This window comes from Peromyscus eremicus, chromosome 16_21, assembly GCF_949786415.1.
Source record: "Peromyscus eremicus chromosome 16_21, PerEre_H2_v1, whole genome shotgun sequence".
Taxonomy (NCBI): Eukaryota; Metazoa; Chordata; class Mammalia; order Rodentia; family Cricetidae; genus Peromyscus; species Peromyscus eremicus.
In genome coordinates this window covers 63,782,286-64,012,452 of record NC_081432.1, presented here as the reverse complement: position 1 = coordinate 64,012,452, position 230,167 = coordinate 63,782,286, and the positions used below count along the sequence as shown (strand labels likewise).

Genomic DNA, 230,167 nt, shown 5'->3' with positions numbered 1-230,167 from the left:
CCATTTTAACTATGTTAATCCTACTGATCCATGAGCATGGGAGATCTTTCCATCTTCTGATATCTTCTTCAATTTCTTTCCTCAAAGACTTGAAGTTTTTAATCATGTAAGTCTTTCACTTGCTTGGTTCGAGTGAATATTTTATATTCATATATTTTATATATATAAAATAAATATTTTATATTATTTGAGGCTATTGTGAAAGGTGCTGTTTTCCTGATTTCTTCCTCAGTCCATTTGTCATTTGTGTATAGGAGGGCTATGTAGGCAGAAGTTTTCAAATAACTACATTGAGTTTAATATTAATTATAAATGCTCAGCCAATAGCTCAGGCTTGTTACTAACTAGCTCTTACAAGTTAAATTAAGTAATTTCTGTTAATCTATGTGGCTTATGGCTTTACCTGTCCTTCAGCATGTCTTGCTCCCTCTTCACCTGTTGATGTCTTCTCTGACTCTGCCCTTCTCCTTTCCATCATTTTCAGTTTGGCTTTCCCACCTAACTTCCTGCCTAGCTACTGGCCTGTCAACTTTTTATGAACCAATGAAAGTAATACATATTCACAGTATACAGAAGGATTATTCCATAGCAGGGCTACTAATTTTTTTGAGTTAATCTTGTATCCAGCCACTTTGCTGAAAGTGTTTATCAACTGTAGAAGTTCCCTAGTAGAATATTTCGGGTCACTTATGCATATTATATCATCTGTAAACAAAGATACTTTGACTTCTTCCTTTCCAATTTTATCTCCTTCAGTTGTCTTATTGCTCTAGCTAAAACTTCAAATACTATATTGAATAGATATGGAGAGAGTGGACAGCCTTGTCTTATTCCTGATTTTAGTGGAATTGCTTTGATTTTTCTCTTCATTTAATTTGGTGTTTGTTACAGGTTTTCTGTAAATTGCCTTTGTTATGATTAGGTATGTCCGTAGTTTCCCTAATCTCTCCAGGACTTTAATCATGAGATGGTGTTGGATTTTGTCAAAGGCTTTCTTGGCATCTAATAAGATGATCATGTGTTTTTTTTTCTTCCTATGGTGGATTACATTTCCTGATTTTTGTATGTTGAACCATCCCTACATTTCTGGGATGAAACCTTAATTATGATGGATGATTTTTTTATGTGTTCTTGGATTCAGTTTGCAAGCATTTTATTGAGTAATTTTACATCTATGTTCTTAAGGGAAACTGGTCTGTAATTATCTTCCTTTGTTGAATCTTTATGTAGTTTGGGTATCAAGGTAAGTGGCATCATAAAGTTAATTGGGCAATATTCCTTCTGTTTCTGTTTTGTGAATAATTTGAGGAGTATTGGTGTTAACTCTTCTTTGAAAGTTGGGTAGAATTCTTTGCTAAAACCATCTACCCTTGGGCTTTTTTAAAAATTTTTGTTTGGGGGACTTTTAATGACTGTTTCTATTTCACTAGGGGCTATAGTTCTTTTTAAATTGTTTATCTGGTCTTGATTTAATTTTGGTATGTGGTACCTGTCCAGAAAATTGTCTATTTCTTTTAGATTTTCCAATCGGGTGGAATACAGGTTTTAAAAAGTATGTCTTATGATTATTTGGATTTCTTCAGTGTCTGTTGTTATGTCCACCTTTTCTTTTCTGATTTTATTAAATTGGATATTCTCTTTGTCTTTTAGTTAGTTTGGATAAAGGTTTATCTATCTTGTTGTTTTTCTCAAAGAACCAACTCTTTGTTTCACTGGTTCTTGGTATTCTGTTTGTTTTTATTTGTTCTGTTTATTGAGTTCAGCCCTGACTTGCCACCCACTCATTTTGGATGTGCTTACTTCTTTTTGTTCTAGAGCTTTCAGGTGTGCTGTTAAGTTGATAGTATGAGATCTCTCCATTTTTTTATGTAGGCACTTCATGCCATGAACTTTTCTTTTAGGACTACTTTCATTGTGTCCCATAAGTTAGAGTATCTTGTATATTCACTTTCATTGAATTCTAGAGAGTCTTGATTTTTTTTAGTTCTATCTTGATCCATTTTTTATTGAGTAGAGACTTGTTCAGTTTCCATGAGTTTGTAAGCTTTGTGTTGCTTCTGTTATTGTTGATGTCCAGCTGCACATTGGGGTCTGATAGGATCCAGGGGAGTATTTCAATTTTCTTGTATCAGTTGAGACTTGCTTTGTGTCCAAGTATGTTATCAATTTTAGAGAAAGTTCCATGAGGTACTGAGAAGAAGTTATATTCTTTTGTTTTTGGATGGAGTATTATGTAAATATTTTAGGTTCATTTGGTTTATAATGTCTGTTATCTCCATTATTTCCCTGCTTAGTTATTGTCTGGATGACCTGTTCATTGGTGAGAGTTGGGTATTGTAGTCTCCCACTATCAGTGTGTGAGAGTCAGTGTGTGATTTACGCTGTGTAGTGTTTCTTTTATTAAGTGGGTGCCCTTGTGTTTGGGGCGTAGATTAAGAATTGAAATATCATCTTGGTGGATTTTTCCTTTGATTAATATGTAGCATCCTTTCCCATCTCTTTTGATTAATTGTGGTTTGAAGTCTATTTTGTTAGATATTAAAATGGCTATACCAGCTTGTTTCTTATCGTCATTTGCTTGAAATATCTTTTTCCAACTCTGTACACTAAGGCAATACCTATCCTAGATGTTGAGATGTGTTTCTTATATGCAGCAGAAGGATAAGTCCTGTTTTCATATCCATTATTTTAATCTTATTATTTAATTGGGGAATTGAGGCCATTGATATTGAGAGAAATCAGTGAACAATGATTGTTGTTCCTGTTGTGTTGTTATTGGTGGTGGTGGTGGTGGTGTGTGTGTGTGGGGGGGTTCCCTTCTTTTGGTGTTGCTGGTGTGAGATTATTTATTATTTGTGTTTTCATGTGTGTAGTTAACATTGGTTTGGATTACATTCCTTCTAGCACTTTCTGTAGGGCTGGGTTTGTAGATAGATGTTGCCTAAATTTGTCTTTATCATGGAATATCTTATTTTCTCCATCTAGGGTGACTGAAAGTTTTGCTGGGTATAGTAGTCTGGGTGGCATCTGTGTTCTCTTAGAGTCTGCAGCATGTCTGTCCAGGACCTTCTGGTTTTTGGAGTCTCTATTGAAAAGTCAGGTGTAATTCTAATAGGTCTGCCTTTATATGTTCCTTGGTCTTTTTCCTTTTCAGCATTTAATATTCTTTCTTTACTCTATATGTTTAGTGTTTTGATTATTATGTGGTGAGGGGACTTTTTTCTGGTCCAAGCTATTTGGTGTTTTGCATGCTTCTTGTACCTTTTCTTATAGTCATCTTCTTCTTTAGGTTAGGCAATTTTCCTTCTATGATTTTGTTGAAAATGTTTTCTGGGCCTTTGATCTGCTGTTCCCCTTTCTCTATTCCTAATATTCTTGGGTTTGGCCTTTTCATAATACCCCAGATTTCCTGGATGTTTTATGTTGGGATTTTTTAGATTTAACATTTTCTTTAACTGATGTATTCATTTCTTCTACATATCTTCAGTGCCCAAGATTCTCTCTTCTATCTCTTGTAATCAGTTGGTGAAGCTTGTCTTACTTCCTGTTCTCATTCCTAAATTTTTCATTCCCAGATTCCCTCATTTTGTGTTTTCTTTATTGCTTCCACTTCTGTCTTCAGGTCTTGAACAGTTTTATGTGTTTCCTTCATTTGTTTGTTTGTTCTTAGCTGTCTTTAAGGGATTTATTCATTTCCTCCAAATGTTTGTTTGTGTTTTCCTGGATTTCTTTGAGAATTTATTCATTTCCTCTTTAAGGACTTCTACCATCTTCATATAGTTGGTGTAAGGTATTTTTCTTGCACTCTAGCTATGTTGGAATACTCAGGGCCTGCTGTGGTAGGACAGCTGAGCTCTAGTGGAGTCATATTTCCCTGACTGTTGTTATGTTCTTATGTTGGCATCCAGGCATCTGGGTTTGGGGTGATTATAGTTCTAGTGCCAATTTCTGGGTTTGTCTCAGTTGGGTGGGAGTTTTGTTCCTTGTTTTCTGTTTCCTCTCTGGATTTTCAGCATGTTTGGGTGTGTTGCTCGTTTTACTGGTCTGCTTGGCTGGTGTGTTCATGGGGGTGGGGCTGGGGGGATGCTTGCTGGTGTTAGAGGCTGGGGGAAGTAGAGGCCGGGGGAGATGGTCTGAGGGATCCCCAGGAGGTGTGCACAGCAGAGGAGGGAAGGCTGTAGCTTGTGCTTTGTTGCAGTGCCTAGTGTGACCCTGAGAACTGGGTCCAGTGTAACGAATGAACAATCCACTTTTTTAGGTAGTCTGAGCTGGCACTGAAATCATATGTAGCCCAGGCTAGCCTTGACCCTCCAGACTCTGTCTCCTTAGTGCTGGGGCTATTGGCTTGAACTGTATGAGAGAAAGGACATGGGGACATATGGGGTTTGAACGAACACAAAGATTTCCTCCTTAAGAAAATTGGTCTGGTGACCTTGAGAGGAAAGAGGAGGTGAGAGTGAGTCCTTGCCGTGTTATGTCCTGAGCACTGAGGTCCTGTCCTCTGTGACTTACTCAGGTATCTCCTCCGTCCCTTGGAAGTGGTAACACTTGTAGAGTATTGATAGTCCCCTGTACCAGCATCAGGCCAAGCTTGATGCCAATGGCTGGAGATGGCCCACTGTTGTCCAGCTGTTTCTCAGCTGAGAGTGGGAGCCAAAACCAGGAAATAAGGTCTGGGAAGAAGTTGTTCATGTGTGTTGCCTGACTCTAGGGCTGTCGGCAACCTCTGCATGTGGGCCTGGTGATTGACAGAGTCCTCTCTTTCAAGATCCCCATTTCAGCTGAGCAGAAAGCCAGCAAGGTGAGGGAAGAGATGAGGGTAGGCTGATGGCCATGATGGTGCTACCTGCTATGTGCCTTCAGAGGGCTGGCTGAAGGAGTGGGGAGGACGCAGAGCAGGCTTTCTGAGAACCATTGTACCTAGAAGAAGGGCCTGAGCTCTGGTGTGAGTAGGATTCTCCTACATGGTTGTTCTCCTCCTTCCTTCATCCATTCATCTGATTAATAGAGAAAGGACTAATGGGGGCCCTCCTATGGCCAGATCTCAGTTAATAAAGCCTGCTTGTAAGCCGCTGGCAACAGGGAGGACTCTGCTCACAGGTGAAGCCTGAGTTGCACATTGAGAGTTCAGAGAAGAGTCTGGGTTGAGTCCCTAGGTCCTCCCAGGAGGGCAGGGAGGAGGCACTTAGATTTGCTCCTTATCCCAGTCAACCTGCAACTGTCTGACCTCGACTTGGTTCCCAACACACTTGCTTATCTCCATTTAGCGCACAGGTGCTGAGCTGAGGCCAGCGCTTGGCTGCTCCCATAGCTGCAGAGCGGAGGATGCAGCAGCTTCCTCCCAGCCACTCCAGGACTGGTCCAGTACCCTCTCACTGTGCTAAGTCCTGGGCCAAGGGACGGACAAGTTTGGCTGTCCCTGATCAGTCACCACATCTGGGAGGGAGGCCAAGGGCCTTTTCCTGTCCCTCAGTTGCCCTCTGCTATGTTCTGCCCACGGTCCATCCCAGCTCCTGCCAGGTCAGGTCTCCGCTGAGTCACTTGCTGCTTGCAGGATTTTTCTTGTGCCTTTGGTCCTTTCAAAGGTGGAAAGGATCTTTGTGGGCTGTTCACAGCACTCTGCCACCTCTGTGCTCCCTTCAGTTGCGTGGGGTGGGGTCACTCTGTGTCTTCCATGTGTGCCACAGCTTAGGGAACTTGGGCTTTCTTGGCCACTTGCCTCACCCACCTGGCTCTGTCAGAATCTGTCTTGATTCTTCGGCTCAGAGGACTGTGTGCTTCTGTCCTGGCTTAGGTGCCATGTGGGGGTCTAAGAAGACTCCTTCAGAAGAAAGCAAGAAAAAGTGGGCGGTGCTCCAACCAAGGCCTGTTTTCCAAGCTTTGCCTCTGCATGTCACGTCTGCGTTGTTTCCACAGTCTTCAGAACTGGGTCAAACTTGGGTGACAGAAACATTTTCTGAAGGTGAGGAGTAGACAGGGTCTTGCTATGTAGCCCAGACAGATGGCCTGGAACTGGCAATTCTCCTGCCTTAGCCTCTTGGGTGCTGGGATTGTAGGCATGCACCACTGTGCCAGCTTCTGTTTTTCTTTCTGAATAAACCACAGGGACAGTATTGGCTCCCCTTTCCTCAGGGGCTCAGTGTATCCTTACGCCTGCATCCCTCCAGTCTTTCCCCCCTCCCTGTAGTCTGGAATGTGCTGTTGCACGCTTTGAGATATTTGAAACTTTCATGGCCTCCAAGATTTTTCTTGGCCTTTCTACTAAAAAAGTAACTCCTGGAATATGTAGCCAAATCATTTAGCTGGGGAGCGGGGAAGGAGAGTAACAGGAAATAATAGGGAATACTGAGTGCACAATAGCAATTAATATTTCAAAAGTTGTTTGGATCAGGCATAACACAGTTAGGGATTTCTTTTTGGTCCTGGGGATGAAACCCAGGGCCTCATGCATGCTGTGCAGGTGTGCTCACTGAGGTCTGTCCACAAACTCCCTGGAGTTTGTAGTTTAGCATGAGTGAGTTTAGTTTATCTGCCATTTCAATCAGTAGCTGCCGCTGAGTCTTCTCATTGTACTTACATACTCATTAAGCAAATGTTTAGAGAATGCCTAACACTGGCCGGCCTTGTTCTGGGTGCTAATTATGGGATGAGAGCATTAAGGAAGCGTTAAGGAAGGAGGCAAGGCAGTCTGGAAGGAAACTGCGCCTACTCTGTAAACTGGTAGTCACACAGACTCTCCTGCTTGAAGGTGGCGAGGAAGAACGAAGGAAGCTTGGGTTTCAGTCCCCGCTGACAATTTAGTAACTGTCACCTTGGGTGAGTCTCTCAATGTCTGTCTCTAGGACACACTTCATTTGTAGTGAGCAGATACCCATGAAATGTGTCAAGCTGACTGCTGGCATAGGAATAGTACCTGTTGCTCACAGCTGCTCCTAACATAGCACTGGCCCATGGAACACTCAGAGCATCTTTGTGTTGTTGTTTGGCTTTACTCTTTTTAGGGGCCTGCCACCCAGCTCCCAAATAAATCACACATGGAGACTTATTCTTAATTCTAAATGCCTGGCCTTAGCTTGGCTTATTTCTAGTCAGCTTTTCTTAACTTTAAATTATCCCATCTGTCTTTGGCCTTGGTGCTTTTCCTGTTCTCTTACTTCTGTAAATCTTACTCTTACTCTGTGGCTTGCTGTGTAGCTGTGTGGCTGGTCCCTGGAATCTTCCTCCTTCTCTGGCTCCTTGATCTTTACTCCTCTTCCCAGATTTCTCCTTCTATATACTCCTGTCTGCCTGCCAGCCCCACTTATCCTTTCTCCTGCCTTGCTATTGGCCATTCAATTCTTTATTAGACCGTCAGGTGTTTTAGACAGGCACAGTAACACAGTTTCACAGAGTTAAGCAAATGCACCATAAACAAAAGTAACTCATCTTAAAATAATATTCTACAACATTTCTTTCCTTATGTCGAAATAAATATAAAGATTTTAACTTTAACATAGTAAAACTATACACAACAAAAAGTTGTTAAGTAAGAATTAATTTACAATATTCTGTCCATTTGTAGTTAGCATATTCAGAGAAAATAATGCATTATCTATCCTATCTTAGTGAACACAAAATTTTACACCTAATTTACTTTTCTGTTATAACTAAGGAAAACTGCAACTATAACTATCTAGTCTTCAACTCCATCAAAGGCCCCAGAAGGATAATATTATTTGAGTTAACAAAAAGTGCATTGCAAACAACTTCCAAAACTCCAGCAATGACAGAGACATTTGACTGCCTAGACAGTCACCCAAAGTTTCTGCTGCAATGTTGGGGCATCCGTCTTCAATCTACAGGCCTAGAGTCTTTGGCAGATTTACTATGAAGCAGGAATTTTGGATTGTCCTGCCTTGTCTTGGCAAAGTTCGTCAGTCACTTTCCTCTGTGTCCTGTGTAATATCTGGCAGACTCTTCTGTGAACCAGGAACCCTGAAGGACCATCCCATTTTGTTTTGACAAAGTTCAAAGTCACTTTGGGTCCTGCATGTCCAGTCTGCACAGCACACAGTCAAGCAGTCAAGGCAAAATCAGTTTCTTTGCCCAGTGGCTAACCTTGCCACAATGAAAGCAAACTCCATAACGAGTTTCTTTGATGCCCATCATCTTCTCTGAAGTAAATTGGTGCTGCCAGGAGCAGAGTTGTCTCATTGTCATGAAAAACTTTAAGTTAACATTTTAAATGCCATATTCTATACGTCCTTAAAAGGTCTGAAGACCATCTTTCTATCAAAATATATTTCTATATGATCTGGAAAGCATACTGAACATATCTATAATTTTGATTGTTATAAATGACTAACCACTAACCTAGGTTTTCTGATTATTCTATATAGTTTATAATAATAGCTTTCAAAAACTAGATCTTTACCCTACATTTCCAAGTGAACTGCATAGGCACAATACCTCAAACAAAAATAGAAACATACATACAATATGTTGTAACAAAAATAATCTTAAATTTTTATCAGTATACAAAAATCCCCCAAACAAGAACAGAAACACACATAGTGTGTTGCAACAAAAATTTCCTTAAATTTATATCAATATACAAAAGTCCTTACAAATACAAAATATTTGAGATCAGTTGTCTCTTAGTTTATAATAGATTCAATAATATACTCTATCTAGTCTTTTTATAATGAACCCCCTTTAGATGAAAACAAACATTCATAACTAATATTTTGGGAATTTGGACATAGTTCTTTAGACTACTTCCTGCTGAATATGGATGAAGTATCTTTAGGGTCCCTGAGAAATTTTTGAGATAATCACCAAGTCCTGGGAAGACCAGCAGTAACCTTTGCTGATAGATATCACCTGTCAAGTTTCAGGGGGTCTCCCCTGATCACACCTGATCCATATTAACCCTGAAGGAATCCATAGTCTCTTATCTCCTGTGGGAACCAAACTTCAAAGCATTTTTGATTTCCTTTTGACAGATGTATTTTTTTTACTTCTTTTTTTAAAGTTAAGGTAGCCCTAAAGTATCTTGGTTGGTTCAATTTTAGTCCTGTTCACAAGCCCATGTCTGCCAGCAGCTGTCATTTGGTCATTACCATTCAAAAAATTCAAAATCAGCACAATAACATACAGGATCCAGACTCCCTGTGTATTTCCCATCTCTATATGGCTTGTTCTTTTTCTATTACTTTTTTAAAGACTTCATTTTTAAACTATTTCTTTCTTTCTATGACTACACCCTTTTTCTTTTCTTAAGCCTACATACATTGTTAAACACACTGTAACCTGTTTAGAGGTTTTTCCATCTGCACCTCTTTTATTGTGTATTTTCAGCCTTTTTTTGACTGTATGAGCAAACCTTTAAACTGCTAACCTACAGCTGGATCCTCCGCCTGTGGCTCTCAGCTGGCTCTGCCTACTTCTTGGGTTGTGAAAACCAAGCACAAAACTAGCTTCCGGTCGGAGGTTTGTCTGACCAGGAACTGCATTCAACCTTCCTAGAGCTCTTGAATGCCGATGCTTACACTGTAGCAGGCATTTTTACTTAGTTTTTGTTTTTGTTTGTTTGTTTCTACTTAATGTACTAGGTGCTCAAGGGCTCAGTGATCAGCAAAAACTGTCTGACTGAAACTCTTAAAGGAGCCATATCCCTTTTTATTGTTCTTGTTCAGCTTTCTCAGGCTCTAGATGGATATTTGAGCCCCATGTTGGTGGCTTTACTCTTTTGTGGGGGCCGCCACCCAGCTCCCAAATAAATCACACACAGAGGCTTATTCTTAATTATAAATGCCTGGTCTGACCTTAGCTTGGGTTGTTCCTTTCCAACTTTTCTTAACTTTAAATCATCCCATCTATCTTTGGCCTCGGGGCTTTTCCCATTCTCTTAGTTCTGTAAATCTTACTCTTACTCCGTGGTTTACTGTGTAGTTGGTTGGCTGGTCCCTGGAGTCCTCCTCCTTCTCTGGCTCCTTGATCTCTTCTCCCAGAATTCTCCTTCTATATATTCTCTCTGCCTGCCAGCCCTGCCTATCCTTTCTCCTGCCTTGCTATTGGCCCATTCAGATTTTTTTTTTTTTGGTTTTTTTTTTCAAGACAAAGTTTCTCTGTGTAGTTTTGGTGCCTGTCCTGGATCTCACTCTGTAGACCAGGCTGGCCTCGAACTCACAGAGATCTGCCTGGCTCTGCCTCCTGGGTGCTGGGATTAAAGGCGTGTGCCACCACCTGGCCCCATTCAGATCTTTGTTAGACCATCAGGTATTTTAGACAGGCAAAGTAACGGCTTCACAGAGTTAGACAAATGCAACATAAACAAATGTAACACATTTTAAAATAATATTCTACAACACCTTCTATGTTTTTACTGTGTTTCAGGTTATGGGACACTGAGAAGAATGGAGGATAATGTGAATCCCAGGCTCATGTGGGAGATGCTCTTCTGAGACCTCTGCCTTCAGGTTTCCAGTTCTATCGTATGTCCATGATGCCTTTTGTGGTTTGAAGATGAAGTTTCCCATGGGCACCTGTGTTTGAACACTGGGTTCTCAGCTGCTGGCTCCATGTGGGAGGTTATGGACCTTTGGGAGGTGGAGCCCTGCTGAAGTCACTGGTCCTGGGCTTTGTGATTTTATTGTCCCATTTTGTGGTCTCTGTCTCTGTGTCATCCCCCACGCCCCTGATTTCTGAGTGTGGATGTGATATGTTGGGCCAGCTTCCCTCTGTCATTATGCTGCCGTGCCTTTCCAGCCTGCCGCCTGTCTTCTCTTTGTGGTGGACTCCATCCCTCTGGATCTGTGAGCTAAAACAAATCTGCTCTTTATCCGGATATTTTATCATAGCAACTGAAAATGAAACTAGATCACCTTCCATAACGTGTGATGGGTTCTAGCTGGGTGTGCCGGTCAGGATAGTGTGGGGAGCGGATGAAGTCCTGAGTGAATATGTACTGTTGATATGAGCACAGCTGTGTGAAGGGCCCCAATGCCTCAGACCCATGGGAGTGGCCAGGCCTTCCTCAGGTCAGGCTTAGAGGAATGGCAAGGCCCTCCCCGATCAGAGTATGGCAAAGGGCTGACCTTTAGCTAGGACCAGTGTGTGCAGAAACTACCAACCCCAGCTTCCTCCCCCTGGATGACTGCAGCCCCAGACGGAGGCAGCTCCCCTACAGAGACCTGCCACTGAGATTGGCTATGGCAGCCCCTCCTCCTCACTGGTGCTGTCTGTAGCAAATGCTCTGAGTTTCCAGGTGCTGATGACAAATCTCTCATCAGCCTATCTCATCTCACCTTTTCCGCATTTGTGTCTGTCATTTCTTCATTTTCCACTGTTCCAGTTCGGTCAGTCTCTAAGCTGTACAGATTTGGGCAGGATGGGCAAGGTTATATCGGAGAAACCAGCAGCATGTAGTCTTGGTGTCTTCAGAGCAAGCCATTTCTTTTTTTTAAATTAAATAAATTTTTTTCATTTATTTTACATACCGACCACAGTTTCCCCTCCATCCTCCTGTCCCCTGCCCCACCTCCCATCTACACCCCCTCATCCACTTCTCATTCTCAGTTTAGAAAGGGGCAGGCCTACTATAGGCATCAACAAAGCATGGCACACCAAACTGAGGCAGGACCAAACTCCTCTCCTGCATCAATGCTGGACGAGGCATCCCAGCATAGGAATAGGTTCCCCAAAGCCAGTTCAAACACCAGGGACGGGTCCTGATCCCACGCCTGGGAGCCCGACAAACAGACCAAGCTACACAATTGTCACATACATACAGAGGGCACAGGTCAGCTGTCTCAGTGGGTTCCCCTGCCATGACCTTGACCTCCCTGGTTTGTACAATCCCTCCTGCTTCACTTCAACAGAACTCCCTGAGCTCGGCCCAGTGCTTGGCTGTGGATCTCTGCGTCAGCTTCCATCAGTTACTGGATAAATGCTCTCTGATGACAATTAGGGTAGTCACCAATCTGATTACAGGGGAAAGTCAATTCAGGCACCCTCTCCTCTATTGCTAGGAGTCTTAGCTGAGGTCATCCTCGTGCATTTCTGGGAGTTTCCCTGGCGCTAGGTTTCTCCCTAATCTAGAAATGCCACCCCCCATCAAGACATCTTTCATTACTCTCCCTCTCCATCCTGCCCCCAGCCCACCCAACCCAATCCCTCATGCTCTGATCCCCCCATGCCCTCCACTCCCAGTTTACCCAGTAGCTCTCTTCTATTTCCCATTCCCAGGGAAATCCATGCATCTTCTTTGGGCTCTCCTTGTTACTTAGCCTCTCTGGGGCTGTGGATTGTAGCCTGTTCTTTTACTTCACATCTAATATCCACTTATGAGTGAGTACATACCGTATTTGTCTTTCTGAGTCTGGGTTGTCACACTCAGGATGATATTTTCTAGTTCCATCCATTTGCCTGCAGATTTCATGATGTCATTGTTTTTTACTGCTGAGTAGTACTCCATTGTGTATATGTATTACATTTTCCTTATCCATTATCCAAGAATGCTTTGGTTGAGGGGCATCTAGATTGATTCTAGGTTCTAACTATTATGACTAATGTTGCTATGAACATAACTGAGCAAGTGTCCTTGTGGTATGACTGAGCATTCCTTGGGTATATGCCCAAGAGTGGTATAGCTGGGTCTTGAGGAAGTTCCTTTATTGTAAAGGATTGTTTTAGCTATCTTGGGTTTTTTGTTTTTCCATATGAAGTTGAGTTTCGTTCTTTCGAGGTCTCTGAAGAATTTTCTTGGGGTTTTGATGGGGATTGCATTGAATCTGTAGATTACTCTTAGTAATATTTCCATTTTTACTACGTTAATCCTACTGATCCAAGATCATGGGTGATCTTTTCATTTTCTGATATCATCTCCAATTTCTTTCTTCAAAGACTTAAGGTTCTTGTCATACAGGTCTTTCACTTGTTTGGCTAGAGTTACCCCAAGATATTTTATATTATTTGTGGCTATTGTGAAGGGTGTTGTTTTTCTGATTTCTTTCCCAGCCCGTTTATCATTTGTATATAGGAGGGCTACTGATTTTTTTTTAGTTAATCTTGTATCCAGCTACATTACTGAAAAAGTTTATCAGCTGTAGGAGTTCCCTGGTAGAATTTGGGGTCACTTACATATACTATCATATCATCTGCAAATAGTGAAAGTTTGACGACTTCTTTTCCAATTTGTATCCCCTTGATCTCTTTTTGTGATCTTTTAGTTGTCTAGCTAGAACCTCGAGTATTATAATGAATAGATATATAGAGAGTAGAGTGGACAGCCTTATCTTGTTCCTGATTTTAGTGGAATTGCTTTGAGTTTCTCTCCATTTATTTTATTTTATTTTATTTTATTTTATTTTATTTTATTTTATTTTTTGGTTTTTCGAGACAGGGTTTCTCTGTGTAGCTTTGCGCCTTTTCCTGGAACTCACTTAGTAGCCCAGGCTGGCCTCGAACTCACAGAGATCCACCTGGCTCTGCCTCCCGAGTGCTGGGATTAAAGGCGTGTGCCACCACCGCCCAGCGAGTTTCTCTCCATTTAATTTGATGTTGGCTGTAGGCTTGCTGTATATTGCTTTTTATTATGTTTAGGTATGATCCTTGTATCCCTGATCTCTGCAAGACCATTATCATGAAGGAGTGTTGAATTTTGTCAAAGATTTTTTCAGGATCTAATGAGATGTTCATGTGTTTTTTTTTTTTTCTTGCAGTTTGTTTATATGGTGGATTACATTGAAAAGATTTTTGTATGTTGAACCATCCCTGAATCTCTGGTGTGAAGCCTACTTGATCATGGTGAATGATTTTTTTTGATGTGTTCTTGTATCCAGTTTGCTAGTATTTTATTGCATATTTTTGCATCAATGTTCATGAGGGAGATTGGTCTATAATTCTCTTTCTTAGTTGCGTATTTGTGTGGTTTGGGTATCAGGCTAATCATAGCAGCCTAAAAAGAACTTGGCAATGTTCCTTCTGTTTCTATTGTGTGGAACAATTTGAGGAGTATTGGTATTAGCTCTTCTTTGAAGGTCTGGTAGAATTCCATGCTGAAACCATCTGGCTCTGGGCTTTTTTTGGTTGGGAGACTTTTAATAATTGCTTCTATTTCCTTACTGGTTATAGGTCTATTTAAATTGTTTATCTGGTCTTGATTTAATTTCAGTATGTGGTAGTCAAGAAAATTGTCCATTTCTTTTAGATTTTCCAATTTTGTATAATACAGGTCTTTGAAATATGACAATGTTTCTTTGGATTTCCTCAGTATCTGCTGTTATGTGCCCCTTTTTGTGTCTGATTTTGTAAATTTGGATATTTTCTCTCTGCTTTTTGGTTAGTTTGGATAAGGGTTTGTCTGTCTTGCTGATTTTCTCAAAGAACCAACTCTTTGTTTCATTGATTCTTTGTATTGTTCTCTTGGTTTTTATTTTATTGATTTCAGCCTAGAGTTTGATTATTTCTAGGCATCTACTCCTGGGTGAATTTGCTTCTTTGTTCTAGAGCTTTCAGGTGTGCTGTTAAGTTGCTAGTATGAGACCTCCCTAATTTCCTTATGTAGATATTTAGTGCTGTGAACTTTCCACTTAGCACTGCTTTCATTGTGTCTCATAAATTTGGGTATGTTGTGCATTCATTTTCATTGAATTCTTGAAAGTCTTTATTTCTGTCTTTATTTCTTCCTTGACCCAGTGGTCATTCAGTAAAGAGTTGTTCAGTTTCCATGGGTTTATAGGTTTTCTGTTGTTTCTGTTGCTGTTGAAATTCAGTCTTAATTCATGATGATCTGATAAGATACAAGGGATTATTCCAATTTTTTTATATATACTGTGACTTGCTTTGTGACCAAGTGTGTGGTCAGTTGTAGAGAAGGTTCTGTGAGGTGCTGAGAAGAAGGTATATTCTTTTGTGTTTGGGTAAAATGTTCTGTAGATATCTTACAGGTCCATTTGAATCATGTCTGTTAGCTCCATTATTTCTCTGTTTAGTTTCTGTCTGGATGACCTGTCCATGGATGAGAGTGAGGTGTTGAGATCTCCCACTATTAACGTATGAGGTTCAATGTGTGGTTTAAGCTCTAGTAATGCTTCTTTTACAAATGTGGGTCCCCTTACATTTGGAACATAGATGTTCAGAACTTAAATGTCATCTTGGTCAGTTTTTCCTTTAATTGAGTATGAAATGTCCTTCTGATTTTGGTTGGAAGTCTATTTTGTTAAATATTACGATGGTTACACCAGCTTGCTTCTTGGGTCATTTGCTGGAAAATCTTTTTCCAACCATTTACTCTGAGGTAATGTCCATCTCTGATGTTAAGGTATGTTTCTTGTATACAGCAGAAGGATGGATCCTGTTTTTGCATCCATTCTGTTAGCCTGTGTCTTTTTATTGGGAATTGAGTCCATTGATATTGAGGGATATTAGTGACCAATGATTCTTAATTCCTGTTATTTTGGTGGTGGTGGTGGTGGTGGTGGTGGTGGTGGCAGTGTGTGTGTGTGTGTGTGTGTGTGTGTGTGTGTCTGTCTGTCTGTCTGTCTGTCTGTCTGTCTGCCTGTGTTTCCCTTCTTTTGATTTTGCTGGTGTGAGATTATTTCCTGTGTGTGGGGATAGTTAACCTCCTTAGGTTGGAGTTTTCCTTTTAGCACCTTCTCTAGGGCTGGATTTGTAGATGGGTACTGTTTAAATTTGACTTTATTGTGGAATATCTTATTTTCTCCATCTACAGTGATTGAAAGTTTTGCTGGGTATAGTAGTCTGGGCTGGCATCTGTGGTCTCTGAGAGTCTGCAAGACATCTATCTATCCAGGCCCTTCTGGCTTTTAGAGTCTCCATTATGAATTCAGATGTAATTCTAATAAGTCTGCCTTCAAATGTTAGTTGGCCTTTTACCTTGCAACTTTTAGTATTCTTTCTTTATTCTGCATATTTAGTATTTTGATTATTTTGTGGTTGTGGGAGTAATTGTCTATTAAGTCCATTTGAGTCATAATATCTATTAGTTCTCTTATTTCTCTGTAAAGTTTCTGTCTGACAGACCTGTCTGGTGGTGAGAGTGGGGGTATTGAAGTCTCCTACTATTAATGTGTGATTTAAACTTTAGTAATGTTTATTTTACAAATGTGGGTACAAACATTATGACCCTTGTATTTGGGTCATAAATATTCAGAACTGAGACTTCATCTTAATGTATTTTTCCTTTGATGATTATGAAATGTCCTTCTCTATCTCTTATTGTGGGGATTTATCAAGGCAACTCCACATAGGTCATAGGTAGGCATGGCAGTTACCAGAAGCCTCACTAGGGGCAGTACTTACAGGTCAAAGCTGGAACAGCTACCCACTACATCTCCCCCTTTTGTCTAAATAAGAAAGTTTTAACCTAATACAAAACTATATACAATAGGAATGATTATCAAATGTTGTCCAGAAGTAGTAAGGGATAATGACCTAGACAAGATGGAACTACAACTAACACAAACACTATCAAACAAGAGACATGTACTAAGATCCAGAGAAGTCTGGAACATAGGTAAATGGCACATTTCAGAGATCATTCCAAAAGATGTCCTATCCTAAAGAACCTAAATCTAATACTTAATATGTTCTAGCTAAGATACAGGAAGATTGTAACTATAACTGTTAGTCTTCAATCCCATCAAAGACCCGAGAAGGAATATAATAATACTTGAGAAATGGGAGAAGGACACAAGCAACTTTCGGGAGTCTTGCAAGAGTAGACAGAGACAGCTGGCAGCCTGGACAGTCACCTAAAGTTTCTCAGCGTCGTTGGTGCACTCAAATTGGCTACAGACCTAGAGTATCTGTCAGACCATTTTACCATCAGCAGTCGAGGCAAGGGCAGTTCTTTTCCCAGTAGTCCATTTTGTGCCAAGGTGAACACAAACTTCCAAATGGAAATGTCTCAGAAGCCCAACATTCTCTCAGGATCAGATCGGTGCTGCCAGGAGCAATCATGTCTCACGTCAACAGAATTCCAAGTTATCAAAACATTTAAATGCCATATTCTCCAGGCCTATGAAGTGTTTGAAGATTACCTACCCATCTGACATATGTTTCTGTAAGTCTGGAGAACCTAAGTAACATAACTATAGAGATGACAAGCATAGGTGACTATAAATCTATAAGTCTTATCTATCTAGATAACCTAATGACTAAGGCTTCACGTAAACAGGGTAAAGAGTCTGTAAGCAAATGTACAGTAAAAGGACAATGACCTCAAAATTGTGACAATACACAAAATAGCTAAAGCAGAGGTAGGAATGTATATTACAATATGCAATATAACAGTAATCCTAAATATGTATCAATATACCAAATATCCTAAACAGAGGTAGAACATACATACAGTATGACAAATATAAGTTTACATTTGTATCAATATACAAACATTTCAAATAAGAGTAGAAATATATGTACATTACAACAAATATGGTTCTGTATTAGCATTGTTGGACACCAAGGACTCAGTCTTGTCTTAATCCTTTATCTGACACAGCTTTCATTATAACTGTGGTCAGCCTTTGTAAAAAAAAAAAATCAGTAAAAGGTTCTTGCGGTCCCTGAAATATCTTAGTGTATACCTCAGTTGGTTTTCCAGATTCTGGAATTTTTCCCCAAGCATTTAGAGCTTCTGTATGGCATAGGGATAGTGTATGCTCATCATAACTGGCTTGTACATTCCTGTCACCGAAACGTCCCTCACCCAGTATTTGATCTTGGGAGATCTCAAAACCTCTGAGTTTACCTTGTTCCTCTAAATTTCTTGCCTCTTCTCTCAACCAACTTTTCCATTGTAACTGGTGGCTATATTCTAGAACAGCTGAAATTAACTGATTCCAGTCATCTGGAATGATTCTATGTGAGGTAGACCACAAATTTAACATCTGTCTTACATGTGTTGAGTGTATTCCATATGTGACTATTGCTTCCTTCATATTTTTAGAAATCTCTTATCAAAATAGGTTGTAATGTATATTCCACATATGGCTCAGGGTATGTGTCATCTGCTGGCCTCCCATGGATGATGACAAGATAAGCGATTGTATGAGAGCCATCTGAAGATGTTACGACCTGTATGGTCTTGCCCTTCTGCCTATTAGGTCCCTTGTCATGTGTAGCTGGAGTTTTCCTGCCTGGCCCACAGTCAGGGCAAATCTCTTTCACTTGCCAGTCCCACAGCCTCTCAGACCCGACCAAGTAAACACAGAGACTTATGTTGCTTTCAAACTGTATGGCCGTGGCAGGCTTCTTGCTAACTGTTCTTACAGCTTAAATTAATCCATTTCCTTTAATCTATATCTTGCCACATGGCTTGTGGCTTACCGGCATCTTCACAAGCTGTTTCTCATCATGGCGGCTGGCAGTGTCTCTCTGACTCAGCCTTCCACTTCCCAGCTTTATTCTCCTCCTTGCCCCGCCTATACTTCCTGCCTAGCCAACGGCCAATCAGTGTTTTATTGATTAATTAGCAACACATTTGCCATACATCCCACAGCAGTCATGTTTACTGAGAGTTTCTTCCAGAGCTTACAAACGAGCACCTAGGGTCTGTTCTAGGGAGTGAACCTCCTCTGTTGCAGGGGATTCCAGATTTCTTATGGAATCATGCAACCTTTTATGTTCTTCTGAAACACATGATTCCATACACCTTATGTTATCCATTAATAATAATCTTTCTTCTTTATAAAGTGTCTGAGTAGCGATAACTTCACCTTGGAGAGTTATTGTTCTATCCATATTCATCATATTTATTATCAATAAAATCAAATCTGGCTATACATTTATTATTAATGGACTGAAGTTCTTGTAATAAGTTAGCAGATCCCAAACTAAGAAGCCTGTTTTGTAAATTTTTATTACTATCTTGTAAATCCTGGTAGCAGATTCCAGAGAAAGAATCTTTTTATGTAAGTCTTCATTGCTATCTTTTAAAGCCTGTATCAGTTCCAGTAATGACTCATATTTGTTATTATTATTAAACCAGTGTTTGAATGCTGTGTGAATTATTATGGTAAATGCTAAAGTGGTATAGGCCAGATATACCTTAGGAAGGTTGTATATTTCCAGGAAAACGTCATTCATCATACAGGCAAAAAAGTTTTAAAATTCTTGTGAAGTAATGTATTCGGCCATATTATAAGAAAAATCAAAATTTGTTAGTCAGTTTCAAGGTGTACAATTATCAAGTCCTCTTACCTGAAATAAAACATTGGTTTGCTTGTCTTACTGTCCTTGAGATGTTCTTTTGGGTGTCGCTGGTGTAGCACCAAAGCAGGTCCCACTGGAGGCTTTGGCTGGCTGCAGCTGCAGGCGGGAGTGGAGTGTCCTGTGTGCATGTGTGAAGGAGCTGCGGGTAGCCTGCGACTCCCCGGAGCTTCAGGGCCCAGCTTGGCTTTCACGGCCTGCTTGGCCCATCAGTGCCCTCCCCTCAGCCTAGAGGCCAGTGTCAGGTTGAGCGGCCTGAGCTCAGGGCATGGAGAACTCCAGGCGGCAAGGATGGTGGATGGCCAGCAGCCACAGCTCCGAGCCTCTCTCAGGGTCTCTGCAGCCACGGGAGCAGCACCCTTGGGGAGCCAGCCCAGGGGCATCTTTTTTAACCAGGCCGCCTCTGAGCTGCTTCCAAGAGAGCTGATGAGAAGCCTTGGGCTTGGTTGGGAGCTCAGGCGGGAGCCAGCACTGGGGGGGGGGGGCGGCAGGGGCTCACTCATGGCGGCTCTCACCAGTCTGGGGGCTAAGCTTGCTGGGGGAACCGGAACTAGACTCAGCTGCTCCCTTGTGTCAGGAATGGAACCAGACTCTCCCAGAGGTGCTCCCCGGCTCTGGAGAACCCTGACTTGGTCTGTCTTCCAGCATTCAGGATCGCCAGGAACCAAGAGGACTGGCACATCTTCATCTTGGGTCTTAAAGGCTCCCATCTCGGCCCCACCCTGGGGTAGGTCATAGGTAGGCATGGCAGTTACCAGAAGCCTCACTAGGGGTAGTACTTCCAGGTCAAAGCTGGAACAGCTACCCACTACAATCTCTTTTGATTAATTTTAGTTTGAAGTCTCTTTTGTTAGATATTAGTGTTGTGTGATATTTTGATTGTGTTCTGACAAATAAAGCTTGCTTGGAGTCAGAAGGCAGAACTATCCACTAGCTGACCATAGAGGTTTGGAGGACTGTAGACAGAGAGGAGACAGGAAGTAGTAAAGCAGGGCTGAGAGCAGATCTTGCCCCTTTTGAATGGAGGAACAGAAGAGGTAGGAAGCAACTGGTAGCTGCTGCCTGTTCTCTGATCTTCTAGGTTCTTATCCTAATATCTGACTCCTGATTTTTTATTGATAAAGATTAATTAGATTAACGCTTCATCTGGCATCCAGCATTTGGGGCACACATTCACAAAATAACTGTTGCAAGCTACAGGCACCTGCCAGAGCTGCACATAGGAGCTGCACCCCACCCCCCTCCAAGTCACCACACCACAGGCTGACCCTCTGGGTGAGTCTGGGATTTACTTGTTGCAGCCTCTCCATAACAATCTCCACAAGCCCCAAACTCCACAGGTATCTGACTCCAAATGCCACTGGAGTCAGCCCCTCACCGCTGGGTGTCCGCCTTTCAGACAGCTGGCTCTTTGGCTCCTTTTCCCCATGGGTTGTGGGCTTCCCCTGGACCCCCTCCTCAGCTGCTGTTCCTCAGCCAGGCCGTGCGCTGCCTGTGTTCTCTGCCCAGACGTGTCACACAGCGGCAGCCAGCCTCACACTTCACTGTCATTGTCAGCAGATTTGGGGAGACAACTGGGAATTCTTAAAGGGGGAATTAGTTGAGAGAGGGGGTGGGGAGAGAATTTCCCACATTAAAAAATGGGAAACCATAGTATGATGGAGGGAGTTAGGTCTCTGTATGATTCCACAATGGATGGTTTAAAAATGGAACAATTAAATTAGGGGATAATTAACTTAGCTGTGATTTACATAAGGCTAATTATAATCATTATCAGTTCGGTAATTCTTGTTTTATCTCTAAAAAAGTTGATTGATACCAATGCCAAATATGAGAAATTGATAATATGCAAGCCCTACAACTAATTATTAAAGAAAATAATGTAATTTTGACTGATAAGTTTGAAGCCCTAAGAAAACTTATTAAAACAGATAATAGAAATATTCAGACAAAGACAGAGGAATTTAAGGGAGAACCAACCTCACATTATGAAATTAGAAAGGAACAGCCCAAGGTTATCAATCAACCTTAATTTATCCAGTCATCATACAGGGACAACTGCCATATGACAGGTAACCCTAAGGCTGTGTAAGAGCTGACTGGATTCCTGTGGAAATGTTAGATTTGAGGAGATTTAAGGAAGCAATAGTCTCATATGGTATGCATTCATCTTTTGTGAGGCAAATATTAAATTCATGGTTAACTAGTAACAGAATTATTCCACAAGACTGGAGAGACTTGGTTACAGCAGTATTGGAACCTGATCTTCAATTACATGAAGGACCTGGTGGAAAGATGAGCTATGACCATTGAACAATAAAGTGGGGCTAGAGGTATTGAAATCTCCCAAGACGAACTTTTTGGAGAGGGCAATTATGCTGACGTACAAAGACAGTCTGTGCATAATGACCACACCTTGCTCTACGCCATGCAGCAGCTTTGAACAGAGTTCAAAGCTTGCTTGGGACAGAGTTGAAGAAGTTGGAAAAGAGAACTTAGTCATTTACTAATGGCCAAAAGAAACCTTCACTGACTTTTTACATAAAAAGATAGTTTGGGGTTGGTAATGCAAGTTAAGATAGAAAGTGAATTAGGTACAACTTTTTGGACTCACCAAGATAATGAAGTATTTTCTCTGAATATGTCAAATGCAAATGGACTAGACGTTATTAATATAATTCTTGCTTGTATATAGTTTTTGTACTTACTGTATATAATTTTACTATATTAGCTAAAACCTTTGCTTTTTATTTGGACAAAAAGGGGGAAATGTATGATATTTTGATTGTGTTCTGACAAATAAACTTGCTTGGAGTCAGGGCAGAGCTAGCCACTAGCTGACTATAGAGGTTTGTAGAATTGCAGATAGAGAAGAGACAGGAAGTAGTAAGGAAGGGCTGAAAGGATCTCAGCCCTTTTGGACAGAGGAACGAAAGATATAGGAAGCAGTTGACGGCTGTTCCATGTTCTCTGATCTTTCAGGTTCTTTCCCCAATATTTGACTCCCAAATTTTTATTAATAAAGATGAATTAGCTTAATGCTTTGTATTAGGATAGCTATACTGGCTTGCTTCTTAGGTCCATTTGATTGGAAAATCTTTTCCCAATCTTTAACTCTGAGGTAATGTCTGTCTTTGAAGCTGAGGTGTTTCTTGTATGCAGCAGAAGTATGGATCCTGTTTTTGTATCCATTCTGTTAGCCTGTGTCTTTTTATTGACAAATTGAGTCCATTGATATTAAGAGATGTTAATGACCAGTGATTGTTAATATCTGTAATTTTTTGTTTTTGGTGGTGGTAGTGTGTGTGTGTGTGTGTGTGTGTGTGTGTGTGTGTGTGTGTCCCTTCTTAGGGTTTTGCTGGTGTGAGATTATTTATTGCCTGTGTTTTTGTGGGTGCAGCTAACCCTTGGGTTGGAGTTTTCCTTCTAGTACTTTCTGTAGGATTGGATTTGTGGATAGGTGTTGTTTAAATCTGGTTTTGTCACAGAATATCTTGTTTTCTCCATCTATGGTGATTGAAAGTTTTACTGAGTATAGTAGTCTGGGTTGGCGTTTGTGGTCTCTTAATGTCTGTGGAACATCTGTCCAGGACCTTCTGGCTTTTAGAGTCTCCATTGAGAAGTTGGGTATAATTCTGATAGGTCTGCCTTTATATGTTACTTGGATTTTTTCCTTTGCAGCTCTTAATATTCTTTTTTTGTTGTTCTGTACATTTTGATTATTATGTGTCAAGGGGACTTTATTTTTGGTCCAGCCTATTTCGTGTTCTGTAAGCTTCTTGTACCTTTATAGACATGTCCTTCTTTAGGTTAGGAAAGTTTCCTTCTATGGTTTTGTTTTTTAATATATTTTCTGTGTGTTTTGGGCTGGGATTCTTCTCCTCCTTCTATCCCATTTTTCTTGTGTTTGGTGATCATGATGTCCCAGACTTCCTGAATGTGTTGTGTTAGGAATTTTTTGTTTGCTTGTTTTTTCTAGACAGGGTTTCTCCGTGTAGTTTTGTTGCCTGTCCTGGATCTCGCTCTGTAGATCAGGCTGGCCTCGAATTCACAGAGATCTGCCTGACTCTGCCTCCCAAGTGCTGGGATTAAAGGTGTGCACCACCGCCGCCCAGCCTAGGAATTTTTGGATTGGACATTTTCTTTGACTGATGAATCTGTTTCCTCTATTGTATCTTCAATGCCTGAGAGTCTCTTCCATCTCGTGTATTCTGTTGGTTATGCTGCATCTGCAGCTTCTGTTCATGTTCCCAGCTTTTCCATTTCCAGAATTACCTCAGCTTGTCTTTTATTGTCTCTATTTCAAGTTTCAAGTCTTGAACTGGTTCCTTCACTTGTTTGATTGTTTTTTCTTGGCTTTCTTTAAGGGATTTATTGTTTTTTTCCCCCAATTTTTTGTTTGTCTTTTCCTCGATTTCTTTAAGGGAGTTTTTTATTCCTCTTTAAGGGCCCCTATCACCTTCATAAAGTTATTTTTAAGGTCGTTTTCTTCTGCTTCATCTGCATTGGGATGTTCAGGTCTTGCTGTTGTAGAATCACTAGGTTCTGGTGGTGCCGTATTGCTCTTTATGTTGTTGAACGTATTCTTACACTGGCGTTTACACATCTGGGTTTAGGATGATTATAGGTATGGGTGTTGATTCTTGTGTTGTCTTTTTTGGATGGGTGTTTTATTCCTTTATTATCTTCTTTTTATTGTCTTTTGGCCTGAATGTCCAAGGGTTCTGGTGGTTGACTGGTCCTCAGGTCCAGTAGGGTTGTCTCAGGTGAGGTTTGTGTGCCTAGATCTAGGGTATCCTCTGGTTCTTCTGACTGGTGTGGGCTGTGCCTGTGCCTGTGGAGTCTGCTGGAGTTGCGGGGAGGGCTGGCTGTGGGGAGGACGATGAGGTGAGTAGGTTCGGGAGGTAGAGTGGGTTTTGGGGGAACAGAATCCAGTGGGTGGCGGCAGTGGTGGTGCATCCTGCAGCCAGGTCTCTCACCTGCTGGCCGGCAAGCGTTTCTTAGTTGTAGTCAGTACAGGTCAGTTAAGGGCAGCACCTTGGTCAGTCAGGAAGCCTAGACTGACCAGCAGCCATTGTTTAGAATGTCACCAGTGTCCCTGCTTCAGCATGAGAGAAGCGGGAGGATTTTACCTCAATACTATTCCCACTTGTGTTCATAATTCACCATGACCTCTCCCAATACCGTGAGCTAGAATGGGACAAACACAAACACGATGGTTACAATGCTGCCTTGTAACAGGGACTCTGAGCTGGTCCCCAAAGGCTCTTCTAGGTGCAGACTGTGGACAGAGATGTGAGCAACTTTCCCGAGGCTGCTCGGAGATCACACCTTACCCTCTACTCCAAGGTCTTCTGCCGCCATAGGCTAAATGAAGACTGTGACAGTTCATCTCATCCCACCATGACTGGACTTGGAAGCATCTAGGAGACACACCTCTGGATGTTTCCAGTGCGGACTGACTGAGGAGGGAAGACTCATCCTGTGGGCGGGAGTCCTGAAATGGATAAAAGGAGAAAAGAAAAGCAAACTGTGCCTTGGCGTTCCTCCCTCCTACTTCCTGACTTGGGACCCAGTGTGACCGGTCACCTCATTCTCCTGCCACCACAGGTAGAGCTGTTGACTCATGCCTCCCATGCCATGGTGTCCGTGTTCTCAGACTCCAAGCCCGCACAAACTCTTCCTTCCCTGAGGTGCTTTAGTCAGGTTGTACTGGCTTGTCAACTTGACAGGGACCTGGGCACGTCTGGTGGCAGTTTGAGTGAGGATGGCCCTGTAGGCTCACAGTTTGACTCTTTGGTCCAGAGTTGGTGGAGCTGTTGGGAAAGGATTGGGAAGTGTGACCTTGCTGGAGGAGGTGTGCCTCTGGGGAAAGCTTTGAGGTCTCAAAAGCCCATGCCACTCCCAGATGGCTTTCTCTGCCTTGTGCTTGTGGATCGAGATATGAACTCTCAGCTATTGCTCAGCACGGGTGGTTCTGAGTTGTATAAGAAAGCAGGCTGAGCAAGCCGTGAGGAGCAAGCCCTCCTCCTTGACTTTTGCATCAGCTCCTGCCTCCAGGTTCCTGCCTTGGGTTCCTTTCCAGACTTCCTTTCGTGCTGGACTACAGCTGTGAGCTGACTAAACTGTTTCTTCCCCGAGTCGCTTTTGGTCATGGTTTTTATCACAGCAACAGAAACCCCAAGACGAGCTGACGGAAACAGTGAAGTTGCGAAGGCTGAATCTGGAGTGGCCGCTAGTCTCTGGATGCTGCCCAGGTTGCTGTCCTTGTTGCTGATTGAGTTCATTGTCAGTGCCACTGGGGGATGGACAACGCATAGCCTGTCTCCCTGATGAAGGTCTAGTGTTCCCGGCACAGATTCTTCCTAGACTCTAAGGGCAGAGCTGTTGTTGCTCTTTTAGGGGGCCGCCACCCAGTTCCCAAATAAATCACACACGGAGGCTTATTCTTAATTATGAACCCCTGGCCTTAGCTTGGCTTGTTTCTAGCCAGCTTTCCTTAACTCAAAATTATCCCACCTATCTTTGGCCTTGGGGCTTTTATCTTTCTCTATTCCTGTATGCTTTTTCTTTCCTTCTTACTCGGTGTCTGGCTGTGTGGCTGTGTGACTGGGTGGCTGGCCCCTGAAGTCCTCCCCCTTCCTCTCATTCCTCCTTCTCTGGCTACTTCTTTCTACTTTTCCTCCCAGAATTCTCCTTCTATTTATTCTCTCTGCCTGCCAGCCCTGCCTATCCTTTCTCCTGCCTCACTATTGGCAGTTCAGTTCTTTATTAGACCATCAGGTGTTTTAGACAGGCACAGTAACACAGCTTCCCAGAGTTAAACAAATGCAACATAAACAAAAGTAACACACCTTAAAATAATACTCCCTAACACAGAGCAGCAGTGCAGAATTCCGAAGCATTTGCCAGCAGGTCGTGCACTGTGAATTCTGCCTCCAGTCAGACCTGGAGCTGTCCCTCACCTGCTTCTGACATGCCCTCTTCCCTGCTTCCCCTTTCTCCTCTGGAGGCTTTCATCGGCCCCTGGCAGGTGTGTGTGTATGGCAGGGATAGCGAGAGCGAGGGACTAGGCGTTTGACAGATCCCTGATAGGCAGACAGATGAGAAAAGGGGCCACAGCTAGATAGTAATGATGGAAATTTTCTGCCTTCTCCCTTCCCCTCCTGACCAGAGACAAAGCCTTGTGGGCTTTTCCTCCAGCCAATACAACGGGCAGTCCGTCCTGACAAGTTCAAGGCTGGGACACATTTACCTAACATTGTGGGCCTGTCCATTTCCCCGTCTTTGTACAAACTGGCCAACCCTAAATTAGGGAACGAAGCCCCCCTCAAAAGCCCCTTAAACCCTCAGCCCTCCGGGGCGGGCAGGCTCTGCCTTCCGAGGGCCTTTCTGTGGTGTTTCCTCACCCTTAATGAGTGCCTTTCTTCACTGGTTGGCTGCTGCGTCTGAGATTTTTCCCTGATGCTACCTTTGTGCTCAGACTTTTCTTACCGTTTAATTCTTTAACTGGCAGAGAAAACAACCTGATCAGACCCCCAGGCAGTAACGTCAGTGTAGGAATAAGACAAGACACTGGGTGATGGTCTGCATGATTTCCTTTCTTCCACCTTTTCATTTTATATTTAGACCTTGTCTTTGGAAACAAAAACAAAAACAAAGATTTTTTTGGTTGTTATTGTACTAACTCTCCCTCGTAAAATCTATGTTTTTCTTTACGTCTAAACTGATGGCAAGAGTTCCGTGTAGCCAAGAACAGCGGGATGGAGAGGGAAGGGGATGGAAGGAAAATTGTAGCAATTGCTGTATACAGATAATTTCTTAACGTCCACGTACTGTTATGGTTCAGTGTGAAATACCCCCACAGACCCATGCCTTTTGGTCTCCTGCTGATAGTAATTTTGTTTTTGGTGAGGGTGAACTTTAGGGGCGGGGCCTATGTGGAAGAAGTGGGGCACGGGGTGGGCCTTGAAATTTGTAATCAGCTCCTGCTTCACGCCTTCTCTCTGCTTTCTGTCGGCCTCAGATATGAGCAAGCGCCCTCCACCATGGCTTCCCCACCTTGATGGACCGCATCTCCTGAACCTGCTCTAAATCCTCCTTCCCTTAGGTGCCTGCCACCTTCAGGCACTCCATCAGTGATGAGAGGTGCTGATGCAGGCACTGGTGATGATTCCCACGCCCTCTGTATATCGGGGGAACGTAGAGGATACACACACACACACACACACACACACACACACACACACACGCACACACACGCTGGCCATCATGCATATATATCGAATCTCTGGCAATATAACTTATTCACTAATATAAACCAACATCCTGAAGGGAGTGGATGCTTCTGCTGTCATCTCTGGGATGTGGATGGTACTGGCAAAGCCAGGCAGTTCCTCAGGCTGTGTGAGGGAACAAGATGTAAACAGCAGAGTGTTTCACATTATTCCTGAGATCCACTCTCTAATGGCTCTTTGCTCTAGGGAGCAAATTCTGTTTCAGCCACAGGAGGGCCTCTGTCCCCTGAACTGCCTGTCACACAGACTGGGAATTCAGAGATAAAAGGGGAGCAGACTCAGGTCAGAATAACAGTACTTTGTCTTCTGCGTGGAGATGAATGGCGTATTTGGCTCTCGTCCAACACTTCCTCCAGTTGGTGACGCCTGTGGACGGCTTTTTAAAAATACTGGTTTGACTCCTTTGGACAAACGTTGCTGGCCTGTGCAGATCAATACATATGCAAAGATACAAGCTCCCTGTCCCCCCCCCCCCCCCAGTTCACATTCTCACACCCAAGACAGACTCAGGTTTGCCACACTGTCTGAAGTGTGCTCTGTTCCAGCGTCACCAGGAGGAACCAGTTTGCCATAGCCACTCCATTACGGGAAACAAAGGGCAGGGACTACATAGGAGCCATAGCCCTGGGGCCTCTACCACCTTGTCTATGGCAGGAGTCACAGCCACCATGCATGGAACCATCTTCCCATAACCATGGACTGTGGAGCACCTGCCAGAGTGACCTCACTGTCCAGTAGTCACTGTAGTGATGACTGTCTTGTAACACGAATCCTAACTGGTCTTAATAAAAACCTGGAGCGAGATATCAGAGTAAATGTTGAAAGATCAGAGAGACAAAGGAACAAGCCACAGCCACTTCTCACCTCACCAACTCCTCAGCTGAAAAGAGCTTCTGTCTCCTCTCGCCTTATATTCCTTTCTCTGCCCAGCCATATCACTTCCTGTCTCAACCTCCCTAGTGCTGGGATTAAAAGCATGTGTGCCTCCCAAGTCCTGGGAGCAAAGGCAGGAGATCCCAAGTGCTGGGATTAAATATGTGTGCCACCACTGCCTGCTTCTGTGGGTAACTAGTGGCTGGCTCTGTCCTCTGATCTTCAGGCAATCTTTATTTGTTAGAGTACACACAAAACATCACCACACTATCTCACGGGTCATAGGTGACTTACGTCTCCCTCCAGCCCCGAGTGCCATTCACGGGATGGGCATAAGCTCTGGGTTTCCAGGTCTTATGAATAAATGAGGCAACAGTCCTTCATGTCACGTGCTTTCGCCAGGCCTACCTTCTGTCCCAGGTTGTTCCTTCCATCTTCAGAGTCAGGGGAAGTGGAGTTAGTCGGGGATAAGTAAGGCACAGGGTGGGCCTGACTCGGGTGGAATTGTGGTTTGGGGGCTGTGTGGGGAAAGGTGGGCAGGGTAGGAGGCTGTCCTGGGATACCTGGGATGCCTTGGGATCAGCATAGTTAGAGGGCTGCAAAACTGCTCCAGCTGCTGGTACCTGTAGCTGGATTATCACCAGATGAGGAGTACATCAAGGCCAGGGTTAAACTGCTCCAGCTAGGACACTCCTTCCCTTGAGCTGAGGTGGGTTTACCTTCCTATACTTGCCTAGCATGGGTTATTTCCTCCTTTTCCCAGAGGATGTGAGGAGAACCAGCTTCCCCATTAACTCAGGCCTGTGTTATAGCAGCTTCCAGGAGGCAGGATCCCAGTTCAGGGAGCATCTGTGACCTGTTGTGCGGTAATAGCTTGGTTTTTCTCGTGTTCGGCTCCCTTCACAAGTACTTAGTGTGAAATCATAGGGGAAGGAAGTGTGAGCAGAAGAAAAACAGCACTATTACACAACCCCCTGAAGAGACTGCTGTGATAGAATTAAGAGCTGCCGCCCTAGGACATTCTAACAGACGACACTGTGAGGTTGCCAAGGTAACCCACCAGGATACAGCTCCAGCATCTCTGGGGTTGAGGCTGGGTAGATGAGGTCAGTTAGAGGTAAGGCCCAGCTGCCCAGGGTCTGTCCCCTAACGAGCCAGCCCACAGCAGTCCAGGCTGCTTTCTCTACGACATAAGTGAACCCAAGGCTCAGCTACTTATCAGGCATCACAGGCAAAAGAGAATCGGAACACTGTCGGTAATTGTTGAATATAGGCCACACAGGGCTTTCAAAGAGCTGGGTGTAAAGAGCTCAGTTCATTACATACATGTTTATCGAAAACTGTACCAAGTAGGAAGCATCAGGATGTATAGAAAGATCAAGAAAAAGCAAAACAAAACAAAACTAAAACTAAAAAATGAAGAGCCAGACGGTGAAAGAATTCATTGAAGACATTTGAATACAAAGCACCAAGGACAATACTGAGTGGAGGAAAATGGAAAAATGCCAGACTATCTTATTAACCCCAAGGACCCAGTGTTTACAAAACAAAGAACCCAAACCACATACTAAAATAAAATTACACGAAATTTATAATCAGAAAGAATTTGCTTTAAAATAGTCTCTCTTCTCTGCCTCTCCTTTCAGAGCTCTGTGACTGACCACTGTCGGGGGCTGCCCTCCTTACGTCCGGGGCATCCGGGGCTCTGCACAGTGAGAGCCCCGATTTTCAGGTCTCAGGCAGCTCTTTAGCTGAAACCTGCCTTTGACTTCACAAATAAGTGTTCAGTAGGGGTGCTCGGACCCTTGTCCTGGCTTACTTTTTTCTCCCAGTGGGGCAGTGGGGATGGGAAGTGGGATGGGGAAATGTGGGCAGAGGTGGGGAGGTGTGCCAGGAAGTGGGAGTGGAGAGGCGAAGGTGGAGAAGAACACGAGTCGGGTGGAATGGTGGTGGGAAGTAGAAAACAGATGGTTACAGGAAAGAAAATCCCGGAGACGCTCTCACAAGAGGAGTCCCTGCAAATAAGACAGTGCTTCCTCCCCCTGGCGGGTGTTATTAGTACCAGACGGACCTCATTAAAACACAGGGCCTAGATCAGCCCTCCACCGCGCTGCTCCACTGCCTAAGGACCCTTCTTTGCCCAACCAGAACAGGGTAATCAATTAGATCTCAGCCCCTTATGGTAATGATGATAATAACGATAATAGCCCAGTTACAGAGTGCTCCCAAGCATTTCCCATTTAATAATGCACGAGGAAGTGCCACTTGAAGTAAGGACAGAAGGCAGGAATCCATCCTGACCATTTGTCTCTAGGGTTCCTGCTCTCAAGCCCTGCATGGCAATTCTGTTTTGTTTTACTGGCCTCAAGGAGACACTATTTCAGTACATTTTCACTTTGGTTTATGGAATTTTCTCCTTGAGGAACCCATCTTGCTAGGCTAAGATAACCCAGTCCCCTCAAGATTTTAAATCTTTGAATGCCTGGATAAGGTGGGGTAAGAGAGGCTGAGGCCAGTGGCATTATTTCTCTCCCTGAGCACTACTTGCCTAGAGATAAACCCGGCAGCATGCGCGCTGCTTGGGGACGTTCCCACCTGTGGAATGGGTCGAGAATGGACCTTTATCCAGCTTTCCACCCCACCCTGGCCATCAGCATGCTGATGGCGGTCGCCTTCCCAGAATCTTGTCTGGAATCTCGGTGCTCCCCTAAGCGTGTTCCAGAGCCCGGGACTGGGAAAAGGAGACTGGGGGAGGGCCCGGGGTTGCGGAGCGCTGGCGGCGCACGGGGCTGACGGGTCTCTCGCGCCCGACTGCCAGGGGCCGCTGGGCTTCACCAAGAAGATGCAGCGCAGCATATTTTGCACATGAGTTCAGAGGAAGAGGAAGTGTAGCAGGCGGACGCGCGGCGGCGGCGGCGGCGGCGGCGGCGCGGGGTGGGGTGGGGTGGGTGGGTGGGGGCGGCGGGGCTAGAGTCGGAGCGCGCAGGGCGCAGGGCGCAGCGAGCGGGAGCGCGGCGGCCACTGGCTCCCGGGAGGGACCCGCGCGGCCAGCGCCCGAGGGACCTACGACACGCGAGCGGCCGCGCCCCGCGCTCTGCCCCCACCCCCGGGGCCCCGTCGTCGGCGCGCCGCCCTGCTCTGCATGGCACAAACTTTCATCCCGGGACGCAGCACGCTGTCTCCGGGAGCCCGCGCCACGGTCGCCGCCACTGGTCCCCAGAGGTAGGTGGGCGTGCGGCGAGGTGGCGCGCAGAGGCCGCTGGCTCCGCCGCTCCTGATCCTGGTGAGCAGGGCGACAGCTCCTCTTGGCACCTCAGGGCTTCGGAGCTGCCAGGCGAGCCCCCTGGTCCAGGTCGCGTGGGGTTGGGGATCGATCGATGGGACGCCAGGTTCTGGGCCAACTTTTTTTTTTTTTTTTAGGATGAAGAGAAAAAACAAAAAAACACGCGAGCGCGTTGGGGAGACAGAGGGTCGGGTCGTCTGCGCGGGGGCGGGGGGGGGGGGGGCGGTCATGGGCTCCGCGGGCGCAGGAACTACTGGGAGGACGCGGAGGGAAGCTCGGAGGCTACAGGTGGGTTAGGACCAGAGACTAGTGGGTACCCGGCCCGGAACAGATGGGAGCTGCCACCACCCACGTGCTCCCGGAGAGGTGGGCTGACCCAGGGCAGAGGTGTGCGACTCTTGAAAGCAGACGGGCCACGCGCGGAGACTCGGTGGAGATCCGGGGAGCCGAGTCCCTGGCACCAGAAACGGTTTTTTTCCCCCCCCACTACTGAAATGGATTTTTCTTGCCTTGTCGTAACGCACTTAACTAGGCACGGGACAGGTCAGGGTGGGCATGGGTTCTGGGCCGAGAGGAAGCCTGACTCTCAGGCTAGTGCTCCGGGTCCGCTGCGGCACCGCTATCTTTGGAGGCCAGAATCGCGCAAGGGCAAGGTTAGCCCCGCGCGTGCTCCCTGCTGCCTCTTGGCTGCCGGCTCTCAGCTGCCCCCTGTGGGCGGTGGGTGGTGTCAGTGAGTTTGTTTAGGGGTTTACAGACAAAAACTATTTGTTTTTTTAAAGAGTCTGGCACAGATCTTTGTATGTGAGTGGCCGCCCAGATACCCAGCAGCAGCCGCTTCTTCTCCACACAGCCGTTTTCAGATGCTGGGCGAATGGTCAGAACAGGTGTCTCCCAACCCCTACCATGGGGTGTCATCTCAGGATAAGCCTTTTCCAGGAAGGAAGCCCGGGTGTAATGTGAGCGGCCTGCAAGTCTGTGGGTAGAGCCACTGAACCCAATATACCCGTGGCCGCCAGGATTCCTAATTTTACCTTCAGATCAGCTGAATTCTGGGGAAGTTCAGGTGACACACACGTCACCAGCCTCCCACCTTCAGAGGTTAAGCAACAAGCTGTATGGTGTGTGCTCTCTAACCTCAGTGAATCCGTGTGACCCTAGAGTGAGCTGGCATACTCTTCTGCCATCTGTACGATTTCATGAGGCCTGAGCGATTCCAGCCCTGAGCTGGGAACCTCGCTGTGCCCGCATTTGTGGGGCAGGCCACCGGCTTGTTTTGTCTTTGTCTTTGACATCATGGACGAGGGGCAAATGAAGTGGACTGTGTGGTCAGCCAATGGATTTGGTGCAGGAATTGAAATAGAATAAATTGGGGCGACAAGTCAGTTCTTTCTCTCCCTCTGAAATGGGAATTTTTGGCTTGATTTCAAGTAATTGCTTTGTCTGCAGGGAAACAGGCCTGCGTGATGGGAGTTCTGTAAGCTGCTTGTGTCCCTCCACGCCTCACTTACATCAGAGCTGAAGCTGTGTGGTCCCATGGCTTGGTGGCCATGGCTGCCTTACAAAGGATTTCCTGTGTAGCCCTGGCTGGTCTGGATCTCTCACTGTGTAGACCAGGCTGGCCTCACACTTGAAGCGATCCTTCTTCCAAGTGCTGGAATTGTGACATGCACCAGCACAGCCAGCCCCCACTAAAACATACAAACAAACAAAAATTACCATTTAGTAAAGTTGCCACAGGGACCATGAAAATACCTAGCTGGGCCCAGTGGCATGCTTGTGTAATCTCAGAACTCAGAAGGTAGAGGAGGCTGGAGAAGTTGGAGTTGGAGGCCAGCCTGGGCTACAAAAACAAAGACCCATAGGTAGATTTTCTAACGTTTTGCTCTATTGGCTTTCTTACACGTCTAGCCAGCCATCTGTCTATCCAGTGTGTTGCTTCACGTGTTTTAAATTAAGTTACAGTCTTAGTACAGGGTCACTTGTAGACTTTTCAACTCACATTTCATTAGTGTTCAACATGTGTTCATGTGTTCTTAGGGTAACAGGTACATGACAGGGAAATACGCCTGCACATTGTTTTGACGTTTGCACTGTGTAACAGTCTTTATCAAGATGGATAATACAACATCAACCTGGGTTTCTTCATGGCCACCACTAGTCAGTTCCAGCCCCTGACTTCCCAGGGGCAACCACTGCTCTGTTTCACCATAGGTCAGTTTAGAACGTGATTTACCTTTTTGTGAGAAACACAGTCTTGCACACTCATCTTATTACTGAAAAGGGCTGTGGCCTCTCCGAGGCCCTTCCACCGTGGCCCCTCTGTGGGACCCGACCTAGTGCGATCCAGGAGGCAGGAAGTGTGGCTCTCTGGTGGAACGTCTTACACGGATTTCTACAGTTCTGAATAAAGTGTCTTTTTCACTCAGTAATTCCATTTTGTTACTGATGAGTTATGTTCAGGAGGCGTGTGTGTGTGTGTGTGTGTGTGTGTGTGTGTGTGCCAGTTTGTTTGCGTATCCCCCTGTTCCTGGGTACGTGGGTTACAGCCCAGCTTTCTTGTTAGTTGCTGGTTATTATGAAAGACAGTGCCATGAGTATTTGTGCATTTGCTCACAGAGTTCCTGGGGACATAGTTCCCATTCTCATGAATAAATACCCGTGTCACAGAAGGGGCGTGTATAATGTATAGGGGAGATTGCTAGGCTTTTTCTAGTGTGGAGATTCCATTTCTCACTCCTAGAAAGAGTACAAATGTGATTCTGGAGATCACATCCTAATCCCATTTCCCTAGCTCTAAATCAGAATGATTAGTTAGATCAGTGTTCTCCTGGGACACTCATGGACATGTTTTCATAGGTAGAAGGGACTATAAGATGCAGACCTTGGCACTGTCACTTAATGGGTTTAATTTTTATTTTCTGTGTGTATGGTGTGTGTGAGACGTGTGTGTGTATGGTGTGTGTATGATGTGTGGTGTGTGTGTGTGTGTGTGTGTGTGTGTATGTGATGTGTGTGTGTGATGTGATGTCCTCACTCGTGCCCAGCAAATGCTTTTCTCCCTGAGCCATCTCTCCAGCCCGTAGGTGGATTTAGACTTAGATTCCTGCCAGTGCTAAGATGGATGCCATGTCTTCAGAGCTTCACAGAAGGGGTTTCCATAGGGAATAGACCCTAGGTTGTGAAAGATTGGGTGGGTGATTGCTATAAAAGAAAAACAACCCCCAAGTTCCACAGAACCCCACTGAACTTCTGCCGAGATATGCCTGGGGGATTCTGGGCCATTGGTGTGCTAATGTAAAGTTGGTGGAGGTGCCCTTTGGATTTCGAGAATGTGGGCATTGTCTTTGGGAGACAGGGCAGAGTTGGAGTGGTGAGTGCAGAGCAGCTTTTCTGAGAACGTGATTTACCTTTTTGTGAGAAACACAGTCTTGCACACCCATCTTATTACTGAAAAGGGCTGTGGCCTCTCCGAGGCCCTTCCACCGTGGCCCCTCTGTGGGACCCGACCTAGTGCGATCCAGGAGGCAGGAAGTGTGGCTCTCTGGTGGAACAGAGGGTGAAATGTTTCCACGTCCCTCAAGCTGTCTCAGTGCTGACCGAGTGTCTCGGGGACAGATGACTCAGGTGCAGTCTTGAGACGTTGGAAAGGGTCTGGGCTCTGTCATGTATGGAACTGCAGTAAAGATTGTGTGGTGCGGACCACAAGGAAAGGACACAGCAGACATCCACGAGAGGACTGAGCTGCCCGTCTGCCTGATTGTGTCTTGGGAGGGTGACAGTGGGTGCTAAGAGCTCACGGTCCCAACTGTCAGCTGGTGGTTCACCCCAGCGTGGGGGATGGGTATTAACTACTTGGACCCAGAGCAACTTTGCCAACACAAACTTCATTGTAGTAGCACCATTCTATTTCATCACCGATTTTACCGTCAGCATTAACAAAATATTAGGTGTTACACTATTTGCTAGGTGCTGCTTGGCACCTTACCTGTGTTACCTGAGTTATCAGCCTGGAGGACAGTGAAGCTTGGCGGTCCCCAAGCCCCGGGTTTACCTTGCAGTGTTTCTGAAACCTTTAGGGGAGAGACTGTGGCACTCAGGTTTAGTGGCTGCAGAATCTTCTGGAAGCACAGTTCATAATATATGAAGACAGAGTGTAATAGAAGTGTCACTGGGGTAGTGAGAACAAAATGACAGGAAATGACACTCTGGAGTCACCTCCTCTAGTATTCTGTGTACTGTTGTCTCACAGGCATAGAGTTTTGGCACAGTTGGGGCTTGTAGAGCTCTGACTTTGGAGGTCGGCATGGTGACACATATCTGTAATCTTAGCATTTAGGAGCTGTAGGCTGAAAGAAGGAGCGTTCAAGGCCAGCCTGGGCTACAGAAAAGAGCCCCTGACTCAAAAAGTAAAATAAGGGCCAGCAAGATGGCTCAGCAGGCAAAGGGGCTTGTCTCGAAAGCCTTTTGACATGAGTTCAGTTCCCAGAGCTCAGGACAGGAAAGAACTGACTCCTGAATATTGTCCTCTGACCTGAGCATACCCTGGCTCAAGAGTACATGTAGCTATCACACACACACACACACACACACACACACACACACACACACACATACACACACACTTTGTTGTTGTTGTTGTTTTTTGGAGACAGGGTAACTCTCTCTGTAGACCAGGCTGTTCTTGTACTCAGAGATCCACCTGCCTCGGCCTCCTGAGTGCTGGAGTAAAAGGTGTGCACCTCCACACCTGGCTTTTGTTTTTAAAAAGTGAAAGGTACTGGTCAGTTGGGGTTGTGATTTTATTGAGTGACTGAAATACAGTAGCCACTAGCCACGTGTAGCTGTCAGAATGTGTGTTTAAATGAGCCAAAGTTGGATAAAACTAAATGCTAGCCACAGTTCAAGTATCTCGAGCCACGCGTGGCCACTGGAGCCGTGTCTGCCACTGCTGTGAGCTCTGTGGGACAGTGACGTGGTGGTGTGCATACTTCCTTACCCTTCAGTTGAGAACTGGATCCAGGGGTGGTAACGGCCAGGGCGCTTTCCTTTCCACTGACAGAGATGCATTGTGGCAGGCGTTCCTTTTATGTTTACCCTTTGGAGGATTTTTTAGGGATATGCGTGATAACTTTCCTCCCAGTCACATTCATTTTTTGACATAGATTCCAGTTTCTCTTTTCTCCTGGGCCCCCAAAGGGGCTTTTCATTATTATCATTGCATATTTTATCAAGATGTATTTTCGTGAAGGATCAGTACGGCAGGCGGTTCAGAATCCCTGCTTGAGTCCTCTAAATTCCCTGCTCTCCAAATAAGAATCTGGTCCAGCTTTTAAATATGCATTTGTGTGAATTATGCCTTACCTGGGCTGAATTCAGAGAGGGAAATCACTCTCAGTGGGCCAGACCAAAGAGCTAGGAAATCAGGTCACATTATCTGGGGATGGCTACCTGCCAGGGCTGAGGCAGAGACATTGTCTGGGAGGGCCTCCCTTGAGTCTGAGCTGCCTCGGGAGAGCAGGGGTGATGGAGAGGGCAAGGGACTCCAGTTGTCCCCACCGTTCATGGCTCTTACCTCTTACTTAGGCATCAAAGGCGAAGGGAAGACGGTCCCCGCTGCTCATGGACAGATTCAAACAAACTGTGCTTGTCACTGTGTAAGAAGCTGACCAGCTCATCTGCTTCATAATCCTAGATCAAAGGTTTCCACACTTTCAGTCAGGAACTGACAACTCTCTCTGGCTTCTTCACATGAAGTGCCCTATTTTGTTGCCCTAAATCTGCTCAGAGTCAGCATGGGAGCTTTGCAGAGGGTGCTCAGCTGCTGTTGTTGTGCTTGTGTATGGAAAGCACCTGCTTCCTACCTCACCTTGTGCTGAGGAACCCGTCACACTTTGTAGACTAGCTCTCAGTGTTCGGATGTGAGGGTGCTGTGATCGCTGTTGCCCGTGAAGTTGGCTGTGAAGAGATTTGGGTGGTCACAGAATGGTTAATGGAATGTGTCAACTCCACGAATTTTCACATTTCAGAAATGTAAAGTACAGATCTATTCATTTGAATCCTTTCTCAGTTTAGAAAGGGTTTGTGTTGCCAGGTGGTGGTGGCGCAAGCCTTTGATCCTAAAACTCAGGAGTCAGAGAGAGGCAGGTGGATCTCTGAGTTCGAGTCCAGCCTGTTCTACAGAGTGAGTTCCAGGGCAGCCAGGACTACACAGAGAGACCATGTCTTGAAAAAAAAGGGGGTGTGGGTTATGTGTGTGCACATATCTTCTGACACCTTATAAGTACCCTTTTCAGTGTGCTGTGACAACCCATGCCAGGTTACAAGGACTCTTTATAATGGATCACAAACAGTAGTACTGAATGGTTAACACGTGTCTGTCTACCTCATGGTGTTGGATACTCAGGGCCTTCTGTATGAGAGGCCAGTGCTCTGCCACTGAGCCATGGCCCCAGTGCCCCTGGGTAATGTTACGCTCCTTGTTCTGCCTGCTGAGCGTCCTAACCTGTGTCCAGCACTTCCTGTCTTGATGTAGCCGTCACTGTACAAGTAGATGTTGCATTTGTTCTATTTACAGATTTAAAAAATGGATTCCAGGGTTTCCTTGGAGGCATACCTGGGAAGCAGGGGGCACCTGGGCCTGTGAACCCAAGCCCTGGGCTAGACTGTTCAGGAATTGAACTTAGGCCGCAGAGATGGCTCAGTGGGTAGAAACACCTGTTTGTAAGCCTGATGACCTGGATTAGACTCCCAGGACTAAAGCGTTTGCCTTAACTGTTCAAGTGTTAGTGAATTGAGAGTCAGAAATTGAGATAAAACACTGAGAAATCCAAAGAACAGTGGAGGAATGATTGGCTGACCACGTTTCCAAGATCAAGACGCCTGAGGTGAATTTCTCCAAGCCCTTCCTTCTTCCTCTCTGTGTCCCTCTATCTTCCTCTGAGTCTGCCAGAAAACTCTGTGGTTCATTCTGGCCAGCTGAACATGAACTCTGCCCTCCACACAAAGGTCCACCTCCATTGATGGTCTCAGAGTGACAGCACAAACACATATCCTGCAACATTTCCCCCCTTTTGTCTAAATAAAAGGAAAGGTTTTAGCTCTGACATAGTAAAACTGTATACAACAAGAACAATTATCAGGTATTGTCTAAATAAAAAGGAAAGGTGTTAACTTTAACAAAATGAAACTATATACAATAAGAACAATTATCAAGTAAGAAATACACTCACAATGCCCAGTCCATTTATATTTGGAAAATTTAAAGAACATACTTCATTATCTGTCCTCTCTTGGTGGGTCCAAAGTTTTGTACAAAATTTACTTTCTATCATAGCTAAGGAAAACTGTAACTATTAACTATCTAATCTTCAACCCCATCAGAGACCTGAGAAGGATATAATATTATTTGGATAAACAGAGCAAGCAACTCCCAAAACCATAGAAATGACAGAGACAGCTGGCTGCCTGGACAGTTACCCCAAGATTCCTCTGCAACATTGGGGCATCCATCTTTGGCCTATAGGCCTAGAATATCTGACAGATTTTTCTGTGAAGTAGGAAATTTTGAAGAACTGTCCTACCTTGTCTTAGCAAAGTTTGGCAGTTGCCTTCTTTTGTGTCCTGCTTGTCCAATTTGTACAGCATGCTGTCAGCAGTCGAGGCAAGGGAAGTTTCTTGCCCAGTGGCTAACTTTGTCACAAATGAAAGAAAACTCCATATGGAAGTTCTTTGATGCCCATCATCTTTTCTTTTGAAATAGATTGGTGCTGCCAGGAGCAGGCATGACTCACTGTCATGAAAAGCCTTATGTTATTAAAACATTTTAAATGTCATATTCTGCAGGTCTCTGAAGTGTTTGAAGACAGTTTGTCTATTTAAAATATATCTGTTTGACCTTGTAAAGATACCTAACATGACTAAAAGTTTGATTATTATATATGACTAACTACTAACCTTTATTTCTTTATTATCCTAATTAGCTTTCAAGGACTAGAACTTTACATTAAATTTTCAAATGAGCTGCATAGGTACAATACTTAAGCAAGAATAGAAACATATGTACGGTATAACAAAAATAACCTCATATTTGTATCAATATATGTGGGAGTCCATCTCCAACCTGCTCCCACCTTTTGAAGGGTTCTTGGGTGGAGGAAAGAGGAATTAGGAAATAGTGGGTAGAAAGATAGACCTAGACAATGAGGAGAAAGACAGAGACACAGGATAGCTTCAGGAGGGCCCTGGATCAATATCCAGTCACTGCCTTGTTTATTCAAAAGGGCTTTTAAAATAACACCAAGGGGAGAGGCAAAAGACCTCTCCCTTACAAGAGCAAAGCAATAACGTGCAGTCAAATGTAGACCCTTCCAAACACCTGGTAACCACACCCATGATCAAATCATCCCATTATGCAGCCCTGCTGGATAAAGCAAGCTCAGATTCTTTGACCCTGAGTAAGATCTCACTAGATAGCCTCTGTGGGCTCCCTCAAGTATACAAATATATTTAAACAAGAGTAGAAGCATATATACAGTATAACAAAAATAAACTGAATTTGTATCAATATACAAAAATCCCTACCAATTTAAAATATCTGAGACTAGTAGTTGCCTTTTAGTTTAAAAGTAGATTCAATAATCTACCCTTTTATCCTATCGTTCCTATCCCCCTTTTCTTTTTAGAATGAAATCCCTGAATCTAATCTCCTTTGCTTAGTTTCTTGCCTGACTATGACCAATAACAACTTGTAACCAACCCCTCAAAATGATGATAAACATCCATAATCCACTGAATGACCCAAAACCACCCACCCCCACCTCTTGGGAAGATGGGCGTTGTGTTCTTAAAATTACTTCCTGTTGTCTGGGGTCGATGGCATCTTTAGGGGACCCTCAGAAAATGGAGGTAGTGGTCAACTCCTGGGAGAACTAGCAGTGGTCCAGTCTTGGTGTGATGGGAAATTGCAGGGCTTATCTGAAGTTCCGGTTGGAGTAGTCTATGAGGCTGGACCATCTCAGCTAACCACCTTGAAATTCTCCTGAGCAGTTTGTAGTCCAAAGCTGATCTTTAGTTGGTGTTTGTCATCTTAGTGGCGTTACCACAATTTAGGTAGAACCATCTTTGTGGGGCCCTGTCATCCTTATGGAGACTTCAGAGGTCACTGTTAGGAATGGTCATGATTCACTGCAGAAAACTGACATTTTAAATGTTATATGCAGCAGATCTTGGAGAGGTTTAAGGAACACAATCTATTAAATACATCCAAGGTACACAAATTTAGTTCCTAGTTACCTGCTTCAGACTCAAGGCAGAAATCACATATAGGAATCTAGAAGAAGCCTATTTCTAGAATTAGTTAGTACTCTATATGACCGTTAATATCATGGCAGAAAGTATATATATATACATATATATGTATATATATATGTATATGTATATATGTGACAGATAGACAGATAGATTTTGAGATAATAGTTATACCTTAAGAAAAGTGTTAAAGAGTCAAAATAAAACCAAAGGATTATGAGATTAGTGGCAATAGACTAGACCCCTCCTTTTTTTGGACCCATACCAGGTGGCTCTTCAGACATGAGACAGATTTTGGATTTTTCTTTAACAAGCATAATTGGGTTTAGAGAAGGAGAGAGTCATGCTTCAGTCAAAAGCCAGCTTTAATTTTCAATTGAATTGGGACTGCAAAAAGACCATCACCTTATATGTCTGTAGAGAACAGCAGAAAAAAACATTGGAAGACTTATGAGATTTTTATCCTATTGGAAATGTATACCATTAGGCCAATTTACTCTTTTTTGGGGACATTTTCTCTAGATGATTTCCCCTTCTCCTTCAGATGTCTCATTTGTCCAGTGGTCTTCAGATTCCTTAGTTGGATGCTTTTATTCTCCTGGAAAGACAAAAACAAAACCCTGTCCCAGCCCTAACTTTGGGGAGTTTCCCTTTTTGGCATCTTGAAGTTAGTTTAGATTGAATGACCTCACTGTTAGATGAACTATCATCTCCTTTCCTAATCAAGAGGTCTCTCCCATTCAAATCAAATCATTATCCATTCTGATAGTATCCACAGCTTTTCTTCTCCTGTGGAAACAAAAGCAAAACCTCTTCCCCAACATAACACATATCCTGGTTTGCATTCTGAGATCAACACATCCTTAAAGTGTACAGGGTGATTTAACTCTGTAGTTTTTTTTTTCTATTATCCAGTGACTCTCTGCAGCTGTTGTTCTTTTCTCATTAGCACTGAGAAAATTTAAAGTTAATAAAGCATTGTGTAATCTATCTCTGGGGTCTTTATTACTCATTTCTATTATTAAGCATATATTTTAATGTGCAAATAGATCCTTCTATAACTTCTTGTCCTGTAGGATTGTGTGGGATGCCTATAATATGCTTTATGTCATAATATAAAAAAACTGTTTTATTTTACTAGAGACATACACTAGAAATTGTCATTCTTAATTTGTATGTGTATTCCAATAATGGCCACACCTTATAATAAATGTATAATTACAGAGTCAGCCTTTTCAGAACTCAAAGCAGTTTCCCATTGAAATCCTAAATATGTACCTATGGTATGGTGCACATACTTTAATTTTCCAAACTCTGAAAAATGAAACACATCCATTTGCCCAGTGTCATTTCTTTAAGTACTTTTTGGGTTACTTCCTGCAGGTAATGGAGTTTGGTTATACAAATAACAAGTAGGACATTTCCTTATAACTTCCTTGACTTGCTGCCAGGTTATAGAAAAATCTTTCTTCAAACCTTTGCTATTAACATGTTTTTTCTTAGGAAATTCTGAAGCTTCTAGCACATTTCCTGCCAATAGCTGATTGATTGCATCATTACCTTGTGCCAAAGGGCCTGGTAGACCCGTATGGGATCTGATATGTGTTACATACAAGGGATGATTTCTCTTTCTGATTATTTCTTGTAATTGAATAAATAACAAAGTTAATTCTGAATCATCTGGAATAAGTTCAGTGGTTTTAATATGTAAAACAACTCTTTCTGCATATTGATAGTCAGTAACTATATTAAGATTTTCTGGAAAATCTAATGATACCATGAGAATAACATATAATTCTGACTTTTGAACAGAATCATAAGGGCTTTGGGCCACTTTACTTAAAATTCCTGACTTATAACTTGCCTTCCCTGATTTATTTGCATCAGTATGGAATGTAAAGCCTCCAGAAATTGGTGTTCCCCATACAATGTGAGGAAGGATCCAATTAATTCTCCTTATAAACTGAAGTCTCTTGCTTTTGGAATATTTGTTGCTGATATCTTCCAAAAATATTACTGTAAGCTTTTTGCTAGTTCATTTCCTGTCCATAATGGGGCAATTTCAGCATTAGTAAAAGGTACTACAATTTCTGCTGGGTCTATTCCTGCTAATTGACAAAGACCTAATTTTCCTTTCAGAATCAGTTCAGAAACCTTTTCTACATAGGTCTTTAATTTTTTTTGCTCTGTGTGGCAAAAATATCCATTCTAAAATATTTTCTTCTCTCTGCATAAGAATTCCTGTGGGAGAATGCAGAGAAGGTAAAATAGTTGGAATATGGTCAAGCTCTGGACCCAAAATGATCCACATGTGCATCCTGCAACTTCTTTTCTACCAAAGCCAATTGTCTCTCATCCATCCAAGGCCAACTCTAGAAGATCACAGTTAACAGCAGCTCAGCCATGATAAGAAAACCACAGAGATAGCAAAGGACAGAAAGAAACTTTGAAATATGGCCCTGTGGCTCTCAAGTTCACTTTACCTTTTATATTATTATTATTAATTATATTATTATTCTTACATTTTATTCACTGGAGGGTGGCATGTGCCACAGCATGCATGTGGAGGTCAAAGGATAATTGCACGAATTGGTTCTCTCTTTCCACCATGTGTGTCTAGTGTAGCAGGAGATTTGTTTGTGTTGTCCCTCCAAGACCACCAATGGAGTTGGACCTTGGTTCCGAAGGCGGAGTTCACGTTCAGCTGGCCAGAATGAACCATGGAGTTTTCTGGCAGACTCAGAGGAAGATAGAGGGACACAGAGAGGAAGAAGGAAGGGCCTGGAGAGATTCACTGCAGGCTTTTCGGTCTTGGCAATGTGGAGAGTAGGGTCAGCAGAATGGTCCTCCACCGTTCTTTGGATTTATCAGGGTTTTATCTCAATTTCTGACCCCCGAGTTTTTATTAATACTAGAACAATTAAGGTAAATGCTTTATCTGGCATCCAACATGTAGCTGTGACTTTTAAAGCTACCACTTTACCACCGCTGCGGGTCACCGACAGGGACTGTTCCCATTGCGATCTCCCCACAACAACTGCGCACCCGGCCCCCAAATGTGCAGTCACAGCAGCCTGAGTCAGTCACTCACCTCTGGCGCTGTCGTTCAGGCAGCCCGGTGCCCTCCCACGCCATGTCCTGTCCGCCCGCCCGGGCGTCTCCTGCCGTTTCCCCTTGCATCTGCTTCTCAGACCTCTCCCTCCCTCTGGTAAGGCAAAAGCACCAGGACTGGTGGAGTGATTACTTGGTCTGTTGTTAGTGCCCTGTCTGAGAGGAACAGAGAGGTCGATGAAACACCAGATAGTTCAGTGAGACCTTATCTCAAAGTTAAAAGTGGAAAGAGGGCTGGGGATGTACTGATGGCTTATGTTAGGGATGGAGGGTGGCAACATTAGCTCTTTTCAGAGCTCTGGCCTCCTAGCTTATCCTGGAATGTTTGGACTTGTTGGCTCCCACAAGCCAATGAGCCAGCTCCTTAAAACGAGTCTCTCTCTCTCTCTCTCCCTCTCTCTCTCTCTCTCTCTCTCTCTCTCTCTCTCTCCACACACACACACACACACACACACACAGACAGACAGACACACACACACACACACACACACACACATGTCTCCACATCCCATAGCCTACTGATTTTCCCTCTGAGATGCTGGCTCTATCTGAAGGTCTCGGTGGAAGGGAAGGGTTACAAGTGGTGTTTCAGTGCACAAAGGATCTGTGGTGGGAGGGCCCTGGTGTGTACACCAGCAAGTCGTGGCTTAACCTTACTTACCTTGAGGTCGTAGTCCACAGTGAGAGGCAGGACTGGAGCGGGGAAGGCCTCCAGGCCTCCAGGCCTCCAGGCTGGGTCTGATCATTTCCGAGTCTCCTCTCTGGTACTGGAGCACAGTCTACAGAGCCTGGTGATGGAAGGCAGAGGGCGAGAAGGCTGCTTCCCACAAAGTTCTGGCTGTTTGTGGAATGGCAAGGGGCTTGCCTGGTGAGTTAGTGAGATGGAGCACTATCCGGTTCTGGCCCCAAGGCCAGATGTGATTGAGCATGATGCAAGACAGGTGGGCCCTGTGGGTTGAGCCTGGCTACTTCCAGGCCAGTGGGGCCACCACAGATGCTGAGGAAGGGCAGGCCGAGGGGCAAGCTTCTCTTTCTCTTTGGACTGCATTCTACAGTAGGATCACAGAATGGATCTATAGCTCCAGGTCACAGAATGTCTTCTGGATTTGGAGACAACTGTCTGGGAGTCACAGGTGAGATTTTCCCAAGCAGGTTCATTTATGGCAAGAAGGTATGGTTGCTAAGAGGGAGATGGTGGTATGCATGTATATTTTTGGTCACATGCATCAGAACCATTAATTGGGACTCCAGATTTTATGCCCCAGCAACAGTGAATTTACTCACAGGGTGGGAGGACGAAGTATAGTTTTACATTTTTAAGGGAATCTAACAATATCTGTGAGATATCTTCCTGGCTTGAGGCAGTTCACTTGACATCACATCCACATTGAACTCTGGGGTGGTTGTTAAGACAATCACTGTGGAACAGAAAATTAGGATGGTGATCTCCAGTGTGGCTTTGATGTTTGGGAAGCTGGGTGGTGTCTGGCTTTTAGGAAGAGTCAATAAGTAATTGGCATTACTTAGGAAGGGACAGATTTCTTTTCTTCCAGTATAGATGTACTATATTCCCAAAGGGTCTAGTTATGAGGCTAGACACATTAAGTTGTTTGAGTTTCTAGCAGTTAGCAAATGTACTGTTAGGAATGCTTTAGCCTCGGGCTGCCACTCAAAACACAGAGAAACACTAAAGACACTCCCCACCTGCACTGAGGAAGCTAGAATCTCTGCTGCTGTGGACACATAGGGTGAAAGGAGAGTAGGGACCACAGGACAGAGAGATGGCAAGGGCGTAGAGGCTGTGTCCCAAACGTTACATCTCTGCAGAAAATGAAACGTGGGAAGGAAGTGAGGTGAAAGACCTGCCCTTGCTGAGCCCAGGTGGGGGCACAGGGGAGCTGTCTGTGCTTTCCATATGTTCCAAGTGGTGTATAATTAGAATAATTCGAGGAGAGTGAGACAGGAGGAGGGCCCAGAATAGCAGTTCCTGGATAGGGGTGTGATACATTTGGGAGGGTGGCAGAAGAGACCAGGAAGGGTGTCTGAGGCAGGGAGGTTCAAGAGATTAGAAGTGGAGAGCAAGAGCTGTCCTCTGGGCTGCTTCTCAGGCCTGGGCGGAAGGCTCGGGAGAGACCTGGGCCTCCTGGGTCCCACTGGTAAGGAGTTAGAGTGGGTTGCAAGGTGGAGGAGGACTCCCTTTGCCCCACAGTATTGATTTCTAACCTGGAGGCATGCTAACTCAACAGCTGGCCCTTGGAGCCCATCAGGTAGGTACTGCAGGAATAAAAGCTCGTGCATTGTGAGGTTGGGCTGTGGGTACCACTGCGGTCCATCTTGCTCTCAAGTCATTCACTCTGAGCACAGCCAGCTGTAAAGACACACCCTGAGCCCTGTAGCATGTCCCCATGGCAGGGAACTGGGCCCCTCCCCACAGCCAGCATCAGCTCTGTGTCATGTAGAGGGATGGTCCCTTTCAGTATGTGTACTGGCTGGTTGTGTGTCAACTTGACACGAGCTAGAGTCATCAGAGAGGAAGGAGCCTCGGCTGAGGAAATGCCTCCATGAGATCCAGCTCTAAGTCATTTTCTTATTTAGTGATTAATGGGGGAGGGCCCAGCCCATGGTGGGTGGTGCCATCCCCAGGCTGGTGGTCCTGGGTTCTATATGAAAGCAGGCTGAGCAAGCCATGGGAAGCAAGCCGGTAAGCAGCACCCCTCCATGGCCTGTGCATCAGTTCCTGCCTCCAGGTTCCTGCCCTGTTTGAGTTCCTGTCCTGACTTCCTTCAATAATGAACAGCAGTGTGGAAGTGTAAGCCAAATAAACCCTTTCCTCCTCAACTTGGTTTTTGGTCAGGATGGTGTTTCCTCACAGCAGTAGAAACCCCAACTAAGACAGAACACAATCGCCTTCTGCCTAGCCAACATATATTTTGTGGTTTTTCTTGGGGTGTTGGGGATGGAACCACTCCTAGACCTCTGGGTACCAGCATTTAACAGCTTTCTCTTGATTCCAAAGAACAGCCAAGGTTGAGAGCCTTGTTGCAGCTGGAGCTTCACAAATGTCACTGTATCTCAGGTCTTTAGGATCCTGAATTTGATTCACAGGCTCTGAGTGGGGCTTGCAATGCTGCATTTCTGGAGAGCTCCCTGGGGATGCTGGCATGCTGGGTGAAGGACTGCTGTTTGAGTAGTGAGCTCTTCCCAGAGGAGCTGTTCTTGCTGGGGCTGGCTGAGGTGGAGGCAGCCGCAGAGCTGAGGTGGTAGGTGACACATTGGCGTGGTGCAAGGCCAGAAGTGTGGGTTTTCTTTTTTAATAGGAACACCCTGGCATTAGTTTACTTTTGTTGTGTAACCAGTTGCTCCCAAACCTTGGCAACCCTGGTGCTCCACTGGGCAGCCTGTCATACAGGAGTGGGGCTTTCCATTAAACTTCCTGGATCAGCCATCTAGGAATGTGTAGCAAATTGTTCTCAAACTCAGGCTTGAAAGAACGAACACTATTATCTCACAGGATCTATGAACGGACTCCAGAAGGGACTTACCAGGTGACTGACTCAGGGTCTGTCGTGAGGTTCGGGACAGGGAGCTAGAGTGTAGCTCAGTGGTAGAATACTTCCTGGATGGCAGAGTGTCCTGGTACCACCCCCAGCACCCAAGAGCATCCCTCTGCGTGACACTGAGCTGATGCTGGCTGTGGGGAGGGGGTCTCTCAGTTTCCTGTCATGGGGACATTCTACACGACAGCATGACAGCTGGGCTATACTCATAGTGAATGACTAGAGAGCAAGATGCCACCCGGGTTCCACAGCCCAGCCTCACAATGCATGTGCTGTTATATCTGCATTATCCAATGGGTTCAAGGGGGCAGCTGTATGTCAGGTGAGAAGGGAGCCAACAGGAGAGTCACTGAGGGCTGACTCGGAGGCTGGTTGTGATGTCCTGTTGGGAAGAAAAATGTATGCTCAATACAGAATACCTGAAACTCACTCATGATTGAATGCCCCAAAGGAATGTTCTAATAACGTGATCTACGTAGAGAGAGAATGTGGATCTTATGTACAAATAAACATGGAGGTACCTCAAGTACTGGTGCCACATAATCATACCGTCATGATTGTTTTTTGCCTTTGGTCGTGGATCATGAGTGCCCACAGTAGGTAGTTTCATCTTCCTTTGCTCTCTTAGACGGTGTTTGCCAGGCACCAATAATCACACCACTGGGATAGGTGACTGAGGTTTCAAGTTTCCATTGCTATTTCTTGGTTGAAAGAGATGCTATCCTGTAAGGGTTTCTTCATTAGGATCCTCTGTTCTTACCTTGAGTGACTGAAGGATGCCATGGACACTCACGTCTCAGCAGCAGCAGCAGCCTGGAATGGCCCACCTCTGTCAGTGTGTCATTTACCATTTGTTAAAGTTAGCTTTACAAGTTGTCTTGGATTGGTAGCAACTTGGCAAATGAGAATTCACTGTTAATGATTCTGGTTTATATTTGAAAATGTAACTGCAATGATTGTTCCATTCTTTAAGTAGGGGCATGCATAGTGGTAGTTAATAGGGGCAGCAAGCCTGGTGGCAGCAGCTGGGGGACTTTTAAGAAGGCCATCCTTCTGAAATGGGCTGTAGTGTCCCCCAGGCATCTTGGGAACACATCAGAAGCCAGTCAGACATGCTTGCAAAGTAACGATTCCAACACTGAATAACAAGCGTCATTCAACCCTATTGCGGCTGGGTGTCACCTGGAGTCAGGTCTGTGGCACATGCTCTGGTTACTGCAGTGCCCTGTGTTCTTTACATGCCTGTCTCACTGCCTGGCTCCTCCTTTTGTAGATGACCTCTGAAAGAGCAGGCCTGGCCCCTCTAGTTCTGTGTGTGCTAGTTGACTGACCCAACGTGAAAGGTGTGTTGGGTTGGTGGGAGGTTGGACAGAGTTAGAACCCGAATTCCTTCCCTCAGGAGCCCATAGCTCTTTGGCAAAGCTAGTCCATTGGTTACCACAGTAACCCTGATGTAGCCTTGATCACAAAAGAGTTGACTTTGTAGAATGTCGTCACCTGAGGTCCCTGGCATCCCCCTGCAGTAAGGGACACAGAGCCTCATTGCTCCCGGAAAGCTTCTGGCTCCTTTAGGGAACTGGATCACTTTGGGCTGTTTTCTTTGTTGCACCACAGGAGTGGGGAGAGAGCCCCCCCCCCCCTTGCTTAGAAGGCCTCATGGAAAGTCTTCTTGGTCCCACTGCTAGGGAGAGCTATACACGTAGTCACAGGGATGCCTTCTGAGATGTGGACAAGGAAGGAGACCCCTGAATGACTATCCAAGGAACCTGGAAGGGCAAAGCTCGGGGATTCCCTGAGCCAGGAAGCACTGAAGAGTCCTCCTCAGAAACGAGTGATTTGTAGCTGTGTGGCTCTGGATCCTCTGGTACTCACTTTGTAGTCCAGGCTGGCCTTGAGCTCACAACAATCCTCCTGCCTCAGCCTCTCAAGTGCTGGGATTCCACCTGGCTAGCCTGTGTCCCATTTGGAAACCAGGAGAGTCAGCCACTCCTGAGCCACCTGGTGTGACAGGGCTCCCCACTGGTGGGTCTGGCTGTTGGTCTCCCAGGGGTTGCTCTGTGAGAGCTGGCCTCCCTACTTGTGTAAAGAAAGCTTTGGCCATCAACATGGCCGTCGGCCACCCACAGCCGCTCTAGGGGTGTCAGCCCTAGGTGGATGAAGACTCACTTCACAGCTGGCCTCTCATTACTGTTTATAATCAGCTACCCCTGGAAACATGGTCGATTTTCTTCAAGCATGATCTGTGACCTCTGATTTCTGGCCACAGCTCACAGGTTAGCTCCAGACAGACATGCCTGCTGTAAATACTGCCTTTGTTTTCAATCTAGAAAGCTTGGATGTGGCTCTGACGTGGCCTGGGCTCGCAGGTACTGTGAGATGAAGTCTATGCTACCAGTGTCTTAAGGTGTGGGTGTGGGAATTGGTGCCCACGCTGGGGCAGGTCAGGCAGTCACAGGGCTAGGACTCTGGGGGCAGCAGACACCCCACTGTCCATTTCAGGAGAGTCATCAGATTTTGGAGTCAGGCTTCCTGGAGATCTTACCCCAGGGGAGACATGTTTCAAGTGAGCCTCCCTGCCCAGTCCCACAGAGGAGTGTGGTCACGGCATGCAGGCGTGGACTCTTGTTTGAATTTGTCCCACTCCCCAGACTTCTCCCTGTGCCCCCGCTGTCCCTTGAGGATTCTGGTAGGAACACCTTTGGCTGCCTGGAAAGTTCACAAAGCTCTAAGCTGTCTGGGTCATGGTTGACCTTCCTCTCCAAAGCAAGGCTTTTCTGAGCTGCTTGGGCATAGCAGGAAGCCGGCCTTGTTTTGACAGAGGTGGGAGTTGTGAGTGCAGGAAGGAAATAGAAAGCACAGAGTTTTGCCCTGAGGGACAAGCAAGGACCCTGAATACAGAGAGAAGGGGAGTTGTTCCTCAAAAGCAGATGCGCACACTCCAAGAAGTGAATCTTCTAGGCTTGAGACTCCAAAGATCCAGAAATGACAGGTTTGTTGCCGGCTGGGATTCTATCCTTTCTGTGTTTAAAGAGGTGAATGATTTAGCCAGAGTCACCTGACCCCAAACACAGTCCTTTGGGGTAAGTTTTGTTCAGAGACTTCAAGTTAGCAACCATCAGATAGAAACCTTAAAATCAGTTGTGATTTGGAAGTCTGAATAGAAAATTATAGATGAAACTAAGTCATAATAAATGAGTGGCTGCCAGGAATTTCATTCAGTATCCTTCCCATGAAGATGTATTTGTGGTTTTCTAGATAGTTCTAGAGCTGGGGCGTAAGTTGGTAAAGTGTCTGTCGTGCAAGCAAGAGGACCTGAGTCCACATCCCCGGCACACATACGGAAAGTTGGCTGAGGGACGGGTAGAGACAGGCAGATCCCTGCTGCTCGTTGGCCAGCCATGCTAGCCAGTCACCATTCTAGCCAAGTAGAGAGCTCCAGGTTCAGTGAGAGATCTTGTCACAGAAAATAACGTGGAGATTGGTAGAGGGCTCCTGTCACCTGATGGCAACCTCTGGCTTCTGCATGTACATGTGACGTGTCTATACACCACATGAACACACAAGCACACGTATGCACAACAGTTCTGATATCCGAGGAGGAGCCTGCTGGGGCTTCAGTGGTTGGTAGAGAGCACTTGGTGGCATGGAGAGCCCTACTTCACGTCTTGTTATCGGGTGACTTTTCTTTGCTGGCCTTCTGTGTTCTCATCCTGTGCCCAGAAGGACACAGCTGTGTCCAGTGTGGAGAGCAGCCCTTCCTGTTCTGAGCTCTGTTGTACACACGGTGCCCTGGGGGAGACCCTGGCACCCGATGACAGACCTGCTCTAAACACTGCTTTTGCTCTTCACTCTGGAAGACTTGGCACCACTGGGGAGCAACACCATGTTTTGCCTAATGTTGTGGGATGTTGCACGTGTTGTGTGCATTTAAAAAATCATTTTATGTAGTTTTGAACTTTTAGCGAAATTTAGGCAGGGGAAGAAACACAATTTAATAAACAGACTGCTCACTGAACACACCCAGAAGTCCTTCATGCTCCTAAGATGGCCAGTTTTAGCTTGTGACACTGGAGCATGGCTTTTCTGTCGAGGGACTCTAATATGTGTTCTTTTGTTTGTTTGTTTTTGGTGTGTGTGTGTGTGTGTGTGTGTGTGTGTGTGCACATGCGTGTTTATTTGTCACCCACTTTCTTGCCTTGTTTCTTTTGTTTCAGTCACTGTGGTGGGTTGAATAAGAATGGCCCCTGTAGGCTCATGTATTTGAATGCTGAGTCACTGGGGAGTGGCACTACTTGAGAAGGACCCGAAGGTGTGGCCTTGTTGGAGGAAGTGTCCCTGGGGGAAGGCTTTGAGGTTTCAGAAGCCCAAGCCAGGCCCACTGTCACTCTCTATTCCACTGCCTGCGGATCAAGATGTAGGACTTTCAGCTACTTCTCGAGCACCGTGTCTGCTTGTGTGCCACCATGCTCCCTGCCATGGTACTAACAGACTAACCCTCTGAAAGTGTAAGCAAGCCCCCACTTAAGTGCTTTCTTTTATAAGAGTTGCTGTGGTCATGGTGTCTCTTCACAGCAACAGAGCATTGACTAAGACAGTCACCATGCTGTCATATGCATTCTTTAGTTCCTGCATTTCCCTTGATTTCTGATTCTTCAATGCATGAGTGTATTCCAATGTACAGAACCCCCTGCAAGGTCATCAGGTGGTTCTGAGTAGCGGGACCATGGGTATTCCTGTGCCTTGGGATGCCCACATGCACACATTTTTGTTGGTACAGGTCTAGGAGGATTCACTAGATCCCAAGACAGGTGTGTATGCAGCCTCCCCACACATTGCCATATTCCCAGACTATCTCACTGACAGGATGAGCAGGAGAACTCCATTTGCTCTGGTTTTAGTTTTTACAATTTGAAGATGTGAAAACATTGGTGACCTGATTTGGTAGCATTTATTAATATAAGAGATATTTATTAGGGAAATTTTATGCAAAAACTAGCATATTCTGAATTATAAACCAGATAATTAAAACATAAAATTGGGGGCTGGAGAGATGATTCAGCAGTTCAGAGCCCTTGCTACTCTTGCAGAGGACTTAGCACCCACATGGCAGCTCACAACTGCTTATAATCCAAGTTCCAGAGGGTCTCAGCCCCTCTTCTGGCCTCCATGTGCACACATGGTGCACAGACATACATGCAGGCAAATACTTATACACATCAAATTCAAAATAAGTAAATATTTAAAGCAAACAGAAAGGTTGAATCAAATCTTGAGCAGCTCTGTACCCTCACCAGAACTTGGCACGGACTGAAGATCCCTTATGCTTCGAGACAGAAGCATTTCAGATTTCAGAGTCTTGGATTTGGAGATATTTGCATAGACTTTACCAGTTGAGCCCCCTCATCTGAATTTCCAAAGTCCAAAATGCTCTGAAATTCAGACTTTTTCAACATCAACTCTCAAAAGGTTTCAGGGGATGGCTAACCTGTACAGGTGGCTGGTCTAGCCTCCACTCTGTCCCTGTGGCCCTCCTGCCATTTCGCTGGTGAGAAGGAGACTGGAGTTTTTCATCGGTTCCTTGATCATCTGTGTGCATCCACACTGTACCATGCTCATTGAGGGTATCTGAAGATCACTGCTGTATTCTGTCTTTTCCTTGCTGATCTGAGGTAGAGTTTGGATGAATGCACTCTGCAGAGCTCGGTGGTGTAAGAACTGACCCCCATTAGCTGGAGAGAGACGATAGCAGCATCCCCTCCCAGCTCTGCTTTGGTGAGCATGGTGGTAGCATAAGCTTTGTTCAGTGCGGTCCAAGTGTCTACACAGTGAGAGTCGGAGCTGCTTGGCCTGCACAGTGTACCAGTGCTCTGCAGGCAGCTTGGCCAGTCTCTGGACCCCTCCACACTTTGAATGTGTTGTGAAGAACAGACAGCTTTAACCTGAATCTGTGCCCTCTCTCCTGACTCCTTTTGTGTTTAGGTCTTCTCTTGCCTGTCCCCTCCACACTTCTCTGCAGGACTCTGTAGGCCAATCATGGCCAACTGGGATGCCATCCACTTGGCTTGTCTTTCCCCCACTGATGTAGCACTGCCATGCCCAGTTGTGAAGGTTGCTCACAAGGGGTTAAGTGGGGGCTTAGGTCTAGCCTCTACTCCCTAGGCCACAGCTAGGGCAGGACTGCATTCCTTGGAGGACAAGGCACCCATCATCTTGTACCTCTCACAAAGGCACTTTGGGCAAGCCAGACTCTGGCTTTCTGACCTTTTAGGCCTAGGATGACAGATTCCACAGCCTGCCCCTCCCCTTCTACCTCATCCTTTACTCTTGCAGGCTCTCTGTCAACTCTGCATGCCCAAATCTGTGTAGCAGAGCTCACTTTAGCTCCTCCAAGTTCCTGCGAGCCTTGTGCTGGGATCTCACAGGCCCTCCTTTCCAACCAGACTAGACTCTTGGAAATGTGCAGTAGTGAAGGACGCTGTGCACTCATGGGCTCTTGTAGTCCTGTTCTGGTGCTCCCAGGCTCCACTTCGCCAGGGTGCTGGTCCCAGCACTCAGGAGCCTCCTTCCATTGCTTTCTGCTCCCCCCTGCACATGGCAGGAGCTTGCTTTGCATGGTTCCTCCAGCAGCCCCCTCACACATCAACTGTTTCGTGTGTGGAATGACCAAGTAGTTCCCAGGTTATCAGTTCACACAGACGGCACATAAATCATGTGTGCTCCGGTTCTTGGACACTAATGCTCCCTTATTAAGGCATAAGTCAGCCTTCCGGCTCCTATCCATTCTCTCTGACTTCTTTTTTAATTACTACAAAGTAGAGGCTGGTCACGGCTGTGCCACTTGTCTGCTTCCACTCTCCCGTCCATGCCCTTACTGCTTTTTTTGAAGTTCAGTTTGTTTTTCTGGAACTTGCCAAATTGCTTTAGGAAGCTGGGAACCCTGTGAATGGATCAGTGAAGGAAATCCTTATTTTTGGAGGAAGCAGTCCATGTGCGCGCGCGCGCGCGCGCGCGCGCGCGCGCGCGCGCGTGTGTGTGTGTGTGTGTGTGTGTGTGTGTGTGTGTGTGTGTGTTACTCTTGGCCAGTTTGTATTTTAGGGAAACATTTTCCATGGCAGATGAGTGTCCCAGACAGGAGGAGCAGTTAGTGCCTAAGGTGTGAAAGGAACCTACCTACCCACAAAGTCGCTGTGTGCATGCCATTCTGTCTGGATGAGCAGAACCTTCCCTGGCTTCCGTCAGAGAACGAGGGATCCCCACTCTCTGTTCGCTGTTCCCCATTTCCCTGCTGCCCGTGCGCGCTGCGGCCACTGATTTTCCGACACGTGCGGCTGCTGCTTGATGTCTCGCTGGCCCTGTTATGCCCGTCACTTTTCATTTTAGTCTGAAATGACTGGAGGTGGGGGAGCCGACGGTTCTTCCTGCTGTTTGCGCTGAAAAAGAAGAGAAGGGGACTATCAGACAAGGCCCATAAAAACACCAACATCCACTTTTTGAGATGTTTGAATATCAATTCCTGTCTAAATAATTGCTGTTGAGGGGAGAAAGGATGCCAGAGTTTAGAGACTGTAACAACAACTTATTATTCTCCCTTAGCAACCGTGTGGAAGGTGACACGCGTCTTGTGTTTCAGCAGATGGCCTGACAACATAATGCATGCTATTGCTTTTTAGGCCCTATTTTTTAATCATGTGTACAGATGACAGTGAGGAAGCTGCTCTGAGGTGTTATTTTCCTCAGATAGAGGAGAAAAGATACAAAGCAGGGACACTTTGGGGGTCACCCGGATCTCCCAGGATGGCTGGTAATGGCTTCCTCGTAGGAAGAGAGGTGGCTTGCTCCCCTGTGTTCAGGGCTGTATTAAGTCACGTGTGATTTCCTGAGCACTGAGATCTTTGATGTACTCCTCCAGAAAATTGGGGGTCTTTTATGCTATTGTGTTTCAAAATGATTGATAAAACACTATCTTCCCTCTGTTTTTGTTTTGTGGTCAGCTGTCGAAATGGGTTGTAGTTTGAACAAGTTGGAGAAACATGAAGAGAAGCGTCCTGGGAACATTTACTCAACTCTGAAGAGACCTCAGGTGGAGACGAAGATAGATGTGACCTATGAATACCGCTTCCTGGAGTTCACCACGCTGACGGCAGGTGAGTGCAAGGCCCGGGAGGGAGGCTGGCCGGGACACAGTGTAGGGTGAGGCCTGTCCCACAGCCTAAAAGAGGACAGTTTAGAGATCTGGGCTTCTATATCCGCCTTTACCAGAGAGTGGCTGGTTACAATAACAACACTGGAGTGAGGTGGTCCACACCAGTCATTTTAGCATTCGGGAGGCTGAGACAGAAGGATCTGGACCGCATGGCAAGACATGATCTCAAAGAAATAAACAAACCAGTCAGTCAATTACAAAGTAAAGCTATGAGTCAGCAAGCAATCCACATGGATGGGCTGAACGCAGCCCGTGGGCCAGGGACTATGTAGACTGTGTGTTAGCCACCCCTGCAGAAGAAAGTTTCCTCTGTGTTAATCTGTGTGTCCTCCACCTCCCCCAAGTTCATGTCATCACCATTTCTCTCATGCCAGTCTGGGCCAGACTTTGCCCTGGCTGACAGAGCGGGGCTGGGTCGTCTCCCACAACCAGTGCCCCAGGTCTGAGAGGACAGAATATGGCCCTGGGATAACAGGTAAAAGTTGTTCAAGTTACCACAGCAGAGTACATCTGAGCTACCTAGTGTTCAGCACCTACTGTGTGCAGTCGGTCTGCGGCTGGGAAATGCAGGAGGTTATTCTGGTAGATAGAGGACTTGTATAAAGAGCTCAGTAGGTCCACTTGTGAATGGAATGGCGTGTAAAATGGAAGAGACTCGCTCTTCCTTTGGGGTCTCAGAAAATTAGGAGCATGGGCCAGCACTTTCCCTGAATGTGTCTTAAGATATTGTTTCCTTGGGTGCCTGAGGAATACTTTAAGCTTCTGTGCATAGGAAAGAGACGGGGAAGAGCCCTCCCTGGGAAGGCTGATCCAAGGGCTGTTTGAGTAAATCACCAGGCCTCTTCGTCTGTAGGGTCGGTCCCAGTGCATAAAATAGACTTCACTGGGTGGTGTGTCCCTGTCACAGGGCTGGGTGGTGTGTCCCTGTCACAGGGCTGGGCAGTGTGTCCCTGTCACAGGGCTGGGTGGTGTGTCGCTGTCACAGGGCTGGGCAGTGTGTCCCTGTCACAGGGCTGGGCGGTATATCCCTGTCACAGGGCTGGGCAGTATATCCCTGTCACAGGGCTGGGCGGTGTGTCCCTCTCACAGGGCTGGGTGGTGTATCCCTGTCACAGGGCTGGGCGGTATATCCCTGTCACAGGGCTGGGCGGTGTATCCCTTTCACAGGGCTGGGCGGTGTGTCCCTGTCACAGGGCTGGGCGGTATATCCCTGTCACAGGGCTGGGCGGTATATCCCTGTCACAAGGCTGGGCGGTGTGTCCCTGTCACAGGGCTGGGCGGTGTGTCCCTCTCACAGGGCTGGGCGGTATATCCCTGTCACAGGGCTGGGCGGTGTGTCCCTGTCACAGGGCTGGGTGGTATATCCCTGTCACAGGGCTGGGCGGTATATCCCTGTCACAGGGCTGGGCGGTGTGTCCCTCTCACAGGGCTGGGTGGTGTATCCCTGTCACAGGGCTGGGCGGTGTGTCCCTCTCACAGGGCTGGGTGGTGTATCCCTGTCACAGGGCTGGGCGGTATATCCCTGTCACAGGGCTGGGCGGTGTATCCCTTTCACAGGGCTGGGTAGTGTGTCCCTGTCACAGGGCTGGGCGGTATATCCCTGTCACAGGGCTGGGCGGTGTGTCCCTGTCACAGGGCTGGGCGGTATATCCCTGTCACAGGGCTGGGCGGTATATCCCTGTCACAGGGCTGGGCGGTGTGTCCCTGTCACAGGGCTGGGCGGTATATCCCTGTCACAGGGCTGGGCGGTATATCCCTGTCACAGGGCTGGGCGGTGTGTCCCTGTCACAGGGCTGGGCGGTATATCCCTGTCACAGGGCTGGGTGGTGTATCCCTGTCACAGGGCTGGGCGGTATATCCCTGTCACAGGGCTGGGCGGTGTGTCCCTGTCACAGGGCTGGGCGGTATATCCCTGTCACAGGGCTGGGTGGTGTATCCCTGTCACAGGGCAGTGTGTTCCTGTCACAGGGCTGAGTGGTGTGTTCCTGTCAAAGGGCTGGGTGGTGTGTCCCTGTCACAGGGCAGTGTGTCCCTGTCACAGGACGGTGTGATGATTAGAATGAAGTGTTCTCACTTTCTGCACAAACTCTGGCGCACAGTGAGGGCTGTTTGGTATCTTCCTCACCCCGTCCTTCTCCTCTCTCCTTCTCTTCCCTTCCTCCTCACATCTCTTCTTGCTGCCTCTCCCTGGTCTAAGACCCAGTGCTTCTGGATCTTCAAGGGACGTAAACAGCTAGGCTTCTTCACAGGGGCATCTGTGCCCTTCCACATCACCACACCCAAACCCAGGGTCTTCTGCCCCCACTTGCTTCCTTCTCATGCCCTTTAAACTAATATTGGCACCTCCACCTCGCACAGGTAGACCAACCTTGGTAATTTGTGCCAATGGCTTCTTCTCACCCAGTTCCCATTCATCCTTGTCCTGTTCAGACCCATCTGATGTTCTCACTGTCAGGGTTCAGACATGCAGCGCCCATCCCCGTTTGTTGTACACTGTTGGGCCCTGGCCCCCCCCCCCCCCCCCGTTTTGGGTAGCTGTTGCCTTGCTTGCTGACCAGATGTCCTCCCTATGCTGATTCCCTGCGGGAACGCTCACCGGAGGTTCCTTGTTTGCGTATCCTGCATATTGGGTGTTAACAGCTTAGATGCAAGAATGCAGAACATCGGTAGCGAACCTCTGCCCTCCGGGGTTCTCCCACTGTGCTGTAGGCCTGTGGTCTCCTCCCGCCTTCAATAAACGGCATTTGGCGTTCTGCTTGGGCGAATGTCTCTGTTTTTTGATCCCCAGTCCCTGGCTCGGACGCGGTGAACGGGTGGTGGTGGCATGGGCATTACCACAACAGTACACTTGGTCCCCAGCTGGTGGCACTGTGTGGGGAGGTGTTGGGGACAGCGGGAAGTGGGGCCTGACTGAGACAGTGGTCAACGGGAGCACACCTCAAAAGGTCACACCTGGTCCATCCCTGCTCAGAGTCCTGACCACCGCGAGATGAGCAACTTCTGCCGCTGACTTTGTCTGAGGGAAATGCCCTGATTGTGGGGACACTGAGGCTGTGGGAGATTCTTTTCCTCTCTCTTGTAGTTTTTGCACCTTAGTTGTGTTTCTTTCATATTAAGAAAGTGGTTGCTCACACTTGTCATCCCAGCAGGAGGATGCTAACAGTCTGAGACCTGCTCTGAATGTGCATGGTCCCATCCCGAGAGCTGGGAGGGGTCGGGGAGGGCAGGCATTCTCTCCCTGTGCGTCCTGGCTGCCAGAACGTGAGCCGCTTCGTTCCTCCACACCGTTGTTCCATGAAGGACTGAGGCCTCTGATCCTGTGAGCTAAAACGTCTTTCTTCTAGACCTACCAGTGTGGTTGGAGTCAGCCAGGCAGGCCATGATCACGAGAGGGTAGGGAGGACGGAGTCAGTGGACATAACCCAGAGGTACCACTGTCTACGTGGGAAGCTGCAGGTGGTCCGGCTGGGTTGGAGCATGGCCTCTGGGAGCAGTAAGTGGCAGTTATATGGTAAGATGGCTCAGTCAGTAAAGTGTTCGCTGTGTAAGCACAGGATCCGAGTTTGATCCCCAGAACCAGACGTGGTGGTACTGGGGAGCCTTTGGTGTTCTCCAGCTAATTGTTCCAGCTGAATTTGTGAGCTCCAGGTAAAAATGAGAAACCTTGGGTCAAAAATCAAAGCAGAGAGACACTGAGGAAACATCCAAGATTGACCTTTGGCCTCTATGTGCACTCATGACCTCACATATACAGGCACCTGCACGCAGACATGAACATGTGCATACACACACACACACACACACACACACACACACACACACACACAAAACTTCATATATACAGGCACCTGCACACAGACATGAACATGTACACACACACACACACACACACACACACACACAACCTCACATATACAGGCACCTGTATGCAGATATGAACATGTACACACACACACACACACACACACACACACACACAAAACCTCACATATACAGGCACTTGCACGCAGACATGAACATGTGCATACACACACACACACACACATATATACACACGTGCACACACACACACACATCATCGTAGTTGTTAATCTGATGAATTTTGATCATCAATCAAAAGATGAAGAAAGCTGGATTTTGGAAAGACTTTTCTGAGTTTGGATGGAAGAGTGGAAGGGAAACATTAAGGGAAAGAACACTATTTGGAAGTTGTTGTGGTCACCAGACAAGGAGCAGGTGGCCCCAGCCAGGAAGGGGCCATGGGGACAAGAGAAGTGTGGGGGTGCGTAAAAAGTCAGGAACAGTCCTGGGATTGCCAGGCACATGGGCAATGGTGTGAGGTTACAGAGTGGGCACTCTGACCATGCCTTAGGCATCCATCATCTGGAGCACCAAGAGTTGGGAAAGGGATGACTTCTCCTTACATCCATCTTTATTTGCTCGTTTTTTTCAGAAGTTGTGATTGCCTTGACAGGCAGTAAGTAGGACGTGAGAGCTGAAGCACGTGGTTCAGCTGTTGTGTGGGCCTTGCCTGTGGCACGGGACATCGGGCACACGACCAGCCTATTGTACACTGTGCATTGTAGCTAGAATTTTCTGGTCCTGCCTGGTCCACGGTCAGGACAAATCTCTCTCACCCGCCAGTCCCGCAGCCACTCAGACCCAACCAAGTAAACACAGAGACTTATATTGGTTACAAACTGTATGGCCGTGGCAGGCTTCTTGTCATCTAGTTCTTCTATCTTAAATTAACCCATATCTATTAATCTATAAGTTGCCACATGGCTCGTGGCTTACTGGTACCTTACATCTCGCTTGTCATGGCGGCGGCTGGCGGTGTCTCTCTGCCTCAGCCTTCCACTTCCCAGAATTCTCCTCTTTCCTTGTCCCGCCTATACTTCCTGCCTGGCTACTGGCCAATCAGCATTTTATTTATACAGAGCGATATCCACAGCAGTGCATACTGTTTCAGTGACTTGAGCGATCTTGTTGGGACTCCTCTGTATACAACAAAACACACCCACATTAAGCATGCAGTGTTGATAAATGGAAACATCTTCAAAGCTGCTGCCACATTCAGGACAGGGAACTTTTCACAGGTGTGGCGGTCCTTTTACCCTGGCGTGCCACTAATGATGCATGAGGGTTCTGGGTTCGAGGCCCCAGACAACTATGACCTTTTGCCCCTTGTGTTTGCTTTGCTCCATTTCCACTCTTCCCTTCTGAGCAACATGTAATGGCACTCTCCAGTGTGCCAGCTTTGGGGTCTGCTCCTTTCATCTGGCCCTCTGAGACCCCCATGCTGCTGTTGTGCGAGAGCCTGGTCCTTTGCTACCCAGCATGCACTGTCATCCCTCCATCCTTCTGTCGAACACTGGACTAGGTCCATTTGGGGCTGTTAGAGAAAAATGTTGCTGTGAACATACGTGACCAGGTCTAGTGTGTGTGTGTGTGAGTGTGTGAGAGACAGTGTGTGTATGTGTGAGAGAGCGTGTGTAGATTATGAAACAAGTATGCCAGGTGTGGAGTTGTTAGGATGTTGACATGTACAAGCTCTTAAGATGCTGCCCCACTGCTTCCCGGGGTGTTTGATCCTTCGCACATTCCCAGCAGTGACAGTGGGAATGGCTGGCTTACTCCTGTACATCAGTTAGACACTGACTCTGGACCTGGTGGTGTGTTATTCTGTCTGTCTCTGTTTCTGTCTGTCTCTATCTTTCTCTGTCTCTCCGTCTCTGTCTCTCTGTTTCTGTCTGTCTCTGTCTTTCTCTGTCTCTCTGTCTCTGTCTGTTTCTGTCTGTCTCTGTCTTTCTGTCTCTATCTCTGTCTGTCTCTGTCTTTCTCTGTTTCTCTGTCTCTGTCTCTTTTTCTCTGTCTAAGACAGAGTCGCCCCAGCTGGCCTGGAGTTTGCTAGGTCATCTGGGCTGGGCTCATCCGTGCAGCAGCCCTTCTGCCTTAGCTTCCTGAGTGCTGGGATCACAGGCATGCGTCACCATCATGCCTGTGTGATCCCAGAGGGGGAGCCCAGGGCTTTGTGCGTGCTAGGTGAGCACTCGGCCAGCTGACCTGCATCTCTAATTCGTGTTTTTATTATTATTATGACTCCTTTGAACAGAGAAACAGCACCCATGTAAGGCAGACTTAGCTTCTTTCATCAAATTGAAAAGTAGACAGAAATGGAGCTAGCAGAGTCAATGAAAGTAATCAGCTGTTGGTCCCCAAGCTGTCAAAGGTTGCTGGAATGGTGCCTGTCTTCTGAACGGTGCCATAATGCCCCCACCCCACTCTGGGCTTCCTGGATCCCCGACTCTCTCGCCCTCTATGGCAAGTGTGAACTAAATTGAGAGCTCTGACCAAAGGCTCTGATGTCCTTTCTGCCCCACTGCCCGGGCGCACCTTCAAGCTTGTCTCCTTTCCCCCTTCTGTTCCTGTAAACTGTCCCCATGACACACAGCACAATTCCCACAGCAGGCCCCATGACCACATTTTAAAATTCCCCTGCCTGTGGTTTTCCTGCCAAGGGCTCCAAAAGAGCTGGCTTTGGGAATTTTTCTCTTACTTTATGCTGACCAGACTTATACTTGATGTTTGCTGTCTCCCGTCCTTAAATGCTGTGTGTGAATTTTGTTTGGTTGTGATAGGAACACAGGGGACGTTTGTTGTTCAAAACATGCATGCTGTGCAATGAAACATAGACAAGTCCTCTGTCATTCAGCTTCTGATGCGGCCAGCTTTAGCCCAAACACCAGTGCCCTGGAATTTGTCCTCTCACCAGACTGCATTCCCCTCACTGTTTGGAGAAAGACTGATCCTGGAGGATGCGCCACAGTTTTTTTTTATCACACTCTGGAAATTAATTTATCATCAGTATTGTTGTTGCTTGGCCTTGAGTTTTCATGTTACTGGTGAGTTTAAAAGCCCTGGTGCTATTGCCCAGGGGTGGAGGTGCAGAGCCCTGCTCTGCAAACAAGGCTGCCTGGGAGTTGTCCAGGGCTGGTTGGGCCCCAATCCCCAGGACCTTTGAACCTTCATTAAACGAGTATAAGGTAGGGAAAGGCTACTGGCCAAGGACCCCAGCTGAGAACTTTCTGAGTGGAGGTGGTGCCAGTGGCAGTGTTGGTACGAGCTTGTTAAGATAAAATATGTCCAGTAATTACAAATCCACCTAGACATAAGCCATCATATACTTTATTTCCTTAAGTGACTTATATTTGGGAGGACGTAAGACAATCAATGCAATTATTCTTTTAAAATGTTTTTATTCCATTTATTAGTGAGTGTGTGTGTGTGTATGGGTGATATGGGTGTGCACAGGTCACAGGTGTGTGTTGGAGTTTAAAGACAGCTGTGGGAGCTGTTTTTTCTCTCTCACCACATGGATCCCAGGGATTAAGCTTGGGTCACTGGGTCAGCAAGCACCCTTATCTGCTGACTCATTGGCCCCAATTAATTTATTTCTTATTTTTGAGACAAGGCCACATGATATAGTCCTGGTTGGCCTGTAACTCACTATGTAGATCAGGCTGGCTTCCAGAAATCTACCTGCCTCTGCCTCTTGAGTACTGGGATTAAAGACATGCCATATCATCCCCAAACCCAGTACAATTATTTTTAAACTTGGTTTACAAACTTGCCATACCCCTGCTGTGTGCCAGATCTACTCAGTTCATCCTGGAAAGGGCCCAGGCCTTGGTCCCATTGAAGCTGCAAGGGATGCAGCTCCATATCTACTCAGTTCATCCTGGAAAGGGCCCAGGCCTTGGTCCCACTGAAGCTGCAAGGGATGCAGCTGAGGCTGGAGTTGAGCAGGAAGGCATACCTAGCGATGTGTGTGGACATCCTAACAGATGATGCGTCAGTGGGTGACAGTGTGCAGAGTCTTTCTTTCCTCGGCCCCCAGGGCTGCTTGAGCCTCCTGCAGTTGTCTCTGTTCCCGGTCTTTTCCTGAGCCATGGTGTGTAGCGTAGGCTGGGCCTTTCTAGTAAGCAGGTAGTGCTGTGAAGGTACAAGTTCACCATCATTACAAGGAGTCTCCCTCGGGGCTGGGCTTTCAGGAAGCCCCTCAGAAAGGAGGAAGCTTGTGCTGAGTTGAAGGAGCGAGTGGACCCAGATATGCCTTGATGTGGTATGCAGGGCTGGTTCCATGATGGGAAGAAGCAGGGGTGTAAAGGGTCAGGAAGAAAGTTCTGTTTTCTGGCCCTGGGGTGCTACTGGGAGAAGAGGGTGAGTGAAGTGAGGGGGTGCTGGCTTTCCTGGTGCCAAAGCCACTTCAGACCCTAAGGTGCCTTGGGGAGATGGAGTATGCACAGGAACAGCTGGGTTTCACATGCAGCCAGAATGGGGGCCCAGCAGTTCTCCAGGTCTGATCCCTCATCTTGTAGAAATGCAAAGTCTTGGTCCCCGCTCCAGATGCCGTGAAACATAAAATAGTCCCTATATGACAATCCAGTGGATGCTGCTGAAGTTTGAGAACAACTGGGCCAGAGGTTCTTCCAACTACAGTGGAGGGGTACACCGGGGAACTGCACAGAAGAGTGATTTGAGTTGTGTGCAGCAGCGTGGATGAGACTAAGGATTGGCAAGGAGGCTATGGGGTCCAGCTGAAGGTAGAGCATGGGACATGCAAGGAACAGGTTTCTGTTGACCTTTTAGCCAATGTGCTGGGTCTTCTGACAGCTTGCTCTTGACTCAGGAGCCTTGGAGAAAGTGAATATCTGAACCGTCACCCTCATCCAGGGCTGGGGTCCAGAGCTCAGGGCCCCGCTCAGCATGGGCAGTCTACTGCCCAGTCACGTCTGACATCTAGCCAGGCCTCCTTTTACAGTACTGTGGCTTTCACATTTCAAACTAATTGCTCATTTAGAGGCAGCCTGGGGGCCATGGCCTCAGATCATCTCTGGGAGCCTTTGCCTTGATAGGTATCAACTGCCTCTGTTCCCTCACCTCCTTCCTTACTCCCTGACAGGCTAAGAACCACAGAAATTGCCTGGGATCCACAATTAGCATTAATGGACTTGACTTGTCCCATCAGGCATTTCTGGGGTTAATGTCTGTCAAGATGTACAAGGCTGCCCCTGACCTGGAAGCTATGGAAAGGAAGGGCAAGCATGGGTAAGACTTATGTGCATTACCTGAGGGTTCTTAGTGAGAGAGGCTTTCACCACGGGGTTCCTTTAGCTAGAGCCTGGAGGACCCTGAAGTGTTTGTTTTGACACTCATGAATGAGGCATTTACCTCTCTCTAAACATGATACCTACAGCTTTGTAAGGGAACAGACTCTAATCCTTGCTGCTTTGCAGAGGAGCTGAGCAAGTCACTGATGCACATTTTTACAGGTAAAAACAAACCTTGAAACAAAACATCAGTGGCTGTGGGTGGGGGAAGGTGGATCTATACAGGAGACCAGAGCATCCTTTGAGAGGAAAGCTTGGAGCCTGACATTTGAGCCCGGGTTTCACTTTTTACATCCTTCAGATGTAACATAAATCTTAAACAATCTTATTAATAATAATAATAATAATAATAATAATAATAATAATAAAAAGAGAGCCAAATATTGGGGTAAAAGCTGAAAGATCAGAGAAAATAGAACAAGCCAGCCACTTTCTTACCTCTAAGAAATCCTCAACCTCAACAGCATGAGTTCCTGTTTCCTCAGGCCTTACATACCTTTCGGTGTCCTGCCATATTACTTCCTGGGATTAAAGGCATGTGTCTTTCCCAAGCAAAGACAAGAGATCTCAAGTGCTGGGATTAAAGGTGTGTGCTACCACACCTGGTTCTGTTCCCAGTGTGGCCTTGAACTCATAGAGATCCAGACTGATCTCTGCCTCCTAGTGATAGGATTAAGGGTGTGTGCCACCACTGCCTGACCTGTGTCTAATTTGGTGGCTGGCTCTGTCCTCTGATCCTCAAGGCAAGCTTTATTAGGGTACAAAATATATCACCACATCCAGAGCTAGAGCTGATTCTCCTCATAATGGCACACAGCTGTCAGTCCTCTGCATTTTGGCTTTGCTGGTGAATCCTTGTAGATCACCCACTGTGACAGGAGCCACAGGTGGGAGTGACAAGGACAGTGATGATGATGTTAACAGCAGTGACAGGCAAGGCACCACACACCCTGCTTTATGTGGCTTTAATCCTCTTGAAGAGATCAGTGAAGCTACCCAGCATGCACTGGGAATTGTTCCTGGTCTTAAGCAATGTGGGTGGAGTGAAAGTGTAGCCCAGCCTTGAGGTTTGGGCTGGCTCAGATCTGGCATTGAAGACCAGTGCAGGCAGCTGTCCCTTTATTGTGTCCTGCTCTATGGAGAACTCACCATGTACTTTGGTGAGTCACAGCTAGTGGGGATGTGAGCAGCTACCCAGGTTGTGTTTCAGCAGGGTCCCATGTGGAGATCAGTTCATCTCTGCAGCTCTGGGGAGGCTGTTTCACTCTACAGTGATGGTCTCTTAGGGCTGGAAGGTGCTTCAGTGCACACTGCTCATCACCTGTTGGAGATCGTGTGTGTGTGTGTGTGTGTGTGTGTGTGTGTGTGTGTAGATCAGGGGATAGACAGTCTCTGGTGGTGGTCCTCAGGAATTTTTTTTTTTTTTTGACAAGGTTTCTTTCTGGCCTAGAACTCAAGGGCTGACCAGTGAGCTGGAGCCTTCATTCTGTCTCTTCAGGGCCGGGATTACAGCCATACACCACTCTCTGCTTTGGGAGAACACTTTTCTTACAGAGAATGTGAATGTTAGCTGAGAGGCCCCAGGAGCAGAGCTCTGGCTCTCCTTTGCTACTCGTTTTAAAGTAGGGCTAAGTGTGACCCCTAGCTCAGCTTCAGGAGGCCTGGCCTGAACTTTGGAAACACACCAAGCTCATAGAAAATAGACTCCTCCTTTGCAGAGAGGTGCACACAGGAGTCAGAGAGACATTTTCTTTGCTAGAAATCTGCTGTACCATTCCCAGGAGCATCGGCCTCTGTGAAGCCATCTGCTCCCAACGGTGCAATTTTCAGATCAGTTTTCTGACCCATTTTTAGGTTCTATTTCATCAATAAAGGGTTAGGCAGAGTGTGTGTAAATATTTCATTTCAGTTTGGGGAAAAGCAGCTGTTGGGTATTGTGAAGTTATTTATTCCTACCTGTTTTGGGGTCTGGTCTGGTTTCTGTAATTGCTAAGGGTTGGTTTCTATTTTGAAGACTCACATGAGGAGGTCAGTGGCATGACTAGCAAGCATAGGTCCCAGCTGAGAGGTGTGCTAGAAACAGACCCTGTTTTTAAACAGAATATGCAAAGTGTGCTCCCATAAGGAAGCTGGTTCCCATCACACCCACCTCGCAGTTTGAGATCTTCTTGGTACTAATGTGTTGTTCCACTCATACTAATGGGGGTGATGAAGTTAGACCAAAGGGGGCTGGGCATTCTCAACATTCCTTTCTTAAAGTAAAACTCTAGGTACTCTGGTCCCAGCCACTGTAAATATAGATCAAGACACAACACACAGTCTTGTGTGCTCATGGACTCAGGGGTGAGTGTGACCCGAGCAGTCAGATTCAGAACTCAGGACTCTTCTCAGTAGGATGAATGCCTTAGTGATGACTGTTATCTGTTAAAGCAAAACCAAATTGTTATTTTTTTCTATAGGAGTTCATAATAATAGCAGCCTGTCATAATTTTTATTTATTTTAACTAAAATGGAACAGAAGGACCAGCAAGATGGCTCAGTAGGTAGAGGTACTTGCTGCTAAGCCTTATGATGCAAGTTCAATCCCCAGGACCTGTGTATTGGTAGAAGAGAGCCTACTCTTGCAAGTTGTCCTCTGACCTCCATGTGTACGTCATGCCATACATGCACCCACACATCATAAGTGAACAGATAAATAAATGTAAAAAATTTAATAAACTATATATGTATTTGTGTGTATATATACATTACAAAAAAATTAAAAATGAAGTGGAACAGAAAACAAGTTAATGTTTTATGTAGCCTACTGTCTTAGTTTGGGTTTCTCTTGCTGTGAAGAGATGCCTTGACCACGGCAACTCTTATAAAGGAAACTATTTAGTTTGTACTGGCTTACAGTTCAGAGGTTTAGTCCATTATCATCATTGAGGGAAACATGGTGCTGGAGAAGGAGCTGAGAGTTCTACATCTGGATCCTCAGGCAGCAGAAGGAGGCTGTGTGGCACACTGGGCCTAGCTTGAGCATATATGAGACCTCAAAGCCCGCCTCCACAGTGACACACTTCCTCCAACAAGGCCATACCTCCTAATAGTGCCACTCCCTATGGGCCAAGCACTCAAACACATGTCTGTGGGGACCATTCCCATTCAAACCACCACACGTACTAATTCTTATCAATATGACTTTAAAGGATTCAAGAGGCTTTACCCAGTTTTACTGTGGTCCTGTCTCATTTTTGTTAGTTTACATTAACTATGCAAAATGATGGTTTTGATCATCACATTGTCCTACAGGTAGACCATGCCTTTCCACCCTATTCTTCCCGCTATCTCAGTATTATCCTAAGTTTAATCAGATTTCACCGGTTGTTGAGTTCTAGAAGAAAAGAGACCTGTAGATTTTATCTGTGAGATCGTTTTCATTGGCATGAGAAGGTAAGTGAGTGACTTCCAGGTTCATGTCCCTGTGACTAAGCCTAGAAAGTCACTTTCTTTGCAGTGTTTCAGATACCTGCCCTTGTGTCATAGGTCAGATATGCTGATAAGTAAAGTGAGGTAGGCAAGGCATGCTTCTTGAGCTTACTCTAGCCTAGCTTCTCTCCCATCTTGTGGTAGGAGCATGGTCTTAGGGGCATGCATGGATTTGTGGGGTGTCAGTTGTTGACTGGTTCATCGGCCCCTGTTAAGAGGAAGGGACTATTTTGGGAGACTCTCATGGGTATAAATTCAACATTAGTCTAGAAGCATGGAACTCATGGGGTTTGAAGAATGAATGCTGCATGTGACAGGAGACTTGTCACATATTTCTGCTTGTTGGGTAAGGGTGGGGTTGGTGGCTTTCCTTAAAGATAGAAGCAGTACGTGTCCTTTTGGAGAAGTACCAGCCTTTACTTATTGTGACCTGGTCAATCCCTGATTGCTTGGATATTTCTCTGCTGTTGGTAACTACAAAAAGGCCCTGTTAATCCCACACCAAGTGGAATCTTTGGGCCCATTCAACTGCAGCTTAGAATACCCCCGGGCTTCACTCAAGCCAGCGATCTGTGCTTCTAAGCTGGGCTTAATGGGTATGCAGAATGTACTCTGGGGACATACTTCTGGGTCTTCAGTCTGTTAGGGCTTCCTGGTGAGAAGCAATCTGGTTAGCCAGAGCCAGATGAAGCTTGTGAAAGAAAAGTTATTGCTGCTGTGTCTACTAGCCTGGGTGGATAAGAAGGCCAGAAGGATGCTGGGAGTTGATGGAAGGACAGGGGCCTCCTGGATGCGTTTCTTTATCCTCCAAATGGCTTTCCTAACTGCTTCCCTTCTTGTTACCGATTCTTGCTAATCTTTAAGTAATGACAAAGGTTTATTCCTATTCCACTATGGTTTCTTTTTTGTGATAATTTTGATTGTTTTAAGAATTTCATAATGCATATAAGGTGCTTTGATTGAGCCCACCTACCCATAGTCCCTTCCCTCTGCCATGACCATTTTCCCCTCCCAGCTTCATATGCTGCTTTTTAAAAATCCTGCTGAGGCTGCCATCTACTAAAGCAAGGGTAACCTCTCGGGGTCCCAGATCCCTGAAGAAAACTGATTCTTCTTGAGGAGCCATCAGCTGTCAGTAGTTAGGGGTGGTACTTCGTGAGCCCTTCCTTCCCATCCATGCTGGGCCCTTCCCATCCATGCTGCGGGTCACCTGTCCTGACTGTGTGGCTCTTGTCCATGCCATCACCACTATTGTAAGTTGATGTATGCCATAGCCCCATTGTGTCGAGCAAATAATGCTTCTCTACAGACACCTCCTTACCTCCGACTCTGGGAGTTTTTCTTCTCCCGCACCCTGGGGTAGGAGGGTATGATACAGATGTCTCATGTAGAGCTGAATAGTTCACAGTATCTTCTCTGCCATGTCAATGTGTGCCATGTACTACAGAAGGTAGCTTCTCCCATGAGGGTTGAGAGAGGCACTAATCAGTGTTTAAAGAAGATGAGACCTTGCGGGCAGCTTACTACTTTGTCCATTTAACGGATGGCAGTATTAGGCTCTTCCTTAGCACCTATAACCTAGCCAGTCACAGAATTTTTTGTGGGGGGTGAGAATGGGGACTCAATACCAGGTGTGAATTCTTTTGGAGCACACTTTAAATTTAAGCAGAAAGTGGTTGGTCACCCCCGAAGCGTCTGTGCCACTATTTCGGCAGTGACACATATCCCCAGGTCAGTTGCTATTGTGGCTTCAGGGTGCACACCTGAGTATGATTGCTGAGTATCTTTCTCTCTTGATGCTGTACATAGAAACTTCTAGTGCCATGGAAGCTATCAAGTAGGGATGAAGCTTCCAGGTTGGTACTAGTTCTTTTTCCATGTCCTGTAACTCAAGTATGTGAGTTTCTTCAGCAATATGATCTTACCAGAAACTGCTGGCAGTAGTTTGCAGTGTTTGGGGGTCTATAGAATGTCTTACCGTGGTTTCTTACTGTGGAATTCAGTCAACAAGTTAGATCAAAGTAACTCAAATCCAAGAGAACTTATCGTTGAGGTAAGTGCCAGAAGCCAGTATCCCAGAAAGGTAACCTCACCATGTTTTATAAACCCTCTAACTGAGAGGAATGCCAAGGACCAGACTGAACTTGGACATGGGAACAAAGGAACTGAGGAAAAGGCAACTTTAAAGTTAGCATCTCTGTTTATTATTGTGTGACCTTAGTGGCTCCATTAGAGACATATCCTTCAATGCCTTTCCCTGGGATATGAATGGGACCTGCTGGCCTACTTCTTGTAAACAGGCTTCAGGAGAGCAATGGCTTCCATTTCTGAGACGGAGTTATAAAAAGCCTGGCTGCTGTTGAACTCTCTCACATATTCCCTCTGAGGGAAGACATGCTGTGAGCTGTCCTGTTGAAAGACTCACATGGCAAGGACCTGAGGGGGCCCACAGATAACAGCAAAAGAGGAAGTGGGCCTACAGACTGACAGGACATAGGAACTGACTCCTGCCTCCCACCATGTGTGTGATTTGGGGAGTGAACTTCCTTTGGTGGAGCCTTGAGGTGGCTGGAGCCATGGCGACCACCTGAGGCAGCCTCCTGAGGGAGTGAGCCCAAGGTTCCCAGCTAAGCTGCAGCTGGGCTCCTGACCCACTGAAACTGGCAGGCCGTAGATGTAAGCTTGGTGATAACTCATTGTATCTCACTATGTATAACACATGCAGTTTAGTTAAATGGATATCTCTCCCTGGCAGAGGCTGCTCATGGAGTAGTGAGAATACAGGGTCTTGAACTAAACCGGCCTGGCTTCAAAATTCTGGCTTTTCCACTTACTGGTTGTGTGGTCTTGGGAAAGTCACCTGACTACTGTGTGCCTGTTTCCGCACTGTGGATGGGAAATAGAGTTTTTAGCTTTCAACGTCTGTGTTCTGGGAAGACTAGCTAAAAAAGGGGAGGGTGTGGGTTCTAACTGCCATAGTCCACACTCTGCTACTGTGAGTAGAAAGAAAGGGCATCGCTAGTGATCTTTTGAGACTGATGAACTGCATAAATGCCCCACCAGGTGGTTTCTGTCTGTCTGAGGGCAGGTATCCAGTTGGAGGGGCAACTGTGAGGCCTGTGCAGCCAGTACCTGGGGGGTGGCTGCCTGGATTCTTAAAGGCTGTTAACAAGAATGATCTCAACAGTGTTGTGAGCTAGGCCAGAAGCAAATGATCATGGTGTGCATTTTTCCATCTTTATCATTTCCTCGGGGCCACACCCATTGCATCTGTAACTCACGTCACAGGCTTGGAGAGCAGAACTCATCTCTAAACTCAATCATATGTTTAAGAAAAGACTTCTGCTTGGATTGTGGCTTTCAACAGCTGGCTTCTGAGTTACTGGACCTGATTTCTAGCCAGAGGAGTCAAGACTTGTGACATTTAAGCTTATTGACAAAATGCAAATGCCATGCTTGGGGTTAGCTTTCTGGAAGACTCAGCATTAAAAAACAAATGACTAAGGAGTTGGCAGGGTTGGGCAACAGAGGCCCCCTTGGAGTCCTGCCCTTTAGGGGTGCCAGCAGGGATGACAGGGGCACCGGGAGTGGATGAGGGTCTTCCAGTCCTCAGCTTGGCTCCTTGTGGATTGTGGATTGTGTACATGTCTCACATACAACTAGACCTTTTCTCCTGTCCTCTTCCCTCCCTCCCTTCCAGTTCCTCCCCCCTTCCCTCTCCTCCTTTTTCCTTGTATCCCCGGGTTCCTCTATTCAGTTCTGCTCTAGAGAAAGCTTTTTTTTTTTTTTTTTTTTTTTTTTTTTTTTTTTTTTTTTTGCCCATGCTAAAATAAACACCCTCCCCCAAAGCAACAGCCGGTCTCCTCAGCTTCTGAGTCACTTGAGTCTTTCTGTCTTCACTTTATCAGCTCTCCAGCAGAAAAATAAGATTGCATTCGATTGACATGCCATCCTGCTGGGTGCCAAGCCGCATTACACAGTTTCTGTGTGTTCCTTGTGATGAAATGGTGGAAAACCTCCAGCAGACCTCTAACAAGCTAGGTGCTGGTGATTCATGTAGAATCAGCGAGGACTATAATAATTTACGCATTTTCCCTATTAGAGCAACACTGCACACATGGAGGCAGCGGCCCTGCATGAACACAAGTGTGCGTTAATGGGGACGCCATTAATAATTCACCTTAATAGTGTAATAGTTGCCATTTTTGTGACCAAAAATATGCTTCAAGCCCTGCTTTATGGATGAAAAGTAGGATCAATTAATATTGAGTGACGACAGCCTCCCTGCTGAGAGAAAATGGCACATCTTCCTGTCCTCGACTGCCTTGTGACTAAGAAATAGCTTTTCTTAATTGTATGGAACAGAGAAACCCGGGGGATGTAATTCATTTCTCTCCAGCTTGCAATGCAAATTGAAAGTAAAGAAAAATAACCTTGTAGGGAGCAGCGGGGCCAGGGCTAACTGGAGGATTGCTGGGAATAAGCAGAGCTTCCCTGAGATGGGTTCACCTCTAACTAGCACTGCCCCAAGCACATCTATGTCGGAAATCCCGGGTGCCTCTCTGGAGAGCTGTTGGCCTGGAATCCCTGTCCCAGGCCTTCCCAGGGCCCTTCCCTGCCGGGCCTCAGAATGTGCTCCAGCTACGGTCTCTTCCCACCTGCTTGGAGCATGCTCAGTGCCCTCACCCGCCTTCCATGTCCTGCTTTGTCTGATGCATGGAGCTTCATCATCTTCAGTCTTACTGTTTTATCCTCCAGCTGTTATTTATGGGGTCTCCCATCCATAATATAAGCTCCATGACTGCCAAGGTCCCGGGCCAAGTCCTTAGAGCCTCTGTGTTGAGACTTTGAGTGACTGAATGAGTGATTAATACAAAATATCCATAATGGCGATTAATTTTAAAGCCTTCTTTGAAAGTATGTTACTGTCAAGTAGGTAACACGGTCTCAATCGATCCTCCAACTGTTGTTTGGTGACATTATCCTGATATGTTTGTGCCAGTGGCCAGAGGTCTCAGACTGAAACCAGCCCATTGACTGAGTCCCAGGCTGGAGCTTTGGATTGGGCCCTGAAGCCCAGAATGAAAAGTTCCTTATGTATTCGGCATCATTTCCCTTGCTGGACTCAAAGTACCTGGCACCAGGAACCTTTTCTGTCTCACTGACTGCTCTGTCTTCAGCATCTATAATATCATGGAGCTGGTACTAGAGGACCTGTGAACACCAGGGTGACGTCTGAAACAGAGGATGAGGACCTTCTTCTATCTCCCCCTTCCCTATTTTAAGAGCCTCAGGGCTCAGCTGGCAAAGGGAAGATGTAGGTAGCACAGCCCCCACCTACTTGCATATGAGAACCAGGAGTGGCATCTGGAGCTGGAGCTTGGCCCGCCTAGCTGGCCCCCAGACGCGCATCCTCTACCCTCCCTTTGTTAGCATCTTGGAGAAGTCCCACAAAAGACCACCATCCATGTATGCAATCAACAAGAGCATTTATTATCGCCAGAAAGCTTCCAGCATGCTAGGGCCATCCATCCCACACAAAGGCAAAACGGCCATGACCCTGAGGGGATGTGTGGGCTCCTTTTAAGCATAGCCAAGGGGAGGTCCTAAGGCAGTTAGGTCATTTTTAGATATGATTGGCTCAAGTAAGTGGCAATCATATTAGTGCATCTTAATTGGCCAGGGCTAGTCAGGGGCTGGGGAGGGCTACAGCTTTCCATTTTTTGGCAGGCCTGGACAAGTACCAGGCTTTCTCCTTATTGAACTGTTTATGGCTCAGGCTTGGACTGTATGTACCAGGCCTCCTTGTCCTTGCTGTTGGGGGTGTTGGAGTTTAAGGTTGTCCCTTGTTTGTGGTTCCTCCTCAGAAATTGCCTGCTCATTTCCAAAAAGCAGGGACCGAGGCCTAGTTCTTAACTGAGTTATCAAGCTGTCATGATACTGGCCTGGCCCTCTCACCTTCTGCAGAGGCTTTAAACACTGCCATTCTCACGAGTGAGAACAAAGTCCCAGCCGGTGTGGTCCCTGGGTAGCCTGGATCATCTTCCTGGCTTAGTCTGAAGCAGGTTTCCGACGGACTGGGAGGTGGCAGGGTGATTGGCCTTGCTCAGATGGATTGGGCTTGCTGTCTAGCTCTTTCATTCTTTTACTTTTAGATACAAAAGAAGTAAGGAGACACTTGGGGAACTCCTGGGGCAGCCAGGCCTTTCCCTGCTCCCCAACCCATGGCAGGAATCCAGTTTCCCCTTGGACATTGGGATCAGCTTCTTCCCCTCAACCAGTGTGAAAGCCACTCTCTTTATGTTTCTGCAGCATTGGTAACACAGAATGCTCACAGGTCAGTCTCAGCCTCTTGGACCCTAAAACCATTGCTGTGTCTGGTGTACACACACACACACACACACACACACACACACACACACACACACGCACACGCACACACACACGCACACGCACACGCACACAGGGCCTTAAAACCATTGCTATGTCTGGTACATACACACTTATGTACACACACACACTCATGTACACACACACACACACACACACACACACACACACACACACGACACAGCACAACAGACCGATGCCTCCAGACTGGAAGGTTCCAAACTCATGGGGCCAAGAAACAGCATCCTAAGTGCCCAGTGCCGGGAAGGAGGGTCTGAGCTGCCCCCCTGCGGTGTTGACCTGCATATTTTGGCTGCAGGAGAAATAGTCAGTGTGGTTTATGTTCCTGTCCTGATTGTGTATGCTCTACCTTCTTGGGACGTGGCTGCATAACTGCCTTCCCAGGCAATGTCGCATTGATACGTGGTTCTTTAGTAAACAACAGCAAACACGCAGAATTTTGGGAACATGGCGGTGGCTGAGGCGCTTTTGACTTTAGCACCACGCTGCATGAGAAAAGGTCATTGGTGAAAGCCTGTTTTTTTTTTTTTTTTTTTTAAGACAGGGTTTCTCTGTGTAGTTTTGGAGCCTGTCCTGGATCTCTCTCTGTAGACCAGGCTGGCCTCAACTCACAGAGATCCACCTGCCTCTGCCTCCTGAGTGCTGGGATTAAAGGCGTGCGGCCTGTTTTGTTTGTTTGTTTTTCATTTGCCTCCTTGAGTGGTTTCCCATCGACCGCAGTCCTTTGTTCTCATCACCACCTGTCACCAGAGCCTAGGCAGTCAGTCTGTGCTTCTCCTACGGGAGGGAGGTGAACAGCATGACGGCTTAGTCAGCACGTTATTAGTCTTTCGTGCTGTGTCGGAGTAGAGCTGGTATCGTGATGGAAGCCATAGCCTGGTGTGGCACAGGCCTGGTGAGGTCCTGGCTCGTCTGTCGGTGACCTTCCCTCCGGAGAGCTGCCTGGCTCCTCTGTGTTACCTTTGGTGGAGTCTGGGCCCTGAGGTGATGCTCAGTGAAGGTGCTGTTTCGTTATCTCAGATCTGGAGACGTGCAGCACTGAGGACGCAGTTTCCTGCCCTAACAGAAAGGATGGAGAAGGTTCTCTAGCCCTTTCTTCCTCTCACAAAACGAGGGTGTCTGAATCTGGTCTTCCTGGGGCCCTGTTTACCTAGGATGGTGCTGTATCATTGGGTGCGGCCAACACTGCAGCAGGGCAATGTGGACGGTGTGGTGATGGGCACTGGCAGAACAGAAGACAGGCGTACTTTTCCTGGGGAGACAACACAACACACACATCTACTCACCCCAGATGGGGATCTCACGACAGACCGAAGTCCGGCTTTGTGCACCGGTGGGCTTTACTGGGATACGGGTAAGGAGTCACTCACAGGGGCAGAAATGACTCACAGGCAGCCGCATCGCCAAGGCCCACCCCAGCATGGTGACAGCTCACAAAAGCTCCGAACCCGGAGCACACTGCACAGCCTGCAGACAGCTGGACGGCTTGTGGGGTGTCCTTTCCAGTGACTGTGCTAAACCTCTCCAGGCAGCGCCGCTGGTTTCTGTTTCTCCTCGGCAGCTGGTCTGAGAGTCTCCTTGGTAGCTTGGCTTCACTTTTCTGAGAGGTTCTCCAAGTTTTTATTGTTTACTCTGGCAAGGAGGGGCCTAGTAGATCTGGTCAGTTTCAAGGACTTCCTGAAGCTATTTTGAGTTGTTCACCCTCCTTCTTAAAGAGCTTCCCTAAGGACGGAATGTTTCAGTTTCTGAGGAAACTATTAAAATCTGGTTAGTCAAGAGTGATTGAGAGGTGTCTACTAGGGGAGCTGGGCAGGGCAGCTTGGGGAAAAGCTCACTGTCTGAGGGGAGAGCCATAGGAATACTCAGTCACGGAGTGCTCATATAGTGTTCACAGAGTGCTTGCTCAGAGTGCTCAGGGATCCAGAGTACTCTGGCCAGCCTCATCTCATTTAATTATGCAATTATAAGAAACTTTGAGGCTCGCTGTATTTATCAGTATATATGATAGGAAGCAGATGAGTTCTGGAAGTTTGGCTCTGGATGGCATTCCCCAGGAACCTAGTATTATGGTGTCTTGCCAGACTTGGGGATGGAGGTCGTATGCTTTGGCCAACTGCATTGCATTGTGCTAAAGAAAGCGGCAGGGGATGGTAGTCTGAGATTGTCATTTGTGTGTTTACACATGGGTGTTTTGATGGGTGTTCACACCACTTCCTCAGGAAATCCAAATGGAAAATGGGTTGTTCTTGATGAGGACATTTATGGATAGGAGCGATTTCCAGGAAAGGACCCTATAACTCCCCTCCTCCCAGCCAAGTCGGATACTTGACACTGTGCAGATGAAGACACTGAGGCCGTTGGTAGAAAAAGAACTTGATGAGGCGTGTCTTACTGGCCGAACTGCCAGAAGAATCTGGATTGCCCGCCCTGAGTAGACTGTCTCCCTAGCTTTGATCATTTAGCCTGGGATTACCCTGCCTCAGTTTCCAGAGCTGTCATGCTTGTATGAGGAGACCAGAATGCAGGCCTGTGTAAACCATCATGTGCTAGGACAAAGCCTACTTCTAGTTCACACAAGGAGCCATGTTCTCTGGAGTTTCCATCTCTTGTGTTTGAGAATGTTCCAGCTGAGTTCTCACATGCACCTCCTGGCCCGGCACATACCAGCCAGAAATTCCTGGAGTGCTGGTGGTTTCTCCGTTTCTCTCTGCTTCCTGGCCTCAATTGTTGAAATGGGGTCTCGTTCTGAGGAGGCGTTTTGAAGGTTCAAAGGATGACTGGTCCAGAGCTCCTGGCTCTGACTTGTGCACACTTATTTAGACATGTCTCCTACTTCCTCATATTCAGTGCTTAATTAGCAGATACGTTTCATTCCTTAGGCTCGGTTTCAGGGAGGAAGAGCTATGTGGGGAAGGACACGTTGCCTCTTTTGATGGCTTCCTGTCCTAACATCTGTTTTTGTTTTTTTTTTTTAAGGCAAGTCCCAAATTTTATAAACAGTGACACCCCTGCTCATAGTGTGACTTTCTCTCCTAAACATCTCAGGCAAGTTTTAAGTTTTAATCTGCCACTTAAACTTCATTAGTGCCAGATCTGTTAGGAGAAAAAAGAAGAGCAGGGAATGCAGGAATCTTGTTCAGGAGGCTCATGGCCCTGTCTCTCTGAACACCGCAGTGAGCTCTGTGAACGTGAAGTTTGTGTGAAGAGTAAGTTTCCAGGCCCTGTGTGGGTGCCTGGAAAGTGGACGACGACGACAATGAGGATGATGATGATGACGATGACGATGTTGACAATGATGATGGTGTGGTGGTGCTTCGCACATTCTAGGCAGGTGCTCTAACCCTGCCAGTAATTTAAGAAGGAGTAATGGACCAGTTTCTGCTCTTGGCTTCCTCCTCTCCTCTACCCCCTTTCTAGTAGCTTCCGATTTGCTTGCATATGCACTGAGCTGCTTCCCAGGCCCCTGTGAACTGTCACAGCAATCCGGAGGAATGGGTCCTGTGCCCCTTGGCATTTTCTGTATGGCACCTGAGGTGCAGAGGGGCAGAATAACTCAGTGGGATTTGAGCCTCAGCTGCCTGACCTCAAGGCCTGTGATGGTAAGCATAGTGCATGCTTTCCCTTGCCAGTACAGATACCTGGTTAAGCCTCGTGGCTCTTTTTTTTTCTTTTGCTTTAAAAAAAAAATAAAGACTTGTGGTGCTATATAAGTATCATCAGCTTTGATTGCAATAACACACTATTATGTGTCTTTGTGACTTATTTAAAAGTGGAGTTTTGATCAGAAACTTGGTCCTTGAGTTTCACTTGTTCCTAAAAGACGACGTACATATTAAAATAATCTACTGTATTGAGCAACTTCGAGAACACATATAGAAAGTAGTGACCATTTACATTTCAAAAATCCTTTATTCATTTTTACTTTATGTGTGTGAGTGTTTTGCCTGCATGTGTGTATATGTACTATGTGCAGACCTTGTGCCTGTGGAGTTCAGAAGGTGTTAGAGTCCCTGGAACTGGAACAGTAGCTGTGAGCCACCATGAGGGAGCTGGGTACTGAATTTTGATCTTCTGCATGGGCAGCAGGCGCTCTTAACTGCTGGGCCTTGTCTCCAGCCCCCACTTGGATTTTAATTCGGCAACTGGAGTATATGTGAAACTTTGCTTGCTTGAGTGTATTTTAGCTTTGAATAACTTCATGTTATATGTTGAATGAATACTATTTTAGTTTGGTTTCTGTTTCTGTGATAAAACATTGACCAAAGATGTTTTGGAGAGGAAAAGATTTATTTCAGCTTGCAAATTTTGTCTGTCTTTGATGGAAGCTTAGGCAGGAACTGAAGCAGAAATCATGGAGAAACACTGCTTATTGGCTTGCTCTCCATGACACACTCAGTTTGCTTTCTTATATACCCTAGGACCACCTGCCCAAGGGTGGCACCACCCATGGTGGGCTGGGCATTCCCACACTCCTATTTAACCAAGAAAATGCTCCACAGACTTGCCTGCAGGCCAGACTTCCAGAGACAGTTCCTGAACTGAGGTTCCCTCTTCCCAAATGACTCCAGCTTGTGTCAAGTTGACAAAACATGCATAATTAAGCCCTTTCCAGTGTGATGTACAAATATATCACTATTAAACCACAACCTTTCCTTTTTATTGATTTCCAAGATCTCATATTAATATCCTAATATAAAAATACTACGACTTTATAAGTCCCACAGTCTTTAAAATATTCACACTTTAAAAGTTCAAATTCTCTTTTACATATCCAACATCTCTTTAAAAGTCTAAAGTCTCCCAACTGTGATCTGTAAAATAAAATCAAGTTACTTACTTCTCATTCCAAAAGGGAAGAACCAGAACATAGTTGCCATTAGATCAAAGCAAACCCATCACCCAGCTGTGTAAGTAAAATCCCTCAATTCCCAATGTTGGACTTCACTCAGGACCTTCAGGGCTCCGAAGGGCCTGGGCAGCTTCACCTTTCCAGCTCTGCTGTCCATAGCACACCTAGCTTGTCTTGGAGTCTCAGCCGGCTCCACTCTGTGTCTGCTGCTGGCCTTGGGGATGTTCTACGGCCCTTGCATCTCCTCAGGTCTCCACTGCAACTGAGGCTACACCTTCACCAATGGCTTCCTGGCGGCTCCTTAGGAACTCTGACCTTCCCTCATGGTACCAAGCCTCAGTTCCTCTCCATGACCCCTTAAATCTTGGGGTTTCCAGTGCAGTTGAGTCTGCACTTTTATCAGTGGCCTCTCTCCACATAGTGCCAAGACTCAGCTGCTCCCTAGGATCCATCCCTTCATGCTTTCAAAACCAGTATCACGTGGGAGTGTCTTACACACGACACAGTTTGGCTCCCAGCTGGAGATGCAGACTTGGCCCAGCTCTGGACGACAGCTGCTGTGTGCTGACTAAGGAAATGCTTTCCAGAAGATTTCACCTCAGTGATGCTGGTCTTTACTAACCATAGCTCGTTCTTCAGCCCCAGATGATTAGCAACCACAGATTTTTTAATTGGAAATATTACGTGCAGGACCCTGATAGAGCCCCTCTCTCCTCTGAAGTTCACAGGCCTCCACTGTCTGCATGTCCCTCTACACTCCCATCCTCCATGCTTTCGTAACAGTGCCGCATTAAGCTCTGAGCATTTTCAGACCAGAGTTCCAAAGGCTTCCCCAGTCATTCATCCCCCAGTAACATGATTGGTCCAGTCCAGCAAACCTCACACCCCCGGTACAAACTCCTGTGAAATACCAAGACCAAAATAAATCTGAGGAGGAAAGGGCTTAGTACCCCTACCACTCTCAGGTCACACTGCAACCCTGAGAATTCAGGGCAGAAACCTGGAGGCCATGGTGGATCGCTGCTTCCTGGCCTGTTCGGTCTGCTTTCTTATACAACCCAGGAAACCTGCCCGGGGTGGCAACTGTCCACCCTCGGCTGGGCCCGCACACATAAAACATTAATCAAGAAAATGCCTCCGAGGCTCGCCTATAGGCCAGTCTGAGGGAGGCAGTTCCTCAGGTGAAGCTCCTTCTTTCTGAATGGCTTTAGCTTGTGTCACTCTGACAGAAAAACGAATCAGGAATGGTAACGGGAGTAGTTACAACCGCTTTAAAATCAGTGTTCGAAAATTATCTTCAAGGGTGACTTGGGGTGGATCCTCCTGAGCTGTCCTTTTTCTTGAGAGACAGCCACGGTTTCTGCAGTCATTTGGATCGTACAGCAGACGTTGTGATTATGTTGTGGACAGTCTAGCTTCTGTTATATTCTCATGAGTGCTGGTTTTGTTTTTGCCACGAAGCCGTTGGATCCCTGCTGCAAACTCTGCTCTTGAGAGGTAGCAGCCTGTGTGTTCTCTCAGCCTTGGGCGGGCTGCTCGGACAGTGAGTGCCCTGTGTATGTGGAGTGCCTCATGTGGTGGTTTAGGGATTGGCCAGAACTTTGAGCAGCGTTTCTACACAGAATTCAGGGATTTCCCTTCTCTGGGTCTCTCCTTTCTCAGATTCCCTGTTTCAGCGTCTGAAACAACCAGAGCTGTTTCCCCTCTGCTTCCTGAAGCCAGTGAAACTGTGTGTTTGTCTGAAGTTTTGCTTGGCTTTGTGTTCACAGACTGAGGTCCATCTTAGGCAGACAGCCGTCACCAAATCTCCCCTGGTACAGCTTTCACTTCCCTCCCATGCCCTCTGCCCTCTGCCCCTCTGCCCTCTGCCCCTCTGCCTTGCCACTCATGAAATTCTTTGATCTTCCTTCATGCAGAGTTACATTTCTATCTGTAGGAGAGTCGGTCTGAGGGGAGCTTCCTTAGTCATCTGACTAAGGAACGATCTAGAAGCACAAATACCATCATCACCCGTGTGTGTGTGTGTGTGTGTGTGTGTGCGTGTGTGTGTATGTGTATGTGTGTGTGTGTATATGTGTGTGTATGTGTGTGTGTATGTGCGCTTGTATGTGCGTGTGTGCGTGTGTGTATGTGTGTGTGTGCGTGTGCGTGTGTGTATGTGTATGTGTGTGTATGTGTGTGTATGTGTGTGTGTGCGCGCGCGTGTGTGTATGTGTGTGTATGTGTGTGTATGTGCGCGCGTGCGTGCGTGTGTGTATGTGTATGTGTATGTGTGTGTATGTGTGTGTGTGTATGTGTATGTGTGCGTGTGTGTGTGTGTGTGCGCGTGTGTGTATGTGTGTGCCTGTGTGTGTATGTGTGTGTGCGCGTGCGTGTGTATGTGTGTGCCTGTGTGTGTGCCTGTGTGTGTGTATGTGTGTGTGTGTATGTGTGTGTGTGTGTGTGTGCACGTGTGTGTGTGCGCGCGCGCGCGAATGTGGAGCAGAAGGGAAGCCTCTGGTGCTGTCCCATGGTTGCTGTCCACCTTTTGGAGATAAGGTTCACCAGACTGGAGTTTGCCAACTAGGCTAGGCTAGCTGGCCAGTGAACCTGACTGTCTTTGCCAGAACTGGGATTGCAAGTGCACAACACCATGCCTGACTTCTCTTAAAGTGGTCCAGGGAATCAGAGTCAGGTCCTCATGCTGGTGTGGCCAGCATTTCCTCACTATCTTCCTGGCCCCTGCTGTAACCGTGCTTTTGGGTGGATGTTCCAGGATAGCACCTCTGAGCTCTTAGTGATGGCAGGACCCATGCTCCTGCTTTGTAGCCTAGTTCTTGCCCGTGTCCATCACTGTTGCTGCCCATCTGCTTCCCACTCTTGCAGGTTACCATTAGTCGTTTCCAGGGGCAATTTCCTTGCCACTCGAAGGTTGCTAACAATACACCTGAGGTCCCTGTTCCTGGAAATTCTTAGGAAGACATCACAGGCCTCTCTTCCTTGAATTAGTATTCCAGGTCAGGGTCCAACATGTGCTTATTGCTAAACCATGGTTTCCAGTGAGATATTTGACCTTTCTGGCCCTCTGTGTCATAGGGTAAAATGAGGTAACTAGGAGGGACTACCTCTGTCAACAGAAAGTCCCCAGGATATTTGGTCCTTTATGCTCTCTTCCCGTGACCTTGGTTGTATCTAGTGAGTTAAAAAGGGGAAATAGAAGAATCTTCATATTCATGGTGGGCAAGTATCTGCAGGGCCGTGGACCTCCTTCTGGGCCTTAGACCTGAGTATCTTCTGTCTTTCTAGTTTCCCCCAAAATCACACCTTCCCATTCTATCTGCTGTGGCACCCCTAGTTCCACATCACATCTCCAGTTCCACGCCACACCTCCAGTTCCCTGACACACCTCCAGTTCCCTGACACACCTCCAGTTCCACGCCACATCTCCAGTTCCACGCCACATCTTCAGTTTCATGCCACACCTCCAGTTCCCTGCCACACCTCCAGTTCCATGCCACACCTCCAATTCCATGCCACATCTCCAGTTCCACGCCACACCTCCAGTTCCATGCCACACCTCCAGTTCCATGCCACACCTCCAGTTCCACACCACACCTCCAGTTCTCACCTGCATGAGGCTCTTGTTGAAGGCCACATACGTCTCTCTGCAGTGGCTCTGGGAACGGGATTTTTCCTCTCATTCCTAATGCCAGTGCCCTAAATTTGTCCTGCTAGATAATTACCACAGTTTTGTAGCAGGCTACTGATGGTGATTCTTGCAAGTATAAACTTAATACTAAAGAGGAAATATGCTAATAATAATTTAAAAATTGATAGTAATAACAGAAAGTCTAACTGGCTGTTGATGGTAATGTATACTATTGTGCAGTCTTTAAAAATAATGGCAGTATCGGAAAATAATTAATAATAGTGTCTTTTAAAAAATGAGCAAGATGGCCACACAGGTAAAGGAGTCACTAGGCCTAACAACCTAAGTGTGACCCTCGAAATCCACATGGTAGAAAGAGAGAACTGTATCCCCCAGGTTGTCGTGACTTTATACATGTACAGTATTATACACACAGAGAGAAACAAACACATACATACAGACACACTCATATAGATACACACACAGGGAGAGAAACAGACATACAGAAATGAGCACACACTGAGAGACACATTCGCAGAAACAGACACACAGACACACATGCACAGACATAAACACACATGCACTTTCGTGTGCATGCAAACACACAAAGAATAAATAAATAAATACATAAATAAAGCAAATTTTAAAAATCACCATCAACAACAGCTGACTTAGATTTGTTATGACTTAGCATTTGTTATGCTCAGCCATGGATTCATAATCTTCCACTTAACACTCCAAGTCCCTAAGACAGTGGCCACACAATTCACATGCACTGCTTAGACAGTGTTCCAGATGTGAACACTGCTGATGCATCGGTGCATAACACAGCCCTTGGCACTCTCTAGAAGCTCTGCCTTCTGCAGCCTCCTTAGACAGCTGCATCTGTTTCATTAGATAGGGTCATGCGTTCGGTGGTTACCTGTGGGGCAGGGACTGGTGTTCTTGTACTTGTTTGGGCCCAGGGTTGATGAGGAACTCAAGGATTGTTGGTGGCCTGTTGCCAAAGGAAACTCCACCTCAGCGGCCTGGTGCCGGATGTGGTTCAGGCACGCCGAGTGCTGGGGGCCCAGGAGGCCTTTTCCCAGCACAGAAATGGCTGCACGCCTGCCCTCCTGGGTCAGCCACAGGAAAGGGAAATGTGCGGACCCTCTTGTGGCTTCACCTAATTATGTAGCCTATCTTGTTGCAGTTGTAAAGATTTAATTGCACCATTGTCCTGGGGCGCAGGGCCTCTTCTAAGTCGTGTTTTATGATTGGTGATAATTGACTCAGTTCAGCTGGCTTCAGCCCGGCACAGTTTCCTCAGCACTTTTAATCTGTGATTTGATTTTAGCTTAACTTTTCTCTAAATAAAGTGTTCCTATTTTTATTATTTAAAAACCTCGATTCTGACTTGTGTGTGAGGAAATGCCCTTCACTCTACTGACTTTTCTAAAGATAGGAAAAACATGGAAAAACATCCTCCAGTGTATCAGGGGCTTGGGAGAGAAAATTCCAGCCACTTGTTCTGTGGGTCACAGGATGGAGACATGTCTGACAATGCTGAGGATGTAGCCAGCCACTAAGGGAGCCCCCTCACATGTGAGGGACTCAAGATGGAATGAGGCATATAAAAAATTAACGACAGTGAGGATTTGGACAATCCTAAAGATAAGTTTCCAAATGAAGAAGACAAAAAGCCTGTCACCTAGAAGGGAATGAGCTATGAGCCACATAAATTAAGCTGACAGGATTTCTGGAACGTGGAGAGTGTGGGGAGGTGTCACCAACTGTGATAAATAAATACACATCACCCCACGACAGTCCCTTTTCTCCATATTGATGCTGGTGACTTGAGTCAGCATTTTGTGGATGCTGCAGTTTTTGAGTTGGGAAGACTTGATTTATGGAAAAAAAGATGACAATAATGAATAGGGAAAGGACTGCTTAGGGACGGTCATGGGAGCCAGCCCATGTTTCCCAGCCTCTTTCCTACAAGTGTGATGTGCCATAGTGTGGCTGAGATGCACAGGGCAGGGTGAGAGACAAGCTGGCCCTCCTTCCCTTGGGGGTTCCCTCCCTCCTGGCTTCATCTGAATGTGGTTTTCATTTCCTCCGACCTAGCTGAGGCTTTGGTGTTCCCCAAGCTTCTGCCTCTCGCCTGTACATCTTTCCTTCTATGCCGTCCTGTCCTGTGTCCTCTGTCTCTTAGTGATTCATCTTGGGGATTTCTTGGCCATGCCCTTAGTGCTGGGTGCTGCTGTGACTTAGGGCTGCCCTAGAGAAGTGCATCCTGGGGTGTGAGTTGCTCCCCACCTTGGGGATTAAGGAGTCAGGCATCTGGATCAGGTCGATAAGGGCAGCAGTGGTGGCCTTGAGGTCAGAGGGGACAGACACCATACTGTGTATGCAGACAGGGCCGACAGGAGTGTGGCTTTATATTGAGTGGCAGAGGGGACAGTGACATTCTGGGTGGCTGGGCCTGCGAACTACATAACTGTAGGAGAGCTGCTGCTGACCTATTGTCCCCCTGTTTCTACAGACTGAAAAAGCATCACCATTGTTTCAAATGCTGTCACATCCACTAGGTTCTTTTTTCATAGGGCCTTTCTGTTCCCTCTTGGAGTTTACCTACCCAACTCAAGCCGTTAGCCTCAGTGGGTTGTACCACTGACCTCGTTCTGCATCAAGGTCTCTTCCCCTTTTCTTGGTTTATTCATCCCCCACACACTGTTCTACTAAATGCCTCTTGAAATGTTCTTCTCCATGTCATCAAAAGTCAGAGTTGACCTTTCAGTCGGTCCCTTTCTCTGCCTGGCCATGTGTGCAGGCTCCTCTTGACATACCCCTTCAGTCTGTGACTCTTTGTGTCCTTGAACCCCACCCCGCTTCCCTGGAAGCATGATCGCTGTGTCTTTGCTTTGTCAGTCACTTATGATCTAGGAAGGACTTGGCACATGCTTGGGTTCCCTCTCTATGTCACAAACCACTGGAAGCTGGTGGCTTAAGACAATGCCTTGCCATGGTTGGCTGGGCTCAGCAGGGTGGTTCTTCTGCTCCGTGAAGTGTCAGTCCAGACCACTCATGGGGCTGCCTTAGCTGGTAGGTGGGCTGAGAGATTCTAGGATTGCTCAGTGGACATGCAGCTGGTGCTGAGTGCTGACCAGTGCTCCTCTGGACGACTTCTCCCCTTGCTTCACGTCTCATAATTTGTCCTAAGTCGGGTCCCAAACAGTAAAAGTAGATGCTGCCATGCTTCTGGTCCTGGAAATAATGCAACATCTCTTTGGCCACATCCCATTGGTCAAGAAAAGTCGCAGCCCATAGTCAACAGAAGGGACACAGGATCCAGATGGGAGGGCACACAGGATCCCAGATGGAGGGGACACAGGATCCCAGATGGGAGGGGACACAGATCCAGGTGGGAGGGGACACAGGATCCCAGATGGAGGGCACACAGGATCCCAGATGGAGGGCACACAGATCCAGATGGAGGGCACACAGGATCCCAGATGGGAGGGGCCACAGGATCCCAGGTGGGAGGGGCCACAGGATCCCAGATGGGAGGGGACACAGGATCCCAGATGGGTGGGCACACAGGATCCCAGATGGAGGGGACACAGGATCCCAGATGGGAGGGGCCACAGGATCCCAGATGGGAGGGGCCATAGGATCCAGATGGAGGGGACACAGGATCCAGATGGAGGGCACACAGGATCCCAGATGGGTGGGCACACAGGATCCCAGATGGAGGGGACACAGGATCCCAGATGGGAGGGGACACAGGATCCCAGATGGAGGGCACATAGGATCCAGATGGAGGGCACACAGGATCCAGATGGGAGGGGCCACAGGATCCCAGAAAGGAGGGCACACAGGATCCAGATGGAGGGCACACAGGATCCCAGATGGAGGGCACACAGGATCCAGATGGAGGGCACACAGGATCCAGATGGAGGGCACACAGATCCAGATGGAGGGCACATAGGATCCAGATGGAGGGGACACAGGATCCAGATGGAGGGCACACAGGATCCAGATGGAGGGCACACAGATCCAGATGCTATTGACTAATTTTGCAGATAAATATGCCAACAATACCAGTTGTTGCTACAGAAACAGAGATATGTTTTAATACCTCTTCCTAGAGTTTTGATGGATGTTACTGTGTTCCAGAAAGACCCATTGGAAGAAGGAGGACAAGCCTGTTTCTGAGCTATCCCCTGTAAAATTGGGCATGCTAGAGATTACTCTTCCTTTCAGTGGGCCACAGAAGTCCCTGTGTCCCTGAACCATTTCCTCCCCAGGGGAGCGTTTCTCTGTTAATTAGCAAGGTGGAACTTTAGTGTTTTAAAATTTGATTTCCAATATCTGTGTGTGTGAGTGTGCGTGTGCCTGCGTGAATGTGCATGTGTGTGCAGGCCAAAGGTTGATTTGGGGTGTCTTCCTATGATTCTCTCCACCTTAATTTTTTAGATAAATCTCTCATGAAACCTGAAACTCACTGATTGGCTAGACTGGCTACTCACTGAGCCCCTGGAGGGTTTGCCTCACCGCCTCCCGGCGGTTAAGTCACGCACAGATGCTGCTGCTCCCAGCTCTTTATGTGGGTACCAGGATCTGAACTCTGGTCCTTACGCTCACACACTCCACCCGCTCAGCCACCTGCCCGGCCCCTTAATAAAAGGTTTTAGAAAAGCAATAATGTTTGTTTGTTTGGTTAGTTAGTTAGTTAGTTAGTTAGTTAATGTATGTCCGTGTTTTGGAGGCACTAGAAGAGGACACCCCCCAGAGTGGAGCTGCAGACAGTTGTAAGGCCCTGGTAGGTGCTGGGAATCTCTGGAAGAGCAGCCAGTCCTGTCGCTCAGTGTAAAATTCTGAAGTACGCATGTAGTCAGGTGCAGCCTTGTTCTGTTGCAAGTTGGACTTTGAATGTTGCCTTTGAAAGTGTCCGTCATCCCGGGCCAGGCCATCCAGGGTGGAGAGCGGCTGAGCAGAGTGTGAGCAGAGGAGCAAGATGTGGAACGCTGTGTGTGTTGTGTTGGGGGCCTGGATTCCAGGACTGGGTGCCAGGGAGCCACTGAAGGATGCAGAGGGTGAGGGCCGTTGAATGGCTGTTCCACAGAACTGTGAGCTAGACTGTCCCGTTGTCTTTCTGTCCTCAGAGAAACAACCGCGGGCTCTTGTCCTGGAGGCCTTGGGAGCCTTGTCTTGACCTGCTCCTAGGGGAGTTTGCTTCCTTCATTAGGTCACAACTCCTCCGCTCTATAACTTGGTCTTTGTAACCTTCCTTGGCCTCCAAGCAAGATGGCACTCCATAGCAGGCAGGGTGTAGATCTGACCTGTGCTTCTGTGTAAGACCGCGGAGACAGGCTGCCCTGGGAAAGTCGGTGTCTGTCTGTCTGTCTCTGTTTCTCTTTGCCTCTGTGTGTGTGTGTGTGTGTGTGTGTGTGTGTGTGTGTGTGTGTGTCTGTGCTTAAGTGTGTGGAGTAGCATCTGCCATGTTACGCTGACCGACCCTGCGCTGCAGCACTCCTCAGATGGAACAGTCTTACTGAAAGAAGCAAATCATCACGTCCGTGTCTCGGGCCGAGGAGGGAAGAAGGAAGATGGAACAACTGGCCATTCTTTGAAGTCCTTATTAACTTTGGAACTGTATCAGATTTAAGAAAATGTTTTGTTTAACTAATCAGGACAGAGGATGTGCATGTGTGCATGTGTGCATGTGCAGCTCTCTGGGTTACGATTGTCCTTTTGTGGCTGTTTTCCCTGCATCTCGGAGAATCGTCTTAATGAAGGCTTTTGGCAGTCAGATGGATGAAAATTAAACACGTTCTTAGGATGCTTTTCATTGTTTTTCCTTACACGCTCAGATTTTGAGCAACAGCAACAAAAACCCCCTGTGAAATATTAGGACTTTCTTAGCCTGGAGTGCAGCCTTGAATAGTTTTCAGTTACTGTTTTAGCAGATATCCAAGGTGAATGTCAAAATTCCCTCCAACCCTCCCACCCCCTGAAAAAGGAAAAAAAAATCCCCAAACACACAATGAAAGGCCTTTAGCTCTGGCCTGACCTGCTTCCTCTTCCCCTACCAAGACTGTCTGCTTCAGTTCACCCCCCCCCTCGCTGCTGTGTTAATCTTAAAAAATGATTATAATAAATCATTGTGATAAGAAAATTAAAAGTGGGAGCTAGCTAAGAATCAGGGGCTCTTGGATGCTGCCATCCTCCCAAAGTTATTGTACAGCTCACTGAATATGCCCCAGCTGTAGTTTGTGTGAGAATGAGATGGTTGGCTTTGCTTTTTTTTTTCCTGTAGAGAGAAACAAAATGAAAACTGTGGGCTTTGTGGGCACTATGGTCTCTGTAACAACTACTGTATAAAAGCTTTCCTAGTGCCAGTGTAGCCGTGGTTAATATATAAATGAACAGATCTGCTGTGTTCTAATAAAACTTTATTTATAAACAACAACAGTGGGCTGGACTCACTGTAGTTTGCCCATCCCTGATCTAAATTATCAGAGTGAAAAATACTGCTGTCTTGCTTTTCCTATAAGTTTAAAAGTGGAAATTAAATATTATAATGAAAGTGCTTTAAAAATATAAGGAAGAGATTTATGTTTTGGGGTTAGGATTCCACAGTTTGAAGCAAACTAATGATTCTCAAACATCAAGAAAGTACAAAACATACATACACAGAATTCAAAAGCATCTGAGAAATGCCGAAGGAATGAGGCTTGGGAGCTTGGACTCTAGGGGAAGGAATGAGTTGGAGGAAGACTGAGAGTCTGAGCAGGGGGAACTGGAGAGAGGTGAGTTGGAGGAAGACTGAGACTCTGAGCAGGGGGAACTGGAGAGAGGTGAGTTGGTGGTCCCAGCTATTTCATCTCAAGACCTTTTAATTCCAGTGTTAGCAGAAGCCTGGGCACCTTGGCCAGCCTTGGCCAGAACAATCAGCTTTGGTTGGTCTCACAGGAGTGTATTAGAGGCATACTAAGAGATACAAATACACAAGGCACTACTAACATCTGCAGCTGCACGGGACAGGAGATTCCGAGTTTTAGGGGAAGCCTAGAAAATGGAGTAGGCTTTTCAGGGGTCTAATTTGCTGGAATAATAAGGATTTGAATTTATGGTCTTCCCAGGAGGCAGGCAGGGAGTGGCTAGAGCTTGGTGCACACACCAGAAGGCTCAAAGTCCCACAGGACAGGGACAAGTCCTAGCTGTAGGTATGCCAGGAATCTGTCTTGAAACAGGACCCAGTGGGCCTGGGTAACCCCAGCTCTGTCTGCCTGGAAGAAGAGAGGGAAAGCCATTTCTGAGGAAGTAACATGATCAGAAATCTCTCTAGTTCTTTATATATGTCAGTGATTCCATCAAAAATGACTAGCATGTCAGAAAGCCCCCCTACAATGACAAAAGCCAAAATATAAACAGACTCATAGGTAATCCGGCTATCAAGAATTGGATCTAGCAGTAAATAAATACATAAAGAGAGAAATAAAAGAAAAAAGGGAGGGAACGCCTAAAATAGCTATAATCAATATGTTTAAGACTAAAACTTAGTCCAGGAGGCGATGGTGCACGCCTTTAATCCCAGCACTCTGGAGGCAGAGGCAGACGGATCTCTGTGAGTTCCAGGCCAGCCTGGGCTACAGAGTTTGTTCCAGGACAGGCACCAAAACTACACAGAGAAACCCTGTCTCGAAAGAAAACAAAAAACAAAGAAACAAACAAAAAGAATAAAACTTAGAAGTAGAGAAAACAGATGCAAAGATGAGAAATTTCAGCAGGGCGTTCCAGTGAGCATTCTGTTACTAAGAAGAAGAGTCTGAAGTTAAGAATTCCGTAGGTGGTGAACTTTCAAGCTGAAGTTCTGAGGGGCAAATGGCACATAGAAGAGAATACCAGAAACGGACCCGATTGATGCTTTGATCACACATCAGTGGCTATCAGGGAAGAGGTGGGGACCTGAGGTGGAATTGGAAGGAAGATGGCTAGGAATTTCCCAAAACTTACGTGAGTATTGACCCACAGACTCCAGAAGTTATACAAGCTACTATCAAAGCACAAGAGAAACCAAGAAGTGCCGGATAGACAGTGTTCTCTGAAAACAGAGACTGTAGGTCTCTGTAGCTGGTGGTCAAAAGTCGTTTCAGGAGGAGCCTCCCGCCTCAAGCTCTGACGACCGTCTCTCGGGAGCTTTCCTCTAAGCAGAGTCTGCTCCTTGTCACCTCCTTGTCCGCCTCTTGAGTTTTTCCAGTTGAGGTTGTAGCATTAGCCTTAGGTGTCGCTGTTTCCAGACACCTTCCCTTGGAGTCTAAGCTTTGCTCTTGCTGACGTCATCAAGACAGAGTTTCAGGCTTAAGGAAGCTCTGAGGCTGATAGACATGGCTGAGGGTGTAGCTCAGTTGGTGGAGTACTTGTCTATTGTGCAGGAGGTCCTGGGTTCAGTCCCCAGCACTGCTTAAATCAGGTGGGATAGAGCATGACCGTAATGCAGTACTTGGGAAGGGGAGAAGTTCACAGTCTTCCCCAGCCACATTCAGAACCAGAAGTCATCTTGGAGGTCATCTCGGGCTACATGAGACGCTTTCAAAGGACAAAACAAATAATGACAGAATAAGCTACGACCGTGTTGTCTCATGGCTCTGGAGGCCAGAAGTCTGAAATCAAGGTTCTGCAGGAAGCCGCTCCTTCTGTGGCCTCAAGAAGATGAATCTACTCTGCTTCTTCCAGCATTGGCCCTGGGCCTGGGCTGTCTGTCCTGTGTGTCTGTCCCTTAACTGCTTCAGCCTGTTATGGAGATGAGTGTGATGTTGCTGAGGGGGCATTTTCTCCTTCCTAAGGTCCTTCGTTTATCTACATTTTTGTATCTATAAGGTATCTATCTATAAGGTATCTATCACAGGTTCTGGGGATCAGGACATGGACATTCATGTTTTGAGAATTGACTAGTATTTTTGTTTGTCTAGATTTTTTTTTCTGTCAATTTGACACAAGCTAGAGATGTAAGTGGACCTTCAATTAAGGAAACTTCCTCTTACCAGATAGGCCTGTACGTAAGTCTGTGGTACATTTTCTTGATTAATGATTGATGTGGGAGGGCCCAGCCCACTGTGGGTGGTGTCAGCCCTGGGCTGGTGGTCCAGGGTGCTGCAAGTGTGGGTGTTGGGGAATTACAGCTCCGGTCCAGATGCTTCCACAGTGAGCACTTTACCTGGAAGTCATCTCCCTAGTCCCTGTGGACAGGACTCTGCTTGGGCTCTGGTCAGTACTTTGTAGTGTGTAAATGCATCTCACAAGATTTCGTTAGAAACAAACAAACCAAACAGAACAGAAGCCCTGACTTTAAACCTGGTTAATTGAGAGTCTGCTGCACCTTAGTCTGCCCGGCAACGGAGAGGATTTGGTTCTACTGCTGATAGACTGATGTCCCCCTGCTGTTGTGTGTCTTGATATTTGATGAGAGTGGAAGGGTTGTGGAAGGAAAAATTACAGCTGGACATGCAGGCCAAAGTCCTACTGTCTGAGAGAGTTGAGGTAATTACTCAGGTTGTTTAGACCCTGCCTGCCAGGTAATTGACATAAATGGGGTTATTAACTTGAAGTAGCTAGGTAATTTGGTCTGCCTCCCTTTGATAATGTAAACACGGCCATATTGTATCATTGTATAATTGTCTGGGAGGGCGCTGTCCTCTCTTCAAGCCTCTCCTGTGTCTGGGGCTTGGCTGTTGGGCAATAGTGAGACCGCATGATAGGTTATCACTCAGACTCTGGGTGCCCCGCTTGGGTTTGTAGAGGGAAATGCATACTGACATGGGAATTCGTGTAGGTGCTTATTTTAAATGCAAAAGGACTGGGTGCTCCCTCCTGGTGGCCTTGTCCCTGCAGCACTGATGTCCCAGGGCCTGTGGCCTCGCACTTCCTGGGTCCAGGCTTGCCTTGTTGTCTGGCTAGAGCAAGGGCCAGGGGAGTGGTGGGGAGCCGCGGCAGCCAGCCACAGGTCTCAGATTTTCTGGAACCGCCTGGCTCTGAAATGCCCTCCATGGGTTTTAGACCTTAAACCCTGAATTTCAGCTTGGAAAATGAGGCTCAAGAGATGCCTGCTCACATTAGTTATCTGTGTAATAGGCCTCTTCCATATTTCTCCCCTAGCCAAAAAGGGAGAAAATTGAGAAGATAATTCAGGTTAAGAAAATATCCTCCCAACCCAGGCCCTGGCTTCACTGCACGGCTTTGGTCGTGGACCATGGGAGAGATGATTGACATTACTCATCTGATTACTCCCATCCCCACTTCCCTCCCTTGTCCACATGTGGTCCAGGGAGAATGAAGGATGCTCAGATAAACTAGGCATGGGAAACTGAGATGACCCGTCTACTTGCACTTTTCTCTGTCTCCTCTCCAGGCTCTGGCTTTATTTATGAGTCTCTTGTGCCTCAGGGGAAGGAAGGAAGAAGGGAAAGAGGAATTTGTTCTTCAAATGAAAGCCAAATTCAGTTAATAGACAAGCCTCCCCACTGGCAGCTCATTCTGCCAGCCCCCATAAGTGTACAAACACCAGGACAACACCATAAATAAAAGCACCCTAGAAAAGGGAGGAGAAGTGTGGGCATTTCACAGGCCTGGATTATCCACAGAATTGACTCCTTCTGTGGTATCTTGTTCTGTCTAACTGATCTGATCTTACATCATGCTTACACGTCACTCTCAGATCCACCCGAAACTCATCAGAACCCAGAACAAAGCATGTCCACACAAAATGTGGAACTAAGTCAGTCACTTGGAAAAGGGGTGTTCTCAAGAGCCTCTTGACTTCATTTGTTTAAGGGAATTTTTTTTTCTCTTGTTTCTCTTTTTAGTCTGTAGCCTTCAGATAGCCAAAAGTTATAGAAACCAAACTATTAACCCTCATTCAAACCCAAGGCATGTAACTCTTGAGGGCCTATTTTCTCCAGCATATCAACACATAGTAAAGCCAGTGGTATTGTAACGGGCACGGCCAGAGTTCAGTCCCCAGGACCTATGTGGTGAAGAGAGAGAACAAACTCACAGAACTTGTCCTTTGACCTCTGCACATGTCCTTGCCCCCCCCAACACACACACACACACACACACACACACACACACACACACACACAAATAAATACATGATAATAAATGTGGTTTTGAAGAAAGGACTCTTCATGTAGGAGTTATGATGTTGGAAATACTTTCTGTATATAACTTAATCCTCTCTGGTTCTCTTAAGATTAATATCACTGAGAAAACCCCGGAGTTGTGGTTTGTGACTTTAAAGGACCTTATGGAGCCAAGGATTGTGTTTTCAAAGCGCCCTTCTGATTATTATACTTCTAATCTGCCGGAGAAGCAGACAAAACAACTCATTTTATTATGTGTCCCGAACAGGAACAGCTATGGCCCGAGGGACTCTCGGAAGGGGACTGAAGTTTATAGACTGTGTTTGGGCTTTGAGAATTCTTTTGGCTTCTTGTCCTGTGTGTCTGAGATCACAGTTTCTGAAATTTGACATCTAAATAAGAGGCGGTTGCTATGATGTGCGTAGAGTCTGTTGGTTGAAGTGCTTGTCATTGTGGTCGAAAGGACCATGTATGGCTTACAGAGAGAGGAAAGCTCAGTGAGGAGCCCATGATGAGAATGCCACAGGAAGCAGAGAAATGGGCTTCTGTGGGGCTAGAATTAGTGGAAGGGGGAAGAAAGGGTGGCTTTGGCATCAGGGACAACACTTTCCACATGACAACAAGTACATTACTCCCCCTTCTGCCTGCTAGGGCCTATGGGAAGGTCCACACTGCCTGAGGCCCCAGGATCCTGAGCATACCTCAGCCGTATTAAACAGCCAGGCACATGCTGGGTCAGTCTAGGTCACGTCTGCCCCTGTGACTCTTGGCCAGTTACCGTCTCTGTTTTCTTTTTATCATCCTTTAACCTGGCACTAGCTTGTCACATAGTAGGTACTCCATAAATGTCTTTCTGCTTTGTGATGCTATAGCAAAGTATCAGAGGAGGTAGTTTGTAAATAGCACAGATTGGTCTTATGGAGTCTGGAGGCTGGACAGTCCAAGATCAAAGCACCTGAGATTGGATGTCTGATCACCACCTGTGTCTGGTCTGCGACTCCATGATGGTGTCCGATTGCTGTATCTCCACAGGGAAGAAACACTGCATCCTCACATGGCAGAAGGCAGAAAGGTAAACACCCTACCATCAAGCCCCTTTCGTGATGGCATTGACTCACTCATGAAAGCTGAATCCTCGTAATTTAATCACTTCTAAAAAGACTCGGGCTCCCAACACTGTCATGTGTAGGGTTGAGTGTCCAGCGTGTGAATATTGGGGCCCACACTTGGACCATGGCCTCACTTATTGAACTGAGTCTTACTGGCAGCGAATATTTTTCTGGGTAAGAATTATTTGTAGGCTCGTTACATTGGTCACTATTCTTGTTGGTGGACTAGAGCACTTGGCAGGAGCAGCTTGAGGAAGGAGGGTTTACTTGGCTCAGTTTGAAGATATGGTCCGTTAAGGCAGGGGAGTCATGGTAGCAGGTGTGTGAGGCGGCTGGCAGCCTCGAATCCTTTGTCAGACCACAGAAAGATGGATGCTAGCGCTCTGCTTGCTTTCTCGTTTTGATTCAGCCTGGGACTCCAGCCCATGGGATGATACTGCCCACATTCAGGCTGCGTTTTCCATCTTCAGGAAACCTTTCTAGAAATGCCTTCATAAACATAGGTATATTTTTATGGCAATCCAGAGTCCGGTCAGGCCGACAGTAAGATTACCCATCCAGCTCGCCCTCCCCTCGTGTGAGACTGATTGCGGTCTTCTTTTCCTCAGATGACGTGTGCCATAGTCAGTAAGGGTTGAACCAGAACTAAGTTCTGTTATTTCTGTGTGCTGCACATTCATGATTTTGTCAACAGTGTACAGGATAGAGGATAGTCTTGTGAGCTGACTTTCCTGAGTGATGTGGTACCTATCTTGCTCTGTATAGGCTCACTCTGATGTCCACACAAGGCAGGGTCACTTGACACATTCCTCAGAATGTATATTTTTCATTAATTGATGCAGGGATATGTTCAGGTTCACTGAACTAGGGGCTGGGGAAATGGCTCCCTGGATAAAGTGTTTGCTTCACAACCATGTGTGGACTGCCGTTCCGATCTCTAAAACCCACATGAGGGCTGGCCAGGTTTAAAGACTAGCCTTGTTGTCCCACCACACAGGAGACAGGCAGGGCATCTCCGGGGCAAACTAGATAGATAGAATAGCTGAATTGCTGAGCTCTGGGTTCAGCAAGAGCCCCTGCTTCAGTAAATACAGTGGAGAATGATGAAGGAAGATGCCTGGTACCCCGACATGTGAACACGCAAACAGGCATGCATGCGTATATACATGAAAAAAAATAAGCAGATAAAATTTAAAGACAAATAACACAAAGTTCACCAAATGAAGTAAGTGGTTTCCTAAGTACAATGACAGTGATTATTTTGAAGTTTGGGCATAAAACTATGTTGAGACTTTGTGGCTACATCACACAGTATGGACAGAGTACAATAACTGCCCTTCTGGGGACTCGGCGTTCCTAGGCATCTGTTCTGAGGCTTATGGGGTGCTCCCGGGAAAGGACTGTTGTTCTCTTCTGACGAACTTGGGGGAAGCAATGCTATGAGAGACTAGGCAGCCTACCCAAGGCCCGTGAGCAAGTGTTCACCCGGGGCCTGAGCCCCTGAGCTAAGCTGCAGCCCGTGTGGAAAGGAACACATCTGTCCTTGGAGTCTGTGTCTACTCTGGGCACTTGCTGAGGCTGTAAAACAAGTGTGGTGAGCCATAAAAGGTCAGAGCCAGTTTTCTGTCAGCTCCTAGGAAGCTTCACATACACTTGTTGAAGTTTCTTGCAGAGCCGGCACCTGCCATTTTCAATTTTTTTATCAACAAGTACTGCATACAGAGGTCTTTTAGATTTATCTGTTTTTATGTTATGTGTGTTAGTGTTTGTCTACACACATGCATGTGCACCACACAAGTGCCTGGTCCCAGTGAAGGCTCCCATGGAACTGGAGTCATGGATGGTTGTGAGCACTATGAGAAGTCAGGAATCAGGGACGGGGTCCTCTGCAAGAGCAGCAAGTGCTCCTGACCACCGGGTTCTCTCTCCAGTTCCCACAGTGATTGTTAGAACAGAAACGGTCCTTGGGGCCAGGTGTAGCGGCTGTAATGCCAGCATTTTGGCAGCTGAGGCAGGATTGTGGATGTGAGGACAACCTGAGCTATAAAACAAAACATTCAACAAGAACCAGACCAACCAAGTAACAACACACACCAAGCACATGCTTGAGCGCGCGCACGCACACACACACACACACACACACACACACACACACACACTCACCTCTGTGGCCACCAGCCACATCTTTAGACCTGGGGTTTTTGGTGTGGTATGGGGGACAGTTAGAAGCACCCAAGGTCCAAACTGTTTTCAAGATGATACTAAAATCTTTGTTCCCCTTATACTGTTGCTCTGGGCTTTTCCAGAGGATTCATGACGTATGACTGCTTTGCCACTAATTAATTCCTGCTTGAATATTCTTATTTGAAAAAGGTTTAGGTTTTTCTAATATAAATACCAGAAGTTCTAACTCACACAAACAAACTCTTGGGGAATTGCCAAACCTTTGTTTTCTGTTTTTTGTTTTTGTTTTGGGGTAAGTTGTCTTACATTGCAGGCTGTTCCACAACTCCCTATTGGCTGAGGATAACTTTGAACTTCTAATCCTCCTGCCTCCACCTCCCAAGTGCTGCATGCACCATGGCCCATGCTCTCTGCTTCCTGACAGTGGACACAGGGCTGCCTCTGCTCCTGCCTCTGCGGCTTCCCTGCCGCTACGGACTGTCTGCTTGAACTGCGTGCTGATGGGAACCTTCCTCTCTGAAGTTGCTTTGGTCGGATATTTTGTCACAGCAGAGAGACAAGTGACTAATCCAGAAGGCAGACCATTCCCTTTTGGGGCATCTTATATGATGTTCCCAAACCCTGTGTTCAGGGAGAGTGTAGCCAAAGAGTATCCATTTGAAAAGAGCAGCCGCGTCCCTGTAATGTCCCTGTAATTGTTAATGAGGCTGCCTGAGAATGAGTGCCGGGATCCATTTCGGTGTGATTAGAACGAAGCACACTCCTTGCCTCACATCCACTCTGCTTCTCAGTCTTAGGAATTAGCTGTGTGTAGATTAAGTGTCCTTAATCAGACTGTCTTGAATCACAATGTGGAGTTTCTGCCACATTCCACAGAGGACTTGATTTTCCATTTCCCGTCTGTGATCACAGAGTGGTAAGTGGCTTCCCAGGAACCTTTGTGAAGAGGGCAGATAATGCAGAGACGGTGGAGGGGGTGGGGGTGCTGGCTGATTGATTAGAATCTTGTTTCCCGGAGGGATGGGGAGCCCAGGCCATAGTGCTCCTTCTTGGCAACACAGTCTCACAAATTGTTTCATCATTGATAGGATGGCTGCTGCCTAATTCTGTTGAACTAGGGTGTTCTTGCTGTGGGCATTCATTACTCCAGGGTGAGATCATTTAACTCTCTTAGTTGATTATTGGAGAGCTGGAGCGGTGATTTTAGAGGAGAAGGGTCCTCTGTGAGTTTTGAATTTTAGTGCCTGTGTTGTTTGCATGTGGCAGGCACTGGACCTTCCCAGTGCTACCCTCCTGGGCTTTGAGAGCCGTAAGTGACGGGATTTCATGTTCTCTGCTACAGTGACTTTTGGGGAGCGTGTTCACAATATTCCTAATCTCTGCTTACGGCCAGCTCCATTGTTTCCTGTCTGTTCATATCCCTTCCTTTCCTACTTCCAGGGTTAATTTGTACACTTGTCATCCTGGGGTCTTTGTTTTCCTGTCCCCATTGTGTTTGTGGAGTCCCTTCCCAGTGGGTTTGAGAACTCTGGGTACCTAGGGTGAAGAGTTTCACACATATTTGCAAAAGTAGAGGGGACTAGATTGAGTTCACTTGCCATGGAAGTCCTTGGTACCTGCTTGCTCCCAACACCATTTCTCCAAGTAAGACTTAAAAAAACTCCACAGAAGAAGACACTCTGACCAACACATACCACTAAATGAACTCAGAGATTCACAGGCAGCTGTCACTCTGTTGCTTGCTGATCCCAATAGGATCTGACTCCTCCCATGACTGGACGTCTCCATCAGATGCTAGCACAGATGCTGGGCTGGGTGGAAGCCTCGGGCTTCCATCCTCAAAAAAATTGTGTTTATTATTATGTGTGTGAGATGTCTGTAGGGGCACACCACAGTGTGTGTGCACACACGCGCACATAGATGGGGCAGAACTAAGATGAAGGATTTAAGACAGTCTTAGAGGGGACAGCAGATTAATGTAGGGAGAAATCGGGCAAGAAAGGAACTAGACATGAGAGCAGAATATAAACTATATAAAGATAGAACTACTCAGAATAATAAAGTGTATGGATTAAAGAGTAATAGTGTACATAGATTCATTTAATATCAAAAATTAAATTATCGGCTGGTTGTAGATTCTTCCTGGACCCTGGGAGGGGACTATTGAGGGGCTAGACCCCCCTTAGTCCTCGTTATGTACCATTTCTGGGTCCCTATGGAACTATGTGAAGAAAAATAGCCAAAGATCAAAAATTCGAGGCCAGGCTAGTCCTATGGCACAGGTAGGCAATCCCAGAACTTTCGAGGCAGAGGCAGGAGGATCTCTGTGAGTTTGAAGCAGAAGTCAAGGTCACAAGGCCATCCTAAGCTACATGAGGAGACTGAGGCAAGCCTGAGTTACATGACATCCCCTGCCCCCCTAGCATGCGTGCACACACACACACACACACACACACACACACACACACACACACAGCTCAGCTTGGTGTGATGGCTTCTTTTGATTGTAAGGAACTAGAAGACCCCCCTTTAACATAAGTGGCTCATTCTGTGGCTGGGGTCTCTGATGACAAGAAAAGCAGAAACCAAGCCAGGCACAGCATTGTCTCTGCCCATCCCTGACTGTAGGTGTGACAGCGTCTTCACCTTCCACTTCTGCCTGCCGGGCCTTCCCACCATGCTGGACTATCCCCCAAGTGTACTCCGGAATAAACCATTTCTTTATTGCCCTGTGTAGAAGGAACCACAGGCCCACCGGGCCCCACTGTGGTGAGCTATATATAGAGGGGTATGGGAGAGAGATAGAGACAGAGTGGTTCATGTCCTGTGGAGAGAGGCAGATATGAAGAGGTGACAGCATTGAGGAACAGGCTTGCCACCCAGGGCCATGGTCATGTCTGTGCCAGGGCTGCTGCCAAGAGCCATGTCTGGGCTGTGGTCCTACTGTACCCAGGGTCTGTGTTGATATCCATGGCCCATGTTGCCACCAAAGGCCACAAGGTTGCCCAGGTTCTAGGCCACCACCTGTGGCTGTGTTGGGGGGTCTGAGGGATATGCCAGCTGCTGGGATCATGTCAATCTGAGTGTCCTGCACTGCCACCCAGGACCATGGTGTCATCCTGGCTGAGCTGCTGCCTAAGGCCATGTCTGGGTCTGTGGCCCTACCACAGTCAGGATCTGGGTTGATGGCTCCTTTTACCATTGAAGGCCGTGAGGATGTCCAGGGTCTGGGCTGCCACCCATAGACATGGGGTGGATTGAGATAGACATGGGGTGGATTGAGATATAGACGTGGATGAGCCAGCCACCTGATACCCCCATCCTGGGCATCCCATCTCTCCTACGTTGTTCCTGTCTGTAGGGTCCTAAGTGCATTTTCATCATGGTTTAACATCTTTATACACCGGCCTCTCACTGCCACTTCTTGGGTTCCTCTGGGGGGACAGTACCATTTTCTGGATCTAGCTCACTCTCTCCTGGATTCTGTTTGTAGAGGGGCCGGTCATCTTCCTCGGCAAGCCCCTGTCTTAAGTATTGCAGAAGCCCTAAGTTAGCAGAGTCTGGTGTAGCTAGAGTTTTCCTGGTCCTGCCTGGCCCAGAGTCAGGACAAATCTCTCTCAGCCTCCAGTCCCACAGCTGCTCAGACCCAACCAAGCAAACACACAGAGACTTATATTACTTAAACTGTTTGGCCTAATGGCTCAGGCTTCTTGCTAGCTGTTCTTATATCTTAAATTAACCCATTTCTATTAATCTTTAAGTTGCCACATGGCTCATGGCTTACCGGTATCTTAACATCTTCTCATGGCGGCGGCTGGCAGTGTCTCTGTGCTTCAGCCTTCCACTTCCCAGAATTCTCCTCTCTCCTTGTCCCGCCTATACTTCCTGCCTGGCTACTGGCCAATCAGCATTTTATTTATACAGAGCGATATCCACAGCAGTCTGGCCCCTGGCAAAGGAGCTGCTGTCCCCTCAGCATGCCTTTTCAGAGTTTATTATTCAGTCCTGAAGATCTAGGCCCATTTTTGGCTCATCTTAGACAGAAAGTTACTTTAGCACTCAAAACATTTTAATTACATTTATTTATTCATTTGTATGTGTGCACATTCATGTCATGGTTCTTGTGTGGAGGCCAGAGGACAACTTGAAGGAGTTTTCTCCTTCCACCATGTGGCCTTGGGCTCAGGTCATCAGTCTTGGCAGCAAGCTCCTGGACCTGCTGAGCCATCTCACTGGCCCTACTCCAGCATTTAAAAAAAAAAGAGTTTCAGAGCAGACAGCCCAGGGCCTCAACTGAGGAGTGAAGACCTGTGTGTGAACTGAACATGTTGATTAGCTCTGGGCTGACTTTAGACAGAGGGAACAGCACGTGGACACAGGACTCTGTCTGACCTCGTGATAATTGGTGAAGCTGCTAGGGCTATTAATAGCAGCGACACGGATGACTTTCGTGGCGTCCACATAGAGAGCAGCCTCGGCTTCAGGCCCGGTCCTGTGTGGCCGGGACCTCACTTGACTCTTTTAACACCTAGTGAGACAGGAGTTACTCTTGTCCGAGAGACAAGAAGCAGGCACTCCAGACACTTCTAGATTTCCATTCCTCATGTCGTCAGATCCGCACCAGCATATTCAAAATGCAATCACTACTCATGCAAGACCACAGCACACAGGGCTCTTTATGGGCTGGCCAACTACTTCTGATGTCCTGGTCTGGGAAGATTTCTTCCTGGGTGCAGTTAACCTTATCTTCAGCCTGAAGGTTTGCTTCCAGGACCTTCTGTAGAGCTGGATTGGTGAACACAAACTGCTTAACTTTGCTTTTATCACGAGCTGTCTGTCTTTCTCCTTTGCTTTTGTGACTGATAGTTTTCCTGGCGATGGTAGTCTAAGCTAGAATATGTGTTCTTTTGGAGTTTGTAGAACGTCTGTGTAGGACCTTCTGGCTTCCAGGCCCTGTTGAGAAGTCCAATGGGTCTGCTTTGTATGTGACTTCATCTTTTCCCCTTGCAGCTGTTGGTATCCTTTCTTTATTCTGTCCATTTAGTGTTTTGATTATTATGTTTTGGAGGGTCTGTACTGTAGGCCTCTTATACCTTGATAGGAATTAGGCATCTTTTTCCTTAGATTGGAGAAATTTTCCTCTAAGATTTTGTTTAAAATATTTTCTATGACTTGGACCTAGGTTTCTTCTTCTCTTTCTTTACCTGTTGTTAATAGGTGCGGTCTTGTCATAGTGCCCCAGGTTTCCTGGAAGTTTTGTGCCTGGATTTTATTTAGATTTTTTTTTTCTGAGCTATCCATTTCTTCTACCTTGCTTCAGAGCTTGGAGTCTCTCTTCTAAGTCAGTCTGCTGGTGAGGCTTCCCCTGGCTTTTTGTTTGACCTCAGATTCTCTGTCTTACTCCAGCATGGCTCTTCTTCAGTGACTCCATTTCTTCATTCAATTCTCCTTTGAAGTCTTGAAATGTTTGCATTATTTCACTCAGCTGTTTGTATTTTCAAGGACTTCATTAAGGCATTTATTCATATCCTCCTTAAGGCCCTTGAACATATTTTATAATTGCTGTTTTGAAGTCCTTGTCTTGTGCTTCAGCTAAGTGGCTTTCTGGGGTGTGTTGCAGTGGTGGTTGCTGGCTTCTGGAGAAGGCATGTTGGTTCTTCATGTTTGTGTTTTCAATGGGACTAGTTATTGGAGTTCGGCATTTGTGGTGTTTCTTGGAGTAAATATCTCTGCTGGGTGGGTGTTGGTTCTTTGGTGGTTGTCAGCCTGACAGGTTGTGGATGAGCAGAAAGAGTTGTGGTCTTCAGTCTTGTAACCACTCTAGGTTTTAGGATTCAGATTCTGACTGGTCCCAAATTGAAGTTCTGATTGCAATTCTGAGTCCATACTCCCAGCTGTCCAGATTGTTGCAGTTGGGTAGGATTTAAGATAGTCTAGCTTGTGGTGAAGGGGACTGACTCTGGAAGTCTAAGTAGTACTTATTCCAGCTCCGTGAGGGTGGCAGGGGAAGAAGTAGTGATACCCTCTGTCTGGCCATGAATGCCGGTGGATTAGTCAGTGTTCTCTAGAGGAGCAGAACTGATAGAATGAATCTCTATATACTAACAGTGTTTGTTAGAATGGCTTACAGGCTGTGGGCCAGCTAGTCCAACAATGGCTATCCCCCAGTGGAAAGGCCAAGGACTCAACAGTTGTTCAGTCCACAGGGCTGGATGTCTCAGCTGGTCATCAGTGTGCATTGGAATCCCTAATAAGTACGTTCTAATATCAACAGAGAAATACCTCAGAAGCAGGATAGATAAACCTGCCAGTGAGAATGCAGGTAAACAGGCAGAAACAAAAGTCCTTTTATCAGAAGGTGTGGCCTAGATTCAGGGTGGGTCTTCTGACATCAAATGATCCTGATGGGGTTAGGGTGGGCCTTCCAACCTCAGCTCAATTGATCCAGCCAAGACTTAACCCTCTCGGCCATGCCTAGCTACTTGGGTTTTAGTTGATTCCAGATGTGGTCAAGGTGACATCCGAGATTAGCCATCACAGCTGGTGAGGCCCAAGGGAATGGAGATAGATTGGAAGGGTCGGCTGAGGTGTGCAGCCATAGCTGGACTTAGGGTTCATTTTACTCGCTTCCTGTGTAGAATGGAGGAGGGGAAGGAGGGACAGGCAGCCTCCCTGGGTCCCTGATGGGGAGCAGTATGTGGGGAGTCACAAAGGAATGGAGATGGCCTGGGGGTTTGGCTGAGGAAGGCAGCAAAGAAGGACTAGGGACCCTGGGTCTGCACCAGGAGGCTGAGTCTCAAGGACATAAGGACAGGCTGGAAAGGGGAGCTCTGTAAGCAGTTCTAGAAGAGCCGATACTTCAGCGTTCGTGGTGCAAAACAGTGAGAGTCCCTCATGAAGTTTCGCCTTTCTCCCCCACTTTGGGATGGGACAGCTAGTGAGAAGCCAAGACTGAATACACTTGGGAGTTTTGGATTCTGGCCCATCCGGTGAAGATTTTGGCAGCTTTCCCCCATTCCATGGTGTTACGGGTTTATTTTGGGAAAAATGAGTGTGACCTTCCTTGAAGCTGTAGCTAAAGGATGCTTAATAAGGAATTAAATTGTTGCCATAAAAAAAAAAGTCAAAAAAGGGAATAGTGGTTTTTTTTTTTGGGGGGGGGCCACGATTAAATACATCCATGTAAAACAAAACAGGATCCAGAAGAGACCTATTCTGTGACCATGAACCGTGAATGCCAGTTCACATCTAGCACACACTCGTAATTCCAGCACTCTATACTCAGAGGGAGGAGGTTCAGAAATTCAAGGCTAGCCTTGGCTGCAGGGAAAATTCAAAGCTAGCCTGGGCTACATTAGACCCTAACTTTAAAAAAGGAAAATATACGAATTGATGATATGTTTTATTTAACCCAGCACATTAAAACTTGTCATTTCATGTGTCCTGATATCAAATTAGACATTTTACAATTTATATTTTTTTGTACTAATCTCTGAACTACTGTTTGTATTTTGGGATTTTGGCATCTCATGGTTCACATAAGCCACATATGGCTGGTAAGCACTAGGATGTAGGGAAGGAGCAGAGGGCAGGCAATGCTGAGGAAGACCTTAGGATCCCTCCTAAGCAGAAGGATGCCTCGCCCAGTCACAGGCAGTCTCCAAGGCAGAACTCCCCACCAGGAGCAAGCGCTGCCAGCCGGCCAGCAGGCTCCCGGCCTCTGCCTGGTGACAATGTAGCCTTCTCTTTCTGGGACAAGTGTTGATAGGTTGCATTTGGGGTGTGAATAGAAATGTTTTTCTGCAGCTATACGTGTCTCAGCCATGAGTCCTTGCTCTGCTGCTCTTGTAGAGGACCCAATTCATCCCAGCCCCTGTATCAGGAAATTCAGAAATGGCTACACCAACTCCAGAGGATGCAACGCCCTCTTCTGGCTTCCATGGACACCCACACACATGTCGTATACTCATAGACACAGATACATTCACATACATAAAACATTTTTTTAAAAAACCCTTTTTGTTAGAGAATAAAATTTTTAAAAAGAGATTATTATTTTCACCAGGTTTCTTGTCTTATCACGATGAAAAGCATCTCTCTGGACCATTCTTCTCACCACAGCGTTCTACTTGAGCTCATCTCACGGCTTCTTCTTTTTTGATGAGGTCAAGGCATCAGGGAGGAACCTAGACCATTAAGGGCCCCTTTTAACAGCAAGGCTGAAGTGACTAATGAGCAGTCTGCTAAGACTTCCGAGATGCCACCTCTGCATCTGTGAAAAACAAATGGTCTATGTGTGCTGATGGCAGTTTTTTGGTTAGGTACTCAGGTATGTTTGGTCCGCTGTTTCTGTGCACCGAGTGAATCTGTATGTGAACATTCACGTAAAGCTGAAGCTACCTTTTTTTGGATCATGAGAACTCTGGTTCTGTTCACACTTGACTGAGTTTGGCAGTGTCTTCAATGATATGTACATGGAAGCATGCTGTTTACATGTGAGGAGATGCATCACAGGACGTAAGCTGTGTCTTTACAGGGAAGAGAAGGAGGTCTGATGGGTAGATGTTTGCTGGATGTCTGGAAAGCTCATCCGGACAACTGCCGTTTGTTACTGTGATAAACGTCATGGCCAACACTAACTTGAGGAATAAAGGCTTTTTATTTCAGCTTACAGTTGCTGACCACCATCCAGGGAAGCCGGGGCACAAGCTCAGGCCAGGGACCTGGAGGCAGGAACTGAAGCAGAGACGATGGAACGCTGCGGTCCAGGCTGCCTGCCTAGAGACGGCACTGACCACAATGAGCCAGGCTCTCTCACATCAATAAACAGAGAAAATGCCCATAGACATCACCACAGGCACTTCCTCGGCTGAGATTCCCTTTTCTCATAGGCTAGGTGTGTGACGGATTGGCAGAATTTACCAATGTAGCTCACAATCGGGCTTCATCTGCGGGTAGGAGTTGTAATCCCACAGAGAATGGATTTTACTCTGTCATAAACCTCTTTAAACTAGCTGTGTACTCAGTGAGATTTCACTTCCGTTGTTTATATTGTGTATATTTATATTCAGAAGTAAAAAATTCCCTGGAGACCTTTTAGACACAATGGGCAGTTCCTCACCGTACTGCGCTCCTGGTGCTGCGCTCCTGGGGGGACTGAGCCCCTGGGCACCTCTTCCTGGGACCGTTCCTGTTTCCATGTTCTGCTGTGTGGTGTGAAGATTCCCAGCTACTGTGTGCAGCCCTGATATTTCTATGAAGTTTTACACTCTTCCTCTGCCTTTGTGGTGATACCAGCCTCTGCTTTTCCCATGATGCTCTGTGAAGGATTCCAATTCCCAACGGCTTCTCGGTTCTGACTCAGCGTTTGTTCTTGCTGCCGTCTCATTTCCACGTGGGGGTCCAGTGTGGGAGCGGAGCAGTGAGGGTGGTGGGGTGGAGAGGTTTCCTGAGGTGCATGGTGGTGGCGGCTTCACACAGTATGAAGACTTGCAATGCCAACATTAAAAATGGTAGTCTCTGTTAGTGCATATTTTACTACACTTTATAAAGTTCCTAAGCTTCCCCCAAGCTGAATTGCTGATAGTGTCTCAAGACCAGTTATGGATTTTCCTTCTTAGCCTCATGGCTCATCTCCTTGGGGCCCAGAGTTCATGCCAGAGTGACTGCAAGTGTGTGCCGTGACCTTACTGTCATGACAGCTGGCCGTGAGCCTGTTCAGCACTGTGGGTTGCCCTGCTTGTGGGTGAACTAGCCTGGCACAGCTCCTGGTGTGGTGGAATTTACTGGGTAGGAAAGTCAATGAATAATTTGTATTGTGACACATGCTATAAGTAAATGGCTGGTGAGTCATGATGAGTACCCCACTGGGAACCACACAAGCTCATGTGCAAATTCAGGTTTTCATTTTTAAAAATAAAAGCAATCAAATAAATTAACATTTTATCTCATCGTAACATACTTCAAATATTATCATTTTAGTTATCTATATAAATATTTTTTACTTAAGTTTTTTACTTAAGTTTTGTCTTCTAATTTCATAATAAGTCTTTGGAATCACGTATCTTTAAAATGTATTATTCCTTTTTATTATATTTTAATTAATGTATTTAATTTGTTTTTTTGTGTGTGTGGGCACGGGCCTGTTATGGTCCATGTGTGCAGGTCAGAGGACAGTTTGTGGGAGTTGGTTCTCCTCTTCAACCATGTGGGTCCCAGGAATTGAACTCAGCTCGCCAGGTTTGGCGGTGGGTACCTTTGTCCACAGAGAGTCTTACCAGCCCGAATTAAATTTCTTTCTCTTTCTCTTCCCTCCCTCTCCCATCTCCTCTCCACCCACACCCCTTTCTTTCTGCTGATGATTGAGCCTAGAATCCTGCATATGGTGGGTGAGCACTCTGGAGTCAGGGTGTATCTTTATATCTTAGCTGTACGGGGCTAATGGCTACTGTTTTGAGCTGTACAGATAGAGAATGAGGAGAGAGAGAGAGAGAGAGGGAATGGATGAGGAGTTGCTATATCTCATAATAATTCAGTGATGTAACTTGTGAGTCTCTTACCACTTTTTCAATCCCCACTCCCAAATTTCTTTTAAGCACATGAAATTTAAGAATATGTTCCTAGTCCTGATGCTAGCCGGCAAAAACCTTAATAATGGAGTGTTATGTGTTGTGTGTGTGTGTGTGTGTGTGTGTGTGTGTGTGTTGTATATGTGTGTGCCTGTGTGTATTTCGTTAACGTTATCTTTGTCACTTTGAAATGAAGCCTTGAAATGAATTTTAGAAGCAGTTAGTTGTCCCTTGCCCAGCCCAGCCTCTGAGGCCTGACTTACTCCGAGTCCTCTGTACCATCTCTATGCTACTAGGGCCCGGATGTAGCAGTAGGGGTTTGTAGAACTGGACACACACGTATCACTCTGAGCCATGACTTTCTCAGTCCTTATTAGATATCAGGCGGAGGTATGGATCCAACTTCTCAAACTTTCCGTGTAACGGTTAGTCTGTAACGGAAAAAGCTTCTCTGGCCCCAGCCTTTCTCGTGTTGATGGGCCAGGTATTGTGAGGACGTGAGGATGAAAACCATGCTTGGGAAGTTCAGGCTTGGCTAGTGCGCCATGCCTTCCCTCCTTCCCCCCTCCCTAATGCCTTCCCTCCCTCCCGCCTTCCCTCTCTTCATTTTTAGAAGCTTGGATTTTTAAGTGGTAAGATGATGGAAGTCTGAATTTTAAAAACCCTCTAATGAAAGTTTTAACTTGCTCCAGAAATTTCAAAATGACACCTATTGCAGCCAAGGGCTGCAAACAATGTTAAAAAATCGAATTCCTATTCCTTCTGTGTACATTGAAAAGCTTCACATTGAGAAATGATTGATTTTAGTGTTTCACTAAATTGGGTCTACTACAAAGCTCGGCAGATTGATGTTATAGAAACAGCAGTCTTAAAGGAACTTATATATTTTAAAAAGCTTTGGGTGAACAGTGTGATTATCAGCTTCACCTGTGAGAGAACTTGCCCAGGGAGGTGGCGTCTCCCTCACACCAGGCTCTTTGGTATTGACAGATCCATTAGCGAGTATAATTAGAAAAGCAGAATCGGACTTGGAATAATTAGGTTAAAGTCACAAATGATTGCTGGACAGAATAATAGGTGTCGTTATTGCTGCTCCGTGATGGAGCTGAGGGAAGCGAGCATGGCTGTGTGCTGAGATGTCTCTTCTGTGTTGGGGAGATTAGCGGTTATCCAGAATCAAGTTCAGAACAGCCAGGCATTGCTTAAGTTCCTCTGAAAATGCCTGAAGAGCTTCATTTCCATGGGGGAAGTGTGCTGCAGAATGTTTGGCTAAACAGAAACATAGTCATAATAAAACCAGAACCAACTATGTCCCAGGAGTGTTGAGAAATATGTGGCTTTGTGGGTTAGGATTCCACATGTTTTCATTCTTTATCTTTCTCTTAACTCTTGGGACAATGGTAAATTTATTTATAAGGAAAACATTGCTTACTTTAAGAGATTTCCCGGCCATCGAGCAACCCCAAGTGCTTTTCGGCAGAGACGTGATGTTAGAAAAGACTACTGTTGGTAAATCAGTCAGGGAAACACCAGATTTCCAAAGGGATTCAGATATAATTATGAGGTTCTAAACTCTCTTCCTCCTGATGCAGGAGTGGTGTGGGGGAGGGGAATCGGGAGACAGATGTCATCAGTTCCACAGCAATGTCCTTAAAGCCGTGGGGGCTCGGGAAGATTAGACAGGTGGGCTCCCTGCTCAGCACCCTTGCCTCTCAGAGTCCTGGCTGATGCCCACGCTGAGTGACAGCAGGGTGAGGTCAGAGGCAAGGATAGAGGAGGGGTCCATATTCCACACTGTCAAATGCCCCAGCCCACTCGGAAGTCTACCGGGTCTTGGTTTGAGACATAAGGGGTTGAAAATTCAATGGTTAATATTATGATTTCTGACTTCTCAAAATAATTAGAAGTTCTGGGGGAAATAGATGCAACTGGAACTCAGGCATCTTTATATTAATAAGCAAAACTCACCAGGACTCATACAAATATTATATATTTTCTCAGAAGTGGAATCTGGAAGGTGTGTGTGTGTGTGTGTGTGTGTGTGTGTGTGTGTGTGTGTGTGTGAATTTTACATGAAAATAAAAAGGGACCATGAGAGGAGGAGGAGGAAGAGTCCAAAGGAAGGGAGCAGGGGGACAAGAGGGACAGATAGAAGGAAATATTTGGGGAATGGAAGAGGATCAGGGAGGGGGGGGGATGAAGGAGGGCAGTGTGGGGGTGATTAAGAACCAAGTATAGTGATACACATATATGAAAATGTCATGGGGAAACAGGGCTTTGTATGATAACCAACCAATTAACTTTGAAACTTTTGTGCCATTGGGCCCACATGCCCATCGGGAGTACTCAGGCCTGAAGGACAGAGCACAGTCCCCTGGGTCCAGGCTTTGACTCCATCACTCTTCTCCTGACCTCTGTTTACTGTCTGGACCCCAAGGCCCCCTTGGGTTCTGTACCAGACCGTCTATGTAATGGTGACTCACTTCTGCAACCCAGCACTTGAGAAACTGAGACAGGAGGATCACCATGAATTCACCATTAGCCTGGGCTGCAGTTTGAGGCCAGCTTGGGTCACACAGTGCAGGATTTTTGTAGTGGATGTTAAGATCCTGTAGCTGAGGCTCTGCTCCTGCAGATGGGAGAAGCCAGCAAGAGTCAGCTCTGCCATGCGTGGGGCGGCCCAGAGGAGAGGGGCGTCAGTGGCAGGCATGGGTGTCCAGTCTAGGTGAGGCCTGAGGTCTGATCACTGTAGGAGTGACTGAGGAGTGAGACGGATTAGAAAGAGGAAGGGGGCTGTGACCCTCCTCAGGGTGCTGCCCTCCCGGTGCAGGTGGCATGTCCTCTTGCTGGAGAGAAGCAGTGGTTGGCACAGCCTTATCAGCCCCTTGTCCTCAGCATGTGACAGACAGTGTACCAAGAAGCGCCACCTTGCAATGTAGTGGCCTATGAGTCCAGTTCCAGAGTTGGGGTCCTGATCAGAGGTCAGGAATCCAAAGTGCTAACACGTGGCAGCCTCACACGTGTGGGATTTGTCATCCAGAGATCGTCCTCACTTTCCCTCCCGTGTTCTGCTCTGGTCTCTCTATTCCCTGGGAGTCTCCTGGGAGTCTCCTGTGCTCCTAGGTGACAGTGAGAGCTTCAGAGTTCTCTGCAGGACCATGCTGTAAGCAGGATGTGGCCAGGTGAGCAGCGGTGGGCGGAGCCCTGCCCCTCTGCCCGCTCTGCCCACCATATAGAGTCAGTCCTTAGTCCCAGGTTGGCTGTGCCTTTGACAAACTCTTCCCATTCACTTTGAAAACATTTATTATTCTATCCGTTGCTACTTTTTAGTTAGAAAATATCCCTTAGTTTTCAGCTGGAGATAATAAAATCGCTTTACTAGAGTCAGAAATTCCTTTCCCAAATGCCTATCCAAGATCTTCATTTCATAGGAAAGGACCCATGAGATGAGGAGGGAGTTCTGTTGTTTATCCAAGGTTATATAACCAGCAATAAAACCAGGCAATTGTTACAAAACAGAATACTAGGGAGATTACTCTGATTGCCTGGGTAGAAATAGTCCATCAGCTGTAATCTCTATGTCCATCCGAACAGATCAACCATTCCTTATTTTTCTAATAATATTTAATAGCTATATTTTTCCAGTTTTTCCAGTAATAACATTGGGGGACTGGTAGCTTTATAAAAACTAGGCTTTTTCAAAATTTATTTTATTATTTTTGATTATGCGTATGTGTGTAGGATTGTGTGTGCGTATGTGCCCTTGAGTGCAGGTACCCATGACAACCATAAGAGGGCATCAGATCCTCTGGGGCTTCAGCCTCTTGTGGGAATTGAACTCCAGTCCTCTGTGAGAGCAACATGGGCTCTTAACCAATGAACCATCTCTCCAGGCACGAGAACCAAGAATTCTGCTTTTGTATCTGTAGGTTAAGGTTCAAATAGAAACATGAAATTAAGATCTTTAATCATATTTATAGTATAAGCCTTTTGTATTACACTGTAACTGTTGAGACTCATTTTTAACCACTTGTTTTTAAAGTAATAAATTAGAGGACTGGGCTGTTAAAAGTGCTAAAAAAGTGCACTCAGCTAAAAGTGATTGCCTAGCATGCACAAGGCCCTGGGTTCTAACCCTAGGTAACATAAAACATTAATTTAAAAAGTCATTAAAACTTTTAAAGTAGTATTTCATTTGTGTGTAAAGAGGATAGTGCAGATGCCTTATTAATCCTCCGTGAAATGGTCTGTGCTGATCACAGTAGTTCTGAAAGTGTCATAAATACCTCAGCCCTACTACCCTGCTCTTATTATAATCTGTCTCCACTGTTAACATCTGAAGAAATATTATTCATCTCTATCCATCCATCTATGTTTTTAATGTAAGAGTAACCACACAGTAACGGGCATCTTTGTTTTTTAACATAGCAGTGCACTGTGGACACATTCTCATGAGTATGTGACAGACTTCTTCACCTTTGACTCCTTATGGGCTTCATCACTTGGACGTCAGACATTAACTAGTCCTCAGTGAAGAACTCTTTGGCTCCAAGTTCTTGCTTTTAGAACGACATTATTGGAAATAGCTTTGCTTATAAATCCACTTTTTAATGGTTAATTTTCTGCACTATTTCTCATTTTATTTTAAAAAAGTTCAATCCTTTATAAAAAAGGAAGAAAGCATGGCATGGGGGCTATCATATATAGTTCCATCACCAGGTCCAATAGGCTTGGCTGGGTTTCTGTGGGTCCCACTCCCAGCCTTGTTTGTGGATTTTAAAATAGCTGTAAGCCACCCACACTTTGTTTGTGCGTATCTTGATATGTATTTTCCAAGATGAGAGTGTTTGTTTTATATATCATCGTTTGTTGACTGAACTTCATCAGTATTTTCGGCTTTGTCTCATCTTCCAAGCTGCCTGCTCACACTCTGAATTGTTTACTCCAGCCGGGGTCTTGTTAAAGAGTAGGGTATGAGGTGACGCCCCCAGCCGTTGTGGGCTGCTCAAGTTTGTCATGGTAGATTAGGAATCAGGAAAATAAGCCAAGGGAGGTTGGTTGCTGGAGTAGGGATGCAAGGTGTAAGGGCTGTTGGTTGGCCCATGCTGTTCAAGTGCCATGCCCTGGAGGTGCCATGCAGAGGGAGGAGGAAGCCAAGACATCCAGGATGTCCCAAGGAGGAATCTGGAAAGTCAAAGATGGTATCTTGTAGGTTAGCCATGTCAGAACTCATGTAGATGCCTCTACAGTGAGAGGCTGCCCCCCATTGAGGGTGGCTCTGTGCTCCTTGCTACTGGGATGACTTGGTGACCATCTTAGCCCCACTGTGTGGTTGTGGCTCATCTGCTCCTTCTGTATGTCCAGTCCTAGGAGTTCTACAAGTGATGGAGATCCTGGACCGAGTGTCTGTGCACTAGGGGATTAAAGGCACTTTACCCTCTTGTGAGAGTCACTCCATCAGCTGTGATAACCCTGTCTGCTTCCACAGCAGGGGCATTATGGAAGTGAAACCAGACTCTATTACTCTAATAGAAGCAAAAATATAAAATAAATAGGAATAAACTTAATAAATATATAATATCCATGTGACAAAACTTTAATATGATCCAGAGGGACCAAAAATACAACTCAGGTAAAGGTGGTGCTGAGCTGTGTGTGGATAGGAAGCTATAGTATGGTGAAAAATATCCACTCTCAGTTAAGCTATAGTTTGAATACAATTCAATAAAAATATCAGTACTTTTTAGGGGGCTAAGGAGAATTTGGGTAGCTGATTAAAAATGATTTTGAAAATGAAATTAAACAAGGTTTAGAAAATAAACAGGGAGACAGAAAAGATTCAGGAAACAGAGCCAAAACATTCTTAAGAAACTAATGTGATGAAAAATAGTGCAGCACACAAATAAGTTAAATTATTATAGTAACAAACAAATATAGTCATTAATGACAAAAGTCACCTCTTAAATCAATGAGAAAAAAATAGGTAACTTTGGGGGTCTTGAATTCATAGTGTATGTTTTGCACAAGATAAATCTGAAATATATTTAAGATTTACATGCAAAAATATGATGTATTATAAAGCATTAACAGAAAAGTTGTTATATATTCCAAGGCCTTTCTGCCATAGCAACATGAGAAACTGTGAAAACCCACTTTTGCAAAGTCAAAAGGCAAATGATGAATTGATGAGAGACATTCCCATCCTGTGTTGGTGACTAAGTCACCTAATATATAATAGTTCCCATGGTCCAGTAGGAAAATTGATCAGTAATCCAATAAAAACTGGGCAGAGCACCCACAGCTCATAGAAAAGGATATACACAATTTAAATATGAAGTGTTTTGTAAGAGAAGCTACAAATGGCATAGTAAGAAGTATAGATTGCTACCACACAGGGAATTTTTCCCTTTTCCCTTTCTTGTTATGACATTATCCAGGGCATGGGAAAGAAACTTTTATATATTACCAATGAGAAGCACACCCGTACTTCTTTATAAAAGAAATCTGACAATATCTGAACACGTTATAGTTTGTAACTCAGGACTTCCTGTCTTTTGCTTGTTTATTTTGGGATGTGGTCTCACTATGTACCCCATCTGGCCTTGAATTCACAACCCCTCTGCCTCAGCTTCCAGAGTGCAGGGATTATAAGCATGCACTATAACTCAGTTTTAGAAACATATTTTCTAAATGCATTATATGTATATACATGTTAAATCATGTAGGAATGATATTTTTATTAAAGCCATATGGAAACAAAAGCTTTTATAACCAATGATGTAACACATAAGCAGATCTATAAGAAATAAACCAAGAAGTGCTCCATGCACTTGGGAGGCTGAGGCAGGAGGATCACTGAGTGTTTGAGGCCAACCTGGTCTGCAGAGTGAGCCCTCATGTCATGGAACCAAACCAAACCAATTGTCAACCCGGTGCCCAGCCTAACAAGGTGCTTTTCTTATGGATCACTTGGTAGCAGCACAGAACAGTGTATGGCGGGTGTCTCAGGTTGTTCTGGTGTTTATACAGAAGGGGATAGATAGGCAGGCCTGTCGTGGACGAATTAGCAATTGTCAGTGCATATCTAATAATAATCGTAGCCTCTGCCTCTATGGAAAAAAGTGAGGCAGAGGGCTTGGATGTAGCCTTTCCACTGCGTACAAGTTCTCACCATTTGACTTTTAGACCTTGTCTACCCTGCTCATATTAATAAATGGGCTGGAGAGGAGGCTCGGCAGTTTAGAGAGCATTCTTTTATTGATGTCTTCAGATGAGGTGGAAGAAGACAGCTGCTTATAAAGTCTGTGGAAGGCTTATCTGGGAAGAAGTGACCCAGAAGGTCCTCAGCAGGGCAGAGGGAGAGGGACTTAAGGTTTGGAGGACGGGCCTCTGATCAGCCTCTTTTCTCCCCACTCTAGCGGAGCTGCCGAGGTCTTCGGCCGTGAGGTTAGCCTCTCTTCGGGACCTGCCTGCCCAGCTCCTGGAGCTGTACCAGCAAGGCTTCTCGCTGGCTGCCCTGCACCCCTTTGTGCAGCCCACGAACAGGCAAGAGAAGATGTTCCTCGAGCACATCTTTAGGGCCATCCTGGTCAGGAAAACCAACAGGTAAGGACCCAGCACTTAGCCCCATGTCCTGTGGAGACTAAGGCATCTGAATGTAGAGAAAAGGAGGATGAGATGGGTTTGTATGCTGTCCCCAGGGCCCTGCCTTCTGACAGGTAAGCCAAAAACCATGGCACTCTGTGGCAAGAAACAAGTGCCATGTCTGACTGCAAGTAGAATTCAAGTTGTTATCTCCTTTAATTTATGGGTGAAACTCAGCTAGAACAATGTCTTCTCTGCAGAAGCATGCTCCCAGAATCACACAGCCAGCAAAAATATAATAAAACCATAAATCTGAAAAGCCACAGTTGGAAACAACATTTTATTAAAGGCTTTATACAGACTCAATGTTTCCCTCCAAAGTTTAGAACTACTTCAAAAATTTGAATTCACCAAAAGTTCTGTTAATTACCTCTGAAGAATATATCTTCTCTCCCACCCCCACCTTCCACCCCATGCCCACTACCTCCCGCCCCACACCCCCTATCTCCCAACCCCCACCCCACACCCCACACCCACACCCCACACCTCCACCTCCTACCCCATACCTCCCACTCCACACTGCCCCCCTCCCACCCCACACCCCATACTGTCGTTGGGCTGGTCCTGATTTTAACTTTCCAGATGTTTTGAGGATGTTTTCAGGTTGGTTTGTTTAGTTGAGTAATACTTTTACATTTGACTTGTGCCTGAGTGGGGAAAGAGATGGGCTTAGTCTTTCAAAAGGATCAATGCTCGTTTTAAATGCTTAAAAATAATGATAAAAGCAGAAAGTACAGTAGGTCTAGCTGCTTTTATCATAGTAAAATTTGAAGCTTGGTGTGGTGGTAGACAGTGATCCCATCACTTAGAAGGTGAAAGCAGGAAGGTCAGGAGTTAAAGGTCTAGCCTCAGCTACACAGTGAGTCCCAGGCCAGTCTCTATTACAAGGGACTCCAGCTTAGTGAACACGTGAGTAAATAAATTGAAGTTTGAGAAAGGAAATCGAACTTACCCTCTGGCCAACTGTCTTGGAAGGAATGGGCAACAAGGCTTGTGTTTTAAAGGAAAGGGTGTAGGTGAGTCATGTTCATCTTTGTAAAAGTCACTTTGTGGCAGACACCACATTGGCCTAGCATAGTCACAAGGGAGCATATGGGGCATGAGGTGACATGCCAAGATGGACTTCTCTCTATTTCATAGCAGCTTATCAGGCTCTGGGCCCTGAGGTAGAGCTTGTTTTTATGACAGCCCTGGGCCGCTGTGTTGTTTGTGAGGTGACACTGTGCAGTGTCTGTGTTTTACACTTGTTTCTTTGTGTCCATTGGATCAATATCTGGTATAATCACATGAGGAAATGATTCTGGGAACCATGGTAGATTTAATTTACACAGACACACAGGATGTGCATGTAATGTCAACAGCTTATGTTAACTGAGCCTTCATTGTGTGCTACATGTGATAACTATAATTTTGTCTGCATCATTGGCTCATGAAATGGGAACCCTGGCTTGCTCCTAGTTTTGTAGGGTAGAGATCCTGAGACCATGCAGCATGACCACAGTCCAAATTGAGAGTCCGTATTAAGCTACCAGCAACTGCCTGGAGAGAAACTCTTCTCACACAGCATCCTCGGATACATTTTACAGGGAGCTTTTAAAGGCAAAGAATGGAGGAAATCTATGTCCTGGTTGGCAGTTGGAGGGGGGAAGTAAAGCAGGCAAGCAAGCAGTTTAACAGAAGCCAAAAATACGCACTTAGCTGGGGCGTTTTGACCCGGAGTTTCTAGAACAAAGTTGGTCACTTTCACAGCAAGGGTAGGAAAAGTGGGGAGTTTTCACAGTGGGGGGTGGGGTGGTGGTGGTGGTGGGGGTAGAAAAAGGATGGCTCAGTTTCAGCTTAAACTAAAGATCTTTCCAGCTGAGACAAGATAGAGCAAGCTTTTCCCTGTCACATGAGGACACCAACTCCCATGCCTGCATTCTTAGCTCTAGACGATCTTAGGGGAGGGTCTTTCATCCCCACTACCCTCCCATTTTACTCATCAGCCTTCAGAGAAAACAAAATTTTGAAAGGGAATAAACAAAACAGCCTCACTATGTGTTGCATAAAGCACCGCTCAAGGCTGCTGTTTGTTAGGCTGGGTCTGTTTGTCTTGGCGTTTAGAGGAGACAAGACCCTGGGGTCTTCTGTGTGCTCTGCTGTAGGAGGTGATGATAGCCCAGGACCTGGATGAAGTATGTGTATTACAAATGCACTGAAGCAAATATGAAGACATGCCTCTTCCTCTTTCTACACCCGGAGTAGCACTCCCAAGCTAATTTGTCTTCAGATCTCCTGGGGATGCTGTTAAATAACATTCTGGTTCAGCATGTCTGAAGTCAGGCCTGAGATGCTGCATTTTCCGTGTGGTCCCATTCCAGTGTGGTCCCAAATGATGCTGCCATGGCTGCTCCATGGACCACACTTTGAGTAGCAAGGGTGGAGAGGACCTGACTCATTCTTATCTATCACTCACACTGTTAGGGCTTACTGCTCTTCTCTCTGGGGCAGCTTTAGGTACAGAGAAAAGTAAAGAAGGACCCAAGACTCCTGGTTGGAGGGCCCATGTTCCAGGTTGCATGTGGTTCTCTGGCAAGGGATTGCTGGGGAGTATCAGTGGAATCACTGTATACTTAACACAGTGAGAGGTTTATAACAGATGATTTGCCAGGTGTGTTCAGTCACATGATCAGATGAGCCGGACTATGATGCCACTGTTTAAGAGCAAACCTCATCTCCATTTTGTCCCTTACAAGCCAGCCAGGACAGCCAGGGGGGTAGACAGAGAAGAAGAAAATAAAGTTCTTAAGATGAAGACACTGGTGTGTGGGAGCCTTTTTCCAGTGGTGCTGGTGCCCTCTCTTAGAGCTCGTTCTCTGCCCCAGGATGCCCACTCCACTGTGTCATTGGCTCTAATGCACAGTCCATCGCCTGGGTAAGCTGGTACAGAGAAACATTAACTTTGTGATGAGTTTTTGGAACCGATTTTTTTTTTTTAAGAAAGCTGCAAAAAATCTGACAATGCACCAAGTGAAACAAAGAAACCTGGCCAGAGGGTCTCCCTGTTTCCATCCCAAATGGTGTTGGGCAGGAGGAGGTGATGGCTGAAGCAGGGTCCTAAGAAGTACTCTTAAAGGTGCTTTCCTCTCCTGGGCAATGCAATAATTGTATGTTTCTGTATCAGGGACCCACACACACACCACCACCACACAACTACAAGCAAGCAAACAAAAAACCCTCGAAGCTCTGTATCAGCAGGTCATTGAGGAAATAAAAACAGAAGAAAGCTTACATGATTAATTTTTAACATGAACAGATAAAGCAACACTTTTAGCAAAGACTGCCAATGTCTGACACCATAAATACTGTTAAGTGAAATTATTTAGCTCTGGAAAAGGGAGTGAGTGCCTAGTTAATATTTTCCAAGTAGGGCACACTGACAGATTTAGGGAAACTGTCTGCTTTACTCTGCATCCAAATGAAATGTACTGGCAAAAATACCACTGAACAGCTAGTTGAAATTTGGTAAACCTGAAGCATTTGAGAGGTGAATACAAAGATTTTGGCAACTAAGTGGACTTTGGGGGGTGGGTATGCAACAATATAAACAAAACAGGACAAAACAAAACAAAACAAACAAAAACCCAAGCTTATATCCATCCATACCCCCATCTATATCCCATGCATATCCCCATCCACCCATCCATCCCCATCCATTCATCTATCCATCCATCCATTCCCCCATCCATCTATCCATCCAACCATCCATTCCCCCATCCATCCATCCATCCATCCATCCATCCATCCATCCATCCATCCATCCATTCCCCTATCCATCCATCCATCCATCCATCCATCCATCCATCCATCCACCCACCCATCCATCCATCCATTCCCCCATCCATCCATCCATCCCCCCATCCATCTACAAACACCTACTAAGGTTGCAAGAATATCATAGGTGTCCTTTATTTCTAGACCATCATGACAAGCAGACATTACAAATAAAGCAAGTCAGAATTTTTTTTTGTTTCCTAGTGCATATAGCAACTATCTATACATTATACTATATTTTATTAAGTATGAAGTAGCATTATGTTTTTTTAAATGCACACACCTCAATTTAAAAAGTAGTTTATTGCAAAACAATGCTAATGATTATATAAGCTATTAGGAAAATGATGTCAGTAGATGGGCTCAGTACAGTTGCCACAAACCTCTGGATTTGTAAACCATGGATTACCTGCAAAGCATGATAAAACAAAGGTCCCGGGGGCTTCTTGAGACATTGTTCCAGGAGCTGTACCTGGGGGAAGGTAGAGGGCTCAGTTGGATATAATAGCACTTGCTTTCCAGGGAGCAACTGTCTGGTGGAGAAATTTCTCATGACATATCTGTCATGTCACCCTTCTACTGAAAGAGAAATTAGATTTTAACCTGGGCCTTATATCCTTAGATGTTTTTAAATTTTGTCTTTGTATTTTGTGTGCTCACTGTGAATATGCACATGTGGAGGCCAGAAGATGGCTTGAAGGCGTTGGTTCTGACCTTCTACCATGTGGGTCCCATGACTCAAATTCAGGCTATCAGGCTTCACAGCCTTTCCCTTCTGAGCTGCCTTACTGCGCCTGGGCTTTACTTCTTTGGGCACACATAGGAATACTGAGCATGAGGTTGGAAGAGTTTATGTAAGTCTTAGAAGGGAATGCTCTGCAGTGCTGTTTGGGTAACTGGGGAGCATCGATACCAAGTCCCCCCAAAGGCAGTAGTCAGTAGTGACAATGCCTTTGAAGCCCACCATTTGACAGATTTCACTTAAATCCACAAAACACTATCAGATCTTTTCTTTTGAAAGTCATGTTAATTGCTGTTACATTTCAAGGTGGCAGGTCAAACTGCCTACATGTGTTGATTGTTCTTCAGCTAGTGTGAAATCAAAGTCAGTTCCTTGGAAAAGTGACTCCAGCAGGAACATGTAATCTTGAGTAAGTGGAAAGACTTACTTCTTTCTTAAGACCACTTAGTGGTTTTTAACACACAGTATAGTTGCATTTTGTCTGGCTTCTAAGTGTAGTTAAATTACCTTTTTTTTTTTCCTGTGCAGTTTTCTTTAGAATGAATCTTAAAATTCCCCAAAATCTTAAAATTTCAAGGCTAAGAGAAGTCAGTTATTAAAATGTCATATCTGATGTTTCATGAGTGTGGATTTAATTCTATGTGGTTTTACAGTTGTAGGTGGAGAGATGCACTATGGTGCCCCAGTTCCCAGACCCTGAGTTGTTCATAGCAGAGCGAGTTTTGAGCTAGGTCATTGTACTGAGAGGGTTTTCATCACTGATGGGTGAAAGCTCCTTGGACCCAGGTCTCCTAGTGTGATGCCTGACCCGGCCAGGGATTGGTCCTGCTGGGTAGGTGTCTTTTGGCATAGGGAATGAGACTCGGAAATAAAGCTGCTGCAGACAACACAACATGCATCTAATCAAAGTTGCCCTTGGCAATCTTCTCAAGTTTCCATGAAATGCAATACTGCTGAGATTGGACTACTGTTTCCCTGCACTGAAGCCCTCAGTAAACCTGAAAGGTTTGGTTTTACAGTGCATTTCTCTCTAGGATGGTGAGATGCTTGTCAGTAGGAACTAAGTCTGGGGACAAAGAACTCCCTTCTTCCTTTTGGAGGTCTTCTGTGGCCCATCTGCCTATTGACTAAGATAATTGAGATTGTTTTATGTAACAAATGTCCTTAGCAATTGAATTTTTAAGATAAATGTGTGTTGTGTAATTTTACTGTACAAAGATGACCACCTAGGTCTTAAGAAACTTCCCATTCACTGGCTGTGAACTGTGCAGACAGTTATGGTGATGTCAAACAAGTACTTAGGTCTTGGTTTGCATCTTTCGTGGAATTTGTCAAGGGGGGAGCCCTTGAAATGGAGACCCAGAGCTGTTCATTAGCTCTGTATCTAGAGAGATGGGTAGATTTGAACAGGGAGAGTCACAGTGGTTGGGCCTTCCAGGCATGGAGTCTAGCCCAAGACAGCCTGAAGCCCGAGAAAGCAGTTTGGACCACAGAGCAAATGTGTGAGGGTCTGGAAACTGGAGCTGGAACAAGGCTGAGGGAGGCTCCTAGGAAGCTGCCACAGGATCCATGAGGACTGGGTCCTGCTCCATCTGCTGGCCCAGCCAAGGCCGCCATGCCCTCGCTCCACCAGATTGCTCTAAATCAACCATGTAATGGAATCTGAGACATTTTTCCTCTCAGACTCTGTACTGGCTTGTGTGTGTGTGTGTGTGTGTGTGTGTGTGTGTGTGTGTGTGTGTGTACTTGACACAAGCTAGAGTCATCAGAGAGGAAGGAGCCTCAGTTGAGGAAACACCTCCATAATATCCAGCTCTAAGTCATTTTCTTAATTAGTGCTTGATGGGGGAGGTCCCAGCCCATGGTGGGTGGTGCCATCCCTGGACAGATAGTCCTGGGTTCTATAAGAAAGCAGGCTGATCAAGCCAGGGGAAGCAAGCCAGTAAGCAGCACCCCTCCGTGGCTTCTGCATCAACTCCTGCCTCCAGGATTCTATCCTGTTTGAGTTCCTGTCCTAACTTCGTTCAATAATCAACAGCAACATGGAAGTGTAAGCCAAATAAACCCTTTCCTCCCCAACTTGCTTTTTGGTCATGGTGTTTCGCTGTAGCAATAGAAACCCTAACTAAGACAGTCCCCATCAGCAAGCTGCCCTTCCGAGTACTTAAGAAGTAGCACACATTCCTGAATGAGTCAACTCTAGCTACCGTGTCAAGTGACACTGAGAAAGGCCTTTCTTTTGGCTTTTTGTTGCTCAGTTTCCAGGAAAGCACATCTCAGCTTAGGCCTTACTCCTAGTTTCTCCTCTGGGGGCGGAGTCTAAGATTCTGGCAGCCCCTCCTTCCACTAAGACAAGGCTTGCCCATGCAGATGCCTCTAGGGACCAGCTCCTCTGAGTGAAGACTAGAGGAACTAGAGACCTGGTGCCTTACTTTGCCATTTCTTGGGCACTTCCTTTTTCCAAGAAAATCCAGAAGTTTGGGGTTTTATGTGAAACCTTTCTATTTCAAATGTTGCCTTTACCCCATGCTTCTGGCTGCCATCTTGGGTCCACAGAGGTATTTGTGCTGTGTGACCGGGGTGTGTTTGTTGATCATGTACCTTCTGTGGGCCTGTTCTCTCTTTCACAGGTAGTGGACTTTGGGTTTCTCAGACTTGTGTGTTTCACCTGGTGGCTGCCTCCCTTCTTCCTTGCTGAATCTTCCCCCATCTTTGGAGTCTCATCACATCTTGGAGTGCTAGCCCAGTGGCGTTCATTAAGTAGAGTCAAATAAAACTATGCCTGCAGGGCTAGTGAGATGGCTCAGTGGTTAGGACCACTTGGTGTTCTTCCCAGCACCCATGCTGAGTGATCTACAACCACCTGGAACTCCAGTTCCGGGGGATCCGATTCAGTGTCCTCTTCTGGCTTCCACTGATACCTGCACACATGTGGCATACACTTACACACACACTTAAATAAAAATTGAAAAATAAATCTTTTTTGCTCTTGTTTAAAGAGCAACAGGGGCTGGAGTGATGACTCAGCAGCTAAAAGCACCTGCTGCTCTTATAGGAGACCCAGGTTTGGTTCCCAGCTTCCCCTGGGATCCAGCACCCTCCTTTGGCACCAGGCTTGTGCATAGTGCACTTACATGCATGCAAGAAAAACATTCAACTACGTAAAATAAAAATATAATAAATAATTTTAAAAAGATTCAAATATTAAAATCATGCCCTGGAATTTAGCTATAATTACTCACTAAAGTATCATAAGTTCATTAGAAATGGCTTTGTGGTTGGCTTATTAATTTACCAATGGTTGGCTTATTAATTTACCAATAGTGGCATGACATCTTGATATAAAGCCAGACAGCATGGACTGAAAATAATGGAATATACACTTACATGCATCCACGCACATGCGCACGTGCGGACACACACACACACACACACACACACACACACACACCCCTTTCATGGGCAAGAATAACAGTGATTTGCCACAAGAGTGTTTGTATGTTATTTTTCTCTTTTAAAAGAAACATCTAAAGGATGCCCTTCAGTAGAAGGGAACTCTTTGTGGACCTTAAGTGAAGCATGAATGCATTATGTTGCCTTTTTTATGGCCCACAAGATAACAGGAACATTTTCTTTGGCATTTGAAAAGGGCAAAATTGGAAAAGTGCAGAATTATATTGGAACTAAAAGGAAAATTCTTTTAAAAATTATAGTTGCAAGTGTCCCCTTTAAGTGGACTCATATCTCTTCATCTCTAATTTTTACCAATTACTTTAACTCTTGGGAAAATTATAGGACTTCTAGAAAGAGGCTTCATAATTAAGGGAAATGCACAGAGGGTGAAATCACCTACGAAAGTGTGCCCTAGAAAATGTTCACACTTAATGCTAGGCATCAGCCTGGAGCTAGCTGATTGTTGGAATCACACAGGGAAGAAAGAGGAACAGTGGGCTTGTGGGTGATTGACATGTGTTACTGTGATGGGGAGCCGCAGCAGCAGGCTTGTTTCCAGAGATGCCCAGAAAGGTAGACCAGAAGCTTGCTTCTTGAATCTGAGCAGAGAATAACTAAGCAGCTGTCTGTTCAGTGTGGAGTTCATTATTGTGGATTCAGAAATAGGAAGGGTGCCCACTGCTTCCCCAGCTCCCCAAGGTGGGTGTCAGACCTGATTAACTCTCCGTTGCCCCTTCACGACCCCCAGGAGCTGTTCAGTGTCACCCAGCCTACTATAATTTATTCTTCTTATTTCCCGGTTCCCTCAGGGGCCGACACCCTTTCTGGTGTGTTGAAGTCACAGGATTCCTTGTTAATTATTGTGTTTGCACTTCCCCTAATATGCCAGCATCAAGCCATATTCTCCAGGGGAAAGAATTTTTTCCAATCCACACTCCTAAACATCTTGCCTCACTTTTTCATTCTCTTGTTCCGAAGTGGCGGCCTTTGTCCAAGTAGAGAAAATAGAAGAAACGTGCTTGGTGTGCGTGGAGACTCATTTCCCCTGGTCCCTGAGCTGGCTCTGATCGCCTGTGTCTTTCCCAATATTTCTTATTTTTATTTTTGTCAAATTAACATTCGGGTGGTTTCCAGTCTTTCCCCACAAGTATTCCAGAATGGCAGAGAACAGTAGGCAGGTAGCTTCCTCACGGACGCAGCGAGTGCTGCATTTCTTTGAGTTTCCTGTTGATGTTAAAATATATATGAATACCACAGTACCCTGAAGTATCTGTGTTTGTTTTTAAATAAAAGAAGGCCCCTTCCTACACAGGCATGCACTCTTCAAACAATGGATTCTCTAGGAGGGAGATTTATTCTGTGGCATCGTAATGGGTCCGGGGGGTTGGGGGTGGGGGATACTGAGACATAATTCTGAAGGCTGTATGCATACAGAACAGGTAATTCAGTTGCAGATAATTCTATTAAAGTGTTAGATTTGGGGATTTATATGTCTTATCTGTACTAAATATAAGAATTCAGATGATCTTACTATAAATCTTCCTGGCATATTTTTTTTTCCTGAATCTTTCCTCCTCTTTGCCCGTCGGGTGGACATTACCAACGGTAGGACCTAGAAAACACCAGTACTAATTAAATTTTACGTTTTCATAAGAGTACAGTAAGATGCAGGTGAGAAATAACTTTGAGATGCATATGAGGACATTATTAGTGTTTCCATGTTCTGTAGATCTTGATGTAATGATTATCCTCTCTAATCTGTGCAAGTGTTTTCCATAATACTTTCAATGGTTGAAAGATAAAAACCATTTTTTACATAGACATAATGCTATAAATATGATCGAGTGAGATTCATCATTTCATTTGCTTCCTATTCATCCACCATGAGCTGGAACTTAACACCGCTACAAAGACTTAAAATCCAAGTTAGGAACTCGTATTCATACAACACCTGTTTCTGAATCTGCGAGTCCTCTGCCGCATTCCTGTATGTATTAAGCATCATAATTAATTTTCACGATGTCCTCATGATGGTTATTTTTGTTGTAGTATTGGTTGAAGACATTGTTATGTGTTCAGCTGAGGTTTCATACTTACACCATTTCTAGCAGAAAGACACTATTATTTTCTCTAATTACCAACTTCCCACTTTATATTCCAGAAAAGTGAAGCAGCACTTACTAATTCCTTTTAGAACTGAAGTGACGTGGGTGGAGGTCATGTGGGGAGAGTACCTAAAACTCCTGGTGTAGAAATACACCTCCTTTTGGCCTTATAGGCCCTGGAGCTTATGGGTGTGTCAGAGCATCACAGGAACCCTCCGGGTTTATAGCATCATTTGTCTCTGTGGAGGGACTGCGAGAGCAGAGGTCACACTCGTCCCCAGGCTGGTACACACACAGAACTGTGGATACAGACTCTTTGGAGCTCTTTGATGCTCCATTTTTCTGGCTCCCAGGGTCTGGTCACTTTCTGCAGGAGATTGTTCTGAGGTCACAAGTACATCATTTTCTCTCCACTCTCTCAAAATGAAAATGTGTTCGTGAGGTGCCTTCTGTGGCTTCTGAAGTGGCAGCCTTCTTTTAGAGAGGAGGTGAGATCATCTCTACAGAGGGAAGTTGACAACATACCCATGTCCTTGGCGTGCTCGTTCTTAAACCCAATGTTGCTTAAGTCCCCCAATTGCTGTGCCCATTAACCTAGATCTTACTAGAAAAGAAAAACCTATTTGCCTAGTAAAGAACATCCATGTGTTTGGAGGAGCTTCTTGATATGACTTAACCGTCTTTGGCAATTATCACAGCAGCAGTTTACTTATTATGGAGTCCTTGCACACTGCATCATGGTACCCACTGTCTTTATTTTTGAAGCCTGGGTGAAGACTATGAAGAGCACCTCACTGCACATTCTCGGTACTTACATACTAGTGATGACCTTCCCATCTCGTACTTGTGGAAATCACAAATGCCTCCCGGCACAGCCAAACATCCACCAATGAGGAAAACTGCTTCCAGTCGAGACTGTCTGAATTAGAGTTAGTGTGCAAGGCAGGCCTCTAACTTTACTCTTTTCTAGGAAGCCAATGTTGCCAAAAACATTCATTATACTAACCTGATTTTGCCACCAAATGAAATGGCATGTTTATTATGACTAGGCTTTCCATATATGCCTTAATTTGTTCCTGATTTTTAAAAAAGATTCATGTTTAGGTGTGTGTGTGTGTGTGTGTGTGTGTGTGTGTGTGCGCGCGCACAAGTGCAGGTGCCTGTGGAGGCCAGAAGAGGGCATCAGATTCCTTGGAACTGGTTCCAGGTGGCTGTGAGCTCCCAATATGAGTACTGGGAACTGGAGTGCTGGGAACTGAACTTATGTCCCCTGAAAGAGCAGCAAGTTCTCGTAACCCCTGAGCCATCTTTCTAGCTCCATGATTCTTTATTTATTTTTTTTGCTTTATTTATTGGGTTTTGCATTATCTTTTTTCCCTTGCTGGGGATCAGACTGAGGGCCTCACACTTGCTAAACACATGCTGTACCAACTGACTTATGTCCCCAACCCCTATATCATATAAATTATTACAATAAATTTGTAGTGTGTATAGTAATAAGAAAACTATCCTTCAGGATCATGGTCACTTTTATACATTTATTTTTCTGTATGAAGCCTAAAGTAATTTTCTACAGTTCACCATAAAACCTGTTGAAACTGTAATTACATTAACATAGTAATTTGAGATTAATTTTCACCTTGTATTTTCAAGAACACAGGGTTCAATATTATTGTTAGAAGTAAATTGCTTAGAGCTTTGAAGTCATTTTGAGAAGTCTGTGTACTGTGCTGGGTTAGTAGTTAGTGACATAGATGGAAGAGACACACCCAGCGCAAAGGGAGAGTGGAGACTGTTTCTTATAGTTATTTTCAGTGGAACTTTAGGAGAGAAACGAAGTCACTAACCACTGATATTTGAGTAGTATTTAGGTTGAAGGTGTCCTGGCTTGGTGTGCATGTCAGAGGCTACCTGCCTATCCTGTATGGAGCAGGAAGGGTCTCTGGAAATGGCTCGGTTCAGAGGAGATTGGCTAAGACCTCAGCAAAGTGGATTTGTGAATTATTTACATTTTAACTAAAGTAGCTTTTTATAGTAAAGGGAGGGAAGGAAGACAAAATATCTCATTTTCTCTTTTTATAAAAGATATATTTTATTATTAAAATGTATAATTAATAGCAACAGTTTAATTGTGTGTGTATATGTATTTGTATATGGGTTCATAGGTGTGGTTACCTATGTGTATCTATTTGTGTATGGGTGCGTAGGCGTGGGTACCTTTGTGTATCTGTATTTGTGTACGGGTGAATAGGTGTGGATACCTGCTTGTATGTGTATTTGTGTATGGGTGCATAGGTGTGGATACCTGCATGTATGTGTATTTGTGTACGGGTGAATAGGTGTGGATACCTGCTTGTATGTGTATTTGTGTACGGGTGCTTAGGTGTGGATACCTGTGTGTATGTATATTTGTGTATGGGTGCTTAGGTGTGGGTACCTGCGTGTATCATTATTTGTGCGTGGGTGCTTAGGTGTGGGTACCTGCGTGCATCTGTATTTGTGTATGGGTGCTTAGGTGTGGATACCTGTGTGTATGTATATTTGTGTATGGGTGCTTAGGTGTGGATACCTGTGTGTATGTATATTTGTGTATGGGTGCTTAGGTGTGGATACCTGTGTGTATGTATATTTGTGTATGGGTGCTTAGGTGTGGGTACCTGCGTGCATCTGTATTTGTGTATGGGTGCTTAGGTGTGGATACCTGTGTGTATGTATGTTTGTGTATGGGTGCTTAGGTGTGGGTACCTGTGTGTATGTATATTTGTGTATGGGTGCTTAGGTGTGGGTACCTGCGTGCATCTGTATTTGTGCGTGGGTACATAGGATAGAGGTGTTAGAGTCCCTGAAGCTGGAGTCATAACCATCTGATGTGGATGTTGGGACCTGAACTTGGATCCTCTGTAAGAGCAGTACATACTCTTAACCACTGAGCCATCTGTCCGGCTCCATTGTGTTTTCTCTTGTGTAAAGAATGCGTGTGTATGTATGTATATATAAATGTATGTATGTCAGTAGTGTGTGTGTGTGTGTGTGTGTGTGTGTGTGTATGTGAGAGAGAGAGAGAGAGAGAGATTGAGATTAAAGGGTCCAGCAGGAGGAAGTGGGGAAATAGATGGGGGAATGAAGGAGTATGGGGTAAATATGAGCAAAGTACAATGATACATATGTATTAAAATGCCAGATAACTCATAAAATATACAGGTCTTTAGAAACCCTGTGAAGTGATTTCAGACTCAGGATAATAGTACTGCTCCCACCACCTGTCCCCAGACACACTAGAAATGACTACCTCTGCTCTTACTGTTCAGAAGAACTTTGTTGGGCACAGAGTGAGGTTAAATTGCCAGACCTATTGAGATCTAACTTGAAGAAACTTGCAGTTACCAAAAAGACGGTTTGAAACATTCATGGCCTTCGGTTATATTTAACAAGGAGTCTCATTTCAATTAGACATTTCTGCCTTGAGATGCCAGCTTCTGATAATCCAGGCTTCCGGTGGTCATCCAAGGATGATGCTCATCCACTTGTTTCTCATCTTCTCAGTGTTCTGACGACTTGTTTGTGTGCTTTATGGCACACGCGAGACATTAGTGTAGTCACACAAGCTTTTCCGTAGAGGGAGGTGTGGGTAAAATCATGTAGACAGTGAACCCAAAGGAAGCCCCAGGGTTAGACTCACGGTTCCTGAGGTAGACGTTTGCAGCTCAAATGTGGTTCATGGACCAGTAGTGTTAGCATCTCCTGGGAGTTCCTGAGAAATTTCAGGTTCTCAGGTCCCCTGCTCTAATGTAGAACCAGAATCTGCATTTTAGGAGATTCCAAATGGGCTCTGGGTACATTCAAGTGTAAGGACAGAGCTAAGCTGTGTCTTCCTAACACGGACACATGTGAATCAAAGCTTAATTTTAGAAAACAATGTATCTTTATGTGTATGAGTGTTCAGCCTCCGTGTGTGTGTGTGTGTGTGTGTGTGTGTGTGTGTGTGTGTGTGTGTGTACTCTACATTTATATGCCGGGCCTGTGGAGTCCAGAGGAAGGTGCTGGATCCCCTGGAACTGGGGTTGTGGAAGGCTGAAAGCTACCATGTGGGTGCTGGGAACTGGGAACCCAGGTCCTCTGCAAGAGCAACAAGTGCTCTTAACACCTGAGCATCTCTTCGGCCCTGGAACTGAAGGGAAACTTTAAAATGGAAGCTTCACTCTCTTGAGTTGTGCTGGACACATTTCTGTGGTGACGTCCTTGGATGCTGCAGATGCAGAGCATGGCGGTCCTTTGCCCTATCCCAGGCAGGCAGTGTGCAGGTAGGAACTAGAGGAGCAGAAATAGCAGCAGACTTGAACTTGAAACCTGTAACTGTGCAAACCGAGACTTCCTGTCACTCGGCTGGCTGTGGCCCATACATCGCTTGAGGACCACTCATGGGCAGCTATCCTTGTTACTTCTGTGTGCAGATGTGCGACTTTTTCTGAACCAGCAAATGTCAGGAATATTTGATTTTACTCAGCATTCTGTTCCTGATAAAAATGTTGTTAATATGCATTATTATGAACATTAGCTTTTGCTATGATTGGTGTGCGTGTTTCGTGAGAGTCTGCAGGAGTCCAAGAGAGCAGGGTTCTTCCTATGGCTGTTCCCCTCTTCCTGTAGCCCAGAGCACGGACAGAAAGGACCTTCGTTTACACATGGCCTTCAGGGCGAACAGAAAGGCCTTGTGTTAGGTGTTGGGTGGTTTATCTAGCGAAGAGCCAGCACTGACTGTCAGCGCAGAGACAGGATGAACAGAAAGGCCTTGTGTTAGGTGTTGGGTGGTTTATCTAGCGAAGAGCCAGCACTGACTGTAAGCGTGGAGACAGGATGTGGCAATATTGTCTCTAATCTAAGTGACGGTGTAGTAAGTTGATGTTGCCCTGTAACAGGCACCCATTGGGCAGCACACAGCTTCTTGAGAGTATGTGGTGACAGTGTCATCATTTCCAGAATGCTCCTGTAGATAGCAAACCCTTTTTGACTAAGGTGGTGGCAGAGGCCTGGGGGGGGGGATCAGAAGGGGCAGCGCCTGGCAGGCTCGTCCTCCTGTTCTCTTCCTCCTGAGCTCTGCTGATGGTCTGTATTATAGTAGCTGCAGTCAGTAAAGATCCACAGGGATTTCTCCCTTTTTTCCATTTTTCTCTCTCAGGCGTTTTTAACCCTTCAGAATTAGGGGAAACTTTGAACTCCAGCCCTCTCATTTGTTTGTTTGTTTGTTGTTTGTTTTGCAAAGATAGAGTATACAAATCATAGAAAATCCCTTTTCCTCATTATTCTGGAAGCACCATAGGAACATCATGGGTTATAAGGAGCAGGAAATGCCCTCAACTGCTGAGCCATCCAGATGTGGGTGTTGGGAACTGAACCCAGGTCTTCTGCAGGAGCAGGAAATGCCCTCAACTGCTGAGCCATCCAGATGTGGGTGCTGGGACTGAACCCAGGTCTTCTACAGGAGCAGGAATGCTCTCAACTGTGAGCCATCCCTCCACCCTTCAGACTCTTCTTAAGGGCAGGATTTGACTTAGTGCCACCAATGACATGTTGCTTACTCAGCCTGTTTCTTATACAGTCCCAGCCCACAAACTCATGGGTGGCACACTTCCCTCAGTGGGCTGAGTGCTCCCACATCAATCATTAATCAAGAAAACGCCATGGTCATGGCCATGCTGCCTGCAGGCCGATTGATCTGCTGGAGGCATTTTCTCAGTTGAGGTTCCCTTCTTAAGATGATCCTAGCTGTGTCAAGTTGACAGACGGCCAACCAGCATACAGACTTACAGCTGGCTCATTTCTTTCCTTACTATTTTTTAAAAACAAAAACAGCTATTCTGGTCATTCTCATTGAACCTGGTGTTATTTTGGAAGAGGAAAAAAAAATAGGATTGGCTGGGCTGGGTGGGTCTTAACCTCTCTTCCTGTTTCCCAGAGTTAAGAATTTGTTTTTGACAACTGACATTTAGTAACTTTTTATCTGGCTGGAGAAGTGCCCTGATCTAGGTTGGTTCTTGTCTCTGCTTCTTACAATTATCTCTAAAAAGAGCAAAAAATGGCCCTCCCTGCTGAGGAGCTACACCATCTCTTGTTCTTTTTTTGACTGAAATTTTAGCTCTGCCTCCTAGCTTAGGAAAAGGGAGTCATCTAAACTTTGAAATGACTTAGGTTATGACTTCTGTGACTTAGACCAAAGTGAGATCTGTTATGTGTTTATTACTTAAAAGTCGCTGTGTCATAATTCTATGCCATGTGCTTTTTACTTAAAGGAATGGTTGATAATTTTTAATATTTTTAAAGTAGCTTTAAATTAAATCTGCCCCCAAAGACCCAAATGAGCTCAGCTCACAAGTTATTCTTACTTTGTAGGAAGTTCAGGGATTCACTATTTTGCTTGAAATCATTTCAAATGTTTAATGCAACATGTGGTAGCAGGATTTACTTAGAAGTGTGTATTTTTAATGGCTTAGAGAGGGTCATTCCCAGGCCATGGTGACTCCTTTGGAATGGCTGAACTTAGCCTGTCCAGTGCCACAAACACAGGGGAGGTCCATGCAGTGAGAGACCAGAGCACTCCCTTCAGTTTCCCCAAGGTTGCTTCTAGGAAGCAGCTCAGAAGCACGATGTTTCCTCCAGAGGACCTCAGGTGTCCTGAACCGAGCCGGTAGAGTAACGTGACAGTCAGCCAACTTCACAGAGTGCTCAGATATTAAGGCACGCAGATACCTTTAGACCTGTTTCCTAGGATGGATCCCTCCTGGGATTTCAAAAGAATATGCAAATTAGAGAGAAGAAGATGAGCTTGCTCGTGTAAGCAATTGACAGGGTAACTTCTACCTTCCTCAGCGACAAGCTTCCTTAAGTGACTTCCAGAAACCAGTCTCCTCAGGTAGCTGCTGGTGTAGACTTACTGTAATCTCCTCCTTGCCTCTGAGTTCTTATAGTGAAGAGTCTTGAGAGTTTGTGAGGAGCTCAGCTGGCCCCAGGCTTTAAATACTGTGTGGATGCCAGTGATCTTTACATTACATCTCCAGCTACCTGACTTGAGACTGTGTGTACTCTTCCTTCCTTCCTCTCTCCCTATTTTTCTCTCTTCCTCCCTCTCCTCCCCCTCCCTTCCCTTCTCCCCTTCCCTCCCTCCCTCCCTCCCTCCCTCCCTCCCTCCCTCCCTTCCTCCCTCCCTTTTCTTTTTGAGACAGAGCTTTGTGTAGCCCAGGCTGTCCATGAACATGTAACATAGTTGAGCATGGCCTTGAACATCTGGTTTTCCCACCTCCACCTCCTGAGTGCTGGGAGTTCAGGTGGATCATGCCTGGTTCATGTAGCAGTGGGGATTAAGCCAAGGGCTTTGCAAATGCTAGGCAGGCAGTCTACTGAGTTACAGCCCCACCTCAGATTTGAATGTGTTTTCAACTGTGTAACAGATATGTCTACATGGATGTCAGCTGGATATGTCACATTTAACATAGATGAAACTGAATTGTCATTTTCTCTTGCCCTGCCAAACCTGTGCCAACCGAACTATTCCCCATCATGACTGTGGCAATTTCATCCATTCCCCTAACTGCAAAGACAGCAATCTTGGCATCATCTCGTCTACTTTTTCCTTTGGTGCCCTACAACCTGTCCCTTGGATAGTATGAAGATTCTGCCTCAAAAACAGAACCCATTACTTCTCACCATAGCTACCCCACTTGGAATACCAGCATCTGTTGTCCGGACCACGGAGACAGTCTCCCAGCTGCCCTTGAAGCTGGAAGGGAAGGATCCTTTTAAAATGATCAAGCCATGTCACATCTGTGTTCAGTGCCCTTCAAGGACTTCCTCTGTGCTTTTGATTAAGGCTCTGTTTGCTCTGTCCTGGGAGGTCTGTGTTATCCTGTCCCCACAGGTTCTCTCATAAACAGTTACTCACCACTCTCCTACCTGCCATAGAAAGCACAGAGGCCTAGGAAGTTTGGAGACAGTATCTCACGGCTTATGTAGATGTGACACCTTTCCAGCTAGCTCTAGATCCCTCAGCCTCTGAAGCTTGGCCTGGAGGATAAGGGTGTGTTGTAGTGCACCCCAATCCTCTGCAGGCTTTGAAGTATGTACTGTTAATTCATAAGCAAGACAACCAGAGAGGTTGTTTTTTTCTTCTACTCAGTTTCCCTCATCCCTAAAGGACCATGTTGTGACCCTCTGTTTTCCTTTTGTTTAAATCCACATCTCTTCATCCATTCCAGAAGTAATGTCATCTGAGCTCAGGGAAGTTGATGTTCCCACGTCCCATTCCAAGGCCACACAATGGCATGGCCTCTCCCTCACCCACAGGAGGGTGGCAAGTGGTGACTCAGCCAGGAGACTCTGGTCACTGCGTCTTCCTCAGCAGCTGACTGTAGCAAATACCTGTTCCCTTACCCCGTGATTCACTAGACGGCCCGAGCCTGGCTCCGGGAGGCTCCCACCAGGAGCTGTCCACGTCTCTGTCCCTAGTTCCCAGAGTCACGGTATAACTGCTGTCATCCGTCTCTGTACTCTCAGCTGCCTTACGGGACCTAGGCCTGTCCTCTGAGAGGCCTTTTCTGAAAAGGCTGTTCCCATGTCTTCCTCTTTGGGGACTGAAATGGTTTTCGTGCTCCGTGATGACACACTTGGTAGCTCACAGCAGCATGTACTCACGTGTGCATACACACACACACACACACACACACACACACACACGTACACACATGAGGTCAACATTAGGTATTGTTCAAAGTACTGTCTATCTTGCTTTTTGGCATAGGTCTCTCACTGGGACCTGGAGTTCAATGATGACTAGGCTAGGCAGGATGGCCGGCCGGGGGTTCACCTGTGTCCCCCCCACCCCCCAGTGCTGTCATCATAAACCCTGCCAGGCCTGGATTTTTACAAGGGTCTTGGGATTGAGCTCAGGGCCATTCCTCAGGCCTCTCTTAGGGCTCTCCTCCCCATCTTAGTTTTACCAGTTGAGATGTATGACAATACATCCTGACCAAACCTCGTTCAAAGGTCTGGAGCCTTCTGTCGTAGTTTTTCTAGGGGAAGAAGTAAGAACATGACTAAATCTCTGACCAAGTATTGAAACAAGAAGGCTCGGTTCTGAGCCAGTTAATTGTTAGAATTAGTTTATTCCAGATAGACTAATTTGGAGTCAGCTTATTCTTTGATGTCTCAAACATTATGCCACCTCAGAAAGGATATGCTACAGGAAACAGCAAAATAAAAATAACCTGTTGAAGTTTGCTTAATGAACCACAGTCTCACACCTGGGGAATACCAACTCCTCTTTAATTTTTTTCTCTTTTAAATTTTATGTAAATCATACCCAGATGGTTAATAGAAGCATAAATTGCTTTTCACTGTATGTGGAAACCTTGGAGATTCATTTTTACACTATCATAACAAATATGCATTCACATGTACTATACTATTTGTTGTGTGTGTGTGTGGTGTGTGTGTGTGATATGTGAGTGTGTGTGATATGTGTGTTGTGTTTGAGTGTGTGGTGTGTGTGTGTACATATGGTATGTGATATAGTGTAAGTGTGTGTGGTATTTGAGGGGTGTGTGTGTGTGTGTGTGTGTGTGTGTGTGTGTGTGTGTCTGTGTGTGTTTAAAGAGTACACTTTAGGGATTTTATGGCTAGGCCTCTGGTAGAGACTCCTCATTGTGTCCAGGAGGGCCACCTCACTCCTCAGCTGGTACAGAGCATCTGGGCATGTGGTAGGAGCCCTGTGACCAGCCACCTAGGATAGACAGCATCCTGTGTTGATCATTCATTGTACCTCATGTTACCTCAGGCCTGCTGGGCCTAGAAAACTCCCTCCACTTCTGACATCTGAAGCTTCCAGGGTTCTCCAGGGCCTTGCTGTTGCCACACACAAGTCCACAGAGAGATGACTGTGGACTTCCTCTCTGGTGGCCATCTGCTCATGCTTCTCCTGATGACCCAGCTGTGTACAGTATCAGAGTGGGTCTGTTGGGGGGGGTGCAACTCAGCCATCGGTAGGTGGGGTGAACCGGGCATGCTGGCAAATGGTCATGCCAAAACCCAAGACTTGTACCTCTGACCACCCTTCATTATACTCTGCTTCTCCAGAATTTCTGCTCACAGTTGCCTCATAGTCTTTTTAAAATTTTTATTACGTGTGTGTGTGTGTGTGTGTGTGTGTGTGTGTGTGTATGCTCTTGTATACATATGTAGAAATCAGAAGACAGCCTGTGGGAGTCTGTTTCCTCCTTCTGCCACGTGGCTCTCAGGGATGCACTCAGGCCATCAGACGTGGCAGCACGTGATTTTACCTCTGAGCCACTCACTGGCCCAACATAGACTGTCCTTGCTTTATCGTTCATTTTGGTAGATTTTTGCCAACTTCTCCTCTGTAGGAGTTGAACCCTTTAAAGGCCTTACAAATTAATTTTCGAAGTCATATATGAATATGGTTTTCTTCATTAAAAAATGGAAACTTCAGAGTTACAGCTAGCATCCCTTTTAATCACCCTCACACTGCTGCCCCAAGTCCCTGTCTCCCCCCCCTCACCCAGGCCTCCCCAGCCAGAGGCCACCGCTGTGATTGGCTGTGTGTGTCTCATGCTAACTCTTTTCCTAGTAGATGGAAACCAATGGAAACCGACTGAAGCTGATCCTTCTCTTCCTCTCTCCCTCATGGTCCCCTTCATCCCTCCTCTCCTCTCCTTCTTCCTGGTCCCCATTCCTTTCTCTGTCCTTTCTCTGAGATCCCAAGCTGGCTGCAAAGTCTCAGTCCTCCAGGGTTAGCCTCCCAAGTACTGAGAACACGCTCAACCTTCTTGGAGATCTTTCAGAGGCATGGAGATACATACATACATACGTATGCACGTGAGCACACGTGAGCGTGTGTGTGTGTGTGTGTGTGTGTGTGTGTGTGTGTGTACACGTACGTGTGCAGTTATTTACCGTAAATTGTCTCCCAGCAGTGCTATTTTTGTCAGTTACATTCAGGGAAGATTTGGGGGCTTCGTTAGCCGGTGGTTAGGTTCGTTTTATAAACAAAGACTGTAGATTTTCACTCTTTGATTCTCTCTTCAGGTCTCAGAAGACCGAGCTTCACAATGAAGGCTACATCTTGGAATTGGATTACTGCTCCTCCTCAGAATACCTGGCAGACCAGAAGCTCGTCCCAGAGTTCATTAAGAAGGTAAGACCACAATGAAGTGAGAGAAACAGAGAAACAGAGCAGGTTCCTGAGTGGATGGGCTGGAGAGCAGGTCGATGGGTCAGCCACATCACAGAGGACAGCTGGGGATGACTCTGGAACACTATGGCTCTTCTGCCCAGGCTGGGGCGACCTTGTGTTTTGTCTTGTAGGGCTGGAGATACACTCAAACCCTCAAAGGGCCTGACTCCCAGATGCCATCTCCCCCTTGTCCTGGGAGGTCTGTGTTGCTACAAGCCCCTTTCTTTCCTGGCCTGTGAGCAGGCCAGGATCCTGAGGTGACAGGCATGCTGTTGTACCAGGCGACACTACCTACCTGCAGGGACTGCCTACCACCAAGACTTGTGCTTGGCATTGAACTTGTTCTGTGTTGGAGGTGGTCACAGGCACTATTTGAATTCTACATGGCGTTTGCAACAGAAGGAATGTCTGCACTCCAGACGGGGGCTGAGTTCTGTCTTCATGTGCACCGTGTTCTCTTGTGTGTAGTCTTTCATGTATGTTCTCTGTGTGTAGTCTCCCATGTGCTGCCATGAGCCCTGGGCAATGTCCAGAGAGTACTGATCTTGACCTACATGCACAGGCCATTGTACAACATTTCAATGCACTGTGGCAGTCCTGGAATAGCCTGCCTGTTTTGTTTGGTTTTGTTTGTGTGGTCTAAGCCAGCCTCAAAGTCACCATGTAGCCAAGAATGGCCCTGAACTTCTAATTCTCTTTCCCTTTGTTTCCGGAGTACTGGGATTATGGGTCTGTATCACCATGTCTGGTTTATGTGGCACTGGGGGGTTGAACTGAGAATCTTGGTCATTTTAGGTAAGCATTTTGTCAAACTGAGTTACAGATCTTGCTGTCTTGTGTTTTATATTAAATTGTGTGTGTGTGTGTGTGTGTGTGTGTACAGAGAGGGAGGGTAGATGGTACCTTCTAAATGAAAGATGAAAGAGCATGGTATAGTAGACATGTTGGCCAGCAATAGTTATGGTCACAAGTCTTACTTCTGTGCACTTACAGGTGCTGCACTTTCTTGTGACCAGTTAAAAAAAAATGGTAAGTTTGCTTACAGACCAAACCACTGTGTGGTAGACCCATTGCATCAGTGTTCAGGAAGTGGTACTCTGTTTTGTGGGCTGCTTGGCTGCTGTGCTTCCTTGATGCAACATCTGTGTAGGGTCTAAGCCCTGGGGGACGTTAGCCATATTTTAGTTAACTTTTAACTTCTCTTATCCCAGCATTGTTTTTCCCACTCATTATATATGAGAGTGTACAGGCACCACTGTCTGAGGATTCATTCAATAATTGGGTATAATTGACACCTGTCCATTCTGTATGTTTAATAAGAATTCTGGGCCTTATTGACAGTTAATGACTGCTAGGGGAAGGGGAGTTGGTGTCCTTGTTCTTTGCCATGAAGGTAGGCTGAGATGAAGGCATGCCCTGGCTCCCATGGCTGGCTGTCATTACTTTATGTCTGGGTCATTATTTCTGTGAAATAATGGCTCCTGCTCCCGTGCCGAGTAGATTTGTCTTCAGATAAGATGCTAATTAGCCCGTTTGTCGTTATCCTGCCTTGTGACGTAAGCTCATATTCTTCTCTGCATATTAGAGTTGAATTCAAACCAAGCAGATTTTCTCCCTTAAGAACAATGTCCCAACATTATTTTCCAACCAAATGTTTTAAATTAGTGGAACCTTTGGCTAGAAAGTGTGACCAAAAGGGGGACTAGACAATTGGGAAATAAAGTCATAGTCTCTGTCATGTAGACTTTGCTGAAGATGCTCTAATTTACGCCCTCCTCCACATAGTACTGCTTATACAGGGGTCAAGAGAGCTTGAAGAGGAACCTTCCCACTGTGGGCCCCTTGACGTTCTCTGAGTGCCTTTCTGGTGTGGTTAAATCTGGGTTCCTGCATTCCAGTTCCCCTCTCATATCCTGCAGTACATCAGCCAGCTGGCCGGTGTGTAAATTATTAACTGTGGACCACAGAACAGTTCAACTGCAGAGTGTGGGGCAGCTTAGCAGGACTGCTTCCAGGGCCTAGAGCCAAGTGGGCAAAGCAGACTGTGGGGGTGACATTCCGCTGCGTTCCCTGGGGGCCTCAGCTGTTGTCCCTAGGGTCCAGGGGCTGTCTGTGAGGCCCTCTGGCACATCCTGTTCCCGGAGGAGAGTGAAGGAGGCCAAGCCTTATAGTGAGGGGCCTGAATGTTCATTCATAAGAATGTTCAGACCTCTTTACCCTCTCTGGACCTTTTGGGAAAGCCAGAGGAGCAGGACCATTATTGCTCCCAAAATACTGGCCCAGCTTTAAAGTGATGACGCAGGGGGCTGGAGCCAGTGCCACGGCTTCCTCTTACCCTAAGTGAACAGTAGTTCACAAGTGACCTACGAGTGTCACTGGCACACATGTGTAAATGAGAATTGAGTGTGGAAGGCTCTTTGAACCTTTCAGGGTCACTTCATGTATCATCTGATACCTACTACCAGATCTTCAGAGAAGACCCTGAGCTGGCAGGGCTAGGCCTTGCCCGGATCTGGGATTGCTGAATGGGGCCCGGATTTATCCTTCCGTGGCAAAGAGGCACCGGGGTTACGTGGGGAGGTCTTGGCAGGAGTGGTGTGCACTGAAGGTTCCGTCAGGTGAGATGGGTGGGGGAGGGGGACCGTGCCGTTCCTGTGGGAACCAAAGATCCAAGGCCAGGTTCTGTCTTCGTGTGGGTAGAGATATAGAGAATGGTGTCTCTTCTTCGTGGGGCAGGGCTTTGTTGATCACATGGTTTTCCTCTATGGTCTTGCTCTAGCCGGTTCAGTGGGGGTTGCCTGTGAGGATGCTGGGAATGGCAGGGAGCCTCAGCAGGAGTACCACAAACAGCAGGATGTCAGTGATTAGATCTGTAATCCCAGCACCCAGGAGGCTAAGGCAGGAGGATCAGTCTAGCCTGGGCTACATTGTGAGACTGTCTCACTGGTAGAGCATTTGCCTAGCACATTCAAGACCCTGAACCCAGTTCCCAACAGCACAAGAAGAAAAAGAGAAATCAGTGTCTTGTCCTTCCTTCTCTCTCTCTCCTTCCCTTCCTCACAAGTCTAGTTTTGTGGATGGATAGGTTTGAGAGTGACTAGGTGGGTGAAGCCACCATGCCCAGCTTCCCTGGTAAGAGCTCCCTCACCCTGTCTGTAGAGGAGGCCACACTCCCTTTCTCTGTTTAGGTGACCTTTGCCCTCAGACTCACTCCCTGATGATGGAGCCTGAGACCTACAGGACCATTTCATGAACTAGACATGTGTTACAGTGAATGGGGAAAACTGTGGGGAGAGACCAGGGCAGTCCTTGGGCTTTGCCCAGTGGAAGAGAACACATGATGAGACATTCATTGAACTACCTTTGACAAAGGCCACTGCTGATGCCTGCTAAGGGTTCCAGAAACGTGATAGTTTTGAAGATGTGGGGGAACACTGAACAGAACCCCAGGACTGATGCTTTGCCTGTGACAGGATGGCTCAGCATTTACCTCCTAAGGGCTTGTTGAATATTCAGGCCCCTCCTGCAAGCAGAGTCAGAGTCTAACTTTACTTTCTTAAAGATGTATTTTGTGTTTGTGTCTGAGGACATGTAGGCACACTGTGTGTAAGCAGGTACCCTCAGTGGCCAGAGAAGCTGTCTGGTCTCTTGTGAGCTGCCAGATGTGAGACCTAGGAATCTGTTACAGTTTCACTCCTCAGCTTGACACAAACCTGGAGATACCCAGGAAGAGGGAGGGAGCCTCAATTGGGGAATTGTCTGTGAGGCATTTTCTTAGTTGTCCGGTGACGTAGGGGGCCCAGCCCACGGTTGGCAGTGCCATTCCTAGGCAGGTGGCCCAGGCTGTATAAAATGTAGCTGAACAAGCCAGAGGACGCAAGCCAGTAAGCAGATTTCTTCTGTGGGTCCTGTGGTTGAGTTCTGCCTTGACATCCTTCAGTAGTTGACTATAATCAGGACATGTAGGCCAAATGAACCAGTCCCTCCCCAAGTTGTTTTTGGTGTGTATCACAGCAACAGAAAGTAAACACAACAAAAATAAATGCCAGCAGCCAGTACTCCTAACCACACAGCTTCTCCCCAGACCCTGAGTCTGACTTTAATTGGCACAAGACTCAGAGTGAAAAGAGAATCTGTTTGGAAGGCTTCCCTGCCCCGACTGCACGCCCTGTTGTTCCCAAACCATGAGATCTGTGGCATTTTTAAAAGGTGAACAAAGGGAGGGTTTGGAGTTTGGGGGAGGAGAGAAAAAGGTGGAATCCCAGAATGGAATCCTCTCCCACCCAGCCTCCCCTGCGGCTCTGACCTCCTATTTTTATTGGCTGTGACCTCCCTGTTCTGTCCAGAGGTCATTGAAGTCCCTTGGCACCCACAGTAGGGGAGGAGGTTATGAGCCTGCTCATTCCTCCAAAAGGGGGATCCAGTCCTCATCTAACCGTCTTCCGCGGTATGGTGCAGTATTGGTGAGTTGAGCAGGTCTGTGAGGGCCTGCTGGATAGCAGGGTCCACCCTCATCCCACAGAATCTCCAGTCTAACTGGGTACACTGTGGCCGAAAGAGAGTGAAGGGGTGAGAGCATAGCAGGGCAGGGAGAAGTGGTCAGAGTCACCGGGACCAACCCAGACGACAAACAGATGCCATCTTGGTGTCACAGAGCCGTACGCCCTGGTGTCTGCTGAGCAGTCAAGAGTGACAGGTGCCCAGTACAAGCCGTTGCTGCCCATCAGATCTTCAGATACATCAGCTCTTCCAGCTTTGGTGCCCACCGCTCCCTCAGGTCTCTGACGAGCAATGGCGTTCACTTCCTCAGCTAGTCCGCCCCGTAGAAATGACAGTTGGACCACCAGTGTCTAATAGCCCTGTTCAAAAGTGTGGGCCAGCAAGACGGCTCAGTGGGTAAAGGTGCTTGCTGCCAAGATTGAGGATCTGTTTGATCTCTCGGTCCTATATTGTAGAAGAAGAATAATCAACTTGTTCCTTGGCGTTCATACTCAGACCATGGTGTGAGCATGTGTGTGCATACACTCACATGCACAATAAACGTTAAAAGTGAAATTCTTTCGGTAATATATTTCATGTAACAGTATTGCCAAATATTATCTTTCCAACAAATAATGAGATCTTGTACATTCTTTTGTTTTAAACAAATGAACTCTTCAGAATCTGATATCATACGTATTTCATGTCAGTTTAGATGCTAAATTTTTAGTAAAAATGAAATATCCCACAAAATACTGTGTTTAGCAGAAAAATACTTTTCAGAATCTGATATCATACATATTTCATGTCAGTTTAGATGCTAAATTTTTAGTAAAAATGAAATATCCCACAAAATACTGTGTTTAGCAGAAAAATACTTTTTACTACTTCACCTAAATTAAATTAATAAATTAAAATTAAAATATTAAGAATTTAGCTCCTTGTACTCATGGCCACATCTGTCATTGCTCTGTGAATTGAAATGGATTGTTTGTGGCTTTGAGTGTCTGTCATACGGAGGTGAAGCTTAGAGCAGTCAGAGCATGTATGTCTAGATCAAAAATGAGGGAAGAAAGTTCACTCTTTTCCTCATGAAAATGAACTGATTTGGGGTCACCTTTGACATGTAACTTGAGGGAGTGGGTGTGGGTGCAGGTGTCTGGGTGTGCACTCGTGGACGCTGGGAGCAGACATCAGATGTCTTCCTCTATGGCTCTCCACCTCTTCTTGAGAGAGGTTGCTCACTGAACCTGGAGCCCACCATTTCATCCAGAATGGCTGCCCAGCAAGCCTGGGAGCCTCCGTCTCCTTTCCCCCAGCTGTGGTAGTGTGAAAGAAAATGGCCCCAAAGGGAATGGCACTATTAGGAGGAAGTGTGTCACTGTAGAGGTGGGCTTGGAGGTCTCATATATGCTCAAGATACTGCCCAGTGTCTCTGACCACTTCCTGTTGCCTGTAAGATGTAGGACTCTCAGCTCCTTCTCCAGCACCATGTCTGCCTGCATGCTGCCATGTCCTGCCATGATGATAATGGACTGAACCTCTGAACTGTAAGCCACCACCAATTAAATGTTTTCCTTTATAAGAGTTGCCGTGGTCATGGTGTCTCTTCCCAGCAATAGAACACTGATTAAGACACCAGCACTGGGATTGTAGATACACACTGCCATACCTGGTTTTTACATAGCTTCAGAAGAACTGAGCTTAGGTCTTCATCCATGTGCAGCAAACCGTGGAACCATCTCTCATCCCATAACTAATTTTTGAGACAGGATCTTGGTATGTGGTTTAGGCTGGCCTCAAACTCTTCATCCTCCTGCTTCATCCTTGTAAATACTGGGATTACAGGTGTGTGCCAACACACCCCACTTAACATATAGCCTTTTATATTAGTTATTAGTCTAGCTACACGTAATTATATGAATTTGGAACTAGTGTTTTTTCCATGTTTACTTCACGATGCAGTTTTATTCTGTGCCTCCTTAGTGCATCATTGTGTTTTGTGACTTTGTAATCCAAGAGATTTCAGGGGCATCTAGGGCAGGCTTCACATTCATCTTGCTTACTGTCATCCAGATCGTTTGGAACCGGCATTTTTACAGTTCACACGTGATGGTGGCAGCAGGGACAGGCTAAGTCACATGTGCACATTCATTTAATACTCGCCCGATGTTTGTCCTCACCCGCTCTTACATGAATTTGAAATCTCCATAAGGAACCCTGTGCTCTGTGTTGATCTTTACAGACAAGAAAAAGGGGAAAGTCCCTTCTATTGAAGTCAATATAACTGTGAAAGAGTTCGTGGAATAGTATGAATGTGGAAGAGTGTGGAATAGTATATCTGTGGAAGAGTGTGGAATAGTATAACTGTGGAAGAGTGTGGATAGTATGAATGTGGAAGAGTGTGGAATAGTATAACTGTGGAAGAGTGTGGAATAGTATAAATGTGGAAGAGTGTGGAATAGTATGACTATGGAAGAGTGTGGAATAGTATGACTGTGGAAGAGTGTGGAATAGTATAACTGTGGAAGAGTGTGGAATAGTATATCTGTGGGAGAGTGTGGAATAGTATATCTGTGGAAGAGTGTGGAATAGTATAACTGTGGAAGAGTGTGGAATAGTATAACTGTGGAAGAGTGTGGAATAGTATATCTGTGGAAGAGTGTGGAATAGTATAACTGTGGAAGAGCTAGCACAGACGATCTGGGCTGGCCATGGCGTGCACCTGCAATTCCTGCTCTCAGAAGGCTGAGGCTGGAGAATCCTTCAGGCCAGCCTTGGTTAATAGGGGGACTATGTTCAAAATGGACAAACAAAATACTACAACACAAAGAAGCACATAGAAACAACAGAGCAGAACGGGACGGCCAGCTGGAGCCCTTTCCAAGGCCGCCTCCGGGCACCACACAAGCGCCTCTGCCCCTCCCCCCCATGTGCATCTTCTGCTTGCTCCATGCCCGGCAGTCGCCAGGTCACAGTGGGTCCTTTGCATTTATACCTTTGTAAAAGCTAGCTGAAGAGAAAGGCCTGTTTAGCCTCCACTTGATGCTTTATGAATTTTACACTGTAGGAATTTTTTTTACTTTTATTAAATGTATTCTCATATGTGTTATCTCTCAAACCACTCATTAAATTAAATTAACTCAAGCTTCTTTGATTAACGTGTTCTTCCCAACAAGTGATTTGAGGTTGCAGTTCAGGTAGCGCAGAGCCCTTGTGCTATGAGAGATGCTGGGAAGTCTGGTGGGTAAAGCCCAGGCCACTCTCTGAGAGGTCAGATTTGGGAATCTCTGGGCTAAAACCAGCCAGGTCTGTGCAGGCTCTGGTGTGTGAGTGGGTGTGTGTGTGTGTGTGTGTGTGTGTGTGTGTGTGTGTGTGTACTATGTATATGCCTTCTTGCTCACAGTTAGTTGTGCCAGCCTGTGAGAGTTACTTGCTGTTGGTCTAACTCTTGGCAGTGGAGGTCATTTTTATGGCCCCTCTCAGATACCTACTTGGCCGACTCTTACATTTCTTTCAAGTCTTTTTTCAAGTCCTCCTGGCCTCCTCTGTTTACTCATTTAGCCAAGGTCTTAGGCTGACCTTGAAGTCAGTGTACCTGTCTCTGCCTTCCGTGTGTGTGTGTGTGTGTGTGTGTGTGTGTGTGTGTGTGTGTGTGTGCATCCACTGTTTTTTTCCTCCTGTTACTGAGATTATAATTGGTTGCACTGGGAATCAGTGCACAGACATTTCAACTTGTTTGTAATAATTTGTAACACATCTCAGAAACTTAAGAAGCCATGCATTGTGTTTCTTAAAGACTTGTTTCAGTGGCCCTCCTACTTCAAGACTGAGTCGGGTTTTCCCGAAGAGGATCGCGTGTACCGATGTCTTCAGATGCTGACAGTCCCCGGGGTGGTGTAATTCATGCCTGCATGTGTGGAGCCTGGAGGAGGGCGATGAGTGTTGTGTTCTATCACGTTCTGCCTCAGCCTGACTTCAGACAGGGTCTCCCAGTGAACCAGCCATGTCCAAAGATCCGCATTGCTGTGCCAGCGTTTACATGGGTCCTGGGGATTTGAACTCGGGTCCCCATGCAAGCACTCTCACCCACCGGTCCTAGCCCCAGCTCTATTTTTTTTATCTTCACAGAACAGTAATAGGATTATTAGAGAAACGGAACCACCACAGGCAGAGGTCTTTGGGGGAACACCCCGATCTGACAGGGTCTGGTTCAAGAGACATTTTGTTTAGGAAACAGTTCCACTAAAAACCACAAGGGCTGGAAGTAAATGAAAATATTAAAGACTATTAAATGAGTGTTCTGACTTTCCATTGCCACTTAATATGTGTGTTAGTTACCTTTCTATTGCTGTGGTAAAAGGCCATGACCTGCAGAAGGAAGGGTTTATTTGGGCTTACAGTTCCAGAGGGATCGGAGTCTATCACCGTCGTGGTGAGGATGTGTGGCAGCCAGCAGGCCTGGGGGCGAGGACAGCTGAGAGCTCACCTCTCCAGTCACAGCAGCAAGCAGAGAGAGAACTTGGCATGCCTCATAGCTTTTGCAGCCCCAAAGCCTGCCCCTACTGACTGACTTTCTCAGTGGAAACCACATCTCCTAAACCTTCCCAAACAGCACCACAAACTGGGAACCAAGTGTTCAGATCTGAGCCTGTGGGGTCACCTCACTCAGACCAGCACATCATGACAACACAAAAGCCAGCCTCCCGCTGTGGGATGTAGACAGCCACTCCCCGCCACGACGCAATGGCTCACTATTTTCTGTTTATAAAAAAAACCCATAAAATAATGATTTCACCTCCTTAAAGAAATCATCATTCTCATTTTAAAAAGGGGACAAGGGTGCAATTTCCCTCTTTGAAAGAAATGTGTCTAGAGCTGTTAAAAACCCAAATTTACAAAAGAATCCACAGGTAGTAACACCGTGGACTTCCCAGGAAGGGCAGCAGCTGTGTGGGTGGATGGTTCTGCTCCTCAGGAGGCCAGCCCAGCTTCTTTTCCAGCGTCTTTGAGTTCTGTGGTCCATCTCTGTCCCTAGGGCGGCCACCGTGGCCGTTGGCCCGGCCCATTCCCTTTTATTTGCTCTTTCAGCGTGAAGACTGATCCTTCCCGTTTTGGCTTCATTGGCAGCAGGAGACGTTTGACAACCTCTTTCTCTCATCCAAGGCTCCTCTTTTACCACCCTTGAGGCCAAGCAGACATCTTCCTTGGGCATCGTAGCTGGGGGCATGTACGGTGTTGGGGGATGGGGGAAGACTTTCATCTGCACAAACTGCTGGGGCCTCTCCAGAGGACCGAAGGGGTGCCACCCCCACTCATGTCTTAGAGAGCAGCTTTTCCTGCCTCTGTTTACTCCAGTGTCTCTGATTGCTTTTTACTTCTTATGTCTCATTCATTCATTCATTCATTCATTTATTTGAGACAGGTTCTCACTCTGTGGTTCAGGCTTCCTGGAACTGGCTCTGCAGACCAGGCTGGCTTTGAACTTGCTGTGATCCTCCTGCCTCAGCCTCCCAAGTGCTGGGATCCCAGGCGTATACATCACTCTGTGTAGCTCCTGTTTCCCTGTTGGCTCTTGAGACATTTGACTAGTTTTGCTGACTGGGCTCCTTGCCTGTGCCTCTCTTCCCTGTGCTGACAGCAAGGGACTCGGTGAGTGGGGGAGGGGCAGAAGTGACAGCCATGCATTTCCCAGGCTGGCAGGGCCTCCTTGGTGGGTAGGACAGTCAGCATCTTTGTCCTGTAACCCATGGCCTCTCTAGTGGGTGAACCATCCCTGGAAGTGGCTGGGGTTACATGTCACACGTTTCCACTTGCTACTTTGCAGCAGGCTGGCTGGTCACCAGTGTGGAGTCTGCTGTTGCCACCACTGGGAGCAGGGAGGTGACAGTTACAGATCACTTACCTCAGTGTATATGTGGACTTTTGATAAGATGGGTCCTGTGTTGAGTGCTCATTATGCACCACCAGGGAGTGCATGTGGGGGCTGAGGGTCCACGGTGGTGCTGACACCCACTCTGTGAAGCTCCCGTCTGCCAGGCACTTGCCATCCGAGAGAGAAGTGGAGAAGTGAGTTGTGTAGGTGGGCTGTCTGCTCTTCCTGGGGGTTGATCCTCAAGGGCCTTGGCTCCTGCTGCTGCCTCCCAGCACTAGAAGTGTGTGCTCTTGTTACTGTTGACTCTGGGGGTTTTGAGAGCTTGAACAACAGAATTTCAACCAGATTATCTCCTTCCTTCCTTCCTTCCTTCCTTCCTTCCTTCCTTCCTTCCTTCCTTCTGTTTTTCTTTTTTCTTTTTTCCCTTTGAGGGGAGACTCCTCTGAGTATCCAGTCTGGTGGGTTGAAGATGGCCAGAAGGGCCAGGTGGGTGTGGAGAGAAAGTGTGAGCAGGAAGCATGTTTTCTGAAGCCACCCAGCCTTCCCCGGAGGAAATCTGGGGTTTTGAAAGCCCAATTCTAGAATTTTCTCTTGATTCCCGTAAAGGAGATGTCTCTGCTAGTGACTTCCACAGCATCCACTGAGGTAAAGTCGCTCGTGGTCTCTGAGGTGATGGTCCCTAGGATTTCTGATACTTCTACGATGCTGTGGTCTATCCAGTTTTTAAGTTGTCCCTCCTGTTATAAAGAGGTGGAGGATTGAGATGGTGGTCGGCTGGGTCTCCATGCCATAGACATTCATCTTCATCTTCTTTCTGCTCTTCCTACAGCCCACCAATATGTGTTGATTGATTTCTTTTTTAACTTACCCTTTTTCTTCATCTCCCCCTTAACTAACAGAAACCATCAGATTTCAATATACGGGGTATTACTTTATTTCCCTTTTTCTCTTTCCTTTTTTTTTTTTTTTAAATTAAGGTTAAAAATAAGCACTGCCTTCTGTCCTTACAATGCACCAGATCTGTTGTGAGAAAAATCTAAACTTGGATCACTTTCGACTTCAGTGTTTGAAAGAATGAAAGCTAAGGAAGATTGTCACTGTGGGGGTGGCGCTGTGATGTGCGGAAGGCCGAAGAATCCAAATCACGGATATTATGCATGTGCCTGAGGAACAGAAAACAGAATGAAGCTCTGTGTAGCTCACTTCTCACTTGAGTGGCAGCCTGAGGCTGCGTCCCACATTGCGAAGGTACTAGGAGATGGGAATAGGCATGGTTTAGATGACAGGGATGCTCTTCTAGGGGTGAAAAAGATTGGATGCCGGCTGTGGGAAGTAGAAGTCACAATTAAACTATGTAAACAGATAGAAAACCTTGAAAGGAAAATGTTTAGATGTGTTCCTGGTAGAAAGGGTGTTTTGATGGTGCTGTCCTCTGCTCGGTTGCTGTAGCAACTTCACTTTCTGTGACTTCCCATTTTGAATACGAGGTGGCAGCAGCTCTAACTTCTGAGACCCTCCCCAGGGGTGGTGGAAGCTTCTCTTTGTGCTGCTCTGTGACGCTTTCTTTTCCTCTTGTGCCTGGGAAGGTAGGTGTAGTTACATCATTCTGTCACTCTGGAATAGTACAAGATCATCATTAATTCATGCTCTGCACATTTGTAACTTGTGGTAAACAAGAAGCAAGCCTGAGTTTGCCTACAGGTTTGCTGAGCCTGTTCATAGTGTAAGCCTCGGGGCAGCAAGTGTGTGCTTATCTCAAGAGCATAGGCCTACATCAGCAGTTTGGATACACTATCACAACCTGAGAGGTTAAGGACTGTCTCTCTGACCCCTGCAGGTCCACTCCTGAGGAACGTTTGCATCCTTTCCTCTTAGATTTCTGCCTATTTGGAGGTACTGCTAACTCAATCTCAAAGAAGTCGTTACAGTCTGGAATCACTTAGGGATATGAGCTAGTGAGGATCATTATATTTCAAAAGATGTTAAGTGGGGTATAGTAACTCATGCCTGTGATCCCACCACTCAGGAGGCTGTCCTACCAGTGAGAAACTGCCTTAGAAAACCAGGGAGGGAGGGATGCAGGGGGAAGTAAGAGAGACACAGAGAACTCTATTATTATGTATCTGTCACCTAAGAATGTTGGCTTACCACAATAATAAAGTCTTCAAGCAGGGCAGAACTTGGCAGAGGCGGCCCCCTGTGCTCCCACTGGGTGGTGTGGTGGCGGTGGTCTCCTTTCGGGGCCCTGTCCTCTCATGACATCTAGTTCTTGGCCTCTGCCTGCTTGGACTTCCTGAAGTCATGACAGCCAGACTCTAAAGAAACAAGGTGGAAGTTCGTGGAATTTGTACAATCTGCCTCAAATGTCACATGATCCTCCACCTCACTCATGGAGAGAAGTATCCCGGACACCCACACTGACTCCAATACAGGACACCTCTGGAAGACTCCATCTCTTGGTGTGGGAGTGACAGGATTCTGGTTCACCCCATGGGTTGAGAGAAATAATTGTGACCATCTTGGAGAAAACAGGTTGTCACACACACGGGTTCAGATGCAGTGAGTTCCTATTCGGTCCATTCTACTAGAAGAGAACTCTGAGGCCATGCAGGGTAAAATAGAGTACATAGAAGAACAAAATCAAAGTCAATAAATTGAGTATTCTAACAACTTCTGAGCAAGGGAGAAATAGTCACCCTATGGATGAGCCCCCAGATTGGTTATCCAGTTCCAAGTGGTCACCCCTGGAATCATATACATATGAGCAACACTGAATGGTTTAGCAAGTTGTGTTTATGTATCTGTCGTTCATACAAATATGTGATGATGGTAATTAGAGGAAAGGGCCATGAATGTAAGAGGGAGCAGAGAGGGTGACATGAAAGGTGGGGAGAGGAGAGGAAGAAATGAAGTGATTGTATTTCAATTTAAAAATAAGTTGAGTATTAGATGTAAATGCTGTTAGATATCAACAGTAATCTTTTACCTGTGTTCATCCCCAGATGTCCTCTCCTTCCCCAAATTACCTGTTGTTACACAAAGGGATCTCTATCTTCATGGTTTATAAAACTCTCCCAAGTCATTTCCATCTCCCACAAACCATCCCATGTTCCCCAGGGTATTTACAGAGGAAGAATAAAACATCCATTTTTTTCAGCACATTGGAGTAGAAACCAGCTCCAAGTTCCTAGTTTTAACGGTGGCATTTACCCTGGAACTTTGAAGCACAATTAAGGCCAGGTTGTATTTTTATTAGTTTAGATTCAAGGAAACTTTTTTTTTAATAGTTTTTTTAAACCAAGGGTTAAACCAAGCATAATGGTGCCCAATTGCAGCGTCTCAACAGTTTGTTAAAGTGTCTTTCAGTATGTCAGGGAAGCCTGTGTAAATCAGGGAACGGTGGGAATGCTGGATATTAAAGCAGCGAGGTGTAAAGGCAGACATCTGCTTCCGGTTACACTCTTAAAACTGGTTTCCTTGCCTCACTCATTTAACGTACTGCTGAGGTTTGAGTTCCATGAAGACTTTAAAGACAGATTTCTAGAAAATTCCCTGGAGTTCTAATATGCCCCTGATGTTCAGAGCCCCCCCCCCCAGCCTGTCATTTCAGGGTCACTGGTGTTACTAAAGTATAAAATTGGGGTTGGGTGGATGGCTGTTGGGGGCGAGGATGGGGGTGATCTGAGGAAATGTGTTACCTCATCTACAAAACCTCCCAGGCTGGGGCTTACCCTGACGATGAGTACTCAGGTTAACATTGCTGCCGCTTTCTTCTTCATGAAGGGAAGACTGACCTGAGTTGTTCAAGATGATTAGAAACCCACATGGTGCTTCATGTTCTTAGCAACACTTTCTTGAGCTGTAACCCTGAGCCTGGAGACTTCTTCAATTACTCTAGGTCTGAGTTTCCTTTGCTATGCAGATGATAGAGAGAGCCTGGGGTGGTGGTGCACACCTGTAACCCCAGCACTGGGGAAGCAGAGATAGGAGGATTTTGAGTTCAAGCCTAGCCTGGACTACTTAGTGAATTCTAGGCCAGCCTGCTCTACAGAAAAAGACTTTGTTTACAAACAAACAAACAAACAAACAAACAAAAAAGACAAAGAAGGATGTTAGGAATAACTGATAACATGTAGATTTTCAAAATCTCAAATGAACATATTTTCAAAATGACTGCACTTATTTTGGGTTGCTTTCTATTACTGTGATAAATGTTGACTAAGACCAGCGTAGGGGAGGAAAGGGTCTCTTTGATTTACATGTCCCAATCCCAGTCCGTCATGAAGAAGCTCTCAGGGCAGGAACTGAAACAGAGGCCATGGAGGAACACTACTTACCCTCCATGGCTCAGTCAGCTTGCTTTTTCATTGAGCCCAGGACCACCCTGCCCAGGGGTGTCACCACCCACTCTAATCATTAATCAAGAAAATGTCCCCCAAAGACTTGCTTGCAGGCCATCTGATGGAAACTATTTTCTCAGTCGAGGTTTTTTTCTTCCCAGATAACTCTAGCTGTGTCCAGTTGACAAAAATTTAACCAGCCAGTCCCTATGATGATTAGCTTTAATTGTCAACTTGGTACAACATAGAATCGCCTGGGAAGAGATCCTTCATTGGGAATTATCCAGATCAGGCTGGTTCCTGAGCTTGTCTGTAGAGGGTTGTCTTGAATGTTAATTGAAGACCCAGCCCACTGTGGGTGGCTCCAGTCCTTGGGTGGGGCCCATGAATGCTTTGAGGAGAAAGCCAGTGAGAGCAAGTTAGCAGGTAGCCTGCGTGCCTCATTTCTCTCTGCTCTTGACCGTGTCTGTACTGTGACTGGCTGCTTAAGTTCCTGCCTTGACTTCCCCTTACTGATGGGCTGTAACCTGGAATTGGGAGATAAAGCTTTCTCCTCTATTCCTTACGCAAATGTACAAGTACTTGTTACATATACAACGCAAGTTCAGTTGCTGGAATGTAGCAAAGAACACAGCAGAGCAAGCTGCTGCTGTCCCCACAGGGATTTGATTCAGATGGGGAAACAAGCCATTAGAACCTTGAGGAACAGCATCCAAGATGGAGGGATCTTCAAGTGCTCAGCCCCCTCCAAGAGGAATGGGCTATGAAAAGCAGAAAAACTAGGGTTCATGAAGGTGATTAGGAGAGAACAAGGCTGGGGCATGGCCTGAGAGAGGGACAAGCCCCAGTTCAGGAGGGTCACAGGGATGGGGGTCTGCAGAGTGGAGGTAAGAATTAGAGTCTGTTGGAGAGGTAATAGCAAGCCTCTTCCCTGCCCCCTACCCCAACAGACCAGGGTAGCTGGTGTGAGTACCATGAACAGATGTGTAGAGGAATAAACGAGCAGAGGTCTGTGGAGCTGGGGAGTACTTCCGGGGAAAGTTGCATGTCAGAGAGGTGGTGGATGGGAATAGGACCCGAGAAGGCCCCTGGGGTTGGCAATGTGGAGGTCACAGGATGGCTGTGGGTAGGTTTCAGGCTTGGAAGCAAAGCCAGCCCAGCCAAGCCTTCAAGGGATACTCAGTGCGGGTTGGAGGAGGCCTACTTCCGGCTGCTGCCTTGGTTGGTTTCCTTTCTTCTGTCGGTTGTTATGTTCCTGTTTTGAGGATGGAGCCTGGGGCCTCAACAGTGGGAGGAAAGAAGTGCTTGTGCTCTAACCAGACACTTTTAGTGATGGCCTGAACTTAACTGGACGTTAGGTGGGAAGAGCTAGTTAGGAAAGAGGAAAGTGGCCGTCGAGGAGGTGGGTTCACAAGTGGCCAAGGGGTAGCCTAGGCCAGGACACCCTGATGCAGGGAGCCGAGAAGAGGGAAGTCCTTAGGGATGACTAGGTCACCGTGGCTGGCTCGATGTTGTCTGGCTATGAGGATGGCAGACGTGTTGAGGAAAGGGGAAGTCCAGTGCCTGTCTACAGACATGTCCATATCGTAGATGGAAGGCCTTGGCCTTTTATGGCCCTGGGTGGATGGAAGGGATGTGACCATTGTTGGAGGGACCCAGGGAAAAGAGAAAAGGATGTCACAGCAGGAACGTGGGGGTGTGCTAGGCAGAGATGAGAAACTCAGTCATCCGTGTACCTTTGAAAACAGTTTCCTGGATCTTCCCTCTGGTGGTGTTTAACCCCATGACAGTTTGCTTGCACATTCCTGTCATCCTAGCATCATTTAAAAATCTTTTTAGAGTGTTTTGCCTGCATATATACATATACACATATAATATACATATACATACATACACACACACGTGTGTGTGTGTGTGTGTGTGTATATATATATATATATATATATATATATATATATATATGCAGCATACATCTGGTGCCCAGAAGAAGGCACTGGACTTACAGATGGTTCTAAACCATCACATGAGTTCTGGGAACTGACCCCAGGTCCTCTGCAAGAGCAACAAGTGCTTTTAATTCCTGAGTCATCTCTCCAGTCTCAATCCTATCAGATTAATTGCTTTAGGCAATGGTGAGCAGCTCTTTAACCTCTGAGTCCAGAGCTGTATCTCCTGGTTAGCAGACGCCTGCCTCTCCTTCTGGTCCTCCACGTAGTTCTTGCACCTTTTCCCTTGATGAACATGGCTCTAAGGAGAAGGTACTGAACTGTGACTTCTGGCCCCAGCCTCTCTCCTCCCCGACCTTGTATATACCAGGATGTCACAAAGCCAGGGATCTTCTGTCAGTGGGAGGAGGCTTTTCCCTGCCCACTGTTTTCCTAGGCGCTCTAATCTGAAGGACGGAGGTTTTGTTGAGCTGGGGTCTTTGCTTTGCTTCAGGATCCTGGTCTGAGCATATGCAGCACCATGTGTGCTCAGGTGTGTGCTCAGGTGTGTGCTCAGGTGTGTGCTCAGGTGTGTGCTCAGGTGTGTGCTCAGGTGTGTGCTCAGGTGTGTGCTCAGGTGTGTGCTCGTGCTACAGATGGCAAGCTCTGAGGGGTGAGAGTCAGAGGTGGCTGCCCAGCAGACTGGGAGGAGCTTGGTCCCAGACAGTGTTTCAGTGGATAGTCTTGCGTAGACCTGGTGGGGGTCGCACATTCTCTGGGAAGCGGATAATGCTGTGTCTATGCTGGACAGAACTCCCTAGAGCAAGGGATCAGAAAACAGTTTTGACCAAAAGTACATGAGTGTGCTGGATACAAATCTAACTACGTAGCTTTGCTAGCCCTTGTCTGCTGTATCCTTTGCCGTCGTCCCTTATGTTCCTGTTGGTACAAGGAGGCATGAACAAAAATGTAACGTGAAAAATATTCGAGCTTATTTTGTCTGCCTTGAAACAATAATTCTTGAAAATCACATCATTCAGCTATGTGATTTCCTTGGGAACCACCCTGCACTCAGGCCAGCACTGATTGCCTGAGAGGTGGACACCTGACCTAAGCTGAGCCAATCAAAGTTGTTCCCTGAGATCTTTTGTTTTTAATTTAAAATTTTAATTTTTGATAATTTCATTCATGAATATTGTATATCATTTATACTACCTTAACCCTCCTTCCCATGTTCCTCCTACTCTCTCAAGTTTATGACCTCTTCTATAATTATTAGTCTCTCTCTCTCTTCTCTCTCTCTCTCTCTCCCTCATACCCTAATGCACCTATTTTGTGTTACTCATACAAACGTATACATTTAGGGCTGACCATCTGGGACTGGATAATCTGTCGGGCGCTCACCCTGGAGAAGACTGCGTCTCCTTCTCTTGGCAGCTCTTCATCCTGGGGTGGAGACTTGTCAGATTTCCCCATTTGCATCGCATGTTGACTAGTGTTGGCATTATGCAGGTCATGTTTAGGCAACCATATTGCTGAGTTTATATGTGGCATCTCTGCCATGTCGGGAGGACACTATCTGGTGGCAAGTGTCTTGATTTGGCCTTTGCATGTTTCTTAGAACCTTGGGTGTAAGGGTTGTGTTGTAGATGTACCAAGTAGGCCCAGTCCCTGGAATATTTCCTTGTGGGTACCAGGAAGTTTACAGTTTCTGTTTCTGGTGTCTAAGCAATTGGCAGGAAAAGTGGCAAGTTGGCAATAGTCGTGTTCTTGTGCTGTGAAGGAACGTCACCATAGATAAGAAGAATGATGCCAACAAATAGAAGTGGGTGGTGGGGTTGGGTGGAGGACGTTCCCTGGCAAGGTTGGAGGTTCCGGGTCCAGCTCTGAGTCCAGCTCTTGCCCTGCCCCGCTACATGGTGTGGAAGCTCTGAAACCGTGAGGTCCTCCTTACGGGAATTCCTTTTTGTCTTCATCTCTTTTTGTGTTTTTCATTTAGACTTTTGAAATGAAGCTGGTATCTTCTACTGGGTTTGGTTCCCCAAAAGCTGGTGGAAAATCTTTGGTGGTTGGGAGTTCAATACCACTGCCCCTCAACTCATACTGACTTGTAGCTGCACATGTACTCCACTGTCTGTGTAGTGTGAAACTGGAGCTCTGGGCCTAGCTCTTCTTTTTTTATGTTTTTTTTACACACACACACACACACACACACACACACACACACTCATATTTGTGAATGTTTTGCCTGCATGTATGTATGTGCACCACGAGCTTGCTTAGTGTGCGTGGAAGCTGGAAGATGGTTTTGGATCTCCTGTAACTACAGTTACAGTTATGAGATGCCATGTGGGCACTGTGAACTAAACCTGGGTTCTAAGAGCAGTAAGCACTTTTGACTGCTAACCAATCTCTCTAGCCCTTCCGTTTGTTATAAGGAGATTTGTCCTGATGAACTATACACATCACATCTCATGCTCTCTCCCAGCTCACCCTTAACAGCAGAGAATCAGAAGCTCCACCTCCCCTCATCTGCAGCCCACCAGAGAGCTCAGGGCTAGAGAGAGGCTTCTCAAATTGAGTTAGGCAGTTCAAGAAAAATGAAAAAGTTAACTCTTTAGGGCCTCTCAGATGATATGACATTCAGGATGGCAGAGTAATGCCATTTTTCTGTTTTCCCAGAACCTAGTCCCATCCATTATAGTGGGTAGTTACAAGATTATTATATGATGGCTAAATGAGTATTATATCCCATGTTATAGATGACGCTTTGATGAATAAAGTAAGTAGCGAGATGCAGAGCTGGGTCCAAAGCTTTGGGTCTTCAGGCTGCTTGCCCAAGATTCATTCCTGAAAGTTGGGTCACCAGGGAAAACACCAGCACCAGCACCAGCACCAGCACCAGCACCACCACCATCACCACCACCGCCACCATCACCACCACCACCACCATCACCACCACCGCTCATGCACACACAGTAATTGCCTACAAAGCACCCTGTTCCGGAAGCTAAGTGTTAACACATCCCTGCAGGCAGGCTTCACATGTGAGCACAAGAGCATGTTATTTTGAGACTGTCTTTTTAGAAAGCTCCATCAGTTGAGGTGACAAAATGGGAAGGGTTTTGTGTACGTGATAAAATATTCACCGTAAAGACTCATGTAAAGCGTGCAACCCAGAACAGCAGTTTTTGTGCCAGTCCTGACACACATAGTTCATAGTTCTGTTTGCAGACTTCTGGTGTGTGCCAAGGCCCCCAACAGGGGCCATGAATTATGAGGAGGGTTAGAGCGGACAGTAGTTCTGACCTAAGGAGTATTTGGAGTGTATTATAGGCCTCAAACACTTTCCATCGTTCTGTACTTTTAAATTTAAAAACTATGTGTATGGATATGTGTCTTGTGGGTGTGTACATGAGTGTAGGTCCCTGCGTAAGCCAGAAAAGCACACTGCTCATCTGGAGCTGTAGTTTCAGGTGCAGGTAGGTACTGGGAACCAAACTCTGCAGCCCCCATCATTTGCCATTTTATATGCTGTATCATGCTCCATAGCAGCTCTACCAGATGGAACTTTTAGTCATTACAGAAATCTTCTAGATATGCACAATCCAGTAGGGTAGTCACTAGGGATGACTGGAGAATTGAAGATTTTTATTTGAATTAATTTTATAGCCATGCATGGTTAGGAGCTATTATATTGGATAAAACAGCTCTTTTAAATTTTTTTTATGCAGTGAGTATTGATTTTCAGTGTTAATTAGCAGATGATTTACAGGCATTCATCAAGCTTGTCATAAAGATAGATACGCCAATAATTTGTGGAAAGTAAGTCCACTAACTCTAGCTGTAACTTCCCTTGGTCTGTATGGAGACCTTCTCAACACATGGTGGGGAATCTGTTAGCCAGGCAGGAGTAAGCACCAAATCCCTCTGGCCTCACCCAGCCCCTCCCTAGGTCCTGGAGTCAGTGGATAGGGCACACGGCCATCAGTCCTTCAGCTGATAGGTTGAGGCCCACTGCATTGTAGAACTGACTTACTTTATGGAAAGCCAGCTGATTGTGGGTGTCAATCATACCTTTAAATTACCCTTTTAGCAATATTTAGGTTAGCATAGTATTTTACCAGACAAGTGATCACCATAGTATAGACAGGGTGACACAAAATTAGCTGTGGCACCTCCCTTGTTGGGTTCAGATGGCAGCCCTGAAACTGTCTGTTCCCATCTGTAACAGGCTTCTCTCTCCCACGTTACCCATAGCTGTTAGGACTTAAGAAGTAAACCTGACCCGTGTGCCAGTTCTCAGTGGTTTCGCTGTGGCTGGTATATGTACTCTAAAATACGGATACCCATTCTAAAATGGAAGTAACTAGTCCATCTTAGATGTTTTGGGAATGTCGTGTGTGTGTGTGTGTGTGTGTGTGTGTGTGTAAGTGTATAATAAAAGTGATTCCTTGACAATGTAACCAAAGTGTTTTTTTTTTACAGTTGAGACTCTTACATAATTAAATTTCAAAAGACACCTTTTCTCTGACATCCTGACTCCATTACCATGGAGTTTGTTCTAACATGATAGAAAGTATTGGATTGAGTCTTGGCTCAGTCCAAATGACAGTACTTAGCTCTCCATACCTACCTGGAAGTTCCTAGTGTGATGCGAGTGTACGTGGAGTTAGACTGGCATCGCATGGGCATCTCAGTAGAGGCCCTGTGGTGTGAGGGAAAGACTTTCAGTCCAGGTTTAAGGTGTTCAGGATGAGTACGGCATTGCTTCTGAGCTCTGGGAAATTTGACAGGCTTCCTCTGCTATAAGGGTTGTTTGGAGGCCTAATAAAATGCATGCAGACGAGCTTTGCAGACGAGTTATACAGTGTTAATTGCTGTTTTGCCTCATTATGGTTGTGATTGTGCATGTGATAGTCTGGAAACTCCACAGCTGAGGTGACCAGGTTACTTACGACTTTGTACTGATTTGATCTCGGGCGCTTGGAGACTGTAGCAAGGCATGAAGTTCTCATGATGTCCAGCTGTAAGATGACCTTGGCTGTATGCAGCAGGGGAGGGACAGGTCTGGAGGGATGTGGGTGAATGTATGTGTAGGTAGGAGAGGGAAGAGCTGAGGAAGGAGAGACCCATGTCTCCAGATTCAGAGGCACGGTGGGTGGTGCTCATCGGTCGGTCGTACTGCGCAGAACTTGAAAGGACAGCCAGGACTAAAGGCACAAATGTGGGAATAATTAGCCTGATCAGTGTTGAAACTCCAGGCTCAAGTCACCCAGAAGAGAGAGGCCAAGGAGAGCTGGTGGCCCTGGATGAACACAGATCAATCCCAACAATACCTGGCATTAGTATGCATTTGAGACTTGTTCTGTAAAGGTATTGAATAAACAAGCGAATGAGGCACAGACAGGACCCTGGTTAGCCTTAGCCTTGGTCAGATGACTTTCTGAGAAAGAGAAATGAAAGGGGAGGCTGGACAGCAGGAGACGGGGCTCCTAGGGTCTAGACAAATACCATCTTTTTTAAATAAAATATTTTATTTTTAGTTATGTGTCATGTGTGTGGGTATATGTGGATGGGTGCAGGTGCCTGTGAAGGCCAGAAGATCCCTGAAGCTGGAGTTATAGACTATTGTAAATTATCAGACATGGGTGCTGGGAACAGAGCCTGGGTCCTCAGTGCTCTTAACCACTGAGCCGTCTCTCTGGTCCCCAAATATTGATCTTTATGAAAAAGAAATGCAGTCTTCTGGCTGAAGAGATGGCTTGCTCTTTCTGGGTGGCCTGTGCTGAGTTCTTGAAAAGCCAGTGTTCCTCAGCCTCATCGTTCCGCAAGGAACCCGCCCTTAGGACAGACACTGAGCTGCGACAGTTACATGAAGAGATGCTTCCTCGTCCCAGGAGGTGAATTCCTGGAAGGCTTGGGATGGAGGGCGCATTTCACCTCAGCAGCTCTTGAAAGGGGCACATGCTTGCAGTACCATGAAATGGTACATTAAATTCACACTGATGTTTGAAATAAAAGATGAATTTGAAGAAATCTTATACTCCCTGCCCCCAGACTCTACCCTTTCCTTCCAAAGTTACCGAGGTGGGAGTGTCAGGGATGCACTACCAGCATGTGGCTGTGAGCCTCTGCTGAAGGCGTATGGGCCATACTGCCCTGTGGTACTGGGTGCTCCTGGCTTCTCCTGTCATGTTTCAGAAAAAATTTCTACAAGTTTCTGTAGCACATCAGGCTATTACCCATCTTCAGACTTTTGCTGTGTATAATTTTTTTCTTGCCTTTAATGTAGAATTTTCCACTTTCCTTCAAATATGTGATAAACTTATATTCATTCTTCAACACCTCTTGCAAATTTGGCCCTCGAGTAGGTTATGTGAAGCATAATATTGTAAAAAATAAACCATATTTTAATACTTTCAAGAATGCATTCTTCAGTTCTGCAGCAATCCATACCTCAGTCCTATTCTGTTATATAATGACAGCCTGATGCTTACAGTCCTGATTTCCCTCCCTCCTTTCCTTCCTTCTACACCGTGTGTGTGTGTGTGTGTGTGTGTGTGTGTGTGTGTGTGTGTGTGTGTGTTGGAGACAGTATCTCACTATGTTTCCCAGACTAGCCTTAAAAACTCTGTGTAACCCAGGTTGGCCTCAAACTTGTAATCCTCCTGCCTCAGGCTCCCTATACTGATCACAGTGTGCTGATCTGGGCCAGTAGAGAGAACAAGTAGATGGGTTGTTGAATTCTAGAACAGGAAATGTAATCCACCACCATCTCAATCGCAGAGAGCCCACTCCAGGAGGAAGGGCATACACGTGCATGCATTACAGGCATTCACGTACCTACAGGTACACATTAAATATGGCTACCCATCAGACCATCACTCCATCACTGTGAACACAACTGTACAGAATACCCCAAGCCTAGTGCAGAAGGCCTTACAGCATGCAGAGACAAGGTGGTCCTGGGCCACGATTTGGGCTACAGGGCTCACCTCCAAATGGCTGACTTGGTCTGAGAATCCACATTGCTCACAAGTTCCCACTGATGCTTAGGGACCCGGCTTTGATAACACTGGCTGAGAGGGTAAGTTCAGCACAGAGTACTTCAGGGCACAGGAGTCTGGGGTGAGCAGGAACTGAGTGCAGAACCCTCTCCCTTTCTACCTGATGACCCCAGCAGTGTCTGGATGGCCGCCAAAGCCCCAGACTGACAGAAGACAGCCCGGCAATCATGGTGGACACTAGTGCTACACCCTGGTCTGTGCATGCACACATGCGGTCTGCCATGAGGAACTCCTGGTTCTCCCGTTTATAGACGCCACTGAGGCACTGAAAGTCTGCACCACCCACCACTTCCCATGTCACTGAGGAACAGGTCCGGGGCTCCCTGCTCGGTCTTCAAGCTAACAGTGTAACCTTCGATTAGGAAGAGGCCCTTTTCTCTGTGGCTGAGCAGTAGGCCCACTTCCATGGGAGGACTTTCTCTTTTTGCCTATTTTGTTGGGAAGCTCAGAGCTAGGCTTTGTGAACAGTCACTTTTCTCAGCTGAAGGGCCTTTAATACAATTACCACCTCACTCTTTTCTTTTAAAACTTGGTTATCTGTGTTATCTTTCAGAAGCTTTTTAAAATAATTTCAAAACCAGGTGAATATCATGGATTCATGAATATCATGGATTCATGATTAAGAAGAGGGACTTTGGGGTCCCCCCCCCGGTTTCTTCATGGCCTTTGAAGAGGATTTTGAGCCAGTCATGGGCCTGTAGGTGGGCACATACCTAGCAGTGATGGCGTTCTTGATTGAACTGAGGAGCTAATGATAGAATGTATCTCTCTCTCTCTCTCTCTCTCTCTCTCTCTCTCTCTCTCTCTCTCTCTCTCTGTGTGTGTGTGTGTGTGTGTGTGTGTGTGTGTGTGTGTGTAAAGGGGCATCTTTCCAGAACAGCTAACACTGAGTGTGGGTAACCACTGGATAGGCTGGGGCCTGGGTAGAATAAGGGAGGATGAAGCTAGTGAGTCCAGGCGCCCCTCCCGCCACGCCCTAGCCACTGGGATGTGGGCTGTCCTGCCCTCCCACAAAGGACTAGAACCTCAGAGCCGTGAGCCGGAATCAAGTTGCCTTTCTTCCTGAAGCTGGTCCCCTCAGGTTCTTGCTTCTAGTAACAAAGCTGATTAAGTGAGCACATGGAGCACAGACATGTACGGATTGAAAGCCTGAGAGGCGCCCACTGGGTCTCAGGTCTGCTCTGGCCCAGGTCTGGCTTTGAACTCTGACTCCGCACTGCACACTTATGACTCTACCCCTCAGCCTCATTGTCCTCATCTAAAATGGAGACAACGATTAACCAAAACAACCATGTAAATGCCTGCGCAGTGCCCAGCACACAGCAGGTCCACAGTAGGCCTCCTGCCGTTACTGCTCTGTCTGGCACAGGCTACACTTTATTCAAAACAAAACAAAAAACGGGCGTGTACATCTGCAACTGCTCTAGAATTTTTCTAGACTTGTCTGTGTGGAACCAAGATGACCCCGTGTAACACAGGATTGTTGGACTGAGGAGGGCTGGGGAGGTCACTCCTCCAGGAGCTCCATGCCCGTACCTGTTGCTGATTCCAGATTATAGTTGATCACTGCAGAAGCCTCAGGATTTCTGAGATCATCCGTTTAGCGGTCAGAGACTAACACTTCAGTGGCTCTGAGGCAGTCCTCTTTGCTCATTGGTCCCTCTGCTTGAGCTTGGAGGGTGGGGGATCTCCGGACTGGCTGATTTGCTTGATTTCCTTATACCATTACTTTCGGTTTCTCTTTCCGTGTTCTTACTACTAAATTCAACTGTAGATAGATGTTCAGGCTCCTCTTTTGGCCTGGGGAATGAGGGAGAATAGCTTCCTGGTTCCTTGCTTGAGATGGCATGTACTAGGGCTTGGGGAGCCACGGGCTTGCTTTTAGCTGTGGGACTGGGGTGGCCTGGGGGTACCGTGGCTTCCTTCAGGCCTGAGGGCAGCACTGGGAAGGATGCCCATCAGACTCCCCATCTTGGTCCTCTGCCTAAACTACGGTCTGCAGAAGGAGGCTCTTCGGACCGTGTGCTGCCACCAGGCCGTGAGGGGATGCGGTGCGGTGTGGGAGTTTGTACTCCAGCCTCATGGGAGGGAGGCAGGTGATGGAGTAGAAAGATATAAACTCTCACGTGAACTTCCTCTTTCACATTCTGTTTGTCTGGGCTTATTCTTTCAGATCCTTTTTCCAGCCTCTTAAAAGATGAAAATGAAAGGTTCGGGGAGCTGATCAGCTGGTGCAGTGCCCCCCACAAAAGCATGAGGACCTGAGTTTGGCTCCTCTCAGAACTCAGGTTAAAAACTGGAAATGGCAACACACGCTGTCCTTCTACTGCTGCAGCACTGGGGAGAGACAGGGGTGGGTCTCTGGAGCTGTGGATCCCTGGTCAGTCAGTGGCCAGCTCCTTGGTCCGTCGGCCTGGACAGACAGATGAGTTTCATTGAGAGACTCCGTCTCAAAAACTAAAGGTGGCAAGCAATCAAGGAGGACGCTCGATGCTGACCTCTGGCCTCTAGACTCACATGCTCACATGTGTGTTGGCATCCACATGTTCATATGCCTCCACCAAATAAAAGGGGGGGAGGGAAGAGCCAGTGGCTCCTTCCTGTAATGCCAGTACCGAGGAGGCAGGCTCAGGGGGGTCCTTAGCCCAAGGCCAGCCAAGACTACATAGTGAAACCCTGTCTCAAAAATAAAAACGTAAGAGAGGGCAGAGCAGCAAGACCACTTGTAGAGGACCCAGCACCTGTCTATGCCAGGCAGCTCACAGCTATGTGTAACACGGCACACACACACACACACACACATACACACACACACACACACACACACACACACACACGAGAGAGAGAGAGAGAGAGAGAGAGAGAGAGAGAGAGAGAGAGATCTTCAGTAACCAAATGCTTAAGTTTTTCTAACAGTGAAACCCACCAGGCCTGACATGTCCCTCCACCTCTACAGCCCGATGTCCCTTATGTTTACACTAGGAATGCACAGACGCCTCAGTGCCTGACCATGCCCATGTCCATTTACAACACTTCCTTCCTTTTCTTTGTCTCCCCAGGTACAGGAGGCTGCGAGTCGGGGCTTGAAGTTCGTCAGTGTGGTGCCTCAGTACCAGTCCTCCGTGAACTCGGCAGGCAGCAGCCGTTCAGTGCCCACTGCCAACAGTGCTGCGGATGCCAGGGATGTGAAGCACACCTTTGGGGACCATGCATCCTTGGAAAACGATACCCCAAAGGCTGCAGATATGGATGCTGCCACTGCAGACCAGAACCGCAGACCAGAACCCAGCCAGGGCTCCACAGGGGAGGTGCCCAGTGCCCAGCAGCCTGGCATTCCTGCTCCCTCAGAAGAGTCGGGGGCTAGCGAGCTTCCACGGCGGGAGTTGAGCCCAACACTGGATGGGCCAGAGGATGACCCCTCAAATGGACATGAAGGCCTGCACTCAAGGAGTAAGTGTCAGCACTAGGAGTTCTGAGCTGCTTGAAGGGAGGCCAGCAGCTTTTTAGTGCCCCAGGGCCTCTTAGGAAAGAGAAACGGAATTAGTATGTAGACACGGCAGTACATTGAACAAGCAAAAGTTTATCAGGCGGCTATCTGGGCCTCACAGCTGTTTGTTTACCTGCTGTGGTTGTGGATTGTGGGAGGAACAAAGCCCAGTGAAGCGGACGTACAGGGACTCCCGAAGTGCTTCCGGATGAAATAGTCTCATTCCGAGCTCCTGTGTTGCCAGGCACTTCTCTCCCCTCACAGAGACAATGTTTGTGAGCCACTCTCCAATGGGCTTGGACATTCCACTTCTGAGTGTCTGCCTAAAACAAGGGTGTCAGAAAGCTGTGGAGGGCATACCGTGCAAGAGCAGTGTTCTGCTTGTGAGGAGGGAAACACCCTGATTGCAGACCATGGGGAAATGCTCCGCCAGGCAGAGGCTACCAGTGAGGGATTTCTTTCTCAGTGGTGATGGCCAGTGCGTTGATGACGTCACATAGCAGCGCAGCTGGTAAACAGCTGGTATTTGTTGGTACTTCCTGATTACCAGGCTCTGTGCCAGTCTTACGATTCAGATGAGTTCTCTTACCACTTCCGGCTGGCACACCTGGCATAGGACTACAGGTGGGGTGACATCTGTCCATGATACCTCTCTACTTGGTCTTTCCTGTGTGATAATAGAATGATAGGATTTCCTGAATCTTTCTGTAGTTTTTGTAGTTTCCTTTTCTCTATTTGCCTTGAAATCACATCCATTGAGTGAGGTCCTTCTGTTAGCAATGGAGCATCTTTGGCTTTGGAAGGTGACCATGAGTTGCCTGACAGTAGAATACTCACAAAGCCTCATGAGAGCATCTGTTTAGACCTTTCTGCATCATGTCCCCAGTGACCGTGCTGCTGTATTAACTAGTGCTTGAAATTGACCTCTTACAAGTGCTAAGGGTGCTTGGAGAGTAGGAAACAGGGAAATGGTTTCTTTGGCTACATCAGAACTTCATGAGAAGAAAATTACTGGACAGTCAGTTCTGAGGTCTAATTGCAGGGCTGCTCCAAAGAAGAGACTGGGGCTGCCTCAGTTCTGAGATGTAGTGGAGCTATCATGTATTCAAGACATTGATCCTTGGTTTAGAGCTGTTCCTATGATTTTTCACCCCACTGAGGTAGACTTATCCCTCACCCTGATGGTAGCTCAGATTTAGATCTGATGTGAGGCTCCTGAGAAGCTCCATCTTGGAGCTGGAGACTGTGCATGCTGAATTCTGAGAGGGAGGAAGGGTGTCTGGAACCATGGGGAACATGAGGGCCCAGGTCAGGTGTGACTTCTGGGAGCAAGGGAGGCACAGGAGGCAAACAGCACCGTTGGTAAGAAACCAGTGTCTGTGTGCCCCTTCTAGCTAGGACCAGACACATGCCCTACCCTGCTCTATAAAGAACTATAGCTTCCTGTGAAAAGGCTCAATGCATGTTTGGTGCTAAGGACTTCCTGTGTGAGCTGTTCTTTGGGACCCTGGCTCCATAGTGCCACCCCTCACAGAATCTGACTTTAAGGAGAAAGGAGGCCATTAATCCTGAGAGTCTGTCCGGAGTGTGGATATCCCATCTTGCTCCTAGACCTCAGGACTTTTTGCTTTCTGGGGTTGACCCTTGACCCTCGGAGGCCTCTCCTCAGAAGCTTCTCAGATACCCAATACCCTGTTTCTGCCCTGTGGCTCCTTGCCTCCCTCCGGGCCCAGGATCTCCTGTGGCTGAATGTTGGAACCTAACACCTAAAGCACCTCGGCCTGCAGCTCCATTTCCTCAGGACCATGTCCTCTTCTGCAAACTCAAGTCCTTTGGGAAATGGTGGGCTAATTAATGTGTCCTGGAGCCCAACTGTGAGTGGGAAGTGGGATTTCCTGCTGGTGAGAGGCAGGGGCTTTGGGCCTCAAAGCCCTTAATCTCCCCAGGTAGACAGCTACCTCCCTCTGCACATACAACCCAGGCACTGCCTTGCAAACAGCTCAAGACCCTCTCGTCCCCTCGCTGGCTTATTTGATTATCTGGTAAACGTGAGTTACTAGTGGAGGGCACTGGTCCAGTTTTCCCCAGGAGTTATCTCAATTACTCCTCACCACAACTGTGACAGGAGATGTCATAGATAAGGCAAGTTGCCTTCCTGAAGGCTGGACATCCGAGGACCCTTTCTCCACAGGTCACAGCCCTCACTTGACCCCCAGCCTGTCTTCTGAGCCTTTTCCTGTGGAGTTTAGCTGATTCCCTTCCCTGAGGTATCTGCTCACTACCCTGCCCTGGAAACACCCAACTCCAGCCTGCCGTCCATACCCCTCCTCAGCTCTCCTCTTGACTTTCTGTCAGCCTTCCCCGCCCCCCAAACCTCCTAAGGAGGCTGAACTGTTTCTGCCAGGTGGACAACCACAGCAAGACAACTGAAAAAGAATCCAGAGGCTGCCTCCCTCCTAGTCCTCCTCTGTTAATCTGTTTCCTGTGTAGGGAACAGCTAGGCGTGGATCCAGTTGGGGGCAGTTCACAGTGGGTTTTCAGGGGCTGTAGGGAGAGCAGGTAGGCTGACCCCATCCCTTCGTTGTGGTCCAGGAGTTATAGGGAGAGCAGGTGGCAGGCTGACTCCATCCCTGTGTTGTGGTCCAGGAGTTATAGGGAGAGCAGGTAGGCTGACCCCATCCCTGCGTTGTGGTCCAGGAGTCATAGGGAGAGCAGGTAGGCTGACCCCATCCCTGCGTTGTGGTCCAGGAGTTATACCCTTCTTGCTCATTGACTTGGATTTCTCGTCTGGGAGCTTCCTGTTGATATGAGATCCCTGTGCAATACAGCCCAGTACCCCTTGTAACACCTTTGCTCAAGAAGCAAGAACTGCCTGGATGTGCCAGCCAGAGTGGGGTGAGGTGCCAGCCAGTGTGGGGGTGAGGTGCCAGCCAGTGTGGGGGTGAGGTGCCAGCCAGTGTGGGGGTGAGGTGCCAGCCAGTGTGGGGGTGAGGTGCCAGCCAGTGTGGGGGTGAGGTGTCAGCCAGAGTGCGGTGAGGTGCCAGCCAGAGTGGGGGTGAGGTGCCAATCACCTTTCTGGCTGAGAGGGCTCTGTTCAGTGGCCTCTTAGGCACTCCTCCTGATGTCCCCAACTGCGGCCACCAGCTTCTACTTTGTTCTAGTAAACTAACCTCTTCCTAGATTTGAGCATGAGACCAGGGTTTGAGAGGTGTGAAAACCTCTGGGCTCTGCTGCTCGCTGGCTGGGATTCTGAGAGGTGCAGCCGGCCCTGTCAGGCATAGAACTTCCTGGGGAAGCTGAGAGAGTGGGGTGTGTTGGGAGGTCACGCCTTGCTGTGGTACCTATGTCTGGATCTGCCTCAGCGCTTGTGACTTCATTGCCATTGGCTGTTCCTTTGGTGCCCTGGTCTCTGTCCTCTGCTGTCATCTCGGGTGGCCTCACGCTAGCCCGGAAGTGTGATGCAGCCTTGGTGGGGTCCTCCCACCACACACAACAGCCCTGCCTCAGTAGTTTTTCATCCTAGTCCCCCCTGCCCATGACCTGAGCAGCCCGCAGTCCCCACCCAGCTGTGCCTGGTTCTCCCAGGTCAGCTGACTCCTCCAAGTCTGGCTTCTGATGACCACAATTCAGATTCAGTTCTCAATTCTATTTCCTCCAAACTAGAGCTCTCCTTGGAAACTGAAATCCCACCAGTCCCCGAGGCTCTTTCACGTGATCCGGCTCTCTGGTTCCATAACTGCAGACAAGCAAGCTGCAGGCCTCCATCGGAACTATGTAGTTCAGCACTCAGGCCCAGGTGTGGGACCCGGAGCTGCGTGCCTTTCCTTTGCCCCCTTCCTACAGCATGGCAAGGACCATCCGCCTAGCTGTGCTTGGCCAGTCCCAGCACGGGTCTCCATGTCCTCCGCTTACCCGTTCAGGTCAGTCACAAACGTGAGGAGCCTCCCATGGTACAGGGACCGTGGAGAGTGTAAGAATTCTAAATGAAATGTGGTGAGGCCCCACAGCACAGGAGCATGGGAAGATAGTCTGCTGCTCTTTGGGTTCTCTGCTAGCCTTCAGCCATTCTCAGAAACAATGCCTTCCTTTGGGACTCTCCCACATCTGGAAAAAGCTTCCAGCCGGGGTCATGGTAGAGTTATAGAGCAGCTGAGAAAATGTAAACCAACTTGGGGCTCCTCTTCAGAATCCTTGGTCCCTGCTCACATGAGAAGTGGGCTGGAGTTTGGGGGGCATGAGAACATCAAGCACATCAGTTTCCGTGGGATGGAGGAGCTGTGTGTCTGAGATCAGGTCTCGCCCAGTCTCCTCACTACAACGCTTCTGTGGCTCCTCCTCACACGACATTTCCCTCTCCTTCCTGAAAAATGGATTTCTGTCTCTACCTTCAGTCCTGCCTCCAGGGAGGATGGAGCCTGGAAAGCTTAGATGCTGCAGGCCCTTCCCACCTTGTCTGGAGTGCTCCCTCCTCCACCACCCCGGCCTTGACATGCCCACCCTGTCTGGAGTGCTCCCTCCTCCACCGCCCCGGCCTTGACATGCCCACCTTGTCTGGAGTGCTCCCTCCTCCACCACCCCAGCTTTCACATGCCCACCTTGTCTGGAGTGCTCCTCCCTCCTCCACCACCCCAGCCTTGACATGCCCACCCTGTCTGGAGTGCTCCCTCCTCCACCACCCTGGCTTTCACATGCCCACCTTGTCTGGAGTGCTCCCTCCTCCACCACCCCGGCCTTCTCATGCCCACCTTGTCTGGAGTGCTCCCCCCCTGCTCCACCACCCTGGCCTTCACATGCCCACCTTGTCTGGAGTGCTCCCCTCCTCTACCACCCTGGCCTTCTCACATGCCCACCTTGTCTGGAGTGCTCCCTCCTCCACTACCCCACCCTCCCCACTTCTCATTTCAGCCTTGCTCCCTTTCTGTTTCATTATGCATCGGGGAGAGTGGTATTTTTATTGCACCGTGTGCGTGGGGACGATCCTTCTGTGTGTTCAAGTACTACCAGGTGTGGCCACAACCAAATTCCCACTCACCTCTCCAGTGCAGCAGCTCTGAGTTCTTGCTCATACTGCATTGTACTTAGCGGTAACTACCTACAGGGTCTGTGCTCTGGACCAAACCTGTGTATGGTTTTGGCCAGTAGTGTTTCAGGAGTGACTTTCAGTCCAAGCAGATGGGTACCTCGGTTGTCTTGTCCTTAATGGATGTGTCTGAGGTGAGGTCCGTCAGTGGCCCTGGGTCCCTGATGAGGCCCCAGCTGCCCTGTGCTAGCCCGCTCTTTAATATGGCCTCCGTGTGTTCATCTCATTCCCACCCCGTCCTTATCTCTTGTAGCACTTCTTGTTCTGTAGGGTGTGCGGAATGTTCTGTGATAGCCACGTTTGGGAGTTTGAATGAGTGAATTATTAGGTATGTAGCAAGCCAAAGTAAAGTAATAAATAGCTAATGGAGGGTAGGTAGGTAAACAGACAGACAGACAACAAAACACCATTAAGCCAGGTGCTTACAACATCCAGCCGAAATCGGTGGAGGAAGTTGAGGCAGGCGGCTAGAGTTCTGCCTGAGCTTCCTCCCGTGGCTGAACTGGCCCTCGTTCCTGCTGTGGGCATTTTCCTGTCACGGGATAAACAATAGTAACATCTGCTGAGTTTGCATTCTGGCTCTTCTCAAGGACAGTGTTTTCACTCTCTGTATTCCTGTTCTCTCCTCCCCGTCACTCACTCAGTTGAGAGGAGAGCCCTTACCAGACGAGTGTCCTTGGAGGACACCGGACACAGGCATGCTTGGGTTTGAAATAGGGACAGGCAGACCCACCTCAAGAGCTGGCTTCCCTGTGAGCTCAAACAGCCCGTGACAATATGTTACATATTACATAGGAGATATATTACAACAGTATCAGCTACTCCTATGGGGAAAGCTTGACCCACCATATCAGGCTCTTCTTAGCGGCTGCTGCTTTTATTGAACTTTGGTTATGAAGGACTAGAAGACACCTGGTCACCCAGCTTATTCCTGCCTTAGCCTCAGTCCCCAGCTTCTTTTCTCACATCTCCAGCTGCCTTGTGTCACCCCACTCTTCCGTCATCCTGGAACAGTCTACTGGTTGGATCTGCATGCACCAGGACCTAGTTTCCTGTTTGAAATCGTTTCTAGGGTAGATGCAGCGCCTTGGGTCAGGCAGGTGGACTGAAAAGGTGGTTGGGTTTGGTAACTGGTCTTGCAGTTGTTGTATACACTCCAGGCGGCCGTTTCCAAAGACGGGCACTGGTGCTGTTGGATGGAATAGCTTGATGAAACTCTCGGTCACTTTAGCTGTTGGTGACAACAGGTCTCATGACTCAGGAACCTTACCAGTGCTTGACCAGATGGGGCTGGGGGATTCCCTTTGTTCTAGAATGCATCTCCGACATGAGAAACTTTTGGGGTATTACCTCCTGGCTCGGGGTGGCAGTATAGCAGGCAGGAGTGGTTTGTCTCTGTGGTCAAGAATCAATCTCTCTTTTTAAATCCTTTTATTTAAATAAAGGAAAGCGAGCCAGTTTAAAAAAAAACAAATGTGGGGTTGGATCCCTGGGTAAGAGTGCTTGCTGTACAAGCGTGACAGCTTGAGTTTGGATCCTCAGAACCCAAGTAAAAAGCCGGGGTGGCTGCGCATGCCTGTAAAGCCACCACTGCAGGGTGGAGTAGGCAGAGCCTAGAGTGCACTGCTCATGCAGTCTAGCCTGAGTGACAGGCTTAGCGAGAGGCAGCATCTCAAGGCAATCGGCAGAAGCAACAAAGGCGACACCTGACGTTATGCATGCACACGTGCAATGTGCATGTGAGTGCACACACACACACACACACACACACACACACACACACACACACCAGCTAGTACTTAGATACCACCCAAATGTCACAATCCCGAAATTTGAGAGCCTACATCCCAGAGTCGTGCAGGTGTCCCATGTCAGAGCACATGCATGATTTGTCCTTCTCCCTAACGCCTACTGTTCTTTATGACCTTTGTGTTTTCTGTGTGAAAGGTGGTGGGATTTCCATATCACCTCAAACGATGTCTTTAGCAGCCAGCGCATATTCCCAGCCAGCCTGTGGAAGCAAAGCTTTCTAAGCTGGGCGAGCTCTGATGGCCTGAGTAAATGAATGGTACAAAACAGGCTCTCCAGTGTAGATTGAAATCCCAGGTATCTGCTCCTGGCAGTGGTTCCCGCTAACCACGGCTGGCAGCAGGAACAGCGGGTGCAAATCAGTAGCAGGATGGGGGGTGGGGGGAGTGGGGGAGTGATTATTGATTTCTGGGCTATAAATGAAAGAACAGAGGGCTTCTGGCTTCACACCCAGGGTCTGCCTGGCTGATTGAGCTGACCTGCTACTCCAGGCAGGAACCCCCATTTACAGGAACATATTTATTTTTACATATCAATGTACTTGATGCACTTGATTGAGTATTATGGGTTTGGCCCCAGGAAACTCTCCCGCAGTTTATAAATAGCAAGTCCAGGGATGTAAAAAGATTCCTGGAATTAGAGAAGTGTTTTTCTTTTTATGAATCTCCTTTTTTTGTTGTTGTTTGCTTTTGTTTTTAAGACTATTACATTTACTTTGCAAACACTTGTGTTTGCATTTCTAGAAATATACTTCTTCCAAATGCTTAACAATGCAAATTAACTCCAAGTAACAGTCATCTATTATATTCCAGATTCAAAACCTAGTCCCAGCTAGGGATGTAGAGTGTTTGCCTAAGATGCATGAGGTGGGCTCAGTCTCCAGAACCACCACACTGAGTGTGGTCACATACTCCTGTAATTCATGCACCTAGTAAGGCAGGAGGATCCTAAATTCAGTTGGAGTCCAGCCTGGGGTGCATAAAACCCCATCTCAAAACTAAACACACTGCAGCCTCCATCCAAAGTGCAACTTTTGAGGCCTTCTTCTCTGGAAGCAACTTCAGTTGCTGTTGGAAATGGAGTTTTTTTATCTGGCAAGAATGTGGCCTCAGGGATTCACAGCTGACACCATTTCTCAGGCTCCAGGGAGATTCCACTGAACCCAGTTTAGCAGACTTGTTCTGTGGGCTAACCTTTTCTCTCTCCATCCTTTTTACAAATTCCCACAGAAATGGAGATCTTCGCCTTTTTCAACAGACCGAAGAGCCAGCAGAAGGGTCGGCAGTACTATCCCGTCACCATCCCCCTCCAGGTCTCCAGGAACGGCCAGACAGTGAGCGGTCTGGACGCCAGCTGGCTGGAGCACATGAGTGACCATTTCCGGAAAGGCGGTGTGCTGGTGAACGCTGTCTTCCACCTCGGCATGGCCAACGGTACGGAATGCCTTACCACCCTCTTGTTCTGTGATCTCGGCTCTTTCCATCCTGAAAGCTGCATGGCCAATAAACACACAGCATTTGATTTGTAATTAACATATCTCAAGCCGATCTCATAAAGGCTAGACCCTCTGGGAAGCGACCTGGTGTCTTCTCGGATGAAGGTGGTTGCTTTGCCTTACTGATGGTCATTTCCATCTTTGTCACTTTGAGAATACAACTGCCTGGGACTGTTAGTTACCCCCTCAGATCATGCCACTCCAGAAGTGCAAATTGTTTGTAGACACTCTTACAGTCTGGGGTAGGAAATAATGGCAGCACCTGGCTCCCATGAGCTGTTGCTGGGAAACAAGCCTCCTGAATCTCAAGTGCCCAGTACTCTGCCCCACAAGTGTGCTCGTCTATGGGGCTTTGCTGCATGAAATAGTACTATGGATGTCAGCTTCTGAGGCAGAAGGAAAGTCTGTCCACAGTGGGGAAAGGTTTTGAGCCAAGAAAGGATTAGGGGTTAACATGATGGTGAGTTGAGTCACCTTCAAAGACAAGGAAGCAGTTTGGGGTGTGGGGCAGCATGGACAGGTCTGAGGGTTGAGTCAGCAAGACTCCTAAGGAAGTGAGATGTAACACAGAACTTGGGGATCCCAGCAGAGCCTGACAGGGGATTGATAGCAGGTTTGATGGTGTGTAGCTTCTCGGGCATTAGCAGGGTGGGGAATGGAGTTTGGATCCTGTATTATCTGTGCAGTGCCAAGCAAGCATTCTTAGAATAGAGATCCTATTGTTCTGAATGTGTGGGCTCTGGATGTTTCAAAGCCTGGAACGATGATAAAGCACAGACAGGTCTTAATTTTGGATGCAGGGTCCTTGCTTATTTCTGTTTGTCTATCAGAGATGTGGTCAACAGGTCGTTATAGCAGCAGCAGGCATGGTGAATGGGTGAATGATGTTAAATGACTGAGTGGCTCAGAAAAGCATTAGAACAATGCTGTCCAGTAGAACTTTCTGTGATGGTAGAATGTTCTGGATTGTTCTATCCCACATGGTAGCCACCCGCCATCTTGGGCACCTATGACATAGAAACTGAATTTTACAGTTTATTTCACTTTCATTAATTTCAATTTGAGCCATCTTGGGCACCTATGACATAGAAACTGAATTTTACAGTTTATTTCACTTTCATTAATTTCAATTTGAGCCATCTTGGGCACCTATGACATAGAAACTGAATTTTACAGTTTATTTCACTTTCATTAATTTCAATTTGAATAGCTATGTGTCTCAGCAAACCTGTAGCTAATTTACTGACATCTGAAGGATGCACAGCTGGTAGCAGCTACTCGGGAGGCCACTGGGTAATTGTTTTTCTCATCTTAGCAAAAGCGGGGTATTGAAAGGGGTGTCTTCGGCCCCATCATCTGAGCCCTCCAAAGCCACCCATTGTACCATGATGAGGGCTCAAGAGACGGAAGCCCAGCCAGCCTCTGGACTCTTCCCTCACTTCACTGGCCACGCCTGCGTCGCAAAGCGCAGGGATTTGCCGGGGCTTTAGATCGGCTTCAGCCCTGTCAAATGCTGTCACAGCCTCCTCTGGCCTTAGCGGCATCAAACCAACCTTCCATCTTTGAGGACACATTGTGAAGAATCCGCTGTGACCACAGTCCCTGCAGCCCACACCACTGCAGTGGAAGCTGCCAGGCAGTGCCGTGAAAACTGGGGGCAGGACTCTCTGGAGCGGAAGCCAGGCGTGAAACCTGTGCTTCCCCGGTGTCTTTCCGCTGTGCAGAGGGAGACAGCAGAGCCTTGGGGGCTCAGTGGTGAGGGCGGCTCTGCTCTAAGGGGGCTGAGGGTCCCCGCTGGCCAGGGAAGAAATAGGCACCTGACCTTTCCCAGAATTCAAAAGGAAAGCCGTGCTGAGATCCTTGCCAATAGCCTGGCGGGGAGAACCAGTCTATCTGTCATGACTTCTAAATGGGTATTTACATTACTGTTCAAAAGTATTTTCCACAGAGCTATAAAATTAGTAAAAACTCTGTCCTGCAAATAAGGTAAGGCCTCAGTCTGAGACACTCGGTGACTCCAGCGTCTATTTTTACCTTCCCAGGATATAAAAGGCTTCATTCAATGCCAAAATTGGGGTTCCTGTCCTGTTTTTTTTTTTTTTTTTTTTATTAATACCCGAATGGGCATGATGCCACCTCGGATTTGATTGGGTTCCTATTCTGGGCCTCTTAAAGAGTTAAAGGGAAGGAACAACAGGTAGCAGAGGGAAAATCTCCTATATAGCTGACAGAATTAACTGTTTGAAAGGAGCAGGGGAAGGGCTTTTTTATTAGGGATGAGGAAACACACACAGAACAAGGCACACAGGAAGACCCTCCTGCAGAGCAGGAACCCAAGATCTAGTCTTTCCTTGAGGGCTGGAGGTTTTGATGGTCTTTGAGATGTCCTCATCCCCTAATTTAAGGTCGGTCAGTTTGAACAAAGACAGGGAAGCTGATGGGCCACAGCTTTGAGGTAAGCATGGCCTTATGAGACCTTGACCTTGTCAGGCTGGTGTGGGGGCAGGACAGGTAAGCTGGGCCTTTGTCTCAGGTCAGGAGTGTGGGGAAGAGGAACACTTGCTATCTATTAGGGACCTGTCTAACTCCAAGTCCCTTGGGCATGTGGCACAGGAGGGAAACCTGAGGGGGATGGCCCTTTCTAGTCCTGGAGGCAGACCTGTGAGCTAGGGGCTGTTGTCTTCTTCATGGGACAGCTAGGAAGTGTCAAGAAGTGGAAAGGAGAAAGAACGGGAGAGGAGCTGGAGGTGGTAGGGATCATGGTGGGAAACTGTCCTCCCAAATGCATTTTGGTGATTCTTGGGGTATGGAGAGGAAGGCCCCAAAGTCACCAGAGAGAACCGCAGAGATGAACCCGGGCTGCCTTGCAGTGCAGGCGGGCCACAGTGAGTCTGTTTCTGGAAGGGGGAGAAGGGAAGGCCTTGTGCTGACTGGCTGCATGGGGCGTTGAGTGGCTTCCGAGAGCCAAGGGCAAGGTCGGGGTAGCTGGACGTTTACACCTGAAGACACTGTAGGTGGCCGATCTCTTACCCATGACTCTGTCATCTCCCTGCCACTGCCAGTGGCCCCCACTCTGTACAGTCACTACTTTGGGGGCTCACTTTGCCTTCACGGTCCTGTGGTCCTTGCTGGCCTCCATTTGTCTTTCTTGTTTGTGGTGCTCTCCTCCTGTAACCCCCTGGCGTTCTCTCTGCACCCTCCCTCTCCTCCATGTGCCCTGTGTTCATCTCATCCCCATCCTGACCTTGCCCTTTCCTTCCCTGGCAGTCATTACTCCCTTTGTTTCAAGAATATCCTTATCGCTGGTTATTGGAACCAGAATCCAGTCCAGCAACGCACTGGCCAGGGCAACGCCATCTGCACTTTTGCCTAGAGGAGCTTTTCTTCCTGCCTGCTGCTGGAAGGGAACACAGCTTCATGGCCATGGAAGGGCCCGCAGTGTGACTCCCTCAGCAATGCCTCTTGGTGTCTTTTTGCCTGTTTGTCTAGTCACTGTTTCCTATAAATTTGAAGGTAGTTCTACAAGCTGGCTAAGGAGGACTTGGCTACAATATGTTCTAGGTGGCGTGTTCTGTCCATTGCATCAGACAGGGGTCATCCTTTTTGTTTTATTTTGGTTTTTTTGTTTGTTTGTTTTTTCAAGACAGGGTCTCTCTGTGTAGCCCTGGCTGTGCTGGAACTCTCTAAACCAGGCTGGCCTCAAACTCAGAGATCCGCCTGCCTCTGCCTCCTGAGTGCTGGGATTAAAGGCATGCACCACCACTGCCTGGTGACAGGGGTCATCTTAACTGGGTGTCTCTCTGTTCCTGTTCCCCCAAGCCCTTTTTAAAATGGTTTATTTATGTGTATGAGTGTTTGGCTGCATATCTCTATGTGCACCACATCCATGCCTGGTGCCTGTGGAAGCTAGAAGAGGGCACAGGATCCCCTGGCACTGGAGTTACAGAGGGTAGTAAGCCACCATGTGCAACCAGGAATCAAATCCAGTTCCTCTGCAGGAGCAGCAAGTGCTCCTAAGAGCTGAGCCATCTTTTTGGCCCCCATTTCTGCTCTTTTGAAAAATTAAATCATCTTGAGACTCCTAGATGCCTTTGCTGCTCCCCAGTCTGAGTTAGCCTAGGTTCTCTGATGGAACTGATCATACGACTGGCTTGCAGGGCATGGTCAGCTTAGTCTGATCATGGCCATCTCACAGCAGAAAGACTGAGAATCTACTACTTGTCCTAGACTACAGGTCCAGGAAGCTGGCTGATGTCTCCCCATTTGTCCGATCTATGATCTATGAGGCTGGGTGTCTCCCCGTTCCTGATCTGGGGCTTGAGTCCTGGGAGTCTGCTGTAGAACTGTTGGTTCTCAATCACTGGTTGGGTTTAATGCAGGCTGCAGCAGCAGGGTAGATGAACTTGTCGGCAAGCAGGCACACGGCAAATGGGCTGCCTCCAGGAGGGGTAGCCTGCATTTAGGATCCATCTTCCTGATTCAATAATCTGATTAAGAAAATGCCTTGCAGGTGTGCCCAGCAGCTGGGGTTTTAGTTGATTCCAGATGTGAAGTTGATGACCAAGATTAGCCAGCACAAACAAACAAACAAACAAAAAAGCCAAACTCAGGTCCTTGGACTTGTCATCTCAGCCCTCATTTAACTTCACACACACACACACACCTCTAACCCCAGCACTCAGGAGGCGGACCTCTTTGGTCCATAGAGTCAGTTTCAAGACAGCCAGAGCTACACAGAGAAACCCTGTCACAAACATTAGCCACCAGTCAAAGCCGTGGTGAATCTGATGTCATCTTTTCAGATACCTAGCTGATCCAGCCCCCTGAGACTGGCAGGCCATGCATGTTAGGAGTACGTACACTGCCTTAGAGAGCTGTCCATCACTGTCACACCCCTATGCAAAGCAGCATGAACAGGGAAGATTTGCTGTAGCTTGTACTTTTAGAGGTCTCAGTCTGTGGTTGGCCCGCTCCCAGGCATCATGACAGAAGTCATGACCTAAAACTGCTCACCTTATGCAGCTCAGAAGGTCTGGGGACAAGATCTGCATTTCTAGGCATGCCACCAGTGACCTACCTCCAGCTAGGCTCTACCTCTTCAGTCTCCCACCACCTCCCAGAAATGCCATGACATTATGACTTGATCGGTGGATCCATCCGTCCATGAAGCCTCAGCCTTTGGGACTTAGTTGCTTTAAAAAGACCCACCAGATGGCAATCAGACCTTCAACATATGAGCCTTCAGGGAACATTTCACATCAAAACTTTGTATATCTATTGCAAATAAGATGTCTATGTGTCATAAATACTTCATACAGATATCTTAGAAACCCTTACACAGGGCCTTTGTTTTTTAGTATCATAGTGCCTGAACCCTGGAACTTCAAAGCAGAGAGAGTATGGTGCAGTGCATAGTGTTAAGATAGGGATCGTGTGAGCCTGATCCATTTCATGACCGTTTCCTCACACCATTTGGCTCACTGTAGTGGCTTGAACTGCATTTCAGATGTAATTTGTCTTCCCAATACACATAAACACGGACAGATCATTTCAAAAACAGGGTTTATTTTATTTTAAGTTATGCATATGTGTATGAACATATGTGAGTGCAGATGCCTGTAGAGTCCAGAGGCATTGAATCCCCTGGAGCTGGAGTTACAGGTGGTTGTGAACCACCTGATGTGTGTGCTGGGAACTGAACTCAGGTCCTCGGGCAAAGTAGGAATTGCTTTTAACCGCTTGGCTATCTCAGTCCCTCATTTAACTTCTGTGGCCTTCGCTGTTGTGTGTGCTGGAAGAGTGATAGCTTACAGGCCCTGTGGTAGGATTCAGAGGGAAATTGTGACCCAGGGTGCTTCATATGCAGTTCAGCTGTCAGCTTGATATTGTCTAGAATCCTCTGGGAGAAGTGGCTCTGGGCATGCTTATGGGGGATTACCATGACTAAGTTAATTGAGATCAAAGTACCTGTTCGTTGTGAATGGCACCATTCACTGGGTTGAGATCCTTCCTAGACTGTATAAAATGAAAATGAGCTGAGCAGATGTCCATTGCTCTTTGCTTGTTGACTATGGATGAAGCGCAAGCATCTGCCTCAGGCTCCCACTGCCATGACTTCCCAGCCATTGGTAGACTGTAACATTGAGCCTTAAGCCAAGTAAGCCCTCGTCCTTAAACTGCTCTTGATGGTGTGTTTCCTTATAGCAGGACAGGGATTCAGACACTTCCCCACCTGGGCGAAGAGGAGTGATTCCTTTACTAGAGGTCAGAAGAAGAATGCAGGGAGGTGGGCAGGCCCACGGCAGCAGGAAGGGCTCAGGGTGGAAGAGAAGGTGATCTGGGCTTGGTTAACCAGTGATTATGTTCTCAGGAGATTGCCTGACAGTATGGCTACCCATGCAGTTATGGTTATTGAGTTAGTTATAGAGTTGGCTGGGGCTATTCCTGGAATCAAGATAAAGCTTCCAGTGGAGAACAGGGCCCTCTGAAAATCCACAGAACTTAACTGTCCACTTCAGTGTGGACAGTCAAGTCCTACCCTAGTTTGTTCAAAGAACCATCAAATAACATTCGTTTATAAACCTGCAGAGACTAGACAAGCTGATTGAGCACTTGGCCTGGTGTGCGCATTCCAGATACTTTACCAGCCAGTACCACAGTCTGAGCTTGGAAGTGAACTCTACACTTAATATCTACAGAAGAGAACTGAGCATAGAATTTACCTCTTGAAATGGTATGCTAGATTTTTTTCCATGTCCTTCTTGTAAATCACAAGCTTGGAATGTTAAGGTGGCCTTTTGCCAAAAGACCAGCATCAAATATTTATGTAGCACCCCGGCACATAGCTCTTTGTGCACTGTAGGGAAGCATCTTTAATAAAAAATACAGTGACGACAGAATGCTTTCCATAAGTGGAGGATGGTTTAACCTTTTTACATCAGGAGTCTTTACTCTGAAATGGACCTATTTACACTCAGGTTGTCACACACTTCAGGGAGGCTGAGCAGTAGAGGGAATGAGAAGAAGAGCAGACAAGTCCATCAAAGCAACGGCTCCTTAAAAGCCCAGCCGTCTGTCCTCCGGAGTTCACTGACGTCTGCCGTTACAGATGACCAAGTTTTGACAGCTGTTCTGAAACTGCTTTGTTGTAGACAAGTAGGTGATTCAGCCTTCTGTACTCAGGAGGGCAAAGCAGAGCAGCGGGCATGAGGTGGGGAGACAGGCCGTGGCTGAGGAGGAAGGGGCGGGAGCCAGACACAGTGGGAAGGGCATCGGGAAGGCCCACATTCGCCCCCTCTACCTGGGGGTCTCAACTCTGCCTCACCGCACTGTTGACAGACTAAAGCCGTGGTATGTTTGTAGAAATGGGCATGTTAGTACTTACAGCCCAGCAGGTGCCTTTAGAGGGCTGGGTGTTTCGGTTGAGAAGACGTAGGGAGAGGCTTTGGAAGTTGGATGGCTGTCATCCCTCAGTATCCAAAGGGTTTGGTCCACGGAACTCCGGTGTTCGGATCTGCAGATGCTCATCCCCTTGTGTAAAATGGCATACTGACTCTATATAGCCTCCTGTGCACTTTAAGTCACCACAGGATGACCTATAATATTTAACTCAGAGGAGATGCTGAATAAATGGTTTGTCAGAGAATAATGGCAAAGAAAAGGGTGTTCTTGTTTAACACAGATTTTCCTGTTTTCCTGTATGCTGTTTGTCGACTCCATAGAAATGGACCCTGTAGAGGCAGAGGGCCACTTCTGAATTTTCTAGAGGTCTAGAGGAACTGTGTACTGTGCTGTAAGATCCTTGAGAAGCTACTGTGTGTCTTCCCGTGTTGAACAGCCATAGGTCAGGACTGAGGAAGCTTTTCTTCAGCATCTTAGGTAGCTCTCCTGTGGCAGGGGCTCTCCCCTGGCAGTGTTACTGAGCACTTAAAGCTGAGCTGGACTTTGGACTGTGCTTGTCCTGGGCCCCAGTACACATAAGGCTGTTCAACTGAGGGGCACTTCTCCCTGGTCATCTGTGTTACTTGTCCTTTGGAGACCAGCAAACTAACACTCAGGGCACTCTCACTGAGCACTAGAGAGACACAAGCTTGCCGAGGCTGGTGCATGGTAGAGTCCCAGATGGAGGGCAGTGGAGGGGGGCAGGGGAGGTTAAAAAGGAGCCAAAGTGTGCACTTGGCTCACTTGGGGGAACGTAATGAAAATGGAGTGAGGTCAAGGCTGCTGGTGCTCCAGGAATCACTGAGCAAGTACACTGGCTTCATGATGCTTCATCGAGGTTGAGCATTGTCAATCAGTTCATTATTGCCACAGGAATGCCATGTAACAAACCATCCCCAAACTCCTTGGCTTAAGAGTAGCAATTTATTCCGCTGGGTTTTCTGGTTGGCTGGAGCTCTGTTGTGATCCCTACCAAGCTCCTGCACAGTCTGTTGGTGAGCTGTTCCCAGCTGGTCCACTAGGGCAGCTCCACTCCACATGACTTTCATCTTCCTGGATCCAGCTGACTATATGGGGCATGTCCTTCCAAAATGGTAACAGAGACGTTGGAGGTCAGATTCAACCCCATGCATGGTTTCAGGCTCTGCATCTTGCCTGTTATTACCTTGGAGAAGTCTTCTTACTGTTCCTTTCCCCACCGGTCACCTGAGTCTCAGGTCTCTTCTGAGGACTCTGCAGTTCGTGGGTCACTGGCTGCCCCGCCCCACTGCGCTTGCCCGCAGGCTGTCCCCTTTCTGCCAGAACTCAGGACCCTGGAGATCCACATCACCTGCTTGCTTAGTGCCCTTCCTGTTAAAAAAACTCTCAATACATAACATCTGCAGCTTTTGTGTTCTCCACAAATAAAATTTAAAAGACATCAATAGGAGAAAGTTATTGCAACAATAACAATAAATAGAAGGCTGCACTTACTATTCTTTATGTATAAAAATTTTATAAATACCTAAAAATATCTAAAATCCCAATAAAAATGAGCAAAAAACACAAACTAGACATTAATTCTCTATGGCTAATAAATGTTGAAAAAAAATCTCCTGTTTATCAGATTGGCAAATTTTGAAAAGGAACTGTTCAGAGCCTACAGAGGTGTGGGATGGAGGAACACTGGTGGTGTTGAGAAGAATTTTAGCTGCACGACTTCCTAGAGAGCAATTTAGGAAGGTCTGAAGTGGCTACCCCGGAAAGGCCATCCTGACACCCCATCTTACTTCTTTTAGTCTGTCCTAACAATGATCAGGGCTCTCAAGAGTATTTCTCTGTAATCATTACTTGTAAAATTACTTAAAAGCAAAGCAAAACAAGACAAAAGCTAAAGGAGGGGGCTAGAGAAAGTTTGGTAGGTGAAGTTGTTGTTGTGCAAATATGAGGCCCTGAGTGGTGTGTGTTTGTAAGCCTACAGGACGGGGGGGGGGGGGGGGGGGGGGGGGGGGGGCTTCAGTAGACATCTACTTCCCCCATTTATTGAGGCTGGAAGCCCGTGACCCAAGAGCGAGCAAGTTCTGCTTCCAGCTCGAGCTCTCTTCCCGCCTCGCTCTCCCTCTTTGTACACCTAGGAGTAGGAGGAGCAAGCAAAGCAGCAAAGCATCATGGGACTTCTTCCCTCCCAGAGATTGAGCTGGAATCTGGCTGGTTGGTCAGCAGTTCATTGAGACTGAGCAGTGTTTGCAGAGTAGATTGTTTCACAGATGAGTAGACAAGTCACAAGGCACAGGCACATGTTCTGCATGGCAGACTCGGCCCTGTTCCTTCAGACCTGGTCACTAAGACATTCTCAGGTAATGCCGCCCGTCCCCAGTCGGCTTGTCGGACTGTACAGTATGCAGAAGCCACTCTCTTGACTGACAGTGCCCAGGAACATTTCCAGTGGTAAATCATTTGGGAAGCTCCCTCCCAAACCACAGCTCTTGACAGGGGCTGCCAGACACATCCTTGGTACATGACCACATTGCACCCCCAACGCCCTAGAATTAACACATCCAGAGCACAACTGACAAGCTTAGATTTGGCATGTTGAATCTATCCTGTCTTTAAAAAAATCTCTTTTGCTTAAATACAGTTTTCCTCTAAAATCCATGTTTTGCCCTGGGTAAGCTCTTCCCAGTGCATCCTGACACTGGATCATGAACAGGAAGGTAAGCACGTGAAGCTGATGGTGATTACCGATGATGAAATTTGGGCTCATAAAATCAAGGATATTATTCAAAAGTGTGAGGTAAATTACTCTCATTCATCCTGATGGGGCTAGACTCTGCGGCTGTGTATGCCATCTTTAATTAACATTCTGAAAAGATGTTCTGATTGGGATTATTAATGAATGCAGTTGAAAATTCTTGCTGTTTGTAAGACTTCTGCCACAGACAGCTCAGACATCCCCCACCTCAACTGGTTTTTTTTTTGTTGTTGTTGTTGTTTCCACAGACTCTTTCTATGGCCTGACAGATGGAGTATTCATCTTTGAAGCTGTCTCCACAGAAGATAGCAAAACCACACAGGGCTATGACGCTATTGTTGTGGAACAATGGACGGTTCTGGAAGTAAGTGTGGCGCTGCCTTGCCTCATCGCTGCTTTTGTCTGGGGAGAGATGGTTTCATGACTTGCTCCAGCTGACTGTGAGGCTGCTGCCCAGCTGTGCCTTTCTTCTGATGGGGGCTCACCTGGGTTAACCCTGTGAGGACCCTCTTGATTCTCTTATACCCTGCCCCCACCCTGGGATGGACTCCACATCTCTTTCTACAAGAAAAAACATGTATCTTTGCGTATGTCAGACCACCGGGTACAGAGTTGCCTTTGGTTAATTTGCATATCACTGTTAACACAATTGATGTAAAGATGCATGTTCATAATACTGTAACAGTAAGAGCCACATAGTTTTCAGAGGTAGAATCTGGCCAGCTCCTGTAAGCCGTCCTTGGAAGAAATGAACAGGAGCGCTTTGTCAGTGAGCAAAGAGGTAAATGCTGTTTTCAGGATTAGGGTCCCTTGTCTGAGGCTCCACACCAAGCGCTGCAGGACATATTTGAGAAGTGATGACCATGAGACCACTACATAGCTCTGGGTAGGAGAAATCAACCCAGGTCCCGTGTCTTTGAAATAGCTGTCTTCCCTATAAGAGTCCCTGGATTTCCTCCAGCCATGAAGCATGGGTGTTTTAAGACAGTCTCAGCCCATGACTAGACCAGCTTTTCTCAAGAATGACTTTTGTCTAAGTCACACGCAGAATTTCTCAAGCATAGCTATTTGGGACCCACCCTGGAAATATACTTTCAGCCCAGACCACTAATAACAAAATGCCACAGACCTGATTTTGTACCATTCAGGAGACTGGAAAGTCCAAGGTCAGGGTTCCCCTCCCTCAGCTGGTTTCTGTTCAAGGCTCTGATCTGGCTTGTAGAAAGCTACTCACTCAGAGTATGCTTATGGGCGAGAGCCAGTGAGCTCTCTGGTGTCTCTTAGGACATTAATCCTAATGGATCAGGGACCCACTCTTGTGACCTTATTTAACCATATTTGCTTCCTTAGAGGCCCATCTCTGCACTGAGGGTAAATTTAGTTAGGACACAAAATAGTCAGTCTCTAACAGTAACTCTGAGACCAGTCCCAAGAATTTTGAATTTGTAACGCCCTGTTAAATGAGTTGCTGCTGGTGGTCGAAAGATGAAACTCTGAGAATCTCTACCCTTTGAGTTCGTTACCAGCTGGGGACAGGTTTGCAGAAGGCTTGACCCTCTGAAGAGGCTCCATTGAATACTCATTCTGACCCATAGCCAGGCCATCTCTGGGACACATGGGTGTGCTTGAACTTATTCATGCTGCTCTGAGTCCAACTACATCTTCCTTCTCTACCATTTGGCCTATAAAATGCTTTTTTCCCCTTACGCCTGGGCAGGTACCTGAAAATGGGTTTGGAGTTCTAGGGCACGCACTGAAGCAGATCATCCTGTTGGATAAGAGCTTTGTTGGAATAGCCATTGACACCCTAGACACTCATGCCAGAGGTGGACAGCATAGCAGGGCTCTGAGGAGTGTTCAGGTCCATGCCATGGAGTGGGCTCCCTCCGTACAGGTTGGAGAAGGGGGAGGTCTCATGTCATATGGTCGCAGTTGAGACGCCGTAGTATGGACTTGCAGTCAGACTTTCTCTCATTCCTGTGCAGGAGTGGAGTGGGGGTATTGCACTGCCCAGAAGGGAGGGCGGGATCTTGCTGGTGAGTGACTTAATGGGGAGGAGGGGCACACTTACTTAAGCTTACCCATTAGATTCGTTGTGTGTGTGTGTGTGTGTGTGTGTGTGTGTGTGTGTGTGTGTGTTTGTGGGTGCCACTGGTAGCCTTTAGATATCAAGATATCTGAAGGTGGCTGAAGCCTGTAAACTTCCTTGGGGAAATGGGAATTAGGGTGCCATTTCTCCTAGAATCCTGAAGTCCATTAGAGGGTTACAAAGAGTCACACATGCTCTCCCCTGGGGCTTGCCATTTCCTCCCTCTGAGGGAGGCTGCTGCAGGTGGCTGTGACCTGGTTGTCCCCACCCAAACATTACAGTTCCTCTTAGCTTCCACTTGACCCTGTTTTCATGACAAGCAGCTCCCTCCCAGGCTAGCCTCTAACCTCCTGGGCTCTGGATATTATCAAAGTTGGGGTCACAACCTATGCCCCAAGCCAGGTTTGGCCACTGGTCCTCTCAATAAGATAATTATAAGAGTTAGATTTGATAGTGTAAAAAGGAGAGATTTAGTCAATGTGGCCACATTGGAACAGGGGGCAGAGAGATCGAGTGACTCTGTAAGTCCATCTTTACTTCCCAGCGTGGGATTCCTGGGAGAATTCCTGTTTCTTTGGGGTCCATTGTTTCGGTGGTCTGATTGAGAGACAAAAATGTTTCTTTAGATACCCCCGTTCCTGCCAGGCCTGCTACAGGAGTGTGAGATGCTGTTGTCTGCATTTTCTCCTTTCTCACTGGTCAGAGCTGACCTGCCCCTTCATTCCTGGCCTGGCTTTCAGGCCTGGTCCAATTCTGTCACTGTGTTTTGGCTCCCCTTTTTACACACACACACACACACACACACACACACACACACACACACACTTTCACCAGAGAGAGAGCCTGGCTAGCTGTCAGCCCTTAGACAATACAACACTGTGAGAGCAGGAAGCAGACTAGGAACCTGTGCAGACATGGCCCTCCAGTTCCAAGCCCAGCCCCTCAGTGTAGAGAGGAAACCCACGCCCTCCCTCTTTCCATTCTCAGTGTTGTCAGGGGACACCAACGATGTCTCAGAGCTAGAACAAATTAAAGAAGAGACTCTAGTCTGGTCTGGTGACCTGGACCTGTAATTCCAGCTCTGGGGAGTGAGACGTGAGGATTGCCCAGAGCTCAATGCCAGGCTGGACTACATAGTACGACACTATTTTAATCCCCAACTCCAAGGAGAAAGTAAATTGAAAACCGTGACTGTAGGCCCTGGCACACAGAGCCACTCTAAACAGGAGCCCATCCTGCCTGCTGTCACTCATGACACGATTCTCCACCTACTGCCTTGGTCTTAGTCTCAAAGGAATTTTGGCTAGGGAGTGTGTGAGGACAAATAAGGCAATTGCCAGGGGTGGTGGTGCCAGGTTATAAACTAAAACCAGGTCTCAAAGAAAGAAAAAGAAAATAGTTGTGGGGAGCTGGAGACATGGCTCAGTGGTTAAGAGCACTGGCTGCTCTTCCAGAGGACCTGGGTTCTATTCCCAGCACCCACATGGCAGCTCACAATGTCTGTATTTCAGTTCCAGAGTATCTGACACCCTCACACAGACATCCATACAAGCAAAAACACCAATGCACATAAAATAAATAAATAAATAAATAGATTAATAAGAAAGAAAATAGTTGTGTTGCCTTAATTGTAAATCCATAGCCTAAAGTGCCAGGTACCTGGGAGGAAGATAAGAGGAGCCCCTGGAGGACATTCATGTGGGGGATTTTCAAACTAGAGTCTGAGTAGAAAGGGTAATCAGTTGGAAAGAGCAAGTGCAGAGCAAGACAGAGGGAAAGAGACAGATGGGTGGACCAAAAGTCTCCGAGTCCGTGTGTCTGGACATGACAGCCCAGAGGAATTGTCAAAGCAAATTGTCAAAGCCAAACCAAAGCTCTCACCTTAAAGGGAACAAGAGAGTTTATTCTGGAGCCATTTTGAGGGGCCATGGCCTGGGAACACAGATTTGAGTTGCCCAAGTTCCATATTCCAGTGTGGCTAGTAGGTTTATTGGAAAGGTCGGCTAAAGTGAAGGGGTGAAAACCAAATGCACATCTGTTAGCCGGTGCTTTTAAATTGGGGTCTCTTGGATGGAATCCCACCTCGCCGTGTGTGAAGCGGGGGCAATACTGGCTTCTTCAGACCGTAGAGAGAGAGCTGAAGGCCGCGTCCTGGATTTTCATGATTTCCTTCTAGACTTCCAGTTTATATTCTAAATTGTTTAGACTTCAAAAAGGATTCAGCTTCATTTCTGAGAAAGGAGTTTAGCCTTCAAAAGACTCACCTGAGTTCTCTGAAAAAGAGCGGTTTTGGGGCAGTTTATCCGTTTGTTTGTTCAATGGTTTAGAAGATGAAACAGCCTAACTCAACACTCTGCTATTGACCTTCATTCCCATCCCTTAGTTTTCAAGACCGGGTTTCCTTTTGTGGTCCAGGCTGGCCTTGAACTTGTGATGTTTGTGCTGGAACCTCAGGCCTGCACCATCACACCCAGCTTCTGTTGAGACATTTCAAGTTGTGGTTATGGCAGCCCACATTTGGAAGGTCATCTAGCTTTGTGATCTCAGAAGGTTTCATGAGCAGTTTGGCTGCCACATGATTCCAGTGTTGACCCAGCGTTGAAAGGCTGGATTATCCCTGACACACCTCAGAGACTTCTCCAGTCCCCTGAGAGGAACAGTCTGTGCAGTGGTCCAGACAGGCTTTTCGTCCCACCGTGTAGCTCTCCATCTTACTCCAGGCTGTCGTGAGAGACCAGGTGACATGCTGTTCCCATCACTGAATCTCCATCTAGGAACCCCTGTGACAAGTCACGGCTCTCATCCATTCTCCATGACCTTCTGCAGGGTTCTGGGCATCAGTCCTTTTTGTAAAGGCTCCCAGCCATCTCTTTAAGTATTCATTCGAGGATCCACCACATGGATTTGCCAGAGTGTAACTTCCATTCTGCAGCATCTAAAATTTACCACTTTCTGCTCTGACAAAGGAGCCAATATTTATTCACTCAAACCATCTGGAACATTTTTTTTTTGCCATGATTTCTCCAAGAAAACTGTTTTGGTTTTAAATCATAGTTTTTCTTGCCACAGTCAAGAGATCTATACCTTTTACCTGTAATTCAGATGATTTTCCATGAATCATCATTCCTATGGAAGGACCAGGAAGTAAGACGCAATCTCTCCCCAGTGGTAACTCCATCCTGTCCCACTCCAGAGCAAGTCATAGCATGTGGGGGGCTTGGGCAGAGTTCTCCGAACCCCAGGTCTGTGTGGGCAGCCTTCTCAGTGCAGTGGCTTTTATCCAATCCCGCACCTCCCCCCCCACCTTGACCATGGCGCTCCAGTGTCTTGGATCATATAGCTGCACACCTTTCCTGGACGATGGGCTCATCTCTAAGGTTCAGGATGCCTTGGGAGGCAGTATCTATTAACTTTAAAGTACCCACTGCCAACTTAGCAGTTCTGTCTCTCCCATTTCCAAATTCTTCAAAACGGAAAGACAGGCAAGGGAACGAGCAACTGAAGGACAGACAGCTCAGGCTGGGGTGGGGTAGATCTAGTAGAGGAGGTCTGGAGTCTAGAAACAACCCAGGAAGGGCAAAGTCCCCCGCCTTTTTTGGTCTGCAAGTATCAGTTGCAAAGATACATTCAGTGAATGTGTTAAAGAATGCCAGGTGATTGGGACCGTAAACATCTCTCTTGGCCAGGCATTCCTGGGGGGGCCAGTAGTGAGGAGGGCAGGCGTTCAGAAAAACAAGTTACAATAGTTATATGGACTAAAGTACTATAGTTTATGGAAGTGTTGTTGTTCAGACAAAGTGGAGGAACTTTACAGAGTGTGAATAATGTTTTCTAACATTTGTCTCTCCCAGAGAAGCAAATACCGGTGTTCATAAGGTACAGAAGGGGTGTGGTCTCTGCAGTTAGTGGTGGGGAAAGAAGAGACAGCAGCCTCAGTGCCCATGTCCCCACCGGTCTTGTATCACTCTATCCACACTGACAAAGAAGGGATCCCGGAAGTGTTAAAGGGACAGAGTCGCAGAAGCTGTCCTGCTACCGTTCTGCATTGGTGTGTTAGCTCTGCTACCTGGTTGTTGTCCAAACAGCTAGATACTGTGCAAAGGCGTGTTTCGATGCACATCAGGGAGCTAGAAAGTGTGATGCCTTTCTGAGTGTCGCTGATCCTTGCCCGATCAGTTGAAGGCCTTAAGAGACTGACTTCTTCAGAAGAGATCCTGTTTCCATTACTGCCTTCAAATTCTAGTTTGCCATGTCTGGTCTTGGAATCTGCAACCTGTTCTGCGTATTTTGCATTTGTCAGCCTCCATAATCATGGGAGCCATGTCTCCAGAAATAGGTCTCAATGTGGCTGTGGACATCCTGTTGGTCATCTCTTAGGTCAACTCTAACACAGCTCTGTGTAGTATGATGCCGCCAGTGAGGGAAAACATCACCATTTTCATAGGCTTAATTAGTTTACTTCATGGTGCTGGATTTGAACTCGGGGTTTCATGTGTAATGGGCACATGCTCTACCATTTAGCAGCCCTGGGAAACGGGCATATCATGCATGATTGCGTCTCCAAGGCTGCTGTGTAGAGTGAAATTGTCAGTGTGTTTACATGGGAAGAGTCTGTGGGAAACCTGATAGCTGAGGCAAGAGTGGGGAGCTGTGGGTTGGAGATTTCATCAGAGTCTGATCTCAAAACAGTTGTTCCTGACATTATGTGGCTTGGGGAGATGGATCGGAATGGGGAAAGGAGAGGCCAACAGAGCCTGGGGCTGAAGTTCCAAGATGAGAACAAGGGCCATGCCCCTGTGTGTCCACTAGGGTGTCTTCTGCTGCTGACGGAGGAGAGCCAGCTAGAAGTGGTTTTGGCAGGAGTGGGGTTTCACTTTATGAGCCAGAGCAACAAGCTAGGAGTGTGGTAAGGAGGGTCACAAAGTCAGTCTTTTCAACAGTTTGTGGATCTCTCCACGGTTGGGAACCTGCCAAGTCTCCCCTTAGGATCCTAGTCACAAGGTGACGAGGCATCAACAGGAGCGGTTCCTTCTCTTCTTGTGTCCATCCTTATCGCAAGTCAAAGCCTCTGTGGGAAGCCCCAGGTTCTCCCAGCGGTTGGCTGAGCTGAGTTACTGACTCACATCACTTTCAGGAGTCAGTTATCTGGGACTGAAGAGCGTATTAGCTGGGACAGCAGTATTCGACACTGAGAGGCACATGGTTCTCCCATGGTGACTTCAGGGAAGGTGTTTAAGAAGAAAGGTCTCACTAAGGTGACAGCTTCCATCATAGGGTGGCGGAAGAAAAGTATAACTTTTAATCTGTCTACACATTTCTTTTATAAACTCCATTGTGTTGTCTCTGACATATCCGTGTTTTCCTCCAGATATGAGCAGTGAGATTATTTGAAAAATTCATCCAACAAGTAAGTGCTGAATTCCTATTGTGTGTCAGCAAGCATGAGAATGTGATGGATGGAGGAAAGTCAGGCAGGAAGGATTGATTCCCTTTAACTGAAGAGAAGGAGTGTGGGCATTAAAAATGGCTTCTCACCTCCTGGCCTTTCCATATCCATCAATAATTTCTCTTCCTTGTCAAGCTCCCTGTGGGGTGAAAGACTCTAAGTCGCAGGAGCCTTTTAATGCTGATGGGGGAAGAGGCAGGCATGCCCCTGTGGTGGAGATAGGGGCAAAGTGCATTTAGAGTCCCATCACAGAGGAAGAGCAGATGGAAGAAGTGATCTCAGGTTCAAATCCTGTAACAAATGCAGTGGTGGGGTCTGTGTGCACAGAGTACGTTTGTGTGTGAGAATGCAGTCCTGTGCATGCCGCAGCACCTATGTGGAGGACAGAGGACAGCCTGAGGAGGTGATCTCACAGGTTACCTTGTTTGGGAAAGGGGGTCTCTGTGGTTTCCCTACCGTATACACCAGTGTGCTGGCCTTTCTCTGCTCCCGCCTCCCTGTAAGAGCATGGGGATTGTACAGACGCTTGTCTTAGGTATCTGGCTTTTATTTGGGTTCTGGGGATTCAAACTCAGTCTTTATGTTTGCCCAGCAAGCACTTTTACCTGCAAGTAATCACTCCAGTCTCACAAATATATATAGCCAGAGCCTTTTTTCTGTCCCACCTGGGCAGCAGCTGTTTTTATAAAATAATCACTAAGGGGCTTAATATTAATGACAGACTATTTGGTCTATGACTCAGGCTTATTTGTAGCTAGCTCTAACATCTTAAATTAACCCATTTCTATTAATCTATATTTTGCTACACGGCCATGGCATTACCGATCTGCTGGCATCTTGCTCCTTTGCAGCTGGATGGCATCTGCTCTGACTCCACCTTTCTTCTCCCTGTATCTCTCCTGGCTATAACCTGCCTTGCCATAGGCCAGAGCAGCTTTTTTATTAACCAATTATAGCAACACATATTCACAGCATACAGAAAGACCATCCCACAGCACTTCCCCTTTTCTGTCTAATCAAAGAGGAAGGTTTTCATTTTAACATAGTAAAATTACATGTAACAAAATAGTTACCAAGCAAGAATTACAGTTAAAATATCTAGTCTATTTGTATTTGTATTTGGCAAAATTAAAGAAAATACCCTATCATCTATCCTGTCTTTGTGAGTCTAAAGTTTTACATCTAATTTATATTTTATTATAACTAAGGAAAATTATAATTATAACTATTTAGTCTTCAGCTCCATCAAAGACCCCAGGATGTAATAAATATTACCCGAGTAAACAGGAAGTGCATTGTAAGCAACTTCCAAAATTCTGGAAATGAGAGACATCTGGCTGCCTGGATAGTCACCCAAAGTTCCTCTGCAGTGTTGGGGCATCCGTCTTCAGCCTATAGGCCTAGAGTCTCTGGCATTCTTTTCAGTGAAGCAGGACATCTGAAGGACTGTTCCATCTATTGGCAAAGTTCATCAGTCGCTTTCCTCTGTGTCCCACAGAATGTCTGGCAGTTTCTTCTGTGAAGCAGGAACCTGAAGGACCATCTCACTTCATTTTGTCAAAGTTCAGTGGTCACTTTCCTATGGGCCCTGCATGTCCAGTTTATCAAGCAGTCCAGGCAAGAGCAGTTTCTTGCCCAAATGTCTATCCTTTTCCACATTGTAAGAAAATTCCTTTACCAGTTTCTTTGATGCCCATCATCTCCTTTGAAGTAATTGGTGCTGCCAGGAACAGACGTGTCTCACTGTCCAGAAAAGTCTAAGTTCTTAAAACATTTTAAATGCCATATTCTGTAGGTCTTTGAAGTATCTGAGGATTACCTATCCATCTGAAATGTATCTCTGCATATCTAGGAAACCTAACTAACATCACTATAAGTTTGACTATTATAGGTGACTATTAATTGGTATTTCTTAACCATATATTACAGTTTTAAATGAGCTGAATAAACATAATACCTTAAACAAGAGTATAAATGTACATATAGTATAACAAAATTGGCCTTAAATTTGTTTTAATAAACCAAAATCCATACCAGTATAAAGTATTTTGAGATTAACAGTTGTTTTTTTAAAGTAGATTCAATCATCTGTCTTCTGTTCATCATTTCTATATCATATCCCCCTTTTTTTTCTTTAGAAAGAGATTGACTATAACCATATATAATCAACCCCCTTTAAATAAAAACAAACATTCATAAACAGTATTTTGGGAATTTGGGCATAGCTTTTCATACTATGCCCTGCTGATTGGGGGTACTGGCAGTCTTATGGGGCTCCTGTGAAATTTAGAATTATGGTTAAATCTTGGCTGTAGTAGTCTGTGAGGCTGCATCATCTCAACCAGTTGCCTTGAAACTGTTCTGGATGTTGGATCATCTGGGCCATAGAGCCCATTGGTGACCTCTCAGGGGGTCTTCTTCGATGGAACCATATTAACCTGAAAGCAATCCATAGCTTCTCATCTTCTGTGGACACAAAAGCAGAACCTCTTCCAAAGCAGCATGTCTTCTGACTTAAACCTTAGAATCAAGATATTTCTAAAATATATAGGTTGGTTTAATCTAGCAGCCTTTACAATCAAATGTCTCATAGCAGTTAAAAATTCCAAAGACAACACAATAATATACAGTACCCAGACTCTCTGTGTATTTTCCATCTTTACGTGGCTTTCTTTTTTTACTCTATTTCTTTTCTAAGAGCTTTCTGTATGCCTTTCTCTCTCAAGCCTACAAATATTTTTAAACATCTTGTAACTTGTTTAGAGGTTTTTTTTTTCATCCGAATCTGTCTTTATTTTTAATCCTTTTCTTGCCAGAAAAGTTTTTAAACTGTTAAGCTGCAGGCTAGGATGAAAGTCTGGCTTTGGCTGCTGGCTCCACCCCGCTCAGCTTTCCAACATGGCACAGGTACCAACGAGTCACGCTTACCACCCCAATTCTGGGAAGCAGTGTTAAGTAGTGTGGAGCTGTGGTTTTAAGCCCCCAGCTGTGCTCCCAAGTGCGCAGGCAGCAGCTGGAAGAAGCCTCTCTGCACCACGGCTTGTGGGAGAGACTGTGGAAATCCACCATGATGCTTAGCGCATGGCAGCTGGAGGCCAGCTCCATCTTGTAGGCAGTTGTTGGGAGACGAGTCTGCACTGCTGCTGGCCTGAGACTGTGAGACCAGGAAGCCCAGTGTGGCTCTGCTTCTGTGCTTTCAGAATCTCTAAGCTCTCTCAGGTCTATGTGGATCAGTGCCCGACAGTTGGTACCAAATGTAGCTGGAGCCTTTTCTCTGTCCCTCTCAGTCCCATGGTCCCACAACTGCTTATAAAATAATCACTCAGAGGCTTAATATTAATTACAAACAGATCTATTGGCTCAAGCTTATTGCTAGCTAGCTCTAACATCTTAAATTAACCCATTTCTATTAATCTATATTTTGCCACATAGCCATGGTGTTACCAGTCTGTTGGCATATTGCTCCCTGGACAGTGGGCTGGTGTCTGCTCTGACTCCGCCTTTCTTCTCCCTATATCTTTGCTTAGATTTACCGCCTGGTTATAACCTGTCTTGCCATAGGCCAGAGCAGCTTCTGTATAATCAATGGTAACAACACATTCACGGCATACAGAGAGACCATTCCATAGCAAATATACTTTTAAAAACTATTACTTGGGAGTTGGAGAAATGGCTCAGTAGTTAAGAGCACAGACTGCTTTTGAAGAGGACCTAAGTTCACTTCTCAGCACCCATGTCAGGCAGCTTACAGCTGCCTCTAAATCCAGCTCCAGGGGATCCAGCATTCTCCTCTGGCCTCCACCACTACATCCCCCTGCCACACATAGACAAACATATACACTTAAAAACAGAACAAAACCCTTAAACAGAACCTATTGTGTGTGCTTTGGAGTGATCGGAAGGTGGGATATCAGGTTTTCTGGGGAAGCAGAACTAAAGTAGATGGTATACACACCCACACCTACCATGGGGTTTATTGTAAGGCCTTGGCTCAAACCAGCACACACTTAAATCCTCTACTCTAGAGAATGGCAATTCAGGGAGCCAGTGGTGAGGTTCAGAGCCCCAGAATGATGGGTGGTCCAGGCCCAGGCCCCAAGAACCAGCCCCTGTAGCTGCAGAGGGTGGATGTTGTAGCTCCAGCAGGCAGGTGGAAGGATTCTGTCATCACCATCTGTCAACACAGGGTGTATTAGGATGGGATTAGAAAAGTGGGAAATGATTCTATAAGATCCTGATTTTCATTTTTTAACATTTATTTTATGTGTATGTGTATATGCCCATGTGTTTGTGTATATGTGGGTGCACATGCTGTAGCACACCTGTGGAAGTCAGAGAACAACTTGTAGGAGTCAATTCTCTTTATGTTCCATGGATCAAACTCGGGTTGTCAGGCTTAGCAGCAAGCACCTTTTACCCACTGAGCCATCATGCCAGCCTTCTATCAGGTCTTTAAACATGAGGCAGGCAGGCAGGCAGGCTCTCTCTCTCTCTCTCTCTCTCTCACACACACACACACACACACACACACACAGTTTCTTCAGCTGAGTTCTCCACATAGGGTCTCGCAAGGCTGCAGTCGGATCCCAGCAAGACCCCATGCTTTATTAGAGGCCTTGGGAAGATTACATTCAGAAGCTCACTGTGAGTTTGGCCCTGTGCATGGGACTGACTGCTTTCCTCACTAGCTGTCACCCTGGATATGGCCTTTGCTAGTCCTGTGGCCATAGTGTGGTTTGGATGCAGCTTGTCCTCCAAAGAGCCATGCACTGGAAGCTTGATCCCCAGGGTGACAGTGTGGAGAGACGGCTCTACCGTTAAGAAGTGGACCTCCTGCAAGGTAGCCATGTGTCACTGGGATCGATCTCTGGCCTCCTCTCAGTTCCCTGGTCCTTCTGCTCTCCACTGATGAAATTCAGATGAGACCCTGGCTTAGTATAGGTGGCAGGTACTGCTGTATAGTGAAGCGAGGCACTCTTAAAGCTTGAGAATGAACAGTGGCCAGAGAGACCATTACACTGTCATGTACCTTATGCAAGTTTTGTATTTCTAGCTTCTAGAACAGGCTGCTTTTCCTGAAAGGCGTGTGTGTGTGTGTGTGTGTGTGTGTGTGTGTGTGTGTGTGTGTGTCTAGGTGATTGATAGACTCATTATGGGTGGGGCACAGTTTATGTTTTTGTTCTTTACCAGAAAGTTTCCTCCTGCTAGATAGTAATCTTAGGACCTTCTGGGCAGTTCAGAACATCGCGGCTCCACCCAGGCCTGGAGACTGGAGATCCCATTCTTCAGAGTAGTCATCAGTCTGAAGTTTCAGTTTCTGGTTTCACAGGCTGCTGATTATGAAGAAGGGGTCCATCCACAACCCCCAAGGCTGGTGACATCTGACCAGCTACTAAACAGTGGAGACCACTGTCTGATTCTTAGGAGCTGTTACTGGGGGGACTCTCTGGGCTCTCTGTGATATGATCTTCAGGTTGTGTCTTGGAAAAGAATTGAGCAAGATTCAGAGGAGTAAAGTATACATTTATTTAAAAGAGAAATGAGAACCTTGAGTGAGCTCCACAGATTGGGAGTGAGCTCCAGCAAACATGTGGCGCAAGAGACCCTGGAATTTTTTAGGGGGATTCCAGGGGATTTTATGTTACAGACTGAAAGGGTAAGTTTCCCTGAAATGGGTGGATCTTTCTTTGTCTCTTGGAGGAAAGTTGTACAACCCATGGTCAGGGGCAGTTCAAGGGACTTTTCTTGGTTGCTGGGTCTCAGAGTTAGTCTTCCTATGACTTATAGTCATACCTGTCTGTCTCTATCTTCCTGACTCAAGGAGACTAACAGTGATCTCACCGAGAGAGCTAGTTCTTGATGGGAGGAGGTTATTATTAAGTGAGGTCACTCCATATACACATGGCTATTGTCTCCATGTGATGAGTTCCAGTGTGACCCTCACTAGAGGCTTAAACAAAGCTGTCTGATTTTGAACTGTCAGGATCCAAAAGTATAAGCTAAAAAACAACTTCAGGGCTGGGAAAGATAGTGGTTAAGAAAGAGCACTGGCTGCTCTTTCAGAGGACCCAAGTTCCATTTCCAATACCCAAGCAGCTCACAACTAGCTGTTATTCTACTTCCAAGGGATCCAATGATCTCTCTGACCTCTTTGGGCACCAAGCATACATGTAGTGCACAGACATACACACAGGCAAAACACTCATAGACATTAAATTAAATTAAAAAGTTTAAATGCATAACTTCATAAATTGTTGGAAACAAAGGGTAATCTTCACATTGCACAAAGAACATGTGGACAAGGCAACAGCAACCCGGCAAGGCCGTTCCTTTGTGTAGAAAGGCTGCACTGGAACCTAAGCAAGGTCAGCGAGCACACTGGGGCCAGCATAGCCTCTGCCTTTTATCCCAGAGGCAGGTGGTGATTGTCTCATTCCAGTGGTGGGAACTGACTTCACAATCTGCTATGGTTGGCTACTCAATACAAAGAAGAGGGGGGAAGGTTTGGGAAACAAGAGTCCCTTTGATTTAAAAAGAGTAATAAATAAATAAATAAATAATAAACCACTTCTCATGAGAACACCCAGTCTCAAGTCTTTTGTCATAGCAACAGAAACTGGTCTAGTTTCTTCCTCACATATGGACAGTTTGAACCACGCAGGGAAAGGCAGGGCAGATAGGTCTCCAAAGCAACCTGAAGTACACTAGGTGAACTGGGGCAGAGGAGCGTTAACGTAGTCAAGGGTTTACTCATTGTCACTCCTTGCAAGGTAATTTGACCAATAAACATGTATTGGTTTGAAACAATCTCCTTCTGTAGCCGAGGCCTCAAGCTCACAGTAATCCCCCTGCCTCCATTTCCCAAACACTGGAATCATAGGTACCCAGCCCAAGTCAAGAATTTTAGTAAAAATAAAAGGAGACCTGGAGATGTAGCTCAGCAGTGGAATACTTACCTGGCGTGTGCAGTGCTTGGTAATTCCGAGGACCCCTTGGTTAGTCACAGAAAAGGTAAGGGCGTGTGGATGGAGCATACCCTGCTGTACTTGCAAGGGTGTACTGTAGTGGAAGGAGGTCTTTCTTCATGGTCCCACGATGTCGCCCTGTGCCTTGTTCTGTTTCTTGTCTTCCTCAGATGCTTGTGTTGAAATCTGTGAGACACACAAATAGTGAGAGGCCATGGGCTGTGTGGTATGGCCACGAGGGTCTGAAGCATGGGAGTGCTCCTGAGTTCCACGGAATCATTCCAGATGTGCATTTTGACTGGTTATTAATGATAGCTCATTTATCCTTAGTGCCGAATGACGTTCTGTTATCTGAGATACTAGTCTTATCCATCCATTATCTACTGAAGAACATCTTGGGTCTGGATTTTTTGAATAAAACTGTTGTAAACATCCATGTGCAGGTTTTTATGTGGACAGATGCTTTCAGCTCACTTGTGAAAACGAGGATGTGACTGCTGGGTCATGATACCAGCATATCTAGTGTGTAAGGCGTTACCAAACTGTCTTCTGAAGTGGGCATGCCATTTTGCAGCCCCAGCAGCAATGGCTAAGAGTTCCTGTCATTTCGTTTCCTAGCCTAGACTTTGGTGGCTGGTGTTTTAGATTCACCATCCTAACGTGTGGGAGGTCTCTCCTTTTAATTTCCATTTTCCTAAGAGTATATGATGAGTGTCTTCTCATAAGATGGCTCACCAGCACACTTCCCAGTGACCCAGCAGGAAAAAGACAGATTTACATGTGGCCAGTTCAGTTCCTCAGTCATTTTACAGAAGTACGCAATGGTCCTGAGTGCTTTGTGCAGAGTAAGGACATGGCTCTCCATCTTTGATTTTTGTATGTGAGTACATTTACAACTTCCACATACAGAATGCCCAGAAAAAGAGAAACAGGGGGAGTGTCCAACTTGCCTTGTCTGTGACAGATTCATTGTTATTGTTATGTGTGACCCATGGTCATTTGATTAAACTCTGAGAATATAAGAAATGGTGGCAGAACCCACCCTCCAAGTGGCTAAGACTCTTCTACTCAGCAGTGATGTGTGGAGAAGACACTGCCCTACGTGAGGATTCCCCAGGAGCAAGTTAAACTCCCTGCCTTCATGGAAACGATGTTGTAATGCAGGAGGGCACAGAAAGGAACGTCAGATGTGTTCAGTGGTCCGTCAGCTGGCCCAGTGAGGCAGGAATAGAGGATTGTAGGAAGATGTTCCAATTTTCTTGACTTTGGTTATGTTTTCTTCATTGGTGGTTCACAATCCAGGTGCTGATGGGAGCCCAGCAGCACATCTGCTGCAGAGGCTCTGGTGGGTTTCTCTCTGAGGAGGGGGCCCAAGAGTGAACAGTCAAGGGTCTGACATGTCCTGGAGGCTGGATATTTCATCTGAAGCTTCTGGGTACCTCGGAAGCACTAATAGACATGACTGTACCAGGAGCTGGTACATTCTGAAGACGTGCTGGGGGATTAGCAGTGTAATTTAGTTGGAAAAGAAGGGAGAGAGGAGCTGAAATGCTGTAACCATAGCAACATGATACTGACAGTTGGGTCACCACAAAAGAGAATATTGACTGACTGATTGCCCCAACACTGATGGGGAAAGTGGTACCTTGAGGCTACCGGGGTGAGGAAAATCACAGGTGCTCTGTGGTTCCGTCCTTGCTGGCTACCCAGTGGGCTGACCCATGATTTCTACTTCTTCTCCTATTAAGACGGTACTAATTGTGGTTCACAGATGGCTTCTGGGTTAGCATTTTGTGATTACTGGTAAACCCGGTCTGTAAAGGTGACAGAGCATTAAGTCTTAGAATCTTTGTAGATAAACTGGTTCCCTTCCCAACCCCTCCACTCCAAAGTAAATACCTTTTAATTAATCCTGTATGTTAGGAAAAACCCCTTTCTCTTTCTCTTTTCTAACAGAGAAAGTAACAAATGAAAAAAGGTGGTTAGAAATACTCCAGTCAGTTTGTCTAAAGAGAAAGAAATAGGTAAATTTTATTTATTCCCAGAAAATATAATTTCTTCTAACCTTTTGAAGTGAGTGGTAGGGACTTGGCAAGTCCCTGGATGGAGAAAATGTTTCTTGTTTAATTGTTATCAAGCAAGGCTACTTCTGAGTCTGTGCACAGGGGAGACTTGCCCTCTGCATTCAGCCCGGGGAAGACGTCAGCTTCTGAGGCTGGGGCTGTGCCGCCACAGCATGTGGTCCCTTGGCATGCCTGGCTGACAGTGTGTAGCAGCTCTGAGAACTTCAGCATCTGCCCTTACTAATGGGCAGGCTCTGCCCCAGCCATCATGCTCTTGACCTCCAAACGTCCGGCCTCGTTAGCTTTCAGATGCTTTGGGAGCCTTGCCTGCTGAATGCTCCTTGCCTGGTGTTCATTCTGTCGGTTCAAGTGCATAGGAGCAGGCAGCGTGGATCACAGGTACGGCAGGCTGCCTCCTCCCCTCCATCCTATGACCAGCTGTTCCCTTGCCCAGCTCAGAGAAAGCACACACAGCAGCCAGCAAGCTGGGTGCCCAGAACCCAGAGAAGTGTTATCTCCCACATGCAGGCTTGGCTTGCCTGCCAGCGAGGCATGGTTCTGCAGGAGATGCCAGGCAACGGCAGGGGCTGGGATGTACTTCCTCATTCTGAATTTTTATCTCTCCCTCCCAGAGTATGCCGGTGATGCTGTTGGCTTCATGTAGGTTACCATAAATTAGACATCATGGCTCCAGAGGAAATGCAAGGTCACAATGTGCCTGGCACGAAGGATGTGAGGCCTGCGTATGCCAGCCTTGATGGTAAAAAACGAGCAGTGCTGAGCCCTCCCACCCTGAGTACTAGCTGACAGTTATTCCTTTCCAGGCGAACAAGGTGACTCTCACTGCGATTCTTTTCCTGTGAGGGATTTGCTTGAATGTTTGTGCTCTTGCTAGAATAATGATAATACACCAGTTAGCTTCTGCCTCTTGGTAAAGCACCCCAAAGCTTAGGGAATTCAAATAGGGATGTTTGATTTTGCTTCCTGGCCCTTGCTAACCCTGCTGAGATAGTCTGAAGGCTCTGAGGCATTAACTTCTGGCTTCTGGCTAGTCCAAGATGGCATCTTGCACCTGTCTGCTGTCTGGCTGGGCTGCTTACCTGTCATTATCCAGCAGCCTAGCCTAGGCTTGTCCTTACCAAATAGGCACAGTTCTGGGAGAGAAGGTATGTGCGGGAAGGCCCTCTGAGGCCTAGGTTAGAACTCTGTGGTCACAGCTGCCAGGTTCTGTTGATCAGAGTCAGCTCTGGGAGCAGCCTGGATTCAAGAGGTAGGAAAATGGATGCTCCCTCTAAGCAGGGGAGCTGCAGTCATATTGTAAGGGGGCCTGGACAGGGAGGTCACAATGGAGACCATTTTGTAAACAATGTGCTTCACATAATAACACCATCTATTATGTGCTATTGTACTGAGCTCCTGAAAGGCGGCTGTTTGCTGTCATTGTTGTGTGGTGGAGACAATCAGGCAGAGATGTGAATTCACCAGCCCTGGCTGCTGAGGAGTCGGAACTGGAGTTTTCCACACATTACATATATGTTCATCTGTCCCCCTTTCCAAAAAACCAAACAAACAAACAAAAAAACCCATAAAAAAACACAAACAGAAAAAAATAAAACAAACAAACAAAAAAAACACGCTTATTCCCTTTGAGCCAAAGTTGTCTAAAATGAGATGACTGTTCTCTGAGACTCTATTATGTTAGCCTAATTACATATCAGCAAAATGTTTTTCTGGGGCATTGTGCATAAAACAAAGAGGAAAACAACATCTCCAGCCAGCCAGCCTGTCTGTCCCACCCTCTGATTGGCAGATGCTCTGTCCTGGGTGATGGGAGGCCTGAGGGAGAGTAGATAGCAGGGCTGCTGTGTGTCGGCTTCAGGGGGGCGGGGTCAACTTGTTCCTTCTCTTTCCGGCTCCCACATGGTCCATGAGCTCCCAACCCATATGCCTGCTCACCATGGTGTCATTAGAAGGTTTCTTTGGTCTCGCTCAGCCCCAAGGTCCCACAGCTTATAAAATAATCATCCAGAGGCTTAATATTAATTACCAGTTGCATGGCCTATGGCAGGATTCTCACTAGCTAGCTCTTATAACTTTACCCATTTCTATTAATCTATAAGTTGCCACGTGGCCGTGGCTTACCAGTAATTTCACATCTGGCTTCTCCTGGTGGTGCTGGTGTCTCCCTCCGCCTTTCTTCTTCTTGTCTCTCTCTTCAATTTCCTGCCTAGCTGTAACCTGACTTGCCATAGGCCAAACGGCTTTATTTATCAACCAATCAGAGCAACATATATTCACAGCATGCAGAAAGACATCCCACAGCACTTCCCCTTTTCTGTCTAATCAAAAAGAAAGGTTTTAACTTTAGCATAGTAAAATTACATGCAATAGAACAGTTATTAAGCAAGAATTACAGTTACAATATCTAGTCTATTGGTATTTGGCAAAATTAAAGAAAATATTCTATCTATTCTATATTTGTGAGTCTAAAGTTTCATATCTATTTTTATCTTTTATCATGACTAAGGAAAACTATAATTATAACTATCTAGTCTTCAACTATATCAAAGACCCCAGAAAGATATAATATTACCTAAGTAAATAGGAAATGCATTGTAAGCAACTTCCAAAATTCTGGAAATGACAGAGACAGCTGGCTGCCTAGACAGTCACCCAAAGTTCCTCTGCAATGTTGAGACATCCACCTTCAGCCTATAGGCCTAGAGTTTTTTAGTCACTTCTCCTGTGTCCTCTAGAATGTTTGACAGTCTCCTCTGTGAAGCAGGAATCTGAAGAACCATTTCACCCCATTTTGGCAAATTCAGTGGTCATTTTCCTATGGGTCCTGCATGTCCAGTTTATACAACATATTATTAGCAGTCCAGGCAAGAGCAGCCTCTTGCCCAAATGGCTATTTTTGCCAAGAAGAAGATAAACTCCATATGGAGTGTCTTCAATGCCCATCCTCCTCTCTGAAGTAAATTGGTGCTGCCAGGATCAGAGATGTCTGTCTCGCTGTTCAGAAAAGTCTAAGTTTTTTAAACATTTTAAATGCCATATTCTGTAGGTCTTTGAAGTATTTGAAGGTTACCTACCTATCTGAAATATATCTTTGTATACCTAAAAAACAACTAATATGATTATAAGTTTGATCATCACAGATGATTAACTATTAATCTGTATTTCTTAATTATACATTAAAATTTCAAATGAGCTGCACAAACATACCTTAAATAAGGGTAGAACTATACATACAGGATAACAAAATTAACTTTAAATTTGTATCAATAAACTAAAATCCATAGTTGCTCTTTAAAAGTAGATTCAATGATCTACCCTTTCATCCTATCATATCTGTATCACTGTAGTCTAGGCTCTACAGCTTTGTTCCCAAGTGCCCAGAGTGAGCCAGTTTGACTAACTGGAGATTCATAAAATAACTGTGGTACTGGCATGGCCTTACCCTCTGAGATTCTAAGGGACAGACTAGCATTTTTTGACTGTCCCTCTACTTTCTGTTGATAGTGGAGGTGAAATGTTCCCTTTCCCACCTTGGCATCCTCCTCCTACCTTGCCTTTGGGCTTCCTCACCTAAGAATATGACCCCTGTTTTTCCTGAGTCCCCCTCAGTTCACCAGGGAGCCCAGTTCCCAGCTTCATTTCCTCCTGCATTTCCTCCCACCCTGCCTTGGGCAACCCCTCCAGCCCTCAGAAGACAGAAATGAACATTGTATTAGTTAACTGTGCATTGCTGTGACCAAAATACCTGACAGATGTGGCTCAGTGAGAGGGGTTTGCTTTAACTCACGCTCTCTGAGGGTTTTCACCCATCACCACAGGGAGGCATGGTGGTGGGAGCATGCACCGTATACACTGTACACACCCTGTGGGCCAGGAAGCAGAGGGTAGTTAAAATCAAGTACAGACTCAGAGGTTCACGCCTAGTAACCTACTTCCTCCAGCTAGGCCCCATCCTTTGAAGGCTCCACAGCCTCTCTACATACTGCTCTCGTTCGGGACTGAGCATTCAGAATAAAAGCAAATCGGATATATTTCACCTTCAAACCATAGCAGATCTCAGGAGGCTGAAGCCAAGTGTTAGCCCCACATCACACTTTCTGGAGAGTGTAGAAGATAATCTGTCTCTTACCTTCCAGGCCTCTACAGGTCCTCTCAGTCCTTCGGCTCTGGGGCCCTTCCCTGTACCACTCCATCTCTGCCTCTGTCCTCACCTTCCCTTCTCTGAGTCTTGACCTTCCCTGCCTCTTCCTTATAAGGACCCTTTTTAATACTGGTCCCTCCCAAATAGTTTAAGATAAACTATCAGCTCTGGGATCCTTAATAATATATTCCAGATGTTATAACTGTGTAAGGGAATTCATTCACAATCTTGGGCACCGGGACATAGACATCTTTAGGGGTGCATTATGGTGTGTACCATACACCTTTTCATTTAGTACCTTTCTGGGTGTTTCCACAGGGTCCTTACCTTCTGTCCTAGAGTAGAGTGTCCCTCCTTGTCCTGTTTGCCCTGACTCAGCACCTGAGCCTCTGCACTGTAGGGATGAAACTGCTTGGCGAGTCCAGGGTTGGCAGGAATGAAGCAGCTGGCAGGTCTCACTCCTACGGACAGTTCTGCAGAGTGGCTCTGCACTCCCACCCCCATCTTACACACAGAACGAGTTCCCAGAACTTAGATTGTTGGTCAGAGGGTAAGTGGTAGATGTATTTGTAACTCTGGGAGATGCTGTCAAGTTGTTCTCTGAGAGGGTTGACCCTATTTGCACCCCATCGACAGTGTGCGCGCACACTTGTTTCCTGACAGCCTGGTAAACGGAGTAGGTTGTCACACTTGAAGGTTGGATGTGTAACAAACAGTGCCTCGGGTAGCTTAATTTGCATTTATTTTGTTACGAGATGGTTAGTGTTTTGGTGTGTTTAATGGCTATTTAATGTTTTTCTTTCTCTCCCTGCCATGTCCTTGTCCCTCTGAAAATTTAGATCATTTTTCTTGTCAGTTTTAAAAATTCTGTGATAGGAGCTAAGGTTTTGCCATTTTGTCTTTTGAATTTACATATCATGGGCTTTGTTGTGCAGGTGGATTTTTATGTAATCTAATGTACTATTTTATTTTTTTACTTCTGGGGTTTGTTCTTTAGAAGGAGTATCCCGTGGGTCCTTTAAACATTAAATTAATAAAACTGTTCTAAATGGGAGTAGTTGGATATGGGCATTTGTGTTTTCTGAAGAATCCCAGAGAAGTGGCACTAAAGGAATGATGTAGATGAGAAATAGATCAGGTTGGTGCTCATAGTCATAGATCCGGTATCACTGAATTCTCCTGCCCACTAAATTTGTTCTAGAATCAACCCCTGACATGGTGGACTCATGGTCATTTGCAAATATATGCCCAATAGCACAGCATTGAACCACCCAATGTTCTTTGTTCCAGCCGGGGCTAAACACAGCCGTGCTCTGCCTCACTGTTTGGAGCTTATGATGTCATAAACACAGCCGTGCTCCGCCTCACTGTTTGGTGCTTATGATGTCATAAACACAGCCGTGCTCTGCCTCACTGTTTGGAGCTTATGATGTCATAAACACAGCTGTGCTCCGCCTCACTGTTTGGAGCTTATGATGTCATAAACACAGCTGTGCTCCGCCTCACTGTGGAGCTTATGATGTCATAAACACAACTGTGCTCTGCCTCACTGTTTGGAGCTTATGATGTCATAAACACAGCCATGCTCCGCCTCACTGTTTGGAGCTTATGATGTCATAAACACAGCTGTGCTCCGCCTCACTGTTTGGAGCTTATGATGTCATAAACACAGCCGTGCTCTGCCTCACTGTTTGGAGCTTATGATGTCATAAACACAGCCATGCTCTGCCTCACTGTTTGGCGCTTATGATGTCATAAACACAACTGTGCTCTGCCTCACTGTTTGGAGCTTATGATGTCATAAACAAACATCTTTTTCATGGGCTGCTTGTGTCACATTTTCCTGCTTTTCCCTGGGGATTTGTTTTTTTAATACTGTCTCATTATGTAGCATTGGCTGGTCTGGAACTCTCTATACAGACCAGGTTGGCCTCAAAGTAACAGAAATCTACCTACCTCTGCCTCCTGAGTGCTAGGATTAGGCATGTGCCACCCTGTCAGGCATCTCTGATGATTTCATTATTAAAAACAGCCCCTGAGAACAGGGCTGAGGTTCCCAAGCATGGGGTGGTGTGCTTTTCAGGGCAAAGGCAAGGGTTGGATGAGGGTATTCAGTCTCATGATGCTGGCTGAGAGTTCAGAAATCAGCAAGACACAGCAAATGAAGACTTTAAACAGTACAAACACAAACAAGGATGCATGCTGGTTGATAACAAAAATACAAACACTACCACCTAACTCTGTGTTTCCCTTAGGAAAAATGGCTGTTTCACTAACTCGATGTCCTCATAGAACATATTTACCAAGAGTTACTATAGATGGATAGATCCTAGCAAGAACACTAAGATTAGAAGAGAGCCTGGCATGGTGGCATTCTCCACGAATTACAGGTGGAGGGATGTAAATTATGTGAAAAGTGGAAGAAGCTGTGGCCTAGATGAGAAGAAAAAGATTAGTCTTCAAGACAAAAGCTTGAGGGAACAGAAGGAGCAGCTAACTATAGCACTGAAACCCAAGGCATGGCGTAAAGTTACAGTATGGCGTGATAAGCCACACAACCCTGTCTCTCTCAAATCGCTGGTAATGGTGAGTCGGGGATCAGAGATTATGTCCAAGTGTCCACGACACAGACAGCTGCTCTAGAAAAGAAAGGAAGACTTGGATGATGAAAGAGCTTTGGGGTGTTAAGTGAGGATGCAGAATCTTCAAAGCATAAGAAAAGGCTGGAAGGTAAAGTGAAGAAATCCCTTGTAGATAAAATAAAAATAATTTATGAACTTGGGAGTAGCAAGGTAATGAAATTAAAATAATGATTTTGACTAACCGTTGGCCCAGGAAGACAGAAGACCAAATGGGGAGACAGCCAACAATGACTTTGTAAAAGAGATTACCTTTGAAAACGGAAGGACAGGAACCCACAAAGTGTATGCCTGTTAAGCATGCAGTCTTGAATAAAAATGCTCACATTAAAGCAAAATGTCGTGCTGTTTACATATCCTAAAATTTCCAAAGCAAGCAACAGGCTACACTCAGGATAAAATAATATTTAATAATATATATTTAGTTGTAAGAAATAAAGTGTTATGGTTCATTTCAGCATGGGGTGTGCTTAGAGTTCACTTAACAGTTACAGATGAGCAGGAGGCGCTGGGCCCCTCTCTGCCCTCCCTGGTGGCTGGGACCAGTCTGTATTCGAAGTCTGAGAGTTGGAGAGTTACAGGCAGTCTGCTAGGTGACTGAGTCCGTGATCTGAGAGGGGACTGTCTCAGCTCCGAGTTATTCATTAGGTCAGCCCTTGTTTGTGTCCTAACCTGATAGAACGGAGATTTAGGAAGGGAGCCGCGCTAGATTGTGAAGCTCTAAAGTCCTGGTCTATGGGGAAGGAAGGCGGGGATTTCTCCAGGTCAGGAACTGTAAAAACAACTGCCTCCCACCAAATTAGCTAGCGAGACGTGTTTGCCTTTTCTCTATGATGATGTCCCTTTCTGTAGACCACTATATTAAAAACGGCGTTGTTGGCACAAGTCCATGTTATTGTAGAGTGAGGGTCATATGACCCACAGATCAATTGCAATAGCTAATATCTAGAAGCAATACTTGTAAATTTTTAAATGGAAAACAGATGTCAGTCCAGGATTCTGTTTCCAAATTGTCAATTAAAGATGAAGGCAAAGACATGTAGGGATCCAAATGATTTCCAAGCACTGTTTTGTAGAGATCCACTAAAGGATACGTTCCAGCAAAGGAGAAGGAAACTAAAAACAAGAACCTACAAGTCAGAAGCTCTGAGTAGAGAGAACAGGGGCGTGGAAAGCAGCCGGACCAGACAGGATGAAGGATTTAGAGAGCTCCAGAAATGGTGACTTCCAGTGAAAGATGTGATGAATGATGATATAAATTAGATTGTAACACACTGAGTAAATTAATTATGAGTTCCTGTGACTGTTAGGGAGATGGGGGTGGTATGGTTAAATACTGGGGAAAATAAAGGATAACATAAAAAGAAGGCATGGTCACAATATAACTCAGCCTGTTATTGAACTTTGGGCTCACAGTCTGTTCCCTGAGCTGTGTTTGGCCTCCCATTCTCAACAAGCCAATTAAAATAGTCAAGAGCAGAAAAAAGAGAATTATTCAATGTGCTCCTGTTGGGAAGATGGTCAGAAGATCCAGTGAACCCCAAGACCTCTTCACGGTCTTGAAATGAGTTTAAATTAAGGGCCAAAGATATGTGGAAATAAGTCCTGGGCAAGGTGTGGTCCTGCTCACCATTGTCACCTCATTGTCTGGGCTTCAAAGAGAGTGAGAGATGGTTTATTCTGGAGCCAAAGTTGGATGGCCATGGCCCAGGAAACATAGAGCTAGGGTACCACAGGTACTGTGTTCCCACATGGAAGCAGTCTCATGAAGTTTCACAGAAGCCCAACAAGGAAAAATCATAAATCTGTTAGTTTAAAGATACCTTGGTGGAAACCCCAGAGAGGCAGTTACAGCAACATGGGGGAACGCTCCTGGAGCCTCAGATGCTGTCCAATGACGTTCTTGGCCTTGGGGTGGGTGGAAGCTCGAGGTCTGTTCTGTTAATAGATTTCAAAAGGTTTGTAACTATAGTCACCAATGTTAGCTCTGACATAGAAGTGGGTAGGGAAAGACTGTTCATGGGACAAAGCCAACCCAAGATAAAGTAATTGGCCTCTGAGACATCCAAACCTCTCCATCTCACTGACATCTAATCAGTCTCTGCAGACAGAGCTGCTTTTCGGGAGTTTTCATTCACAGTCTTCTGCTGTCAGGGGTCTGACAAGTTGTTAGAACTCTGGGAAGTCTAACTGACGAGTTCTCCTGTGATGAGGGCCTTTCCTGAGCAAGTTCCCTTTCTTTGGGGTCCATTGTTTCAGTACCCTGATAGATATGTAAGAAATAAGCCAGTGGAAGAAAATGAAAGAATAGACTCATCTCAGTTTCAAAATGGTGAGAGCAGACTGTTATTGGTCTGCGAGGTTGATGCCCTCCAACCCTGTGGCTAAGGATCTGAGGGTCCAGGAGGACACACTGTGCAGAATATGAAGATCAGTTTTTTGTAGTGGGAAGTAGGGAAGGGGGAGGCCTAGAAACTGCAGGGAGGGGATGGGTCAGATTGCCTGTTTGTGTGCTCCCAGGCTCCAGGCTGTGATGGGATTGGCTGCTTCCCAGAGTTCTATGGGTATGTTTCTTGAAGCCTTGGGCCAGTTTTATGGCCTTGGTTTTGGGGTGGGAAGGTTCCCTTTATTCCAGACCCTTTACATATAAGGGATTTGGGGGCTCTGCTTCTGTCTGGCTAATTCCTGTTGGCAGAGGGGGCTCCATTTTGAAGTTTTGGGGTATGGTGCAACTCTAACAGAAGCATTTTTTGTACTACATCCTGTGTGGTAGACCTAGAGATCCAGGAGGAACTTCTGTACCATGTTTTAAAGACAGGGTAAAGAGGTGTATGAGGCTTTAGGGAGGGGTGAGTGAGGGGCGATGTGGTAGGAGGGAACCAAGAGTCCATCCAGAGGAGGAGGCTTGTTGCCGAATTCTCTGTCTGGCCTCTGAGTCTTTGGAGTTGATGCAGAAGCAGCATTGCTCTTGGAGCAGGGCACAGATCCCTCCACTGGCAGCAGTCATGAGTCTAGCCCTCTTCAGTTTTGGAGTACCATGCAGCCAAAGAATCAAGTCGGTCCTGAAGGGCACCAAGCTGATCTGAAATTTCTTTGAGGCTTTCTGAGAGCTGGTGAGAGAGAGGTTAATTGATGCAAAGAAACCGTCACTGTTTTAGTTCCGAGCCAAGACTGGCAAGAAGAGGGAAGATTTAGATAGCCCATTGGCTAGGTGAAGGGTATTATGTCAAGGAAAATCCAGAAAGGAGAGGTGGGTTTTAGGGGCTGACAGGTGGCAGCAGACTTAGATTGGAGTAGGGAGGGACTGTGAAGTATCTACATAGAGGAATCAGGAAGATTAACTGGGGAGGCCAGTAAGGTGGTGATGGTGAGGTGGCGAGTTGCTAAAAATTGGAGGGAACAGCTGGAATGGGCATGAAGAAGTGTGGTAGGTGAAGCAAGACCAGAGGGTCAGGTCATCCAGACTGGGTGGACTTGGGAGCAGGAAAAATCCAGTCTTTCCTTGGGGGCTGGTGGGTAGTATGTGTTTGTTTGTTTGTTTGTTTTTACCCCAGTCTGAACAAGGACAGGATGTCTGGCTGGCCCACAGCAGTGGCATCCTAATTGGCCTTGAACTCATCAGGCCAGTCCGTCAGCAGGGGCCCTACTTGCTGGAGAAAAGCCTGCCAGGCCTTTCCTTCAGGCCAGCAGGCTTTCTCTCGGGTGAGGAAGAAGCCATCTTGAAAGTTCACCATCTTTAGGGTCCCACCCTCCCCTGTCTGCTTGCTGGTCCAGGAATCTGTTTGGCCCCTAGCTCATTTCCCGTCTCCAAGGTCACCCTAACTTCTGTTAGGGATTTAGAGGACTAGAACACTCTAACTTCTTCCAAACTGGCAGAAGGGGCTAATGTGGAAGGGACAGCAGTCCGAGTGCCCCAGAGGAGGGTCAGTCACCTAACAGATGGCAAAGATCCAGAGCCCAAGGCAGCTTTGGTGGCAGTGTGCGTCCTTGAAGCGTGCTGTGCTGATGAGGTGGCATCCATAGCAGACACAAAGTGAGACTGTTGGGGATATTACTACAGTTCTCACTGAGAGCTTGCTTAAACAGCAGAGGCAGTTTTGCCCTTAGTAGAGGAAGTGACCAGCTTTGGGCCGCTGTGAATCCGAAAGTGCTAGCCTTTTGTTAGTAGGCCAGTGTTGGGGAACACCCTTAAGTCTTCCTTAGGAGCCAGTAAATATATCATGGAGAAACTAAATAAATGGTCAAAAATAAACAAAACAGAACACCCAAAATAAAGCCACACCTTAGGGGCCTGGCGTTACCTCTTTGGTCTAGTCAGGAGGGGTGATCATCCCCTTAGGGAGTTAGTGGGACTGGACCGTTGATAGACACCTCCGTTTGGGTTCATGCCAATGTGGTTACATTAACCAAGATGGTGGTAAAGTCACATGGTGTTTGCTCTTTCCAGGATGTCATTTCCAGGTGGCAGACCACGTGGTTGCTTTTTGCTTATGGTGAGCTCAGCTACATGGTAAAGAAAGCCCATCTCCCATAGCATGGGTGCCCATGGGACCCCCACGTCTCACAGATTAAATATGAACAGTCACATTTATCCCAGGGTAAGGGTCAGGTGATCTTTGCTCCCTCCTTTTATGAGAGAACACCTGTACTCAATGCACCAGATGTCATAAGCAGCCACAGCGGGTCTTAGGACAACGGCAGTTGTGGGCTTAGAAGATAGTGCTGTGAAGCACCATCCTAATAAAAGAAAGCTAAATCCAAACTCAATACACAGGTAATGTACTAAATTAACATTCCTACGTAGCCCTTATAGAAAACACAAGACAGTCTTTATCTGTACATGGAGCGTTACAATGTTTGGTCCTTGAATGGGTATATGTAGCAGGTACAAAGCAGCAGACACAGAGCAGAACATTAACAATACCCCTAGAAGTCAGCTGAGGAGGCCCCTCAGGACTGTTGTGTTAGAATTCCTGGTTGATAGACTTAGAGACAGAAAGCCTCTCTCTCCGTGGACAAGCATCCCATTAGCTGATTTTACTATATTTATAACAGTAACCTGTATTGAAAGTAGTTTGTCCAGTAGCTGTCCTTAAGGGTTCAACACTTTTACTCTTAGGCTATTTCTTTCTGCTTTTCCTTGTTGGAGAGTAAGGGGGCCAGCCTGGCCCAGGACAGGCTTGGGGGGACATCCTGAGACAAACATGATTACGTCTGAAGTGGGAGGGCTGAATCTCATTTCCAGAGCCAGCTCCTCAGTGAGCATAAGCAGCATAGGACAACGTGCCATCGCAGTCTCTATGCCGGGGCTACTCCGCCTCTGCCGGGGCTACTCCGCCTCTGCCGGGGCTACTCCGCCTCTGCCGGGGCTACTCCGCCTCTGCCGGGGCTACTCCACCTCTGCCGGGGCTACTCCGCCTCTGCTGCCATTGCTCCTGCTTTAGCACCCTCCGACACCATAGATAGGATTTCATCGGGGCACACCCAGGACAGTTAAAACCACCAGCAGCCGTGGGGACCAGAACTCTTTATGTTCTGGGCAGGATTTAGGGGTCCCCAGGAGGGAAGAAGCCTCAGATCTCAATTGGGCCCTTTGTGTCGAAGAAGAGATCTGTAGGTCAGCAGTGTGTCCCTGGGGCAGAGAGGGCAAGCTACAGGGTCCATGGAGAGGAAGAGGGTGGTGGTGAGTATGGTGGAGACAAAGGTGCCATGGAGGAGATGTGTGCAGAGAGGCAGAGCAGGAGAAAAGCTTGCTAGGGAGGGGCTCAGGAGACTGGTCAAAACCAGAGAGAGTCCGGGAATGAAGTTTACAAGTTCAAGCTAATAAAACCAGACATGCAGAAGTGAAGGAACCAAGGAAGGACCTGGGTGGAGACGAAAGGACTTGAATATGGCGAGCTCCTGACCCATTGCCATTTCACCTTAGGAACTTTGTCAAGGTCTGGCAAGATGGCAGGTTTTACATACCAGATTTAGGCCAGGGGTTTTGGTTGTCATGGGCATAATGAGGCCAGATATACATCTGACTTGAGCCTTTTTTTTTTTTTTTTTTTTAGCAGAGGGCCCATGCCCATGATATAGGTATAAACAGGCTGGGGCTAGTTTCCTACATGAAGCATCCTCAGTTTGGAAACGTCACCAAAACCAAGTTCCCAAAAGTTTCCTAAGCGGGCTTCCTAGAGAAGAGCAAAAGACTGCCAGTGTCTGGGCTCTGAAACAGAGTTGAGGTCTCAGCGTACCGTGGGTGTCTACATGGCCCTTACCTATGGCCAGTGTTGTTTGTGGGCTCCAGAAATGGTAAAGATGGCCCTCTTGAGTGCTGGAGGTTGGTTTAGAGGCTAAGACAAAGAGACAAAGAATGAGTCACAGTTCCTGCCAACTGAGTTAAGACCAAATTCTCTCTGCTCACTTGGCTAGTGTAAGAAAGGAACCATGAGTGAAGTCTCTGGGACACCTGCTGGCCGCGGCTTAGCCATAGAGAGCTTGGAAGGTGCTGTGGTCCTTGGAAGGTTAAGAAAAGATGAGAATGGGAGATGGGGACTGGAGAAGAAAGGGTCCCATCTGTCTGGACCCATTGGGAAGCTCTTCCTGGTTTTCAGCACCAAATGTATGAAATAAATCAGAGGAGGGAAGTAAAAGAACAGACAGTTGGACATCAGAACAGCAAGAGCAGAGCTGTATTGGTCTGAGAGGTTGGTGTCCCCAAACCCTGTGCCTCACGCTCTATGCTGGAGAATACAGAGACCACTCCCTGCAAGGCTGAGGGTCAGTTTTTGTAGTGAATACAGAAGCTAGGGGACCTGGATCAGGCCCATAAACTGCCTTTGGAAACTGCAGGGTCAGGGATTTGCCCGTTCTTGCTTCCTCTGGGCTCCTAGCTGTGTGTATGATGGGGATTGCCTGAGTCCCAAAATTACATGGGCGTGTGCAGGGAGCAGGTTTCCTGAAGTCTTGGGCCTGTTTTATGGCCCTGGTTTGGGGGTGTGGATTTCCTTTAAGATTGAGAGACAGATGTGTCTCCTTAGAATATTTTTATTTCTTTCAGGCCCATTACAAGCCCAGAACTGAGCAGTTTTTATAAAGCTATAACCAAACACACTCTGACTTTTGATTTAATTAAAATTATATAATAGAAATTATAGACAAGAAAGAAAGAAGAAGAAACATTGACTCCCAGGTTACAAAGTTTCTCACTGACCAGTATGTGGTCTCCCCATTCTTTCCCTGCAGAGAGGATCTTTAAAAATGATCCCAAGTCACACGTATTTCTTAGTAAACTACCCTTGCTGTCGTCATGATCTTTGGAGGGTGGGGTAAGGTGATGTTGGATGTCTACCCTTGCTGTCGTCGTGATCTTTGGAGGGTGGGGTAAGGTGATGTTGGATGTCTGTTTCTTTAGTTGATTTGTAGCTACTGGGGACGCTAATAGGGAGGAAAGGGGGAAAGGGCCATAAATACAAATGAATTCCTTTTATTTAAGTTGAAAAAAACAAAACAAAAACGCAGGACATGTTCCACTTTTTTTTTTTTAACACTCCAGGTGTGATTAGGTATCCACACGGAGAGGAGAGTTAAAGTTTTTGTTCCGGCTTACAGGAAGAAATGTCGTTTCCTTTGATACGGGGATGGCTCTTGAGTGCTTAGGTGCTTTCTTCTCCTTCACAGAAGAGTCACAGAAAAGCAGATCAAAGCAGCCTTCCCCCTGGATCTGTTCCCCGCCACCATTCCTGGCTAATGGAGTTAAAGTGTCTTCTGCCTGTGGTGTGGGGCTCATCTGACTTTAGAAATGACACCTCACTGTATGGATAACAAGTGAAATGGCGCCCATAGGTGCTTATGGAAAACCAAATTTAATAAGAATTAAATAGAAACCAGCCCGAAAGGTCCAAGTGGGAGAGATTGGCAGGTGCACCCTCCCCTCCGCTCTGTAGTTTATTCATCAACTCTGATTGACAGCCGGAAATTAGCACTTGAGCATGAATGCCCCAAGCTCTGTAGATTTACTGTATATTCCCTGTTCCTTTTGGTCATTATGATTCAGTACCCCATGGCTGACATTTCCTAGCTTCGCAGGGGCCAGGGAGGGCATGTTTGGGAGAATTCCTGCTGTTTTTCTCTTCAAGATAGTGACAAAGTGAAATAAGATGGAGTGAAATAGAAGTGGTCCTGGGGAGGCCTGTCTGAGCTGGCGGGTCAGGCTGCTAGCAGGGGCTGGTCATTGTCTTGCAGTTCTGGACTCCTGCAGAGAAAAACCTGGCCTGGCAACAACCACCAATGAAAAAGGCTGCATTTAGCCTTGCAGGGCTTTGTGAAGGCGCCAAAGCTTGACATGGTTGCTATAGTTACTGTCTGATTGTGGTAGCTTGTCACAGTGCTTGATAAAGTGGGAAGGTTATCCATGATGGGCCCAAGTAATCAGAACCTTGCAAAGCCTGAGTATGTGGATTTAAATTTTTTTTTTTTTCCTCCTGTCTTTAAGCTGGGAGTGCAGGGGGTGGGGTTAAGGGATCTTAGCTACAGCAGCCACAGGGCTTTTCTTTCAGCTAAGGAAGCTTGTGCTAGTCTGGAAGGAAAGTGTCCATACGTCTTGAGGGCCAGCAGAAATGGGGGTCATGCTGCTGTCCACCCGCTAAGCCATGGCTGGCATGTTTGTGGCTTTGATAGGGGCTGCAGCCCCTCTCCTGACCTGTCTTATAAATGGATTAGGTTGTTTCTTCTTGGTCCCTTAACTTTTCAGCTTCCTTTACTGACTTTCCATTCTTCCCTTTGTCCTTTCCTCGTACCGCTGGCAGCATTTCTCACAGGTACAGCAGGTCCTTGGGAAACCATCAACTTCTCTTCTCATCCATATGAGATCAATTGAAAACGACAGCTGGTGGGTTCTGACTCCAAAAGAATAGACAGTTTTCATTTTCTTCAGAGGGGACCTGAGCATTTGTCTAGGTGGCCATCTCCTGCTCATTGACACAGGGACTATGGTGGCTCTTTATAAATTCTGGAGTGCTCCCGGAAGTCCTCGCTCAGCAGGGCTAGGGCTGAGAACCTATATTTCCCCAAGTTCCCAACTGAGGTCTGTGCCACAGGTGGCTGACCAAGGTCTAAGAGTCACAGCATGGGCCCGGACTTCACAGTTTAGAGCACCACGAATGGATTAGTTACCAGGGACTCAGTGGACTTGGTAGCCGGGGTGGGACTGGTGACCAGTTCTAGGAGCCTTCAAAGCCATTTGGAAAGGTGGTGCATTATTTCCTCAGCCTCTCTCCTAGTTCCCTGGTCCAGGGCAGCCAGATCCACCAGCAGGACCCCCTAACCCACCCTACAGGAGGCCTTGTCATGCCCTCCTCCGTCTTGAAGAGTGCGTATCTCCATGTGAAGCCCTCCACAACACTGCCGTTGTGTACCTGTCCAGGCCTGCTTTGACCAGGGCCCGTGTTCCTTGCTTTCCTGCTGACACTCAGAGTTACTGTGGCCTACCAGCAGGCCAGTGTCCTTGCATGCATGTTGAGTGCTGTGAACTCCAGAGGCAGGAAGGAGCCTCAGTTTACCTTCTTCTGCATATAGCTCCCATGTAACAAAGGGAATGGTTCTTGAGGGTCCTGTCGATTCAAAAACCACAGCCCTCATCTTAAGGGAATAGTTTATTCTGGAGCTATTTTGAGTGACCGTGACCTTGGAATACAGATTTCGGTTAGCCCAAATTCCAGGTGTCAACATAGAGGAGTTTTACAGAACAAAGAAAGTCATAAATCAAGGCAAGTTTAAAGCACGTTGGTGGGGACACCGGAGAGGTGCTGCAGCAGGTAAAGAAGCTAGTCTATAGGCCCGAGAAGCTGTCTGACGATGTCCTTAGCTTTTGGGTTGGTGGAAGCTAGTGACCTACTAAGTTAATAGATGACAAAAGGTTTCTATCTATTTATCACAAGATGTTAGTTCAGACACAGTGATGGGCAAGGAATGTCTATTCCAGAGGGCTGGACCTAACCCAAGATAAGGTAATTAGCCCCAGACTTGCGACATTCCAACCTTTCTACAGTACCGTATTGGGGGATTTATTAAGGCAACTCCACGTAGTTAAAAGGAGGTTTATTTTGGGGTAACTTACAGCCAGTAAGGGGGTTGGTTACAGGATCCGGGAGAGTTGCGGTGCAGTCTAGCGGGGTTCTCTGGAGAACTCTGCGTGGTCTACCATCTAGCATCCAGGATCACAAGGAACCCAGAGAGCCGGCACATCCGGATCCCGGGTCTTAAGGGCTCCCGTCTGGGACCTGCCCCAGGTATAGTAGGCGTGGCGGTTACCGGAAGCCTCACAAGGGGTAGTACTTCCAGGTCAAAGCTACCCAGTGGAACAGCTACCCACTACAGTACTGGAGTTCTAATTGGCCAGTCAGCCTCAGCAGACACAGCTTCCTTTCAGGAGTTCTGTTCACAGCTAAGGGTGAAGGAACTGGGATAGATGTCGTTTTTCTAAGCCACTTAATTGAGATGGGGAGTCCAGTGCATGCCCAGGGCAGGACTGGGGGCCACACTTTCATTCTTGGTGAGGAGCCCAGAGTTAGAAGCAAGACTTGTGAGGTCAAGATGTCCCCATGATGATTCCCAGTGTCTTTGTAACAGAGGGGCTGTACTTTCAAATTGTAAAACAAATATTTGTCCTCAGGCCCTAATTAGAAGTAAAGCACAACCGGAATTCATTTACCCCTGAGTGACAGGGCTCAGAACCCGGCAAGGCTGCTCTGTGTGTAGCTGCGGTACCTGGATGCAAATGACTTAATCATTTGTCAAATGTAATCTAACTCCCCAGGACACCAGAGCCTCTCTGCTAGCATATGCTAGGTATGGGGCTTAGAGGAAGGTAACTGTGCTTCTTCAGTGAAACTCACTGGAGACTATTTGTCCAGACAAGAATAAAACACAACGAATTCATATTTGGGCTCTAATTCCTTACCGACTGCATGGCCCACGTTGGCCTAGGAAGAAACTGGCTCCACATTCTCCAGTCTTCAGCTCATATCCTCAGAGACCCTACTCTGCTGTGTTTGGTTGGATCGATGGGAGGATTGATTCCAGTGGCAGCAGTAATGCTCATGGTGGCCTTTCCCTGCAGGGTGCTGAGGTGCAGACGGACTACATGCCCCTGCTGAACTCCCTGGCGGCCTACGGATGGCAGCTCACCTGTGTGCTGCCAACTCCCGTACTCAAGACTACCAGGTAACAGGAATGGTAACTGTGATGACTGCTGTCGTGTTCCCGATCTGTGGGTCATCTCTTTAGTCCTGTGACAGGCCTGTGGGCCGGCACTGCACCTCTCTGGCTTGGGCTGCCAGGGCCAAGGTTTTCCTTACTCCCCTTTCCCCTTCCCCACATGGAAGAGCCTTGACCAGCGAGTCAGGGGTGCCCTGGGGGACTGAGGTTAGCCACCTGGGCTGGCGGGACACTGCACCAACAGATGTAATGCGGTTCAATACCTACTCCAGACTCTGGGCTCTTGTGTGCATAGAACCTCAGAAATAAGAGGAGGAGTCAGGGGGGAGAGAAAAGGAGAGGGGAGGAAAAGGTAAAGAGGGAGGGAGGGACTCAGAGAGACTGAGATTAAGACCTGTGAGGTAGATTTTTGCCTTTGAGATAGGATCTCCCTCTCCCCCAGGCTGGCCTTGAACCTACACTCCTCCAGCCTTAGCCTCCTGGACGATAAACATGTGCCACCATACCCAGCTGATTCATTAATATTATTATTTTTTGTTTTGTTTTGTTTTGTTTTTCGAGACAGGGTTTCTCTGTGTAGTTTTGGTGCCTGTCCTGGATCTCACTCTGTAGCCCAGGCTGGCCTTGAACTCACAGAGATCCACCTGGCTCTGCTTCCCGAGTGCTGGAATTAAAGGTGTGCGCCACCACCGCCCGGCTATTAATATTATTATTTTAAATCCATTTTCAGTCAAGGAAAGTGTGCCCTGGAATAAGGGATTTACCCAAGATCACAGTGCTCATCAATGCCCCCGTGAGGCAGATATGCAGACCCAGAGTCCTAGGCCTTACTTGTGGTATTCTTCACAAGTTCAGGTTCATGGATGCTTCTCCATTGTCCTTGAGCCTTGTCAGACCAACCCCAAAAGACCTCCTATCTCTCTTCTGGGCCCTCCTGACTTTCCTTGGGGCTATAATTATATATATTATAATTATATTGTACAGCTGCAATTCCCATTTCATGGTGAAGCTGACTCAGGCAGGTCTGTCAGGGGCCTGAGGCCCAGTGGGCAGTAGGTAGCAGAAACAAGGCCTGGGACCTCCGTATGGAGTGTCAGACCCCTGTGCCTCAGCTGGCTGCCTCTCTGTTGACCTGTACTGAGTCCCTCTCTCATCTCCCTACCCACTGGCCCTTGGGGTTCTGCTTTACTGAGCTCACTGCACAGTTCACACTGCAGGGCGACACACTGGCAAGACTGACTGCCTGGGCTGGCTGACCATGGAGAAAGGACCGTGACAGCCCGTGGCCTTCCTGGGCCCCTCCTCTGGCGCCCCGGGTCCTCAGCATCCCTGCCTGTCTGTGGCAACATTTGGTTTGGCCACTGGGAACAATGTGCTCTTTTGAAGACCAGAACTTCCCTGGTACAGGCTGATGCAGTAGAGCAGAAAACACCCCATGTCTGCCATTTGCTGCCTCCGTCGTTCTGGCCAAGCCTTGCAGCTTATCTGAGTCAGTTTCCTAGTTACTTTCCAGAGGACACAACCGTGATGGGAATGAGATTGGACAGGAAGACCCAGTGCTCTGAGAGATGTGAAGCCAGGGGTGCACAGGGCTGTCTGTCTGTCTCAGAAACACACACGTACTCCTCTTCCCTCTCCTTAAACATCTCAGTGAATCTCGGCTCCTGGGACTGAGCAGGCCTATCTGACCCTCCCTGTGTGAACCTGAGGGTGCTCATGAGCTGAGCTGAGCTTGTGGTCTGTCAAAGTGGCGTAGGGATGAGAATGTAGAGAAGGGGAGCTCTGACATCCCTGTCGGCAGCAACCTTCCTTCACTTAAAGGAGGTTCAGGATTGTACCTGTGGGGTGATTCTGTATCTCCAGGGGGCCCATGCTCATCCTCAGCTCCTGTGTTGTAGGGAAGGGAACGTGTCCACCAAGCAGATTGTGTTTCTTCAGAGACCATGTCTACCTCAGAAAACCAAGAAGAGGGAATCTAAGGTAAGAGACATGAGACTTCCCTACCCCGCCCTCCCTGTTCCCTGAGCGTCTCGGCTTCAGTTGGGTCTGTGTGAGCTGGGCCTCTCCCATTCCAAAGGCTCTTGGGGCCGAGTGAAGACACAGGGGCCACATTGAGTCATAGAAGAGGATGCTGGAATGCACCATTGAGGAGCTGGTCCTCAGGCTTCCTGCTGGCCTGACCATCTGGGCAAACGGCAAAGACTTCTGCTTGCCAGCCTGTGCTAGAGAATCCCACAAGGCTAAAATTAGGAGACAACATCAGCTGCAGTTTGACAGAGGCCTGGGATGGCCTGAGCTCATGGTCAGATGCCCTTCCTGATCTCAAACAAGCTGGCTGGAGCTCCGGCCTGCCTATTAGACAGACACCTTAGGACGTTGGAGTTCACTGGTCCTGGCCTGGTGTGGTAGTGTGTGTCTGTCATCCCTGTGCTAGGGAAGTGGAGACAGGAAGATAAATTTGAGGCCAACCTCTGCTATGTAGGAGGCTTTGCTTTAAAACATAACCAGAAGTTTGCTAATCTCAGCAGAGGAACTGCCAGCCTCTTCTTGCTGGGACCTGAGCCAAAGGTCTTTGACTGGCAGTTGGTGATGTGTGATGTAGACAGATGCCGATATAGCCTGTGGCAGTTTGTCCCCGGGTCAGTCTGTGCTGGAGGGTCGCCAGGCACTTTTCTCCTTGCTGTACTCTTACCTAGCCTGGGCACATCATCACAGAGGGACGCTGGCGCTTCTCGGGGTTCTCTCTGTGCCCTCTGCAACAGCCTAGCATCTGCTGGGTGATTCAGGTCCTCTGCCCGCTGTCTTTGATGTGGGAGCTTCTCCTGTGTGCTACGGTTTGGATCTGTAGTGTCCTCAAAGGTTCCTGGCTTGGTCTCTACCTGGTGATACTGTTATGAAGTGTGGTCAGAGGTTTACGGGCTGGGGCAGAGTGGCGGGAAGCCAGGCCGTGGAGGGTCTGCTCTTGAAGGGAGTTTGTTTCCATGTCACCATCGGCCGACAGCCTCCACCGCCCACTCCCCAGCATCCCGTGCTGTCTCACCACAGGCTCAAAGGCAAAGGAGCCAACTAAGGACAGACCAGATCCCCTGAACTGTTAGCCAAGCTAGACCTTCCCTTCTTTTCGGTTGACTGTCTTTTAAAGTTCTTTATTTATTTTTGTTTCATGTGTCTGTGGGTATGCCTGCACATATCACTTGCATGTCAGTGCCTGTGGAGGCCAGAAGAAGGCATTGGATCCCTTGGATCAGTTCCAGGAGGTTGTGAGCTGCTTGGTGTGGGTGCCAGGAATTGAACCTGGGTCCTCTGCAAGAGCACCAAGGCCTGAGCCATCTCTCCCTCCAGCCTCCTTACATTGACCTTATTTTATTACTGCAGAAGAACATGGATTAGCATGCTGTAGGCGTGTCTATTAGCTTCTCAGGAAGAGGCCAGCATGTTGAGTGAGTCCAAAGCTCCAGTTGGTGTCCCCTGGACCCGCTGTGCTCCACTTTGAAGGCCACGGCCACACTCAGGCAAAAGTTGACAGCCTGTTTAGCCCTCCACAGTTGGCACCCCCCCCCCCACATCCCCACGCTTTGTCCCTAGTGTTCCTCGGACCCAGAGTCCAGGCAGGAGCATCTAGCCACTGAACAGATTGCGGTAGCCCTCACCAGCCAACAAACCCTGTGGGTTGCCCATTCATTGAAGGAATGCCAAGGTGGTGAGGACGAGAAGCCAGATGGGCTGGAGTGCAGAGGATGGCCACTCTGCAGGCTCTGAGGTAGTAACGTGACAAGTGACAACAGAGAGGTGGACCAGAAAGCAGCTGCCAGTCACCGTTAACCACCAGGAGCAGTCAGCCGCCACCTGGAAGATGGATGGCCGGAGACTGATATCAGGAAGTGCTCAGTCACAAGCTCTCAGGATGTCACCAGCCATGGAAAGTGACATTCAATGAGCCACATACAAGATCCACTCCTAGACACGGGGAGGCTGGGCTTTAGCACCTTGATAGAAAGGGCTCTAGAATCCCTTGCCAGGTGTCTCCCTGTGGGGCACCTTGGCTCTCTTTGGCATCCCACAGAGGGGACATGGCAGTGGTAACCTGATTTGAGGGGTAGAACTGACTTTCCTCAGGGAAAAGATAGAAGCCCTTTTTTTCCTAGTCACCAGCTGACCCTGGTTGGCTGGGATGCTGTCCCTTTCCGTGTCCTGTATCACGCCAAGACTAGCAATGCAGTGCTAGGCACTGGGGTTCTAGAAGTGAGGCTGGCACAGTTGCTCATGCCTGTAATCTAGTCTCTTAGAAGGTAGAAGTAGGGTAGTAAATTCAAGGTCATCCTTGGTAAGAGGCAAGTCTGAGGCCAGCTGGGACTACATGAGACCTGTGCTCACAAGAAGAAATTACAAGGAAAGAAAACGTCAGCAGCAGCAGGACCATGTCACCCATGGTTACGACAGTCAGCTTTGTCATCATAAAGATGGAGATCTGTTCTGTGACCATGAGGCCCTCCTCCACACACCAGAGTCACCGGCCTCCATGGTCCTCCACTGCCTCTGCCCCAGGGCCTGCTTTGGGCTGCACCCCTGCTTGGGTTCTCCTCTCCATTCTCTCTCCACCCAGCCTCCTTGCCCAGGGCAGTGTTCTCCCACTGAGGCCGAGCGCATGAGTCATCTCTGTGTTGCTGTGACAAATTCCCAGGACGGACAGTTAAAGGGGGGAAGGCTCTTGGCTCAAGGTTTCAGCCCAGGCTCAGCTGGCCCTGGTGTTCGGGGCCAGGGACATGGCAGAATATGGTCTTGGGGACCTGAGGCTGAGGAGAGTCTTCAGCATGTGGCAGCCAGGAAGCAGAGATTGAGCCCAGAAAGGGCAGGGGACTTCCGTTGACCTACTTCTTCCAGCTAGGCCCCATCCATCACCCAGTTCCCCACCACCTCCTGGTTAATGGCGTGGTACTACAAACCATCAATGGATGAACCCATCAATGAAGGCTCTCACTGTCTGGTCACCCCTCAATAGTTCCCCATCTGGAGACTGAGGAGCTTTTGGGGGGAGACCCCTTACGTCTAACCATCCCAGTGCCACACTGGGAGAGAACCCCAGCCTCCCCTTGTGGACCTCTGCCTGGCTCTCATTGCCTGTGATCCCTGTATTGTGGTCTGCCTACGTCCTCAGAGTAAGCATGTCTCCCTCTGATTATTGTTCTCATGGTACCTGGACGGTAGGCGATGCTCAGGAGATACCTGCTGAGTTGTTGACTGATTAATCAACTTCTGAGCCCAGAACACATACCATGCATCATAATTGAAAGGATAGAACTGCAGAATTGGTACGTCAAAGATGTGACCTTGTCAGTCTGGTCGGTCCGCAATGCAGACGAGATTCTCAAGTCGAGACCTCTTGGCCTCTACTGAGTGCTGCCACTTCTGTGGGTGCGACTGTCAAAGAAATACTGAACTTCAAAGGGGGCAGGTGATTTCACTGCCCTGGAGGAGTCTTCCTTCCACCTAAACTCCTTCCTTCCTTTCTAAGATTTTATTTTAATTCCGTGTCTGAGTGTGGATCTGTGCATGTGAGTGCAGTGCCCATGGAGACCAGAGAGATCAGATGCCCCAGGAGCTGGATTTAGAGATAACTGTGAGCACCCTGACAGGGGTGCTAGGAAGCAGACTTCCAGAGCCATCCTCCTTCCCTTAGCTCTGCTTCGTGCAGTTAACTTGGACAAGTTTCTAAAGGGTTCCCTTAGACCCACCCACCTCTGTTGACACAACTGAACCACAAAGTGAAGGCTTTCTGTCCTTCCCACAGTCATCTGTCCATCTATCCTTTCCCTTTTCCAACTACTAGGGTTAAACCTAGGCTCTTATGTATGCCAGTCAAGTGAGCTACACCCCCAGCCTTCTTTATATTTTTTGAGACAAGGCATAAGTAGGTTGCCCAAGCTGGACCTGAACTCACTCTGTAGCCCAGGAAGGCCTTAAGCTTGTGATTTCCTTCACCTCCCTGGTGGCTGGGGTTACAGACGTGCTCCACCAGGCCCAGCATCCTCCTCCTCATCACACACACACACACACACACACACACACACACACACACACACACACGCAATGCTGAGTTGGGTAGTCTAGCTGGATTGAGCAGTCCCAGTGCCACAGATGTGGTGGCTGAGAAGGACCCCGGCTCTATGTAGCCTGTGAGACTCCTGCCACTCCTCACGCTGAGGAGTGCTCCTGAGGTGTGAGGCTGACCTGAGGCTGTGCTCCTGGCCCCGTCCCCGGCTTCTGTATGTCTCCTTTTGGAGTCTTGGGATCTGAAGCTGCTGGTGCTGTTCATTATGTGGTGACTCCATTTCTATAAGGAGGCCTGACTGAGACAGGTGTGAGGTGTGAGGATGAGAGACTGAAGAAGCTGATCTTTCTTCTCAGATGGTTCTCTACTACTGAAGTCCTTCCTTTTCTGGGCAAGCAGGTCTCAGGATGTGGTCTGAAAACCACCAGCAGCCACAGCAGAACTTGAGAGTTTGTTCAAAGTGCCAAGTTGGTCCCCATCCTCTTGCCCACTCAGTCGGGTGCTCTGGAATAGTTGTGTTTTATGGAGCCCTCAGTGATTTAGATGGTGGCTTGGGACCAAGGGCCTGTGAGCCTTCACTCATATTTTCTCATAATTGATGTCAGGGAGCCTTCAAACAGGAAGCTCTGTCTGTCTTTAATTTTAAAAAAATATTTTTTCAATACAATGTTTATCTGTGTAGCCCTGACTGTCCTGCAACTCACTTTGTAGACTAGGTTGACCTTGAACTCAGAGATCTGCCTGCCTCTACCTCCCAAGTGCTGGGATTAAATTAAAGGCATGTGCCACCACCACCTGCAAAGCTCTTTGTTTTTAGTAAGCCAAACCAAAGCATCATTCATTGCCATTAAGTCTGAACTTCCATTAGCTGGTAAATGGGTGTAATGGTCCTAAGGACTAAAGGGGTCCAGCCCCTCGATAGTCCCCTTCCAGGGTCCAGGAAGAATCTACAACCAGCTGATAATTAATCTTTGATGATATGAAATGAATCTACATACACAAAATTCTTTAGTCCATACACTTTATTCTTCTTAGTCAGTTCTCTCTCTACCCAGCTTCAGTTCTGCAGCCCTATCTGGCTGGGTAGATCCCTCTATGATGACCCAGAAGGACAGAAAGTGGCTGAAAATGATCTTACCTAGCTCACAGTGACAGGCCAAGCCTTCCAGTGACCCTGAAAGGGTGCTAGAGAAAGCAGCTGTGATGCCTGCTTTGTTATCTATAAGCTCCTATCTCTTTCGGGTCAACAAAATATGGCCTTCTACAAGACACTTTATGGCCAGGCTTTCACAAAGACTGTGGACATTTTCTGCTGTATTTGGCACAGGCAGATGCTGAGAAAATCTGGGCTCGTGGTACAAAGTGGCCTATCTCAAGGCTGGCAGAACTGTCCTCCTTGATAGGGCACCATGTGTCCACAGGAGACGCTGTCCACATTAGCTACAGTGTATGGGGACAAGGACGACTGTGTGAGGAGTGTCAAACAGATGTGAGCTTGCTCAGGAAATGACAGCCACCCAGTGCCACCGGAGCCAGGACGTGGGCTCAAGCGGCCTGGAAGTGCTTTGGTGTGTCTGATGGCAAGCCTCTTAGCCAAGACAATCTCGCTATTCTTTTGGCAAAAGTACAACTTCCTCTGAGTCCCTAACAGCCGGCAGCTCCAGGGATAAAATACAGGCTAGCTTAAGCAACTTCTTACAAAAGTATGGAAAATGTCAGGAGGCTCTGTTTGGGAACATCCATTCAGGTGGGGATAAAACCAGAGAAACATGGTGTCCAGAAGTGTGAGAGTCAATGTTTAGGACATTCTAAAAACGAAAGGCTGTATGTTTTTTCTTTTCATTTTACTTGGTCCCCAGTTGGTGGAACCATTTGGGAAGGATTAGGAGGTGTGGCCTTGTTGGAGGAGGTGTGTCACTGGAATGGGCTTTGAGGTTTAAAAAGCCCATGCCATTTCCAGTTCTCTCTCTCTCTCTCTCTCTCTCTCTCTCTCTCTCTCTCTCTCTCTCTCTCTCTCTCTCTCTCTCTGCCTTGTGTTTGTGGATCAGATGTGAGCTCTCAGCTACTGCTCTGGTGCCATGCCTATCTGCTGGTGCCAAGCTCCCCACCGTGATTGGCATGGACTCTAACCCTCCGAAACTGTGAGCCCCCAAATTAAACTCAAACTCAGTGCTTTTTTTTGTAAGTTGACTTAGTCATGGTGTCTCATCCCATCCCAACAGTAGAAAAGTAAGACAGCTTGGCCTCCTGAATACTGGGGCAACACAGACACACTCCTAGCTTATTTTCTTTAATACTTAAGTGTATATTTGGCATAACTACTGTGGTACAACTGAAATGGAAGGAGACTAGTGAGAACTTCAAAGCTAAGGTCCCTGTATGTCTCTTGGATCACAAAAGAGGGTAAGCAATCTGGCCAGTGAGTCCCTTTCCAGAACTAACGTAAGATCAAAGCTCTTGCTGGCGCTGTCACTGGGTGCACAACCTTAGGACTCTGAGTCTCTGTTGGTTTCCTTTCACATGGGCAAATCTTAGTGGAGCAGGCTGGAGGGTGGATTTGGGTGGAGGAGGCTCTCAGAGACAGCACCCCAGTAGGAGGGGCAGAGGGAGAAGCTGGGCTCCATCTCCAGGGCACTGTGAGCTGGGCAGATTTTCAGTTGGAAAGTTGTGTTGTTAGCAACCACCCAGATGGCTCATAGGTTTGCGGGGTGTCTGGGCACCTTCGTCAGCTTGTCAGAGAGGGCTGATAGCAGGCATCACCCCTGAAGCTGTGGGAAGGAGCCCACAAGTCCTGCAGGAATGTCTGGGGTCTGCAGCAGAGCACCTGAGCCATGTGCCTCTGGCTAACTCATGGAAGCTGGGGAGAGAATGTCTGCCCAGTACTCACTGTCCCAATGGGACTGTAGGCCTGATGTCTGGAGAGGGCAGCTTCCCATCTTCTGTTTTTAAGCTCCAGATGATACCATTTCAGGAGCACTTGCCTCCTTTGCCATGGGACCCATGGCAGCCTCCTCCCTCCACAGCTCCCGCAAATCTAGAGCGTACACATGGAAGGTGTTAAGCAGGCACTGGGGGTGGGGAAGATGGCTTGGATTAGATCTTGGCTTGGCGGTGTCTGGGAATCTGGGATCTGCTGGGTTTGGAGGTGAGAAATGTAAGAGATGAGATGGCGCCCAGAACCTGGTTACTCATCTCCACCCTCTCTGCTTTCTAGTTCCAGTGGCGATTCTCCCGGGAAGAGACACGCAGCAGGCAGATGAGGAAATCCAAAGGTAAACGCAGCGCCAGAGACAAGCAGCAAGCAGAGGAGAACGAGAAGAATCCAGAAGACCAGTTTCCCAAGGCTGGGGACGTGGGAAACTGTGTGCTGGGGACACAGCAGTGGGGCAGAGCCTCTGAGGTCAGGGAGCAAAGGCAGGGCTTGGGGGCTGTGCAGAATGGCCCTGCTGGCCACGGCCGGCACTCGGAGGCCCCCAGGCGCTCAGACCCCACCCTGGAAGATGAGCTTGCTGCAGAGCCCACTCCAGCAGAGGCAAATTGAGTCCGTGATTTGTGCTAGGCCTGCAATGTGATGGCAAACCTTGGGGAGCTTGCTAGCAGCTGGTTCGTTCTGTGTTATCCTTTGGCTTGACCCATTGTTAGCTCAGCGGGCCCTGGGAGGGCTGGTGTCCGATGGTGTTGTTTTCTGAACATCCACTGGAAAGCTGTCTTAATGATCCACTGACGTTAGAGTACAAAGTTGGGCTGTTCCTTCTAGACCTCAGGGTTGGAGGCCTGGTCCCCCCACTTCCCCGAGGGAGGGCATGGACCATACAGTATTTATACTGCCCCACAGGGCTCCAGGGCACATCGGGTCAACTTCTGGGACATCCTTCGCTACAAACCAAGGTTTTCGCTCACTCCTACATGCTGCTGCTCTGGGCGAGTACTTAGTAACTTTAACCCTGCAGCTCTGCAAGCTGCCCTTCTCCACCTGAACCCTGGAGACCCTGCTGTTTTGGAAGGTGATGATGTTGGGGAAGGGGAGGTGCCCAAGCCTCCTGTCTTCCCCACAGTAGTTCTATAGATACTGGTGATCTGGAAACAAACAGGTAATGCTTTACACTCCTGCTCTTGCAGGATGTTCAAGAAAGTATTCTGTATTAATATTAATGCCAAAAATGTTGTTTTTAAATTTTGTATTCCACATCTATGAATACATTCTGTCGTTTTGGGCGGTTGGTATTGGGTGCCCTTGTGTGCTGTTTTGGTTCATGTGTCCTTGAGTTGTGTGCTGTGCCTGTCACTTGTTTTTACTGTTCATAAAGTGTTGTTAAGGCTTTAAGTAGACGCATCTGGCAAACCTTGGAGAGAGAACACCGTTGTCTTGATGGAAACAGCCTGTCTCTTTCTTGTTTAGTTACTTAAAGCAATAAACCCTCTGAGTTCAGTATGTGGTGAGAAGTATTTACCTTGTCAGAGGTCCTGGCCTGGTGTAGAAGAACTCCACCCTCATGCCCTGGTGACCATCGCATTTTCTACTCCTGGCAGTGTGGTGGACTGTGGCAAACAGCGGAGCCACCTAAGCACACTGGGGGTTCAGGCTTTGGTTAAAAAGACGTGGAAACTGAATTCAGATGCCACCAGGTGAGCAAGAGAACACAAGTTAGTTGTGATCAAACTCCTTTAACATCAGCGTTGACTCAGAAGTGTGATTTCTAAGGTGTCAAGTAAGTTATTTAATGAGGAAAACCTTTTTCATTTCCAAGTTTATTAAAATAAAGTCTGTAAAGCCTTGTGCAGCGATATCTTTTTAACTTTGTGTGTCTGGGTGTTTTGCGTGTGTGTGTGTGTGTGTGTGTGTGTGTGTGTGTGTGTGTATGTGTGTGTGTGTGTGTGTGTGTGTGTGTGTGTGTGTGCACCAGTTGCATGTCTGAAACTTGCTGAGGCCAGAAAAGGGTGTCAGATGCCTGGAACTGGAGTTACAGATGGTCGGGAGCCTCTGAGGCTGGAGGGTTTTGGTTTTGGGTACATGTTTCAATAAGTAACATTGATGTTTTATTTACTGTGGGGGGACTTTTGAATTCTTTAGGGATACTGTTTCAGTATTGGGCTAACAGATAATACTGGGCTATCTTCAGGGTTTCGTGTTTTTTCTTCTCCTTTGTACCCTGTTGATTCTGGCAGGTGTCACGGTATCATGGAAGTTCTCAAACTAGCTGTACTTTGGAAAAATAGGCGCAGTTAACAAAAACCATATAAACGCATTGTGTTTTGTACATGAATATCATTACATAGTCCAGTGTCACTAAAATGTGGCGATGTTGAAAAACAAGATGCAGTATCATTCTGTCTCATCTATTGACTCCATGCCTAATGTAATTAAAATCATCTGGGTTCCTTTTCTTTCTTCATTTCTTCTGCACAGAACATTTCTAAGTTTATTAATTCAGAATTATAGAAAGTTTTAAAACCTTTAATCACACGTGAAAATAAATTTATCAAGTTTGCTTCCATAATCTTTTTTTTAATATAGTTACATCATTTTCCACCCTCCCTTACCTCCCCCCAACCCTACCCACATGTCCCCCACACTCCCTTTCAGATCCATGCACTGCTTTTAAAATTGTTATTGTTAGCCAGGCGGTGATGGCACACGCCTTTAATCCCAGCACACAGGAGGCAGAGACAGGCGGATCTCTGTGAGTTTGAGGCCAGCCTGGGCTACAGAGCGAGTTCCAGGAAAGGCCCAAAGCTACACAGGGAAAGCCTGTCTCAAAAAACCAAAAAAAAAAATAAATAAATAAAATAAAAAATAAAAAGAAATAAAATTGTTATTGCTACATGTATACACACGCACATGTGAAACCTACCTGCTGAGTTTACTTGCGATTACATGTATGTATATGATTTCAGGGCTGGCCACTTGGTATTGGATAACTAACCTGGGAGCTCACACCTGGGGAGGACGAACTCTCCTCCTCAGCAGCCCCTAGTTTCCTATAGTTCTTTGTCTAGGGGTGGGCTCGTGAGGTTTCCCCTTGCAAGGTCAGTGTCTCTGTTGGTGTTCCTTGTGCGGGTCTCGTGTCGGCAGCCACGGCCTTGCAGTTTCGTGGGTGAAACTTCCCTGGCATTTCCAGGAGGCACAGTCTCAGCAACTGTCCTCTGGCTCTTCCTGTCTTGTCCTCTCTCCCCCTCTGTGGTCCCTGACTGCTAGGTGCGGCAACCTCTTGCAGAGGTGTTCACGAGGCCTGAGAACCCCACCATTCCTCATTCTCTGCATTTTGACCAGTTGTGGTTTTCTGTAATGCTCTCTGTCTACTTCAAAGAGAAACATCTTTGATGAGGGCTGAGAGCTGCACTGACCTGTGGGTATGCGGATAAGTATTTAGACTGCAGTTGAGAATTATGTTGAGCTGTACTGACCTGTGGGTATGAGGATAAGAATTTAGACTGCAGTTGAGAATTATGTTGAGCTGCAC

The 230,167-nt window shown here is 46.7% G+C and overlaps 1 protein-coding gene across 1 annotated transcript; it reads left to right on the top strand.

Annotated features, from left to right (window-relative positions):
* The first annotated feature begins 31,499 nt into the window (after nt 1-31,499).
* Nucleotides 31,500-228,491, top strand: Rftn1 (raftlin, lipid raft linker 1). The gene is made up of 10 exons (XM_059281590.1): nt 31,500-31,607; nt 55,634-55,786; nt 115,783-115,969; nt 137,213-137,321; nt 164,109-164,499; nt 172,655-172,858; nt 183,340-183,455; nt 217,560-217,663; nt 219,556-219,637; nt 226,921-228,491. The coding sequence occupies exons 2-10, from the start codon at nt 55,642-55,644 to the stop codon at nt 227,245-227,247; spliced, it is 1,665 nt and encodes a 554-aa protein (XP_059137573.1). The 5' UTR covers nt 31,500-31,607; nt 55,634-55,641; the 3' UTR covers nt 227,248-228,491.
* The last annotated feature ends 1,676 nt before the right edge of the window (nt 228,492-230,167 follow it).

Excerpts from the sequence above, each read along its gene's own strand:
- Rftn1 (XM_059281590.1), top strand. The coding sequence starts at position 55,642 with ATGGGTTGTAGTTTGAACAAGTTGGAGAAACATGAAGAGAAGCGTCCT. Across the intron at positions 55,787-115,782 it reads GTTCACCACGCTGACGGCAG|CGGAGCTGCCGAGGTCTTCG; the intron begins GTGAGTGCAAGG and ends TCCCCACTCTAG. Across the intron at positions 172,859-183,339 it reads CCACCTCGGCATGGCCAACG|ACTCTTTCTATGGCCTGACA; the intron begins GTACGGAATGCC and ends TTGTTTCCACAG.